This window comes from Danio rerio, chromosome 5 (assembly GCF_052040795.2).
Source record: "Danio rerio strain M-AB ecotype USA chromosome 5, GRCz13ab, whole genome shotgun sequence".
In the NCBI taxonomy this organism is placed as follows: domain Eukaryota; kingdom Metazoa; phylum Chordata; class Actinopteri; order Cypriniformes; family Danionidae; genus Danio; species Danio rerio.
The window spans coordinates 56,957,501-57,235,000 of record NC_141025.1 but is presented as its reverse complement, the minus strand read 5'-3'; the positions used below and the strand labels follow the sequence as shown (position 1 = coordinate 57,235,000).

The window sequence follows — 277,500 nt, the reverse complement described above, 5'->3', positions numbered from 1 at the left end:
CACACTATTTGGAGGGTCAAGTTAAGCCTGCGGGCCGCCAATTGAATAGCCCTGACATACTGCTTCCGTACATACTAATTTGCCATTTATACTTTTACATAACATGTATGATTGCATCATACATATAGGTGTTTTAACCTGTTTGGTTAAACACAGATAGTCTATACCAGTGGTCACCAAACTTGTTCCTGGAAGGCTGGTGTCCTGCAGATTTTAGCTCCAACCCTAATCAAAGACAACAAGCTAATTAAGGTCTTACAAGGTATACTTGAAATATCCAGGCAGGTGTGTTGAGGCAAGTTGGAGCTAAACCCTGGAGGGACACCAGCCCTCCAGGACCGAGATTGGTGACCCCAGGTCTAAACTATAATTTATTTCCACAATGTTTGTGCATCCAATTATGAACAATATCGCAATATATCAAGCATACAAACATCAGACAGCCACTAGCCTGTTTAGAGCTGACCCATAGAAAAACCTGTACAATCTACATCCAGACTGGCAACTTGCATACAAAGGAATTAACTTTAAAAGATTTAACACTTAGCACAAATGGCATATATTACTTAAGACATAATTAACACATAGCAAATAACAATAGAAACAGTTGTTTTTAATTCTTAGAACCTATGTTCATTCTGACCTGACTGGGTAGATCCTGAGGAAACAAATAATTTGGCATACAGAAAAGCAAGCACACATATTATTATCACAAAGATATAAGAAAGGATATGCGTTACTCCATCCTGGAGCGGACATGCATCAGAAAATCCACGCCATCAAAATCTTGGAGCAAATTTCCAAAAGGAAGTCAACATCTGTATGCTCCATGACCTATGAGCGCCAGATTGGCGATGGATGTAAGGGCAGCCTGATTTTACAAGGAAAGTAATTACGTTTTGTTGGTTTAGTGGCTAATATGTACGAAAATGTACAATTTTGAAAAGGAGGCATGTCACCAAACCCTTACCCATAAACCAAACCATCACCATCATCAGATCACTCTAAATTGTACTAATGAGATTGTATAAACTCACGTAAATTAGCCTTTAAATCTAAAACGTTACCAATTGCCGTGAGATAGTGTTGGTGGGGCATGAACATCAAATATTGCCTCTGTTAAAGATCCTGTGAAATAAATTTTTATTTATTTTTAGATGGTAGTATTACTATGTTAGGATAAATATAAGCTAGTGTGTTCCAAAAACAGTAATACAATTATCATTTAAAAGATGTAAACAACCAACGCTTGCTGCTTGTCACTTTCTGCTAAATGGATCTTTTTTTTTTTAGATAGTCTCATTCTTTTACATTTCACATGAAATTTTCTGACAAATCAAATGTTCATTAGTATCTGACATGTCCCGCCCCCTTCAAGAGGTTTCTTGTTTGCTTTTCATTTGATGCGTTTGAACTCCAGGGGTCCGTTCTTCGTACGTGGATTACTCAGTTAGCTGGATTTGGATATTGACGATTTGACATGATCCAGGATCGTTTCGTTCTTCAAAGCTGATCCGAGAGTTGTTGTCATGGCAACAGTTCTGCTAGGTCAAACCTGATCGGGAGCAGGTTCAATTCATATAAACAGGATTAGATCGGCTCAGTTCAAGCAAAGATAATACAGTAAGTATGTTCCGAATTCTGATATTTTCTTACAGTAGTAGTTATATACACTTGGGAAAATGGTACATATTTTTTAACTATATATATATATATATATATATATATATATATATATATATATATATATATATATATATATATATATATATATATATATATATAAAGTTAAAGTCATTAATAAAATAAATAAAGTTATACATATTAATAAAACGTATGCAATCTGCACCCTCGAAATGAACAAAGACTGCCATCTGGTGGTGGAAAGAGAAAACTTATTGGTATGAACTTTTTAGATCGCTTAGAAATTGTGTATAATAAAACTGCACAATATGTGACTTTTTTTAAAGCAATAATACATTCATGCAGTCATAAACATGTTTTGATAGTTAATATGCCAGTGATTGATGCTTCACAAAAGTTGCAGACACCTTAACCAATATGAAAATGCTTTTGTAAACAACCAGTTATTCTTTACACCAATTAAAAAACGGATACTATTATAAAGAAAATCTTTTCTAAATGTAGAACTAAATACATTGATTTGCATTGAAATGCATAATGAATACTCTTGTCTTGACAAATGAAAGTGTAAAGCCTGCAGCTCACAACAAATGTGGAAAGTTCTTGCATGTCATATTAAACAAACCGTTTACTGCTAATTTGATGTAATTTTGCTCACATGGATAATTGAATATTACTCAGATGATGTCATTACGCTGCTGTGTCGTCAGCCAATCATTGCATTGCTGATCATGATTTCGAGGATCGATAGATCAGTCCTTCACAACACACGCAGCGATCTCAGATCAGTTCATCCAGACATTCTAATCTAATTCGCGAACTTGTTTGAAGAACCAAATTAGCGAGAGATCAGTTATCAAGATTAAAAGATCCAGGATCTGCCAAATAATCTTAGATCATTTAAGCGAGGTACGAAGAAGGGACCCCAGCACTCTTACTGCCAGAGCTGTGATTAAACAAAACGCTATTGGCTGTAATATAAAAAATGGGAAGAACTACTCTATGTCTGTCACACAACCAGCGATCGCTTTCCAGAGATCGCTGGTTCTCACACGAACTCTCAGGACTTCCGCATTCCCAAGGACTACACATTCATACATGCACTGCTCCCAAACACGCACGTCTGTTCATTCATCTATCCTGATTGCATCACCAGCTGAGCCTTGTCCACAGACTGATTTCATTCCATTCATAAGCCACTCATTCACGCTTCCAGTTTGCCGAGTCTTGTTTTCCCTGTCTTACATTACAACGCGTTTCCCTGTCTTGTTTCTCTGTGTTTAGACTCTAGCCTTGTATCCAAGTTATCCTGTTTAGCCGCCTGCCTTTCGACCTTCTGCCTGTTTATATCGACTACGATTCTGGACTGTCTATAGATACCTGTTTGCACCTGATGACCACTGCTTGCCTGACTTTGAATAAACTGCATATTGGATCTTACCTCCTGTTGTCTCCTGTCACTCCACCCCAGTCGTGGTAACAATGTCCCACCCTGTCTTCAATAAAGAAATCACATTTCAAAGCACTTCACAGGACAGTTAAAGAACTGGCTTCTAGAGGGGTTCCTCGAAAAGAGATTCAGATATTTACCGTTGTTTGGAATGCTCTGCTAAAGATGTTTCCTTCCCAAATTGTCTTTCAGGGGTGAAAATAGTCATTTAGAATTTTGCATAATAACTGAAAAAATAAAATGTTTTAGTGCATGTAGATGTCACTCACACTAGATTACTAAGTGGATGTGTCCTGCATTACTTGCACAAAAAAATAAAAAGACATCACAAATAATCAAATACTTGCTGTGCTTTTAATGTAAACACAAATAATGGCTGTTTCTCAATTCCAAGAACGCAGAGAATGGACTTGTGTTCTTGTGGAGACTGGTCTTGCCAGGTGTCCTCGGAAGAACGAACTCAGGAGACCACGAGGGCAGAGAATGCGTCCTTTGAGAAATGGGATGCTGCGTTCTTCCTGATGGTCACATGACCTTCCCGTGTTTTAAATGGTAAATTATTTAAACATTACAGCATTCAACGATTTATTGTTGTCCCCCTCTTCAAAATATATACTTTGCATAAAAACATCATAAATATACTCTGCACAATATAAATAAAACAGATTTTAATACGAATTTCAGCAAACAAACAACTCTTAATGTGTTTATTCCTTTATTAAGATGTTCATGGTTTTGTTTACTTTTACCGTTTCATTTAGGGAAACTCCTGAGGTAAATAAGTGATATCTCTGAACTTTAATAATAAATCTAAATAAAATTCTGCGCTTCCCACCTCCAGTCGCAATGACTTCTGGGACTTCCAAAGCGAGTTCGCTGCTCAAGTCTGCATCAGTGTGTCCTCGATATCAAGAACACATGCGGGAAGTTTCACGCGTCCTCCGTACTTGCGGTCTTGAGTATTGGATCTGAACTTAGGCAGCTGATGATGACGTTGCACGAGAACACGTTTTTATTAAACAACTTTTAATAAATAATAACTTTTAATAACTTTTAATAGCTTATTTTATTTTATAAGCTTACAACAAGCTTGTTTATTGTTATTTTTGTCAGAGTGAGTCCCAAGCTAATGTCTGGAAAAGCTGGGAGAGGGAAGTGTTTCCAAAACAAAACAGACATGCGACACTACCATAACAGTGTAGTTATAATGTTTTAAGAGCTGTGCCGTAGGAAAAATGTCTCACCTCTGCATCTGAGGGCCTAACCTTTCAGATCCTCTTGGTATGTTTGGAAAGAACAAGCCGGAGAAATAGACTTGCGTGCTTTGCTCCAAGCCTTGAGTTCGCCTCACTAATTACTGTGAATAAAAGCGCCTTTCTACTAAACAGTAACCTGAGTCTCTGCTGGGAGAGCTTTCCTGTAAGCAGCTCTTGGGAAGAGCAATCAAAGACTTGGAGTCACTGTGTAGAAACACTGGAGGAAGAAAATCTAGGTTACAAGAAAGTAAATCTCAAGTTCACAGTGTCTTGAAGGAAAAACGGTAAAAGGAAAAGAGTTCAAGTATGATTGATGGCTCCTAAAGAAACTGATTTTTTTATATAAGCAGAAAGCTGAAGGGTTGAAAGATCTTTAAAGCTTGACAATTTGAAGCAGTATTTTTTTGTCAGTCCTCAGATTTTGTATTAGTTTTTGATTTAGATAAACTAAAATTGGCAATATTGTATAAGTGTGTGTGTAAATGAAAGTGTATGGGTGTTTCCGTGTTGGGTTGTGGCTGGAAGGGCATCCGCCACATTAAACATGTGCCAGAGCAGCTGGCATTTCTATCTGCTTGCAAACCCTAATAAATGTGAAGACTAAATCATAAGACAGTGAATGAGAGACCTATTTTTATTTAAGGGAATAAACATTAAGGTATAAATATAAAAATAAAATTATGATGAAATACCAATAATTTACAGTTCACTATAGAAAATGCAGAATTTTATGCAACGATTTGTGTTGGGACGACTGGAAAGAATTAGGTTCGCTTATTAGTTACGCTAACCCTAACCTAACCTGACCCTAAACCTAACACTAACTGTAACCCTTACCCTAACTGCAACCCTTGCCCTAACCCTACCTATAACACTAACTCTAACCCTAACCCTACTGCAACCCTTGCCTCAACTGTAACCCCAACCATAGCTGCAGCACTGACCCTAGCTCTGACCCTAACCCATAACTGCAACCCTAACTGTAACATTAACTCTAACTGTAACCGTAACTGCAACCCCAAGCCTAACCCTCACCCTAACCTTACCCACTATTTTTGAACAGGTAGAAAAACTTGACCCAGAATGAAATTACCTAGAACAGTGATTCCCAACCTGAGACCCCCTAGTCACCCGGAAGATACTGTAAGGCCCCCCTCCACATATCGCTAGTAGTTTTCTAATAGCCACAATTTTGTTGTTTTGTTGTTATTTGTGTTATTTATGTGCATAAATATGACTTTGACATGCTAAAATACTTGGTATAATATTTAATATTTAGATTTTGTGTTATGTCCAAAACCATACAAAAATAACCGTAAGCAAAAGAAACCGGTGAAAAACAAATCACGTGTGATAATGAAAGGATGATCATGCTCACACAATTAAGGCCAGTTAATAATCTGTTAAAGTGAAAGCAACTGGTGCTGCTTACAAAAAGACAAATTTGGAGCTCTTGAAAGCATCAAGACTGTGGGTGCATAAGTATAACTTTTTGTCTAGTCTATTTGAAAGAGAACCGATCACAGTTGAGTTTCAAGCACGGTTGCTTTACGCAAGGAAACAGCAGCGTGCATGCGTTTTAAACAGTCACGCACATCACATCAGCTGTTTGTGTCAGTGATCATCCTCTCTTTCAGTATTTAGCTGCTTTCTTTTGCGTGCAAGAACAAAATTATTTTCATGCTGCTTCTCAATTGTAAGATCACATTTGCACGCATATTGGGTCATCCTTATAGTCTATATATATATATATATATATATATATATATATATAATCTTTAAATCAAGCACTTTTTTATTCTATTTATTGAATAATAACATTAAATAATTTATTAGTCTTCAGTATAAAATATTAATGTTTGTTGGGTCTTGCAAAACTGTGTCTGGGGTCTAATTTGCTAGTTTGAAATCTGATGCTCTGGTTTCAGTCATGATTGTGAACCTTTGATCTCCTCCATCTTTGCACTTCATCTTCCTACAAGAGCACGAAGAGTGTTCATTCCTGTGACTCTATGTTTCCCAGGGGAAGAAGAGACAGTATGATCCTCTGACATGTAAATCAGCAAAGCGTGAGTGTGTTTTAAAACCCTCGTCACGTCCTCCTCCTGCAAACACTAACAGCTTCATTCGCCATCCAAACTGCTGCAAGTCAGCCTGTCACCATAGCAACCGCAGCTGCTGCCCTGCCAGCTGCCAATCATAAAAAGCAGCGTCCCGCGCCACACACAGGATCCATTTACGCTACTGCATTTGCATTTAAACACAGCTTTTCCACAATATTTTACATATCTCAATCTACACGATTAAAAAGGCATGTTCTATTTTTTTTTATATTTCAATCAAATAAAAATTATATAAACTACACCAATAAGACAAGTAGCCAATGCACAATTTAAGACTAAACAAATGTCTTTGATTTGGAACAAAACACAAATTTCCATCATAGCCTAACAACCAAATTTAACAGACAATATTTTAAGGAAACAAGACTGACATTCTTTTACATGAACCATCATCATTTGGCAAAGGCAAGCAATTGAGTTTTGTTAAGTCTGTGTGAAATCAAAATGTACAATGTATATTTTGCTAGTGCACATTGTCATTCTTTTGATGAAACTAATCCATGCAAGTTAATCAACTGAAAAAAAAAAGGAAGTTTGTTTTGGTAATCTTCAAAATGGGGGTGGCACGGTAGCTCAGTGGTTAGCACTGTCACCTCAAAGCAAGAAGGTCGCTGGTTTAAGTCCTGGCTAGGTCAGTTGGCATTTCTGTGTGGAGTTTGTATGTTCATGTTGGTGTGGGTTTCCTCCGAGTGCTCCCTCACAGTCCAAAGACATGTGATATATGTGAATATATCTATGTTAATTGAATAAACTAAATTGGCCGTAGTGTATCAGTGTGAATGAGTGTGTGTGTGGGTGTTTCCCAGTTCTGGGTTGCAGCTGGAAGGGTATCTGCTTTGTAAAACATATGCTGGATAAGTTGGTGGTCCATTCCGCTGTGGAATGAGAGTGGAAGTCTCTAGCCAAAAAGATTCCAATGGGGCACCCACACGTAAGTGAAAAATAAGGTCAATGCTTTCAAAAAAGTAATAAATAAAAGCATAAACGTTGTCAGTTACGTACATTAATTGCTTTTAAAATGTTTTTTCCTCCCAAGTAGATTAGTTGGAAGAAATAAACTGGCCTATCTGTGGTCAGAGAGCTCACAAAGCTCACAAACATTTCAGACTAGGCAGACATTTTTGGGCACTGTCGATGTCAAGATGTTGACAGCAGTTGAAGTACAGTTATGAGAAGGCAAATGACATTGGCTTGCTTATTTCCTCTTTTTATAGGTATGTCAAGTCCCAGCTCAGATAATGAGGGCCAACACGGGCACGCTGAGAGCGATGCACGCATAGCGGCAGTGCCACAGATGAGTCACGCCAACATGATTCACACAAACAACCCTCGTTATCATCTGCACCCCATTACCTCTAATAGCCAGAGCCCGTCATCTGTTTTCCATTCCAAACAACAATTATGACTTTTCAGCAGAAATTACACTCTCACATTTTCCGCACTGCACATAATGTTAAGGAAGCTGCAGACGTGCGCATCCACCAGCCCAACTTGAGACATTTAACTCAAGCCAAGCAGTGCGCCGGAATATTTGGGCAGTTCACCCAGCTGCCATGGCAACAGGAATTTTTACAGAGGCACAGGCCTATGGTTAGATGCTTTTCAGTTCGCCTTCACCAACCAACGGCTGCGATTTGGGCCAATCCGTTTATCTCTACTGTGCAGTGTTGTAATAATGCAGCGACGAGAGAGACTGTATGAGGCTGATGAGCAGGGATTCCTTCTGCTAAACTGCACAATGACATCAATTACAGGTTGACCCATCATCAGCATCTGCACACACACACACTTTCACTGTGGTGTTTTTGACATTTAAATGTACATTTGCACTTTTGTGCTAAGTAAAAGCACCTGCTATTACAATAATTCCAAACCATGTCCCAAATTCTTATTTCGTACCATTTTTGTCCAGATTAGTCCTATATGAAGTTATGCTGGCAGAAAAGAGCAGTTTTAAGCATATTTCATGAGTTACATATAGCATATATTCTGAAGCACGGCATAAAACACATGGGGCTCTGTCCGAATCCACTTTTGCTCTTTTAAGGACAGAAAAATACACTCTGCACCCTGGTGCATGGTCTAACATGGTTGAGCTTAATTTCCTAATGAGTTATAGTTGTGTTTTGAGAATAAACCAGAATCAGAATCTCATCTCCCATTTCCTTTAAGAGTCCGTTGCGTAAAGCCATGGCACATTTGCTATTTACATGGTGGACTTTGTAAGTGTAAAAACTGAACACTTCACTAGAGAGAAAACAGTTGAGAGCATCTGCAGTGCAAGGATATAGAATGAGCCTCCTCTATTCAGCCTTTACTTTCACTTTCACTTTCTTTCAACAAATAGGAAACTTGTTGGACGCATTCCCCTGAAAACATCCATTAGCCTACATAATTATTTTTGTTAGTTAAGTGCAAATATTCGTTCCAAAACTATTTCTAAATTAAGTTCTAATTGCTAGTAAATTAATAAATGAACAATTATAACAACGTGCAGTAAAAAAACAGTGTTATGTCCGAACACACATCTTATGCCCTGTATGGTCCAAAACCTGACAGGTGGGCAAATCTAAGCTTGTTTTTAATAAAACAGAAATAAATATACATTTACTAAATACTCATACTACTAATAACAATATAGTTTCCCAGAAATGGGTTGCGACTTTAAGGGCATCCGCTGCGTAAAAACTTGCTGGATAAGTTGGCGGTTCATTCTGCTGTGGCGACCCCGGATTAATAAAGGGACTAAGCTGACAAGAAAATGAATTCTTTAATTCTTTTTCATTTGTAAAGATATTTTCATATTGCTGCACATCCTACGTGTTTTAAACAATGTTTAAGCGAGGCCCAAAACTGACACGCGCTGCGCTGGACTTTAGACCTGATTTCAGCTGTTCTATTGCAGTCTATTTTATTTCTTCAAAATAGCAACGCTGAAAAATTAAGGTTGCGTTGGTTTGAAAATAGCAACACATCGCGGAAACACGTCTTGCATCTTATTGCGCCGGTTGTATGCTAGGGTCCATAGACTGCCCTTGAACTTTTCAGAGATATGGGATATTTGAGAAAGAAGCTGATTAGAGAAGACATTCAGACATATTGGTGTTAATCTGGAACTTGCTGTTCAATTTCTTAAATATGCGATAATCTTTGTGCATCTGTGCAAAATGGTAAGGCGTTCTAAAGGGACTGAAATCCTACAACTGCTGGTTGTCCAGACGAAGGTCAAAGGGGGATGAAGGACCCTTTCAAACACAGCAAGAGAAGTTGCTTCTTTAGAAAATTGTTTCGTTACAATGTAGAGTTTGGTCACTTACTAAAAAAAATAAAAACTCAGAAAGCCTGAAAGATCTTTGCTTAATAGGTTATTTTATTTTTTTAGCTATTTCTGCATTTTCCGTTCATTTCAGTTTAGTTTTATTTTTTATTCTGTGTACACATTTCTATTTAGTTTGATTATATTTAGCTTTAGTTTGAGTCATTCTAATTAATCAGCAAAGTTTAGTGTTTGTGCAGCAAATAAATAAAACAACTGTTTAAGCAGACACAACCAACAACCACAGAAATGCAACAAACAAACAAATCAAAGTAAAAACCTGGAAGAATTAAGACTTTACTTATAAAGTATTTATTATTTTAACTTATTTATTTTTTTTTTTTTACTTAACTTTATTTACTTTATTATTAAAACTTTTTTATATTAAAGATTATGCATGTGGCTTTTTTTTTTTTTTTTGGCAAATTTTGAAAAGTTATAAGAACATGTGTTTTATGTCTAAATAGAAAAGTTTTTAAATAAATAATAATGCATTTGTTTGTGTCTGTAAAAGCATCATATACAGGTAACTCCATAAACTGTTGCAGGTCAGATTTTCTGCCACAGAATAAGTGCTTTTTCATTTGAAAAACAATTATTACTTTTGCTAATCATTCATTTGTTTTTGAGTTGAATTTTGTTCATTTATTCTTCATTTGTTTTCTTTTATTTCAGCTAACAAAGTTTTTTAAATGAGTTTTAGTCTTATTATGATAGCCTTGGTTGTATGTACAGAGAACTGGTCCAACGTTTAATTCATTTGGATCTAATGGGTCAAACTGGGGAAAGGCTAAAGTGTAAAAAGAAGACGGTGAAGGTGGAGGTGAAACGTCATGGGTTCAGGGTTGGTGTTTTCTGCCACAAGATTTGAGCCTCTTATTACAGATACATCACAGAATGAAAGCAAATGTTTATCAGAAGCTGGTATGCTGATTCCTTCTCTGCATTCATTGCCCGATCAGAGAACAGTTTTCATGTAGGATAATATTCCCCATCCATCACACAGCAAACAAGTAAAGCAGTTTTCTAACCTGGAAGCGCTAAAAAAACTGAGAAGTAAACAGGATGCTATGCTTCAAGGTGTTACTTTTTTTTTAACTAATACAAACTGCCAGCTAAGTATGACTAAAGCATCAAGGCAAAGACAAAAAGAAGGCAAAGGAAGTGAAGTGAGTTCTCGATAAATTCATTTTATTATTTTTTGCACAATGAATGATATGAACAAGATCGACTGTATTTGAAGTGCTCAATACTGCTCACCGGAGATGGCTGCACAAAAAAATGAGCTTTACAGTAAGAAAAAGAAGAGATAAAAAAATAAAACTACAAGATCATGAACGGCAAACATGACCAAACACATGCAAGCTTACATGTATGTACATATGTACAGCGTAGTACTTGTATTTATAAACGTGTACACAAAACATAAACGTGTATACGTACATTCTATGTACAATGCATATGTTTGTGTATATCAGTATTTATTCTTTTTTATATACGTCCATTATTTGCTGTTTTTAATATCCTTACAATGTACAAAATGCTTTATGAATTTAAAATCCATTACAAAAAACATATCAAACAATGTATAAGATCTTATTCAAATCGAAATACTTCTCATTTTCTTCAAAATGTTGTATGCACACAATCAAAATCAGCATGCAGAAATCAAATGGTCATTACACCGCATGTGTGTATGGATTCCGATGTAAAGAGCGGCGATAAGAGCTTCCGTTGTGTCCTCATCAGGAATATTACTGTCGATTAACACTTCACTTGTATTATAACTTCATTAAAAGCGATACAGACAAAAAAATACCATCCTACAGTACATCTGAGCGGGCGACATTCTCTCGGTGACCTTGGTAGTATTGTCGTTTAGAAGCAGGAACATAAAAAAATACACGTAACTTCACAAGGCACCACTTATCAGCTGGTGGAGAAAATATATATCTGGCATTTTAAAAGCACAGAAGCCGAGCAAATTGGAGCTGCCAGGCCTTGTTACCAAAGCCATGTTTATAATCATGTTTCAGAAAACTGCTACGGTGTACATTTCCTTTGTTTTAAAACATAGCTTTCGGTGCTTAAAGCACTAACAAAAGGTCAACATTTTTGGCAATGTTCGTTCGCAGGTGTTTAGCGTAACCAGCGCAAATGGACACACATCCTACAAAAGGTCCAGTACAACTGGCTGAGGCAAATTAGCTGCCGGCATATATATAGATATATTATTTCTTTTAGCTTTAATGCACTGCAAGTTTTCATGATGGTTCGTAACACCACATGGCATGTCAAGCCTCTATTTGCATCCTGCTTCGGACAGCTGTGTGAGTGCAACACATTGACATGATTCTTAGGCATGATTCACGCAGCTTATACAGCAACTAATGGACTATTTACAGGGGACAATTTGATGAATTGAACTTTTGATTAAGGCTGCACTGCTCAGAGGCTGATTTCTCTCCCCTACACAGCTGCAAAAGAAATGATAGTCAGTTTTAGCACTAGTCGTTTGTTCAGATTTGAAATTTCTGTAAGACCACTTCTTCATTTCACAGAAAGCTTACAAAAGAATCGATGGATTCACAGCAATAACCTGATGCATAGTAAATAAGCATGTGTTCATTTCAAAAACCCAGCACGGGCTCGGCTATAGAGATATTTTGACATGTACTAGATATGCTGTCTGGTCACTGAACTATATATAAGAGTAAAGTCATAATGAAGCCTATTATACTGTAGCAAGTTGTATTAAAATGATGAATATCTTACAACCAGAGCAAACTATATTATGACATTCTATGTAGATATCCTGCCATTAAGGGTGTGTTCACACTTGTAGTCTTTTGGTCGGCTCCAAAATAAACTTAAAAATTACACTGTCATTTTAAAGAATGGACAAAAATACACAACAAAAACAAATTGGTTTTTGATGCACTGTAAAAATCTTTTTAATAGTAAAAAAAAATGTAAAATTGCGACAATTTAAAATCTGTTACCTGGCTAAGTTTTCTGATACCCTATTAAGTTTCCTTAATATATATGGTGAATAACCATAAATTGACGTTCAAGGAAATTACACTTTTATGTAGTTTTTTGTTGACATTATTTTGTGTCGTTTTTCCAGGGTTTTCGTTTCATCAGTGATGTACATTCAACAATTTAGATAAAAATGTCGATAGTACCTTAAAATTCTATGGCGATGACTTGCTTTTTTTTTTTTTTTTTTTTTTTTTTTTTACCTGTGTAGATTTTATTACTTCAAAAAATTGGTGTATTAAAATATTAGTAATAGTGGTGTAACAGGTCACAAATCTCACGGTTCAGATCACACTACGGTTTTTGAGTCACGGATTGGACCTTTTATCGGATCAGCAAAAATGGGAGGAGACAAATGTCAATTGCTTTCATTTATCCAAAAATATTACTGCAAAAACCATTGGTTATTGTTAATTTGAATAAAAATCTAATTCAAGAGAGAAACAGAAAACAGAAGCTGAAAAAAGTAAAAGTATTCAATACGAAATATGATCTTTGCTTCTGTTGCTGATAGTGCTAAATATAAAAATCTATTATTGTGTACAACATATCATATTTATTATCAAATAATGATTCAACAATTCACACATAAAACTTAAGGTTTCATTATACTATAGGTGTTTCGTTTTTAAAAACCTATTCAGTGACATGATTTTGAAGGTTGTTTTTTGGTTACACAATGTAATTACTTTCATCAGCGTCAAATTCCTTTACACGGTTTTAAAGATTTTAGTCTTAACCATAAACATCAGTGTTTATTTCTGAACTAGAAACTGATCTCCCAGTTCTTCTGTACTATTCAACCTTGTAAAGACATGAAAAAGTGTAAAAACTGAATCTCTCTCAATTAAACGCAGATTAGAATGCAGCATTTAGAAGGATTAATAAATATGCAAATGATTATCAATAATCATTCATGTTACGCATGGTTGAATTGAGATCACAATCTTTTAATGTTTAATTGTGCAGCTTTACACTGAATGCATTAATGCAGATTAAACAAACGGTGACAGAAAAAACCTTTAATTAATAACCTAAGAAAGCATTTAAGTAGGTCCCATCACAACTTTTTCTGTCAACAATAAATTCATGGGGAAGCCAAAATGTTTTCTTACATGTGATTTGAATGACGCAGCAGGCAATCTCTCTGCAATTGTTAAAAATGTTGGATTAAGCTACAAGTTTAAAAAGTTAATAATCTACAATTCATGTGCGTTCCTAAGCGTAAATTGTGATCTGTGCGGATCAACCGTAATCCGTTACACCCCTAATTAATAAAATACAGTAGTTTACCGTAATTTCTTTTAATTGTTTCTACTGTAATTTTAACTGTAAAATATTCTGCCAACCACAGCTGACATATATTTTATTAGTATTGAATTGGATGGACCACATTGCAAATACGATGAGGAAAAAAACAGCTAAGCTTGAGCATTCTGTTCATTTCATTGTGGCATCTTTTGAAATAATGTCCTGCTTCTGACTTGCTTAAATGTCTTTGGTCCATGCCGTGTTCATATTTTGAGTTTGGAAGTGGACCAAGACTCAATGAACTCAGTTCACTTGTAAAATTACATCACTCACACATAATTGTTTACTTGGAAACAAACAGAGACCCATCTTTTCAATAGTCAGGGTCTGCTTGTTCATTGTGTGGTTTGTACCATGGTTCGGATGGCAGCGCTTACACTTATTCAAATGAACCACAGTAACAGAAAAACTGCATCAGTTATTGAACCAAATCTGCCAAGTGCAAACACAACCCAAGTGTTCCCAGAACCTGAACATGTTATGGATTTATAGAAAAACATAAGGCACATATATGGAACAACTAAAAAGTCGAAAACAAATGGAAAGCTATTCAAATTAGGAGCACATTCAAATCTATCCTGATGTCTAAAACAGCGTAGGACATATATTTGATTAGTTTGTGATGTCCTATGTTTAGGACAATCTTGGAAATAGACTTCAGTGTACATTCTGGTTCTTATATTTTTCCAATTCAAATGACAGCCTCATCGACAAATAAGCACACCACCACACCATTCATTGTAATATACACAAGCAGCTAAACTGAAACCAATCTATCCTATGATACACGACTACACTGAAACTTTGGTCATGTGGATATCTAATACTGACAGGTATATAGACATAATATTATTGTTTAGTTAACAAGAGCAGGCACATTCTCAAAGAGACTCTGGAGAAAGCGAGTCAAGCGACTGAATAACTTGTTTTCCAGTCAGAACTTGAAAATATCATTCAGATGCTCACTATTACTTAAAGTGGAAAAACCAACACTGACACTGTGAGGAAAGAAAAAAACAACTTGTTTTAGAAAAAAGAAATAAGTGCTTTGTTGGTTTTAAATGCAACCGTAGCATTTTTCAAGCCTGTTGTGATCTATTGGGATGCGCTTTGATATCCTTAGTCGTCAACAAGCCTTTGATCTGCAGTGATTCCACTTCGTTAAGATTACACAACTAAATATGTTTCTCCGTTTGAACGAGCTTTCTACTTCTATTTGGTTACGAACAGAACAAAAACATTTCAACCTTTATATTGTTTTTGATTTGTTATGCTGACAGTATAGGTAGATCTAAAATACTTTGAATTGGAAATGTTAGTAGGATATGTTGCTATGTACAGTGAAATTATAGCCATCGAAACATCACTGAAAAAGGTTTCATCCAAAAGTATTGCCATTGGTTCATGCCTGAAACACACCTGAGCACAGACAAGCAAATGTAAGCGTGAATTACTGTTGACCTGTTGTTTAAAAAATCAACCTCTGCCAGAAGATCTGTGCTTTGTGCTTGCGCAAAATGAAAAAGGAAACAAAAAAAGTGCACAGTACCATCATTTAAGTTCATTTACATGTGCTGGTAGATTATAGCTATAGCCATATTTTTAACATCCTTGTTGTTATGGGCTTTGGGAGAGTAAATGTTCAGTTTGTCTCCTTGAGACCAATAATAAAAAAAAGGATAGGATTGTACAAACCGAAAGCAGAGCTCTTTAGACCACAACCATGATCCAAGTTCTCAGCGAATGCCCATTAAAATGTGTCAGTAGAATCCAAACGAACTGGAGAAACCATACTTAAGTCCCAAGCACAAGGCTAACTCACAGTGCACTGTCATCACCTCACTAATGAGATGCTAGAGTAGCTTCTTCTTTCCTGTTGCCTTTTCCTTTGCGGTTTGGACGCTCCACTTGGAGCTCGGGTTGAATTTTCTGCCAGTTCTTGCCTCCCTGCATGGACTGTGGGCTGAATTGGGATCTGGCCATGTTTACCACTGACTCGATGGCGTCTGTGATAGAGTCGTGATTGGAGAACTCAAGCTGAGCAGGCACCAGGCCGGTGTGAAGGTTCCTCTTCCCAGGAAGGTCCACACACTTCTCTAGAACTGGCATCTGACCTAGCAATCCCTCCTCTAGAGAAAGCAGCTGCTTCCTTGGCCTTCCTCTGCGTCTCTTCACCATGTTATTTCCAGTCTTGGCCTGCCTTTGAAGCCTCTTGACTTTCAGAATCTTGTTGACGTGATCCAGGTTCTTCTTGGTGGTGAGGATCTTGGAGAAGGCACACTTTTTCCGCATGTCACACTGGACCTCCTCCACTTCCTCCACTAGTTTGGACCTTCTCTTGTAGGAACTGGGTTCTGGAAATGAACAGATGAAGAAACACAATCAATGAGTATAACAAGCTACAGCTTATTCAGAATTGTTGCAATTAAAAAAAATAAAAATAGGTCAAAATGTACTGGATTTATAAACTGATTTATTATTTAATTCCATGCCAACAACAAAGTTTACATTTATGCTATACTTATTTTTTATTGAATTATTGTCAACATGCTGTTTGATATATACATGTTAAAAAACACTAAAAATAATAACGTTTACATATCATTTTTTAACGTTATGAATGAAAACTGTAATATTACTCCAGGAGAAACCATTTTCAAAAATGTTAAAAAATAAAAACTATTTAAAAATAAAATAAATGTCGAATGCAAATGACTTATAGAGTTTTAGTACTGAACAGTGCAAACGACTGAATCCACTGCGTAAATTATAAATGTAGCATAGCTAGCATGCCTTCCAAACAAACAAACTGATTCTTTAGTGAATCAAACATATACTGCTTTAACCTCATTTGAAGGTTGATCAATCCTGTAAATACTTTATAAATATTGTATAGTTTATTTTTCTTCATTGTTATTTTGTCACTTTCAGATTTTTGCTGGATTTGTGCCAAATAAATCACTCTTCACTTTCACCAGCGACTTCTGTGACACTCTTTGCCTCCATCGGCCCAGTCAATCGTTACTACTGTTCTTCAAAATAATAATCTGCATAGTTTTTTTCTCCATTGGATATAGGCATTTATTAAACAGCACAGTGATTTATTAGGAAGTCAAAAAGTGCTGAATAAAGTTTACTGGGTGGGCATAAAAAATGGCCTAAAAACATTAAGAAGATAAAAAAAACTATCAATACCAAAACTATGGATGTTTGAAAAATCGTGTGTAGTTACGGATACACATTGATTTTAGTAGTTCATGTCCAGTGGTGTAAAATAACAAATTACAAATAGTCAAATTACTGTCAATTATTGGATTAGAAAAATCCAATCTAATCGCTCATAGAAAGAAAATCGCATCACACGGAACTAGACATGCAGCAAACTGTTTGGAAGCATTAAAGTGTGCAAGAAGATACTTTACATGCAATGACCCAGAGACTGTTTAGACTGAATGTCACTGATGAGAAGATGACGTATGTTTACTGTTTGATAAACAACCTTTCCCAGTGTAATACTCACTACTCTTGAGTACTTTTAAATAGGCTACTTTTTACTTATACTTCGAGAAATATTTACAATATTTACTTTAACTCTACATGCACTATATTTTTGGGCAAGAAGTGTTACTTTTACTTGAGTATGATTTTTCAGTACTCTTTTCACCACTGTTCATGTCAGAGGTTTGTTAGTATTTATTTATCGGTAATGCTGAACTAACAAATGAAAAAAAATTTGCGAATGTTAGCAGATTTTAGTTCTTAGGTTTCCTATTTATTGATAGTCTATAGTTAAGAGCAGTAACTCTATAGTTAAGAGCAGAAACTCAGTTTACACAAACGTTTTAAAATAATTCATCCTTGAAATTATCCAGTCATTTGGCAACAGAATTGCATTTGTTCCCCCAAAATACGTAAAAGTATCATTAATGGAATCGTTAAGTGAAACAGAACTGGATTTTTTTATGGTTCCCATCCAAGCTACAACGAGACACTGATTGTGAAAAATGTGCTAGGCCAGTCTGGTAAACATTTGGCCAGTCGTTTGTTATAACATAATTGATTTGCACATCATCTCGCTAGCTGAAACAATGATATTTCTAAAGTAAACTCAAGACCCCTGAGGAAGTCATGACGTATGACGCCAGACTGAGAGAGATAAACTTTCTTCTGTGCTAAATGATGTGACAATCCAACGTGTCAACATGCTAATTTGTATTAGCTGGTGTGTAAATATTCCTGTATATACAGATCTGATAGCAGTTGATACAGCCAAGTTTATTGAGTCAAGCTGTTTATCATTAATGGCTGTCAATCTAACAGAGCAAAGCGCTAATAAGCGAACACATGAAAAAATGGGCCGCGAGAGAAGAGGACTGTGAAGCAACAGCTCACTTAACACTTGACATGTGGATAACTGCATCCGTGCACATAATGTGGAAACATCAGGAACCTCCCACTTATCAGTCTATCAGGGAAATACAGTCAACAGTCACATTCACGGTGAATAGATGCATCTGTAAATGTGAGTAATAAACTAGGAGGCCTCAGATACATTTGTGATTAATTTACTGCCTCTACACTTCACGTTGGAGCTTTGGAAGGAAGCCCAGACCAGAGGAAATGCTGGGTTTCTGGCAGTCTCGTTTGAAATGAGTTCAGACAGCCTAAAGCTGCCTAAAATGTGTGTTCCACATCTAAGATCTCCCCTGCACTCTTTTCATATCTCTAGAGAGGTCTCTTTTTCTCTTTTCTTGTTGATTGCCACTCCATCTGGTAGGTTTCCATGAAAACAAACAAGAGCTGTAATTGTGAAAGATGTTGGAGATCAGGGGCGCTCTGTGCATTTCCAGGTTTTGCTCTTAAAGAGTGCACCTGTGCAAACTCAAATATGCGATACGCTCATTCTCAATTCTTAATCCATCCTTAAATCTTTTCGTTATGGCATTAAAGTGCAATGTTAAATCACACAGTGCTTACCTAAACATGGTATTCCCTTAGTGATTAGTTTTAACAATTAGAATGATTCAATCATCAGGGATAATTTGAATGTAAAGAAAAAAAAAGCACGGGTCACTAACCAGCTGTGCATGGGCTCCTTTAGCCCATTTGGTTTCAATAAAGTGAAATGTGTGCCTGACTAAACATGAGCCCTTCCCTCTCTGGCCACAGTTTATCACTGGGAAACTTGCAGAGTCTTCCCAAGTGCCAACAAATCATTGGACAGAGACATTCATTTTCAAAGGGAGTGTCACAACTCATTTATTCCCTGAAATCTCTACCTGCATCCTGTGCACAATGTTTTCATTAGAGGCAGCAATTTATGGACTTGCCTCGCCGCTGTCCCCACAGCTCCGCTCTATGCGCTAGCTGAGGCCTACTTCCTGTTGCCATGGCAACGGAATTCCACAGTTCAAAGGTAAACGATTTACGAAAAAAAAAAAATAGTGGTGTAAGATCACATTTTTGCCCCTGCAAATTCCCTAGTCAACTATCAAGCCAGGCTACTCATGTAATAGGTAAATTCCTTGTTAAGCAGAGCTGCTTGAAAACTTATCATGCGCTGGCTTTAGTAATGGCTTTAATAGGGGTTTTCTAGCTAAGTCTAAGTAGGTGCAGAATCTTGTAGTCAGATGAATCCAGTGCAATCAAAGGGAAATCCTCCGCATGATTCTTCGCTAGCAAATGAGGGCCATTACGTTTTACGTTAAAGCTTGCTTTACCTAAAGAGGGTTTAAAGAGCTGAAGGATCTGTACATTGAGAGCCTCGTCAGAATTTCAATCCATACCATATGTGTTCACTGATGTATGATGAATCACTTTCAAGAGCCAGTCAAAGGGTGCTTTTCCTAATGGAGACATTTATTTAGCATTTTAGATCCCTTTATTCTTTGTGGAACGTATGTGTATCGTGTGATTGAGTTAGAATGCATTTTAAGCAATGGCTGGATTACTTTAAACTTAACTTATCATTTGTATGATCTATGAGAAAAAAATAAAAAGACCACTATGGAGACTTTCTCTTTATCTGATTTACATCTTTTCAGAAAAGCATCATTTTTATTTTATGCAAACTAATTTATGACTTTTTTTTACCCAAAGTATAATAAAATGTTGTTATTTAGTTAGTAAGGCATGATATTCGAGCGGCCATATTGTCATCGGCCGATAAATGCTATTTTTAAGGTTATCATTATCGGTCTGATGTCAAAATTAGGCCGATATCTTTAAGCCAATAGATTACGTAATTGTACACAACTGCCTGCCTCGCACTTGCGTGGGTGGAACTTGTTCAGACTTGTCCAGTGCACTATATGCTTATTTTGACGTGGCTGCCATTTTAAAGAACCAATGCGAGGCTGCTGTGGGAAGAAACCCGGAAGTATAGGATCAACACTGTAAACATTGCAGTAACATGCTGTGTACTACAAACTTCCAGCTGTTGCCACGATTTTTAAAATGCAGAAATGGTGTAAACATTGCTTTAATATCATTCAGTTAGTTTATTTTAAACAATTAAGAGCAATTTAGCGTCGAACAACATCACAATCTCAGTGATACGCTTAAGTGTCCTCCTAGGCTTCAGTTCATGGCAGTTAAACACCGTGGGGACGCTTTCCTGCTTCAGCCTATGTAACCCGGTGAGCGATAAAACACTGCAGTCCCTCGTGTTGTCTGTAATTGTGTTGTCCGGGTACTGAAGTTTCAAAACCGTCTATTTCCCGCTAACATGGAAAAGCTGCTGAGCGCGGATGACTCGACTGATCTTCACGGCTGCTTCGCGCCCGTGTATCTGTGTTTGCACTCAGTTTACCGCTCTTCACCCAGTGCAAACATAGATACATGGAGACTGGAGCGTGAAGCGGCCCTGAAGATCAGTCGAGTCATCAAGCGGATCGCTCGTCTGTGTTTGTGGTCAGTAAACAGCTGAGAGTGAACTGATGACCTTCTCTGCCAATCACAATCATTTCTGTTGAACACGGGAACACAATGGCAAATCAGCGCTGTTTTAAGAAAACCATTAACAGTGCTTTAAATGTTATGGGAAATTGATGTTTTTTCTTTTAATTCAGTATCATGATGAGTCTAATATAGTGAAAGAGCTAGTTTATTAACTCGAGTTTGATAAATGGCATCTAAAATGTGTTTAGGAAATAAAGCGTTAGCTAACCAGTGCCATTTCCCTTAACTTCGCTGAAACTGAGCTCTGATATCCCTTTTATTTTCACCATTCATTCAGAACGGACCTTCGGGTCACTCGCAAGGCAGTGAAATGATAAGTTTGTGTCACTTTCTCTTCACTGATAAGATATATAGCCTAAAAACCCATATCGGTGCATCCCATGTCTTTGGACTTGTGGGGGAAACCGGAGTACCCGGAAAAAAAACCCACACGAACAAAGGGAGAACATGCAAACTTCATACAGAAACGCCAACTGATCCAGCCGAGGCTCGAACCAGTGACCTTCTCGCTGTAAGGTGAATCTGCTACCCACTCCACCACCACATCACCTCACTGAATTTTTTTATTAGTTACTTGGGCAAGTTATAGGTATGACAACAAGTTCTGCGTTCCACTCCAGCAAATTTCACTTCCCTTCTTCCCTCTAGAAAATCCTTACCACCATTTTGAAGTGCATCCCACTTCTCTACAAACCCTTAATCAAGTCGGCTTCATATGCCCACTCCAGCACCTGTATGTCCCAGAATGCAATGCAATTTTTACATCACAACAGTGTAGTTCTCTACTGCGCAAGAGTTTAGGGCACTCTATTTGAACCCATTTAGATGTTGAGCCAGTACTGGACACTTATGTAACATAATCAATGATGTACATCCAAGGGAACGTGATGGGGGGGAAGTATAGCGAGTGGCCATAAAAAAATTGAACTGGATTGCAGCCAAGATACACAACCGTTCACGCAGGCTACAAAACTGGCTGCTGGAGAAAAAAAAAAAAGCTTGTGCCCCTAGTCCTCCAAGGAATGAGAGAATTTTACATTAAATGCCTTTAAGAATACAATACCTTGCAAGCTATGCAAGACTGGGCTTTCATGGCATGGAAGCCTACCACTGTCATCTGTTAATTTGCTAACTTTTCAGTTCGACTAGCGAGCATCACAGTGTGCAATCATCACATGAGCTATAGCGATGATTAATTTAATGGCACTACTCTAGACTTGCTTATATTAAATGGTGCAAACAAAGTGAGACGCCACATATTTAAAGTCAGCTAACAACAGCAAGAGTAGAATATAACATAATCAGTGATGAGGTTTTAAGTGAATTTCAGCTTACTGCTTTGGTTTCAAAAAGGAGTATTTGTTGTTTGTTTATAATTTACAATATTAATATTTCATCATATTCTGTTATTTACTGAAATTAATTTCTATATGTGAATATATGTGAATATAATAGAAGCGCATCACTTGTTTTGCTTTCTATTTAAATTTTGGATAATTAGAGTTTCACTATTATTTACTTGTTTTTCATTTACACTTTAAAATGTCAAAATTAAAGATCATTAACTTGAGAACTTGATTTGCCTTTTGCATTTTAAAACAATTTTAAATTTTTATACATAAATAATACCCCAATTTGCAGTTAGTTAATTACATAGTTATAAAACGTCATGTTCATATTAATGGTCAGTGCTATAAAAAAGGTTGCAGATCGCTGATTTAAAGCTTACTTATTAAAAATTACATTAAAGTTATAGTGAGTAAAGCTATTTAGATTTCACATTTTAGATTACACCCACCAGGACAGTAGATTAGAGCAGAAAGCGTCAAACAGGATCTTTAAGGAGTCGAAAATTACTTTTATATTACTTTAACATGTTATTTTGCTTTTAACCCCGCCAACCCCCACTCCCACCACACACACAGACATCCTTAAGTAGGACATAGTACATACAAAGTATAAAGCTTTTAGATTAATACAATCTGCTCTAAACTAGACCCTCCTATCACAATGATTAATAGCCTTATTATAAAAAAGGTGCTGTCGTCATGCCATGAATCCGTAGCAAATAGAACTAATTAATCGTAAATGAGATATGACCTTAAATGCAAATTAGGGCATATAAAAGCCTAATTTTGCTGCAATTTATTGCAGGATAACCATCATGCCACTGGCAAAAAATGTGACTGTTATAAAAAGCAATTCTGTCAAAACAGGCTTATCTAAATCTGTGCTTTGAAATCAACACAGACATACTCTTAGGTGCGATGTATATCATATTTCTCTGTTTAAGTACAACAAACTAGCTCTTTGAAGCATCGAGTTAATTCATGGAGGTGGGTGGTATCAGGCAGAATGTGAGTCATCCTCATAGTTCCCCTAGGGGAGTGAAAATGTAATCTAACTGTGCCTAGGGCTTGCAATTCCCCTTCAGTGGAGTAGACTGGATTCATTAAACCTCTGGCTTCTCTCCAGCTCTTTTAACAAGAGGCAAGGTTTTTTATTGCATGTCTGTAGAATATAAATCAAAATGTGTGAATAATATATCTCTAAGAAAAAAACCATTGGCAGGCAGGGGCAAAAAGGGAGGAAAGAGAAATTTGTGAATTATAGTTGTCTCCATCCATGCATTACACTTTGCTTGCCAGATGTACAGAGAACGGAATACAAAGTGCTTGGAGAGCACATTTGATTCTCTAGATTTTCTACTTAATAACGGAACATGATTTCACTTGTATCCAATTAATCAACCCCAGGTAAATTATAACCATGTTCATTTATAACAAAACTAGTTCAATAGAATCAGTAACTTGCATGGATCTTTCATTTGTCTAAATACATTTCACAGACACATATTTCACATTTTACAGAGACAGATATATTTTTACCTGCTACAGCTGTGGAGCACTGGTACATCTGTTCAGCCCGCTCTTCACTACATCCTTGGAAAGATGCCATACTTCCTTCTTTGTATGTTGTGAAGTCTTCCAAGCTATGCCTCCTGATGTGGATGCTAGAATCATCGCCCCCTAAGTGCTGCCCCTTGAACAAGTCCAGCGGCTGGTCCTGGCTGGCTCGCAGGCGCTCATGTGGTTGTCTAGTGCAGATGTTGAGGAAGTTGTTCAGTGTCTCTCCTCGAGTGCGTTTGCAATGCTGAGAGTCAGATAAGGATAATGACGAGAGAGTGTCTACTTCAAAGTAGTTTCTGGAAGCTTTTGGTGAAGTGTCTGTGCTGTGCTTGCCTCTTTGCTTGTCCTTCAGTTTGGACAAGGAGTTCTTCTCAAGTCTCTCATTCAAGAGGCTGAGGAAGGCAGGACTCTGTGTTCCACTGAATAGCCCGCCAAGGTCCTCCCTCTCTTGGATGTACTGATCTTCTTTATGTTTGTACTTGTGTTTGTGCTTGCGTTTATGGAGACAGACACTTCCCAAACAGCTGCTTGAAGGGTGATGGGAGTCGCTCATTCTTGATGAAGACATCTCATGTGGCATATTCTTCACTCTATGTCTGCTAGAAGCAGAGAGACAGGAGGACGCACCAGGGTGGAACTTTGGTGGAGGGACTGGTGGCCTCATCAGAGGAGAGGCTGTAGGTCCAAGTGCATGAGATAAGTACAAGGGTGAAGGGTACTGACCGTAATAGCCCATGTTTATCATACTTGTGGCAAGAGGCATGGATGTGTAAGGCATCGCGTAGGGTGCATAGTAATTGCCACCAGGCACTGGGCAGCCAAACCCTTGAATAAAAGGCATCTTTGATATTGGCTCATCTGACTTGGCTGGTCGGCCACGCCTTCTTTTTGACTTATCAGAGCTCCTGCGAAGGTAGTGCAGAGGGTCATAGGGATAGTATGGCATAGGATAGTAGTGGTCAAAGTTGAGACGGAAGATGCTGGGATAGGAATTCTCATGGTAGAATTTGTAGTTTCGGTGGGAGATTCGGAAGACCTGGAATTTGCTAACCAGTTCCTCAAGGTCAGCCATAAACTGCAGGTCATCCTGGCTCTGGAGAGCCTTGCGCTTTCTTCGATGCTTCTGCTTCTTCAAGTTCTCTTGAGCAAAAAAATTTTCGACAGAGACTGCTGTGACATGCTTCTGGTAGTGTCCCCTGGCTGCTTTGCTCTTTGCATCTATTACAGCTGCCTCAGTGGCATCAAAACTGCAAAGATCAAATGAGTATCTTCTACGGGATGCTGGGCCTTTCTCAGTCTGGTCTGATGTGCTGTTGTTGTCGGTGCCAATTCCACTATCACTAGGGATTGTCTCTTCACTGTGAGACTCACTAACTGGAGACAATGTGACTTCTTTAATGGAAGCCACTTCGGACAGGTGGGATGGTGAGTTGGCCATTAGTCTTGGGGGAGACAGCTTCCAGTTACTACTGAGCAAGCCCTTATGTGTTTTTGTGGGCAATGCACTGATAGGTTGTAGATTTGGCATTGTCTTCAGGTCATGCTGGCTGGTATCTGTGGTAACAGGGTGAGCTGCCCCACCAGGTGCAGAGTGAGAAGAAAAGGAATGCATGACCCTGGGAGAAGGCATTCCGGTTGTGGATGAATTACTAGAAGGCACTAGTGGGTTCTCAAATGGACTGGAATTAAGCAACAAGTGGTTATCACTGGCTTTGTGCTCATCTTGCTGGGATGAAAGATCAGCTCTGGGCTTCCTTCCCCGTTTTTTGCCTATGTAAATAGTCCCACGCTTGCTGACATTGATTTGTTTGCCAAAACGGGCCTCGATTGTCGATGCCACAGTTGACATGGCATTTGAAACTGGAACATTGGGCTTCGGGGCAAGATTGCCAGAACTAGAAGTGGATAAAAGTTCATTTATAATGTTCTGCATCTTGACCTCTTTAATTTTCGTAGGTGTTCTCTTTTTAAGGACACCTTCTTGATCTGATTTCTTGAGTTGTAACTGCTGTGCAGGAGGGGATTTGTGAAAGGCCAACTGCACCAATTTTGACATATTATGCTTCTTTCTTTTTGAAGTGTTGGATGAATCATGAGCAATAGGGCTAACTGGACTTGTTGCAGTTCCTTCATGAATCGTCTCCACAGTAAGTAATGGCTGTTTTTTGGGACGCCCACGTTTCTTTTTAACTGGGGTAATGACGGTCAAACTGTTTGTGTTTGTATAGAGTGGGCTGGATGGGGTAATAGGGAAAGCAGAGGGTGGCTCTTCAATGGACAGAGATTGATTCAAGTCTTTATGAGGAGAGGAGTTCTGGGACTTTAAATAAAGCCACCTGTCCTTGACCTTTGATTGCCTACCCTCTGTTTGCTTGTCAACATCAATCATGGATCTCGCTCTTCCTGCTGGGGTTTTCCTTGGTCTGTTCTGAAACATCTCAGCATCATCAGTCACTGTCCCAGCAATGTCTTCCTGGCTCTGCTGTAAATTAAAACCAAATTGTTTTGGTGCATTGACATCGGTTTTCTTTGTCACTTTAAGTTTTGTGCACCCTTGGTCAGTGTTATCAGTCTTCTCATCTTGCTGTACCGTTTGTGCATTAGATACCATGCTATCTTCAGTAACTTTTCGATTTCTTCGCTTTTTACTCCTTGATTCCTCTGTGTAATGAGTGCCACAGCCTGTTGTTGTCTTATTATCATCATCCAGCCTATTGATTGGCTTCTCAGGCTCCTCTTCAAATGCACATTTATCTTGGCTATACGGTTGTTTCTCCTTAGCACTATCTTGGTTTTCAGTATCTCTGTCCATTTTTTTGACCCACTGAAGGTCTAAATTATGCATGACTGGAGTTTTGGTGGGGTCTTTTCTACCATATTTACGTTTGATGTTCCCAAAAACTTGCTCAGTGACTTGCTGCAAACCTCTGTCTTTGTTAAAAGAGAACAGACTTGAGTCAGTTGAGGGACTCATTACTGTATTGACTGAAGATGCTGCAAGTAAGTCAGTGCTTGGTGAGGACATGGCAGATCCAAAGTGACTTCCAGATAAACCGTCTGCGACTTTTTTGACTTGTGTTTTCAAGAAGGGGGTGCTGGGCTCTGGCAAAGGACCCTTGTTGGTGCATGCTGATTCTTTTTTTGTTTCTGGTTCTGTTCTGTTTTGCTCTTGGGATCCTACTTCTCCAACAGTATCCAACTTCTTTGTCCAGTCAAGGTGGAGAATGTCGTTGCTTTTAGACTGCTTTGGTTTTGTGTTCTCCATCATCACATTTTCAGTTTTACCCAGAAGTTTAGAGGGCCTTTCGTAAGTCTAAAAAAAAAAGACAAAAGATAAAATTTAGAATATGAAACAATATTATTTCCAGGTCATTCTGTAAATCTTTACAAGCTCTTTGTTCTCTTACACTAGGTAGCTTGACAGAGAAACATTCACACCCCATACAAAAAAACAACTATAACTAGGAACCTACATGTTGTTACTGATAACAACTCCTGTTTTGCTGCCAAGTTCTCAGTTTGTGGGCCACACCTACTGAAAGCATATAATACTGTGCACCATTGTGCAAGCCTTTGAGACTTGTGGTTTGGTCTGTTAGAAATAACGTATTGCAAGATCAGCACTTGATACTAGGATATGTTCTGTAAAGCCATCCTGTTTTCAAAGCCAACAGCTACAGGCGGTAATGAAGTTTAACCACAGTTTTGTTTTTCAACAGGTCAACTTCCATTTCAGAGCTCTGCAGCTGAGGCTAAGACAGTCTATGCTGCGGTTTCAGATTAGTTTACATCTGGGGTCCCAGCATTTTCAACAGGCTCACAACAGGAAAGAGACCAAAAAGACCAAATTCAAATAGTACCTTTAGAAACAAAAACAAGTTGCACCTATAACTTTTACTGCAATAAATGGAAAACAAAAACAAAGAAAAAAAAAACACTGAGAATCATTGAACAAAAACCCTCTAAATGTTTAAAGCTTAAAGAGGTTGGAAAATATTATGTTACTTTGGCACTGACATGTCTGATTACATCAGCAGAAAATAATTTAGACTCATGGAGTCTGGTTTGTTTAGATCAGAGTACAGCAAATGAAACAACTTCTGACATAAACCAAAGAAATGCATGAAAAGACAAATGTGGGAAAACAGTTTAGAAAGGTTTATATAAGTGCCCTTGAACGCTGACATCTTGGAGTGATGAAAGGCCTGTCTTTTAAACAATTGTGAATGTGAGCTGAACTCAGCTGAACTATGCACCAGAGAAAAAACACATCACAACTGCATCTGTTAATTAATGTAAAATCTAGTCACTTCAGTGAAGTTATTACGAGCAAACCCAGCAAGATTTTTTTTTTTCATGGAAAATATTACTTGCCCTTGTAAAACTCACTAGCAAGGTGCAAAAAGAATTTCAGTCTCTAAAGCATTCCTGAAGTAATGCATGTTGACTAGTGCATGTGCCCGACCTATTGCAGGGCTCGAAATAAACTTTTTTACTTGGTAGCACCGGTGCTCTCAACTTCAAATATTTAGGAGCACCAAAAAATTTTAGGAGCACCAGAAAAAATTTAGGAGCACCCACCAAAAATGAATGAGCACCGCTGCAAATTGTTTTTTAAGGGATTTATTGTATTTTAAAACAACATTAATAGGACTGACAAAAACCAGAAACAACTATCTAACTAATGCTGCGAAGACATTGATATTTGTGTGCAATAATTCCAAAATGAATGTCTAATAATTAGGCCATAGAATATTAATGATGATAAAAAATGACAATAATAGTAACAATGAATTCCATTTCTTATTATGATACTGCCTTGAATGTGCTTGAATGTAGGTTATCTGCTATAAAAAGTCTGTTACTTTATGAAAAATAATTGTATAGTTTGCATCAAACAAAAATGAAGCATTGCAGTAGGAAATATTTATTTTGTACTGCTGTTTTTATATGCATGTCAAATTAATAAATAATATTTCTGCTACAAAACAAACAAAAGATTATAATAAATCATTCAATTCAATGATGAAAGCTGCAAAGCAGTCATCAGTAAATAAAAAATAATAATAATATACACCTCAAAAAAGAATAAAGAAAAGTAAGTAAGTAAAGTCTCACTTCTATCACTCTTTAAAAGTTTTGCTTTCAGTTTGTGTCAATTTAAAGGTTCAGTCTGAGATTATCTTCATTTTTCTGTGTTAGTGGAAAAGCTGGCGAGTCAGCCGACCCAATTTATGAGCAGGCAGAGCAGGATTCTTGCGCTAACCATCGGCGCAATACCGGTCTTTGTTATGAGCCACAGTTTCAGTGTAAACTTAGTAAAGGCGAGCTTCTTTGGCGATGATATGTACAGTATTAGATTTGACTTTTAGCGGACATTTGCGCTGAACACGCAGTGAATGCAACGCATGGAGATTCGGGCACCTTCTCCAAGAAGCGCGTACTCGATTGATCACAGCTGGCGGATCATTATTCACCACGTGACATGTCATGATCGCTTTCATCTGCGCCTCAACTTTAGGTGGGGTTTGCAAACCTGTGTGCTTTAAGTTTTTACTCTTCAGCTGTTTGTATTTCCCGTGGTCATAAAAGCTCCTTCCTTGTCATCTGACAGCGGAATACCTTGAGTGAATGACAGCTAATATGAACCAATATAGCCGCAGGGAAGAGCGATTCAGCACGTTTTTACAAAAAATCAAAACAGGTCGCACTACAACCATTATCTGCAGTCGCACTAATGCGCCCAAATATATTATGAGGTCGCATAGATTAATTTTCGGGCGCATATGCGACCAAAATGGTCGCAATTTCGAGACCTGTATTGAGTCAGGCAATAAGAGCTCAAAACCGGCTTGTGACATTTCAACATGTTTCTCATTCTTCATCCCCTCGTTTTTATCACTGAATTAACAGTTGTGCCAAAAATGGGTTGAAAAAAGTAACGACATATCTGGCAGAGGTGGAACTCCAGTTTGGTTGTCTTGTTAATATTCTGGCAATAAAACAATTTGACAATAGTAGTAGCTAATTTTAGAGGTTGAACAGCCACAGACAATTAAGGAGTCATTTGGCAAACCTTACAATGGTGACCTGCTAACCTCTTTTGCAATCTGGATCCACTGTTTTTGTCCTTTCTCTTATCAGTCAAAAGTATAGCACTTAACTCCCTACCAGCTCCTGAAAGAGCTCAGGCAAGTAAGACTTTTATCTATTGAACACAGCCCTCACCTCAAAATATCCCAGAATGCTTTGGGAAAACTTGCATGTGTGCGTGTGTTTCATAAGTCAACTCTAGGCCTAATCCTCTCCAATATCATTCAATCAGTAGATTTTAATTAAGGGAAAGCAGACATTAATGAGGTATCGCTCCTCTGCCAGCCTTGTCCTTTTTATTTCCCCCAACTGTGAGAAACCGCATCACCTTTCAGATTTCTAATCCTGTAATCCTATGAGGAATTTGTGGTCTCTCCCAGCCCACAGGATACAGTCTCCACTGTTGAATGCCAAGTTTCCTGGATGGCCTTTAAATTGCCCAAATGACATTATATTCAAGCCCCTCCTCAAATAGAACTACAAAATATGAGAGCTATGGCTCAACCAAACCGCCGAGGATGTCAAAGCTATGTTACAAATTAACTTCAAAGGTGTAAAGCTCAAAACCATAAACTGTTTTTTTATTATTTATGAATAATAATTATAATAATAATTACATTTATATTGCACTTTTGAGCATCCACCTTTATGATGCGATGACTGGCAGTTTTGGGCCATACTGTACCACACATCACACTCCAACTTATTGATGGAGAAGACAATTAAATAAAGATTTGACAATGATTAGGAAGCCATGATGGACAGAAGGCAGTGGTCATGTTTGGCCAGGATCCAGGGAAAACACTCCTTATTTTTTTCATATCCATATCCTGGGATTTTCATTGACAGAAAGTCAATACTTTTTTTTTTGTACTACTTTTTTCACTATACTGGGGCACTTGGACCCCCACAGTAATAAGTATAAGCACTAGGGATGAGCAGTGTGGGCTTAAAACAACATCACAATATTTTCTGTTATTTATTGTGATACCAATATGTTGACAAAAAGTCATATTTATGCACTAAGAGACAAAAAATTCCAATATTTTAAGAGAAAAGTATACATTTTCATGTTTTTTTTAAATATATTTTATACACTTCAAACCTGCTTCTGGATGTCCACTGTCTTGCAGAACTCAACCACATTTTAACACTGAAGCAGCTGATCAAGCCAGCTTTTCAGGTCCATATAAAACACACAAGCAGATGTGTTAATTCAGGTTATAAATTAGCAGACCAGTGGGCAGAGTTCAAGACCCCGAGTATACATTGAAATGTTATTTCTCTGTCATTCATACTGAATGCTAGAGGGCACCCTTGTATGCATAATCTCTACATACACTTTACTGAAAAAAGTCAACTACGGTCAGCTCTCACTGCATGAGGATAAAAATGACAGAAAATGGTGAATTGGGTCAAACATGAAGAGAACAAATGCTTGTGACAATATCTGGATTATTTGTGTTTAAGTTAGTCTTGGTATTTTAGAAGCATTAAAGTACACTTAAAATGCAATGTGAACACGTTCGCCTATACACATACAAGTGCACTTGTATGTGTACAGCATGTGAGTAAATGAATGTATGTGTGTATGTATGTACTGTCCGTGCGTATTTGTGTGTGCATTATACTTTATGCTTTACTATATATCTTGAAAAATACTTTTTGAAAAATGTCAAGGTTTTTTTTGTATAAAATGTTAGATTTTTCATGAAACCTACCTGCATTTAAATGGGTATAAAACATGAACACATGAAGCTTGTGATATATTTAATAATTGTGATTATATTCATATAGTTCATATATTCCAAGCTGAAAATATTCTGAGGGCTGTCAAATTTAGGACAGATTCATTAAAAATGGTGGCAGGGGCTGGCAACTTATGATAAATCATTTCACATTTATTGGAATAAGTCAAATCTTTTCATTCATTAGTACCTTTATTAATCCGGGGTCGCCACAGCGGAATAAACCGCCAACTTATCCAGCAAGTTTTTACGCAGCGAATGCCCTTCTAACATCCACACAGGCATTCACACACACACACTCATACACTACGGACAATTTAGCCTACCCAATTCACCTGTAACGCATGTCTTTGGACTGGGGGAAACCAGAGCACCCGTAGGAGACCCACGTGAACGCAGGGAGAACATGCAAACTCCACACAGAAACGCCAACTGAGCCGAGGCTCGAACCAACGACCCAGCGACCTTATTGCTGTGAGGCGACAGCACTACTTACTGCGCCACTGCTTCGCCCTCAAATCTTTTATAGTGGGATAATTTTACTGGTAAATTGCAAACGATAAAATAACCTCATCCCTAATGTAAACCCCCTGCTGGTCTCTCTAGCACATCCTCCATCAGCAACTTAGGCCTTGTTTACACTAGTACATTTGAGTTTTAAAACAGCGTTTTAGAATGAAAACGATCCGCGTCCACACTAGCGTTTCACCCACGATTCTGAACAACTCTGTCTACACCAATCCACTGAAAACGCAGATCACGTGACCACACACACACACTCTGCCATGCGCTGCAGCATATCTAGCCAGATGAGAGCTGTGCTCGTCAGACTGTTCATCAAGGATCTTCTGCTGGATCTAATCTCACTATATTTTTTAAAACGTGATATTTCATTCATCTTCTTGTTTACAACTAACAACATATTTCTCGACTTTGGTCTTTTGAATCTACTACTTGTTCTCAGGTAACGCCTTTTGGCTGAGCGCGAAGATAAGTTAATAATTAATGTAACCACGTACATTATGTATATTGACTGATTGTTTGCCTTTATTTCCTATAATGTATATTATACAACTTATTGTACGTTATACTTTTATAATGACCAATATTGATTATTAAAACTGATATTCAGCAAAAGAGAAGGTGTGTTTCGTATTTTCAATGAAAATGAAAGGAGGCAGTCATGTTATCAGCTCTGTTTTGTTATAAATATGCACACAGTGAAGATGACGCTAATATATGCAGCACGACACCTCAGCATTTATATATATCATAAAATCAAAATGAAAATAGCAGTTCCTTACATAATGTTTTCATTTTATTGTTGTTGGGAAACCACGAACGTATCCAGGATAATGTGAATAAGGTCATAAAGTATACTATTCCCTTTGAAGATTTACCTGACATGTCCTAGGGAGTCTGTTTTTCCATATCAAACTTGCAAAGTCTGAACTTACGAGGAGAGGATGCAGGACTGATAAAGGAAAAAGCACCAATCAGAGAGGCGAATGCCTACAGCCCCGCCTCCATTTTCAGATATCTCCATTTTCCCCCATCCACACTGAGACGGAGCAGCTGTATTTTAGAAAGAAAACAGCTTCTTCAGCGTTTCCAAAACGCTCTATTTTCAATGCTTGAAAACTCTGGCGTAGTGTAAAAGGATGGCGTAGCCATAGCAAAACTTATGCGTTTTAAAACGAAAACGCATTTGTATAAGCGGGGCCTGAGTGTTTTGTAGTCTTCCATCCAGGTACCAGGCACAACCCTGCTTAGCTTCAACGGGTGACCATGTGATAGCTGCCTAAAAATTGCTGCCATATTATTTTTTTTCATCAGAATAAAACACTTAGTCCATAATCCTACACATAAAGAGCAAGTGTCAAATACACAATCCAACTGAATTAAAATCAGAAAAAGAAATGAATGAAACGAGAGACTATGTTTAGCAGTCTTACGTTACAAATATGCCAGTGCTCTGTGTAAATACACTACAGCATATTGTGTCAATGTGTTGACAGCCATGAGTCCCTCACCAGATAATAAAAATCTCTACAGTCATAAATGACTTATGAGCCCTCTAATGAGCACTTCCTATCTGTTGTAAACAGAGCAGCAGTTCTGGCAGGGCCACTGGGCAGTCTGGCGCAGTAGGCACCAAATCCTGGCGGACACTATTACACTCAAAGCCCAGAACTGCAGGAGACGAGTCAGTCTCAGACCAGATAAACAGACACGGAGAAGGCAGGCGAGATTAGCGTCTCTTGCATGATAATAAGCTAGGTTTGGCATCCTTACAGAACCCTTGATACCCTCTTTCCCTTCAATTTCTTGCTAGCTCTTGTTGTTCTCTTCATTTTTTTTTGCCCTCCATCACCACCATGGTAATTGGCCTGCCAAAACCTCATTGGCCTCTTGTGTGTTTGGTAACCATGGGATACTGTGAGTCAGAGCCACCGAAAATAGACAGAATTGCAATGAGCCAAACATGCAACTTGCGACCGACTGATACCCGGCCAAAGTCTCTCTACCCTCCACTAAATCCTGTCTGTCCTAGTGCAAGAGCTCACTGTTTGCTTTTCAGACTGACAGATGAGCAATCCACGAGTCTGATGCTGGATCAACACAGCCTGGCATGACTCTGGAAGTTCGGACACTTCCAAACGTTGACAAACGATGCAATAACACTCGAACAGCTTGTAGAAGCAGAGCTGCTAAACAAATTGCAACCAGCAGACCACAAATGCAATATTGTGAAGGCTCATTCCTATTGTTCATGTCATCCCTGCAACCCCACAAATTTTGAGATTTTGATTAGCATGACAGCAGGTCAGCATTGTTTTCTGACCAACCAGCAGAGTGCTAGCCACAGGGCTAATTGGTCAAATTACCTTTGTTACACTGTCTCAGTAACACTTTCTGAATTGGTAAGTGAAAGCCAGTGCTGACTTGTTAGACAGGCCTCATGCTGTGGTGGCCTTGGGTAATGTGACACCCAAGTGAGGACAACACACACCTGGATAGAGTGTCAATCACATGATCTGGAAAATCTAGCTCTAGTTACAGGACTTAAGGCATTTTTAAATCCATTCAAAAGGACAGTCAAAATGTTTACTATGTTTGACATAGTGGATTACAAGGTAGACAAGTCTAATATAGAGTACATCTTATATGGATATGTCTAATAAAACTGTTTTGAATTAATGGCTCATATGACCTCAACGACAGCAGTGTTTGTGTTGTTAAGACGACAACGAAGAACTTAATGATGGAGGAGAGACTTTTGGTTATCCAGAGCTGTATTACTTTACAAATTTTGAATATCACAATTTTATTAAATATTCAACTTATAACATCATTATGACATCACTCCCGCACAATACAGGTCAGCTGATTCAATCGTTTCCTAGTGACATAAAAAAGCGCACCATGCTTCTTTTTTCTTGTCAACAAAAAGGCAGTGTGGAGCGGCACGCATTTTTGTAACAGAAAGGTGCATTCGGTGTGATCGTCCTCTGAAGTGCAAAATATTTGTTAACTGGCAGTCTGGTAACACGTGCAACCACACGTGCCTACAGATGTATTTTGCCAAAAAAGCAAATTGAGATTTGAAAATAGACGAGTTGAAACAAACCAACGCTGATGCTAATTGCCTCTGTCCTCGATCTGCGTCATAAACTCAACAAAAAAGCTATTGATGATTTAGTGTACAACCAACATACCAAGCTTTTTCCATTTGCAAAACTACAGTTATTAATAGTTTTTATAAAATATCAATGGTTAAAATGGCCTACATAACCTACGAATCAAACAAATCCAAAGTTTTTCATAATTTTTGCATAATGATAACTCCGCACCACACAGAGGATTCAATTTCATAGCTTATAAAACATGTTAATGCAATATCATTCATTCATTTTCATTTTGGCTTAGTCCCTTTATTAATGTGGGGTTGCCACAGTGGAATGAACCGCCAACTTAACCAGTACATGTTTCACACAGCGGATGCCCTTCCAGCCACAACCCATCTCTGGGAAACATCCACACACACTCATTTACACACATACACTACGGACAATTTAGCCTACCCAATTCACCTGCAGCGCATGTCTTTGGACTGTAGGAGAAACCGAAGCACCCGGAGGAAACCCACGCGAATGCAGGGAGAACATGCAAACTTGACAACTGACCCAGCCAAGGCTCGAACCAGCGACCTTCTAGCTGTGAGGCGACAGCACTACCTACTGCGCCACTGCATCACCCCATGCAATATCATATGTACAACAAAAGTTTTATATGCTGTAGTAGCCTACACTTTACAAAAAGTCAACACACATACACACACACACACACACACACACACACACACACACACACACACACACATATATATATAGTGAGACACACAAGCATAAGGTAAAATGAGATGCTTAAGATATAATCTTTAATGAATTATATTAGAAATGTTGACAGAGGCTTAATAAGAATTGAAGTGGATCATTACTTAAATGCATAGTGGAGCGATCGATTTAAGGTAGCCTGCTATTTTTATTTGACAGAAAAAAAATTTTGATAAGAAAAGTACACCGGTTCTTAAAAAGGATTTAGTCAGTGTTTTCGTTTTGTAATCCAAATTTGTAATTTAAGTAAAAAATATCTAGGGCAGAACTGTTTATTTTATTCTTTTTATTTATTTTTTCTTTATTTCTAAGCTGTTGGAAACACTGCAGGTGCGTGAAGATGCTCTGTTGTTAATATTTTTGCATGTTAAAATAAATCAGTATTTTATAATGCAATATTTAACATCCCAGACACAAAATAGACATGTAATTTATTTTTTTTAAATTGAATAATGATTTATTATTATTATGACGAAATGAGCATACCCAGTATGCATGTTTCCCATTGATGGGTTGCAGCTGAAAAGGTATCTGCTGCATAAAACATATACCAGATAAGTTGGCAGTTCATTCCGCTGTGGCGACCCCAGATTAATAAAGGGACTAAGTCAAAAAAGAAAAAGAATTAATTAATTATTGATAAGAACAAATTATTTTGAAACTAGTAAAGTTTCTGTCCATCAAAACAACTGCTTACACCACTCAGCCACACAAGTCTGTGAGCCACCATTGTATAATTTTACTGATTTTGCACAGCTTACAAAGAATATGACTTGAAATCAGTCATAAAATAAAGAAAAAGAAAAAAAACGCTTTCTAACAATCTTTATGAAAAATTCTTCCTTTTAATGAATGTCTCATAAGCAGGTGACTAATGGTCACGTTAAACATTAAACTTTTACGGTTTACACAACCATGACTCTATGCTAATGCATCAGAATTAGCATGACAATGAGCTATTTCACAAAAGAAACAATTAGCAGCCATTTCAATTTAGCACTCTCTCAGTCTAATGCTTTCAATGATGCGTTCGACTGATTGGAGGAGAGGGTCAAACGCAAATGAGCCCTTCTCTCTCATTGGCTGCACTGCACTGAGATCTCTCATCTCTTAATTTGGCTTTTAATACTATTAGCCTCCGTAATCACCGCAATTGGCTTTAAAGTTCCAGTCACGCTGTGTGTTTGTTGGTGTGGGGAATAATTAATTATGAGTAGTCCCACCAGGCCCTCTGAACTCATCCGCCCTGCTTAAACCGACTGATTAACAGACTGTAGGCAGCAATGGCAGAGTGCTCAATCTGCTGCTAATGTATAAAAGATAAAACCGCCAGCGTTGATGGCGAGATAGCAAAAGAAATCCAACCACCAACCTCCTAGAGTGTGTCTACTGGTTCCCATGATTGGTATTTTTCACTCATCACAATACGTGCTAACTCCTAGGTCTTCAGAGCAGACCCATGTGGATGATGGTTGTTCACAGATGAAGACCAGGAGGAAAAGATGGGCTCCTTCTGATGCCCATTATGATGTGTATACAGAAACGTTAAGCCCTGGCTTTAACAATGCATCTGGCAAAAACTAAATAGAGCCCCCTGTTTGTAGTCGAGAGATGCTGAATGTGTAAGTGAATGGATAATGAAACATTTGTGGTGGTTTAGAAGCTGAATAGAGTTTAATAGGATGTAGCAGCATTCTGATGCCATCCTGCCATGCACCAGACGCCTACAACTGAAGAAGCTCCGATTCAGGAAACATCTGTGTCATTTAATGGTTGCATTTAAAGCCTATCCACTCTGAACAGCAGCTCAAGTGATAATAAGAAATCCATTGAGTGCTGCTTTTACTGGCCATTGTGTGGAGGGGCAGAGTCACAGTGACAGATAGACTCACAATCCACAGACATTTACCAGCGGATTTATTAAGAAGAAGAGTGTGCTGGCCGTAAAAGTCTCATGAAGAAATGTGCAGATGCATAAGTCCAGCATGAATGCTGTACAGAAACTGGTAATTGAAATCAAAATATTTACTGACAGGAAGGGGTTTAATCCCTTGTTCAAAAAATACAAGGCAGCATGGTGAGCAGGACGTCAGTAAAATGAAGTTTCCCTCACCTGCACTAATGAGAACAGTCAGCAGGGGTCATTAGCAGGAATCATGCAGCTCCATGACTAATATCTTTCCACAGCTGTGTTCAGTCCACAACTCTCCTCTTCAGGAGGACTAACCTCAATGTGTGTCATAAATGATGTTTCTTTACAGCTGAACTTAAAAGAAATATGTTTCTAAATAAGGCAGATTTATTAAACCTAACCATACTTACAGTGGGTACAGAAAATATTCAGACCCCTTTAAATTTTTCACTGTTTGTATATTGCAGCCATTTGCAAAAATTGAAATGTGATGTTGTTTTTCCCCCAAACATATCACTTAGAATTAAGAACAAAAAGCTATATTGGAGAAAAAGCTATATATACACCATCTTGGAGTCCTTCAGGTGTTTTTTTAAGCAAATTCCATGTGGGCTTTTATGTGTCAAGCCACTCTGCCTTAAAGCCCGGACTGGTGGAGGTCTGCAGTGATGGTTGACTTTTGGTAACTTTCTCCCATCTCCCGACTGCATCTCTGGAGCTCAGCCACACCAAGCCCTTCTCCCCAAGAGCTCAGTTTGGCCAGACGGCCAGCTCGATCAAAAGTTCTCGACATTCCAAACAACTTCCATTTAAGGATTATAGAGGCCACTGTGCTCTTAGGAACCCTACGTGCAACAGATTCTTTTTGTAAACCTGGCAAGATCTGTGCCTTGCCACGATTCTGTCTCTGAGCTCTTCAGGCAGTTCCTTTGACATCATAACTCTCATTTGCTCTGAAATGCACTGTGAGCTGTAAGGTCTTAAATAGACAGGTGCGTGGTTTTTCTAATCAAGTCCAATCAGCATAATAAAACACAGATGGACTCAAATGAAGGTGTAGAACCATTTTAGGGATGATCGGAAAAAATGGACAGTGGACAGCAGCTGAGTTAAATATATGAGTGTCACAACAAAAGGTCTGAATAGGACCATGTCATATTTCAGTTTTTCTTTTTTAATAAAGCTGCAAAAATGTCAACAATTTTAGGTTTTCTGTCACTATGGGGTGCTGTGGGTAGATTAATCAGGGAGAATTTGCTGATTTTAGCAAATGGCTGCAATATAAAAAGAGTAAAAAATTTAAGGAGGTCTGAATACTTTCCGTACCCACTGCATATAAGTGTTTGTGTAAATGTAAGATATTTACATTTTTCACAGAAATAAGAGTGGCACTTGTTTATACAAAACAATGGCATGGTGGTTGTTGAGTGTTGCTAGGGTGTTTTTGGACACTAGGGTTGTAACGGTATGAATTTTTTACGGTATGATAATCGTCTAAAACAATACCACGGTTTGACGGTTTCACGGTATACGGTATGTTACAAATGTTACAAAATAATAGAACAGTGAAGCAAATTTGACTTTTTCCAAATAATATATTTTCAGTTACTATAAACAACACCACTTACAATGAACAAATAAAAAAATAAAAATAAATAAAAATAAAAAAATAAAATAAATAGTTACATAACGAAACTAGATTCAATATGGAACATCCTTAGGTTTTATGTGCCAGCATGGATATGGTTGTCTGTAGATATGGATTTGGATATGGTTGTCTGCAATGCAGACAAACAGCTGCATCTTCATTTGCGTCTTTTGAAAACAGCAAGAGCAGCAGTTCGTCTTTGCTGTGTCACTGTTTTGTCATGTTTCTGTGCTGGTGTGCATGTAAAAGTACTTAGTATGAGAATTATTTCATGCAAAACTTTTTTTTTGCGTTTTATTTAGCCGTGCATAAATGTATGCCTATCTCTCATTCCGTGTTGTTCAAAAAGCTCGTTGTTGGTCTACAAACAAAAGCGAAACCTATGCTTATTGGTTGTGATATAGAGAGTTTGAACCAATCTGGGCATGGAGGAGGGTCAATGCATCAATGTATCATGTCTGGTTTGTCCGGAGACACAGTGACGAGCGTTTCTTTGTCAAATCAGCGTTGTCAAATTTTGATGACGTAACCGCACTGATTCCGGAGCCTCTGAAAGTCCGCGAATGTTATGTTATGATACAGCACTGGAAAGCTGAGATTCTCTTCTTTATGCCAATCTTTGAATTGTATGAATCGGATCAGCGGATCAAAAGTTATTAAACATTTAAGAGCAATACTTATTTTTAGCCGCGGGCGGCTGTCTTGGTCTTTAAGGGTTAAAACTGTTGATATGCAATTGTTCATGGTATGATAATCGTGCACGTTCAAATCATGGTAGATCGTCATACCGGTATATTGTTACAACCCTATTGGACACTGCTATGATTGTCTACAATTCTTCACTAGGACAGTAAAACACCTTACAGAGCAAAACAGATTTCAAGGAAAGATTATTTTCTGAATATATTCCTGTTTTGATCAAAGCTGAATTTTCAGTAGCTACATGATCCTTTGATGAATACAAAAAGGGGGAAAGGTGTTTTTGGTGAGAATGTTGATGGACTGATTAAGATGTACACTGACAACACACTTGAAATTACTTTGGATAAAAGCATCTGCCAACATGCATAAATGTAAAAAGGAAAACCGTTAGTGGATAGATGAGCAACTGGCATAACACTGTTCTGCGCAGCAGCCTTAAACCATAAAATGAGTAAGTCAAAAAACTGACTTCATTATTGCATTTAATGAACCAATTTCTTTCCAAAAACATTATCTTTCAGACACAAATTTTAAAGCACAAAACAAGCTAGACAAATTATGCTCCAACATTTGATATCTAGGATGAAGGGTTTTGAAAGCCTTATAAACCAAAGCATCTGCATTGGGACCTTACATTTTGATGTATTTCAGCATAATGTAGTTAACGCACTTTGTGGCATATATCCAGAGGTCATTATGTCATCACCCTAGCGCTTTCAGAAAATCAATCAGCCTCGGACTGTTTACAATAGATCACTTCACTAAATCCCCTTATCCAGATGAAGAATTCCTCCATTTGGCATTTCTACTGTTTGTGGAATGCACCACAGGAATGAGCGAGTGCTGCGGTTGCAGAGGTCTGGGGGAGGCTGAGGGGCAAAGTCCTGATGAAAACCATACCTCACTCACACAACTCCATTATGAACAACGCAAAGCCTGTGCTTTTACTGTAAGTGGTTGTGTTTTATGCTAATTTGACCTGCATGTTTTTAGATGGTTGGAGTTGGCTTTTAATCCGGGTAGGTGAAAGGTGTTTGATCAGTACATAGATGGATGACCTCTGTTCACCTGCCTGATCAAATCCAGCCAGACTAAACACCATTAGTAGACAGACAGTAAATCACCAACTCAAGCCATACATGAAAAGATTAAGCACCCCCTTGCTTTATTAAATGCTTAAATGTCACATTATGTTACATTATTAACATATTATGTTCAATTCTTAAATAGAAAATTATACTGAAGACACGATCCAAACATAGAAATGTAGGATATAAGCAGCACAAATAAATATACGATATCAACCAACACCAATAAATAAAGAAAACAACCTTCAAATATCAGCTCATATTGACCTTATTCTGCAAAGTAAAACTTCCAATATATTTTTCTTTAATAATAAAAAAAGGTTTGCAAAAACAAGGCTCATAAAGAGAAGGCATAGGCCGTTATAAAATTCTGACGATATGATAACCAAAATTAAAATTATCACTGTTTCACTGTATTAGTATTGTGATTACTGCTCCAAAATAAGTTGTTTTTAGGGTGCGTTCACACCTGTAGATCGATTGTTTTGTTCTGAAACAGGAATTAAAATTGTTACATTGTTACACTTTGCTCTTGATGCAGTTCGCTTTCACACAACAAAGTTTCTAAACGGACCAAAATAGCTAAAACAAGCCACATGCATATAAACTATTGGTCAGAGTTTCGCTCAGCTGTCATTCGTCCTTATTTTAATTTATGGCAATGAGCTAAAAGACATTATAAGCGAAAAGCTGTGCTTTAATGCTGAATGGTGACACCCACAGACATTGTTGCCAAATATAAATCAGAGGTAAGACTTTCTCATACATAGCCTTGGCTAGAATTATGCATTATAGGCTTTACATTTTAGAGAGAAATAACAGATAAAACAAGACTGCAGTTCTGTCAATTTTCCTGACTGATAAACAGCACTCTGTAATATTTTCACCATGCTTCCACTTTCACATTTCTTTCACAGTTCTTTCACACACTAAAGTTCGTTTCAATCAAGTCCACCTCATCAGGCGATCTCGGACCAATTTTTGTGGTGTGGATCCGAATGCGATTGCTGGATTCACATATGCCAAACAAACCGCGCTAACTGGTGAAACATGGCAGGTTCTAAAACAGAAGTCTAGGTGTGAAAGCACCCTTAAATGTCTGGGGAATAAACAACAACTTTCTAGCCCCATTGAGAAACATTTAAGAAACTTTTCAAATATTTTGGTCAAGTAGATTTTGATGGGGAAGTTCCTTTTCTGCTGGGTGTACTGTTGCCCTAAACAATGAAATAAAATAGTTGTAACCAACAACAACAACAAAAAAAACCTTAGGAATGGTATAACAGAAAAATATTGGTGGTTTTAAATCCTTAATTTTCTAAATCTCTGTATACCTTGAAACTGGTTATGGTCCCATGCATAATAACAAGCATGTTTTACTCTATATTTGCTAATCCTTCAGGTGACTATTTCATTCATGCCGACTCTACCTAAATAGGCAAACAATGAAATGGTAAAGACTGCTTGCCAAAGTGATGCACTAAGACGTGCAATACAGTTTATCCCATTCATAGTAATGCAAATGAACCATCCATGTAAAGTGTTCAGCATATATAAGTACACCCCTCACAAATCTTTTGAATTGATACATTTAATAGGAAGCTATACAATATTTTGTTTGTGCATATGCATTAGATTAGTCAGTCAATCTGGAGATTATCTAACAAAATAAATTACACCCAAATTTATAATTTTATAGAAAAATATTTTGAATATAAATTAAAAAAAGAGTAAAAAAAATCATTGAAAATTTGTAAGTTGTATTTTTTTATTTAATTTAATTATTTTATCTTTTAATTTCGAAATAAGTTTGGTGACTAAAATCTTGTTTTAATAAATGTGTCTGTTTAATAAATCTGGTTTGCTTAAGTGCACCAAAATACATATATATTCACTGAGAAATGGATAAAAAGATTAATTTTCAAAGTGGGGTGTACTCAATTATGCTGAGCACTGTACATCTAAAGCATTAGCAAATGACCACTGAAATTTTAACAATAAAACATAAATCTAAGACAACCAATACATTTATATTTGATTTCTGTTGATTTTAGAAACCAAACCAGACGGACAAAAAAAAAAAAAAAAAAAAAAAAAACACGAATCTAGAGAATAAAAGAACCCTTGACATCTCCCCATCTACACACCCTGTCTCTCTCTCTCTCTCTCTCTCTCTCTCTCTCTCTCTCGCTCTCACACACTCATGCATGCACAAACAACACACACTAGTTCTTTGCAGCACTTTATTTGGCAAATCGCCTGGTGGCTTGAGTGTTTCATTTTTTCCTGTGTATAGGTCTGGGCAGATGTCCAGAAAGGCCTCGGCACAAAGAGGCCGAGACAGGGAGAGAGCAGAGCAAAATATACTAAGGAAAAAGAGACAGGATTGTGGAGACCAAGCCTCCAAAACTTCCCTTTTCCCTCAACCCTCTTCCCTCCAAAATCTGCAAATGATTGATATGATCCTAACACGGCTGCCTTGTCTTTGAAACAACGCTACACCCTCCTTTCTGCCCCAGTAAACCCTGGTCCTGCCCTCGCACCCCCTCCACTATCCCCTTTTTTCAGCAGCGGACCACCCTACCCTGTGGGAACAACGCTGGGGAAGAGATGTCCCCCTCCTTCTCTCCTAGATGGGACCCCCTTGGGTTCCATTGAGAGCGGAGCAGCCCTCTCTGATCTGGCTTGCTTTGTGTGACAGGCTGACAGGTCCAGAGCAAACAAACAAAATGAATACTAACACCCCTTTGTGTTCGCTTCCCAATGAGCGGCACTTAAGGATCGGGGGGTGGTGGTGGTAAGTGCAGCCTCGGGACTGATGACAAAAGAAGGAGGGGGATAAGAAACCCTGGACCCTGATACCGCATAGAGGAAAATCCCCCTACCCCCGTTCACCACAAGAATAAAGAACTCCATTTACTGGGCCCGTGGACCATGGCGTCTCAAGGTGCGTCTGGCCTGATGTGTGTCACAGGCTGGTCAGTGGTGGGCCAATAGTCTGTCCCATCCACACATTCACAGCCCCTCTATTCATGACCTCTCGAGTGGCGCGCTCTCATTCAAGTGCTGGGAACAAGATTAAGACATTACACGGCTCAGGGCTTGAACTGGGTGATAAGTTTATTTTGAAGCTCATCTTGACAACTTCAGCTGATCCTTGAGCCCAACCATCACTAAAAAGCAAGAAACACATCATTGTTCATCAGTATGCCCAACACTGTAGCTGCCTAAAACACAAACACTTCCCGAAATGAGACACATTCGCACTAGGCATCAAAACCCCCTTTTGAAATCGACTACATTATTGGTGAAAGAAATGCATATAATGAAACATTACATTTCTTTTGTGTGTGAAATTACCTCAATTTTCCAGCAATAATGCGGGTAATAATATGTTCGGCCGCTGCTGGCTCATTTCACCTGGGTCTTAAATGGTTTTGCATTTAAATGACTCTAGCAGATGTTCTCAGACAAGTTACCACTGCCAAGACCCTGACAGACAACTGGCTCCAATAAAATCAATTTTTGTGGGAAAATAAGAGCAAGAAGATGCCTTTGTTTTAATGGTGGAGTCTGTGTCTTGAGATCAAGCAAGCTAATAATTTGAACAAAATGTACAACATTGAACTGCTGTGTTCCAAGTACCAAGAACATAAAAATGACTCACTAATTTAGAAGTGTGCATAATTGAAATATATGGACGTTCAATAGTGTTTGTTAAATAACATATCAATATAATTCAATCACTTTGCTTTGGCTTATTCCATGTTTTATCAGGGTTTGCCACAGTGGAATGAACCCCCAATTTTATGTTTTACACAGCAGATGCTTCCAGCCTTAATCCAGCACTATAAGTACAACTCTCATCAGCAGGTGGCAACAAGTCTTAATGCACGATTCACTAAATCAATAAGAAACTTTGAATAGTTCTGAATAGTTTGAATAATTACTGACTTAATTGAGTAATTCTACAACAGATTCATTCAGGAATTAAACAACACTGCCGTCAGTGCAGTCAAAACAGAATAAACTAAATAAAAAGAATAAAATAAATAGTCCTGCCCTCAAAAATTTTCACAGAAATTACAAATTTAGATTACAAAAAACTAAAACACTGTCTGAATCTGTTTTTAGGAACCGACATAGGCTGTTTGTCCATTCATGTGTTTTTCTTCCGTCAAACAAAAATATTAGGCTACTTCAAATCGACTGCTCTATGGAAAATATGCATTTAATTAACACTCCGCTGTTGAAAAAGTAAATTTATGAAAAAAGAATTAAAAGGAATAAAATATTACAAAAAAATCTTTTCTACATAAATAAAAACACTTTTTTCATGCTTTCTTCTTCACGGGGGGCTTTTCCAGTTTATTCATGACAATTTGCTTTTGTAAAATGTTATTATTAGTAGTAGTATTATTTATTATATGCAGATTTATATTTGTTTTATTAAAAGCAAGCTTAGATTTGTCCACCTGTCATGTCTTGGACCATATGGGGCATAGCATGTGTATTTGGATATAACTATATCACAAATCTTTGCGCTTAACAAACTAAATTAATTATGTAGGCTAATGGATGTGAAAAAAAAGACAAAGTACAGAATGAGGAGGCTCATTCTCTCATTCTCACGCTGCTCTGTTTAACTGTTTTCTCTCTAGTGAAGCGAAAGTTTTTCCACTTACAAAGTCAGTCATGTAAATAGCAAATGTGCTATGGCGTGATGGAACTGACTCTTAAAGGGAATGGGAGATAAGACTCTAATTGATTTATTCTCAAAACACACCTATAACTCATTAAGAGAATAAGCTCAACCCTGTTAGACCATGAGCTACGGCGCAAAGTGGATTTTTCCTTCCTTAAAATAGCAAAGGTGGATTTTGACACGCCCTGAATGCTTTTGCACCTTGCGCTTTAGACTTTGCACCAAGATCGTCAAAATAGAGCCATATGTCTCAATTATGTCTATGACTTATTTCCTGTTTTACTCTCAGTTTATGTTCGTCCGCTGCGTGTAATAAAAGACAATGACAACGAACCTTAAGGCTCAAATGTTGACTTTTTGTAAAGTTTAGGCTACTACACAGCATATAACAATTTTGTTGTTTACATATGATATTGTATTAATTTGCATGCATGTTTTATAAGCTGTAAAATGAAAGCCTCAGTTTGGTGCAGAGTTTTTTATTATGCAAAAATCAAGAAATTTTTTTGATTTTTTGATTGGTAGATTAAGCTATGAAGGCTATTTTAAAAAATGCATATTATATAAGAATTATTAATAACTGTAATTTTCCAATTGGAAAAAAAGGTTGGTTTATTGGTTGTAGCCTACACTAAATCATCAATGGCCTATTTATTAAGTTTATGACGCGGTTCCAGGCAGCACAGAGACAATCAGCATCAGCGCTGGTTTGTGTCAATTCGTCTGTGCCAAACTGTGACCAGAAATTTCCTTTTTTCATTTTGTTCCTTTGGCAAAATCTACTGCAGGCATGTGTGGTTGCATTAGTTACTGTCCTGTGAGTTATCAAATATCTGTTGCATATTTAGGAGTCAATCACAGCGAACACACTTTTACAATCCAAAAACGCAGGGTGCAAAAACTGCCTTTTATATTGACAAAAAAAAAAAAAGTGTAGTGCTCTTTTGTATGTCACTAGAAAGCGACTGCGAACTTAAAACAGCGACCACTAGTCTCTCCTCCATCATTAACAGTTTTCTGTAGTTGTCTTGACAACACAAACACTGTTGTCACCTCAAAGGAAACCCTGCCTCTGCTTTCATTGGATTGAAGAATTAAAAGATGTAACTTAAGGTAACATGCTTTTTTCCACATAAAAATATAAAAAAATAATACATTTTTATTGATTAAATAGATACCATTAATTGGATACGAACACACCCTTTTGGTTAACGGTTAATCGGTTATTTTGAGCATCCCTTCTCACATTAACTTTTCTTAACAAAAAATTTACAAAAACATTAACAAACACTTTAACGTTAACACATTAACAAAAACAGTTTGATATGCTGCTTGGTGTTGCAAACTGATATTTTCGTATCATTTTATTTTTATTTTTATGTATAGTTATAAATATACTGTTTGCAAAGCAAGTAGTTTTACTGTTTTATTGTTTTTATTCTTAGTTTTACACTCTTACCATTGGTGGTGCAAATGCAAAATATCTCTGAAATTCTGAATTGGGAAGGCAGCGCTCATTATATGTTTTAGGTATTGTCGAAAAAAGTGGATTTGGATGAAGGATTCATGTGGTAAGGAAATATCCTGAAATGCTTAAAAAGTTTCACACAAATGAGCACTGAAGGATATGCATTTCTTAAAAGTCTTTTAACCACAACCCATTAAGCCCCAAAGGCAGGACGTAAAAGGGCCAGGCAGCCATTTTAAGAAAAGGAAATGATTCGAGGTCTGTGAGATTCTGGGTTATTTCAGTTTGTGGAAATGCTTCAGGCACCAAAATGTCAGAGTGAAAAAAAACAAACGCACAGACTTGATGGAATGTGTTCTTCACCACAAGCCAAACACAGTGTAATTAACACAACGTGATTGCAGAAGTATCATAGGGAGCAATTTAAAGCTACCGTCTTTTTTTTTCACGCACCGCCCCTGTGGGATCACTTTACTCCAGTGAGAGCATAATAAGAACATCAGTTTCTGGAGGTGAGATTCTTTTCAATCAAAAAAGGTACTTTACAGAATCTAGGCTAAAGAAATCCATCTCTAGGCAAACTATCTATTTAAGAGGGTTGCATCTGGTCTCACAGCAGGAAGGTAGTTACTTCTGAGCAAATGTGCCAGCGTTATAAAACAGCAGGCCTGGTTCATTGAAAAACAGTTACCTGCATATCTACAAAACTAAGCCACTGACTTTCATTTTGTTTAGCCAGTACTGGAGTTTGGTTTTAAACTTAAAAACAGTGTCGATAGCCATTGACTTGCATTGTTAAACCACCACGGGCCATAGTTTAAGCAACAAAAAATCTTTTTAATGCTGTGTTGAAGGAAAAAAATCATCTATATCTTAAATAGTCTGATAAAAAGAAAATGAACAGTTAATGGCACTTTTACACTGCATGGTATGGCATAGTTACTTTTGGGGTGGAGTACACTACCTGTTACTTTTTGACTGATTTTACCATTACCAACATATGATGTGTGAACACTGCAGACCACTGATTGGCCAGAGAGAATCATCACTTCCCATGTCACTGGATTTGATACATGAGACACCAAACCTGCTAGATTAAGCTGTCAGCAACAGCCGCTGTGGGACTATTTTAATTCATGACCGTTGCATGCATCGTAATATTGGTGACTCATGATCAGAAGACAAGGTACAAATGTACTTCCTTTGTGAAAAATCTGTCCATGTATTTATAATCAAGTGAGACAAAGTGTAAGAGAAGAGAAGAAAATGCTTCCAAACATCTTTACAGTTGGTTTATGAGCCCAAAACCTACATGCATGAGCAAAGAAATGTACAAAAGGAAATAAAATGTTACTTAAAAACTTTACAAATGGATTAAAATGCATTTAAATGCAGCAAAATAGACTACAGAAGCAACTTGAAGCTGAAAGCGTGAGTATGTGGTAAAGCTTAGATAGGATACAGCTGCAAATTTGCACATCAATATAGCATCATTTTTATGACACTGTATAATAATAATTAATATTTTTACAGTACGGATGGGTTTTAGAGTTGGGGTGGGGGTAGAGGTAAAAACAATTAATGAATTGGGTAATTTAATAAATAACATAAACAATGCTCTATACAACCACTGTTTTTACATTACTGTGATGGTTGGGTTTAGGGTTGAAGAAGGAGAAGAAGTTAATAAAATACCATTAATGGGAAATTTAATAAATAATATAAATAAATCACAAGCGAAACCGCAATCGTATCTTATCTAGCCACAACCAGAGTATACCTGCGGTCTGGAGTTATTACAAAATTGATGACGACAACATTGCCATAGCAAACTGTGAAATATGTACACTTGAGATTGAAAGACATGAAGAATTTGTTATTTATTACCTGATTGCTCAAGCTAACTCACAGAAGTGCTCTGTTTGTTAACAGAGTTGTTGAATGTTAAAATAAGGTGAATTAAAAAAAAAAATAAGTAAAGTAAAAAAATGTACTTTTTGAAAAGGTACAGCCCAAACCATGACTTTTGTACCTTTATTTCTTAGTGTCAATTGAAATCATATCATAAACAGGTGGCTGAGAAGTGGATCCAGTGAAAGCTGTGAGAGATGAGGTGGCTTAATGTCATGTTAGAAGAGTGGCGTTAAACTGTAATGACATGTCCCACCCACTCTGAAGTAATACCGCAAAGAAAAAGCAAACAAACCAAGCCATCCCAAACCATACAGAGCTGTGCTGAGCAGAGTCATATTATACAGTGTAAAAATTCCACTGGACATTTAACTTTTCAAACCGCAACAACACATACAACAGCCAACAAAACAGACCAAACCTTGTGCTTTTAGATTTAAGTGACTCATCAAGACAGAAAATAAATGAATCGGAAATTCAAGAATTTCTAGAAAAGCTGATGAAGGTTGGCATTGGATTTTTAATATGTCACTTTCCTTGCCTTCAATTCAGTGATGCATTTCATTAGTGCTCAATGAAAAATCCAGACACAATACTAAGAGTGCTGTACACCTTCAGCCCGAGCAGGAAGAATGGAGAAAACTGGGCCACAATAGCTTAACCCAGTAAAAAGGATTGCTTAGTTTCAATCCTTGAGTTACTTAACAATGGTTGCTTTGTGACAGTGAGCACTTGGCTCCCAGGCAGCTGTTTTTCCACTTGATATCGATCTAATCCAAAAAAAGAAAACCAAAAAAAGCACCTGTGCACTGGAATACAGGACAAGAGGACAAACTGCAAAGCAAATCGAAGAATGATTCAGCCTCCGCGAAATACATTTACGCAGGTACAAATGATCTGAATGGAAAGTATCACATAGTGATAAAATCAATGACCAGAACTTCTCAATAGAGCATTAATGTATGAGCAGATCGATGCTAAAGCTGCACAGTCATGGTTTAAGTGCCTTCAAATGATGACCCACGGCCCAACTGCTCATCACATTTCATAATCTCGTTTCCACAGAATGAATGAATGCTAGCTGACATGGAGAGGAAATAACCTTGGAAAAGTAGTAATGACAGATGACGGTACATCAGACTTGACAAGATAATGCATTTTCGTCTCACGTAGCTCAACATTTAACTCAACAGTATAAGGTCAGGTCCATTTGCCGGGGCACCACTAGGGAACCATTGTCTTTTGGAGCCAAAAGATGTTTTACTTGCCAAATGACAGAATATCTTCATAAGGAAGATTGTTCAGAAGTACTTTAGTTCAATGAGTACACGGCGTACTTTTAAAAGTTGATTCAAGTCTGACTCAAAGTGCTAAGTTATAAGTTTGAAGCTGAAGCTTTGTGAATCTTTATGAATCACTATGAAAGAAGTGGTGAAAAGCACCAGTACATAAGAGTTAACTGTTCAATCATTAATCAAAAACCATAACCTGTGCTGCAATCTGTATTTAAAGGGAACTGATGTTGCAAAGATTTCCTGTCTGTCATCTAAATAGCAACTACACTTTAAATTATACCTGTAAAGATTTATTTGGGTCATCTTTGCAGACTAATCTTCCTTTTTACTCAACAAGAGTTTATTAATCCCACATGTAAATAAATCCATCAAATTTCTTTTAGTTTTCCCAGCTGTTTAGAGGTAAGATTATCTAAGACAGTCAAAAGAAAAGAATCTAAGAAATGCCTAAATGTTTGCACAATTGTCCAAAACAACCTGTATGGAGACAAACTAGCTGGTTTGACGGCTGACTAGCTTTGTATTTCTAATTGAGTAGAACATGTAAATGAACACTGTGTACTCTTTCTCTGTTACCTGCACAGAGATATCTGTTCATGTGTCAGCATAAATCTAGATGATAAGCCAAATGTGTCATTTTGAGTAACTTGGGAGATGTAAAACATCTACAGGGCTTTTCTAAAATGTGATCAAATTCTTCTTCTTTTCTGTTTGCAGAAAGTTGGATAAGCATGTGCTAAAATTAAGTGAATTGTAGGTGCACCTAGGGCTGCAAGATTCTGGCTAAAATGAGACTCATGATTTTTTTTTGGTCAAAATCAAGATCACGATTTTCTCTCGATTCTGTAGATGTAAAATAAAGGTTTATATGAGTAGGCTATTATTACTCAAACATATAGTAAAAAAAGACTATGTGTACATCTACTGTTGGTAAAAATGCTAAATTGCGATGGTGGACTTGAATAGACTTTAAATATGTCCTGGTTGTTATTAATAAATAAAGTGATGACATTAGATTAAAACTTTGCACAATTCTAAAGTTAAATTATTATGTTTGAGACATATGCTTGTCATTCGTCATTGAGAACATTATTAGAACTTTCTTTTTCACTGGTAAAATCAGACATTTGTCAATATCAGACTCCATCTTGCATTATATTCAACATTACTTTCCTACGCAACAATATGAAAGAACACCATGAAAGAAAAAAACATCAAATGCTAGTCATAATCATAACTCTAAAAAAGTGCGATATGATCATATAAATGATTTGCAGCCAGTTTTATTTTCACTTTCGAGTGCGGCTCATGGCTGCCATCACTGTGAAAAAAACAAAACACATACACACATTCAAAACATACTTCCCATGTGGTTCTCGAACGATTGCTCTGTGAAACAGACTGAACCGTATTTACAGCTTTATTATTATGTAGGTTCTGTTCACTAAAGAAGGCATCATTGGCAGGCACGCAAACATCCTCTCAGTAGTAAACAAACAGCTCACAGTCAGCTTGTATGTAATTACTCAGCCACAAATACATCATTACATGAAGACAGAAATTATATTTTAGGGTGAATTATACTTTAGAAATACAGTATGTGACACTTTTAACAACATTTGCAGGTGTCCATGTTGCTGTGAAGACTTGTGCATCCGCCTTTACGCTTCCCTCCTGACCATGAAAATATAATTGGCTGAATCGTAGAAAAGCTGAATTAAGATTGTGTGCAGGATCAAATTGAGATCTTTTTTTTTTTTTTACAATTAATCGCGCAGCCCTAGTTTCAGAATTGCTTTCAACCTTCTGCTACAAAACCAGACATATTTTATTTAACACCATTTTGTCAGTGAATTACCCCTGTGGTTAAAGTATAAAAAAGAACATTTATCTCTAGTGTAACACACACAGCACTTCTTGAAGACATCTGGCTTGCTACCTTGCTCCCGAAGAGATACATTTTCATTTTACTAACCTTTTATCACATCCAGACACTTACTCTTCCTTAGTAACAATCATAATGCCATGCTGGCATATTGGTCACTTTGTGGATAACTAAAAGAAAGCCGGAAGTTGCACAACACCGGCCTATCAGCCAATCAGATCAAAACTGGCACTTTAAGGCAATTCTTGTCCGTTTTGTAAGCACTAGGCATCAGACAGTCAGTGAGTGGTCTGTGGGTGTGCCGTTTCAGACTATTTTAGGCTTGACATTTGTTTAATGAGCAGGATCTTTACTTGTTTGGTGTCACTCTGATCTGAGAAAAAGAGTGTTGAAAACATTTCAATCCTCATTATAACCTTAGATATGTGTAAATTAGACTTTTTTCACAATGATACCAAATAAAAAATAGAAAATGAACAGCTACATGTTTAAAAATGTTAATTAGCACCATTTTCAGCATGCACCGAAGAAAATTAATTTAGCTACTATGTAGACATCCATTTAATACCCAGACTCACACAAGATCAGGAGAACATGCCGCTGATTTACTGTACTTTCACCTGAACACAACCACCTTCTTTCCATTAAGCACCCACACAAACACACACACACACACACACGCCTCCCCCACCAACCCAATGCTCTGAGCGTATGGGTGAAAGGTCATGCTAAAGTAGCATTCCACAGAGAGCGAGACACAGTCCTGTGAAAAGAGGAGAGGGGGAAAAGGGGTTTAGTGTCCCTAATCCCACAAGAGACTGGAGGATTTTCAAGGACACCCAAACCATTCTCGGTGAAAAGCTACGGTTAACAGCTCACCAAGAGCTCCCACGTGTGTGTGTGTGTGTGTGTGTGTGTGTGTGTGTGTGTGTGTGTGTGTGTGTGTGTGTGTGTGTGTGTGTGTGTGGTCAAACATTTTCCATCCACTGTGATAATATCATCTTCACACTGGCTGTCCATGTGCATGTTAAACGACATGAATTGATTGGGAAACCCCAGCAAGGCTCATCAGCGTGAGATACTTTGATCGCTGTGAGTCCAAGTTCACAGGCATGGCTGAAGTTTCTCATGAGCGAAGCGCGGCCCGTTGAATAAAGGGGCTCTTTCATGGCTCCGGGCTGTTTGAGAGGGCCACTGCATTGGTTTGCTCTCCCTGTTTTATCTGCACAATTAGACTGACACAGAATACTCTGAAGGGTCACTCCTGGTGTCACACTAACAAAATACCCAACACAAACACCATTCTCTGCATTTGTCCACTATGCTTTTGGCCCTTCTCAGGCCTCCAAAGTAATTGTTCATCTTTGAGGACAAATTCTGCATATTAAGTACTTCAATGAGAGTATTCATTTTCCTCCAGACCAAAGGACGGGACACCATTCAAGAGACAGAGGCTGCCTTTGTAGGCCAGTTCAAAATGTCTCATGTTTTGGTGACATATTGGGCTCTATGTACATTATGTTTTCTGTGCTAATGAGTAAATACAATGGCCAATATTGTCCTTTGGGAATAGCATGTCAGCAACAATTAGGGATGTGCAAAAGTATGTATTATCCTAACAAAGTCATTTGATTAGTCTGGTCAGTGACAAGTTTCTAATGGAGCTTTCACAAGCAATATGTTTGTTGAGATGGCAAAGGTACTTAGGTACAATTTTAAAGCTTCATTTACACAACAAGGTATTGCAGCAATATGAATGTCAAAAAATCCACTAATAACAAACAGCCAATGTGTAAAAAAAACATTTTTGTGTACATTTTTTGTGGAAAACAGTGTTATGTACATGCATGTTAACAGAAAATAGATTATTTATATATATATATATATATATATATATATATATATATATATATATATATATATATATATAAAACACTACAACACAAACTTAAACGAAGCAGGACATAAAAACAACAGCAGCCATGTTTTCATTTAAAGATTTGACTTGCGTGCAAAATTGGAATATCGCTATACATAAATTTATAACGGAAGTTATAAGCAAAACAGAAAAAAAAAGGAAAAGAAAAAAAGGCCACTTTCTGTTAAACTGGCACCAAATATCAAAACAAAAAATAAAATGGAATTTGCAGCATTAGTAGAAGCCGCTGTAGACATATTTTCTTATATAATAAATTACTTGCACCTCAGAAGACGAAATACAATGAATCTTGGAGGTAATAGTAAACCACTTTAATGAACGACTGTGAGATTGTAAAAGATTTTAGAAAAGGGCTGGGCCAATAAAATGGTATGGGCATTTGTTGACCGAACACCGTTGTCAATAATGATTAAAAAGGTGTGGTATGTAGTTTCGACATAAAGCACTATAGTTTTATTGAATTGGGTCTGATGAAAGGAAATGTCAATAAGCTTAGGGTTATTTGTAATAGAGGTGCAGGGCTTGGGCGTGCAAATAGGTAGCAACACGCACGTGGTGTGCAAGCGGCAGACACATGAAGTACTCGCATTTTCCAGGTGCACCAGTTGAAAACATCTTAACGTAACAGAGTGCAGAATGCACCGCGATTCATGAAAGTAGAATTAACCAATCAGCTACACACTTTGTGTGGAATATACACATTTCTGTAATTATGGCAGACTAATTACCTCAGACACATACAGCGCATCCAAACACTGCAGTGCTTTTTAATTCTATTCATAAATAAAACTTGTATCGGAACCACAGCAATGGATTGTCTGTTTGTCATCCTCTGAAAATGGTTGATGGTCACCTAGTTACGAGAGACACCAAGGGAGCGTGAGTGCAAAGGGCATTAAGAATTGTAATGGAAACCATATACTTACACTTTTCACCTAGTTTTACACGCAATATATGAATGAACTCTGGTTGGGTTGTGTCATTCCCACCTCAGGTCAGAATAGCGAGATTGTAAATGAAAACGAATGTCACCAGAGTGGTTTTTTTGGTTTCTTTTCTCGTGCATCCCAACCACCAGCACCCCATCTAAGAGTTTTTAGCATAGGGATAATGAAGTCATTGCACTTAACAACTTGTAATGTTTCAATAATTATTTGAATCATGATAGTTGGTTCCTTTACTTGAAAATTAAGTTTTGATTACCATAAGTTGTTTTGTTTAAAGAGTTTAAGGTTTACTGTATCATATTGACACTTCACAACTTTAGTATTGTTGGTAAATTAAAATAAAGTGTTTGAATAAATTTTTAAAATCTTAATATTCCTATATGAACTGTAAAAATATTCAATAAGTATCGATACCGAATGACATGAAACATTATATTGTGATTTTTTTTTTTTTTTTGCTGTATTACCCAGCCCTATTATAGAATGACAAAAACAACATTTCAGACATTTTACAATAAAGTTGGAAAGCTCATTTGTCCATAAATGCCATCCCATCATGCCCATTTTTATCATGACATGATCAGCTAAAACAAATTACGCACATCTTCAAAATAGATGCACTAAAATTATCTTTATTATTAATAAATATACAGCACTATGGTATTTAATTCACCACTGTATTACCATCCCACACTAGAAGTGTTCCACGATGCATCTAATGTACCTTTTCATAAGGCTAGCAATAAAATGTAATATCATTTTAATTTGTGCACACAACCTAACCTAAGATGACCTACACTGGTACAATTAATTATGAGATTTCGAGGGACTGCGAGGAGGATAAGAGAGGAAGCGAAATGAAGAGCCTCTGTGTGAAAAGGTATCTGGGTCCACTAACATGTTCGGTAGCAGGGACAGGGAGCATCTCCAACAGACAGCTGATGGGTCTGATCACATTTCACTGACAAACTCAATTGCGCATCGAGTGAGATCTAATGAAAGTCAATACGCCACATGGCCCCCGCGGCTATACTGTCCACACGCCAAGACTCGATATCACTCATTTATTCAGTATATTTCCAACAGTACCTCCGAGCAGTTTTGGGTTCCCAGGTGAAAACGAACTCCCAAAGAAAGATGTGACAATGCTTTGAGGTGTTCATTTAGTCAGCGTTAGTTGAAACAATTAACCAAAGCCTTATAATTACATGCTAACTTGACCTGGAATAAGTTTCAACTGGAAAACATTCTAGAACAAAAACATGATCACAGACAATACAGCTAAGAAGATTCATGTGCCTCTACTAAAAAGCCCACAACACTAAAATTGACTCTTTAAAAATGAGAGTGTAAACATAATCCCAAAGAACTTCATCGCTAATGCTTGTCCAGTTGTTGGGGACAAGTGATATTTGTTTGTTTTGATTTTGAAAGCTCTAAGTGAAAGGTGATGTACTGTACTACCTAACAGATTAAACCAGAGGCGTCAAACTCAGTTCCTGAAGGGCCGAAGCCCTACACAGTTTAGTTCCAAGTCTGCTTTAATACACTAACCTGTAGGTTTCAAACAAGCCTGAGGGACTCAATTAGTATCCGGTGTGTTTAATTAGGGTTGGAATTGAACTGTGCAGTGCTTCCCTCCTGGAACTGAGTTTGACACTTGTGGATTAAACTGTAAAACTAGGCAAACATCAATATTTTGAAATGAATAATTCAGATTTTAATACATTCTGTCATGTCATCATGTCATTTTTATCCACTTATCCGGGGCTAGGTTGTGGAGGCAACAGTCTTAGGACAGAAGTCTAAACTTCCCTCTCACCAGACACTTCCTTTAGATCCTCCGGGGGGATCATGTGGTGTTCCCAAGCCAGTCGAGAGACATAGTCCCTCCAGCGTGTCCTGGATCTTCCCCTGGGGCCTCCTCCCAGTGGAATATGCCTGGAACGTCTCACTATGTAGGCGCCCTGGAGGCATTCGAAACAGAGGCCAGAGCCACCTCAGCTGACTTCTCTCGATGTGAAGGAGCAGCAACTCTACTTTGAGCTCCTCCCAGGTGACAGAGCTTCTCACCCTGTCTATAAGTGTGCGCCCTGCCACCCTGCGAAGGAAACTCATTTCGGCCACTTGTTTTCAAGGTCTTGTTCTCATAGATCCCAAAGCTCATAACCATTGGTGAGAGTAGAACGTAGACTGGTAAATCGAGAGCTTTGCCTTTCAGCTCAGCTTCTTTACCACATTTCTGCGGCCGCTGCACCGATTTGTCTGTCAATCTCAGGTTCCATCCTTCCCTTATTCATGAACAAAACCCCAAGATACTTTAACTCCTCCAAGTGGAGATAAGACTTTCCTCCAACCTGGAGATGGCAAACCACCTTTTTCCGGTGGAGCACCATGGCCTCGGACTTGGAGGTGCTGATTCTCAACCCAGCCACATCACACTCGTCAGCAAACCGCGCCAGTGCATGTTTTAGGTCCATGTTCAATGAAGCCAACAGAACAACATCGTCTACGAATAACAGATGAAATCCAGGGGTCCCCGAACTGGACCACATTCACATTATTACATTCTGTGTAAACGAATAATGGATTGACTTTGTCATGGTTGCTTTATATGTGTGAAAAAGACTATAAAATCAAGATCTGAACTAATGGAAGCAACAACATGCACAAAGATAAAAATATATATTTTAGGATTGAGATATTTAAGATAAGGTTTTTATATTTATAGCAAAAGATAAAGCCTACTTAAGCAACCTGGCATGCTTTTAAGAAACTACTTTGACTATGTTTTATTTACTTTGTTTTTCGTAGCTGCTGTTTTTTCACCCTAAGTCAAACAGATTATTTTCCAAAGAGTAGAAAAAAAATCTGTGTTTCATTACTCTACGCCTCAATTAAAAAACTGAGTTCATAACAAGTTAAAGTTGTCATTTGGGAATATTATCACTCAGGAATCAGGAAGTGCAATTACATCTAAAAGCCACAGGTCAAACTAATAATGTTTGTTTCTGCATGTCACACAAGTGTGTCTGAGTTCCATATTACATTGCATCTGTCACAGATTCCATATTTCTTGTTTAGCCAGCTAACATTACCATTGTTTAATTAGTACTAACGGATGCATACAAAAAGAGCAAAGACTGTTAACTGCTACATTCCCACTCACCACACATGAGGTTTGCCAAACCTTCATGATCCTAACCAACATTCACACAAGAGGCTCTCTGAAATCACCAGGCGCACTTTATTGACCAAATCAAAGGCTCTCACAGGAGAACCTGTGGTTACCAAAGACAGCTGCCCTGCAGGCATCAGCACAGGCAGGAAACACACTTTCACAGCGTACAGGCCTCAGCTTCTTACTGGGGACCCAATTAAAATCCACTGTTACATTGTAGAGACACCCACACATGCTCTTCTGCAAATGTTTGCCATCCTATTTGCTCATTTCTTCAGGGCAGTAATGGCTCACAATGTCAGCTAAAATAGTGTATCATTTGTATCATTTCACTTTGGAGTTCTTCGAACCCTGTTCCAAAGGCAAACAAAACGGATGGAGCATGGTATAAGTAATGCCAAGTCATATAAAATACCTCATTTTAAAGGTATCTTCTTGGCTTGAGCCAAATGAAAGAATGTGCAAATTAGGACTGTCATGGTGAGATTCTTGCGGTAAATCTGTATTACAGCCAACAACTCGAAAATATAAAGTTTGCACTCCATATACAGCTCTAGTGTCAAGTTATAACACATTACATATTTTAAATCAGTGGTCCCCAACCACTGGGTCACACACCAGTACTTGTCCGTGAATCAGTTGGTACCGGGCTGCACAATAAATCATTAATCATTTCAGTTTTATTCATTATCTGAGTGTAAACAGTCTTTTATTTTGAAAAATTACCATATTCTCTGTTACATCCCAGTCATATGAGTGCCAACATTCAACCCACAAGCAGATAAATGAGTAAGAAACAGACGTCTTAGGAAAGTTTCTTTGCAAAGGAAAAAAAAGGCCCAGTGAAGGACCCGCAAACTGCCAAGGAATAGATCCGCAACCCATTTGTCAACAAATCAGGTGAATCCAGCATGTCTGTGCAAGAAGGCTGGAGGCTGCAAATGATGGCGGCCTTACATATTGCTTATTTTCTGCACGCAAGTTCTATAATTTCAATGGAGACACACTCTCACATTCCAGACAACATCTCAAGTTTTCAGAATGCCACAAGCACACCGCGATCCGCTTCATGCTTTATATGGAATATATACATTTCTCAGACCAACACAGAACACCCAAAGGACACAGAACACCTTTTTAATTTTCTCCATAAATAAAACTTGTTTCAGGGCTGCAGGAATGTTTTGTCAGCTTGTCATCCTCTGAGAAAACTGTTGATGGTCGCCTAGCAATACACATATGTAAAAATATATTTTTAATCTATAATAAATAATAATCTAGCCTACCTATATTATAGTATTTGCCTGGATGAAAGCAAGATGAGATGATAATCAGATAGAATGTAATCTCACAAATTGTCTGGCTCTTCCTTTTCATTTAGTTGAAAGTCAAAATATTGCCAAACTAGGGATGTAACATTACATTTCTAAAACAAGAGTGTCTGCCATTTGTACAGTCTTAATAAAAATAATACTTAAAAAAATGGCAAGCAGAAAATAAATACTCTAAACACTCTTGTATCCATTACTAATTTCTGTAATATTCAAGGATGAAGTGCAAAAAAAGGCAAAGCATCGTAAAAAAATTGTAACAAATACCATAGTTTCAGGAGTTGTTTTGTCAATAGCATGATGCTAAAAACTGCGATTATAGTGACAGCTCTAGTGTAAATGCAAATAAATCAACCAGTACATGTGCTTATACTAACATTGGAGCATTTAAAGATAGCAATGGCTTGTTGGAAATGATTACCGTCGCAGTGACAGCACAGCTAGCTATTAGCGCACTGAGGGTCACATTCAAGAGATGCCCCAGAATACTGACACGGTTTTGTTTTTCACATCTATCTTGAGAGCCGGTGTGCAGAGCTATGAGGTCAGTTTGTGCCACTCACAGAGAACCGATGCAGTGACAAGGTCTCAGACTTCTGATGAGCTAACAAATCCCCTGCAGTGAGTTAAAACACCCCTCAAGTCATTGGTATGGTTGCATTCTATGTGCCAGCCCAGCATCTAAAATTTTTATTTTTCAATTAATGTTTTGAGCTGTAAAATCACTGGAGCTCAGGAGATCTGCCGCCTAATATACTTAGTTTACCCAGGGGTTTTCAAACTTGGCTCCAGGATAGCAACAAAGTTTGACAAGTGTTAATAATATGATTTCAGTTACCATCATTTTAAAAGCAAAGCAAATATACAAGATTAAACAAACTCTAAAAAACTATATTCAATCAATTATTTGCCCAAACAGTAAAGGGTAGGCCAGAGTATTTCTCAGTTAAGTCAGCTGACAAATAAGTAAACAGATTTTAAATCACTTACCTTAAAAATAATTCTGATATATGTTCCGCATGTTCCAATGATATTTAATGCTGATAAACAAGCATATAGTAATATAAGCATTTACATTTAAACATATAAGCAACAAAGAAAAAAGTCTGCTACTGTAAAAAATGTTGTTCTTATTCAGACATATTTAAAGAGCCCCTATTATTGGTTTAGAGAATGACCTTCCCTGTAGTATGTAACACAGCTCTAAGTGAAGCGAAATATCCAGCAGAGGCTTAAAACTATAGATTCAGCTATAAAAAAGTAGACTCATGGTGCTTCAAATGAATCGTCTTGAAAACAAGTCTTTAGCTGTTTGGCGTGATGCTCATACAAAACTTTACTTTCAATTGCTATGCGTGTAAACCCGGGAAAATTAAAACCTGCGGCCCGCCCACAAACAAAGCAAACACAGCAGCAGATCCTGGTTGAATCAAGTCATGCTGTGCTCAGCTGGATATTATTGGAAGTGTGAGAGAAAGTTACTGTTATTTTCTCTACCCATGATGAAATGGATGAAATTATGGCAGTTCGGGGATAAATAACAAAATGAGTGGGTGGCTGGGGATGGGTCTGAAATACGGGATTATAAGACCATGAAAGTGTTTTTTGAAGTCATCCAACTTCACAATTTGTAATATTGCATGGTGTATTTGAATAATTATGGCTGGTCCCTTTATTTGGAAGCTCAAATTTTATTATCATAATTTGTGTTGTTTACAGGGTTTGAGGTTTACTGTACCTTTATAATTACCACTTTCAGATGTTCTACAGATCTACCTTTACCATTGCACACACTTCGAGTCTCTTTAACAATTATGTTTATTTTATAATAAAGAGATCAGATATTTAGTTTAAATATTTTATCTTTTACTATTAAAAATATTTGCCTTAGTAATTTTATTAAATTAAAATAAAGCATTTAAATACATTATTAGTATCCTAATATTCCTAAATTCATTCATTCATATTCTTGTCAGCTTAGTCCCTTTACTAATCCAGGGTTGCCACAGCGGAATGAACCGGCAACTTATCCAGCACGTTTTTACGCAGCGGATGCCCCTTTCAGCTGCGACTCATGTCTGGGAAACATCCACATACACTCATTTACACACACATACACACACACTACGGACAATTTAGATTACGCAATTCACCTGTACCACATGTCTTTGGACTGTGGGGGAAACCGGAGCACCCGGAGGAAACCCACGTGATCGCAGACAGAACATGCAAACTCCACACAGAAACGCCAACTGAGCCGAGGCTCGAACCAGCGACTTTCTTGCTGTGAGGCGGCAGCACTACCTACTGCGCCACTGCATCGCCCTATTCCTAAATGGATTGTTTAAAATATTCAATAATTATCGATACTGAATAATATGAAACATGATATCGTGACTTTTTTTGCAATATCGCCCAGCTCTAAACTAAACTACTAAAGGCTAAACTACCTTGATAATACTTTTAAATGTCACTGTGCATAGAAGTATCACTCTTTTGATATTCATCTTAAAATAGCAGACAAGTAGGAATAGCAACTAACAAAGACTGACCTAGCAACCTTTAGGAACTGGATTGCTGTCAGAGGATGTTGGATTGCTAATGTTTTCTCTTCCAGGAGGCATATGGGTCACTTCCTGTTATTTTGAGACCCCAATGGGCTGATTTGGGATGATAGGCTACTTCACAACAAGCTCAGGCAAAGTTTCCTCAGAGCAAAGTCCAATGTGGGAAGCCGTATAAGCGCCTGACATCAGGAGATTACAGGGTTCAAGGCGGGATCAGGATCAATGAAGAGGGACTTAAGTCTCAACTAACACAAAAGTACGCACAGAGCACTCGAGTGTGCTGGCTTTAGGGGGATGGAGTGCCCTTTAACACAGTGCTTTTCTATCACCGGTTCAAGGGAAGGTGTACTGGTACTACTAATAGTAGTAATCGCCACATAAACATGGCAATACAGCCAACACGAATCTCTGTATAGTCTATATTCACCACACCACAGCTCTCACGAAGGTTCGATTTATAGGGTTTTGAGCTAATTTTCCTTTATTCGACAGGATATACAGCCAGTTTCAGTTGTTATAAAATCTGGGGGCCATATCCACTGTTGCTCCACTGACTGAACACAAGCTCCATTGAGACAGCATGAAAAGTGGTGATCCGTGTAAAATAAATCCACTCCTCCTGAAAACACCAATAACATTACAGTCAGTAACCCTGTGCCCTCCCACATTCCTTGGGCATTTCTTTGGTCCCAAAACTGTAATTTGACATCTGGGCAATATTAACGGAAACTGCGGCTAAACAGGCTTTTTTGTTCCACAGAGCAGTGATAATAAACACTGCGGATCTAGAGTAGGCTGCTTTTAACCCTCATGCTCTATTAGCAGAGAAATAAAGGCACAGTTCAGTGTGGGATACAAAAGTATGAGCACTTTGATCTTCTTGTCTTCACTTGTTACTCCTTTAAAGGAATGGTTTGGACAAAAATGTTAATACTTCAAAAATGTTTTTCCAAAAGCTTATTGCAAATCCAAACTTTCTTTTGTGGTGCACAAAAGGAGCACAGCACCTATTCATAGAATGAAAAGCATTTGTTATAACCCCCGAATTGAAGAAATAGCCTATAAGACATGCCATATCATAGCTTTGCTTGAAGAACATGTTTCATAAACATAGCTTTTGTATCTCATTCTCACTCACATGTGTTATTCTTAGGTTTATTAAAGGTTGCTTAGAGCGTCCATCGAGAACCGTTGTAGGCATCATGAAATCAAAACTGTAAGCATTACTTTTCTTGAGATGAACAAACAAGTTGTGCAGAAGAGCCCCTATAGGTAATGTTTTTTTTTTTTTTTAAGTTCTTTGGCATGGCATTCCTTCGGTGATGCTGCCAGTTTGTTGGCTTGGCTTTTAAATTGTGCCCTCAAACCATTAGTTTGCTGTGTCTGGTTCACACTAGTTTTCATGCATTTGTGTACACATAGTTATTTGAATAATTCCAATATCAGCACCATTCACTGCATGAACACAGCTTGTTTGTTTGCTGTTGCGCATTCATATATTATTTAATGTTGACTAACATAAACTTTTTGTTTCCAGTACTTAAAGGTAAAAAAAAGAAGATTCACCACAGTTAATGCCTATTTCATCACAACTTGACTTTGACATTTAGTGCTTATGTACAGTAGAACATAGTGTTTTAGCAGCAAATGCAATGTCAATGCTGCTCTGGTGCAGGGTTTACAACCCTGGATAAAAAGTGGTGCAAATCCGGCTTCTCAATTACAAGTGAGAAATGCTCCTTTACCCAGAGTTATAGACAGTGTTTAAAACGACATTAACCTAGGGTTAAGCACAGTGTGTAAAGCCCTCATGTTTACCCTTAATACAAGAGAACCCATATTTATGGTAGTCTGATATGAGTCATGCTGTCTGTTACCTCACATGACTTTCTTAATTCTAAAGAATTTTCATGTCCTACACCCTTGTTAGTTAGTTCCACTAAACAATTTAATTTTAATTGTTTCACTAAACAATTTAAAACATAGTTTCCCTATGTTTTACAAGCGACCACAAGGAACCCGTAACTAAATAGTCACTGACTAAACAATTCAAACTTTTTTTAAAAAGGCAAGTGATTAAAATCTTTTTAAATCTAAAAATTTTCAGCTTACTTAAAAGTTGAGCACCAAGAATTTAGATGATACTTTAATACAAGGTGAAGCTTGGTGATGTTTTATGAAGAAAGCATTTATACAGTCCAAGCACAGCACTGGCATATGCACTACAGAGGGATTGTAAGCGTACCATGAGGGGCCTTGAAACAGAGTACCACATACACACATGGGTAAATGATATTCTTTGTGTGTGTGTGTGTGTGTGTGTGTGTGTGTGTGTGTGTGTGTGTGTGTGTGTGTGTGCGTGTGTGTATGGCTTAGCACTTGTAACAGAAATATTCGTGGATTAGATGTGGCTGGCAACAGTCCGTTTATAGAAACTGCCATCCAAAATCAGGAGGGAGATTCCAGTTGTCTAAACCCTGACCTGCGTCTGTCAAGGTTAGCACAGCTTTACTAGAATGACTAGCATGGTTTTAGTATTGGCATAACATTTAGCTAATTACTTCGCATTCACATTCTGTCTTGTGAACAGTACAAGACGAAAAAAAGATTGAAAGATTTACCATTTCTTGTTTAGACACTGTGTCTGAATTTTAGTATATAATTACTCTAAATTTAAATATCGTGCTAATTAAAATAGCCTGACACATGAAACAACAACAACAACAACAACAATAATAATAATAATAATAATACTTGAAAAAAATACTAAAACAAATTTAGAACAACAAGGATTGCTAAGATTTTGTGTAGAGCAAACAACATGCTAAGCTAACAGGTTAATGCTAAATGACAATGTTGCAAGCAATGGGGGTTCACAATATATATATATATATATATATATATATATATATATATATATATATATATATATATATATATATATATATTAGTTAATCCTATTAGTCTTAAAGTCTAAAGTTTGTGTGCCTCAAAAACAGTGAGAAAATACCATTTCTGAAATTCCCCAGCTCCTTCAAGATGCAAAAACTGCAGCTTATATTTGTTGTTTATTCACATCTAACCGAGCTTTCATATTGAAGATTCGCCTCAATAGCTGTAAATAAAGTAAATATAATATAATATAAACTATAAAGTTAGTTAAAATAATAAAGGTTAACTGCCTTACCACAACTACAACCTCATTCTTAAGGCTGATAACTGCATAAATCTGAAAAGTGGAAGTTTTTGTAAATGACACTATTATTGTGTCTGAGGAAACACCCGAAAACTATGACATCATGTGCATACAAAGTACATATTAATGGGAGTGTAAATTAAAGGCAATTGCAAACAAACAAATACAAGCATGATGGAATATGGAATACATGGTAGTGTTATTGCTGAAGTGTGTCACCAAAGTGTATATTTGTGGATTTACTTCACATTATAACCAAAAGTGAAGGCGCATCACATACACACAAATTATCGACATAAGCACAGTGCCCCCCAACAGCATATTGTTACTTCCCTAATCATACTGTTTACTGACAAAGTGACAGCACCAAATACAAGCCTGGCATACACAATAAGTGTGTAATATGTGTAATTGTGGATCGTTTTTATATATATATATATATATATATATATATATATATATATATATATATATATATATATATATATATATATATATATATATATATACGCAAAGGAAAAACTTCCACAGTCAAAATTCTGCTCACATTCTTACAACTTTATACTTATAAAACAATATATTTAAACTAACTTCTACAAGTTAATGTTCTGTTAGGGCTTGTCCAAACTGGTGTAGCTTTGTTTTCTAAATGGGCCCCTAATTTCATTTCCGTACAAGGCTGCTGGCTGATTCATGCTGTCAAATCATTTGAACCAGGCTGAAATTGGTCCTTCTATTTCCCCCTTTGACTCACTCAGCCCTTCCCCCAGAGTGGCCTACCGACCCAGCAGTTCACACCAGGTCAAAATATAGCTATCTACTCAAATCTGAATCTAGCAATGTTTTATCATGAATGTAGATACAGGTAGCATCACAAATACTGCACACCTAACACGAGAATGTCATTTGTCTAAGGAGAGGTCCTGATGTCGATTGCTTTATTAGCAATGTTAGTGATGTCCACTGCTCAGGTTTGGGATGAACACACACATGGTCTGAGTGCCCAAACTGGATGAGGAGGAGGAGGGTCTCAAACAGACATTGAGGGGCAGCTGGTCTTTCGGGTGCAGTAAATCATACAGACTCAAGACCCAACCCCCACACCTCTACAAAGAAAAAAAAACAGCTCTTGCAGGCCCATAGCCCAAAAAACAAAGACAGGGACCACTAGAACGCAGCTGGTAAGAAGAGTAATCACACATAGCTTCACCTGGGACAAAAAAATACCGTAATGAGAAATCAAAACCTTTAAAAATTAACCCTACTAAAAAACTGCTTAAACCAGTCTGGGCTGACTGGCTGGTTTTAGCTGGTCAATCAGCCTGGTCTTAGAGGGGTTTTGGCCATTTCTAGGCTGGTTTCCAGCCCTTTCCAGCTGGTCAGGTTGGGAGATGACCAGATAAAACCAGTTTAACCAGCCTAGCTAGGCTGGGAGCCCAACCAAAGCCAGCTATGTCCAGCTTAAACCAGTCTGATCTAGCTGGTTTTAGCTGGTCATTTTCCAGCCAGACCAGCTAAAACCAGGCTGCAACTGGCTGTGAACCACCCTGAAGTAGCCAAAAACCCTCTAAAACCAGGCTGGTCGGCCAGCTAAAACCAGCCAACAAGCTAAGGCTGGTTAAGGGTTTTTTTAAGCAGGGAAATTTCAAATGAGTGGTTAGCTAAATTTAAGTCAGGTTTGTTGTATATTGCCAATAGTGCAAGATGCATCAATGAGTCAGTGCAAACCTCTCATCTGTATCTTAAATCTTCACCAGGACATGTGACATCTTCTAGAAAGCAATTTTGTAATTCAAAGCTCATAATAGTCCAAATCATGATGATAATAGTTTAACAGGGCAGTTTGTTCGTCTTTTGTGTTGCTGAAAGAATCATTTGCTCCTTTGTTTTTCGTGCTTCATGCTCACGTTTGTCCGTTTCTGAAAGGATCAGATGTCAGAAGCACTTTAATAATCACGCGCACATTATTATTAGCTCAAGAAGTTAAAATATAGAAGCGCACACAAGCTCTCTGGAGAGGTGAAACCGCTCTCACTTTTAGACAGGCTCGTAAAACAACAACAGGAAACAGCAGATTTTGTTGTTCTTGGCTCTGTGACTGTTCATCAAGCTGATGAAAAGGTTTGTTTGAACGGGTCTATCATGACTTGTTATATATATATATACAGATTGAGAGCATGATCATTCGCGCTAACAGCTGATGTGATGCGCACGAAAAAAGAACATGCGCGCTCGTGTTTACTTGCGCAAAGCAACTGTACCACCTAGAAAAAAATTGTCTCTCCAAGTACCACCAAAATTAGCAGTATTGAAATACAGTAGCGAAATAGAAGTAGAACTAGAAGGAAGCCTGCGTACCACTAGTGGTACACATATCACAATTTGAGAACCACTGGACTAGACAAAGAGCGATGATCGTGCACCCACAGTCCAGGTGCTTTCAAAAGATCAGGATATATATATATATTTTATGTTATTTTGTAAGCAGCAGCGGTCACTGCTTTCATTTTAATTATTCTTAGAAGAGATTATTAACAGGCCTAACATTAACCGTGTGCACGGTATGTTTCACCTGCTTTCTTTTGCTTTCAGTTATTTTTGTTAATATGGTTTGATTATTATTTTTTACAATAACATTGCTTTAATGGGAGATTACTCCTCTTTTATGTGTAGTTAACTGGTGATCTGGGACTTTCAGCTAGGACAGATTACTGTGCATTTTTAGATCAATGACAATAATTATTTTTTAAATGTAATTTTTTTTTTAAGAAAAGTTTTGTTGAATTAAAAAGTGCACCTATAAAGCTATATTTTCCTTGATTTTACACATTAAAAAATTGTGGCCAACAAATGCTTATTTGGTGTGGTCAGAGGTAAATTAGGTAAATCCTTCATTTTGAGCCCTGAAAAGTCGTGAAATAAAATCGGATTGCATTATAATACAGTTCATTTGCTCATACACACTGAGCAAGCTAATACACAATACACACAAGAAGTAAAATAAATGAGAAGGCATGTGGACATAACACAATATCTAAATCAAGTCATTTAGCATGTCAAAGTCAAATCAAAGCAAAAAATATTTTCCCTACAAGAAAAGTGTGGCTAGCGATAAAAAAAATAAATAAAATAAAATAAATATATATATATGTTTGTTTTTGTTTTTTTTGAAAATGGAAGTTCGTTTGTTTTCATTCTCCTGGTTTGTTGCACGAGCAAGTGACGTATCTCTGTAAACCAATAGCGTTCAGCTGTGTGTCTAGCTCCATCTTTTGATACCCTTTTTTCATGCTAGGTACCCAAAAAGTGGTATGGTACAGTTTGCTTTTTAGTACCTTTTAACAGTGGTAACGCCCATAAAAGCATACCCTACCATACCATTCAGTGGAAACAGGCCATTTAGCGTGTACATAAATAAAAAAAAATACTAAACTATACAGCGCAACTGACTGACAGAAACAATTGAAAAGGGGATTGCTGTTCTCTCCCAGAGGAACTGCTTACATTCAATGATATGGAAATAAAACAAACAGTATTTTTAATAATATGAGATAAATCAAATGCTTTAGACATCTGCCAATTGAAAGTTTAAATTAGGGGTCTTACACATATAATATAGTAGTGATTAACTGGATTTAACCCACGGTCATGTCATGTAATTGATATGATTATATTTTAAATTGACCACCTGACAGCCCTCAGACTTCAAATTTTTAACCCTGTGTTATTCTAAATGGTTGGTAAACGAGTCATCTTGCTTCACAATGCTCATGAATTTAAAATGAATACTGTTTTTTCATACATTTGTGTGCACATAGTTATTTGAATAATTCCAGTATCAGTACCATTGACTGGATGAACACAGCTTGTCTATTTGCTGTTGCGCATTCATATATTATTTACTGTTGACTAACATAAACGCTTTGTTTTCTGAATGTACTTAAAGATTTAAGGAAAAGCTAAGATTTTCACCTCAGTTAATGCATATTCCATCACAACTTCTTTTGACATTTATTGCTTATTAGTATAGCAGTGGAATTTAACTTTCGCAAGTACCAAAAACCTCAAAATAAGATAATCTTCTCAACAGAACTGCATCCCACACGTACTAGCATCCCGATTAGACAGTCTGTGAAAGGACCAGCAGTAGCTAGAGTACTAAATAAAGGAAGTTAAACCACATTCAGGGATTTTTCTTCTTGTCTCCTACACACAGAGGTCACTTTTATTTGACTGCTCAACTGCCCACAATTTCCTCCCCGGTCACCATCGACACTCCCCCAATGACAAACAGCTTGTTATAAACACCTCACATCAATAGGCTGAGGGAGTCACCTATTGACTTCAGTGAGAGATGGTGAATTAATTTTCCGGTGAATACACTGGACCGGTTCCTAATGATTACGGTCTCGTATTAAAGGATGACTCCACGGGTGCTGGGTAATGAAGCTTTCGGAAAAGGGCTTGTGTGACAGACAGATAAGAGAGTAGCCAATGCCATTAGTACATAAAAACCGGCAGCCAACAGGGTTTGGACACTCTTAAAAGAGGCTTCCTTATCACACCTCACAGATAGTTAAATGGATTTACACACGAATTCAGCTCTCGCCGATGGATGGTGAGATAGATGAACATGTAGCTGAAAGGTGACGCTGGCCGTAAACCAAGGAAAACCCAACGACATGCCAGTTTATGTTAGTCTATATTTCTTTTGATGTGATTACTGTTGACTCTACATCACTGGCAACTATGGTTCAGACACACGGGCCAAAAGAAAATATGATACATATGTCAGTTGGACTGGTCCATGGCAGTAGATCACTTGGGTGAGCTATGCATTTGGGGATGAAGGCCAGACTTTTGGCGGGTGTGCAAGCGTGAGCTTGTGTACACAGACACAGAGTTGATGGGCTGTAACCCTGAGTGATGAGCCTGTGTGTGTGTGCGTTTGTGTGGATGTTGAGGTGTTGAAGTGATACATATCAAAAAGACTGAGGGGTACTCACACAGGAGGTTTAACCCAGAATTTAATATAGGTCTGAACATACACACAACCCAATATTACTGGATGATCAGACACCATAATAGTCAGTACAAAGGACAGAAAAATTCACAATAAACAAACAAACATATATATATATATATATATATATATATATATATATATATATATATATATATATATATATATATATATATATATATATATATATATATATATTTATATTTATATGTATATATATATATATATATACATACACATCCCGATCAGGAATAGTATATCTATAGTCATGCGGTGACACAGAATTAGACCTTTTTCTTGACTTCACAAAGAAACTGCAACGAGTGCAGCATAACATCACTTTGTTGAAGACGCTATAGCTTAAATACCAGCAAGGTAGAACGCGGAAGCAGCTTGAAGCAAAAAGCACGCGCATGTCTGAAGTCTGGAGGTATTATAAAGTTGATGACGACAACATTGCCATAGCAAACTGTGACATATGTAAACTTGTCATTGCAAGAGGTGGAAAGTAAAAGTCTACATTTAACATAACAAACATGATAAGGCACCTCAAAAACAAGCATCCTACACAATACCCAGGCAACCCAAGAGAAGATGAGTCATTTCACACTGCAAAAGAGTTTGAAAAGGAGAGAAAAAAACGCCCCCATGACATCGCAGCTGATGATCGCAATGAGTGAGCTGCCATTCACCTTAGAGAACCCTAAATTTCTTACACCCCATTCACACGGGGCTTCAGCCTCAATGCCTGACTGTAGGCGTGTCTGAAGTTGGGGCTGAAACGATCGTCATAGAAGCGTCAGCCAATGAAATTCAGTCAGCAATAGGCCACTGTCTAGCTGGTCTATTTGAATACAGCGATCTGATTGGCTGACGCTTCTGTCGGCACTTGAAAAGTTGAGCTAGTCCGAACTTCTGCAGCGAGCAACGCCTCTGAAGTGGCGCTGACGGATCCACAATGCAGTTCGGCAACGGCTGACGTCACCCATTCAAAGTTAATGGGAAGCGTTGACGCTTACGCCCCATGTGAATGGGGCGTTATGCTTAGAGCACTTAGAACCTCAATTTGAAATGCCGTCTTGCCAATATTTCACCAAGAAAGCTCTGCCAGCCCTTTATAAGAAGATTTCTGACAAACTACTTGTATCACACAATGGATTGACTAAATCCTGGATCTGTTTCTTTGCTCTTCCTTCTTCTTTTTTTATATACAGAAGTATTGGATCAGGTTTTGGTATCTGTAAATACTCAAAATTTAAAGACTCGGACTCGAGGGCAAAAAAACTTGATCGGGACATCCCTAGTTCTAAACACATTGAAGCTCGAATTACTTTTTGTTTTGTTACACCACTTTTGTTACACCACTTTTTGTTTTGTTTTTTTTCTTTTTTTGTGAGAGGGTGGGGGGACAAATTAATTTGTCTTTAAGTGATGCTTTAGCAAATGTTTCTTTTTGTCACAAATACAATTTAAATTTGCACACCATCCATATATATGACGACTGGCCCATAAATAAAACTAATTTTAAGACAGTGTAAATGGACTATTATCCAAAAGACTATAGCAACTAATGAAGGTCCAAACACAGATGTGAGCATTGAAAAAATAATCACGGCTGATTGAGCGAAATCAGTGGAATAATTTGATGTACAGCAGTGTTGTCTGATGCTGACGGCAGGTCCTCTGAAAAATATTTTGCCGCGCACAAAGGCTTAGCGGCGAAGTCAAGTCCTTCCCTTAATTACCTGCTATTGTATCACACGTCTCCAGCCCATCCCCCGCCGCAGTAGGGTCCCATTTTAACCAGGCTCCCCATATGCCCCAGCTCACTTGTTGGCCTTTCCTCTTTGCCACCATCTGGCATATTAGTTCAGCCAAAATGAAAAAAAGAAAGAGCCAGACACAATGAGACAGAGAGCTAGCCCATCTGCTCCCTGCCAGACTCCCCAATCATTACTACACAAAAGCTGCATTTACCCTGCTACACAATCCAACGTTTTTAAACCTCTTATCCTCTCCACTATCGCTGCTCTGAGAGGAAGTCATCCTTCAACCTGATTGTGGATGCGATTTCTTCGACCAAGCTACTAAATACAAACCTTTAGGCGAGAAAACTCAAAATGAAGATGCAAATGGAGGCATGTCTGCTCCACAAGCTCCTCTTGACAGGGAAAACGATCCTCTCGGCCCCTCGTCAAGTCAAGGCTGGAGGCGCAGAAACCTTGCTCGTGTTCTCCCCTGATGAACACGCACCAATGAGCATGCCTGCTCCGGCGGAAATGGCTGACAATCAAAGTGTTGTCGTCAAACACTGAGCAGTGACGGGGCAAAGATCGCTGCTGCTTGGCCCTCTGAGAGCACACCCGTCTGCATTGATCCACCTTCTATCGGACTTGTCATCACAATGAACTCACTACTGTGTTAAACCACAGGGGTGATACTGGATACAAATAAATTATAGACTTAAAGTCAACTGGGCTTCAGTGAACAAACACCTACAGCTACTAGTACAAAATGTGCAGTCCCACTTTTAAAGAGCCCCTATTTTGCATTAAAAAATGTCATATTTGGTTTTAGGGGTCTTCAACAACATGCTGATTTACTGATATACATGCTTTCATTGTCATATAATATGCATTTATTTTTACCTAATTATCCCAGCGCCTCCCATATGAATTGTTTAGCGATTCATTTGTTCCCAAAACCCTCCTTAACGCGAAGCTAATCTGCGATGATTGGTGACCAGTCTGTTGCGATTGGTCAACTGCGTTCAGCACAAGATGGAAATGCCCACCATGGCTACAGTATAAAGTAGCACAAAGTATGTGAGAGCCCAATGCAGGAATGCAATAAAGCAATGCAGTTGAACACCTGCATATTACTCTACTCTTAACCCCAAGTAATAACAACAGCGCACATTCAGTATTAATTCACACAGTTGCAAAAGTTGAACTACTTTGAAAATTAACCGCGCCACGTGTGTGTAGGAACAGCTGATGGTGGTCATAACAAAGGCAAACAGCAGAGGATTGCCAGAAACGCATAGATATCGGTAAAGGAAGAATCATGCGTTTTACGCGTTTTCACATTTTTACGTGGTTTTGGTTGCGATATTTGAACAGCCCTATACAGATTTAACCTAAGAGATACAGTACAAGCACTGATCTATAATCCATACGTGATAACAAGCAGCGCACGGGGATTACAACTTACAATACACAATTAAACACATATTTTGCAAACTACACAAAACAAGGCAACAATTATAATGACACGTTATGATCCGGAAGATGAAGAAACTGGTCCACTTGAACCGAAAAAGTTACTGACAGAGTCCCTGTCAAAGTCTGACAAAGTCAAAGCAAACACAGCACTAGGTTGGCTATATTGTGGTTTTGTTGTGAAATTTAATTTGAACCCTTTATTCCCCGCAGCCAAATCTCCATCTGTCAGTGATCGTCATCTTCGCGTCATGATCAATCCCTTGATTCCCGCACCTCAGCTAGTGTGTGGAGGGAAAGAGCGTTCACATTTTACCGGAACTGAAAGTACATAGAGTTGAAGTCAGAATTATTAGCCCCCTTTTGATTTTTTTTTTTTTTTATTTTTTTTTTAAATATTTCCCAAATGGTGTTTAACAGCGGAAGGAAATTTTCACAGTATGTCAGATAATATTTTTCTTGTGAAAAAAGTCTTATTTGTTTTATTTCGGCTAGAATAAAAGCAGTTTTAAATTTTTTAAAAAACATTTTTGGGACAAAATTATTAGCCCCTTTAAGCTAATTTTTTTTTCGATAGTCTACAGAACAAACCATCGTTATACAATAACTTGCCTAATTACCCTAACCTGCCTAGTTCACCTTATTAACCTAGTTAAGCCTTTAAATGTCACTTTAAGCTGTAAAGAAGTGTCTTGAAAAATATCAAGTAAAATATTATTTACTGTCATCATGGCAAAGATAAAATAAATCAGTTATTAGAAATAGTTTTTTAAAACTATTATGCTTAGAAATGTGCTGAAACAACCTTCCCTCTATTAAACAGAAATTGGGTAAAAAAAATAAACAGGGGCGCTAATAATTTAGGGGGGCTAATAATTCTGACTTCAACTGTATTTGGTGATGTACCGTATCGATGCGATCAAACAAAAGATCCAAACCCAACTTGATTCGTTTATTTAACTCTGGGTCAACTATTTCCCTAAAGAATCAATACTTTTAAACATGTTGCACTTTTAGACTTAAACCTCAGCGGAATGTTTTCATTTAATTAGAGCTGTGTTACACACTGCATGGAAGGCCATTTTCAAAAACCCATAATAGGGGTTCTTTAAGAAACAAACTGGGTTTCTCAAGTAAAGCTCTTTTTTTTTCTTTCTCTCCAGAGAAACTCATTTTTAACAAAAATTTGTTAAAGACCCACCTGAGGCCAAAAGTTAGTGTGATTTCAACTTTATTCTGCATAACTGCCAAACCCCCAATCAGAAAAGTCTTTTTTATCACAAAAACAATGACCACACCAGAGGGAGGGGGGATGGTCTTAAAAGTTTGCGATAACTATTATTATTCAAAAATACTTTTAAATTTGTCCAGAGCCTTTTTAGAAAAAATAATAAAAACTAAAGCTGGAATTGTTAAAAAAAAGAAAGAAAAAAAAAAGGAAAAAAATAATAGATGCCATTTGTGAAAACTCTCGGTTACGTCCTAATGGAAACGCCAAACACAATGTGTCCTGACCTCTTACATATTCAGACCGCCTAATTGCACATCCAGACTGGGTGCTTTTACAACGCCAGCAAGAAGGCTACGAATCTATTTCTGGCTGCGTGGTCACACTATTGTGTGGGTGCAGAAAAGTTCTGCTGCATTAAACTCATTTTCCAGCACGGCAGCCCACGACAACACTTAAAGTGCAAAACAGGTCATCGAGTGGAGTGAGTGGAAGAGGATGTCTAATTCAGGCGAGGAGTTTGAGTTAATTCATCAGAGTGCCGGTTTGTCTAAACTGCCATTGCCCTGCCGTTCTGATTACATTAGCAGGGGGAAAAAGGTTGTTGCCACGAATGGAAGACGCAGCAAGCAGCTGTCACAGTCCGAGAGGGCTGATGTAAGCCCCTATTCTCAGCAAGTCCAGGCCGGTTTCAATTACGCACTAACCCCTGACCCCACGCTGCTTGTAACCGAGAGATGAGAAGAGGTGCTGGGCTTGACGCCTAAGCTCCAAACAGCAAGGACAGAATAGGATTTGGTGGCTCTAAATGAGGAGTCTGTGGCACTGTCCCTTTTCGGAGTGAATGGGATTCCATCTGTAGTGTGTGTGTTTGGGGGATGGGTACTCGCGCTTTTCTTTGCCTTTTTGGAGCTGTTTTCTATAGACGCGGCTACACTTTAGGCAGTGGCGTGAGGCCACCTCTTCTGTTCTTCCTTCTGCCCCTTTTGACCCTCTGTCTGTGGTCAATGTGGAGATTGCCAGAAAGAGACAGCTGCACTCCAGGCTTCCCGCCTCAGTTGCCCGTGTTGCTCTTTGAGCCTTTCTCTGTTTTCCATTGATTTCTCCATCACCCTTTTCGCTGCGTGTATCTGCTGCTTTAGAAAATTTCATCTCTGTGGGGTGGATGAGGGCTAAGTTTCCCAGCCTGAAAATAAGAGAAACTGGAGATCCCTGGCTTTGGCTTCACGCAAACAATGTCCTTCCTCTCCAGGCGAAGAGAAATCCCTGGGGAAATCAGATAGCATGCAGCCACATACAAAATTCAAGGCCGATAATCAAACCATCAATTGTTGGGATCAAGTCAAATGTGTTTGGCAGACATAGATGGGCTTTTAAATGCACATCACACGAAACAGCAGGAGCTGGTCTTCCATTACAGTACAAATAATTTATACCCTGAGAGATTACTGTAAAGATTAAAAGATACGAGAGCATTTCAACGCCAGAGATTCCACACGAAATGCGATCAATTAAAGCCTGCAGTGAGTTTACTAAAAGATGCTGATGGTGGAAGTTTCTTCTCTGATTTTGTAAGCACAGATTTTTTCTCCCTAATTATGGTCAAATTATAGACTCTAGCTTTGGGATCACCAGCCTCTACTCCCGTTCTCTCCCACAATCCTTCATTCTTTTGTAAAGAAGGGGAAAACGCAACATATCTGTTTTGGAAACTTGATGGAGAATACTGTGGTAAGCTGAAGTGTTTACTGTAAGGAGCCTTTTTGGCATCTCACATCTTCATGAACCCACATCATTTGGCAGGAACACTCTGCAGCTCCCCTTGCAAAAAAGTAGCCACATGATATTAACAAACACTTTTATCTATTCAATCATAATTTATTTAACATTGGTCCATTAAATGAAATGATTAGTCATCTTTCTCAAATATCATTCAAATATTTTTATCATGCAGTGATAAAGAAAAAAAAAAATCTTTAATTCTATTTGACAAATTCTGTTTGTTACACTACAGTGAGGACAGGTTACTTTGTATTGTGCATTTTACACATGCAAGAAATATTTAGTTCCGCTTTCTCTGAAAGCACAAAATTAAATATAGACTTTTACAACAAGAGTGCATAACTTTGAAACATTGGGACATGAAGACATAAGGATACTAATTCAAGAGATGGTCTCTGTTCAGAGAGATTTATGTTATAATAAACTAATATCATTAGGTGCGACCAGTTGAATTGCATAATGTAACAAGTGATGGTCATCTAGGAAACTTTCTGATCAGAGGGAGCCCCTAAAATCTCAGGTTAAGTAAAAATATCTTAATTTGTGTTTGAAGATGAAAGAAAGTCTTTAGAGTGTTTATGAATTTGTGAACTTTTTGATTTTGACAACAGTAGATTAGCACAGTTTTTAACTACGCTGGTTCGAGCCTAGGCTGGGTCTGTTGACATTTTTGTGTGGTTTACACCACAGTCCAAAGACATGTGGTACAGGTGAATTGGGAAGGCTCAATTGTCTGTGGTGTATGTGTGTGAATGAATGTGTATGAATGTTTCCCAGTTATGGGTTGAAGCTGGAGGAGCTTCCGCTGCGTAAATCATATGCTGGATAAGTCGTTGGTTTGGTCCTCTGTGGCGACCCCAGATTAATAAAGGGACTAAGCCGAAAAGAAAATGAATGAATGATTTTGGACTACATGTACGTCAATGAACTTTTTGAGTCTAAATGCCACAAAAGGTTAATGACTAGCTGTTGAGTTACTTAAAGGCACCAACTGGACACACTTCACTTGATAAGAACCTAAAAAGACAGCCCAGAAAATGAAACTGTGTCATCTAGCACAAATATTTATGGTCTTTTTTAAAATATAAAGGTAAATTAAAAATTCAATAATGAATTTATAAGCTGCTTGTTTTATTTCAATGATTAGTGTTCATTTTGCCACAATCCACCATTTTCTAGCTATTGTCATCTTTGTGTGTGTCTGCTAGGGGTGCTCGATTATGGGATAAATCATAATCACAATTATTTTGGTCATAATTGTAATAACGATTATTGAAAAACATTAATCAACTGGCATTATAGAATGTAGAATAAAACATGTCTAAAAGGTTAGTTAGCTAAAGTAAGCTAACTTAAGGACCAAGTCTGCATAATAAATATAAAGAAACCACAAAAAACTCATCAAAAGCTGCGGCTGTCATGCACAACTTGTCAGAGAACCACAGATCTGTGATCAGTTATAAATCTCCATCCGAAGGCCAGGTGGCACTTTTGTGCAAAAACTTCAAATATGCAAAGGGAAAGAAAAGAAACTGAAAAATATTTTCTGAGTGAATAGTAGTTTCTGAATAAACAGTGTATTTAATGGAGTAAACTACGACTTTGTGTAAGAAATTTGCTAAAGGTTTGCTACTGACAACAAAACTGGATTCAATGGCAAATGCAGAACAATTGTTAATTAATTGTGCATAAAAAAAACTGAAGTCAGATCTTTTGTAACAGTTTTGACACTGAAGCATTGGAAAGACAGACACAACACCCATTCAAAGAGATCAGCGACACCAAGTGATAAGAAATTTAAGCAAAAAAAATAAAAAATAAAAAATGTTGCTAACAAGAATTTAGAAACACATTTGCACTTTCATGCTTTTTCATGCTTCTAATATTGGCCCAATACGTTGTATTACCATTAGTTGCATCAAACATTCATGGCCCACATTTTACAAAAGAAAAACACTTTGTAAATCACTTTGCTTATCACTCCTTATTAAGAGTTTAATCCTTCATTACTGAAGTTTGTATCAACCTCAGGTAAAAATAAGAATGCAAATTAATTTCTTATAAATATCATATATTTAAACAATTTCTTCCAATCATATGACTTAATTTAGAAAAATAATACTGACTTTATTTACCTTTAGTAAAATTCTTATTATTGTGACAATATTTTACATGATTGACACTGTGTCATTTTTATTAATATTACTTCATGTGTTAAAAGTCATATACATCATATTTCCTCTCAGAGCTCAGGTTCATATCTCGTTCTCAGAATTACAGGCCTACTTTGCCGGCAGCTAGCTCTCCCCAACTCTCACATGGTCACCCACTGAAGCTAAGCAGGGCTGCGCCCGGTCAATACTTAAATTGGAGACCACAAGGGAAAGCTAGGTTGCTGCTGGAAGTGGTGTTAGTGAGGCCAGCAGGTGGTGCTCAATCTGCGCTCTGTGTGGGTCCTAATGCCCCAGTGTAGTGAAAGGTACTCTATACTGCTCAGTGAGCATTGTCTTTCAGATAAGATGTTAAACCGAGGTCCTGACTCTCTGTGATCATAAAAAAAAAATCACAGGATGTCCTTTGAAAAAGAGTAGGGGTTTAACCCCAGCATCCTGGCCAAACTTGCCCATTGGCCTCTGTCCATCATGGTGGATGAGGAGATTTCCCCCAATGTGTAAAGCACTTTGAGTATCTAGAAAAGAACTATTTAAATGTAAGGTATTATTAATATTAATTATTTTGTTTGTTTGGTATTGCTTAATGTCAGTGTTTAGATGACATCTCACAATTCTGCATTTTACCCTACATTCTGAATTTAAATTAAAGAGGCAAAATTTTGTATATAAAAATTATCATTCTGTATATGAAAAAGCTAAATGTTTTGGTATATACTATTTCATATTCATATTACTGCACGAAAACAGATTTAACTTTCACACCTTCACAAAAAAAGGCAAAAGACTGAGTTTTCTACTTTTGGTCAGGAGACATTTGCTCAATTTCTCTGAGGTCAAATTTAAAATGGGATCTCTATGTCATACTAGCTACATCCATGAAACCACATAACATCACCATAACAGCATGACCACATGACACAAGAAAACCACAGCATTTAAAATCAATAACTAAGACACTAACCCTTTTTCTGGGAGGTCCTTTCTCTTCCTCCTTTCCAGCCTTGGCGTTCTTGGCTTGCTTTGCACTCTTCTGCTCTCCTGGCTGCTTGATGGTGATGCGTATCTCAGGAGGACAGATGTAGTTCTCCAAGTTCTTAGGAGGCTTCTTGGCCCGTTTTGTTGTTTGGATCTTCAACTTAAGGCTGCCTTCAGAGAAATTGGCCTCCTTGATGGAGAACTCCTGCTCCTCCAGCCCGTCTCCCTGCCCCCATCTCTCATTGTCTGCATTGGAAGTGACCTCCATGTCCTTCCCCAAACCGAGGTCTTCGTCCTCTTCATGATCTTGCTGCTCTCCAGGTAAAGGGAGGCTCTTTATTGAACCAGCAAGGAGACCCACCTCACTGAGGTCTGCTCTGTTGATGGTTGTAACGGTGGAGAAGAACTCCTCATTTCCTTTGGGCCGGGCTGTCCGAGTAAGGTCTCTTTGCTCCATTGACGACCCTGAAACTTGGTCCAAGAACCAGGAGGCAGTGGGACCCAAAGGGACAATTGGGCAATGGTCCAGGAGATTGAGTTTAATCAGGAAGGGATATGATGGCTTTTGGCTCTACTGCTCCCGAAATCTTGTAAATCCCACTAGGGTGGAGTTTTTCCCAGGTGAAACTGAAAGTAGAGTGAACAAAAAACATTTTTTGATGAATAAAGCTTTAAACACATGCATACATGCCCTGACTTGCCAAATCCTATTGAACAAGTTAAACCACATCATACTGTATACTCACTTGTGGTTGTCTTAATCAGACATGACATGAGAAAGCGACAAGACTAAATCTCATTTTTTTAGTGCTAATCCGAGTTTCTGTCATCCTAGCCAGTCACAACATGCAAGTGACAAGATGTTTTGATGGTTTCTATTTCTGTTACACTATGCTTAGTAGCCCCTCCTAAGACAACTCTCGTTGGATTAATGAGTTAAATTAGTTGAAGCCAAATATCAAATTCCCTGACAAAAAAGGTACATTTCCATTTACACTGAAAGAAAAAACTGGCTGCTATGGTGCTTTGCATAATATTTAAATGGCTTTAGCAGAGCTTTACCAGCCACTATGAGATCAACAATCGATAATTTACTTTAGATTTTGCACAAAAAGAGTGCTCCCTCTCCCATTTTGATGGCTCAATTGAAGTTTTGCATACGTTTAAATACTTTTACACTTGCTTTCATCTCATTTTGAACACCCAGTCTTTGAAGTGGTATTTTTGAAGTCAAAGCTCCTACATTTATATTACCCTGATAGGTTAGCCTTTATTAACAGGTACAGTCTGGTGACTAAATTTCACTTGAGTGCCAGTTGATGATCATAAAAGGAATATAATGGAGCTGAAATAATATTTCAACCATAACAATAGGTGAAACAATGCCATAAAAAGTGTGGCAAAAAAATATATATTTTGATAAATGAAAGTAAAATTTCAAGGTCAATTCCATGATATTCTAAATACTCCATGACCGGTGGGGAGTTGGGATCCCTGTTTTACCATATAAATAAAACCTTAATAAAGCTTTAAATAAAGCTTTAACTTTTTAAAAGTTTTATGCTAATATTATTTATTTTTTATTTATGCTAATGTTATTTTTTAGTATGACAGAAAACTAACCCACTAAAATTCTTGAACAATACATGAATAATACATCCCACCTTAATTAACAGAATTTAACAGAACAGGTTAATTGACAGAATTAAATATAATTTTTAACACTTAACACATCAGACTTGGCAAACAGTGATGAAATACTTCCTAAGTCCCACAGTTCCTACTTAAGTGGGCATGGTGAATTACTGACCAAGACAAATGTGTCTTTGTTAAACCACCAATTAATCAGGATCAGGGTTTAAGCACACAGTTTTCAACCTGAAACAGTTGTACTGCTGGCTCCAGGCAAGCTCCCTGACACCATAATTACATTGCTGACCAGCTCATTTGCTTTAGTGGTCAGTTGAGTAAGCCTAGTCACGGTGTGAAAGTCAACAAATGAGGCCTCTGGCCCAGTGATAAACACTTTCCAGACATCACACAGACCACAGACCTGAAAAAGCCCAATTAGGGCTGAATATAACACCTCCAAAGTATCAAATTGGGTACTGATTGAATTTAGTATAATCTTTTCAGGATAGCATCATTCAGCGTATCAATTATATCTGTCTAAACAAACCAAGACTGCACTATAGGTCTAAAAACAACACTAAAACATATTCTGAATGGCTCAGACTGATGACATGCAGATATTATATCATGTCTATGTCAATGCCCGCAGACACTAGGGCTGTGCAATTAATCAAAAATCCAGTTTCAATTTTGGCTTCTAACGATTATGACAAACCATTAATCGAGATGAACGATCATTCCATCATATACTGCCTCTTTCCAGTTGTACACATTTGTTGCTCTGCAAAGCTCAGTTCCACGTGAAAATGACTAAAAGCATGTACTGTAATGTAACTTTTGCAGCACGGGATGCGCATCATTCATATTTTTAAAAGTGCGAAAGAGCACAAGCAGGTGTGTGTGTGTGCGAAACACTTAGCTTCGGACAGGCTCGAAGACGAGCAGAGCACAAACATCTAATGCCATCTTAATGTGAGCACTTTAATGGTCAAACGCATGCACATTTGTGTCAGAGCGCTGTGTTTAGTGATTATTCATATTAACCCTCATTTGTGTAATAAACGAACAAGTTGAGAATCAAAATACACTTGAAAGAGAAACCATATATCAGAGCCGCACTATTCTTAACGTGACGCCACGCAATATTCCTGCTGTCGCCTGTTATTAGTATTAATCAAACAACAAAAGCAGAAAAACCCTCACTGCTCTTGACTGAAGGACTTTTGGAGAAAAAAATATTATAGGAAATACTGTGAAAAATTCCACTATTAAACATAATTTGGGAAATATTTATACGTTAAAAAAATTCACAAAAGGGTGAAAAATTTTGACTTTAACCGATAATGTTTTTGAATAATCGTTATTACAATTATGACCAAAATAATCGTGATTATGATTTATCCCATAATCGAGCACCCCTAGCAGACACACACAAAGATGACAATAGCCAGAAAATGGTGGATTGTGGCAAAATGAACACTAATCATTGAAATAAAACAAGCAGCTTCTAGTTTAGAAAAGAATTCAACATAAACTCTCCATTCCCCAGGCCTGAGCCGCATGATGTCAGTATTGATGTATATCGACTGAGGGTTCGGAGCGTCAAGTGCAGTCTCTCATCTGCTGTTGGCTTGTTGTCAGACAGAGCTCAGTGTCATTTACCCTTTCAACTGCCAGACAGGTGACAGATGAGAGGCTACTGAAAACAACGACAGCTATCGGCAAGACAGCCTGGATCCACACTAGACTAAACAGCTCTATCTATCCATCACATCATGACAGTCAAAATGGCATGATTTTCATTCCAGCCCTTTGCCGACTCACACACAGCCATTCACAAATCCTCAATGAAGCCCAGTTGTTTATATCTTACTCGTCTATACCTCTGAGTAGTGTCCCAGACGATGCATCTTGGGTGTTCTCGCTTGGCGAAACAACAAAAAAATGTGATGCAACACCACACTGGCCACGTACACACTGCAGCTAAAAAGAGTAACTCCACATTTAATACTGTTCATAGTTCAGTACAGAAGCTTTTGTCATTTATTTCTTGTAATTATGACTTTTTTCTTGTAACTCGAGTCGTGGTTTCAAGCAGAACATTATAATTTAGAACTTTAACTCTTTTAATTGCAACCACAGTTCATACAATTACAACTTATTACAATTTTTGGTTTATATCTCTCAGCTGCAATTCTATCTCGCATCCACGACTTAGTCATGATTACAACTTTATATATTATAACGGTCACTATAAACTATTCAGTATTACTTGTTTGTCCTTCAATGTACTGTGTGCTGGAGTGATGGTTTGGATCCAGGAAAAGTGGTTGCTTACTGTAGGAGTGCCCAAACTCCGTCCTAGAAGGCCGGTGTTTCTAGAAAACCTAGTAAGAGCTTGATTAGCTATCCCAGGTGTGTCAGATTGGGGTTGGAACTAAGGCTCTGTTTACACTAATACACTGTAGTTAGGGCTGCAACAAGGAATTGATTAAGCTGATTAAAATCAATTACTAAAAGTGGTGGCAACAAATTTCATAATTGATTCGTCATGTCGATGACTAGGTGATGTTTGGTTATTAAAAAAAAAAAACCTTTAGTTGAGCGTGGAACTTCTCGCGCATGGATGCGCCTCATAGACAGGATAGTGCAAACAAACAAGCGGAGGTAATATTAACAGAAAGATACATGGCGAGGAAGGAACCAACAGTAAAGTAAATCACTACATAATCCTGCTTTTGTTCCGTTTTGAAGTGAGGAACATACTGTCCCTGGTGGTGGGGTAAACTTGTTACCAGCTTGACAAGCTTGAGGTAAAAAAAAATTCAAACTGAACTTTGGTGCGTTGGCTGGTGCTGAGCCAGAGAAAGATGTATCATATTATTACAACAATGCAGTGTTTTTAACCAGCCAATGCTTATTTTATGTTTTAGACATGTAAATACACACAAGTGCTAGTAAAACAATACACAATTTACCAATTAGAGTTGGTAAAACACACAAGAAAGTCTACTGAACATTAATAATCCATTCAAAAATAAATTACCCATGTGTATTATTCATATCAGATACATGTAGTGAAAGTAACAATAAAGTTTAATCTATTCTTCTTCCAGCTGGTGAGCCACTTGCTTGCATGCATTTCAGGAGTCCTGCGTGTTTTGCTTTTATAAATGATGCAACAAGCATCCACAAGTAAATGCCCATGTAATGTTATAGAAGAAGATCAAGACCATTCGTCTTTTAAACAACAAAAAACACTCACTTACACATTTTTGTGAATTGGATTATCAGGTAGTTGATGTGATGAGCAAGCATGTGAATATGTTGTATTAAAACAGAAAAGCAAAATAAAAGGGATTTATCTGTCATACAGCGATATTGTAGCTGCGGTGTCACGTGAAAAACATGACGTGTCACTAAAGAAACATTAGGGGTGAGCATTCTAAAATAATGATCACCTAACAAAACTCACTCCCGGTTTCAGCCCTAGTTTTAGTTTTAAAACGGCATTTTAAAATGAAGCCATCCACATCCAAACTTCAGCGCTCCTAAAACATCTCTGTCCACACTATACCGCTGGAAAAGACATCACGTGACCACACACACACTCTGGCACGCACTGCAACGGGTGCTTTGAGAACATCTACCCAGATGAGAGCTGTGCATGTCGCCCTGTTCATCAATGATCTACTGCTGGATCTAATCTCACTGTATTTGTTAAACGTGATAGTTACTTAATCTTGTTGTCTATATCTAACCACATATTCACATATTCATTTTGAATCTATTACTTGTTCTCAGGTAATGTGTGTTTTGGCTGAGCGCAAAGATAAGTTTTAGGACTGTGCAATTAATCAAAAAAACTATTTCGATTTTGATTTTGGCTTCTAACAATTATAAAAAAACTATTAATCGAGATACACGATTATTGCATCATATAACGCAAATCACGCAAAATTCCTGCTGCCGCCTGTTTTCTACAATTAATCAAACAACAAAAGGAGAAAATCCCTCACTGCTCTTGACTGAAGGACTTTTGTATCTAAAGTGTTTTGCTTAAAGCACAGTTTGTTTAATATTTTTATTCTATTAAATTTATTTCTCTTTTCTTTGCAGAGTGGAAAATAACTGTATGTTAATATGCAGTTGAAGTTAAAATAAAGTAAAATTGAAGTAAAATTATTAGCCCTCCTAAATATTAGCAACCCTTTTCCAACCCAATTTCTGTTTGATGGTAAGAAGATTTTTTAAACTTATTTCTGAACATAACAGTTTTAATTAATAATGTCTAATAACTGATTTATTTTATCTTTGCTATGATGACATGATATTATATAAAATATATTTTTTCAAAACACAAGCATTTAGATTCAAAGTGCGATTCAAAGGTTTAATTAGGGTAATTAGGCAGTTCATTGTATAACAGTAGTTTCTTCTGCAGACATTTAAAAAATATATTACTTAAGAGATCTAATAATATTGACCTTAAAATGGGTTTCAAAATATTTGATAAATATATTAGAAGAAATACTGTTAAAATTCCTTGCTCTATTAAACATCTTCTGGGAAATATATGACCAAAATAATTGTGATTTAGATTTTTCCCAAAATCGAGCAGCCTTAATATATATAGTTGTACGTGTACATGTCCGTGACAACGTACAATGATTCTGCACATTTGACTGATTTACTTACTTTGATGTTTAAACTTATTGTACGTTATGCTTTTATAATGTCTATTATTGATTATTAACACTGATATTCAGCAAAAGAGAGGGTATGTTTCGTATTTTCCATAAAATGAAAAGAGGCAGTAATGTTATAGGCTCTGTTTTGTTATAAATATGCACACAGTGAAGATGACCCTCATATAAATATGTAGCTACACAACGTCTCAACATTTTTTGTGTCTGTTAAGTTGCTACTATCAAAATTAAAATAGGCAGTTCCTTATATTATGTTTTCATTTTATTGTTAGGAAAGTGCAACAACGTAGCCAGAATGTGAATGAGTTTATAAAGTACACTGCTCCCTTTGAAGATTTACCTGATGTGTCCTCGGGAGTTTGTTTTCCATATCCAACTTGCGAAGTCTAAACTTACAAGGAGAGGATGCAAGACTGAACTGTGTGTAGGCTACTTAATATTGAGGAAAAAGCGCCAATTTGTCTGCAGCCACAACTCAGTTTTCAGATGTCTATGTTTTCCCCATCCACACTGACACGGAGAGGGAGCGTTTTAAAATGAAAACAGCCTCTTCAGCGTTTCAAAAAGCTCCACTTTCGGTGCTCAAAAACTCCGGCGTAGTGTGGACGGACAGTGTAACCTAGCAAAACTTATGCTTTTATAAGCTAAAATGTATTAGTGAAAACAGGGACTAAACTTTGTGGGACACTGGCCATCCAAAACTGAGTTTGGGCACCCCAGGGTTAGTGCATCAACACATGGCACTAAGGGGGTCATAGTGACCAGAGTTCGAGTCCCAGCTCAAGGTCTTATGCCAATCTTTCTCCCCTCTCTCCACACTTTTCCGTCTATAATTTCCAATGTCCTAATCATTAAATGTGAAAACATATGCATAATAATGATAAAAACATTGCTTGAGTAGAAGTAAGAACTGCTTGCATGTTAGAGTCTTGATAGCAGTGGACCATTATGCTGCACACATTAAAATTAAATTAAAATCTCTATTCAAATTATTTTGCAGTTATTTTGCCTTGTATTATCAGTCTATACAAATTACAGCACTCTACATGAACAGGTTAATATTGCTTATAATCTCCATCTATAAAAATTTCAGTGCACAGCATAAACAAGTTGTATTTGATACGAGATGTGATGCTGATGTAAGTGCTCAAAATCATTCACTGTAATAGCAACAGATTGTAGCAAGCTATAACCACTCAAGACATGCAGAGAACACAACTTTTACTTATATTTTGTTGTTTGCTCTGTACACATATCGATTCCCTTCCACAAGTAAATCTGGTTGTTCGCATAGCCAGTCAATAAGCAAGTCTAGAGATTTTTCTTGAATTAGTGTTTCCTGGTTGTGCAAGCCTAATCCATACGCTCAAACATAATGCCCCTTACACAATACTAAACCTCAACACCCGGTTTATGTAACAGAAATCCCTGTCTGGCAAAGTGGGCACGCAAACAGCATGCTAATTGTACAAGAAAACAGTCGGCTCATAAACAGGTTTATTATTATAACAAATACGCCCCGGGCAGACCATGGGTAACTACAACACAGAAAGCAGTTCCATGTCAGCCTGTGGCAGACTCAAAGAGGGGATATATTCAGACGCTCGTACTCAAGGGGCTCCTGCCCTCTTTTCTGTTGCATCTCAATTAAGATGATCAGAGCAATGGGGGGCAATTATCTGAAGGAATTCAGATCAGCTCAACAAAGTCAACTGAACTGGGTTAACAATGACATATTATTGAAGAAAATCAATCAAATGCCTGGTGTCTTAATAGTTATTGAAAATTCACAATGTAATTGTTACCCGGCCTCATATTTAATAAAGCCTTTGAGAATTACTCATAAGAACAGCGCTAGAAATTAGCTTAGGAGTAAAAAAACTTAATACTCTAAGCAGCACATAAAACTTAAAAGTCATCTCAGTCATAATTTGAAGGTAATTTTAGAAGTAATTCACAACACTTTGCTGTGCCACAAACAATTTTTAAGTAATGACATAAGCATGGATCAATCTCTGAGTAGATTTCTTTAATTACCTCAATGAATGGTGAATTCCTAAGAGGAGTTTACATTCAACAGATTTGACAAAAAAAAAAAGAATTTTTTAAAATATATTATTATATTCATTCATTCATTTTTTTTCCGCCTTGTCACTTTTTTAATCTGGGATCACCACAGCGGAATGAATCAGCAACTTATCCAGCACATGTTTTATGCAGCAAATGCCCTTCCAGCACATTCTCCCTTTTTGTCATCAGAGGGGAAAGCCCCGCCCACTAGTGATGATCTCTCCCTCATTAGCATAGATGGCCCTGAGTAAAAAGCGGCCAACCACCATTAAGGGCTCTATTTTGACGATCCATGCGCAAAGTCCAAAGCGCAGGGCGCAAACGCATTAAGGGCAAGTCAGAATCCACTTTTGCTATTTTAAGGACGGAAAAATCCACTTTGCTGCGCATGGTCTAATGATATGGTCCTATGATAGGGCCCTAAGAGTTTACCTGCTAAAGGTAACATGCAACATGTGGTCTTTTATGATGCACAAATGAACACCAGAGACTCTATAGACTACCCAGGGCTCGAAATGAACATTTTTACTTGGTAGCACCGGTGCTCCCAACTTCAAAAATTTAGGAGCACCAGAAAAAATTTAGGAGCACCAGAAAAAATTTAGGAGCACCCACCAAAAATGATTGAGCACCGCTGCAAATTGTATTTTAAGGGATTTATTGTATTTTAAAACAACATTAATTAGGACTAACAAAAACCAGAAACTATAACTAATGCTGAGATGAATTATTGATATTTGTGTACAATAATTCCAAAATGAATGTCGAATAATTATAAGATATTAATGATGATGAAAATGACACTAATAGTAACAATGAATTACATTTGTCATCATCATGCTGCCTTGAATGTGCTTGAATGCAAGTTATCTGCTATAAAAAGTCTGTTACTTTATGAAAAATAAATGTATAGTTTGCATCAAACAAAAATGAAGCATTGCAGTAAGAAATATTTATTTTGTACTGCTGTTTATATATGCATGTCAGTTTAATAAATAATATTTCTGCTACAAAACAAACAAAAGATTGTAATAAATAATTCAATTCAAGGCTGAAAGCTGCAAAACAGTCATCAGTAACTAAATAAAAATAATAATATACACCTCAAAAAAGAATAGAGAAAAGAAAGTAAGTAAAGTCTCACTTCTATCACTCTTTAAAAGTTTTGGTTTCAGTTTGTGTCAATTTAAATGTTCAGTCTGAGCTGATTTTCATTTTTCTTTGTTAGTGGAAAAGCAGGCGAGTTAGCCGACCTAATTTATGAACAGGATTCTTGCGATGACCAGCGACGCAATACCGCTGTTTGTTATGAGCCGCAGTTTCAGTGTAAACTTAGTAAAGGCGAGCTTATTTAGCGATGATATGTACAGTATCAGATTTGACTTTTAGCGGACATTTGCGCTGAACACGCAGTGAATGAAACGCATCGAGATTCAGGCGCTTTCTCCGAAAAGCACGTACTCGATTGATCTCAGCTGAAGGATCAATATTCACGACATGTCATGATTGCTCTTATCTGCACCTCAACTTTAGGTGGGGTTTGCAAACCTGTGTGCTTTAAGTTTTCACTCTTCAGCCGTTTACATTTCCCGTGGTCATAAGACAGCGGAATACCTTGAGTGATTGACAGCTTATAAAAACCAATATAGCAGCAGGGAAGAGCGATTTAGCACGTTTTTAGAAAAAATCAAAACAGGTCGCACTTCAACCATTATCTGCAGTCGCACTAATGCTCCCATACCCAGCTAACATAAGACCAGCGGGCCACTGGCGGCCCGCCGGCGGCAAAGTCGGCGGTCCACTGGCGGGCGCCGCCCGCGGTCCACCGTCAATTTGCTCATCGTTATTCCAGCGGCCCACCATCGGCTCCCGCCGCTTTTCCGACGGTGGTCCGCCATCGGACCGCTGGTTTTAAATAAGTGTCTGCTGGCGGCCCGCGGTCGGTCCACATGTCATTTTTAAATATTATATTAGCCTTTACAATTGTATTCAATATAAATATGTCCAATAATGAAATCAAGTACAAAATACTTAATCATTATAACATTTATTTATAATACTGCATAACGAACATACATTAAACACTTAATGAAATGTTTCAAAAACACATACGTTAACAAATATAACAAAATAAATGTAAAATACATATAAAATACATACAAATATAATATAACAACATACATACAACAGTTACATTTTACAGTAGTTTTATAAGTAATGTTAATGGTTTAAATATGAACTAATATGAACAATACCTGTACAGCATAATTTATGTACAGCATTTACTAATGCATTAATAAAATCAGTCATGCTTGTTAACATTAGTTAATACATTGCGAGTAACCATAAATAAACAATTAACAACTTTTTATCATTTACCAACATTAGCAAAGATGAATAAATACTGTAATAAATGTATTGTTTATTATGTCAGTAAATACATTAAATAAAACATACAACCTTATTGTAAAGTGGTAGCCATTCAACAATGAGTTTTCTATAATAAAGACAAACTTTGAGACTTCTCATTATAAAAATAAACTATTAAAAAATTAGTATTATTTATATTTTAACATTATTATAATTATTTATTATAATATTATATTAAATTATAACATTCTTATGACATTTAACGTTATTATAAATAACATAAAAATAAATTACATTGCAAATTAATATTAACATATTACAATAAATGTAAACGTGCATTATTATTACAAAATCAAACTAAAACATCTGGAGGTTATTAATAAGACTGTCACCTCACAGCAAAAAGGTTGCTGGTATGAGTCCCGGCTGGGTCCGCTGGCATTTCTGTGTGGAGTTTGCATGTTCTCCCTGTTTTGGTGTGGGTTTCCACCACAGTCCAAACACTTGTGCTATAGGTGAATTTGAACATAGTGTAGAAGTGTCTGTGAATACGAGAGTGTATGGGTGTTTCACAGTGCTGGGTTGCAGCTGGAAGGCTGTGTAAAACATATGCCAAAGTAATATCCAGTTCCTTACGCTGTGGCGACCCCTGATATTAAGCTGAAGGAAAATGCAGGTTCTTTTGTCTGCCCCCTCATGATTAGCAGATCCTAATAAAAATGTCTTTGAGGTTCCTTCCGCTGTCTCTCTTGTAGCAGGCTTCTTTCTTATCCTGAAATAACAGAATCATCAGTCATTATTTTTGTCCATCATCAGTAACTAGATCATTATTGACATTAATATTTGTATTTTTTATTGTCTTTTTATTGGACATCAAGACTGCATTGATTTGATCGATAACATTAATTTACAGTTTAAAAGTAACACTGAAATATTATTAGTTTAAAATAATGATTTTTAATTTCAATACATTGTAAATGGTCCATTTGAGTATTAATAGACTGTCTGCTTAATATCTGTTGATTCTGCTCCTTCAACAGACATTAACTGACCCTAACCCTAACCCTTAATTTACCAAGTACATGTCAACTTACACCAACCCTAACCGCAACCCTAACAGTCTACTTATAATCTAATGAGAATTAGATGGCATTTAGATGCAATGCAGCTTAAATTCAACAGACCATTAAAATAAAATGTGACCATATATTTTATTAATGTGAGGTCAAAGCTGATTTGTTAGCATCATTACTTTAGTGTCAGATGATCCTTCAGAAATCATTCTAATAGGCTAATTTGTTTGATGCAGTTGATATTAATATTAACATTAATAAAAGTAATCATTGGGAATACTTTTAAGTGACACTATAATATTACTTACCTTGAATGAAGTCTGGCAAGGAAAAACAAAGTGGTAGAGTGAGTAGAGGACGATCCAAAATCTAGAAAGAAGTAATAATATATATATATATTACTAACACATTTTAAGAAATGGATACTTGTATTAAACAAGGGTGCATAAAACTGATCAGAAGAGAGTTAAGATTTCTGATTCAAATACTTTTCAATTTAAACTTTCTATTCAACAATGAATCCTGAAATAACAAAACATGATAAAAATAAGAAATCTTGCTTGATCAGCAGCAAATTATGAATACAATTTTACATTTTGGACTGGAGCACTGACGCTGTAAATTCAGCATTGAGAAAAGCAATGTAAAAAATTGTTTAAAACCACTCACTTATGTTTGGATGTCAAAACTAAAATAACTGCAATCAAGACATGTATCAGATGCATGATAATGTAGGGATTTCATATAAAAATGCACATGAATCTATTTAACAGTTAATTATAGTCTTACCTGTGTTTCCTCCAGCTCAGTGATTAGCTCCCTTCATATTGGCTCTTCTCTTCTGTTGTAGGGGTAATTTTGTCACTCCTGAAACCACAGAGCACTTTTTAAAATTAATATTAGTTTACATTACTGTGAAATATCAAAGTAACACATATGTACTAACTTTAACATTTTAATTCGCTCTTGTTGACAGTACAGTGCTTATTTTAGGCTAAATAAAGTAGACTACCTCCAATAAAACATTGTCAAACCTCTCCTCTACACATAAAATGTAATTAAAAGCCAACACTTTTATAAACAATAGCTAGCCTAATGCTAACGTTACCTCTGCTAAAACTCTAACGGACTTTTTCCAAAGACACAACAGTCTCTATAAAAAACATTTTCAACCGAAATATGTCAATTACCAGTAAGAAAAGTGTCAGAAACAGTTATATGTAACATTTGCGTGATTTTAGCGACTAAACTTACCTGAAATTAGTGAAAACTGCCGCATGAGAGAAGTGCTGTTGACGGTCAGGTGTCGTGTCGTTGCTCCGTTTCCATGACAACGCTCTCTGCTGCAGTGCTTGAATGGGGCTCGGTAATGGACACTTTAAAGTCACGCAGCATTTACATAAACATTTAAACAATTCATAAACATATTAAATAATGACACTTAATATTAAATCTTGATTTTTAAACTTAATTTTGTTTTGTTTTAATAATAACCTGTTATATTTAAAACCTCTTGTAGTTTTATTTACTAAACTTTGCTTTTATTAATAACTATATTTTTATTTAGTGCCTCATTCGTTTAAAATGTAAAAAGTGTTAAACACAAGTACTTATATCAGGTACAGAACAGCCAACAACATTAAAAACATCACTGGGTGGGCCATCGGTTAGCCACTGGTGTCCAGACGGCGGTCCACCCACGGTAATCCGCTGGTGGCGTGCCACCCAAAAAACGCCGGTGGGCCGACATAACTTTTAGAATGGGCGGCTTGCCGCTGGTAAGCAGACGGCGGTCCGCCCATATCAAGCCGCTGAATTTGTGCCGACCAAAAAACGCAGACGGTCCGCCAACTCATTGTTTGCTGGGTATATATTATGAGGTCGCAGAGATTATTTTTCGGGCGCATATGCGACCAAAATGGTCGCAATTTCGAGCCCTGCTACCTACTTCCGAGACACTTCTTTTCACATTTCAGATTTTTACAGAGATAACAATATAACTTTAGGTGCATCCCAAATCGTATACTTAGGCACTATTCTATGCCATTTTATAACATAAATAGCAGTGGAGTAAAGTAACTAATTACAAAAACTTAAATAACGGTAATTGAGTAGTTTTTTCTCAGGAATTGTAATTTACTAAGTAGTTTTAAAAATTTGTACTTTCACTTTCCCTTGAGTACATTTTTAGTGCGGCATTGGTACTTTTACTCCACTACTTTCCTTCAACCTCCAGTCACTACTTCATTTTTTCTTGTCTATGGGGATCAGAAAAATCAGTCCAGTGATTCCTGTCCAATATAATCGGGCAGGTAAATCACATCATAATGAACTACCTCATGACATGCTTTATAATTGCAGAAAACTGTTTGGAAGCATTAAAATTGTCCAAGAAGATCCAAAATCTTTACACGCATTGACCCAAAGATTGTTTAGATCAGGGATGGCCAACTCTGTTTCTGGAGAGGACCTACCTGCAGATTTCAGTTGCTATCCATATCATACACACCTGAACCAATTAATTAGGACCTGAACACCACGTGATAATTACAGGCAGGTGTGTTTGATATGGGTTGCAACTGAAATCTGCAGGAAGGTAGCTCTACAGGAACAGAGTTGGCCACCCCATGGTTTAGATGCATGTCATTGATGAGAAGATGACAAACGTTTATTGTATGATGACCGAAATGGCCTTAAACACCCAGCAGGCACAAAACGTCAACATGCCTTCAGATTGGCTATGTACCCTAACCTCATGGGGACATTACATTTTGTTTGGAAATAAAAATCAGGTTGACGTCAGAACTTCAATGTCCAAAACTGTCCACATACATGCACAAATTACATGTAAAAGCATCAGCTCACAACTCACAACTCACTATTCTTGAGTACTTTTGAAATGTCTACTTTTTACTCATACTTTGAGTGATATTTACAACAAATACTTTTACTCTACTTGAACTACATTTTTAGGCAAGTAATGGTACTTTTACTTGAGTATGATTTTTCTTTATGACTTTTTCCACCACTGATAAATAGTATAAGCAGTTCATTCACACTGCAATGTTCACACTGAAGTGTACTTGAAATACCTGAATGATGTACTTATTCAACCATTAAAAAGAAGTGTAGATTGTTGAACACGTCACAGCCGCCGATTTGTTTACTTGCGAAAGGGGCGGAGCTATCGGACACTGATGTTGAATTACTGTTATTTATTTTGGATTGTGCAAGTGAAATTCCCCTGTGTGAGTGATTATGCTGTCTCCCAATGATGAATATGGTTATATTCCTGCCAGGCTCTTTTTGGTAGTATGGTCATTTATTTCACTAATTTGGCAACAGTCTAGGACATCTGGGAAACAGTTTAAATTTACGGTTAGTAAAAAAACATTAGAGTTTATTTTTTGATGTTACTAAATTCATATGCTATACCACTGAGTGTGTGAGTGCAGAAGTGCATAGTGTACAGTGTGCTATTTGGGATGAAATAATTAACCAATTTATATCTGCCACTATGGTGATGCACAGGCATTTGTAACTCCATCAAAATCTTATTTAAATTTAAATTTAAATTGACAGTCACCAAAATGGCACAATTTAGATCAAAGCCTAAGGTGGCAGTTTCAGAGTGTTATAAATTGAGCTGAAACTTCAAATACACACTTTAAAAGACGTCCGCAACTTATTTTACATCTTGTAAAAAGGGACACAATAGGTCACCCTAAATACAACAGTAAAGCCAGCGTGTGGTTATTAAGGATGGGATGGTATAAGACTCTGCGGTATGATTACAATATCACAGATTCACGGTATTGCGATTACTGCTCTAAAATATATATTTTTTAAAACTCTGGGTAAAAAAATAAAGACATTTTAGCCTTTGAAAACAATATATTCTATTTTATAAAAAAAACTTTACAATATTTTAGAGCAGTAAACAAGTTAGGCTATATAATTCAAATAAATCACAGACATTGCTGTCTTCATTTATTTTAAAAACACAGATTTCTTTACAATTTAAAACACCATCTTTGGATATATTTTTTTCCTGCTGGAGATACTGATGTCCTAAAAAATTGTAAATAAAAAATCTTATATATACCTTAGGAACAGTATTACAGAAAATTTTGGCAGTGTTAAAACCTTGAGTTTCCAAACCGCAGTATACATTGAAAACGGTTATCGTTCTATGCTTAGTGGTTAATGGCGAAAGGCTGCAAAACAATAAAGTTTGATTAACTGTTTATCATAAAACATTATAAAAGTATTATTACTCTCTCCAGAAAGAATTGTGCATGAATTTGTGCCCAATGCCTCGGTGCAGCGCAACAATTCCATAGGTGAATGGGCCATTACATCTTTGTTGCTGACAGAAGAATAAAATTTGGAGATTATATTTTGGCCAAAACAAAATTTTTTCAACTCAATTCAATTCAATTCATACTCTGAAGAGCTAAATAATATCTGAAGCTACTTAACGTCCTGAACAGTTATATTGTAATAAATTGTTAACAAGATGTAGCGTCTTTGACAGCATGTTCTAAAAGTTTTGTACTGACACAATTTGCAGCCAGGTGTCAAGTCTGTGTGCTGTGGTGAGAGGATTCCTCTCTGTCCCAGTCCCTTTTAAGGCCATGAACGGAGGAGAGCAGGCATGAGGTACACTCACAAATAGCCTTGCCAAACAACCACATGCTCACACTTTGTTGAGGTCCTGTGGTAAACACACAGGAAACTCAAAGCAACTCTATCGTTCTCTTTTTGATGGCATATCAAACAGACAGTCTTTTGACAGCCAAATTGATGACAGCATCAATTTAAACTCATTTAAGATAATACTGTTGATTGTCATGTTTTTTTCTCTTTTTTTGCATCCACAAAGTCCTTTGATTATAATTCTAACTTCAAAGAGCAGCTGTATCACAAAGAGGCCTTCAGTTTACGCATGTTATGTTCTGTTCATTAAGGTGTCAAAATGAGAGCTGTACTATAAAGTTAAACAAGCAACATCATTTCTTTATTTAAATGTCAATTTATTTAAAATGCCATGCAGAGACATCTATAGAAATTAAAAGATATGATCCAATCAAATTATGAGTCCTTTAGCAAACTTCACGATTATCACAATTATTATACATTCATTCATATCAAAACACTATTAATTTATTAAATCACATTCGTTAATATAATATAATTAATAATAGAATCATAAAAATAAAAGCAAACACAAATCTATTTCAATCTTTGGATTTAAAGAAAAGTAAAAAAGGGTTTTGTTTTAAAGACAAATAATCATTCATTCATTCATTTTTCATTATTAATCAGGGGTCTCCACAGCGGAATGAACCACCAACCTACCCAGCATATGTTTTACTCTGTGGATGCCATTCCAGCCTCAGTCCCAACACTGGGAAACAGCCATACACTCTCACACACATACACTACAGCCAATTAAGCTTATTCAGTTCACCTATACCACATGTGTTTGGACTTACAAGGAAAAACCCACGTGAACAATTAAGGGGAGAACATGCAAACTCCACACAGAAATGCCAACTGACCCAGCCGAGTATCGAACCAGCGACCTTCTTGCTGTATGGCGATCGTGCTACCTACTGTGCCACCGTGACGTCCAATATAAATAATAACACTAAAAATAAATTATTTTTATGTTTTTGTCTATTTTATTTAAGATTAAATAAAAGCTACAAGAAAACAAACTTCAAAGGTGGAAGGCTCTTGATCAGCTATAGTAAATAAACCTTTTTCTTTCTTTAATCATTCGTTTAAACTTTTACATTACATTTGTGATAAATAGGTGCTTGTGTCGCTTAGTGTTAGCATGCGTTAAATGAAACTACATTTACAAGTCCAAAGTGCAAAATTGTGAGCCAGGCAATCAAGTCAAATGTGAAAGCAGCAGCTGATTGTGCGAACCCGCATATAGGCATCTGAGACACATTAATATATAAATCACATATTGTAAATAAAAGTTTATGTTTACATGTTAAAGACATAAAAACACATCAATAGCACATCCCTACAATAATTGAGGGATTCAGTGACCAATCAACAAGTTAAGGACAGAAACAACTCTCTGTTCTCTATCCAGTTTGACCAATATGTGAAATGCATTTATCATGACTGCATTTTAACAGCAAATGGAACACCAGAAACAGTGCCCATAGCTACCAGTCTTTAACTTTATTATAGGACTGGGCAATTCACAGATTGAAAATGCAAATGCGTCTTCTCAAGGAAGTGCAGTGTGATTTGTAGTAAATCTCAGCAAAGCTAGAGCAAATACCATATACCAACCTCCCGCTCTCCCTCATGAAGCAAATAGGGAAGTAAATGAAACTGCAGTTCATCGAAATTCCACTAGGCCTGGCTTCAAAATAAAGCAGATTTCTATTGACCCTACTTTTGAAACGGGCAACTTTACAGCAGAAAAAGGTTTTTACAGGCTGTTACAAAAACAATTTTGGTTCATACAGTTAATATTACCCTTCATGACAATTGTGAGGGGATGATTTTTTTATCTCATCCGTTTCCTTTATATTAAGTCTGCATAATTATAATTGCCACTTTAGGACAACTAAGTCTCGCTGGTCACCGGTAGTTCACCTCAGCTGATTCCGGCTGATTAGCTGCTGAACTCGGCATATACATTGTATTTTTGTTTTGCTATATATGGTTTTACACAGTCAATTGCCTTTTGGAATTATTTCTTACAGTTATAAGATGATATGGCACAAACCACTCATGTGGCCTCTAATTCCCAGGTCAGTAAAATTATATAACGTTACTTATACCATCTCTTTTAATCTATTTGTTTTATTTAAGATCAGTTATATTTTTCTTTAGAACTTAAATGCATTTCAGAATCTGACAGATTGATTAGCTGTAGGCTATAGTATAGTCATCTGAAACATTGTCATACACTCAAAAATATATATTTTTTTGCTTGTTCAAACTACCTAATTAAAATGAGCTAAAACAACACAATTTTTGAGATTTCATTGGAAACTTAATTTTTTATGTTCAATTCACATTCATTTGTTAAAAGTGTTGAGTTAACTTAATCGATTTGTGTTGGGTCAACATGAATGAATTATGTGGAACTCTCCATTTTTTTACAGTGTACAGTGTTATGCCTGGATTTCATAAATAGCCTTGCATTGACTAACACAGACTAGTATTTGGTATTTGGAAGTTATTCGCATTTTCCTCCAGTACAAAAACATAAGAACAATGCTTAGTGGCTCAATGTATTAAAACGGTGCTTTTAAAAGACTAAACATTTAATTGATATAGTACACAACCAAGCAAATCTGGTCAAAATGTAAAGGAGTTGCAGGTAATAAAGTATTAAGTGTTTCTCCCAAAGAAAAGAAGATCTAAGAAAAATGCTACCAGTCATCTGTAGCTTTGCTCACGCTTCACCTGCCCTTGTTTGGTATCCCCCAGTCGGTGCGATGACATGAAAACAAAATGGCGATGGTTGGCCACACCTACTTTTAGCTTCTTTTGCGTTCTTCAGAAACCGAATGGGTGACGTCACAGATACTACGTCCATATCTTTTACATTCTATGCTTAATACACATAAATATTGGCAAAATACCAGTTGCTGAATAAACAGAAGATTTCACTGCTTTCATGAATTAATGAACACACAACTGTGGAAAAGTCTCACAGAAGTATTTATTTTAAACACTTGACTGTAGTTTTAAGATGAATTTGGAGTAAAATCATGTTATAATATGTTGTAATTTCATGTGCATTTACTATAGTCATACTTTATTAAGAAGCTGTCAATCAAATTGAAAGATAAAACAAGATACTATGAGTATAAGTAGGCTAGAGCTGCACAATTCTGGCTAAAATGAGAATCACGCTTTCTTTGCTTAAAATTAAGATCACGATTTTAATCTCATAATTCTGTAGATGTAAAATAAATAGTTAATACAAGTAGACTATTATTATTGCTATTCTCAAACATATGGTAAAACAACAATAATAATATTAGGCCTATGTGTAGATCTACTGTTGGTTAAAATGCTCAATTTTGTTTAGACATCGAATGGTGGATTTAAACAGACTTCAAATATGTCCTGGTTGGTAATTCAATAGTGATGACACCATTATTATCATTGAAAACATTATTAGACAATTTTTTGTCACTGGTAAAATGAAACATTTGTCATTTTCAGATTCCCTCTCTTGCATTATATTCAACTTTATTAAGGCTAGAGTAGTTATACTGACCCTCTGTATTCGCTACCAAAAGAAACATATCAAATGCTTGTCGTAATCATAACTCCAAATTCCGATGATCATTTAAATGATGTGCGCGCCGATTTCACTTTCACTTCCGTGTGTGTTCATGTTATAGCTGCCGTCACTCTGAGAAAAAAAATACATCCAAATCATACTTTCCGTGCGGCTCTCAAACAATCACTCAGTGTAATAAACTGAATGTTATTCACAGCTTTATTACCTGTTATTTACAGCCTATATGGGTTTTGTTCACTAAAGTAGACATGGCAGCACACTCATGCTTTCTCTCTGGTAAACAAACAGTGCGTCAGCTCATGCGTGATTTTGCGGCTGTGAATACACCATTACATTAAGACAAAAATTCTATTTTTGGGTGAAATATACCTAATAAATACAGTATGTGACACTTTAAACACCATTTAGAGGTGTCCATGTAGCTAAGCAAAGTAAAACAATGTTAAGATTTGTGAGCCCACCTTTACGCTTCTCTCCTGAGAGATCGCAATCTCTCTTCGACTAACCGTCCTACAGTAGGCGCAAGAAAATCGCCTTGATTTAGTCGTTTACGTTCTCCACTTAGCATTTCTAGCTATTAGGTTATAACACAGAACTGTTAAAAAGGGTAGGTAAATGAAGTACAAAACAAGTGATCATAAAGAAAAAAGAATAATATTTTATATAATAAGATTCTGAATCTGAGATCCCATAAATCAGTCATCTGACACCCTCTCCTTTGTTTTTTTGTTTTTCTTTTGTGTTTTACTTTCGCTCAAGTTCAAGGAGTTTGTATTTCAAATATAGACTAATATAGACTTTCTCTCTAGACAAAGTGAAACCACTCGCGCTTCTGCTTTTCTTACGTCATTCTGCTCTTCTTGGCTTTGTGGCTGTTCATCAAGATGAATACAAGTTTTTTTTGAGCTCAAGTTGAACATGCTCATTACTATATGAAGAGTTCAGATGCAAAAATCTTCAAGTGCCATCTGAAATTTCCATAGAAAATGAACATTTTTCTCAGTCTTTCAACAATCTTTGTTCAAGTTGAGATATTTCACATTAAAGACCAGGAAAAAGACTTATTCTTTGCCATGAAAGTGATATTACTAAACATACACACAGGAGCCTGATAAATATGCTCATTTTTGAGGAAAATTTCACACCGCATTTAGAGGTTTTTGCATCTAAAGTCTTCATCTATTCACACACACACACACATATATATATATATATATATATATATATATATATATATATATATATATATATATATATATATATATATATATATTAGGGGTGTCACGATTTCGATTTTTAATCGAAATCGATCGAAATTTATGCTCAACTTCGATTATCGAATCAAAAAATAGTATCTTCGATGCTGCCACGCCCCCATGTCACGTTAACTTGGCTTGCCAAGCGGGAAAAAAACATGCTTGTTTAAGTGCTTGTTAAACTGCAGACGCAGGAGACCCGTCGACAGAACTTAAACCCTCTCCTCTTTCAATGAAGTCGCCGGTGTGGAAGTATTTTGGATTTCCAGTTAGTTATGTTGACAACGTTCGTGTAGTCGACAAAAAAAATCACAGTTTGCAAGCTCTGCTATGTACGTATTACAGTTGGGATGATAGACGATAGGCGCATCGCGATCCTCTGCCCCGCACCCGTTGCAAATCCGCTCGGGAAATATACACACTCAGGCCCTGTTTACACTAATATGTCTTTGCTTTTAAAAAGCATTTTAGAACGACAACAATCCACATCCACACTGGTGTGTAGCATTTCTGAGCAGCCCTCCTTCCTCACTACCGCTGAAAACATACATCACGTGACCACACACACTCATTCACACACAGATATAGACGCACACACATTGTCATGCGCTCGAGACAGCGGGTCAAGGCAGTTAGCGAGTCAGTAGACTGCTTCCATCTTTTACTTTCACACAAGTACTTAGTCATTTTAGCGAACACCTTAGGTACTGTTGGCTGGTTATAACAACACAGATCACTGCCTATTCACGAGTCCCGCAGAAAAAAGTGATTGACAGGTTGTAATTATGTGTGTAACTTACCTTTATTCATTTACTGTATGATTTGTTTATGGGTAAAACAAAGACCATGCAAGTCAGGTAGTTTAAATGGTAGGCTACTAATAATTAATTTGTTGTTCATAATCGAAAATCGAATCGAATCGTGACTTTAGAATCGAAAATATAATCGAATCGAGGATTTGTGACACCCTTTATATATATATATATATATATATATATATATATATATATATATATATATATATATATATATATATATATATATATATATATTATAATATATATAATATAATATATATTAATTAATTAATTATTCATAATCGAAAATCGAATCGAATCGAATCGTGACTTTAGAATCGAAAATATAATCGAATCGAGGATTTGTGACACCCTTAATATATATATATATATATATATATATATATATATATATATATATATATATATATATATATATATATATATATATATATATATCAACTGTGTATTTAAAAATGGCGCTTCCTTTTTATTCTCCTGGCTTGTATTTGTGCTACTGACGTTTCTCTGTAAACCAATAGCATTCAGCTTCGCCTTTTGTGACCTTTTTGTTGTGCTAGGTACCCTTTTTAAAAGGGTACCCAAAAAGTGGTATGGTACGGTTTGCTTTTTTAATATCTTTTAACAGTAGAATCAGGCATAAAAGAGTACAGACCCAAACCGTATCGTACCGTACCACTCAGTGGAAATCTCTTCTGGAACCTTTTCTTTTTAATCAATTAAAATATAAAGTGTAAACACTGGATACAGCTTCCATTCAATAAACGCACTGGTGAGAAACATCTGCCAGATGAATTTCCCACGGTGCTAAAGACAGCCATGATGAATAGATGTGCAGTCTATTTAATGGAGTTTCTATCAAGTGGATTTTTTCTGGAAAAACTTTATTTTGTCAGCTTAAATAAAAGAACACGCATGCTCACAGTAGCACACCATGTTGACCAGTCTGTACTTCTCCCTCACAAGCTGATTTTAGCTTGTGTTAAATCAAATAAGGCGTCTACTCTGGCTAACATCAACAGGACCCTCAGAAGTGGCACATGCCCTGCAGTTCACAAATGAAAGAAAACTTCACAATCATGGCCATGTTTGTTCAAGACAGACATCAATTGTCATTGCACGGCTGAATTACACACTCTATGTGCCATAGTGGCGGCTATGCTAAGTATATTCTACATCAATGGCAAACAAAAATAATCACTCACTGGTCACATAAGGCTGCTGGGATTAAAACAGAATAAAAGCAAATATGTCTGGTGTCTAAAAATCATGCTTTCTTGTCGAGTGCTTTGACTGGTCTGGTCATGGTGACACAGTAAAAGGAGAGCTTGACCACCATGTTAATTTCAAGGCCAGTTAGAAAATCTAATTTCTTCCATGGCTTAGCTGTCACAAAAGATAGCGCTAATTAGGCAAGGTGCAAAAACGACACGAGAGGCAAGGCTAAAATTATCTTCATAAGGCAGTAATCTGAATAAAATTAAACTACAAATACCGTCAGTATTGTGAACTTTAAATAATGTTCTTCACAAGACCTCAGTGTATTAATGTCTGGAACAACATGTAGGCAAACATTTAGCTTTGCGTTTAGGATTTTTTTAGTGCTAGTAAATGTTGACATGCATTATGTGAAGGATCACTTGATCACTGAGGTGGCATAAATTAACAGCAAACTTGATTTTTATATATTTTTTATTTTTATTGAATTATCCCATTTTACATTTATTAATAACTGTCATCCACAATTTTCACCAGTTTGCACTTTTCAAACAAGTCTGAGGTTTCAAGAAAAAGCAGTTCAGTCATATGTCATCAAAATGCTGTAAACATTTATTCACCCCGCTGTTATTGCAAACCCATAAGAATATTGAACCCAAATGAAGGCAACTTTTTTGCCTGAATTTAAAGGTCCCATGAAATTAAAATAAAGTTTTTTAGATGTTAATATTAGTATTATTCATTTTAGGACACCTATAAGCTAGTGTGCCCTCAAAACAGTGACAAAATTTTTGTTTAGAAGATATAAAACTGATGTAAACATGTAAAGCTATTAGTGTGTCACTTCCGCCCAAATGGATCAACGGTTTTATTCACGTCACCTCACACAACAGTTTCTCATCATATTATAACCAATCAAATCCTCTCTAGTATTTCACATGCCCCGCCCCCTTCAAAAAGCTTCTCATTTGCTTTTCATTTGATACACTTGAGCTCAACCAGTCCCCATAATCTTCTATTCCTACGCACAGGAAAGCGTCAGACCGGACACGCAAGCTTGTGCAACAAGTTTCGCAGTTCACTGCTTTGCAGAGTTCAAGCTTGGTGAGCTCTGACCTGCGAAATCGCATTACGTGACTGTGTGAGACCAATCGAGGATCAAAATTTGACCTCTTAGGACAGAAATGTAAAATATGGACCAATCGCTTGTTTTTTAAATGTCTAATCATCTTATTTAATCCCACCCCTTTTCACAGCGCCATACTACAGAATTTTACATGCTCAACCTCTAGTGCAGGGGTGGGCAAACTCAGTCCTGGAGGGCCAGTGTCCTGCACAAACTAACCTGCTTATAGATTTCTATTGACCTTGAAGACACTGATTAGCATGTTTAGGTGTGTTTGATTAGTGTTAGAGCTAAAGTCTGCAGTACACCGGCCCTCCAGGACAGAGTTTGCCCACCCTTGCTCTAGTGTGACCGCAGCATCACTGGCAAAGCAGTAATAAAACAATCCTATTGGCTGTTTTTTTTAAAGAGAGGAGCTACTATGTTCTACCCTCTTTTCGTGTTTCGTTTACGTCAAACATTAAATAAAAAAGCATTATTGAAGCACTTTACAGGTAGGGACATTTAAAGTGCATAAAAACAAAAGTTTCATAAAATTAAAAGTCTTGAATTGGGCAATGGTATCTGAATCTTCGGAAGACTTGGATAAGAAGGTTTGATTCATATGGATGGCTTAAATAATCTCTAAATGGATTTTGTAAAAACTTTTTGAAAGTTTTGGTGAACTTTCTTTCGATGGATATAAATTAATCAAATGTCATAAAAAATAACTGTTAGATAGTTGAAAGTCTTACAGGTTAGATATTTTTTAGGTAAATAAATAAATTATAAAAACAGGAAATGAAAACGCTTAGCAATGCTACACTTCATTTCAGACCTTATAAGGATGATATTTAATTACATCATGAGCATAATTAACAGAAAAACAACTCTGTTAACTGAAATCTTGCCTGAACTGTCAACTGCAGAGGGTCAATTTTACGGTATTTCATTTTAAAATTATATTGATTGCTAGTGGATATTATTTCATACTCTATTACAGATAAGAGGTGCAGATAAAATGCGATCTTATGCCCTTCTGAAATGTTACCTACTCAGCAACATCAAACTGAGGGTCAGTGCTTCACAACTACAGCATCACTGTATAAGATTCAAACTATTTCCATGCCTGTACTGATAGATTACTCAAATTTAAAGATCAAGCACAGATCAAACCCTACTCAATTAGCACTCTGAATTAGACTACTTCTAATACTGGCAAATTCTCCTTAGTCAACACAATCCCCAGTGCCAGATATACTAAGAAACTGAAACACATCTGATACCATCCCTCCCTGTCAAAGTTTCCAAACATGAAGTCAATCCCTCTTTTGCAGAAAGCCAGCAGTCTTGTCTTGTTTTCAAGTGAATGGATTTGAGCCAAAATGTAAATTTTAAATTGAGGAAAGATCTGAATTTCAACCGCAGCGAAAACAAAATGGCTGTAGTGAAAAAAATAAAAATGGAACAGCCCTCCTCCCGCTGTAGCTCGCTGCCAAAAGGTGTTCTTGTTCTGATATTTGGTTTGGAACGACTGCCAAAAATTAGATATGTCCTTGGATATCTCCCTCTTTCCTTTGTCTCCTGTCAGGACTTGGCCGTCATCCAGTGCAACTAGCCATAGCCAGGAACAGAGGGAGCTCCATTCACACACATAAACATCACTTTGGATTTATCCTTTGCTCAAATACTGTGGTTCTTTTGTGTAATAGTATACTCGGCATATACAATAGCTTTTCTGGAATCTTTTTGTGGGCCAGCGCTCCATAAGTAGATGTGTTTGTGTTTTGATAAACATGATCGGTCTCCTCATCTGACCTGGGTTTTTCCATTGGCTTTCCATGAAAAGATGAAGACCTGCTAACAGCTCTTCCATTTCGAAACAACTATAAAGAGATACTGTCATAGCTAGAACCACAGCATTCAAAATTAAGATTTTAAACTGTCCCACAGCTCCACAACCCACTTCTGACCATAAGCCATCAATTTAGTTCAGCTATTTTAGAAGGTCTAGGTGAGGACAAAGGTTTAGCCAATGCTTCTGAACAAACTCTAATGCAACCAAAGCATTGATTTTTCTTGATTCAGGCTAAATGCCAAACATGCATTTATATTCTGCTTCAGAAGGTCAGCGTGTGCCTGCTGAGGCATAAATATGGATATGCAACAACACTTTTGTACATTTGCTAAGAGAAGATGGAGGAATGGACATTTAAAAAAAAGTAATACCATCATATGTTATATCACACTTGTATGACTTTATTTCCCTGTGGAAAACAAAATAAGATACTTTGACTCTGTAGCCAAACATTAATATTGATGCCTTTCTGTAGCTTAAATGCTAGAGCATGGCAAAGGTTGTGGGTCCAATGCTTAGGGAAAGCAAGAACTGATGAATATGTACCTTCAAAGAATTTTGCTTTGTAGAAAATGTCTTCCAAATAGATACCTAATCAATTGTTTATGCTTTTGTTGAATTCATTAATTCAAATTAAATTTTACCAATAGCGTTTAATAGCACAATCTGTGCAGCAAACAACATTACCCATGATGCTGTGGAAAAATCTACCCCAATCAGAGTCAAAGCAAGTAAAGAGCGCCAAAAGAGGTCTTTAACTCCACCCACGCCTCTGAGGCAACGTGATAGGTGGGAACTGAGTTGGTCTCCCAACTCTCTCAAAAAGGCTGGGACTTGACTTTATTCCTGTTAGGATTTGATTGGATAGTTTACTAATTGCTTGTTATCTAATGTGAGAGACAGGTTGTTGGAGGTGATGTTGTCACATTAATATTCATGGTCTATTAAGGTCCATATGTAATAAAGGGTCAATAAAGGTTTGATCCATGAATGCGTCACTGCAAATGATCTCGCAGACTGGACCGTCTGTCAGGAAAGCAGCACGTTTGCAGTTTTCTCCAACAAATAAAATTAAGCAATGCTAGTGTTGTCTTCTATGATGTACTACACAAACAACTCTGTTAAATCTTATGTTTTAGTGTATCATGAGGCTTTTAAAACCCAAATTTCAAGAGCTGCACTTCTTGAATGGTTGGAAGTTCACAGTGCTGGTTGGAAATTTAGTTTGGAACTTGGGGAAACACTGAATCGTTGAATTATGTTTGTGAGAAATCTCCACAACAATTTGCTAACAATGCTTAGCTCTCTCTCTCTCTCTCTCTCTCTCTCTCTCTCTCTCATATATATATATATATATATATATATATATATATATATATATATATATATATATATATATATATATCAGATAGAGTTATCAGATATTGGCATTTTAAAATTCCATGTCGATATCATTTACATGAGAAAATGAACTGTGATCAATTAAAATACAGAAATTGATATTTAAGATTTTTTCAGTCCATTTTTATGGCTCAGTACTTCAATATAACCAATTTTCTAAAACACCAATAATTATGTCATTTATCACTACAACCTAGTGTTATCGTCTACATTTAAACACTGCATCATTTAATTAATAGTATAATGTTTAGTTTATTTGGTTTGTTTTGGGTTTCGAACAGAAAATCCTGGCCCAGGTCAAAAATGTTATCAAAATGCCTTTTTTGCAATTAGCCACAGATTTGCTCCAACCAAACCATTTAAAACACCATTTAAAATCTGATAGGCTAAATATAGAAAACATTAATAATAACTGCAACTCACGTTCTGAATAGTATCTGATCTTGGCAAATGTCAGCAAAGGGTAATTTGACCATGCAACCTTATGACAGATCAGATAGGAAACCTAACACTTAGGTCAACAGTTGCATCATTAACACAAAACGCTGAGGTGTCTCAAAACCTAGCGAGACTCTTTCTTGCCAGCATTCTAGGGAAACAAAACGCCCCAAAAAACGCGGTCTAGGTAGACAGCTAGTGAGGTTTTGTGACACATCCCGTCTGCGATGAGTAAGAAGAACACAAGTGACATGGAAAGCAAAGCCTACACGGTGGCTTATAGTGGAAATTACTATAGGCGCTTGACAGTGCAAACACACGCCTACTCTATCAGCGGGAAACTGATGCATGGCCACGATTACAGTAAATTACGCTGAATAATGCCTCTTCCTATGAATATGCCATTATATATCAGAACATACAGCTCAAGGTATTCTCCCAGTGTTGCAATTGCAGCTTCGGGGTGAGTTAGATAAAACATTCACCCTCTGTAGTAAATGAAACTGTTACTAATGATTTATTACTGATAATGGAGATTGAGTTTTGTTTATGTTGAACAATTCAGGCAATGCTGGCGGTGGTCTACCTTTTTCTTCAGGTAAAAAAGCTCTGCAGATTTTAAGTGCATCGCCTGTAACGTCACGTTAATCGCATGCCTCAGAAACAAAAATAAATAATCTGATCAAAATGGCATAGTGCTAAGGTTAAACTCACCCATTGCTGCTGCTGCTGCTGCTGCTGAAGTCTACGAGAGTAAATCCATTTACTAGATCATGACAAGCACTTTACAATCCCTCAAAACTCAAGCGGTTTTTTATCGCTTTAAAATGGCGTCAGTCCTAATCTCGAGTTGGATTTCTTTTTCGGGAGGAAAGAAATGAAGAGCGGTCGATCTGCGGTCGATGGGTGAAATGCGTCTGCAGATTCAGATGAAATGTGGACTGGAGCAGAAATATGGTGTACAGTCAGTCTCAGCACTGCATTGCTTCCCTCTCAAATCCTCAGGCTCGGGGGGAGGATCGAGCCTTCCCACTGCGGAGAAAACAAATCTGCTCTTACGATCCACAGTTATGTCCAAAGTCCTGCTTTCCGTGACTCGCCGGTCGTGCGGGGCAAATATATCCAGGAGAAACGCGGACTCCGGCGTTCCCGCGGCTGAACGTGTGTTGCTTCTGGACTTCAGCGAGTGTGATGTGACTCTTGCTGGACTCCCGCAGTAGTTTTTGATGGTTGGTGTGTGTGTGTGTGCTTCTGCTCTCTGAGTCTGATCTGGGCAAACGCTCTGACTGACAGACCTGTCCTGGCTGCTGCTCGCTCACCTGCGCCATCTACCTGTGGAACAAGATATCTATCTATCTATCTATCTATCTATCTATCTATCTATCTATCTATCTATCTATCTATCTATCTATCTATCTATCTATCTATCTATCTATCTATCTATCTATCTATCTATCTATCTATCTATCTGTCTATCTGTCTATCTGTCTATCTGTCTGTCTGTCTTGCTAAGCGTGTTGTATACAATTTTTATGTTTTTTTATTCATTATTTATTTGTTTGTTTGTTTATATTTTCAATTTTCAGTTTTAGTTTATATGTTTAATTACAGCATATTTGTATTTTTTATGCCTTTCTGCTTAAGCCCAAAATATGTTTTTTTTTTTTTTTTAATTTCTTATCTCACTTTCCAGAATATTTGTATTTTTTTGTATTTGTATAACAGTTTTTCTGGTTTTGTGTTTGCATAGAGCAATATATTTATTTGTCTGTTCACATGTTTGCTTGATTTGTTTATTTTGTCCACTTGGAAATGTATTGCTGAAAATGTATGTTTGTTTTTGCCATTTTTCTTCAGTACAACATGTTTATTTGTTAAATCAATCAAAATTCGGTTATTTATTTATTTATTCATTATTTATTTATTTATTATATTTTTACAGTTTTCTCTGTCGCTCTGGTGCGTTTCTTACAATACTACATTCGCAAAACAGTTAATGCATTTCTCAAAACATTTAGAACAAACTGCAAAACCTAGTTGATAACCTGCAAAAGCGTGTTACTTGATCAAAATGGAAAACTCATTCCTCAAAAGCAAGTATGTCAATGAAAGTGTCAGTGTCATCAAGATGAGAGTCCTGACACCATTGTTTATGAACAAGATAGTCAAATGGCTTTGTCATGTTTTCATTATGACAGTTTACTCTGTTAATGTAAAAAAGTCAGATGTAAGAGTCAGATTTTGGTGACACATCCTGAAAATGCTGAAGAAAGCACTACACTGCCATTTGAAAACTACAGTAAAGAAGTTACACAAGTAGTTTTTCTCAGTCGCTTTGGTGCATTTATCACAACACTAGTACATTTCTGCACAACAGTTAATGCATTTTCCAAAACAATTAGTACAAACCTCAAAACCTAGTTGATAACCTGCAAAAGCACGTTACAAGCTCAAAATGAATAGTGCATTCCTCAAAAGCAAGTATTTATGTCAGTAAAAGTATCAGTGTCATCAAAATGAAAAATCCTGACACCATTGTTGATGAACAAGATAGTCAAATGACTTTGTCATGTATTCATTATGACAGTTTACTCTCTACATTTTGATGTACATTACATCTGCATGAGGACCAATCAGGATCAGCCTAATTTTTTAATTTCGCCAGACTGCTCCATTGACGTCAGATTTTGGTGAGACTTCCAGAAAATGCTCAAGACAACACTATATACTATTTGCACAGCCATTTGAAAAACTACAGTAAAGTTAGACATCACTGCATTTAGTGAGGTATCTGAGTACAAGACACGAAATATGTATGTTTACTGTAACATTTTTACTGCATATACTCTTTACAATTCTAATTTATTCACAACATTGTGCAAAAGAATAAATACATTCTTATTTACAACAAACATAAAATTTCTTTGGGTAGAGCTGTGCACAACTGTAAACAATATTGCAGCGCATATCGGAACTGAACCTACAACATACACAGACAGGTGTGTAAATCAATCATGAAATTGTTAAATTTTGAAGACATTTACAGGAAAATAAATATTTTAATTTTTTTATATAAAATTAGCTCGACAGATTTTGACAACTAGTTCAACATTTTTGTATGTAATGAGTCAAGTAATGAAATGAGGACTATTAGTTTTATATGGAGTGACTATTCAGCATTCACAAGTTTAGTTTATTTTGACTGACATGACATAACCAAATGATAATGTTATAAATAGCGGAGAGTTGTATGAAAGCAATTGATGCATGTCCAAAAGCATTTGCAATTTGTTGGAAGGAATGAGAAACTGCTTCTAGGATGTGCACAAATTACTAAATGTTTTGAGAAATGCATAAACTGTTGTGCAAATGTAAATAGTGTTGTGAGAAATGCACCAAAGCCACTGAGAAACATAACGTTTCGTTGGGCAGAGCTGTGCACAACTCTAAACAATATTGCAGTACATATTGGAACTGAACCTACAACATACATAATGTAGGTCTGTAGATCATTCATGAAATTGTTCAATTTACAAGACATTTTCAGAGAAATATACATACATATATATATATATATATATATATATATATATATATATATATATATATATATATATATATATATATATATATATATATATATATATAAAAATTTGCTAGACAAATTTTGACAAGTTCAACATTTTTGTATGTAATGACTCAAGTAATGAAATGAGGACTATTAGTTTAATATGGAATGAATAATCAGTATTCGCGACATAAGCAGATGATAATGTTATAAAACAGCAAAGAGTTGTATGAAAGCAAATGATGCATATCCAAAAGCATTCACAATTTGTTGGAAGGAATGAGAAACTGCTACTATGATGTGCAAAAATGAATTATTGTTTTGAGAAATGCATTAACTGTTGTGCAAATGTTGTGCAAAGTCACTGAGAAAAACTGTAACAGTTGCTTATTTCACTATAATACACTTATTTTCTAGTTGTTTATTTTTCTACTTGACTGTTTGCTCAGAGCAATATATTTATTTGTCTGTTTGTGTGTTTGCTTGCTTTGTTGTTTATTTTGTCCGTTTGGAAATGTATTGCTAAAAATGTTTGTATTTGCCATTTGTTCTTTTTAGCACAAAATGTTTATCTGTTTTATCAATGTTCATAAAATTCCGTCATTTATTTATTTATTTATTTATTTATTTATTTATTTATTTATTTATTTTAATATCTCAAGTGCCGTCACAATGGCGCAGTGGGTAGCATGTTCGCCTCACAGCAAGAGGGTTGCTGGTTCGAGCCCCAGCTGGGTCAGTTGGCATTTCTGTGTTCTCCCCTTGTTCGCGTGGGTTTCCTCCAGGTGCTTCATTTCCCCCCACAGTTCAAACACATGCGCTATATGTGAATTGGGTAAGCTAAATTGGCTGTAGTGTATGTTTCCCAGTGATGTGTTGCAGGTGCGTAAAACATATGCGGGATAAGTTGGCGGTTCATTTCGCTGTGGTGACCCCAGATTAATAATAAGAATACGCTGAAGAGAAAATGAATAAATAATGTAAATTTTCAATTTGATTGTAAATTTGCGTATACAGTGTGCATATATGTGTTTACATGATTAATTCGTGTTTCATTATCTGTATGACAACCAAAACTTAGCATTTTTTGTTGTATTTTTTATTGTATTTTTATATCTTTCTGCTTCACAAAATGTTGCAATTTTTATTTAGTACTCATATATATATATATATATATATATATATATATATATATATATATATATATATATATATATATATATATATATATATATCATATTATATTATATTATATTATATATATTTTTTATGTTTTCTTATCTTGTTCCAGAACAGTTATCTTAAGAGATGTTTATTTCACTGCAAAACAGCTGCCCAGTACTGGGAAACACCCATAAACACTCATTCACACACTCATACACTAAAGCCAATTTAGTTCAACTCACCTACAGCGCATGACTTTAGACTGTGGGGGAAACTGGAGCACCCAGAGAAAATCAACACCAACATGGGGAGAATATGCAAACTCCTCACAGAAACGCCAACTAACCCAGCTCAAACTAGCGACCTTCTTGCTGTGAGTACAGTTCTCACCACTAAGTCACAGTGCCCCTAATTGTTGCAATTTCTTAAAATATATATATTTTTTCTTTTTTTTTGAGCACAAAACTTTTGTTTATTTTTATCACTTTTTATTTGTATTGCAAAATAATTAATCATATTTATTTGCTTTTCTTGTTTAATTAGTATCAATTTGTATCATTAAATATATAATTTTTTTGTGTGTTTGTTTTTGGTGGCTCAGTGGTTAGCACTGTGGCCTCACAGCAAGACGGTCACTGGGTCAAGTCTTGGCTGGCCCATTTGTCATTTCTGTGTGGAGTTTACATGTTCTCTGTGTATGTGTGGGTTTCCTCCGGGTGCTCAGATTAACCCCACAATCCAAAAATGAACTAATTTGGCCACAGTGAATGAGAGTGTGTAATGGTGTTTCCCAGTAAAGGGTCTTGGCTGAAAGGGCATCTGCATAATAGATAAGCCGAAGGAAAATGAATGAATGAATGAATGTTTTTTGCTTTTGTAATTTTTTTTCTGTTTGCTTGATTGTTGCTCAAATTTATTTTATGTATTTTCTTTCATTCATTCATTTATTTTCTCTATGGCTTAGTCTCTTTTATAACCTAAAGTCACCACAGCAAAATGACCCGCCAACTTATCCAGCACATGTTTTTACGCAGCGGATGCCCTTCCAGCCACATTGGGAAACATCTATACACACTCATTCAAACGCACACTCATACACTACGGTCAATTTTAGCATACCCAATTCACCTGTACTGCATGTCTTTGGAGTTGTGGGGGAAACCGGAGCACCAGGAGGAAGACCACACGAACACAGGGAGAACATGCAAACTCCACACAAAAATAGCAATTGACCCAGCCAAGGCTCGAACCAGCGACCTTCTTGCTGTAAAACGAACATGCTACCCACTGAGCTACCGCATCGCCTATTTATTTGTAAATAATTTGTTTTTTATTTATATCTGAAAATACCACTAAATAGTATTTATTGTTTTGTTTATATTCGTTTGCTTGTGCTGCAAAAGATTTAGCTGATATTACATCTATATTTATTCATATGTAGGGCAAAAGGTTAATTATTTAATTACAGTAACTCCATCAAATCAGCACATTGTAGGTAATTCATATTTATAATCAATAAGCAAAATCTATGTAATCTTAACTGTTAGCTCATCTATTCCTACATTCTTGTCATGTTATTTGAAAACATTTTCAGACATAAACATTTTTTCATTTACATTGCCTGCAAACTATATCAGTAATAGAAAAAAAAACTCTGTATTTGATTTAAAGCAAAGCTATTTAATAGTGAACTGTCATCACTCACTGTCATCACGCTGTTCACCTGGTTTGGCCTTTAGACAGGATGGGTGTTTATATTTGAGCTGTGTATTGATTGCAAGAGAATCTAATGACAGTCTGAAGCCTCTTCAATATAGAGGTCAGCATCTGCTCCCTTGACGGCCAATCAATGTCTCAACTGTGTTAGTAAATACTTCTCATTGGTCAACCTTGAAAATCAATGACGCTGCTGATTGAGAGGTTCAATGATTTTCTTGTAAAAAAAATAAAATAATAAATAAACTGCCATGGAGTTTGAGGGGTTTGTGTAATGTGCTCAGATTAATAATGAATAATAAAAAATGTTTACTTCTGTCTCAGATAAGTGTGTGCAATTTTGATAAAAAATAAATTAATTAAACTTAAAATGTTTGGGTAAACAGTAATTAAACATGATTTTGGTGAGTTTAGTGCTTGTATTAGTTTAGGTTTGTTTCAACACAATCTCACAGCAATTTGTAACTTATTGATTAAGTGGCTCATTCGGATGAATTGGTACAATCTAATTCCTACAATTTAGTAGGATTTGCTCATCACTACAAATTGGTAGGAAAAGCCACTAAACTGATAAAATGTGAAAAACGTATGTTTTCTCGTGAGATCAGGCTGTTTGTTCTTATAAATAAAAGTTAAAACTGCCAGATGGGAACGACAAATTCTGGGCTTTATTTTAGCGATCTAGGCGCAAAGCTTAAGCGCAGGCTGCAAAAGCATTAAAGGGTCACAAAACACCAAAACACATTTTTTGAGCTGTTGACAGTCGAATATGTGTCCCACACTGCTAAAAACACAATTAGGACACATTGTTGTTTTTGCATTATTTTAAGTAAATTCGTACTGCCGGTTTGAAACGAATTTTTGAAGCTGCATCACAGCTATGAGATAATAGCGTTGTATTCCAGCGTACAGACTGGACGTCTGTGCCAGAGTGTGTCTTATTACCTCTTACAGTGTGATGCATTAATGTATAAGTAAGGCTTGGTTCAAACCAATCAGCGCGCTCTATTGTGCAACTTCATTAATATTCATTACTGTCATAGTGTTTAGACCAGGGCCGGCCCTAACCAATTTGGCGCCCTAGGCAAGATTTCAGGTTGGCGCACAGTCACATCGCAGTAAACTCCAATGCTAGTGTACATGTAGTCATAAGAAACTAAATAGCTTTTTGATCGACTACAAGCTGGGAAAATATCAGATAAATATGCCAATGAAATTAACGTTATTGCTGAATAGATCTAATATTTACACATTTGCTTGAGGAAGTAATAATGGAGGTAGGCACATTACTATTACTATTTTCCATAACATCTTTGCGCTTCCATAACATTAGCTGACGTTAAAACTAACAGATAGCACTATAGCTATATTGATTAGCAATGTTATGCCATATCTGTCAACGTTGGGATGTAAAAAATATGGGAAAACAAATAGCTTCAAATGATAGAATACATAGCAAACATTAGAAAATATTGACAAAAAAATAAAAAGGTTTAGCCTATTAAAAACAATGGCCTATACAAAAATTAAATAAAGCTATAAAATATATTTAAATTTTAATTGTATTTGCATATTGCTTAAAGTTACTATAGATATTTAGTGAAGACCAGCAAATGAATCTCTCATTGTGTTGTGTTTGATAACAGAGGTGTTAATGTAAGAATGCACAGATCTATATGAATGAATGAATGAATGAATGAAGCATTCGACTACTTAAGTAACTGTTTGTACTCATTCAAGAAAAAATTAGTTGTGTTTAAAATAAAACAAGCAGGACAGAGCAAAAAAAAAAAAAAACGAAAAAAAAGCACTTTTCCGACGGTCCCTTACTGAGAGCTCCACTCCGCGCGAGCTCAGCTCTCCCGGCTAAACGCATATCCCCGGCTACACAGAGCAGTGGTCGTAATTCCCTGAATTCCCCCGAATGAAAGAGCCAAACTGCAGTTAAAGTCCACCATTTAATAATTTGGCAAAAAAGTCGACTACAGATGTCCATGTAAACACAATCCCTTTCTCCCCTGTGTGTGTGTTTTGACTCTAAAAGTCAGCGCACCCAAATAGACTCTCCCACACCATGCCTCTTTTCTTTCTCCAACACTCCCCCCTAAACAGAGCTGGACACGCCCACTTTTCTGACTTTTTCCAAAGTAGGTGTGAAAACACCCTGCTGAAACGAGGGGGTTTCATGGCCCTTTAAGGCATGTCCCAATCCACCTTTGCTTTTTAAGGGATGGAAGAATACGCTCTCCGCCGTGGCACATGGTCTAACAAAGTTGTGCTTATTCTCCTAATGAGTTATGGGTATGTTTTGAGAATAAACCAATCAGAGTGTCTTCTCCCATTCTCTTTAAGAGTCAGTTGCGTCTAGCCATGATGCAATTGCTATTTACATGGCAGACTTTGTAAGTGGAAAAAATGAACACTTTACCAGCGAGAAAACAGTTAAACAAACCATCTGCAGTGAAAGGATAAAGAATGAGCCTCCTCCAATCGGCCTTTTCTTTTCACTTCCACTTTCTCTCTTTTGTGGATAAGGAAACGTGTTGCATGCACAAACATCCATCAGCCTACATAATTAATTTCATTTTTTAAGCGCAAAGATGTTTTAAAACTATTCAGTTCTAGTAAATGCAGTTCTAATTTTAAGCAAAAGATTAAAATAACAGTAATAACCAAGTAATATCCAAATACACATGCTATGCCCCATGTGGTCCAAAACCTGACAGGTGGACCAATCTAAGCTTGTTTTTAATAAAACAAATATAAATATGCATATAATAAACAATACTAATAATGATAACATTATACCAAAGCAAATTGTCATGAATAAACTAAAAGATATTTGTAAGCTGTACATCCTGTGTGTGTTAAGCAAAGTGTAAGTGAGTCGCACAACTAATGGCCCGTTTACACTGAGTGGTACGGTACGGTTCGTTTTGGTATGCTTTTATGGCCGTTTCCACTGTCAATAAGCGTACCAAACCAAACGTTCCGTACCACTTTTTCGGCACCCTTTCAAAAGAGAATGAGAAAGGGTACCAAAAAGTTGATTGGAATGCTGATTGGTTACAGAGATATGTCACGAGCTCGTCGAGCTAGACAGAATGTAAACAAGGGATCCGCCATGTTTTAATACACAGCCGAGAGATTACATGGATATACTATATGCATATAATAACGAGCCATGGATGACCCAAGCTCAAACAAACCTTGTCGTCATCTTGATGAACAGACACAAAGCCAAGAAGAACAAAATCTGCCGTGTCCTGTTGTTGCTTTATGAGCCCGTCTAAAAGTGTGTGCGGTATTCGCTTTCTACCGGGAGCTTGCGATCGTGTCTATATTTGATATAATAAATTTCTTGAGCTGATGATATTAACATGTGTGATTATTGAAGTGTCTCCGTCATCTGATCCATTCAGAAAGCAAAGGACAAGCGTGAGAGTGAAGCGCGGAAAAAAAGGAGAAGCCCGACAAAACACTGGAGCAAAAGTGTTTTAGCAACCTAAATCATGAAGAAACTGCCATGTTTATCTTTGAATTCTGGACTATTATGAACTTGGAATGCCAAAATTACTCTCTAACAAAGCTTACATGTGCTGCTGAAGATTACAGACACAGATGAGAGGTTTGCACTGACTGTGGGCTATATTGCATGTGTTTTTGAACTCAAATAATTACTAAATGTATGATGTGTGTAGTTTTTCTGTAATTAATAATATATCGGAGACTGTAAGGGGCTTTATGTGTTCATAAATTTTGCATTTATATATTTATTTTATATAATTACAGATGTTACAGTAGCCTATTTTGCACTGTAATTGATCTGCAGTTATAATCAAATCATGGTTATAGAAAAGTTAGCTATAACATTTATAAACAAGTATTTATGTGTATAAAGCATCTGTTTTGTGAGAACGACCCATACAGCTTTACTGTAGACATTTATTCAAGCAAGCATGACGTTGACTTAAACTTCATGTCGTACACTACGCCCACCAAAAGGGTACCCTTTGTGGTGGAAACGCAAGCCTGATAAAGGTGACCCGTACCGACCCGAACCGTACTGTACTGTACCAGTCAGTGGAAACGAGCCATAACGCAATCTGCACTGGACTTAAGACCTGCTTTCAGCTGGTCTACTGTGCATTCTACTTATAGGGTCTATGACCCCACAATTTAAAGAGTAATTATACAAACTATATACATTTTACCCATATACATTTTTTACTTTTTTTCTTTCTTTTTTTTTTACTTCTCAGCTGTATGCTAAAGGTGTGTTTTATATAGCCAAAACATTTTAACATAACTTCAGAACAACCAAATCAAACCCTGATTTTTTTCATCCATTCATTAATTTTCTTTTCAGCTTAGTCCTTTTATTAATCAGGGGTCGCCACAATGGAATGAACCGCCAACTTATCCAACATATGTGTTATGCAGCAGATGCCCTTCCAGCTGCAACCCTTCACTGGAAAACATCCATATACACTCATTCACATAAATACACTACAAACAATTTTATCTTACCCAATTCACCTGTACCGCATGTCTTGGGACTTGTGGGGGAAACAGGAGCAACCGGTGGAAACCCACACGAACGAAGGGAGAACATGCAAACTCCACACAGAAATGGCAACTCACTCAGCCGAGGCTCAAACCAGTGGCCTTCTTGCTGTGAAGCGACAGCACTGCCTACTGCGTCATAGCGTTGCCCCCTGATTTTTTTACGTAAAAATAAATAGATAATGAATAAAAGTTACAAAATCTTATTTTAATAAGATGTTGGGTACCAACTAAGGAAAACTGATTGGTGTACAATAGGACCCCAAGTACACATTTATAAAGATGAATTGCTTTTAATTATTGATAAAATGAATCCTTTACGGTGTTAATTTTGGAAATTGAATTTATGTACCTCAATACTGCTAGTGTCACAGTCACACAATGAGGTCAAGGAGGGTGATCTTTTTTCAACAATTTATTCAAACAAGTAGTGCATTAATAAACAGGAGACGCAGGTCAGTGAGAGTCTTGCAATAAGGGAGATGAATAGTTGTTTACATTGTACATTGTAGATAGCCTCAAGAAGACATAGAGAGTAAAGTCACTTCCCTTAATGATAGTTCTATATTTACTCACAGGCTTGAGAGAAACATCCACATGGTTAAACGTTAATAGGAGAGGGGAATCATGTACGGAAGAAGGTGAGTCAGGATGAAGGTAAGGTGAACCGTCATGCTGCGTTCACACCAGACGTGGAACGCGCTTTAAGCGCAAGAGATTTACATGTTAAGTCAATGCAAACGCGCGAATATACATCCTGCGGCTCGATACGCGCGAATGGCACGGTGCGAATGGCACGATACGCGCGAAAGGCGCGGCGTGAATTGAGCGTTTTGCACGTTTGACGCGCTTAATGCACATTTCGCGTGAATCACTCGAGTTTGAAAATCTGAACTTCAGCGGACATTCACGCCGCATAACCAATCAGGAGCTTGCTCTTGTGGGGACGTGATTGTGATGTATTGCATGTTGTCAGTGTTCTGGGGGATATCCTCCAGCCTTCACCGACAACAGTTCATCAAACTGGGCTTGGCTCAGTCAGAAGCACCGCTGAAAGCCTCCGTCATCCAGGTTCAGTTTCTGGAGGAGTTTATGAGCTCACTGAGCTGGATGCACTTCTGAAAGGATGTAGTGGACTCAGACATGTCCCTAAACGTATCGACGCTGTTTTAAGTCTTCATAAAGCACATAAACACTGTTATTTTCTTCATAAAATTCATGTTAGCCTTTTAGCAACGAAGCTACAGTCACCGGGCAGACAGAAGCTGTGCCCATCACACAAATCCGCATCTGTTCTGAAGTGAATTTGACACGCGAATGAAGCGGGGTTTGACGCGCGAATGAAGCGAGTAAACTAAAATGTTTACACGGCAATTTACATCAGACTTCGATTCCAGCCACTGACTGACTGGAATCGAGGAGGCTTTATAGGGAGTCTTTATTACGGGTGCAGGTGTGTCAAATCAGAACTCAGGTGAGTGTGCTTCGGTGTGATAGGAGGTGGCAGGAGATGCGGAGCGATGATTGGTGCCAAGGGAACGTGATAGTGAGAGGGAATGGTAAATGGAGCAGCAGGGAAGAGCCGGTGATGTGACAGCTCGATTCCACTAAAAACCATGACCCATTGTTTATTTCATTTATTTTTTGTTCTATTTTTTCCTCTCTGCTTTTATTTGTTGTCTTAAATACTTTAGGCTCTCCCACTAATCACAGATGCAAATCTAATGAGTACTGAGTTCAAGCACACCTGATTGCTACTCCCCAATCAGCACACCCTGTATAAGTGCACCAGATTTCCACTCACACTTTGTCTGGTCTCCTACACAGATAGCACTTTCCTGCTCTCAGACTTGCTCCTATGTTATAGCTGAGTATCTCTTCCAATGCTCCAGTGATCCCAATCCTCCTCGTCTCATCCTTGTGTTCATGTATGTGTGAATTTCCCCTCCATTGTATCAGCTCCTGGAAATCCACAATCAATATCACCCTGCTCCATAACTCTAGAAATCCATTGACTCTCATTGCATGTATCCATCTGTACAATATCTGCAAAAAAAAAAATAATAATAATAAAATGTCTGTTAGATACTAATTACCTGTCTGAGATTTGTTTGCAGTAGATTCCCTCAAGCATGTCTTCACATCACCAACAACACCACCAGCACCTATATCCGCTTCCACAACCTGTCACTCATTCTCTGTCACCCTTCTACTCCACCAGTTCCATGGTCAACCCGGCACCCTACTCAGGTTCAGCAGAGAATTGCCATGGTTTTTACTCCAATGTTTGCAAGCCCTGGAGATGCAGCCGAACGATTCTCTTCTGACAGGTCTAAATTTGCATTTATCATCACTTTGTTAACAGGTTGAGTGCTACAATGGGCAGAATCTCCCATTAACCCAATTGCAAACTGGAGTATCTCAGCCCTTTACAGAACCCCAGCATAAGCCCATGCAGGTTGATACCACCAGACTGTCCTTAGTCAAACCCTCAACGTCATCAGTCAAAGCCTCAATGTCACCCCTACCAGATCCTCTCCATTATCGACAGTCCCATAGGCCAAGGATAAGGTCTTCACTGCATTGGTGAATGGTTATGGAGGATTTCAGCACTGGAATTAGCACATCAACCTCATCCCTAATCAACCAGTGCCCAGAGGTAAAATATACACTACTATCATCCCCGGAAAGAAGACCATGGAGCAGCACATTAGTGAAGTTCTCCATATATATGACCATCCACATCCCGTGCTGCTTGAAGTTTTTTTTTTTTTCTTTTGGAAAGAAGGATGGAGGTTTGAGTTCCTGCATTGATTATAGATCCCTAAATAAAATCACAATCAAGTATTGCTACTCACTTCCCCTTGATCCTTCAGCCTTTGAACAACCCAAGAGATCCCAGGTATCCACTAAGGTTGACCCAAGACGCGCCTACAACTTCATCTGGGGATGAGTGAAAGACAGCTTTTGTGACCCCTACTGGCCACTATGAGTACTTGGTGATGCCCTATGGACTAGTTAATGTCCCCTTCGTATTTGAGGGATTCATGAACAAGCTGTTCGGGACTATCGTTTTGCTGGTTTACATGAATAAGGTTTGATCTACTCTTGGAACAAGGCCGAACAACACCATCAGTCATCCCCTGTGTTTCTGGGCTATCACATCACTTGGCATCTTGACATCCTGGCATCATCTTGGCACTCTTGGTATCAAGATGGGCAAGATGAAAGGAAGTTAACAAGAATGGGCAAACACCCTCCACAATCAAAGAATTCCAATGATTCCTAGGTTTTGCAGACTTCTACAGAAAAATGACCTCTTTTAAAAATAAGACCAAGTCTCTTTCCTGAACTCCAGAAGCCTCTAAGGCCATGAAAAACCCAAAGACAGATTTTCAACTAAAGATTTCCACCTGGTTCATCCAGATTTTTAAAGGCCTTTAGTTGTGGAAGTAGATACCTCCAACCCAGGAGTGGGAGCTGTTCTGTCTCAGCTGCAGGGGACTCCACCCCAACTCCATCCATGTGCCTTCTACTCCCGAAAAACTTTCCTTGGTAGAGCAGAACAACAACATCGGGAATTGTGTTGTCACTCGTGACACTCGTCATATCACAAATCACTGGCTATCAAAACATCTCTGGAGAAATGGCGACATTGGTTGGTAGGTGCGAAACATCTATTTTTGGTATACATGGACCACTGTAATCTTCAGTACCTCAGGTTAATGTCTCAATCCCAGACAAGCCAGGTGGGCTTTGTTTCTGACCAGATTTAATTTCACTGTTTCTCATTGCCCTGGTTCTAACAATAAAGCTGATACTCTGTCCAGCATCTATGTTTCAAGCAAATCCCATGTAGATTCTGAACCCATTCTTCCAGAGAAGATAATTAAAAGTCAGATACAGTGGACCCTGGAGGAGGATATACAAAATGCCAGTAACTCTGATCCAGCTTCATCTAGGTGTCCACCCAGTCTCACCTATGTTCCCCACAGTCAAAGTAAACCTCTGTTACATGCCACATACACCGCCCTGAGCACAGGTCATCCTGGGGCCAATCAAACCCTCTCACTGCTAAAATATCACTTATGGTGGCCTGGAATGGCCATCAACATAAGAAGGTACGTGAGGGGGTGCAGAGAATGTGCAATGTTTAAAACTCTTCATCATTTTCCATCAGGTAAGCTCCTTCCTCTTCCCATTCCGTGGGGTCCCTGGTTACACATAGGAGTAGACTTCATCACTGACTTACCTCCAGCTGATGGTAACACATGTGTCTTTGTTACAGTCGACCTTACAGATCATGGAACTGCGCCCTCAATGTCATGCCTGATCAACCAGTGCCCATAGGTAAAGTATACTCTCTTACCATTCCCGAAAAGAAGGCCATGGTTACATTAGTTAGGCTCTCCAACAAGATAAACAACCATGAATGTCCCCTGCTGCATTAGGTTTTTCTTTGTGGGAAAAAAGGACAGAGGTTTGAGGCTCTGCATTGATTATAGATCCCTAAATGAAATCAGTCAAGTATAACTATCCACTTGCCCTCTAACAACTTCAGGGAGCCCATGTATTCATTGGACTTCAGAGGCACCTACAACCTCATCCGTATACATGAGGGGGAGGAGTGGAAGACTCCTTTTGTGACCCATAGTTGCCACTATTAGTATTTAGTTGTACCGAATAGACTAGTTAACACCCCATCCATATTTTAGGGATTCACTGACTTACCTCTGATGATAACACATGTCTCTGTTGCAGTGGATCGATTGACCAAAGTCAGTCATCTCGTACCATTAAAGAGCTAACCTACAGCTATAGAGACCATAAAAATCTTGTTTAACCATGTGTTCCAAAATTATGGCATCCCAGAATGCATTGTCTTTGATCAAGATCCTCAGTTCATCTCCATAGTCTTAGTAATAGAGCATTTTTCTTGCTCCTAAGTGTGACGGTCAACCTATATTTTCATCCCCAGAGCAATGGGCTAACAGGATGGAAAAGGCCGATATCTTTGTACCTTGTCACGGACACCAGGACTCCTAAAACCAGTTTCTTGCATGAAATCTCTGTCAACTTTTTAAAAAAAAGTCCCTCTAATTCAGTGTCCAGCACCACTCAGCTTAGGAAAACCCTCAAAGCATCAGATCTGACCCTCAGAAGCGGTCCGTAGAGAGAGGGGTTCTGGCACAAATACTCCAGGATCTTCCACTAATCACTGATCCCAGTCACCACACCACAGAGTTCATGCTTACAGATAAAACTCTCATTCCTGCTCCCAGAGTTCCTGGATTTTTTTTGGCATACCAGCTCCTGAAAATCCCCTAATAATATCCCCCGGCTCCATAACTCCAGTAATCCAAAGACTTTCATTGACTCTTATTGCATGTTTGCATCTGTGCAATGTAAATTGTCTGTTTGATACTAAGCTCTTTTTCCGACATAAAAGTTTTATTATGTATATTTTGTTATATTTTAGGGCTGTGCAGCGGTGCAGTGGGTAGTGCTGTTGCCTCACAGCAAGAACGTCGCTGGTTTCCTTTTTTTAATATTTCCCAGATTATATTTAATAGATCATGGATGTTTTTTACAGTATTTCTAAATATATTTTGTCTTCTGGAGAAAGTCTTATTTGTTTTATTTTGGCTTTTTATAACCATTTTAGGGTCAATTTTATTAGTCCCCTTATATATTATATATACACTGTGATATGAATATATATTCATATCAAAGTGTATATATCACAAAAAAAAATATGTCTATAAAAAATCTTTTATTTCTCTACTTTGCTTGTATTGTTTGTGGTGTGTCACGATGTGACTTATGCCGAGTTCAGACTGCATGATTTTCAAAGTAGTCATGTCACAGATGTTTTCACACTGCATGACTATCTAGCTAGCGTTTCGTCGCTGCTTTGTTTACACTGCAAGATGGATCGGCGACAGGGACATTCACATTGCATGACTTTACTATAAGAAGAATCGCCGACAACTTCGTCCAAACTACGTCTCACAGCCAAAAACACGTAGTATATCTTTTGTTATTAACTACATAATGAGAAAGAAGCCTTTAATGGGGTAGAACATGTACATGTTTGCTCACATGGGTTTAAAGGGAATTAGCCATTTCTCCTCAACGTTAATAATAAACTAATTTCTTTCAATATGAAACGTCAAACAGACACGGTTGCTCCTGAATCCTGTCAAACCTCCACTAGTTTTTCCTCCATTTCGTGGGTCCAAATAAACCGAAAAAGAGCGATTTAAACTTCTCCCCCAGCCTCCCGCTGGCCTGCAGCAGGTATTCACACACGCACACACAAGTGAAAGCTGCTCTCTCATTGGCTGTAGGCGATCGCTGATGTTATTTTCAGTCATAACTCAATTCACACTGCATGATTTAAATCGCCAACAGCTCCAGATATTTAGCATGCCAAATATCTCGCAGGCATCGGCGACTCATCGGCGATTCTCTCAGATCGCGCCTTTGAAAGTTCATACTGTGTGATTGTCACTCTCGTGCACGAGCAGCGATTTGCCTGCAATTTCAGGCATTTGTCGGCGATTTCTCAAAACCTGTCGCCGAGCCAAAATCGGGGCTAAAATCACGCAGTCTGAACTAGGCATAAGGCAACAACACACAAACAGATTTTCAACCAGAATCCCAATTGTAAACACAGGAAATTTTGCTAAATCTCTTGAGACTTGAGAATAAACAAATAAACAAATATAAAATTTGTGCTGTTGCCACAAATCAACAAAGCTGATCCTGTGTTTCTGCTGTCTAAATCCATGTCACTTTGTAACTCCATGATGTTATTCTTCTGGAAACATCTTTTTTTCATATTGCTTTCTGGATATTGTTTAATTTGGTATAATCATCTCAAGCTCTAATGCGTCTTTGTCCTATGGGTTCCTGCCACACATCAGGATTTCTGATCTTCTGATCATAAATATTCAACATGATATACACTTACGGTTTGCAATCTGTGTACCTCAGATGTTCTTCCAAGCAAATTAAGTCACCCTTAACACACTTCACATCACAGGAAAATCTGTTAAAATATTCATTTCATTCATTAATTTTCGGCTTAGTCCCTTTATTAATCTGGAGTCACCACAGCGGAATGAACCACCAACTTATCCAGCAAGTTTTTACACAGCGGATGCCCTTCCAGCTGCAACCCATCTCTGGGAAACATCCACACACATTCACACATGCACCCATACACTATGGACACTTTAGCCTACCCAATTCACTTGTACCACATGTCTTTGGACTGTGGGGGAAACAGAAACACCCGGAGGAAACCCTCACGAAGGCAGGGAGAACATGCAAACTCCACACCGAAATGCCAACTAAGCCAAGGTTCAAACCAGCGACCCAGTGACCTTCTTGCTGTGAGTCGACAGCACTACCTACTGTCCCACTGCCTCGCCCTGTTAAAATATAATCTTCAGAATTACAAAGATAATTGGGACATGGTTAGATTGTCAGAAGGGGAGAAATCAGCTCAAAATCCCAGCCTTAGAGAGTGATTCTTTAAATTGTAAAATGATTCATTTAAAATTGTTGATTCATCTAGAAATCATTTATTTTCTACAAACAAGTATTTAATTCAAAATGATTTGCTTAAAAACAGGTTTATTCTGGAAAGAAACACCGATCTTAAATGCACCAGCTTTGTTTAAATCTAGCGGAATTGTTTTTGCATGTTTCTTTATCAAAATTGAATATTTAATTTTTGAAAGAAATATATTTTATCAATTATAATTCCTGGTATTTATTAAATATTATTTAAATGTTTAAATTAACCTTGAATGAACCCTTGATATTTCTTAGTTTTGCAAGTATATTAACAAAAAAAGTAGATGTTTCATAAAAAAGAAAGAAAATAGCTGTTTGTGATGAACAAAAACAAGTTTGTCAAGAAATACCTGTAATGAATTAATTTCTTTCAAAGATATGAAATGCATTCAGGTAATTTTAGACCCTGTGCATAAAGGGTTAACTTTTCAAAACTTTTTTTTACTTGAGCATTTTAAAAAAGGTCCTTAAAAAGCCTCTTTAACTTCAGTTACAAGCAAACCTTTGTTCTTTGTTTGTTTGTTTGTTTGTTTGTTTGTTTGTTTGTGTGTTTGTTTGTTTGTTTGTTTGTTTGTTTGTTTGTTTGTTTGTTTGTTTGCAAAGTGATTAGCATATATTAGGTTAATGTCAGTTTGCATCATTAAAACAATAACTAAGATATCATCAAGCGATTAGGCCTAAATCATCATAATGAATATATAGGTATGGAACAGAAAGTGAGACTGAATGTTGCGTAAAAAATCTGTGAAGAGATGTGAGAGGGGAGAAGTTTTATGCCATTAGTTTCTCACACAAACATGTGGTTTTATGTAAGTTCTCCTATGACATGTGACAGACATGTTACCTGCAGAGTCTCAAGAAGCAACTGCTGCAGTTTGCAGAACACCGTCAAATAAAGGATTACTGTTTGACATTTTTAAGTTAAATCTTTTTGACATAATATAAGCTAAAATTACATGTGAAATTTATTTGACTTAAAAATTTAAGAGAGATACTAACTATGCATTGTTAAAACATGTCAGGATTGTGGCTAGTTTTGTGGCTAGTTTTGTGGCTACACAGTTTCAACGTAAAGCAGTTTACATTTTCTTTTCAGTTTTAGAAGAGACTCAACAGTTTCAAAGTTTTGATATGTATAAGTAACTGGTGTCAAAAAGTTTTAAAGTTTTCATTCACAGTTTCACAATTATATAACTGTGTTCACCTGTTCTTCAGTATAAGTGTTCAGACCGAGGATGATTATCCTGTCACGACTCTCATTTTTACTCAACAGTTTCTGCCTTCTCTCACCATTAAATCTGATAGTTGTAGAATGAATAATCTTGTGTGCCTCAGGGAAGATGATGACTGAAACACAAAATATTTTAGACAACTAACACTTGACTTGACATAAAGTGTCTTCAAACCAGTGTTACTTTTGTTTAATTGAGATATTAGTGTAATTTTAATTAATTATTTGAGCAATATTTTTTTTACTTTTCATTTTAGTATTAAAGTTTTAAACATTTTTTTTTCTTTTCATTAATTCTTAATTTTCCTTTTGCTTAGTTTCTTTATTCATCAGGGATCGCCACAGAGGAATGAACAGCCAACGTATCCAGCATATGTTTTGCACAGTGGATGCCCTCAACCCAGCATTGGGAGCCACCCATTGACTCTCACATACACACTCATACACTACGGCCAATTTTGTTTAATCAACTCACCTATAGCACATGTCTTTGGACTGTGAGGAAAACAAGAGCATCCAGAGGAAACCCATCCCAACACGGGGAGAACATGCAAACTTCACACAGAAATGCCAACTGATCCAGCGGAGCTAAACCAGCGACCTTCTTGTTGTGAGGTGACTATGCTAACCACTGAGCTAGTGTGCCGCCCATAGTTTTCCTTTTATTGTTTATATTTTGTGTCATTTTAGTCAATCATTTGAAACTAAATGTTTTTTCTTATTTTGTTTTTTTTTGTATTTTTGTTTTGGTCAATAAAATAAAGTAAAATAAAATAGTAGTTTGTCAAAATTTTTATCATGTTATGTTTAAGACAAAAAAATGCTGACACTTTAGGTTGCTATTATGCAAACAAAAACTGCACAATATGCAGTATATGAGGAGTTCAGATGCCGTACCATCTAATATTTCCATTAAAAATGAACATTTTTCTCAGCCTCATTTGTTTATGTTCAGTTATTTCACTTGAAAAAGGGCATATTATTTGCCATACATGTGATATTACTGAACCTACACATAGACGCCTGAATAGAAATAGCTAATTTTAGAAGAAAAATTTAAGAGGCATTTAGAGGTTTTTGCATCTGAACTCTTCATATACAGTTAAAGTCAGAATTATTAGCCCCTCTGTTTAATTTCCCCAATTTCTGTTTAACAGAGATGATTTTTTCAACACATTTCTAAACATAACAGTTTTAATAACTCATCTCTAATAACAGATTTATTTTATCTTTGCCATGATGACTATTGCTGACCTGTAAACTATTGAAAAAAAATATAGCCTAAAGGGGCTAACAATTTTGACCTGTTATTTAAAAATTAAAAACTGCTTTTATTGTAGCTGAAATAAAACAAATAAGACTTTCTCCAGAGGAAAAAAAAATATTATCAGACATACTGGAAAATTTGTCTTGCTCTGTTAAATTCATCATAATTTAGCAAAAACAGTTAAACATAGTTAAACTGCAGACACTGAATGCTTAGAATGAAATGTAAAAATGGACGTTCACATACTCTGCCGTACATATGCAGTCAGAATGCAGTTGTTTTGCTTGTTGATGATTACCCAGGCCTTGTACAGTTCAGTCTTCTTTCCTTGTCTTTGGCTAGGCAGAGCCTCGGTTTTTAGCACAACATAGTTTTGAATCTGTAATAATCATGGAACATTATTTCTTGCACATGACCACACAGAACAAAATTGTTGGTATCCAAAGGCTTGTAGGCCTTTAACTTCTCTCTTGTTAAAACACTTGGAGCTTCAATGAGATAGTTGTATATTTTGGGCTGGATGCTTGGCAATTTCGTCTTATCCAATATACATTGGGACGGTACTATCACAAATGGACCTGTCAGATGAACGCCGCTCACTTAAACGTTAATTTTGCCGAATAACTGTGCTAATCACTGGGTGACAAGCTGTTAGAATACGCTGAAAACATAATGTAAATAAAATAAATAATATGTAATCAATATAACTTATCTCTTATCTTATAGTTTTTTTCTGCAACCTCTGCGATTTCTTTTCTTTTATAAATCTTTTAAATATGTCTGCTCCAATTCTTTCCAATGACTTTATTGTTACAAATTTGTTTAATAAACAGAGCACAGAAAAAAAATCAGGCCAATTAGATACAACAGATCAGTCTTGTTACTCAAGTTAGTTCATCATTTTAAACTAAAAATTCAATCCAAACATTTTTAAAATACTGGATCAAATCTTCATTGCAAACTGGCCAGAAATCGATCTGTAATTTGGGGCATTTGGTTTAGCAGCAGTTTAAAAAATTATCTGATGGGGTTTCAGTGCACAAAACCACAGATGTGTTTATCAAAGTCAGAGGAAGTGGGCGTCTTCATAAGAACAGAGCTTGTGCTAACCACTTCCTGTTGAGATGAGAAACTTCTGATGGGGTTAGAAGGTGTACAGTAAACAAGTCACACAAAAACTATCGAAGGGGGAAATTGTTGTAGAAGAACAACACCTTGCACACGGTTATCTACTGACACACACTCACAAACACCAAGACAAACACATGCGCACACTAACAGACACTACATAAGATATAAATCTTGTGACCCTAATGATTGAGTCAAAATAAGAATGTTGTGAGTGCTGGATGTATGTATAATAATCAGGGGCGCAACTGCACATTTACTGATGGGTATGCGGCTTCAACTTTTGCGCGCCCCCCTTCAATCCAACTATATTTTATAACAGGCAAGTGATAAAATGTGGAAAATATTTCCATCAATAAATTAAAGATATTTTTTCATAAAGATATCAATATGCTTCAAAAAATACAGTTTCGCAGTTCTGAACACAACTGAAATAGTATGAAGTAGTAAAAGGTATAATTACATTAAGCATGTTAAGTCGCAAAAAAAAAGCATCTCATACCACCCCAAATTTCTTCTCAATTTAATTTTCTCTCCCTAAATGATTATATCACCTTGACTAGCCTTGCTTTTGGACTTTTTGTACTACATTTGTCAAAACAAAATGATAGACATGGGAGTCCTAAAGGGCAAAAGAACATTGCAATTACTTCTTACATGCATACTTTAAGAAGTGTAAGGTCTGTATTTGCAAGAACAATTGACTGAAACTGCTAAAAGTTAAATAAAAAAGACTGTCAAATGTTTAGTGTAAAAAAAAAAAACAGAAACAAACAAATGTTCTATTTAACTGAAATGTTATAACTTTGTTTGTAGCTAAAATTAAAATAGTTTTGAGCTAAGAAGTTACCAAAAGGTCTGATGAATCAATATGATACATAATAAATTCATAAAAACATGTATATGGTATGAAAAATGGGGGTGGGGGGGTGGAATGATTTTTTAATTTAATAAAATACAATATTATACGCGTATAAAATGCTAAATAAACATTTCTACAAATATATATATAGTAAAATCATCTCCGTGAAATATTCATTCCGTTATAATAAAGACGGTTTTAAATACGTTTATCATTATATAAAGATGTTATTCTTTTTGTGGAACCGAACCAACACTGGTGAAAGCAATGTAATCAAAAACAAACTGACGCATGCGCGCAGAAATCCTACGCGCTGCTCGCGGTCCCTCTCCGGATATAAATCCCAGTTGTGAACATGAATGTGGAAAAAAATATGCGCTGCTCACGTGCCGCTCATACCTTGTGCTACAGTCTACATAAAAACCAATGTAGGCCATAATTGATTAAAACGTAATATGATTATCTTGATGGATAAAGCAAAAACAACAAGTGAAACGCATTTTAAAACGCACTAGGTTTACAAATAAATGTAAAAAAAAGAATTCTGTAATCTTCTGTAAGGGAATTCCCATTGGTTCACTCTCATAATGCTGGTATTAAAAAAATATCAATTTAAGTTAATAGATTCACATTTCAGAAGGGGTGCACTTTATGACAGGGTAGGTGTCGGCCAAAACCAAAGTTAAATAATATGACTATGATCTTATTTTGACTAAGCATAGCTCCTGATAGATTTTTCTTTGTATGAAACAGAAAGGAGGAATGAAGTCAGGGAGTTTTTACCTAATAAACCCAATTCTTAGCTATGAGTCGGGTCCAAAAGACAACACACAACAGATGATTTTAGAAAATATTTGTGTGTGTGTACTATACTATCTACAGAATTTCATTCTAATGAAATAAATTTTAATTCATTCATTTTCCTTTAGCTTAGTCTCTATTTCAGAGGTCGCCTCAGTGGAATGAACTGCCAACTGTTCTGTTTACACACACACTTACACTACAGCCAGTTTAGTTCATCAATTCCCCTATAGTGCATGTGTTTGGACTGTGGGGGAAACCGGAGCACCCAGAGGAAACCCACACCAACACGAGTAGAAGATGCAAACTCCACACACAAGCGGGAAAATAAGCAAAACATATTTCATGCAACATTATTTCAATTTCAATTTATGCAGCGTCTCGATTACTTCATTGGTGATTGGTTTGTCGCACTACTATGAAGAGCTTCTGACTGATTTTTCTGGATTACTGCAAGAAGAGAGAAAAACAACATTGATTTTTATTTTTCATTTTAACCCTACTTACATGATATTAATAAAAGAGTGATTTTTCTATATTCACAGTATAAATATATTTTTACCGCTGTCAGTGACTCTGCCATTCATTTGAGTTGGAGTTTTAACATCTTTCTGCAAAGAAATGAATAAACTAGGTTAATTTTATTTCATTGAGTGTGTTTAAGATGAATTTAGGCTTAAAGAAACACACACACACATCTCACCTGTGCTCCTGCGTCACTCTTACGAGTCCTCTTCACGATTTCTTCCAGACGCTAAAAATGTAAACACAAGCGTTAAACCAACAGTACTGAAGTAAAATCTCAAATACAATTGAAGACAAAATTTTAAACCCTCCTGTGAGTTTTAAATCGTTTAAAAATATTTCCCAAGTGCTATATTTAACAATTTTTTAAAAATATATTCATTCATTTTCCTTCAGTTTAGTCCCTTTATTTATCAGAGGTAACCACAACAGAATGAACCGCCAACTTATCCAGCATATGTTTTACACAGTGGATGCCCTTCCAGCTGCAAAGCAGTACTGGGAAACATCCATAGACACTCATTCACACACACTAAGAACATGCAAACTCCACACAGAAATGCCAACTGACCCAGCCAGGACTCGAACCAGCGACCTTCTTTCTTTGAGGCGACAGTGCTAACCACTGAGCCACCGTAATGCCAGATTAGAGGTCTGCATTCCCGAGGCTGTACCAGATTTTGTGCGGCGTGGGAATAAATTTACGAATAAAGCATGGGAGCGGTCGGTAACTGGTGTAATTTAAACGGGAGCGGGCGGTCTAACAATATCGCTCCCGAGTGAGCGAGCACCCGTATGAGTGTGTGTGAATGAGAGAGCGTGATGCTGTGTTTAGCTTGATTGGTAGACTTTTATTTTACCTTCTTTCTTTCCAAGCGTTCCAGCTCCTCCTTCTGGAAGTGTTTCTCTGGTTCGATCCTCTGTTTCTCTGCTTCTTCTCGGGCTTTGGATTCAGCCTCTTCTCGCTGCCTAAGACACATAAAACTACATCATACATTCATTTATTACACATCTCTAAAATACCTAAAAGTCTAGTGTCATGTCACATATGGGACCCCACGTTTGGCTGGTTAGTGAGGTCCAATAATGTCGTTTGACCATGTCCAGTCAGCTGCTTCAATCAGCTTTATCAGTGGTTATCAGCTGATAGATATGGGCGAGTAGGGGCCTTCCGAGCAGTAAATGTCACTCAGAAGGCTGTTATCATCCATTCACATTGTTAATCAGCTATACTAATAGAGAAGACTCCAGATCTGTTTTTACATTACTGTGACGGTTAAGGTAGGGGTAGGCATTAATAAAATATTATTATTGGGAAATTTAATAAATAATATAAAGATTTTCGTTAACTTCCGGCTGCAGTCGATTGTGATCTATAGCTGAATAACCATGTGGATGGATGATAACAGCCTTCTGAGCCTACCAGTAGGTGCAGAAGGCACCTAATTGCCCATATCTATTAGCTGATAACCACTGATAACGCCCATTCAATCGATAACATTCGAATCAGCTGGTCCAGTCTACTGTGAGAAAAATGATGACATCTCACAGGTATGAAAACTATTATTAAAATATAAGTAGTAGATGAAATATTACCTGTTAAAAGTGACAACTAAAAAAAATATACAAAATAAAAATTAAATGTAAAAAAATATATAACAAAAAAGTTAGCTATGTTATTTAATTATAAAATTACAAAAATTTTAAAAACTATATTATATTAAAAAATATATACCTACACATATATAAATAAATACTAAAACTAACTAAATAAAGCTATATAGAAATATTAAAAGAATTTATAATATGTGTAATTATATTATATAAATGTATATTCATAGAACTTATATTTATAAAAATAAACCGAAAAAACATTCAAATTTTACAATTAAAAATAATAATTTAATTTAATATTTAAACATGCATTTACATTTATACATACATATATACGATTAAAATAATAACGGTCTGCATTATGAACGAGTCAGTGATTCATCAGGTAAAGAACTTTCAGAATGAATAAAACGTGTGCCTTTTAAAACTTCCCTTTGCTGCCACAAGATGGAAGCAGATGCCAAATAATAATTTATAAATAAATGTATTTATTTATAAATATAATTTATGAATAAATGCATTGCACAAATATCTTTAACTTCATCTCATAGCTTATATTAATTTAAGTATATGTCTTAAACTCAAACATTTCTCACCTTTCTACGACAAATCTGACGAGAAACACCTGAGGGAAAAACCTGGCACGACTGGAAGCTCTAAAAGATAATTTTCATCAAATGAAATGCAACCGGAGAGCAGTTTTTGTGGACTCTCTCTGTCACTCATTAGTATCTTGTTCTCTCCTGCCATGTCAAAATGAATGAAAGCCCGTCTGACAGCGTCCACTCCAGCCATAACTCACCTTATAGCCTATCTGTTATAAAGCATCTAAAAATACAGCTCCTGAGATGAAGAGCATCTGACAGTCAGGGTTAATGATGAAACTTCTGCTCAGACAATGATCTGAGGACAGCAGTGATGTTTACGAGCGAGCTAAAAGCTGCATTGTAACTCAATGGTAGAGACGCCACTGTTACTTCATATGTGCTTAAATATCTCTCTGAAAACACGCAAAGATTTTCAAAGTGCGAAATAGAGTATTAAGAGTTGAGCATGATACGACGGGAATACTAGTTAGCGCACATAGCTATATACATTAGATGTCGCCTACCCTGATGTTGCGAATGAAGGAATTGCAAATTGAAGGAATGCGTCAATAGAGCCGCCATTTTAGTACAGGGTAACGCTCCTTTGAAATGAACGCTCCTTTCAAATGAACGCCATCTAGCGGTCACATAATCTAATGACTAAATATTATGACAACTTAATCAACTTATTTTATAAATATATATAACTTGACATTACTTTTTTCTTACCACCACACTGGTCTTTTTCACAAGACAAAATTTTTTTGATGGAAACTGTATTTTATAAACTTAAATTTGCATGCTAAAAGTACTTGAGTAAGAGACGTTTTACTTGGGTCATTAAAGAAAACTCCCTATGATGTATGTAGCCTATACCTGCTGTAGTCAACCTAAAACCTACAGTAGGTTGACATAAAACCAAAACAACACCTATTCTTGTCTTAGGACATTTTATTTGGCAAATTTTAAAATAACAGTAAGTTTATGACATGTTAAATATATAGTATATGCTGGTTTTAAACATAATAAATATAGTTATGAAACAACCATAACATAACACCAAATGTTGACTAATAAGGGTACATTTATAACAACTATTTATTTGTTAGACAACTGTATTGTCAAACCATGTTGCATACAAATGCATTCAACAGACTTATATGACAGTGCATTGCTGTAGAGGACAAATAAAACACGAGACAGGTGTTTAGAAAGAGTATAGTTTATTTAGTTTGACATGCAAATTTATCTAAACAAGACACACTTTCAAAAAAGAGCCCGGAAACATTATAATGTGCGCGCTCGTGAATATAACCCACGGTTGTCTTGAACTGTTGTCTTCAATAGTCCTTCTTTGCTCAACAACTCAGCTGAAAAACAAAGCAAAACATTACAACAGTCAGACATAGAGCAAAGAGCATAGAATTACCAAGAGGCGACACTCTACAATTTGGGAAAATAACGCGCTTTTTGAATAAATTAAAAACAAAGCAGCTGCTTTCCATCGTGGAGCGATCGTTATCACTTCAAAATGGCGGAATCCGGGTCTGTTGCTCTTGGTGATTCTAAGCTCTTTGCATAAAGTTAAATCATAACAGTTGCATGGTTTCTATTTCAAACTATAGTAAACTAAAGTTTGAAACTATAGTTTAAAATAGAAGATGAGTGGGCCTCGCTACTCCCACCCACCATGACCCTCGCAGCGAGGTCCCACTACCGGCCCCCCGTGTTTCCCTGAGGGTCCTCGGGGGTTGTTTGCTCCCTGCCTAGGGCTCAAAGGCCGCCTCGCCCCAGGGAGTGCACAAGAAGACCGGACGCCAGGCCGTGCCAGTATTCACATGTTTGTGCTCATTTAAGAGAAAATAAGCTGTTTAAAATAAAACATGCAGGACGGAGATGTTCCATATTATTCAGTGTATTTGTCTGTTTAAACATACACCCGCTCCTCTGTAAATGGCGTGTACAGACGCTGATCTGGGATCAGTTTATTGTACGAAGCGCATCTGTCAGTCAGCGCTTATACATGCATTCACTGGTTCATAGGTAGCATACACACAGTAATGTAAAAACATCTTTGCGAGGGAACGCAAAACATCTTTGCGAGGGAACGCAAAACTTTGCGAGAGAACGCAAAAAACTTAGAAATATATATTTTCCTCCCACCCATTTTTTTTCTTTCACCCATTATTTTTTTTTCACCCACCCATTTTTTTTCTCCCCCACTACGTCCCTTCCGGGGGTTCCGTAGTAACCCGTGTAGTGAAAAGGTTCAGCGCACACATCAACTTATCTAACTGAGCTATCGTTACTCAGATCCACAAATGAAGTGGTCTGTTTTAAGATCTTTGTCAGTCAAAACATGCTTTGCTGTGGTTATGGACCCGTGTTAACATGTTAATCATGAAACGCTTTCTTGGTGTAAATCATTTAAACTTGTTTAATTTGCTGGAATTCTATTTATGTAACCCTCTTTGTCTTTGTTTATATTATATCTTTGTAATGTTCTTTCTTGAAAAAAAAAAGTGGATGAGGAGATTCCCCCTATGTGTAAAGCGCTTTAAGTGCCAAGAAAAGCACTATATAAATGTAAGGAATTATTGTTGTTATTAATATATATATATATATATATATATATATATATATATATATATATATATATATATATATATATATATATATATATATATGTGTGTGTGTGTGTGTGTGTGTGTGTGTGTGTGTGTGTGTGTGTGTGTGTGTGTGTGTGTGTGCGTGCGTGCGTGTGTGTGTGTGTGTACATTGAGTCGTAAGGGCGGGGCAAAAATTCTCACTAAAACCAAAAGTTGGCAGCTCTGCTTGGTACAAAACCTGACCCTAAAACTTACCTCTAACCTTAAATGTATAATTAACTAATATTATCAATTGCTTAGATACTAACGGTGTTGTATAAATCATACATGCATACATACATACATACATACATACATACATACAATTCATACATACAAGCCAGGATGTTTCTGAATGGTTTGACCAGGGTTTGACACGAAATGACGGTACAACTTTCGATTCCATGAAAGCAACCATTTGACATTAATCAAATAAGCAAATAATTTTAAACGTAATCAAAAATATTACATAAAAATAAAATAAATTAAGATTTTAGCAAGATACACACATGTAACAGATCTTTTGGCGATCAAAGAATTATTTAGCAATAATAAACATATTTTGTGCATTTTAAAAGACTACATCTTGCAAATACAAATGTTATTATTATTATTTTTACGGACGTTTTTTCATCTTATGGGACTTTTATTTTACCCGGAAGTATACAGTGCTCTTTAACGCAGAAGGAAGTGTGCTTTCACAAAGAACAAGTTTACAGTTGAAAAACATGGCATTAGATGTAAAGTCAAGGGCAAAGCGTTATGAAAAGCTGGACTTTTTGGGTGAAGGACAGGTAAACGACTAGATCTCATAATATGTCAAGTCATGAAGCAGTACAACATTCGATTTCACTCATGCATTGTGTATTATTTCACTGCAGTTTGCTACTGTTTACAAGGCAAGAGACAAAACCACGAACACCATTGTCGCTATCAAAAAGGTAAGAGACTGCATTTAATCCGTATGTTGTGGCAAACCACCATGCCTTAATAACTTATAATGCGTTCAAAATGCAGATATTCTTTTAGTTTTACGGGTCAGTATGTGTCTTATTGATCGTTATAATGTTGTAAAATAATGAATATTCTTTAACTGAAACTTATTAGCAACATTAATTAGTGAATGACTGTAAAATAAAAAGTAATAGGTTAAGATGTATTGTCTTAGACGATATAGACGATATCAATAACGTTACCAATGTTTTATCTTAAGAAGAATTGTTTTGTGGTGTCAACCCAATTTTCAAAAAGAAAAAAATAATAATTGAAGACAAAAACGTCTAGTAACAAAGATAAGGGTGTTATTTGCTTGTTTTTGTGTGTGTGTGTGTGTGTGTGTGTGTGTGTCTAACTCCAGGTTACTTAAAAACAGTATTTGACGCACATATTTCTAACAAGACAACGTCATTCAACATATTACAACTGTTATCTTTTGATTGGTTGTCTTTAGTGCAATAGATGTAATCATTAGGTGTATATGTTTGTTCATCATCAGAATTCAGTCGCAAAGTGTGTTAGATCATTCATGAAAAAGGCTGAAAGTACTGTATATAATGGAGTTTTTATGACAGCTTTATGCTTTTTGTTTATTAATTAATTCAGACTGTCATGTTAAAATGTAAGCTTCCTGTTTGCAGATAAAAGTGGGACACAGAACAGAGGCTAAAGATGGTGTGTTCCTTTTTTTTTTTATCTTTATTCATTTTTGATTGTAATTAAGTGAAGTCTTACACAAAATATCTTACTTATCTTGTTATCCAGGCATCAACAGAACAGCTCTTCGAGAGATTAAGTTGTTGCAAGAGCTCAGTCATCCAAACATTATTGGTGTAAGTCAGAGTGAGTGTTTGTGTGTGTGTGTTTGTGTTCATGCGCACATTCGTTAATTATACACAGATGTACAGTTTTTGATTGTGTACTCATGTTGACATCTATGAACCTGGTTTCTCTTTCAGCTCCTGGATGCTTTTGGACACAAATCTAATATTAGTCTGGTCTTTGATTACATGGAGACAGATCTCGAGGTGATGACACAGTAATCAACTTAGACATATATTGTTTATCTCAGTAATTTCCAACCTCACATAGCAAAACGGTTAAGAGCTTGTCAACACAGCTAAATTAGATTTTTACCCATCTTAATTGTTTGGTTTATACACACACACACACACACACACACCCACCCACATAAACTGTTGTTTGTGTTGTGTATTTCAGGTAATCATAAAGGACACCAGTCTCGTACTGACACCAGCCAATATAAAGGCATACATCCTCATGACACTACAGGGTCTGGAATACATGCACAATCACTGGATCCTGCACAGGGTGAGACCTATATCACAGATATATGATTTATGTGACTTACTATGTTCAATACGGGTGAATAGGATTTTTATTTAGCAGTTATGCATTACAGTGAAAAAAAAAAAAAAAGCTTCCCAATGTTTCTGTCCTGAAATAATTTTAAGTACCTTTTGTTACTTAAAAACTGCTGTTCTTTGTAGTTTGTTTTTTAAATTATTAACGGTCAAAATGAATGGTAGGATGAATCTTTACTTAAGCAGCAGTTAGAATGAGCCTATAGTATAGTGCAGTAAATCCATTTGAAGCACAAGAATAAATGACAGTTTAAACTATATTAAAATAATTAACTATTGTTTGTCAACATTCATTGTCCTTTGCATTTTTCAAATGCTTATATGCAGCCTTGGTTAAAATAAAAACGTTTTTAACTTCAAAATTTTAAAACTTATTCCAAAAACATCATGAAGAATCTGGGACATCAAATCATCATTGTTTCTTTCTCAGGATCTGAAACCCAATAATTTACTGCTGGATGAGAATGGAGTCTTGAAGCTTGCTGATTTTGGCTTGGCCAAAGCGTTTGGAAGCCCAAACAGAGTGTATACACATCAAGTTGTCACAAGGTTTGTACAAGTTTCAGATTTGTATACATTTTCTTTAATACTTGGATCTTGATGATGTTTGATGTTGTGTTCTTCAGATGGTATCGGGCTCCAGAGCTGCTCTTTGGTGCCAGGATGTATGGTGTAGGTGTGGACATGTGGGCAGTTGGCTGCATTCTTGCTGAGCTTTTACTCCGGGTGAGCATCTTATTTTATTCAGTGAAAGGAACCTTGTGGTGCCATCAAATGGCCCGTTTCAAATGGTATGGTTCAGTTTGGTACGCTTTTATGACAGTTTCCACTGTCAAAAGGCGTACCGAACCGTACAATACCATTTTTTTCGGCACCCTTTCGAAAAGGTACCAAACAAGAGAAAGGGTGCCAAAAGGCGGAGCTAGACACGCAGCTGAATGCTATTGGTTTACAGAGATAGGTCATTCGCTTGCGCAACAGGCCAGAATGAAAACAAAAGAGCTGCCATGTTTAATAGCACAGCCGAGAGATTACGCTGTAAATATATATATATATATATATATATATATATATATATATATATATATATATATATATATATATATAATATCGAGCCATGGTCGACCCGGGCTCAAACAAACCTTGTCGTCGGCTTGATGAACAGCCACAATGCCAAAAAGAAGATCAAAGATCAGATTTACCCTGTGCCCCTTAGTTTTTTTACGAGCCAGTCTGAAGTGCGAGCGGTTTCGCTTTCTTGCTTGCGCTCGCCGCGCGTCTAAATCTAAAATAAAAAACTTCTTGAACTGATGTTAATAACGTGCGCTTGGTTATTGGCATGCTATCAGACCGATCCTGTCAGACACTGACAAACACAAGAGTTATAATCAAATCCTGTTCATAAAAATGTTAGTAATAAACATTTATACAGAAGTATTTATGTGTATAAAGGGTCTGTTTTGTGAGTAGTGCTTCTCATATGATATGTAAACGACCCGTACAGCTTAACTGTAGACATTTCTCGAGCGAAAATGACATCGACTGAAACTTTGTCAAACACCACGCCCACCAAAAGGGTACCCTTGGTAGTGGAAACGCAAACCTGATAAAGGTGACCTGTACAGACCCCAACCGTACCGTACTGTACCAGTCAGTGGAAACGAGCCAAAGAGGTCCATAATCACTTTAACAGACCTTTACGTTGACTGTCGCTGTTAATTGCTCCTCTGTTAACAGTGAAAACTTAAATTACTTTAGGTTGTTAAACTACATAAAAAAATTTGTTTCAACTTAATTTAACATGGTTTCCAGTAAAGTATTTTATTTTTGAGAAGTTGAAGTAGCTCATTTAAGTTGATCCAATGAGGCTTTTTTCAGTGTGGCTTGATTCGAGTCTGCAGCAGATGTTTTTAATGGCTAAAGATGCATCTGTTTCATCAGCACTATCCGGTCTCCTATTCTGTTTGTTTATTGAAAAAAATATCTTTGGTATGAACTCTTAGATGAACTGGGACTTGTCATAGCAACAAATTGTTGCTCGTTTTTCTTTTCTATTCTTCTTATTTGCAGGTTGGTTTAGACAAAAGCATCTGCTAAATGAATCTCAATGTTATGTCATTTAGCTGCAGAGTGTCACACCTAAAATGATCACAAAATAATTTTGGAGAGTAGACATGATAAGATGCTGAACTGACTCTTTGCCAGATAAACACCTGCTTGCTATAGCTGGCAAGTTTTTATTCCAACTGTTGCATTTGTATTGTCAATTTGTAGAACCCTTGGCGAAATATGGAAGACAACATGTGTTTTAGACAAAAAGTTATTTAAGCTTTATTACCTGAGAAAAGGTTTTTGGGGAAGATAAACCCACGGCATACTAAAAGTTGCCAATGACATCAATAACATGAGTTAAGAGAATATGTTTTGATGTAATATTTCTTACCATCTTTACAAATAAATTGTTTTTGTATTTTCTATATAGGTGCCATTTTTAGCTGGAGATTCAGACTTGGATCAGCTGACGAAGATATTTGAAGCTTTGGGAACACCAACAGATGAGATCTGGCCTGTAAGTGAGAATTTTACTTCAGCTTCTTTTTAGGATTCAGAATGTTGTTTGCATTAAAGGCACAGGCACCAAAAACAGCTGCATTGTTGAAAACTAGAAAGATAAAATACATAATCTGATGGGTATTTTGAGCTGAAACTTTACAGACACATTCTGCAGACACAGAAGTCGTATCTTAAATCTTGTAAAAGGGGTAAAATAAGTGCCCTTTAAATTGACTGTGATATTGTCTTATAGGTCTTAAATTATTTTAAACGAGTCATAATTTTCATCTCTCCATGTAAAGTTATCCAGTCAGGCCAACACCCAATATATCTCACTAAATTGTTTAACACAACTCTATTTTAAAATTTATTTACCAATTTGGTTTAATTATCTTTCTTACAATAACATTTGTTTGATTTGTCATCATATATGGAACATTGATCATATATTGTGAGCACACTGGCTGTTGTTCATACATTTAGTTTACAGTAGTTTTTAACTTTTCAGTTTTTTTTTTAAAGAAAAGTTATGTTGGGAAAATATCTGCATGCAAATAGATTTTGCATGTGTTAACACATAATTTAAAATATGTTGCTAAAAAAAGTCATTAGAATTTATTTTGAAGGGTCAAGTAAAATTGTTCCCCCAACCTTATAAGTCTAAAATTTCATTCATAATGGTCTTAAAAATATCTTAAATGTCTTTTAAATTTAACTTTATGAAACCTGCAAAAACCCTGTATAAAGTTTAAAGTTCAGTCTAGAATCTTAGTAAATAGTTAGTTTGTATTTACTTGAATTGCAACACATGTTCTTGTGAATGTAGTTAGCTCTCTGTAAAATGGTCGTTTTGAATCAAGTAAAACCCAATCGAAAGTGTTCAAATTGTTAAATGGGAAAATAGCCTGAAATGCACGCGAGTTGAACATAAAGTTATTAAAATTAAAGATTAAACTTATTTTCTAATATACATGTAAGATGAAGGAAGAAAAACGCAGGCAAGAAGTTATTGTCATTTTAATCGAACAAGCTAAACAAAACTGTTCTTGGAAAAAAGAAAAGAAACTTGTCTGTCACAAACTGAAAAATAAAGTGAGAGGACATAGAAAAACCCTGAATAAAAGTAAATGGTATGACAGTTAAGTGGTTCTCTGGGTCCTTCGTTATCATCACAGGCTCAACGATGCAATCTCTGAACTACACCGTTTCAATTAACTATGATCTTTTATGTGAAGCTACTTTGACACAATCTACATTGTAAAAGCGCTATACAAATAAAGGTGGATTGAATTGAATCTAATCTTGCTGTCATCTCTTTTTAACGTTATGGTTACACAGAGGCTTCCATTCATTTACTTGGAACGTAGAGATTTAACTTTAAACTGAGTTGAATGGTGTAATGCAAAACTATTTAGCAGTGCATAAGTTGTAACTTGGTGTGTCTTTACATGGCAACTATGCTAAGTTTTAATTTACGCATTGCTGGTACAACCTGCTTCAGTAATAAGGAACGGTCCCCCAAGGGTCCAATCACACGAAAGCGTATTTACGTTCCAAAAACGCGAGGCACACCACACTGCCTTTTTTAGATGAGAAAAAAAGAAGCTAGGCAATGACTGAATTTATTTGTATATCACTAGGTAATGACTGAATCATCTGGGTATTGTGCGAGAGTGTTGCTGTTGATATTAATATCATTTTAATATTTATTAATATTGTGATATTCAAGATTTGTGAGTCATGAAGTTCTGGATACCTCAAAATAGCAACCACAAGTCTCTCATCCATCTTCAAAAGTCTTTGTTGTTGTCTTGACAACACAAACACTGCAGGCACCTCAAAAAGACGTGACTGACAGAACTCACTTATTCTGCTCAGTTGACTTTTTTCAACTGCGAGCGTGTGGCGTGCAAGGGCAAAAACACAAGCAGGGGGTTAAAATGCGAGGCAAACAGGGCGCATAACCAGCATGCAAAACGCTCATGGTCGATAGTAGATCAAGGCATAAAGCGCGTTCAGTGTGATTGGCCCCTAAGTGTTTCCGTAGATTTGCTTGAGAAAAAAATACAAAAGCGTAGCTCAATATATTCTGCAAGAAAATTATGCATGTCCAATTTTTTTTTGACTAGGGTCTGTCTGCAAACTGTAACATGAAGGGGGTGTAACTTGAAGTTGTCGAGATCCCATTGAACCACACAAGAGGTCAAAAGGAGATGCTGTACTTAATCGACCGTGTAGTACAATGATGTACTGTATCTGCTCCAGTACACTATAGACGTTGTAACACACATGCACGCTGTTGTTTCTAGAAATGAGAGATGTTTGTGTTTATTAAATTGCCCGTTACTTTGCAACATCCACACCTAATCCACCCCTAAATCTACCCCTCACATAGCATTTGTACAATGTTAATTATGTAATGTATCTGATTTACCAGTATTGTCCTCTAAGATTGTCCTTTGCAACGAAGACATCTTGAAGCCTTGGCTCATTGCTTGGTGTTGTACTATTATATGCAACAAAAATTGGCAACACAGAGTGACTATTGCTAAATGAATAAATTTAATCATATACAAAATGAATATTTTAGAAAACTGTTGAAAATGATTGTGAAAAATATCTTTACTGCCATTTTTGACATCCTGCATGGTTCAATGGGATCTTGATCATTTTAAGTTATGCCCCTGCTACAATTTATTCTTCTTGTTACGCCTCTTTCTTGCAGTCTGCTGACTGGGACCACTGTTTTTTTTTTTTTTGTTTTTTTTTTTTGGCTTACCAAAATCTAAATTTCTATATGAAGTCATTAATTTATTGTGATTGTGGTTTTAGGGGATGTCGAGTCTCCCAGACTATGTGTCATTTAAGCCATTTCCTGGCACTCCACTGGAGCACATCTTCAGTGCTGCCGGCGATGACCTGCTGGAGCTTCTGAGGGGGTTATTCACCTATAACCCCTGCTCACGCACCACAGCTATGCAGGTAACTTTGACCAGCCGCAGTTAACTAACTTCTAATTCCACCTTTAAAAACTAATCTGCTTTTGAATGAGCATCTGAGTGAATAAATATTCTCATTCCAGGCTTTGAAAATGAAGTATTTCAGCAATAGACCAGGACCAACCCCAGGCCCTCAACTACCCAGACCAAACTCCTCAACAGAAGCCCTGAAAGAGAAAGAAAACCTGCTGATAGGAATCAAGAGGAAACGTGACAGTATTGAACAGGGTAAAGAAACACTTTATAAATAAGAGAATATATGATGATAAAATATGATAATTAGTTTTAGCAGTGTTGTTTATGTTATATAGTATTCCAAGTCAAGTTATTTTAATTATCTTTAGACAATACATATTGTTTCATAAACAGTTCCACAGGAAAAACAGCAAAATAACAGAATCAATAAAGCAAACTACCATTATGAGGTCCCTTTTACCCCAGGTATTGAAGCATTTCATTCACTGAAGTATGAAAAATCCCCTGAGACCTTCGTTCACCATCAGAAGATAAATGAAAATGTTTTAGGGTTCATAGACCACAACACTCCAGAGATGTTCAAAATCCAGAAAAGGATACAAAAACATTCCATGAGACTTGAAGTGTTAAACTGAAATAATGCAAAGCTACATGAACATTTTTGGGGGGCAAAAAAATTATATAAAAATATGATCCTGATAACATATAGATGAAATTTAAAAGTGTTGTACATTTAACGGGGTATCTGCACACAGATTTTTAAAATTTAGTCCGCCAGCTGCAGGGCTTCCGGTTAATTGTCATCCCTTGCAAAATCACAGCGTTTAAAGGGTCACGAAACACTACAACACATTTTTTGAGCTGTTAACGGTCGTATATGTGTCCCACACTGCTAAAAACACTATTAGGACACATATATTTCACTAAAAAGTGTAAATTGGTTGTTTTTGCGTTATTTCAAGCAAATTCGTACTTCCGGTTTGAAAGGAATTATTGAAGCTGCGTTACGGTCATGACATAATAGCGTTGTATTCCAGCGTGCAGACTGGACATCTGTGCCAGAGTGTGTCTTATTACGTCTTACAGTGTGATGCATTAATGCATGAGTAAGGCTTGGTTCAAACCAATAAGCGCGCTCTATTGTGCAACTTCATTAATATTCATTACTGTCACAGTGTTTAGACGACAGAGACGCCACGTTGTGTGGGCAAACAAGCGTGAAGTGTAGCTTTTAAAGTTTGCTGCAGTTAAGTTTCGTTTTCATTTTCTCTCTGTGAGAGCTCAGACTCATGTGTGGATTACAGTGTAGGCGACGCTCGACAACAATAACTTGCGTGTCTAAGGAGGAACATTGTTTACCTGAGAGCTGTTCTCATCTGCAAACGCTGAGATCCGGATTCGCTTGTAGTATTCTCTTCATAAAGACGCGGCTCTATTTGCTGGTGATTGTCCTGTCTCTACAGATTTGGTAAGTGAGCGACCAGCGCTCTTTGTTTATTCAGTTTGTTCGTATCGAACAAACTATTGCACAGAGTGTAAACATGTTAGCACTACAACCAAACTTTAACCGCGTGTAGGGTTTTCACCGCATTACACACGCGGCTTTCTGACGCTACCTGCCATGTGCATCTAAGTTTCCGGGAAATGCAGAGGTTTTTTTTCTCTCATTCGCCGTGCGGTATCAAACATTGCACGAAAAATACATGCTTAGAGCAGTTCCTCGAATCAAATATCTCGTTTGTCTCGAGGGGCATGAATGAATTCCCTGAATGAAAGAGCCAAACTGCAGTTAAAGTCCACCATTTAATAATTTGGCAAATAATTCGACTACAGATGTCCATGTAGGTTACACACTATCACTTTCTCCTGTATGTATGTGTGAGTATTTTGACTCTGAAACTCGCGCGTGCCCAAATAGACACTCCCACACCATCCCACTTTTCTTCCTCCAACACTCCCCCCTAAACAGAGCTGGACACGCCCACTTTTCTGACTTTTTCCAAAGTAGAGGTGTGAAAACACCCTGCTGAAACGAGGGGGTTTCATGGCCCTTTAAGATGTAATTTCATTAAAAAGCAGCGATCTTCACTGCCTGGCTGAGATAGGATATTAAGTGGGTATCAGACCAAACAGGAAGCACTGCATTAAATCATATTTTTCTACACCATGTCATTAAAATATGGAAATTAATTTTACCCCAGTATTTTCAATGGAATTTCTGTGCTAGCCTGCTGCCAATGACAGCACCTGTGTTTAAACAGCCATTTGTCTCTTTATACACTTTAACAACCACATGGATGCTAAAGTCTATTTAACTGATTAGATTCATTCATTTTCTTTTCGGCTGAGTTCCTTTATTAATCTGGGGTCGCCACAGCAGAATGAACCGCCAACTTATCCATTACATGTTTTCACGCAGCGGATGCCCTTACAGCTGCAACCCATCTCTGAGAAACATCCATACACATTCATTTACACTCATACACTATGGATAATTTAGCCTTCCCAATTCACTTGTACCGCATGTCTTTGGATTGTGGGGGAAACCCGAAGGAAACCCACGCAAACACGGAAAGAACATGCAAACTCCACACAGCAACGCCAACTGACCCAGCCGAGGCTTAAACCAGTGACCTTCTTGCTGTGAGGCGCCTAACTGATTATATTTGAATTATATTACAACATCCATGCTGTAAAAGGAACCTTAAAAATTTGAAAATAGCCGCATAAAGCTCTAACCAGAAGTTTGTTATTGGTTGAATAACACTAACTGTGCATATACCCTATTTTGTATCACACAATGTTTTTTTTTTTTTTTTTTTGTATTTCTAATGAAATCCAAATGCAGTTGGCCACTTTTTTATTTTATTTTTATCAATAAATATATATTTAAACAATAACAATGTTGAATATGTTCAATCTGCCACAAAAGATCAGCTATTCTCTGCCTATATTTTCAGTTGAGTAAAAGAAACATTTTTTTTTTGTATTTATTAGATTATCAGATAAAAATCAATACTCAAAAATTAAATTCTAAAAGTAAACAAGTCCACAGTGCCCTAATAATGTAAACAAATTAGGTAGATAGATTCAATTTCATTAAAAATGGAGAACAGAATATTCATTCATTTTCCTTCCGCTTGCTTATTCATCAGGGGTCACCACAGCGGAATCAACCGCCAACTTTCTAGCGTATATTTTATGCAGCAGATGCCTTTCAGCCACAACCCACTACTGGGAAACACCCACACACACTCATTCACACACACTCATACACACACACAGATACACTATGATCAATTTAGTCAATCAGTTCACCTATAGCACATGTGTTTGGATTGTGGGTAGGAGCACCCGGAGGAAACCCATGCCAACGCGATGAGAACATGCAAACTCCACACAGAAATGCCTACTGGTCTCAAACCAGCAACTTTCTTGCTGTGAGGTTACAGTACAACCCACTGAGCCAACAAAACGCATAATATAGTACATTAAAACCAATTTAAGAAAATAAATATTTTTACGGCCCTACAATGTACATAATAGTTGAGATTTTAATGTTTTGATAACCTGGAGTGTTGATAATACAACTCACTCGTCTTGTACATTTACATTATGAGACCATATTGACATTGTGTTGCCATCAGTTGTTATTTACATTTTTCTTTCTTTATTTTTTTTTTATGCAATGTAAACGTGTTTTTTGAAAACAAGATTAATGTAAGTTGTGTAGATTTTAATTTTAAGCTGGTATAATATATAAAGGGAATTTAATTTGCTAGTTCTAATTTTTTTCTTCTTCGTTTCTCAGGTACCCTTAAAAAGAAGCTGGTGTTTTAAGTCATTTGATGCTGACTTCTCCCACTGGTGTCGCCGTGGGGCTGAATGAGCTGTTTAACAGAGTTACAGAATGAATGTATTTATGTGTCATTTAGTTTTTCAATTATTTTTTTATGTAATACAAGAAATTAAATTATGAAAAGAAATCTAGTTTTGTCCATTGTGTCTGTTCACAGGGATATACACATCACACAATATATGCCACTAGTATATGGTTTGATTGTCGTTTTAGCATTTGAATAAAAACAAAAATGAAAACCTTCCTTTACTTTTTAATGCAATTTTATAAATTACAGAAATTTTAACAGCACTCAAGTATTTTAACAGCACTCAAGAACTCAATGCTTTATAGTTTACTATACAGTTTGTTGGATCATTCTAGATCAGGGGTTTCCAAACTTTTCAGCCCATGACCCCCAAAATAACAAAACTAGTGACTTGCGACCCCCACATTCTTCAGAGGTGGTTATAAATAAACAAATGTTGCGCACACAATAATAGGCCTATATAGACACGAACATACTTACAACACAAAAAAGAGCAACATACTAACAACCGTAGGCTATCATTTATGGTGTCATTTATTATTTTGTTTTATTTAATATTAACCTCACCTAATGACACTGGTGGCCACAATGTTTCAAGCACAAGTCTATTCTTTGTTTGATATTGGAGACTTAGAAATCATCCTCAATGTTTACTTGTGGTCTATATTTATTTTTAATGTATTGGATTACTATAAAGGTGTCAGAAAGTTAATCTAACGTAAACTGACAGTCCTATGAAAACAACTGAAAGGCTGATGGCTTTTTTGCATGCTGTTGCTTTTTTAATGTAACTTTTAACTACTATTTTTTTTATCTTCTGTGGGTTATGGATAAAATATGGCAATTCTAATAGTTTAATAAAATTAATTGGATGTTTTGGAAATCACTAAGCGACCACTGGTCTAGATGGGTTTGTTCAATCTGTTTTTCATTTTTATTTTTCAGGCTTTATAAAAAAAATTGTGTTTTGAAGTTGCGTGTGTAGCCCCAAGCGAGGCGCTGCTGTCACAGTCCTCTTTCTCCGTTTAGTTTCTCTGTTATCTGGCCTCATTTCACCAGCACAATGATATGTTGAACTTGAGAGTATAATATTTACAGACACAATTTCAGTAAATAGAGACCATTTAAAACGAATTAGTATTATGTAAATACCTTCCGTAGCAACCTACAGGTAGTTTACTGAACCCAGCTAGTTTGTGCTAAAAACAGATGTTTTCTGCAACCTACTTCACACATGGAGTCACAGAGAAAGAGAGCCATTTGTTTTGCTGTCACTCCCAGCAAACTAGAGACCGATCCAACTACAACACCCACCCATCAACCGATATACAGCATGTAAACAAAACGAGCACAACTGCATTTTTGGAATAATTTAAAACAAGAAGCATCCAAATAGGAAGTAACAAACACAAAATGCATAATATAAACTTCTTTCAAAATTCTACCAAAATAATTATATATAATTCGAAAACAAAATGACTTTAAACGGGTTTCATTGTTATGTGGTCAGGGGAAATTCGAAACCCTCACATTAATGACGATAGCGGAAGTGATTTGCAATGACGGTCGATTAGATGTGTAAGCGAAATCAATAGAGAATGTGATTAAACATTAGAGGTCAAGAGAAACCCAACTCGATTTAGATTTGGGATTAATTTCTAGGCCATCATCATCTCTCCGACTTCCGGACATCTCTGTCTGCTGCGCGCGCAGGTCAATCTGATCTTTTGTGAGAGCGGCGACGCGCGTGCTGGACAGAAGAACGCGAGCGCGCGAGACAACAGCAGGCACGAGCCACAGTCGCTTTATTCAGAATCTCCCCAGCAAAACATTATAACCGGAGCATTGTTTGTAAAGGAGGACTTGTTTCTCTGTCAGCATGTGTACCCCGTGTTGTGTGTCTCAGGTGAGTGATGATGTATTGGCATATATTTACACCACCGTGTCAATATGAATCGTTAACCGCACGGAGATTCTCTGCTTCTCATTTTAAAATGTTTTATGTCATTACCTGTCTTAAGAGAATGCTCATATTGTCTGCATATTTTTTGTTTGTTTGTTTTAGTTTTTGTATTTGGATGAAGTTTAAACGTTCAAGTTGCGCCTTTGTATTGTTTGTAAATGTGTCCGTTTACGTATCCAAACAGATACAACGCTGCTTTTTTTAGTTTGTTCTGTGTCAGTGAACAGCCATAAGTTATGGATAGTAACAGTGATGCGTAATATTTTTATGAACATGCTAATCCTCATCCACATAACCTCTAGCTCGTATTTAACTGGACTAACGTTAGGACTCTTTTTTTTCAAACCCTTAATGATTATGAGCAGACAATGTGGTGAAAACATAAACCAACCTGGTCACCCAGTCTGATGAAATTTAAGAAGTTTTTGTGACATTTTTCACACGGAATCCAGTTTCTAAGTTTGGAAACAAACATAAAGCACCTAAATCTAGCAAGATATTAGGTTGGTTAAGGGAATTGTTCACCTAAAAATAAAAAATAAAATATATATATACACTTTTATTCATCCTCGGGTAGTTATAAACCTTTAGGGGTTTCTTTTTCTTTCTGCTGAACACTAAAGAAGCTATTTTGAACAAAGCTGAAAACCTGTAACCATTAGCCGCGTTTCCACTATCGCGCCTAAAGCGAGCGAGCCAGGGCGAGCCAAGGCCAGTGGCGTTTCCACTGTCACTTCCGGGGCCTAATCGGGCCAAAGCGGGGCTTTCTCGGGGCCAACGGCCAGCCTTTTTCGGCCCGCCGAATACCTTGGGCCAAGGAGGGCCAGCCGGGGCTTCGGGGCGGAGTGAAAGGAGAGGCGGGCACAGTTTTCCGATCGCACTCGAGTACATGCGCCAAACAAATAAATAAATAAGGGAAAGAAAACATCTGGAACAAATTATAGGCTGGGGTCTTTTTTGCATATGATCGCCCTTAAGTTTCTCTTTTAAATGTAGGCTGTTGCATAAAATGATCTTTCTTTGCTGCATCTTTGATGTTTCAATAACGCATAATAATCTTTACACCATATTAAAGACACAGCAGACAGTAAAGGTTTTCAAGAGGTTTTGTCAAGTTTAATACTGTAAGTGTGTTTTTGCGCGTTTAGATGCCTGTGTATGTGTGTGAGACCGAAAAAAAGAGCGCTCCATTCATAGCTCTGTTGATGCCGCGAGCGGATTTTTTCTTTTATTTTTATTGTTTTAATTTATTTTCGAGATAATACACTATATGAATACAACAGTAGGACATTAAACTTTACAAATTTCATGTCCACTTTTGTAGGCTCAAAACAATAGTGTCATATCTAGATAAAATAGCCCTATATTGAAATAATTTAAAGAATTACAAATATTAGATAGGCCTATAATAAAATCACATTAAATAAATAAACCAATATAAAACTAACAAAAGCTATAGCTAGAAAAAATAGGTACTATATCAAACTGTTTCAAATTTATATTAAACTTTCATTTTTCAAAAGCCTCTTTGAAAAAAAGATTTTAGATATTTTCTAAAAAAATAAAAATAAATAAACACCGGAAAATGTTTTAAATATTATTTATAAAGTATTTGGATACGATGAAATTAATCCAATCATGAAAATAGAGCATTTTCGGGGTGAGTGAAAGCAGAAATAGGCGACCTTTTTTTCTGTCTGCAGCCGCGCAGCACTTTTTTGACGGGAAAAACTGCAAGTTCAAAATGTGTTCTGTGTCCTCAAACAAGTGTGTATGTTTTTATATGACGTGGTAAAATTAAAAAAGGAAATTTTAAATACATAAAGAGCTTTATTAGTGCATTGCTGCTGAGCGCAACGAAATATAGGCTATATTTTATTACGTGCTGCTCTTATGTGCTGAAACACTGAACACTTTCCTTTACTTAAGATATAATAAGCAACATCTTTAAATACAGGGAATCACCTATTAAGTGTCATAAAGCCTATAGGGGGGGGGAAAATCATGTTTCAGTTCTCTCCGGAGCATTTGGGATGAATGTTGGACAGATTCTGTCTAGAAGATGTTATAAAATACATTTTATATCGAGTTATTAACGGAGAAATTTATATATGTGGTGTTATATTATGGATGTGTGCGCTCCCTGTGCTCCGGGTCCCTCCGTTGGTGGCAAGACCACTGGATTTCGATGCCAGTCGGTCGGCGAGTAAATGAATATGATGAATGAAAACACACAGGCATGTGCGTATAGACATGCGTTGTACTGCTGTACAGTAACGTGTAATTTGTTTGTTTTGGTTGTCCTAATTTTAATAGTTTCGTGATGATGTGTTGGTGTGCTTTATCTGCATGATTCTCGCTGAAGTGGGCGGTTTGAGTGACGTTCGATTCGGGGGATGTTCTGGGGGCGGGGTTTGCGTGACGCGCTGCCAGCTACTAGCCCCACAGTGGAAACGCGACATGATTTCGGCCTCACTGCTCAACCTCCCGGGCGATTGGCCCGGCCTGGCCCAATATAAGCCCTGGCTCGCACTGGCCTGATAGTGGAAATGCGGCTATTGACTTCCATAGTAGGATAAACAATATCTGCCCAAGTGGCCCTGCAGTGAGTACCACTTGGAAGTCAGCGGTTACAGCTTTGCTCAAAATAGCTTCTTTTGTATTTAACAAAAGAAAGAAACTCAAACAGGTTTGGAACAAGAGAGGATGATAAAAAGAATTGTAATTTTTGGGCGAACTATCCCTTTAAGGCTTTTTTATTTCCTTTTTTCAGTCAGATGGTTTATGCTAATTATTTCTCCATTAACCGTGGCTTCAAACCTTATCTTTTTTGGCAGTATTTTTTTATATTGTGCTTCAACAGTCAGGTAATTATATAATTATTGCAGATCATGTTTCATCTTCCTTTTGTTTTTATTTAGCCTTCTTCACACAGCAAATTTGTCCTCGTTTTTTTTTTTTTTTTTTTGCAAAATCATACTTGTTCAAATGAATGGAACTAAAATATATATTGTATGTAAATGTTTACTTTGTCCTTATATATTATCAATGTATGTTTATAAAATGAATAGTCCCTTTTATTCTTGTTTTTCTGTTGTATTTCTTTTACATTGTGTCATCACACACACACACTTTTTTAAGTTTACAAACTAACATGTGACTCCAAACTGGCTATTCCTTAATAGACTAATTTTTTATTGTTTTCATTTATTATTACTTTAATAATACAAAGGTACTTTTTTCAAGTCAGACAACACTATTAATTTTATGAATTTGCAATTCATGTAGTGTGTTTTTGTTATGATTTTTTTTCTTTTCTTTTTTTACAAATAAAAGGGTTCAATGCTGGTGAAGGCACTTTTATGAATTTCTTTGTTCATGTTCTGAAATGGCGAGATGGCAGACACTGAAAACCGTGTGTGTGTGTGGTGAACAAGACTCTGCCATTCATTCACACAACCACAAAGAAGATTTTATATTCACAGACACTAGTTAGCATTAATTCTTTTTTAATTATGTCATCAACACCATGGAAATAATAGGGCCTTATGTAGATGATTTAGATATGGAAATTAATTGGATGGCCATATAATTGTCTTCTTCACATTTCCAGTCTACTAATTTCTCAGTGGATCCACTTTGTCTTGTAGGTGGTGGCGTCCACGGGTGGTCTTTTCATTTCCTGGTTAGATCCATGCAGTTGCCTGTTTGCATTAGATTAGCAGTGGAAAGGGAGAGCTTGCAGTCAGTGTTCGGTATCAATAGTGTTGTCTCATTAGCGCTAAGCTTGTCAGGAGCCAGTGGCCCCACAAAAGTGTGGAGTCGGAGGGGGGATTAGCATTGCGTAGTCTCGGTCTTTGTTAAATAACTGCTATCATTAGATAACCCACTTTGTTTTAACTGTTGATCCACTTTGAGGGTTATTTATTCACACTTCACGCCAGCAGCAACCTCAACAGCAGCAGTTTTTTAGCATTTGTAAATTCCAAATTCAAATGACCAACCTCACCAAAAGACTGCACTGTGTTCACTGTGGCTGTTTCTCAATAACAAGAACGCAGAGAAAGGACTTGCGTTCTTGTGGAGGCCGGTTTTGCCTGGTGTCTTCGGAAGAACAAACCATGGAGACCACTTGAGAATGCATCCTGTAAGAAATGAGATGCTGCGTTCTTCCTGATGGTCACGTGACCTTCACACGTTTTAAATGGAAAATTATTTAAACATTACAGCATTCATTTAACGGGTTTATTGTTTTGACATCAAAAACACATCCAGAAAGTTTCACGCGTCCTCTCTTCTTGCAGTCTTGAGTATTGGAACTGAACTTTGGCAGCTGATGATGACGTTACATGAGAACACGAGGAAACAAGACCACTGAAGAACGAATACTGAGAAACAGCTTCTGTCTTTAGTTTAAATTAACTGTTATCATAGTCTTTTTTTGTCAAAGCAACTGATGTGGTATAAGCAGGTGCACACAGATGACAGCAGTTTTTTAGCCTATCATTGAGTCTAAATATTGTTAACTCATATAAACGTGGGTAAATATATATTCAGTTCTCAAGTTAATTTCAGTAAAACTATAGAAGAATATGGTAGTATTTTGTTACAATATAGTTTCTAAGTTAATACTTAGTGTTTTTTAGATGCATCATATAAGATATTTGCTTTGTTTATCAAACAAGTGGATCCAAATGGATTTTGCGTTGTAAACCTTAAACATTTTTTTTCATGTTTTTTTTAATATATATGTATGTATGGTTGTATATAGTGTTAAAGACAGTTTTCCTTTCTGTGCCAATCAGAACAGACATTAAAGTTTAAACAAACATAATTTAGAGTGTGTGAAGATATTTTTAGGAGAGTCGTTTATCCATTTTTGTCTGTCAGTAAATGGGGCACAAAACAACCCATTGACTTGTACAATACTCATTGCAGTGATTAAAGCTGCACATTTAAAGAAAGGAAGTGAAACTAGTGGAGCAACGTGTGACATCTAACTGATAACAGAATATTAACTGTAACAGTTGACAGAATATACACATTTGTTCAATTGTACTTTTTATAGCTTTATTCTTTCTGTTTTATTGTGTGGGTTTTTGGTCAGTTTTCTTTTCAGTTTCATCATGCCTTCTTAAAAGATGCATGCACTTTTTAGGGGGATTTTAACGGACTGGCCCATACACGTTAAAACAAAACTATAACCAGATACACAGCAACAGACAATGACTTTTTTTTATTATTATTCTCTTTTATTACAGATGCAATTATGTCATCTGTCACTTTAAATGCATGATCTCTTAGAATGATCTAATGGTTCCAAAATTCGCCTCTCAATATTGTTACTATGGGCTGTCATGGTTTTAATTGTGGTGTGGTATTCCTTATTTTTATAATTAGATAATTAAAACTTATACTATTCAAGTTTTTATTTCTGCGAAGTATGAGTTGCCAACTCCAAAGTAAAAAATAAAAATAAAATAGATTTGAAATTTTGTGACACGGTGTCTCAGTGGTTAGCATGTCTCCTTAGAGCAAAATGGTCGTTGGTTCAAGTCCCGGCTAGACAAGTTGGCGTTTCTGTGTGGAGTTTCCAAGTTCTCCCCATGTTGGCGTGGGTTTCCTCCGAGTGCTCCAGTTTCCTGCACAGTGCAAACATATGCGCTGTAAGGGAATTGAGTAAACATAATTGGCCGTAGTGTATGAGTGTTTGAATAAGAGTGTATGGATGTTTCCCAGTACTGGGTTGCAGCTGGAAGGGCATCCGCTGTGTTAAACATATGCTGGATAAGTTGGTGGTTCATTCCGCTGTGGCGACCACTGATGAATAAAGGGACTAACTAAGCTGAATGAAAATAAACGAATGAATGATTTGAAAATGGATTTGTTGTTCTTTAAGTTTGTATGTACTTTGTACTTTTTGGGATGGTTTTAGTTTGTTGTTTTCTGCATTTGTGTCGCTTTGGATAAGTGTGATTGCTAAATGAATGTATAAATCATGGAAAGAAAGTTATATGAATATAAGATGGCCAAAGCCTGAGATGATTCATGTAAAGAAGCAGACAATCTTGATGTTTTGTGTCATGTTATGTCTGATAAGCTTCTCAGTTGTTGTCATAGAGGGAGGTGTTATTCTGTGATTTCTCCTTCAGATGTCTGTGCTTGAGTCATGCATGTCTTTGCTGTGAATCAGTCATAATGATGCATTCTTATAAAAGAGTTTTATTGCCCACTAATATAACAGCGTGAAAGCATATCTGAATGACTGTTGCAGCACTATTTATAAGGAAAGGTCATTATCTCAGACTGCCTGTTAGTAATTAATTTAATGACACGCTGTTCTTGATTAAGCCTCAAAGTAACCTTCTTTTCTCTGTCCCACATGAAATCTGCAGTGCTTGTGCAGTTTCTCCAGAATTCTGTTCGGTTTTGACAGATTAATATTCTTTCATGTAAGTGGTTGGAGATGTCACCATGATATGTCAAAACACCACATCCCTTATTGACCATATACTTCATATACAAACGGATGCAGCCATTGAATTCTTTTTGGCCCAAGACTTCTGGTCTCATTCACTTGTATTGATTTTTAGACTTTATAAACGGCTCGTTATGCTGCTTGATTTTGCAAGCTTTTATTTTCTTATTATATTATTCTACTTATTATGTATGCTCATAAGCGCACTAGTTTGTAGAGCAAGCAGTTTCACCACTTTCTGCCATTTATTATTCCTAGTCATTTTCCCACATTGGCAACTGAATCTGAGGTTCTAAAACAACCGCCAAAACGAGCACACTTCCGCACTAAAGAATAAGGTCAATAGCAGCGGTTCTCAGCCCTGGTCTCCCTTAACCCACACACACATTATGCATAGTATGTTTCTCTTATCGCTTCAGTGGTTCCTCTTACTACTTCAGAGGTTTGTTGCGTAAGTGCCCTGCAAAGTGGACATCACAGTATAATAGAGGTGGGAACCTACATTGGTCCCACAACTTGGTTCAGTTACGAATATTATGCCATTGATTCAGTTCAGTTCGACATCTCAGCTTCACAGTGCATTGACAATGATTTCCATTAATAATTATATATTTTTCTTCACAACACAAGAATTTTTAAAATTAAAATCTAGAAGTATATTAATATTTATATTAGTGGTGGGCCGTTATCGGCGTTAAAGTGAGACTCTTATTGCGCGATTAAAAAAATATCACCATTAATCTATTCTCAAAGTGGGATTGGGAGCTGGGTCTATTCTGCGCAAGCTATGATGACTTTCACCTTGATATTTTAGCATGGATGTATACCTGACCGGTGAGCTGTCTGACAAAAAAAGTGCCCCTCTGAAACAAATCAGCAGTATGCCTGACTTCAGACTGCAATTCGGCAGTTTCACTTTAACTGATGAACATTTCATCCATGCCCCCGTGACAAACTGAGGTATAAGTCGCAAATAAGGAGTAAGGACTGGTGAGACTTATGGAACTTGATAACGCATGGCAAATTGAAAGAGAAAACTTCCGCATTTCCCAATGTGTTTTTGTGCGGCCCTTTGTTAACAGCCGCGTGTGTGGATCTTGTCGGAAAATATAGCGAAAAGTCCTACATGACAATAATAGTTTAATTGCGGTGTTTACTTTAAAAAAGCCGCTTATAAATGTATACTCCACGTGTCTTAATTCCATTTCTGTTTAGTTCAGACTTAAGTTGGATTAAGGTGATCAAAAATTGAAAAGCTGTTTGGAGCTTATGTAGGCCTACGGTTGAAAATTCATGTTTACCTGAATAAACAGTTAGTAAACTCAAGTACATCTTATTGAACATCATTTATTTTCATCACCAATTATCATAGTAGAACAGTTTCTCAAGCAGTTTGTAATGCATTTTGGAAACAGGAGATGAACCCCTGATCTAATGCGCCACCTGGCTTGAGAAACCTGTTTTCAAAGACTTATAATTTGGGTAGCACACATTCTGAATGCCTTCAACAGAATTCAAATGAGCCATTTTAATCCAGATTAATCTGGACTAAATTCAAAATGAATCTAGATTAAAAAAATTAATCTACGCCCACCTATAATCTATATATTATTTGTAAAACAATTTTGGCCTTTAATACAAGCAGTAAGATATATGAACTGTACCTTTAATTTGACCTCAAAGAAAGCACTCTTTTTGAATGTTTCAAACAAAACTCCCAATACATGCACAGAAGACAACACAAGCATTTTTTAGTAAATAAACTAATGTAAGTATTATCCCTCTTGCTTTTTGAGTGCTTTTAAGCGAAGTCTTATACCTCTATAATTGGTCATTGTCTTCACCCGCTAAACAGAAAAGGCTGAGATTGGCTTTAGAATTGAAAGTGCTGTTCACCGATGAGTGACACAGAAAGAACAGTCGCGGTTACAGTCTATATGTGCATAATACGTGGTTAACACAGGTAATGCATAATAGATAAACATGCCAGCCGGTCAAATGTCCAAAGTGAGAAAAAGTGAGGCAGAGATGGATTTTTAAAAGCATTTCCCCCTAGTAGTGAAATAGCGGCTCGTACTGTATGCTGTGCCTTCTAGAGTGTCAATGAAAGACTTTCCAGCAAACTCACAGTTGAACTGTGCATAATTATCTACCTTTTAAGTAGTAGGAGCTTTTAATATACTCACTCTCGCCATAGTATTCTACTGCGACATTGCACATAGGAGATAAATGACGTCAGTACGTAATAACCTGTTATGATCTATTACTGAACCGATATCAAATTGATTACAAAACAATACATTTTGACACCCCTACAGTATAATCTGCAATGATTTCAGTTAAAAAGTGTGCTAAATTCAAGACTAATGTAATTTTTATGCTAATCACATGACTACAGTGAAATAACCCTTCACACTTCCTCAATCATTAAAAATTTAGCAAAAAGCTGTTCAAATTTTTAATAAGGTAAACTTTAAGAGCAGTGAACACCATCTAAGGAACATGTTGATCTAAACACCTTCCTAAAGGCTGATTTATACTTCTGCATCAAGTGCACATGTATGGTCCGGCGCAGCCTTTGCCCGGTTGCAAACCTCTCGCCGTGGCAGACGCGCACCTCTCAAAAATTACATATTTTAAGCTCTGTGATTAGTCGACTTCATAACAGTGACAAGTGTGGGAGGTGCTGAGAGCAGCTAGCCTGATATAATGTGTGTTTACAAGTGTTGAGTCCCGTGGACAAACTCCAGTTGAAAACTGTTGTGTTTTGAATAAAGTTCTTACACATCCGCCGGTTCTCTCATCTGAATGAGTAAGTTTTAGTTACTTGTATGGTAAAAACCTAAACACCAGTCAAGTAACTCGACAGAGGAACATAAAAACCAACTGCTAGCTACAGTTTTTAGAAGTGCTAGCAACACAAACTGCACGCAGAAGTATAAATGCAGGACTACCATTAGGGCTGGGTGATTAATCGAAAAATACATAAAAACCTGCTGCCAGCTAGCGTTTCAGAATTGTTTTTGCAAAGCAAAACAAACAGCACGGAAATACATCAATGCACAGCTACGCCAGAGGCAGGCACCGTAGGTAGTTCTGTCGCCTCACAGCAAGAAGGTTGTTGGTTCGAGCCTTGTCTGGGTCAGTTGGCATTTCTGTCTGGAGTTTGCTTGTTCTCCTTGCGTTCGCGTGTGTTTCCTCCGGGCGCTCTGTTGTTGACCTTTTTTACCGACGCCATTATAAGGACACAGATTACTGCCTATTCACGAGTCCCACGGAAAAAGTGATTGACAGGTGGCAATTATGTGTGTAACTTATCTTTATTCATTTACTGTATGATTTGTTTGACTTTTGTTTCATTTTTCTTCGAACCGTAACTTTAGAATAGAAAATGTAATCAAATCGAGGATTTGGAGGATCGTGACACCCTTAATAAATTAATAATTTATTTACATTAAAATATTTGTTTACAGAAGATGCAAGAAATGCTATGTTTAAACAATTTATTACAGGGTATACAGGAGTTATTTTATTTAGAAGAGATACTGATTATTAATATGAAAAGTACTGAAAATAATTGATATTTGTATCTAAAATTTATATAAGAAAAAAGTAACTGTTCGTTTTAGGCAAAGTGTGTTTTAATTTCAGTTGTTCAACACTGATGTTTAATAAATAATTATTGATAGTAGATAGTGTGTGTTTCCTTCAATTATTTTAAAATCATACAATACACCATACATTTACACCCTATATTTGAAAATCTCTGCGTTTAGGGGTTGTGTCCAAATGCTTTTTTATTCAAAAAGGAACTTTTTATTGCACATTTAACACATTTTATGAGCTTCATCTTGTTTTACCTGGTAATTAAACTCACAGCCTTGCCGGTGACCATTGTTATTGCCATGCTCTACCATTTGAGCTAAAGGACATTTGTGAATTTTTACACATACCTCAGCTAGTGACTTTTCTCTACAGCTGAAAGGTGGCATTTGTGCCAGGACTATCTGTGTTGACTTTGTGCGTAGTAGTGAGACATTCTCACTCTTGTGAATTTCACACAGCTTTTACGCATCTCTTTTACTCTCCAATTACCATTTTAGAGGTTGTTTACTCTTGTCCCTTGAGCCTTTGGATGACTCTGTATTTGCAACTGAAAAAGCTGTCAAGCGATCGCCATCCATCCATCAACGTTCAGTGCAGTGCAATTATAGTAGGGAAGGTTCGACACTTCGGTGTTACTATGGCTACTGTTCCCATTGCACAAAAGAGCACTTTTTTTGTGTACACTTCAAACAGTGAAGTAATACATTTTTGCCTCAGCTGTACAATTGCCTGGCAAGCAGACCCACAAAGCAGCTATTCATGACATGGAGACTATAGGATAATTGTCAGACGAGTTTCGAAACTGATAGTACTTGAGCTCAGTGAAATATATCAGTATAGCTATGTTTTTATGCTCTTGGCCATTTGTAACATTAACCAGGATCGCTTTAAACGCAATCTGATTACTGATTATTTGTTTGATTATCAAGTGTCAAGTGGCTCATTGTATTTTTTTATTTCCTGTTTTAGAAGCATACAATCACTCAAAAAATACTACGTTGTTGTAGCCCAATGCTGGGTCAGAATGTTAGCTGAATCTTTCCACATTTGACTCTACTTTGGATTACAACTACACAGCGGTTTTTAGAGTGTGATTACCATAGGACCCAGAAGTCAGTATTTTTTTGTTCAGTTTTTCGATGCTTTCTACACTGTGGAGATAATAAGGCTTTAATCTAGCAAGAGCTTTAGTTAGTACTGAAAGGTACACAGCATACTGTGTTTGCAGACTTCTAAATCACTGCACAACCTGGGCTGACTTGCTGATGTTTTGTTCTAGGAAATAAATATAAGTGTTGTTTTGTTTTTAGCACCCAGCAGTTCTCTAATAGCTTTCAGAGCAGACACAAATCAGCTTGCTATAACACCACTTTCTTCCAAACCCCTCCACATGCTTTTGATGAGCTCGAGGAATTCCCAAGCCATTGTTAGGAAAACAATGTCCAGGTTATTGTCCTCACTCAGGGATCGTCACCTTTCACCCAGACCCCTGCTGGTTGCGGGAGAGGGTTAAAGAAGGGCTCTTTGTAGGGGGTTGAGAAGTGTCTCCGGGGCAGGGGATGGGGGATGGTTTGTTTGTGTCCTGCTCCCCTAGGGTTGACCATGGTGCGGTGGAGGAACGGGTTGGGTTCGTACATGTTGACCACCTGTTGTCTGGAGAGGGGGAAGCGTTCTTCTGATTGTTGGAGATTGTTGCTGTGATTCCTCTGATCTTTGTCTTATAACAGAGGCCCTGTTTTCTCCCTTTAACACAGTGATTCTCAAAGTGGGGGGCACATTGCGGGCCATCAGCTGAAAAAAAAATTAAAAATAAAAGTAAATGGCAAACGGATATAAGAGTTTGTTCATTTTCATCCACTTTTCTGATGATGGAGGGTCTATGGGGTGGTCTTTGCTTTCTCTGAACTTTTAGTTTAATACTGCAAAAGCTAGCACAATTTTCATGATTTACAAAAATATAAACATTTTTTATTAAAAGTCCCAGATCAATTTAACACACTTTAAGGATAAGCTATGTTATGTAATGACTAAAAACAATTGATTTCTTTTATTTCTGATCAACTCCTATGGGCTATGTTATAGACCTAGACACTTTATTCTCATTATCAGTTTTGACATGCAAAGTGTTCCCCCTGGGGTATGAAAAATTTCAGCCTTGACTGTAGTAAACATTGCAAAGTAAAGATTGAAAGTAATATCAAGTTTTTACATTCCTAAATGTTGCTTTGAATACAATAAAATGATTTCAAAACATTACTAAGAATAAACATTAACTAATACATTCTGAAATTTGTGTCTCATGAAAAACAGCAGTTCACAGGGGCTGCGAGATCTTCAGTTTAAAGAGGATGAAACGGCCATATTGTTTCAGAAATCTCATTTGCAGTAAAATATGTATTTATGTATGTAATATGAATGTATTTTGAAAATAAGATTTTTTATTAATATATTAATTGGGACTGCTTAGAGAACCTTCTACCCTGTACATTTTTTTCCACCTCTGATACAGATCCTAAGGCTAATCTGTCTCTTCGGCATGTTTCAGCAGCGAATCCTGCTGTTTATGAATGAGCTGACGGGCAGAGAGAAGGTGGTGTTCAACAAAGGTGTTCACACATAGCAATTTGGTCGAATGAGTTTTCAACCAACTATTTATCCGAATTGCTGCATCAATATTCTACCTCAAAATCTAAAATCTTGTGAGCAGAACCATCTTTTAATTCCCCATTAGACTTCTGGCCTTTGAAATTACTTGCCAGATTACACAAAAATGTTTATTAAAAAAGATCTTGCATATTTTTCTTTCTTATGATGATTAATGTGTTTCATTAACTGCATTTTTTTTACAATTTGAAACAAATCAAATTATCAATTATTAAATTATCATCAAATTAAAACAGGGTAGGTGACAGATTTAGTTTTTCTATCTTTAACCAAGGGTGTGACCAAGAAAGTTTGAGAAGCATAGCATGCGGTTTCATCACTCAAGCAGTCAGCTAATGCATAATCGTTTGCTTCTGGTATTAACATGTATTCAAATGCATCTCCTGAGGCAACTTTAGATTTTGTTGAAAGCAATTATGTCACCTTTTCTGCGGTATTTAATGCAGAGGACAATTATGTTTGAATGAAAAAAACCCAATGTGAATGTACAGTAAAGGATGAGAATGGCCATTGCAGTTTGAATCATAATCTTTTTTAGTTCAGTGTTGAAGACATTCACTTTGCCAAAACATGTCCCATAACAGTCTTGTATTAGATCAGAATGCACTGCAGAGAGTTGTGCTGTTATGGCTGCTTAAAAGCATTGAACCACATGAGCATTTACAAAAGCATTCTGAACAAATGTGCTTTTGACTACCTCTGGAAGTGGTCAAATGTGCACAAGCTCAACATGTATTAGACACTGAACATTTAGCTTCCTGGTGCTTTCTAAAGGAGAGACCACATTCATATAATGAATTCATAGATTTTAGGAACACTGAAGTTTATATTAAGGCAATATTAATTTAATGATGACAGTTTTTTTTTTTAGAAACTTTGAAAAAAAACATAATTTATTTTTATATACAGTTAATTCTAAAATATGCTTAGCTTTGCTTAGCTTATTTACTTAATTAGTACAAAATTATATTTTATATGCAGAGATTGTTTACATAATTTGGTAACACTTTATTTTGATGGTTCATTTGAGTATTAGTAGACTGTCTACTTGGTACTGCTCCTTCAACAGCCATTTAACTGACTATAAGAAACTTTGCAAGTACATGTTAACTTACACTAACCGTAACCCCAACCTAACAATCTACTTATCTAATGAGAATTAGTTGGCATGTAGATGCAATGTAAATTAAATTCAACAAACAGACCATCAAAATAAAGTGTGACCCAATTTAATCTAAAACATAACATCACAATGATGTTATTTGTCAGTTCAAATAAAAATATGGAACAGCAACAGAATAAGACAAAGTGTATGTAGAAACCTATATAATAGTTATGCTATTAAAACATAATAATACAATTACTTAAATGTGCAAGAACTTGTGTGAAAATGTTTTAAGCTGTGTGTGTATATATATATATATATATATATATATATATATATATATATATATATATATATATATATATATATATATATATATATATACTGAATATATACTGATGAGATATATATTCATTTTTTTTACAAGCCTCACATGTAAAAAAAAAAAAATTTATATATATATATATATATATATATATATATATATATATATATATATATATATATATATGTATATGTGTATGTGTATATATGTATATATATGTATATATATATGTGTGTGTGTGTGTGTGTGTGTGTGTGTGTGTGTGTGTGTGTGTGTGTGTGTATTTGTTTACATGTGTGGCTTGTAAAAAAAAAAAATGAGTATGAATGTTTGTTTCAGTTTGTTATATTTTATAGGCATGGCATCATCCAAACAAAATGTCCTTCGACCTTTCTTTCATTTTTTTGCACAATCTTGTCTGCAGGAAACCGTAGGAAAAAAGATTTCAAAAGACATTTGTTCCTTTACTGTATCAGCACTGATCTCAGAGCCTCCTGTTATGTCTGTGTCTTGCATCATGTGATTCAAGCTGCTTCATAGTAACAGCCCAGCTGTAGTACTGCGTACAGCCAATAAGAATGAGGCATTTGTGTTGCTAAAGGACACAACTACCAATAAGATCTTTGTAGCCGCTCTCAATCCATCTTCTCAGTTTGACATTACATTACAAACATTACATTGGTTTATTTTAACTGCAATTTATAGATTGTTTATTATATGTTATGTAAATAATTTAAAGCATGTTCTCTGTGTCTCTGTTTTTTTTAAAGTGCTTTAAAATGCATTTATTTGATTGTAAAAGACTGTAATGGTTTGTGAGCTGTAATATGTGCTGTTTTTCTGCAGCTGGCCTGCTGCTGTGGATCGGCGGCCTGCTCGCTGTGCTGCGGCTGCTGTCCCAAGATCAAACAGTCCACCTCCACACGCTTCATGTACGCCCTCTTCTTCATGCTGGTCACGGTGACCTGTGTCATCATGATGTCCCCCACCGTGGAGATGGCAATGCGAGAACATGTGAGTCTTCTCCATTTGCATTTTTTTAGTATCGGGTTTCCTAATATGCGTAGAGCATTAAATCAGGTCTCGGGTCAGCAGCAGTGGGCTGCATGTCAAACAGCAAGCTGGTTTGGCATATTTCATTCATGTTTTCATAGTGACAGTATCAGAACTTTACTTGATTACTTTAAGGATAGTAAAGTTATTCATTAGCTAAAAATAATAATAAATGAACGCTCAATGTGGCAAGGAATGATAGTAATTTTGTGAATGACAAGCATGGCAATTCTGTGGTATTTTCAGTGGAGGTCTGTGGGCGCAGATTCTGTGTGGGGCCTTGCATCTCTGCTTCTGGTTGAACTCAAGCAGAATTTTTTTTCTTTGAAGAATATAATTTTAGAAATTAGTTTGTATTCATTGATGTGCAATAAGTAAGTACAGTGCAGTAATAACTGGAGAATCATTATTGTAGATGAATCATATCCCATATATTATCAGAATCAAGTTTTTCACTATTTTTTTTTTTTTTTCACGGAATCGCAAAAAAACGAGGGGGTCTGCCATTATGAGTTTAAAACATTAACTGTCATATGAAATACTTGTTCGGACTTGCATATATCCAGTTAAATGACACCATTGTTGCTTTCCCAGTGGTCAAAACAACCATGTTAACAGAAATATTACGTTTACCAGTGTAAAATCAATTCAGTTGGAAAAAAAACAGCACCAGAAAGTAAAGTAGATTTTTACTCTTAAATGAAAAAAATAAAAGGAGCTGGTATTTAATCCAGAATTTGATTCTGATTTATAGTTTGTGTTTGAATTAATTCTTGACTTGATCCAATGAATATAGATTACATACAAATCCTAACTGATATTTCTGAAAATAATCAGTGAGCAAAGGCTGAATAAATGAAAAGCAAGTAAGGGGATAGATCGCTCCAAATTGAAATAATACTGTCATCATGTACTCACCCTTTACTTGTTGTGAAACAGTTTGAGATTTTTTTTCAAGGTATGTTGAAGATAGCTGGAAACCTGTGTAACTATTTAATCCATGGTAGGAAAAACATATACTATGGAAGTCAATGGTTACAGGTTTCCAAGATTTTTCAACATCTTCTGCTGTGCTCAATAAAACAAAAAAACTAAAAGTGGTTCAATTAAAGGGTGAGTAAATGATGACAGAATTTTCATTTTTGGTTGATCTATCCATTTAAGAGCCACTGACCTGTAAATTAAACTCCTTTATATTTCAGATACTGTTATATTCAGATACTGATATATATATATATATATATATATATATATATATATATATATATCAGGGCTCGAAATTGCGACCATTTTGGTCGCATATGCGCCCGAAAATGAATCGATGCGACCTCATAGTAAATTTGGGCGCATTAGTGCGACCTGTTTTGATTTTTTTTTTTTTTTTTTTAAACGTGCTGAATCGCTCTTCCCTGCCGCTATATTGGTTCATATTAGCTGTCAATCACCCAAGGCTTTTCACTGTTAGATGACAGGGAGGGAGCTTTTATGTCCACGGGAAATGCAAACGGCTAAAGAGTGAAAACTTAAAGCACGCAGGTTTGCAAAGTGCAAACCCCACCTAAAGTTGAGGCGCAGATGAGAGCGATCATGACACGTGGTGAATATTGATCCGCCAGCTGAGATCAATCGAGTACGCGCTTCTTGGAGAAGGTGCCCGAATCATCATGCGTCGCATTCACTGCGTGTTCAGCGCAAATGTCCGCTAAAAGTCAAATCTAATACTGTATCATCGCCAAAGAAGCTCGCCTTTACTAAGTTTACACTGAAACTGCGTCTCATAACAAACAGCGGTATTGCGCCGATGGTCAACCTGCTCATAAATTGGGTCGGCTGACTCGCCTGCTTTTCCACAAACACAGAAAAATGAAAATCAGCTCAGACGGAACATTTAAATTGACACAAACTGAAACCAAAACTTTTAAAGAGTGATAGAAGTGAGACTTTACTTACTTTCTTTTGCCTATTCTTTCTTGAGGTGTATATTATTTTTTTAATTTAGTTAGGCTACTGATGACTGTTTTGCAGCTTTCAGCCTTGAATTTAATATTTTATTATAATCTTTTGTTTGTTTTGCAGCAGAAATATTATTTATTAAACTGACATGCATATATATGCTGTTTAGCAGTACAAAATAAATATTTCTTACTGCAATACTTCATTTTTGTTTGATGCAAACTATACATTTATTTTTCATAAAGTAACAGACTTTTTATAGCAGATAACTTGCATTCAAGCACATTCAAGGCAGCATGATGATGAGAAATGTAATTCATTGTTACTATTATTGTCATTTTCATCATCATTAATATTCTAGAATTATAATACATACACATTTTGGAATTATTGCACACAAATATCAATGTCATCTCAGCATTAGATAGTTGTTTCTGGTTTTTGTTAGTCCTAATTAATGTTGTTTTAAAATACAATAAGTCCCTTAAAATACAATTTGCAGCGGTGCTCAATCATTTTTGGTGGGTGCTCCTAAATTTTTTCTGGTGCTCCTAAATTTTTGAAGTTGGGAGCACCGGTGCTACCAAATAAAAAAGTTAATTTCGAGCCCTGTATATATATATATATATATATATATATAAACTTTATCATACATGTATTTTGTTCAGACAGAACAGGCAGTTTGGGACCCAGAGTGGATAAATCTGAAAATGGGGCTGTAGTGTATTTGTGCAAACTTTCAGTCTGTATATTTTATGAAATTATCAGCCCACATTAGAAACCGCATTACAGTGACAATCACAATTTAATACAGCGGCAACAACAACACCAGTGGCAATTATGTGCATGCTCATTTTTCTCATTTTTGTAAATATCTCTGTAGGAGAACTATTACAAATATTTGTCTGCTGAAAAACATTATCCTATTACTTCTTACAGTTGTCTCAATGTACAGTGGCAGATCCTGTTACAACAGATTTGTTTTTAAGAAACAAACAAAAACTCTGTTTGTACTTGCACTGTAATGTTTGTAACAAATAAGACTAAAGTTCTGTACCACAGCTTTAAAGGAACGGTTTGTCACTTTTTTTGTTCCAGCGGTTATAGATGAAACTGCACACTAAAAAGAACACTGTAGCAAGAGCTTCTTTTCCCTGCTGTTAGTCCACATCAGAGATAGTCTCATTCATAAACATTAATTATTTATAGGCTTATCATATTCAGGTTAAGACAACAACATCATTTGAAAGATGCAAGCTTGATGTACTCGCATACATACATACATTACATACTATATATTTTGGTCATTTTGAACAAAAATGTAATATGCTCTAGATTTATTCATTTAAATGGAAAAAACTTTTAAATTATAAACTTTTAAGATAAGTTGAATTACTTGTGTTCATATTTATTTTAATTTCATTACTTTTGTATATAATTACGAGTAAAATTGTTTTTTGTGTTAATTTTAGTTATTAATTATAACAGATTTTCATGAGCCCATTTTTTTTAAATAAATGATTGAGAAAGTCTTGACCACTGAATCACTTTGAATCAGTCTGAATTGCTCATAAAAATAATGCTGATTATGCATAATGCTGATAATGTTTTTTTTGCTAATGATTTCAGACTGTGCTAAAAATGAAGCAAGATTTGTGTACTTGTGGTTTTAGGCTAACTATTTTAGGCTAGCACCACCCAGAGTAATGCCCTGTTTACACTAATTCATTTTAGTTCTAAAATTGCATTTTAGAACCAGAACAATCTATGTTCTTACTGTCGTTTCAATAAAGTTTGGGAACATTCGTCACGGCAAGTTGCAGTCGGCCATGTTAATGGACAAACACAGGAGTGCACTATGTATGTGTTTTATTATAACATTTTATGAATAACATTTCACAATCAGAATAAAATTGATTAACGTCTATTTACATTTATAAACGTGTCTCTTTATGTGTCTAAGAGGTTGATAATATGCTTTACATAACATTCTGTCTCCAATGGTGAAGTGTAACCAGAGAAGCTGAGCACAAATGCAGAAGGGGTGGATCCAGAGCGGATCAAGGTTATCCATAACTGACAGGGTATCGATGAGCTGCAGCAAGAAAACAGGTCCAGATATGATACTCTTCATTATTTGTAGTTTAAGCACTTACAGTTTATTGTGTTTATATGATACGATACAGTGCATCCAGAAAGTATTCATAGTGCTTTACTTTTTCCACTTTGTTACAGCCATATTCCAAAATGAACTATAAATTTATTTCCTCAATTCTACACACAATAGCCCATAATGACTGTGAATTTTTTTTTTTTAAGTGTCACAAGTTTATAAAAAAGAAAAAAAAAACTGAAAAATCACATGTACATAAGTATTCACAGCCTTCGCTCAATACTTTGTTGATGCACCTTTTACAGCCGCAAATCTTTTTGAATATGATGCCACAAGCTTGGCACACCTGTCTTTGGGAATTTTTGCCCATTCCTCTCAAGTGCCTCTCAAGCTCTATCAGGTTGAATGGAAAGTGACAATGTACAGCCATTTTCAGATCTTTCTAGAGATGTTTAATAGGATTTAGATCTGGGCTCTGGCTGAGCCACTCAAGGACATCCACTGAGTTGTTGTGAAGCCACTGCATTAATATTTTGGTGGTGTGCTTTGGGTCATTCACCTGCTGGAAGATGAAACATCACCCCAGTCTGAGGTCGTGAGCACTCTGAAGCAGGTTTTCATTCAGGATGTCTCTGTACATTGCTGCATTCATCTTTCCCTCTATCCTGACTGCTTAGTTCCTGCTGCTGAAATTAGTTGCTGCTGTTGCTGAAAAACATTCCCACTGCATGACGCTGCCACCACTGTAGGGATGGTATTAGCCTGGTGATAAGCGGTGCATGGTTCTCCAAAAGTAACGTCTGGCTTTCACTCCCAAGAGTTCAATTTTAGTCTCATCAGACCAGAGAATTTTGTTTCTGATGGTCTGAGAGTCCTTCAGATGCCTTTTTGGCAAATTCCAGGTGGGGAGTGGCTTCCATCTGGCTACTCTACCACACCAGATTGGTGGATTGCTGCATAGATGCAGGGGTGATAGCGTTCCGGCACCACGCCGGATTTCCGGCGTACTGTGGCTGCGGGTAGGGTTGTGACGGTGAGGAAATTTCCCCACCGGTTAATCGACATGTGACAACACCGGTAATACCGGTATCACCGTGGGAGTGGGCATTTTTTCATTTCCTCTTTTTTTCTGATTTTAAATAGCTTATAAATGCGTGCGTATAATACTTTCACTTTCAGTTTTGCGGGAGTTGCCAATTCGGTGTCAATTGTTTGAATGGACGGAAAGGAAACTACAAAAAAATCCCTGTTATTAAACAAAACATAACTTTTATTTACATAACGAATAAAACACAACACTGCTACAGGCTGAAAAAACTGTGTAAGTTGGAACCATACAAATAACAACCATAAACGCCTATGTTATATATTAACAGCTTAGTCCTTATGAACAGTCCGTTTATAAAATACATTATTAACGAATTTAGGCTATTGAAGAATAAACCGAATATGAAATATGATCCTTGCATAATAATCACAACTAAACAAGCGAGCACTCATTTTATAATTAAACTATATGAAAAAAATTAAGAATTGAAACATTATGTAAAAAATCAAAGGGCAGGCTAAATAAAAGCGCCTCGTCAGAGCTAAACACCGCATGTGTCAGTTTACAGCTTCTGGAAAGATCAGACAACCTATACAGATCACACAATCTCAATAAACAACATGTAAATGTATAAATATTTCGATAAGTATTGTTATGGAATATTTATAACTAAATGATCTTGCTTTTTGGTTTTATCGATACAGCTTTGATCTCTCTTACAAGCGGCAGTTACAGGCGCAGCATAAGGGCGTCTCTGTCAGTGGCGGAATACACACAGCACTGCCAAGACGTTTTATTTTTATTTTATTTGTTGCAGATTTGCACGTTGTTCCTTTAAAAAAACTTTTATTTTTTAATTCTCTCAAGTTAATGTTGTCTATCGAGTAACTATCGAGTCCCTCGGATTGGAGTTCAGTGCGAATTAAGACTATTGACCAACCGCCCTGTAAGTTTAAACACTACAGGTCCACAGCTCTGGTGTGGTATGAATTTCACGTTTTAAATGACAGCGAGACATGCTACGTTTAGTTTTTATTGTAAAATATACATTATAACCCAGTACACGGTAAAATAATGTTTAGAATGGCTTGTCTATTGACGGCGTATAGCCGTTAATTAAATATGGTGAGCATATTTTCATTAAAATTAAAACACATTAATACAAATTAGCCACCCTTTGATTTTTTTTCGTTTACGTATATTTTTATCAAACGAAAAATGCAATGAATTGTTAATTTTTGTTTTCATTTTATTCGAAATAATAGGCCTATAATTTATAGGCTACACAGCTCATATCTTTGGCTCCAATTGCGTTTTTACAGATATCCTACCAATAGACTTTTTTTTGGCTCAAAGACATTTATGCCTGTTAATTTCAGAGGTGCATTTTGACAGATTTCGTAAAGGCTTCAGCTATTCTACCTGTCAGCTGCACCTGCCTAAGTTTTGCAACTTGACTTGTGTTGTGGCTCGATGTCTGAATGAGAGAGAGAGAGAGAGAGAGAGAGAAAGAGAGAGAGAGAGAGAGAGAGAGAGAGAGAGAGAGATCAGTCCTCAGATTCGATGTGTGGCCGCACGTCTCAGTTACTTTATTGCAATTTTTAATATTGGCTCATCTAAATAAACTTTCATATATTAAAAGCCGAAATATTGCCAGACAGAAGAAGCAACTTTCGGTTTTTGAAGAGAGCGGCCTCAGTTATAAAAGATGTGCGCACACACAGGATTCCATCTTTTTGGCCTAGACATTATGGATTTTTTTGACACACAGCAAATTTGCCAGTGTACATTTTACACCACAGGTGTTGAATTTAACACTTTTCTGGTGTCTATATGAGTCCCACCAGCCAAGTGTCCAGATTACACTTTGAAAAGTGTTGAATATGTACACCTCTGCAGTGTAAAATATTTTACACTTAGAGTGTAAAAATGCACACCACATTAAACATTTTTAACACCTGCAGGGCAAATTGTCCAGTGTAAATATAACTCCTCAGGTGTTAAATTACACTCTCTTCTGGTGTATATACGAGTCCCACCAGCCCAGTGTATAAGTTACTCTTTGTAAAGTGTTGAATATATACACTGAAGCTGAGTAAATAATTTTACACTAAGAGTGTAAAAACTATAAACTAGATATAGTGTATAGTAAATACTCCATCACCATAGCCAGGTCATATTCAGCATAAATTCTATTTTTCTTTGAACTAACATGAGAAAAATTAACATTTTCCACACATGAAACTCACAAAGATAAGTGTATATTTGAAAATTTTAACACCCTGGAATAATAACAAAATGTAAATAAATTCTTCTGTTACAGCCTTATTAAAATAAGTGTTTAACGCATAAATTAAGCAATCATGGAGAAAGTTACAAAACAGAATTTATTTTCTTTAAAATTCACAGCACAGGCAACATTAAATCACTTTACAGAATATGCATTTCATACCTGAAAACTTTAATTTGTCATTAATGTCATTTGTTAGACAAACATTTGTCACATTGAAAAAAATGCAGTGGAAATGTTTAATATTTTACTTGTCACTGCCAAACATAAACAAGACAACATGAGCTAAAGCCCCATTCCTGAACCAAAATGCTTTATAAAAATATAAAAGTAATTTTTGCATACAGTTGTTTAAAAAAAATACATGGATTAAAACCACAGCAAAAATCACTCAAAAAGGGGGATTTCCTTGAAATTAGTAATGTTCAACAAAAGCACACTTTCAATTTCATAAGCAAGCAAAAAATGCTGTCCATCAAACAATATCAGACGTTTTACTGAGCACAGAAATAGCATCTTTCAAATCTAAACATACAGGAAAGCCTCAGCAATGTACCATCACTGAACTAAAGTGGTTCATATGAAAACGTGTACAGGAACTATATAAAAGTCATTTTCCTCCAATCCATAACTTATCTGAAGGTCGAATGGCTTAAAAAAACGCAAGGTTTCAACATTCAAAAGGGAAACTTTTCTACAAAGCTCCTCCTTAACCTTAAAGGAGTGAAGATGTTCAACAAAGCATACAGTTTCAAATTCACATGTCAGCAAAAAATACTGACTGTCAAATGCAATAATATCAGTAATTTTACTGAACACAGGAATGTCATCTCTTAAATCTGAACAAACAAAAAGGCCTGACCGATACTCAGTTCCAAAACAAGTAATCCAAGAAAGATGATCTACATTACTTTCATTGTCAATTTGCAGTCTTTCTGCAATGAATTCACAGTCAATCAGGTCACAAAGCTGAACGCTTGTTGTAGGCCCACAGTCAATATTCTTAAATGGCTGAGATTCCCAGTGGTATGCAATACACATCTGGTGTTTTAGCGCTAAAGATTTGGTAATATTTTTGAAATTCTTCACACTTTTTTTGAAAAAGCGATGTTTCGCCTCATAACGCATTCCCCACACATGAACCAGCGGGCCTATCTTCCTGATGCATCTGGAATAATGGGTCATGAAGTGGTGCTTAGGAATGAGATTCCTTGGGTAAAGTTCTTTAAACAGTGTGTGGTGTTCACAAATCAGATGCTTTAAATAAATAGTCATGCCCTCTGAGATGACTGGAGAAAACACAATATTTATTATCTGAAGTAAAAGCAGTAGCAAACTCCAGTGTTTATCTCCAACTTCAACCAGATCTCCAAAAATTAAAGGCAGATTTCTAATAAGGCAAAATGTCTGAATAGCATTGAGACCCAAACCATTCCCAGCTTGTTCAAAATTAATCATTGTTGGTCTGTTCTTACGTTCAACAAAGCCATAGTTAAATGAGTAAATTCTATTGCTTGCAGATTGTGAAGATATAATGCTGCTGTGTGATAGATGGTTAAAAAGCAATTTCATTTCTAACTGTCCTACACCTTCTAATATATCATGCATTATATCGAATGCAAAATTGTCCGAAATATTAAAATACTGTAGCTCATTCAGCAAACATGTTTTTTTCACACCAAAGGATGATTGTGGACCAGCATCTGAAAAGAGGCTTTGACAATGTTGAGCATGTAGAAGTCTGTCACGCAGTATTATGTCTGGGTGGTCATCAGAGAAAATATTCTGTGAAGCACATTTGTCAATCAAACAAAAACGACAAAAATAATTTGAGTTAAAAGATTCTACAAATCCAAAAAGTGTGTGCATTCCCAAATTATCTCCAGTTACTTGAGCTATAGTTCCATGGACAGGATCCTCTGAGATCGGTAATGTAATTCCAGATGTCTCAAGAATTTTAAAGTCACGCACAATTGGATCCAAAATGGCATTAAAGCCATATCGCTTTACATCTTGTGTGTGAAAAAGTGCCAGAAGATGAATATTCATTAAAGCAGAGTTTACCTTTGATGACAGGTTTCTCAAAACAAAATAAATACTTCCAATCTTATGGATTCCATGCTTAGAACCAAGGGGATTCGAAGTTTCAAAGTCATCATAAAAGAGTTGTATCTGAAGAGAATTTTGTTCTTTGGAAAAAAGAGGATGTTCTTTAAAATAGCTACCATCACAGAACTCTCTTAATATTTCTCCATTCTCACTTGGCTGGACAAAATGCTTTTGAATTTCTACATTTTTGAACATAAATTTCAAAGTCTGCAATAAAGGAACATATACAAATTTATCAGTAATTGGAACCTGATCATATGTGCCTGTAGTTCTATTGCGCCTACTGTCATATCTCACTCCTAATGGTATTTCAATAGGTTCTACAACACCCCAGTTCTCAAAGAAATACTTTTTCCATTTTGTCTCAGTTGTGAAATTAGAGAATGGGTTGTCAAGATGGTCAAAATACTCTTCAACATCTGACCTGTGATCATCAGATACCAACTGAACAATATCCTCTCTGATGTTTGAATGCAATTCACTCACAAGCTCTTCCATATTTTCAGCCACTGATGTAATTACGTTGGAGGCTACTCCGCTACTCTGTAATTTTGCAATAACTGATGCACACATTTCTTGGGTTCTCAACTTTCTCTCATCAGTGTTTGAAGATGTTCCTGGATTTCCTGAAACTAAGTTGGAAGGTTGTGTTACAGATGCTGGTCCACTTTCAACAGAAGGAGCCGGGGAGGATTCAAATAAAGACATGTCAGAGAGCTCACTGTTGTGCCTACGTTGAAGATGTTTTCTAAACCCTGAATATGAAACAAATCTTAGACAACAATCATCCTGATTGCATACCAACTGTAATCTTCTGCCAGGATAAAAAGCATGAGAAAGTTTTAGATGGCGTATTAGATCATTGACTGTACTGCAAGTCAACTTGCAAACAAAGCACCTAAACATTTTTAAGCTCTGCAGTAGTGTCCTAATTTAGAATCTTGGCTCGAAGATCCCTGACTCGAGGGCTTTCATGAGTGACACCAACGTCAATGTTGTAAACCGTTGTTTGAAGAAACGTGTACATACTGTGTAAAGCAGCATCATATGAAATCCCGAACACATAATGTGCTTTGAAAAGCTCATCAAAAGCAGCCAGAGAGGACATCGCCTTGCAGGGAATGAGTTGTCCATCCACGATGATGTAATAGTCATGGATGCAATTCTTCAAAGTTCCGACTGCCAAGATGTACGGCTGTGTTGTCTGTCCTGCCCTCAGCACGTCATCGAAACTGCAACAGGACTGAAAAAAAAAAAAAAGTAAAACAAAAATTTTAGTATTTTACAAAAGAGGGTATGATGTACATCTAAGAATTACAGATCAAACGTAAATTTGCTCCAAACACGTCTGCAAAATAAATGATTGAATTCAGCCACAAAGTGTGTACAGTAGGCCTGTCACAAATTCAAATTTTTGTTGTACAATATATTGTGATAAACAACATTATTGTTATGCAAGACTATTTTATGCTATTTAAAAAAAAAAAAAAAAAACAACGCAAATCATATGGTTCATGAAAATTCATGGTCAGTGCAGCACTAGTCATTGCAAAATGTGCCTAGTTTATTAAATTATTTTATTTTTTGCAATCATTTACCACTATTTAAGTTAATATCCATTGTTAACTTGCATCTTAGAACATTTGGAACACTAATTAGTCCGACCCAAACACAAAGCATACCTTGTGGAACCTTACTATGTGGTTTAATGCTTCTTGGACACTGATCTTTACAATATTCTTCTTTCCACTTGAAGGTGGTGGAAGGAGATAGAGAAGCAACAACAGTGAAGACATGTCACTGTCCCACTCTAAAAGTCAAGAAAAGGAAAACATCATGGCCCATTATTTTTAAAACAAATGCATATGATTAATCACATCCTTTCAGAAAACACCATGGCCCATAATTGTTTCAATCTACATGAATTAAATCAAGATAATCTATGTGTATGACTTAAAATTACTTATAATAAAGCCTAAAAGCCATAAAAGAAACACACAATTATTGCGATACATAAATAACTACCTGTAACTTCTTGACTGCTTTCACATTGCTCTGCAGACTCGATCAGACGACTCAGATGAAATGACTGGGTCAGGGTTTTGGCTTCTCCAATTACTTTGTGTTTAAGAGAAGATCCCCACTTCTCCAGAAGCTTTGCTGAAGTCTCTACTCCAAACAGCAACTCAAAGTCTTGAAGCACCTAATGTTTTATATAGATTAAAACAGAAATGTCATGTCACATCAGCAGATTAAAATCCATTTTAAACCACCATCAGTTGGTGCAGCACATACCAGGCCTTTTGTGTCAAGAAACCTAGGGAATATATTGAAAACAGATGACGACTTTTCAGGATTGCGGATCAGTTCCTGGCGATACTGGAAAGTAGATTTCATCTTTGCAGCCACTTGCTCCAGATCAGAACAGTGTTTTAGAAATGAAATGGCTTCCTGGCAGCTATCTCCCTCTAGCTGTATCTCCGTTGTCAAAAACGCTCTTTTAGTGATAGGGCCCCTCCTCTCAGAGATGCCTTGTGGAATGCTGGTCCTACTGACTTGACTGTTGCGCTGAACCGTTTTCAGTCTCCAGGCTATGTATCCAGAGTTACCTTCTGGATCATAAAAATGTTCCTGCAATAAAAAAACAAGATGTTTTAGTTAAATTAAAAAGACACTATTTATTTTTTTAGGGAAAATAAACAACAACTCACATAGCCTCTTTTGGAGTAGGGATCTTTGAGGGAGGGGAACAGAGTCACTATTCCAACAGCATATTTAATTCTTATTTCTTTTGGTGGAATGTTCCTACGAAGATAAATAAAATTATAGTGTGTAATATGTATTAAACTGTGTACTTTATTAAAACAAATAACTAGAACATGGGTGCTGCTTCTGCAGAGTTTAATCTTTAACAAGCAATACAAACTTATGCTGTGTACAAACTCACATAGTACACATACTACCATATGAAACAGTATGTAAGCAGAGTACCATTTCCAAAAACAAAGTATTAATAGGACACTGAGTGAGAAGTATTTAGATAAATTACCGTCACAAAGATTCTGAAATGCACATATGCACACTTTACTATCCCATGATGAGGTAGTGAAGTGATGCAACAGTTTTGCTGCACAAGGTAACACACTTTGTACAACCGATTTTCATTTATACCCCACATATTAACAATCATTTACCCAGACTTTACTTCTATCGAACCTGCTAGACTTTTTTTATGAACACAAAAAGATAATTTGAAGAAAGTTGAAAACCTGTAACCATTCACTTCCATAGTATTTGCATTTGCTACTAACAAAGTCAATGGTTACAAGTTTTCAGCTTTCTTCAAAATTTCTTATTTTGTGTTCAACTGAATAAAGAAAGCCATAAGGGTCTGAAACTATTTAAGGGTGAGCAAATAGCAAGTAAATTTTCAGTTTTAGTTTAAATGTCCATTTAATATGCAAAATTGGACTCAAGTTTCTAGACAGTTCAAAGATTTTGATTTGAATGTTCAAGTCTGTTAAAAAGGGATGGGTCCCCCAAAATTTAGATTTCCTCTATTTACTCATCCTCAAGTTCTTTGAAACCATTGAGTTTATTTTTTCTAGTGAACACAAATTAGTGGTTTTAATAAATTCTTTTAGAACTCTGTAACCATTGATTACCTTAGCACAATCAATGGTTACATGTTCATTCATTCATTTTCTTTTCGGCTTAGCCCCTTTATTAATCTGGTGTCGCCACAGCGGAATGAACCACCAAATTATCCAGCATATGTTTTACGCAGCGGATGCCCTTCTAGCTGCAACCCATCAGTGGGAAAATGATTACATATTTACAACATTATTCAAATATCTTCTTTTGTGTTCAGCAGAAAGAAAAAAAACAAGTAAATGGTGAGTAAATGATGACAAAATTTTCAGTTTTGGGTGAACTATCCCTTTAATTGGGATGACAATGCATTGTAAAAACAGCTTATATTTATATACTTTACCCATGTTTTTCAATCATGTCTCCAACTACAGCATTCACAAGAATTCGCCTTGTAGAATCTGTGATTTTCCCAGTTGCTCTGTACTCCTGAAAAATCTTCTCCCCTGCACTTTTTTTCCCCAATACATCTTTTACAAGCTTAAAAACAAAGATAAATTGATCAAATCATGTCATAAGGCAACATTTATATAGGTTTTAATCATGTAATCTACCTCCTTGGCCTCAGTAAATTGGTCGTCAGTTCGAGGTCTTTTTGTTGAGAGAACAGAAACACAGCTGTCTGTTGGTGACACCGTTTTCATTTCACTTGAAAATTGAGAGGGTGGTGGGGCAGTAGAATCTAACAAGAAAATGAAATGTTACAAATACATAACTATTTAAAACACACATATTTGCATTTGCAGCCTTGCAAACCTTCTGTAGCCATAGAATCAACAATTGTCCAAAGTGTGTCAGGCTTTTGTTCCATAATATCAGCAAAAACATCTTCATCCACTTCAGTTCCGGTCTCGTCTGCCAAATAAATGGTATTATCTGGAGATATACCAAATTTCTCCTTGACTACACAAAATGGCATAAAATAAATAATATAATTAGGTGAATAGAAAAACAAATATTTAAATAAATTACAATTTTCCATCAGTTGTTTCATAATATCTGTTTCTAAACGTGTTTTAGGCTAAACTAATATATAGAGACATTAGCCAAAAAACAAAAAAAATGCCAGGTATCAAAAAAAATTGTATGAGAACTTACCTTCCCGTATAAGGGCATCATATTCCAATACTGGAAGCTTCATGTATCTCTTACGAGCTTGATACTGTACTTTAAACAGCATTCTGTTGATCATCTGGTTAGAAATAAAGGATATGATTATAATAGAGTTTGGGTAATAAACACTAACAAACAAAAAAAGAAAAACATTTACATAAATAAATATCAATGTTCTTCAAAATTCTAAGTCTGGTTTACCACATTTCTTTAACGACATGTAAAAGTAGACATCCAACTTTCCACAATATGGAGAGTTTAACATTATGTGGATTCTTGCAATAGTTGGACAAGTAAGAAAAACATTAGATTCAAATCTTTGCACAAAACCGGTCTTAGTGCAGGATTTTAACTCGAAATATAAAAAAAACATTGACTGGTTAGTACATTTTTCCTTCAAACGTCGATGAAAAATAATATTAGTAAATAGTAACATTAGACTTTTCCAGGAGAAAGATGATAAAACGAATATTAGAATATATTATCAGTAACATTTGCAGTATTAATAAAACATTTACCACAGCAGCAGACGTCATACACTAAATTGCTATCCTTAATGTAAAACGGTATAACTTAAAGTTAAGCTAATGATTTTGTTTTCAAGCAAAAATGGTAAGGAAAAACTTACTTTTGATTCTACTTGCTTCATGCATAGTTCGTTATTTTTCCAGCGTGACACGCAAGGCGTCGAGTCTCCGTTTGAAAAAAGGAACACTAAATCAGTGTACATTAACCCGCCTTAAAATCTTTCAAAATTATACGCACTAGCTGACGGCAAACGTAAAAGAAATGCTGTTAACGGTATACATGTAAGGATACGAATTCATTCTCCACATTCCCAATCAGAATCACTTACAGACATCGTGTACCATGTGTAAAATGCTCAATAGCACATAATTTGCGACGTTAAATAATAAATTGGATTGCATTGGTTGATTCAATCACATTTAAAATAAGTTTCAACAACATACCCATACCATTTACGCACAAACGAATAAACAGACGGTAAAAATTTAGATTTTAAGCATGTGTAAAGATAGGAAAGCTGTCTAAAACTAAATTTATGAGTGACATTTTATGAGGCATTCGCAGTAACGTTAAAGGCAGAAAGCGTAACGTTACACTCTGCAATACTCTCTTTGTTCAAATAAAATTACTACGTTATAATTTCGATAACACGTACAAAACAACTCACCTGTTTTGGCATTAAATGAGCGGAAAACGTGCTGCTGCCATCGCTCCGCTCCGTGTTGATGACTCACGAGGGGGTCCTGTATGTAAAATATACACTGAAGTGGTGTAGAATCCCGCGCCAAAAATCATTTAAAATGATTCGTGACATTAAGGTTTTACAAAAGTATTTAGGACAATTTGTGTAATTAACAAGTAGCCCAGGCGTATATATAACATTACAAATAAAAAAAAACTGATGTTTGTGCTATTAAAGGAGGAAAATGACGTACCTCAACACCTATGGCTTTGTGTGGCTGATGCTGTAATGGTTCACGGGTATAGTCCCACAATCCCGGATTTTAAAGTTGCTAAACCGGCTTCTTAATTCTAAAATGTAAAAATTCCGACTCGCGTGTCTTTCGATTGCTTTTATGTCAAGTTTCCGGCAGGAAACTGTCCAGCAGGAGCAGCCATTAATGAAAAGTTTATCGTCAAATGCGGACCGTATTGACTCAGTCACCTCAAGTTCCCGTATGTTCAATTAACACCGATGAGGAGTATGGAAAGGCAACACCAATAATACACACTGTTAAAGTCACAATTTAACCCACATCAGCGTTAAAAACAGTATATGTACACTTAGATTTTAACACTAAAACACTACATGAGCTTACACCAGAAATTCAACACCTCACAATTTGCTGTGCATTAAACACATAATCAAGTGGAAATAAGAACAGCTGAACTTCGGAAAAAGTCCTCACGTTGCCACGATGTTTCTCTGCAGTTGGATTGTCAATGGCGCAGCATTGCTAAATCACTCGTTTTAATTAAAAAAAAGATATTTATTATTAAACATTGTGAGATGATGGTCGCGTGAATTTTTTTTTAAATGAGAGTTTGCGTTGCGTATGTATGGATCTATCCGCGACCCACCCATAGTTAAACATGAAGGTGCGTGTATAAATTAGTTATGTTTCCAGATACTGCCACCTTTGTCAGGCAAAGTTTGCAGATCGCCTCATTAACGTCGTCAGGTTCTCTTATGCGTTTGGTTTGAACCCAAAATTTTGCCAAATATGCGCCTTTGCATTGCGTTTTGACAATAAATCGTCCGCCATCCTCTTTCTGTAAATTCGACTCCTCTTTCTCCTCACGTGGTCAATGAAATATGACGCACTGTAGCTTTAGATTTTAATTATAGAGCATGCTCTCGTTTTAAGTCAATTATTTATAATTATATTTTCCAATTATTTTAAATAAATGTTTAATAAAAAAAAAAAAAAAACGAATACTTAAAAAACAAATGTGGGGACGGTGTCACGGTAGAAAAGTGATGTCACCGGTGTTGCGTCTTAACACCGGTATCACGGTCAACACCGTCTATCGTGGCAAGCCTAGCTGCGGGGGAAAAAAAATCAGGTTCACGGATATTGATCTGTCATTCACTCACTGCTGAAAGCGCCGGATTGGTTTTTATTAAGTGCCATTTTGTGTGCTCGTGAATCATCTTTTGAGTGTAGACGCCATGTAAATAAAAGATTAATTGTGTAATTTAGAGAGCTTTATAAATTATAACGGATCTTTGTGAGATCTCTATGAACTTAAGATTAGTGACGCTTTTTAGTGATAATAAGAGGAGCGTGCTTTGCACTTTCCAGGCTATAATCCATTCAGAATTTGTATGAAACTTTCGTTTTCGGCACATATACGCTGATATGTTTTGGGAATGACATCTGCATATTTACGCTGGGTTTATTCTCGAAATAACGGTGAAGCAATAGACGGGACAAAAATATATTTCCCCCTTCTCCTTAAACAACTTAGTGTTTCAGCTATGAAATAGTTCAGTTTTGTATGTAGCCTAATGGCAAAGTGTTTATATTTAGTTTCGTTTTTTATTCAGCTTATTTAGAAAAACGTTTGGAGCATTTTTTATTCGTTAAAAATATATATTTTTTTTAACGAACAGCGCCCAGCGGAAGACCATCATTGTCTGTTTGATCAGTTTGCCTTCTCAGATCATCACGACTTGCCTAAAATAAAAGATATAAAACAGTTCAAGTATAAAACAATGGTAGGTTAAACGTTAAAGAATGTGTGCTATTAGGCGCATAGTTTGCTTATAAAAAGCTTGCAGGACATCGAGGCGCCAGAGCAATCACTTGCATTTTTTCAGTGGGAGCAATTTAAAGTTATCCGTCATTTTTGCTCACAAAGTACGAGTAATACATCAAAAAACGTTACAGCGTTTTTATAAAATAAAGAAAACCAAAATTATGCGCTTTCTGACGTCTGGTTTTTGAACAGGAGCGCTTAACAAAATGAAGCAAAATGTATATGCCTCACAGACATAATAAATATATTTATAGAAAGCTTTAAATTATTACTTGACGAAATAAAACAAATCGAAAACAAGAAAACTCCTTCATGTAATCCGTAAAGATGAATTTCTAAAGGCGAGTCCAAGAGGAGATTGCCAGTCAGGATCTTTGCGACACTGACTCAGAATAAGTTTATTAATAAATAATTAAGATATGTCCTTACTCTTTCCTCGACACATTCATTGTTATTTGTTTTTGCCGGTGCTTGGGGCGAGTTTTAGCTTATTGTGTGCGCTTGAACGCGGATTCACAGTAGCAGTTTTAACATGGAGTGACACGACATCTGACGTACAGATGACACTGGCACATTCCGGTGGCACGTCCGGTTTTCCACTGTCATGTGTCACTCGCTAGTGGCATGTGTAGTGACCTGTGTCACTCAGAGTGTCGCGCTGCATGTCACTGCAGTGACATCGACACCCGGCGAAGCTTATGACATTAATTAACACGAGCAAAACCATATTTAATCATTACGCGACTTTTAACCTAATTTATCGCGTCGCAAGTTAGTTTATTTGCTGAGCTACTCCACGATGTTTTAATTTAAACGCATTTATTTTATGTATTCGTAGTCATACTTCCGTACGTAATATAGTCATTTGACAGTACATGTCAGTCAAATTTATTGTGGCATGCTTATGTATGGGAGGGGTTACACTTATCTGTTGTACTGTATATTATTGCATCCTGGCAGTTCCTTTGTTCCCTACAATATGGACTTCTCTATGTTTTTAATTCATTCATTTATTTTATTATTTAACTTATTTTCATTTTAAGGTATTTTAAATAATATCCTTTAAAAAGTTATAATAAAATGCATGTTGAAAACTCATAACATATATGCATGTAAGATAACAGGTGTCATTTGCCTAATGATTTTTAAATATTAAAGCAAAGAGACTTATAAGATTAATGTGCTTATAACGTGCTTATACTGACACCTACTGGCACATGTCACAAGATCACTGACACTGGCATGTGTCACTGACATTACTGGCATGTGTCTAAAAAGAGCCACTTGACAATAATGATGATCAGGGTTACACATAGGCTGTTAATATATTTGGGCCCAGGGGCCCACAAGTTATGTGTTAAAAGTGCGTTGCATACATAGTACCCCCACCCCTACTCACCTCAGGGGCAAGGAAAAAAGTTCAGGCTCAGGAATTTTTTCCACTATCAGCCCTGTAGATGGTTGTCCTTCTGTAAGGTTCTCTTCACTTCACAGAAGAATACTGAAGCTCAGAAAGAGTGACCATCGGGTTATTGATCACCTCCCTGACCAAGGCCCTTCTCCCGATTACTCAGCTTAGATGGCCGGCCAGCTCTAGGAAGAGTCCTGGGGGTTCCAAACATCTTCCGCTTATAAATGATGGAGGCCACTTTGCTCATTGGAACTTTCAGACCAGCAGAAAATTTTCTGTAACCTTCCCCAGCCTTGTGCCTCGAGACAATCCTGTATCGCAGGTCTGCAGACAATTTCTTTGTCTTCTTGGTTTGTGCTTTGACATGCACTGTCAACCCTGGGACCTTATATAGACAGGTGTATGCCTTTTCAAATTATGTCTAATAAACTAAATTGACCACAGGTGAACTTTAGTTAAGCTCTTGAAACATCTCGAGCATGATCAGTGGAAACAGAATGTACCTGAGCTCAATTTAGAGCTTCACAGCAAAGGCTGTAAATATTTGTGTATAAGCGATTTTTCAGGTTTTTTTATTTGTAATAATTTTGCAACAATTGAAATAATCTTTTTTCACACTGTAGTTATGGGGTATTGTGTGTAAAATTAAGGAAATAAATAAATTTTATCCATTTTGGAATAATGCAATAGGAGTCAAACTCCCTTGTCCTAAACATTCAGAATGCATTGCATTATTATATTGAACATTCCCATTCTCTATTAGTATTTCTGAAAAGATCTTTGTGCACACTATAGCATGGAAAACATACATGAGGTGACCATACACACTCTGGCCATGCACATTCAAGTGTAAACAGGCTTCACTATGCATTTGGCTGCTGCACAATGGCTCGCAAAAATGACAACGATGCAAATTTCCGAGTCCATGTTGTAATCAGAGGTCATCAGGACTGGTCTGTCATCTTCCAGTATCCTTACGGTTATGTGATTGATGCTCGACAAATAAGAGAAGTATAATCTCCCAAAAGACCCCATCAGGGAGTGCATGTCGCTTGCCAGCCCTCAGTTTTCAAATGTCCTCTTTTTTTCTTTGTCCACACTGATATGGCGCACCAGCTAACAAAACCAAAATTAAATGGCCTCTGCAAGGTTTTTTTTATTTTTAGTTTTTTTATTATTATGTTTTATATATAAATATATATATATATATATATAAATAAATATAAATAAATAAAAGTAAAAAAGAAAAAAAGTAATTTTCAGGGGACAAAAACTACAAGGTAGTGTAACTGCAAAAAGTTATGCATTTTAAAACTAATGCACATTAGTGTAAACGGGGCCCAAGTTACGCCACATACACTTTCTTTTCACACCTTTTAAAACCACAGGGAACATTTACAGTGTTTGTAGGAACAGCGTTTGTTCATTCATTCATTCTTAAAAGAAATGGTCAATAGAGGGACCAAGGGTTTATTTGCAGGCACTGAGCCCATGTTATTCAGACAAACACAAAAAAGAGCTGCATGACTCTTCTGCCTCAAAGCATGGAAGGAATGTAAGACTCAATATTAGTGCTCTATCACCTCATCTAACACAGGAATCACTGCGTGCTCTGTGTAATATTGTAACTCTTTTAGGGAAGCTACATGTTGCTTATTCTGTAGCCACACAGAAACCGGTTAAAGAAAGAGGTCGAAACGCATTTAAAGAGTGTGTAACGTGAGCTCAAGCTTTCTTTTTGTTCTCAGCACCACAATGAGCACTTACTGAGTAAATGCCATGAGTATAAAAAAGCCAGACATTAAAACAGAACAGCACAGTTATAAAAAAACACTGCCTCTCGGTGAGGCACAAAAGAACTGCCATTCAGGTGCCCAAAACTCCCAAGACTTACAGCGGCTGAAGGTTTTTCACACACAGTCGTTTAAAATTTAAAAGCCCATAAAATCCCCTCCTGGTGGTCTTTGGTGGTTACAGCAGTTTCAGGACAAACGGTATGACATGTGACCTGTTTGAGGAGGTACATCTTAATAACCTTAAATTATGTGAAGGTCTATGGTGTAATAACAGTGCCTCTCAGCATTATAGCAGCTCTGCATAAATGTGGACTGTTGGGAATGGGCGTATATTTTAGGAACTGGCCCTGTAGTTTGTGCCAGCTTTCTCATCTAAACCACAAAAGAGATGCATAAATGCTGGGTTGAATCTGACTGCTTCTTTTAGCAGATCTTAAAACTATGGAGGTTATATAGTACATTTACAGAGTAACCATGGTAACATTGTTTTATGACCTATACAATGGAAATGCTGTAGTTTAAAGGATGGAATGTATATGATTTTGAATATTGCAGTCACTGAATGATGCTAAAAAAAACAGTAGCATTGTATGTTTGGTTTCCACCAGTACTCTAGGTTGCACTTTATTTTAAGGTGTTCTTGTTATGGTTTAACTGCGGAGTAATATAAATTAATTATATGTACTTAGTATATGGTTAAGGTTTTATTTTTAGGGTTAGTTAAATCATTACTCTTCAGTTAGTAGATGGAACGTATGTAACAAGGAGACCTTGAAATATGTTACCTTAAATGTTACTATAATATATGTATATATATATATATATTCAAATTCTGTTTATTTAATCAAAGTACTGTTAAACAGTGATGTTGCAAAAGATTGTTTCAATTTAAAGTTGCTGTTTTGTTGAAGTCAGAATTATTAGCCAACTGTTTATTATTCCCATTTCCTGTTTAATGTAAAGACTTTTTGAACACATTTATAACCATAAAAGTTTTAATAACTCATTTCTAATAACTGATTTATTTTATCTTTGCCATGATGACAGCACATAATATTTCGTTAGATATTTTTCAAGATGCTGAATCTTTTCAAGATTCAGCTCAAAGTGACATTTAAAGGCTTAACTAGGTTAATTAGGCAAGGTCGGGTAATTAGGCAAGTCATTGTATAGCAGTGATTTGTTCTGTAGAAAGTTATATTACTTAAGAAGATAATAATAATAATAATAATATAGACCTTAAAATGGGTTTTAAAAAATGTAAAAACTGTTTTTATTAATAAAAAAAACTTAGACTTTTTCCAGAATAAAACATATATTATAGAAAATAATAATAATAATAATAATAATTATTATTATTATTATTATTATCAATGTTAAACAATTGTGCTGCTTTTTTGGTTTGTAAACTGCACTGAAAATTCTTTTTTCCAAGCTCAATGATAATATAGAAATTTTCTTGACATTTTATTCTTGTATGTATAATTATTGTCACTATTAATGCGTTTAATATAGAAGATGAGATAAATATAAAAGATAATTTCAACTTCTTATAACTTATAAAAAAGAAAACTAAAGTTATAGCTTTAAAGTTACACTTAGAAAATTATGTTTGCTGTTTTTTTAGATAATTTTTTAAATAACCTGAAACAACACAATTCTTGAGTTTTTTTTTTTTTTTTTTTGCCTCAACTTAATTTGTTTTAACGTTTTTTTTATGTTCAATCTACATAATCTGTAAAACTTGATTAGTTACCTTAATTACTTCATGTTGTCCTAACACTGATGGATTGTAGGAAACAGTATTTTTTTAGTGTAGATTGATAGGATAGGATTGTAGGATTATTATTTATTTATTTATTTATTTATTGTTATTATTATAAACCAATTACTACTGAATAACAAATCCCACTATTTAAACTTGTATTAGAAACAACAAGCATTTGGTAGTATTTGGGTTATTGTAAGCAGTTTAATGTCTATTTTTTGGTGTGTATATATTTAGGTTGTTCCTTCATTTTTGCCAGCATGAATAGGTGTGTACAAAGTTTGGATTACTTTAACTTTATCTTTACCCTGAGGCGACTGTAACACTTCTGTAATTTAATTCCTCTATTGTTTTGTGCTTTTTTTCAGATTCCTTTCTACTCACAGATGTGTCAGCAGCTCAATGCTGGAGAGAACTGCAGTACCCTAGTGGGCTATTCAGCCGTCTATAAAGTCTGCTTCGGCATGGCCTGTTTTTTCTTCTTCTTCGCTGTCTTCACCATTCGTGTGCAGAACAGCACAGGATGCCGGGCAGCTGTTCACAATGGGTAAGCGGGTGACCCGGCCACTTTTGAAGTGCTATTTACACTGGACACAACCCCGGATCAACGACCAGAGTGTATTGTTTGGCCTGCTGTTTCCATCTGTACGCTCCTCCTAACGCTCCATTATTCACCCACATCCAAAGCCCTGAATGGAGGTATTAATCTAAAGCTCTGTCCAGAGGAAATAGTGACGAGCTTTTCCTCTGCGAATGGGATGGTTTAGCCCCACATTAGGCACTTCATGTTGCAATAATCAGACCTTTGTGTGTATGCAAATGCTGGGTGAGAAAGTACATGGCCGAACTTGATGTTGTATGCAGCTTTTGCCTGCTCTACACACCGACACGCACACACAAACAAAACATCACTCTATGAATCCTCGTTCACATATTCCTGAAACCATCTGGTGATGACATGATAACAGGGACAAACAGGAAATCCTATACTAGATAACAAAGAGACAAAATTGCCAGACAGAAATATTTTTGGTGTACAATTTAGCATTTGTTTACTTAATTTACACTTTTTCTTTATCTAGTGGTTTTCTTAATATGTTAAATCATTTAATTTTATTAATAAAGACATTTCTACTGCTAAAATTGAATTCTAAAGTAGAAATATAAATATGATATAGTTGTGTAATAGTTTTTTGAATATTTTATTTTTTTTATTTTTTTTTTTTATTAAAGTGATCGATTCCATATGTTAATTAGATTAAACCAAATGTTTGGTAAAGTCTAAAAAGGATAGACAGAAAAGCGATAAGCATATCAGTATAGCATAATTTTTGTGGCGCTGTATAACATTAATTAATATTTTTTACAGTACTGTGATGATTGGGTTTGGGTTGGGGTGGGGTAGATGTAAAAAAATACAATTTGTTGGGTAATTTAAAAGATTACATAAATAATGCTCGGTAAGACTTTTTCATGGGTCGATAATCGTTTTCAAGGTATACTGTGATTTGGAAAAGGTTTTAAAACCTCCGTCAAAATATTTTGCAATACCGTTCCTAAGGTATGTGTACTATTTTTTATAAATTTGTAAATATACAAGTAAAACAGTACAACAGTATCTCCAGCAGAAAATATATTCAAAGATGTTGTTTAAAATTGTAAAGAAATCAGGGTTTTTGAAATAAATGAAGAGAGTAGAAGTCAATAATTAATTTAAGTTATTTACCCTGACATGTTTATTGTTCAAAAATATTTTAAATGTTTCTCAAAATAAAATATATTGTGATCAAAAGGGAATCCCAGTTTTTACCCAGACATTTAAAATAATATATTTTGGAGGTGTAATCACAATATTGTGAAACTCATGATATCTTTATCCAAGCTTATTAAAGTGTCAGAATCTTGCGAAAACAACTACTGTTTTCACATAACTGTGATGGCTGGGTTTAGGGTTGGGGTAGATGTTAAAGGACCATGAAACCCCCTTGTTTGTTACAGGGTGAAAAAGTCAGAAAAGTTAGGGAGGGGGGAGTTTAGGGAGGAGTGTCGGAGGAACTAAAATGGGATGGTGTGGGAGTGTCTATTTGGGCACGCGCAAGTTTCAGAGTACACGCACACACACACACACACACACACACACGGGAGAAAGTGATGGTGTTTAACCTACATGGACATCTGTAGTCAAATTATTTGCCAAATTATTAAATGGTGGACTTTAACTGCAGTTTGGCTCTTTCCATTAGGGAACTCATTTATGCCCCTTGCGACAAACAAGATATTTGATTCGAGGAACTGCTCTAAGCGTGTATTTTTAATGCAATGTTTGATACCGCACGGCGAATGAGAGAAAAAAAACTCAGCATTTCCCGGAAACTTAGATGCACACGGCAGGTAGTGTCAGAAAGCCGCGTGTGTTATTCCGGTCACAAAATGCAGTGAAAACCCTACACGAGGTTAAAGTTTGGTTGTGGTGCTAACATGTTTACACTCGGTGCTATAGTTAACTTAGTTCGATACGAACAAACTGAATAAACAAAGAGCGCTGGTCGCTCACTTACCAAATCTGTAGAGACAGGACAATCACCAGCCACTAGAGCCGCGTCTTTATTAAGAGAAGACTACAAGCGAATCCGGATCTCAGCGTTTGCAGATGAGAACAGCTCTCAGGTAAACAATGTTCCTCCTTAGACACGCAAGTTATTGTTGTCGAGCGTCACGTACACTGTTAATCCACACGTGACTCTAGCTGCGCTCTCACAGAGAGAAAATGAAAACAAAACTTAACTGCAGCAAACTATAAAAGCAACACTTCACGCTTGTTTTGCCAACACAACGTGGCGTCTCTGTCGTCTAAACACTGTGACAGTAATGAATATTAATGAAGTTGCACAATAGAGCGCGCTTATTGGTTTGAACCAAGCCTTACTCATGCATTAATGCATCACACTGTAAGACGTAATAAGACACACTCTGGCACAGATGTCCAGTCTGCACGCTGGAATACAACGCTATTATGTCATGGCCGTGACGCAGCTTCAAAAATTCCTTTCAAACCGGAAGTACGAATTTGCTTGAAATAACGTAAAAACAACCAATTTACACTTTTTAGCAAAATATAGGTGTCCTAATAGTGTTTTTAGCAGTGTGGGACACATATACGACTGTCAACAGCTCAAAAAATGTGTTTTGGTGTTTCATGATCCTTTAATAAAATACAATTAATGGGACATTTATTAAATACTATAAATAATTCTTGTGATTGATCAGCTTTACTAATAGAGAAGACTCCAGATCCAGATCTGTTTTTACTTTACTGTGAAGTTGGGTTTAGCGTTGGGGTAGGGGTAGACATTAATATAATACAATTAATAGGAAATTTAATAAATAATATAAAAAAAATTTGTTAACTTCAACGGCAACCATATCTGATCTAGCATAGCAACAACCCAAATGTTCTTGTAATAAATGGAAGACATTCTATTCATTTTCCTTTTCTTTTTTTTTTTTTATTAAAAAAAAAATACAATTATTCTATTAGTGGCTCAAACCATAATGTGATCTGAAATGTGGGTATTATGAACCACAAATATGATTTTCTGCTAAAAGAAGTATTTCTCAGCATTTTTTTGAAATAGAAATCTTTTGTAACAAAATATAAATGTCTTTATTAATTTTACTGCTTAATTTGATGCATCATAGTTAAATTAAGGTATTCCTTTCTTCAAGTAAAAAATAAATAAATATATACAAATCTCACAGACCCCAAACCTTTGAACATATTGTTTTTAAACTAGGATTTTGATTTTAGAGAAAAGTGCCTTTGGATTAATAGATATTGTACAAATGGATGTAAAATTATTAATAACCAAACTGATTTAGTAATGTTTTTTTCCAGATCATTTTAACACATTTCTTTTAAAGTTTAGTCTAATTATGTAATAGTTAAACATGTTTTATATAAAATTACACTTTCTTTTAGAACAGTTTAAAAACTATTTATTTTTTTTTTTTTGTAACATGGTTAAGTTTACCAAAATGAATGTACAATGTGCTTTTACAGACATAATCAAAGGCAAGTTTTACAAAAAAAATCTGCAGTGGGTTGTAGAAATTATAGTAATCCTTAAAAATAAGAAAATAAGTAAATAAGCGAATAGATTGAGGTTGGGAAAAAAAAAGAAAAATGGAAACATCACATCATCTTTAAGTACTAATAATGGTGACCAATTAGGTCTCTGGAAAGGCACATAAAAGAAAATATTTATTTTCCACATCACAGCACATTCCCATAATATAGACATGTCATTTGAAAAAAAGAACATTAGAACTAAACAAAAAGAACAAAAATAACAAACAAACAACAAAAGACCATTCCCTGTGAGCTTCCGACAGCCCTCCTCCAAAAAAAACTAATTGACACACAAAACCATTTCTGAAAACTGATGTTATAAAGTGTGTTTTAAACCCTGACTAGCAGTTTGTGAAATATCAATCTCTCCTTTTTTGCAGGTTCTGGTTCTTTAAGTTTGTGGCTCTGCTGGCTTGCTGTGCGGGCGGATTCTTTCTCCCCAATCAAGACCAGTTTCTTGAAGGTTCAGTATGATCTGCTTCCACATGCTCTCACTTTTAAACATTTGATGCTATTATTTTTCTGCAACACAAAAAAGCTTGCGAAATTTGATTGAAACTTGTTTTAAAGGGGAGTTGACAGTTTCTTGGAAAGTTTTATTATTTCTGCTTTGATCTTGTAGTGTTGCGATATCTTTCGTCCAAGTACAACACAGTTGATCTACTGTAAGTGTCTCTCTGTGGTTCAAAAACTCCAGAGACTCTAAAACTGTATAAATGACCTCCTGACTGCAGGCATATTTAACATATTTAGATGACTGTTACACAAGATCTTCAGTTTAAACCCTGCTTGTTATGCAAATCATTTAATAGAATAGATTTTATCCTGTTTAAAGATTAATTGAATTAGCACACTTAATTAAATATAGTACATCTCAAATACATTAATAAACTTTCTGAATTAGTAGTATAGCATCATAAACAGATGATAATATCATGAGATTTTTAGATTGATTTTGGTCAATATTGGCCCATTTCCACTGACTGGTACAATACGGTATGGTATGGGTCGGTTTGGGTCACCTTTATCAGGCTTGCGTTTCCATTCCCAAGGGTATCCTTTTAGTGGGCGTGGTGTACGACAGAAAGTTTCAGTCGACATCATTCTCGCTCGAATAAATGCCTACAGTAAACAGCTCCACACGAGTTTGTGACATATCTCTGTAACCAATCAGCATTCAGCTAATTTGCTTTACCCATAGCCAAACCATATATAAATAAAGTTACAAACAAATGACCACCTGTCAATCACTTTTTCCGTCGGGAATCTGGCATGAATAGGCACCGATCTGTGTCGGTCTAATGGCTTTTTCCCACAGCTGGTGGAGGAGATGAGAGTTCGGTTGGAGTTTACTGTAGTGAATTAGTTATTAGTTATTAGTGATCATGTGCCAAATGTTAATCCCTTATTAACACTTTTCCAAGAGTGAATAAAAGACTTCCAGTGGCTTCAAGTCCTCTATGAAAAAAACTAAAGCCATTCAATGTAAAGTCTGTGGGACAGGGTTTGCTGGTAGCAGCTTTTGCCACTGAAAATCATCTAAATATGTTACATTTTTCAAGCGCGAGAGGTTCTGTAAAATCCTTCATTTAATCCTCACGATGCTGGCACAACCAGCTGTAATTATTTCGAAATCCTATTTTTCATTAGTAATATAGATTGCTAAGAGCTTAAATTGGACAAAAGGGGATTTTTTATTTATTTATTTTTTATTTTTTTGGACGTCACAGATTCTAGATTTTCAAATAATTAAAATTAAATAGTTCATAAATATTGCCTTATTCTAATAAACCAGATATCAATAAAAAGCTTAATTAAAAGTCCAGTGAAATCATCAGTATGTTAGTTTTAAGGATATAAATAAGCCAGTGACAAAAGAAATAAACCTGATATAAACAACATTTTCACCTCATACTTTAGTTTCACATTAAATCTGGACATGCCCCTTCACCTCCAAGATGCTTTTCATTTGATGGGTTTGAGTGCAGCCATTCTCACTGACAGAGCTGTGATGAAAAAGAACGCTATATACTGTTTCACATGGCCGTCATTTTAAAAGCGAAAGCGAGGCTGCTATGAAAAGAAACCTGGAAGTATTGCCTAGAGTCACACAAGAGCAGTGTCTGCTATCATGTATTGTTGTGTAGCTGGCTGTATATTTTATCAGTAAAAAGAAAGTGACAAAAATGTATAATTTCACTGCTTTCTGAGTGACCCAAATTTCCGTTCTGATTGGATAGTGACAGGACACAGGGATATCGGACCTTATTTTAAGCTAAATTAAGGAATATGGCACTAGTTAGCTAACATTTTCTTTGCCAAACACATTGTGATTTAGCCATTTATCAAACTTAAGTTAATGAACTGATTCTATCTCTATATTAGACCTGTCATAATACTAAATTACGGTTCTAAAAAATGAAAAGACGTCAATTTCCCGCTAACGTTTAAGCGCTGTCTAGCTCGTTCTTAAACACAGCTGATTTGCCATAGTATTCACTAGTGCTCAACAGAAATGACTGTGATTGGTCATGAAGGTCATTAGTTCACTGCTCTTCACTGATATTTACTGAGTGCAAACACAGACGAGCGATCAACTGATAAATCGACAGGACTTTGCGGCTTTAAAACGATCAAGTGTACATGAATCCGTGTTTGCACTAAGTGAAGAGCGATGAACAGATGACCTTCACAGGCAATCACAACCATTTTTGTTGAGCATAATGGTAAATCAGTGGTGTTTATAAACATGCTTAAATGTTAGTGGGGAATGGACGTTTTAAAAATTCTAGTTTCGTTTCAACACTACACGAGGGTGTGCTCCATTTTACACAAAACTGCATTGTTTTATCGTTTACCAGGTTACATAGGCAGAAGCAGGGAAGCGTCTCCACAGTGTTTACCTAGTACCATGAACTGAAGTCTAGTAGGACACTTAAGCGTATTACTCTTAAAGAGATTGTGATTGTGTTTGATTAATATGCTTTTAATTGTTTAAATTAAACTTAACTGAATGATATTAAAGTGATGTTTACATCATTTCTGCACTTTGAAATCATGGTAACAGTTGGAGGTTTGTAGTTCACAGTATGTTAATGTTATGTTTACAGTGCTGGTCCTTTATTTTCGAGGTTATTCCCACCGAGGTTTGTAGTTCACAGCATGTTGATGCAGTGTTTACAGTGCTGGTCCTCTACATTCAGGTTTATTCCCACCGCAGCCTTGCTTTTGTTTTTCAAAAGTGGCCACATGAAATGAGCGTATTAGCGTTTTTTTTTTTATTAAATGGGGAGGAGCTACTCTGTCCTGCCCTCTCTTCATGTTTCAATTGAGATAATGGCAAACATCCAATTAAAAAAGGCACATTTCAAAGCACTTAACAGGACTTTTAAGCTTTTGGGTGAGGTAAAAATCTCATTTTCATAAAATTGACACCGGTCCAGGGTCCCATTATATATAAAACAATGCATTAAAAAATGTATTGTAAATATTTAGATATTATATTAAATTATAATAACTGTTTTTATTAACAATGTACATGTAATCTATTACCTTTTTAATTGGATATACTCTATCTGTTTGATGAAAAATACAAACTGTGGAATGTCTTTTAACAGAAATATTCTGTAGATTAAATTTATGAATGTAAAATGTTAAAAAAAGTAGTTAACTAGCAACCACAGCTGCCGGTATTTTTTCGTAAAATCAAGAAAGAAAAAAAAAACAGCAAAACTTTTTTTTGTGTCACCATTGTGGAGGATAGTAACATCTGTGATCAAGTCCAAGATGAACTGAGAGTATCTGTTATGCTGCATCTTCTTTTGTTTAAAGGTAACTATGTAGTTGCTAATGCAGTGAAAATCTGTTGCAATTGCAATCACAGATGAACACAATGCATCTATGGACTTTGTTTTTGTGCACTAAGCTACAACTTTGTGTACTGAACGTTGTATCAGTTCATGAAATACGGTTATTTTCCGTAAATTTAAACAGTTCTGTAAAACTTTAGTATTTTTTATAGAAAAATTGTACAGATATTTTACACTATAAGAATTTGCTAATTAACACTCTCTCAGTTTTGATAATGTTAACTCTTTCAAAAGTTATTTTAACATTTTTATAGTGGTTCCCATATAAACTCTGAGGGAGTGTTAATTTTAACTCTAATGTAGTTAAATCTACTATCTAAAATTTGCAGTGTACAGGAAGGTCAGTGTGCCAGAGGAGAAGTTCATGCACACTTTTAAATGAGCTGAAGTCTGAGTGATTATCAGTCTTTGGTGTCTGGATGAGGGATGGGTGCTTCCTAGAGTGTTTTTAGTTCCGGGCTTTTATCAGAAAAGGGAGATTGTTTTGTCATACAGTATCAGCCCGAGGGAATGACCTTTGACTTCTCTCTCTTTCTCTCTCTCTCTCAGTCTGGCGTTACGTTGGGGCAGCTGGAGGTTTTCTCTTTATCATCATCCAGTTGATGCTTCTCGTTCAGTTTGCCCACAGATGGAACCAAAACTGGTGAGCTGAAGTTTAGCTTCTTTTTACTGTCTGTTTTTCCTTTTTTTCCCCCTTTTCATTCACCAAGTGGAAAACTTATTTGGCTTTTGGAGAATGCCTCTAGTACTTTCCATCATCATATCCAACTGTTGCGTGGTGTGTAATTTGAGTCCCTATGACTGGAAATCATTAGTCTGGAAATGAAGACTATAGTGTATGCTGGCCGCTTTTAATTTCCACTGTCAGATCGGTTGCAAAGTTGCCAGCCGGGGTTGTCTTAATATTGTGCTGATATAGGAAAGAGAGACATTAATGCCAAAGTGAAAGATTTGGGGATTTTTTTGTGCAATTTTTATTTTAGTCACTGTTGTGGACAAGCTGTGATTTACAAATCACATGAATGCTTGATTCAGGAACTGTCTTGATTTATGTACACTCAGGTATAGTAGAATTACCAACCTACATCACACATGATGTCACACGGGTTCAACCGCGCATACAGGTTGCAGAAAAAAAAACACCGGTTGCAATAGCAAACATTTCATGTTGTGCGGTTGGATGCCAAATACGAAAATCCAAAAATAGAAAACTTAAATTTTACCATATACCACACTGCTTTTTTTGCCAACCACAGATGTCTTTGGCTAACAGCCATCATAAGAGTTGAATGGAGTGAGGACCTAATTAAAAATGCTCGACTTTGCAGTTCTCATGTTATATCAGTTAAGTCCACGCTATGCTGAATCATACACATTTCGGCAGCAATGATTTTAGCAAAAAAACAGTTAAATATGGTTAATTAAACTGCAGACACTGAATGCTTAGAATAAAATGTAAAAATGTACGTTCACATACTCTGCCGTACAGCTGCAGTTCGCTGTCAGAATGCAGTTGTTTTGCTTGTTGATGATTACCCAGGCCTTGTATAGCTCCCTCTTCTTTCCTTGTCAGAACCTCGATTTTTAACACTGCATAGTTTTGAATGCAGTAATGATGAAACATTATTTCCTGCACATGACCAAACAGAACAAAATTGCATCCAAAGGCTTTTAACTTCTCTCTTGTAAAATCAATTGGAGTTTTAATGAGATATTTGGGGCTGGATGCCTGGCTATTTCGTCTTATCCAATATTCATTGGGAGGGTGCTATCACAAATGGACCTGTCAGACGAACTCCTCTCACTTTTTTTCAGAACAGCTGTGCTTATCACTGGGTGACAAGCTGTCATAATACAATGAAAGCATTATGTAAATACAATATGTTATCAATATAACTTATTTCTAATACAACAACAAACTCTGTACCGCATCGGATGTCATTGCCTCGCTGTAAATGCTATCGCTCCCGTTTTTTTTTCTGCAACCCTGCTGTGTGCATCCTGAATGTTTACAAACTGGTAATTCTCTACACAGACAGTATTTATGACGCAAGTTGATCTGTCAAACACAAAAGAAGATTTTTTGAAGAATGTTGGAAACTGTTGACTTCCATAGGTGAAAAAAACAAAGAATGGAAGTCAATGGTTTTAGATTTTTAACATTCTTCAAAATATCTCCTTTTGTGTTCAACGGAACAAAATGGTTTGGAGCAAGTAAGTAAATTAGGGTAGAATTTTGGGGTGAACTATCCCTTTAGGGCAGGGGTCACCAATCTCGGTCCTGGAGGGCCGGTGTCCCTGCAGGATTTAGCTCCAACTTGCTTCAACACACCTGCCTGGATGTTTCAAGTAAACCAAATAAGACCTTGATTAGCTTGTTCAGGTGTGTTTGATTAGGGTTGGAGCTAAAATTTCCAGGACACCGGCCCTCCGGGAACAAGTTTGGTGACCACTGCTTTAGGGTTGTGTACACACCTAGTTTGTTCAGTCCAAACCAAAATACATTTAGTTCTGGCTTGCTTCATTTTTTTAAATTTGAGCCTACACTCCAAAAAGTGGCATGGTGACTTAAAAAATTGAGAAATCCCAAACTTGGAAGTGTTAAGTTGAATTTTTTTAAAGTTGATTTTTATCATTTAAAAAGTGAGTAAACCAGTTGCCTTAAAATTATTATGTTAATGAACTATGTGCATAATTAAACAAATTAAGTAAACTTAATAGTTACATTGGGATTGCTTCCATTTTAAATAAAGTAAACTTGTTAATTTTAAGGCAATAGGTTTAATGTTTTTATGTAAAGTCAACTATTCACTTTAAAAGTATCAGGTTTACTATCTTAAAATCAACTAATCACTTCTTACTGTGCAGAGATGCAAAAATCAAACTTTCAAGTGAAATTTTATCCATCAAACAGATAAATGAAGGATCTTTATAGTGATATGTGTCAAGTGTCTGTGCTTGTGGCTTTAACATTGTGCTGTTGTAGACTTTTTAACACCACATTGAAAGTTTCAGTGCAGTCAATTCTAATTTTAGTCTCTGGCACTGTGGTGGACAAGGTGTGATGTACAAATCACATGAATGTTTGGAGCATTACGTGAACTATTTCAATATCAGTTTCAGTAAAGCAGAGCAAGATCCACTAAAACATTATTAGTGAATCATTTTAGCCTTTTCATTCTGAGAACCAGGGATTTATTTCAGTGGGAGTTCTCAAGACATGAAATGTTTCAAACTACAGTCACACTGAAGGAGAACAGCGAGCAGAGCTTTCTGAAGGGTGTGTTTTCATAAATAATGCTTGTTGTGACTGTATGAGTATGGCTGTGTGTTGTGCTGTTGACATTATAGGGAGGAGAAAGAGTTGAAGTAAGAGGTTTTTGGCAGCTCTCCAGTCTGTGGACAGGAAACCCTTGGCAGAGCTCAACGTGCATCATAGTTTCCTCTCTGCTTTTCTCAACAAATGGAAACCTCAGCACAAAAGGCCAGAAATGTCTGAGACTGTCATGGGGAATTTTGTAACGCATGAATCGTGCCTCAAGAAATAACCTAAATTTGACAAAAGATCCCTTTGGAAATATTCTTTATGATCCCAAAATAATTAGAAGTGATAAATCACCAAAAGATTTTTACATTTGCAATTGCTGGTAGTTTAGTCATCCTCTTTTTCAGTAAAGCAAGAGCAGTAAAGATGTTTTAATCTGAAATTTTGTTTATTTGTATATAAGTTGGTAACTTTGTCTTCACAGTAAAATCATTACAGACTTAAAAAATATATCGTAATAATTTAAAAATATATTATAGTATAGTATATTATAGTGTTATATTATAGTATAGTGTAATTATTAAAAAAATATATATTATAGTATAGCATAATAATTTTAAAATATATTATATTATTGCATAATAATCTAAAAATATATATGATATTATGTTATATTATAATATAGCTTAATAATTTAAACATATATTAAAGTATATCATATTATAGTGTAGTATATTATAGTATGTTATATTATTATAGTAAAGCAAAATTAAAATATATTTTATTATGTTATATTATAGTATATTACATTATATTGTATCATAGTATATTATATTATAGTATAGTATATTATAGTATATATGGTTTAGTATATTATAGTATATTATTTTGATATATTGTAATGGTATTACTGTAAAGGCAAAGCTCAGAATAATTTCTCAACGTTTCAGCTTCATACGATCATTTAGAAATAATTTAAATGTACTGATTTGCTATTCAGGAAATATTTCTTATTTTTGTCAGTGAAAATAGTTCATTTTTGCTGCTTTTTAGTGTTGAAATCATGATACCTTTTACAGTATTCCTCGATGAATCAATGTGACCATTCTGTTTTTTAATTTATATTACTTTTATATTTAACGAGTACATGCTGGAGAATATATTATTTATTATTTTATCATTAACAATGTTATAAAATGATTACAGTAACTAGTTTATACTAATACTTATATGATAACTAATATTAATAATAATGTGCAAAAAAATTATTATAGTTATTATTATTATCATATTATTAACAATATATAATAATATTTATTATTATATATTATATTTAATACTATAAAATGTTAATAGTAATTGTCTTTTTTATGTTAAGTGAAAATTGTAAACTTTTTTTTTTTTTTTTTGGTTTTGGTCCGAATAAATGATAAAAGCCTAAATAATAGATGTAAGAAGTGCAGTGTGTGTTGATTGAGATGTTGAGATGAAGCAGACTCTGGAGGACTGCCCAGCAGATGGAAGTTACTGCTGTCAGCACTTCTCCTGTGCATTACTGAAACATTTCCCTCTCCTCGCTGCTCACTCACTCACAGTAATCATCCTCTGGTGTCGTATACATTTATGATAAGAGCAATCCACCTCTCAGATTAACTTGTCGTTTAGCAGCGGCTCTTTATCCAGAGTGATTTACAGTTGATTAATTACAGAGACAGTCTCTTGGAGCTATCTGATTTTAAGGTTTTAATCTGGCTTTAAAGTCGATAAGCGTGAAGGACACAACATTAGTGAGAACATTAGAATCTCAGTGATGACTAGTCACCTATGACACAGCCTCAGATTTCACACTCACAACCAGCAGGTTTAATAAAGTCAAACAGTTAAAAAAGTTAAAGTTAATAAAGATTTCCATAAAGTTAACAAAGAATTTGCTAAATGTTCTGTTTTGCCATCTAGTAAATACATTTTCATTTTAAAACCATTACTTTAAATTGTAAAAATATTGTTTTACTATATGGTGAATCTTTAGCATTATTGGGGAGAGTCCAAACTTCCGAACTGTAGTGATACATATATATTTAAATGAATCTGATTATTTCAATTTGGTTTCAGTGTGATTAAAGGTGCCATAGGATCCAATGATACAATAATAATAAATAGGTCTCTCATAGCTACAGTGCAACAATTCACAGAAACAGATGTGACACAATGCATAAATGTCCATTTAACGTGTATATTAAGCAGTTTACATATGTCTGTTGCCTCATTACAAACAAACACAGCAGATTTCACAATATACATGTTAAATTTAAACCTTTGTGTATTCATGGTGGCACTGAATACATTTATTATCCATAAATCTCACATTTAGCATCCTGATGCACTGTGAACAGATTCCTGCTTGACAATACTGCTCCTTTACTGTTTTCTAAGGACTGTCCTATTTCATTTCAAAATAAGAGTCCCATATACATAGTGAGTAAAACACCAGCTTAGCTAAAATTAAGAATAAGAAAAAGACATTGTTGTCTCAATCTCACTAGGAAATATTATGGCATATAAAACACTGTCTGAGACTTGCATAATAATAATCCTGTGTGGCTCACCATAGTAAATGTTTTAATCCAACGGGGTATATGCTCTCAGACTTTTAATTTTAGCCAGCCAGCTCCAGGGCTTCCGGTCTTTCCATTATAAAATTGCCAAGTTTAAGATCTGATTTCTTTCAAAATTATTGATCTTCACTGCCTGATAGATATATAATATGAAGTGGGTCTCAGACCAGACAAGTAGCACTGCATTAAATTCCAGTTTACCCCACCATGTCTATAAAACATGACAATTTATTTTACCCCAGTCTTGCATCCCGTTTTGTGCTTGAACAACTAAATAAATGCTTAAGTCTTTTTAGCTGAATGTATTGTAATTACATTATAACATCAGTGGTGTAAAAGCAACCTTGTGAAATTGAAAATAATTATAAGCTTTCACTGGAAGTTTACCATTGGCAGAAAAACACTAGCTTTGCATATACATTTTTTACAGAGATTTTATACTCGTACGATTTACATGAGCATAAGAAAACAATGATGTTTCAGGCTTATGCTATGTCATTTATATGTATGAAAATATCATTAGTCAGCAATGTCTAGGTATATTCAGATTTTTATTTTATTGCACCTTTAAATCTGATTTGTAAAATGTGTTTGTTCATGTAACCTGTTGGTCTCAATCAAATCAGTTGTGTTAAATTAGAGAAACATGCAAAATAAGCAGATTGGTGGTACGCCATGACCAGCTTTGAGAACCACTGATTTGAAGTCGCGAAAACTGGAATTTAAAGTTGTGGTCACACTGCACTTTTCTCCCTATAGACTTCCATTTGTACACAAGTGAATGCATCACACCGGAAACACAAGCTTGTGTGACAAGTTTCGCAGTTTGCTACGTTGGAAAGTTCAAGCTTGGTGTCCTCTGACCTGCGAAATCTCATCACTGCATTGCATGAGACCAATCAAAGATCAAAACATGACCTCTATGGACAGAAATTTAAAACAGACTAATCATTCGTTTTTTTTTTTTGTTTTTTTTTTTGTCTTGTTTAATCTTGCCCCTTTTCACGGCGCTGTAGAACAAAATTTTGCATGCTCAAACTTTAGTGTGACCGAAGCTTTAGATCATCTTTTTTTCTACGATCGTGACATCTATCCACTTGAAACGGTCCTGAAATAAAAAAAAACAATTTAGGGTGGTGCATGGTTTCATCCTTTTGAAACCGATTGCATTGTTGTAAGATGAGTGTTGCTAACAAAATAAAAAAAGAAGATGGCCAATAAATGAAATCAGAGCAGAAATGAGATGCGCCCCAATGGCATTCCACGTGACCATAAGTGATGAAAAGTCTTTCTGATGGGTAGAGAAGCTTATGATATTTGATTAAATATTCTGGATGCAAATTATTATACAAAATAATGAAGTGTACAGATACATCTACTATATGAATATTAAAAATATTCAAAATAACAAGAGTAAATTCTTATTTCTTTCAGATTTTAAATGATAAAATGACTTGCCATTGCTATTGTTGTCTTATCTTTCTCAGCCATAGTCAGAAGAACAAAACAGCTGTAATCTAATGCCACTAATGCAGCGATTTGTCTTGAATTTAGAATCTCCACTGTGTCTCTCCACAGGAGCTCAGGAGCCACATATAATAAACTGTGGTATGCGGCGCTGGCTTTGGTCACGCTTGTGCTGTTCTCGGTGGCAGTGGGTGGCATGGTGTTTATGTTCATGTACTACACTCATCCAGAGGCCTGCTTTCTCAACAAGATCTTCCTGGGGGTCAACGGTGGCCTGTGTTTTATCGTGTCTCTGCTGGCCATCTCGCCCTGCATTCAGACCTGTGAGTTCACCAACACGCTTCCACTTCAATTACCTACTTTTTGTACAGATAAGCAGATGTTTGTTTGATGTCTGACAAACAAGTTTATGCATACAGCCGGCAGTTTTACACAATCAATAAGGATTCACTAAACAGAGCAAAGTTTAAAATTGCTTTAGCATGCATTTTAGTTGCAATAATGTGACGTTTTAGATAGAAATGTTTCTTTTAATGCATCCACAAAAGCATTTTTTGTTCTTTGGTAAGGCTTGCTAAGCCATTGTTTCAAAAATGTATGTTCTGTTTCTTTTACAAACTAGGTAATGTCCAAAGTCTATAAAGTTAGCTAGTTATTGAAATCTGTTAAATTTGTACAAATAATTGAAAAATCACTAAACAAATGCAAAAACTAAAAGAGAATATAGACATCACACATACAGTTAAAGTCAGAATTGTTAACCCCCTGAATTATTAGGCCCCTGTTTATTTTTTCCCCCAATTTCTGTTTAATGGAGGGAAGATGTTTTCAACACATTTCTAAACAAAATAGCTTTAATAAATAATTTCTAATAACTAATTTGTTTTATCTTTGCCATGATGACAGTAAATAATATTTGATTAGATATTTTTCAACACTAGTATTCATTGACATTTAACTTAAATAACATTTAAGTTATTGTATAATGATGGTATGCTCTGTAGACTATCGAAAAAGGGGCTAATAATTTTGACCTTATAATGGTTTTTAAAAAAAATTAAAAACTGCTTTTATTCTAGCCAAAATTAAACAAATAAGACTTTCTCCAGAAGAAATAATATGAGAAATATCAACCTTGTAGCACTACAATAGTAGGCCAGTCACGATTTCTTTTTTGTTGTTGTACGTTATATTGCACCAAAACATTATATAATGCCAGAAGGACAATATAATAGCATCATAATGCAAGTACCCCCTTCCAGAGAACACATCATATTTTATTCTTAACTATTTAATTATAGTCATTTCAACAATTTAATAACTGGCCATTGGAATCAGAATTTGATAATACTAAATAAATAATATTAGATTTTAAAAAGTAACAGAGGCTGCAATATCTGCTACCAGATATATTTTCAGTTGTCAGACACACACATGAAAATATGCTGTAGTAATTTATTGAAAATACTTGTGTTTTTACCCATACTGACACTGACACCACCGATAGACATAGAGATGTTGCACAATCAGCTAAAATGTTGCTAGAATAATTTTTTTTGAACGGTTGATACATATTGCATCACAATAAAATGATTGAGGTCATGTCCATGTGTTTGTGCGATAAGTATTGATTATTGTGACAGGTCTATGCATAGGTTGTATATCAGCACTGCTGTTATTCATGTGTAAGTAAACAGCCATATCGCAGTACTTCTTGTGTGATACTACTTGTTTGATGGCACCAGTGTGTAAATAAAAATCTTTTCTGTGAAGAACTACTTTATTCGGCCTCCATTTCACAGATGAACGTTTTAACAGCTTAGCAAAGGTTGTTGCTAATTGAAAACATCACTTTAGAATTACTATTTTAATTATTGTCTATATTATAGATTATTGTAATGTCTGTGATGACAAAATCACAGATCAAGATTTTAACGCTGAACGGCATAAAGCCAAATCAACAAATCTACAGTTCTGTCTGTATTATATTAATAGTCTGTGAATTTACCAACATCAACACCATAAAGTCCAAAACAAAGCAAATGCGAGATTAATATATAATATAACTTAATTTGTAGAAAATTGCTTGTAACAGTAACACATTTTTAGTGGTGAACTTAATCAAATTTTTAAAAGGAAACACAAGCATAGTTAAAAATATGTTATTTACATCTTTATGTGATTGAAAAATTGCTTATGATCAACCATTTAACTTGAAGGTTACTGACAACAAAAAATGTGCTGTAATGATTCATGTACATAAACCATGAACTGGATGCAGAAATGATTTGTCTCAGTAAAACTAGAAACCAGTAGCGCATAAGTTGTGCATTGTGGAGCCCAAATTTAATAATATTGTCCGTTTAAATATCCTGTTCGTTAAATGTTTATTTTAAAATCTCTTACAATGTTTGGCTGCTGTAATAAATGCTGCCTTGATAAAAATAGAAGACTTTTTCATTAATAAAACATACAAAATGAATATGCATATGCTGTCAAACAGACACAGTAAAAATCTCTAGTGCACATCTCCAATGTGATTTATTTCTCTGTTTCCCATCACAGTCCAGCCCACCTCAGGTCTTCTGCAGCCAGCCGTCATCACCCTTTACGTCATGTACCTCACCTTTTCTGCTCTGGCCAGTAAACCCATTGAAAGTGAGTCCGTCTCACACATTCTCACACACACACACACACACACACACACACACACACACACACACACACAGACACTCAATGTCTCTGGCTGTGCTGGGTGTGTCACAGTGGTTTGTGGGATTTCACAGTCTTACAGTGCTCACCCACACCCTATTTTAAAATCTGTCCTCTATGTTGTCTCTTTCAGTGGTGGAGGATGAAATCAAGGGCAACATCACCGTCTGCGTCTTTCCTTTCAAGTCAGGACTGAAGAGCGACACTAACATAGTGACCGGTGTGGGGACGGCCATACTCTTCTGCTGTATTCTCTACTCATGGTATGAGGAAGTGTAGTTATGTTTCTCAGTACCACCATAAACGGTTCATCAAAAAAATTAAGATTCCCTCATTTAGTCAACCTCCACTTCCAAACCTGTTTGAGTTTCTTTTTTTTTATTGAACACAAAAATATAATCAGAAAAATGTGCTCGCAGTTATTGTTCCAAGTATTCAACATGTTTTATTTGTATTTACACTCAAGCAATTTTCAGTGGCGATGAGCAGAGTAAACGTGCAACATCAAATCCTGATGTTAGATAGAGCTTAATTAAGGGTGCTTTCACACCTAGAATTTTGTTTCGGAAACTGGCACGTTTCCCAAGTCGAATCCACGGCAAAAAAATCTGTCTGAGATCGCCTGAATAAGGTGGTCTCGGCTTGATTAAAATGAACTCTGGAGGGGATCGATTAATGATCCGAGCCCAGCTATATCACAGTGTATTATGGATATGTAATAGGAATATATATGGCTATATTAAGAGAGAATTATAAGTAGGGCAGGATGTCATTCCTACCAGTAAATGTGCGATTCATGTCAAATATGAAAGTTAAAGCATGCTAACTATTAACGTGAGCTGTTTATTTATTAGGAACATTGACCGAACAGCAGTCTTGGTTTATCTGTTATTTCTCTCTATAATGTAAACCCTATAGTGCATAATTCTAGCCAAGGGCTATGTATGAGAAAATCTTACCACTGATTTATACTTGGTGACGATGTCTGCGGATGTCACCATTTAAAATTAAAGCACAGCTTATATAATCTTATTGCTCATTGCCATAAATTAAAATAAGGATGCATGACAGCTGAGCGGGACTCTTACCAGTGTGAGGAGAGTTTACTTGCACATGACTTGTTTTAGCTCTTTTGGTCCATTTAGAAACTTTGCTGTGTGAAAGCGAACCGCACCAAGTGCAAAGTGCAACATTGTAACAGCTTTAATCCCTGTTTCAGTACAAACGAGTTGTAAAAAGCACCCTAATTGTAATGATACCCAATATCGAACCCTATTTGATCTCCAATTTCTCTCTTTAACAACTACCTCTGCAACATTTTTGTAGTCGCTCATATTAGTACTTCCTCTTTGTAACTCTTCAGGCCCTATCATACACCCAGCGCAATAAGGCACAAGGCGTGAATGGTGCGTTTGTTGCTATTTTTTAGACAAGCGTAACCCTAAATTTCACATTTGTGCAACATTGTTTAAATAGCAAATCAATTTGCGCCACTTTGTGGACTCATGGGTGTGCTGGTCTCTAAATGAGGTGTGTTAAGGTGCATTGATGGGCTTGTTATTGTTGTTGCTGCAATTTTGAGAAACTGACTGCACCACTGAGCAATTGAAAGCTGGTCTAAAGTCCAGTGTAGTGTGCATTAGTTAAGTGCGTATGCAGGTCCAAATGCTTACACATTGCTTAATACACACAGAATGTACAGCAATACACAAATATCTTTACAAATGAAAAAGAATTAAACGATTAAAATATTACAAAATATTAAAGCCACTACCTTCATGCCTTCTTCACCTCGGGGGCCTTTTCAGTTTATTCATGGCAATTTGCATTTGTATAATGTTATTATCATAAGCAGATTTATTTATCATGTGATAAACAAGTTTAGATTTGTCCACCTGTCAGGTTTTGGAGACATCGGCATAACTAAATGGGGCATAAAAATAGGACGTGTGTTTGGATATAACTCAGTTTTTTGACCACACTTCGTTATAATTGTTAATTTATTAGTTTATTAGAACTTTAAAAATAGTTTTGAATCAAATCTTTGTGCTTAACTAACAAAATTAAATATGTAGGCTAATGGATGTCTTTAGTGGAGTGTATGCAACACTGTTTCCTTATCCACGAAAGGAAGTAAAGTAAAGGGAAAGTAAAGAGGCCAAATAAAGGAGGCTCGTTCTTTAACCTTATACTGCAGATGGTCTGATTAACTGTTTTCTTACAAATGAAGTTTTCAGTTTTTACACTTATAAAATCTGCTATGTAAATAGCAAATGTCCCATGACGCAACGCAACTGACTTTTAAGGGAAATGAGAAATGAGACTAATTGGTTTAATGCACGTTATGCTCAAAACACACCCATAACTCATTAAGAGAATAAGCACAACTCTGTTAGACCATGTGCCGTGGCACAGAGCATATTTTTCCATCCTTAAAATAGCAAAAGGAGATTTTGACATGCCCTTTATGCTTTTGCGTCATGCGCTTTAGACTTTGCACCTAGATCATTAAAATAGAGCCAGCCCACTGTGTTTAGACACCAATGAAACAAGCTGCTCCACATCATCTTCTCTTGACGATCTTGAGCACCAGCACATCATGTTTACGTTTTTAACTTCAGTAGCTCCAGGCACATTAACAAAAGTGTCCACAGACCACATCCTTGGTGCTTGAAAAGAAAGCCTTTACGCCTGCCGTTTTGAAATTAGCATTTGTTTTCATTTTATTTTAAAGCAAACATGTTTTTTTGTTTTTTGTTTTTTTGTTTTTTAAGAAACAAGATATTTAATTTAGGGGGTTGCATTACACTGGGATTGGCAATAATGGTGGTAGTTTAAAAATTAGATGCTGATATTTCATTCAAATTAGGCAAATGGTAATATAATAAATAATCCAGTACATGTTTGCTATGAAAATACCACACTTTTTGCTTGTGATGTCAAGATATTTGTGATATACAGCTATTTTTCACAATACACAGTCCTCCTTTGTTTCACCAGGTGATAGTAATGTGTCCATTGGACACACAATTCAAAATCTAGTTGATCTTTTATTTTTACTTTGTTTGTTATGAATATCTCACATGACTTTTTTCACCTACTATAATAGTAAGCAAGTATGCAATTTCAGAAAGCAGCCTTGTAGATATATTTTAGGGGTAAGCTGTCTCTTTAAATAAACTAACATTCTTTGCTTGGATTCATATCTGTATAACCTGTCATTTAAATGGGTGATCCCAAAAAAGCGATCCCGGGAAGGGTAGAAACATGTAATTATCTGGCTATGATGTTCATTTAGGTTTAAAAGCAGGTAGTCTGGTAGGAAGACAGTGAAGATTAGAAGCTGTGAACTGGCATGTGTTTCTCATTAACTGCAAAAATGTCTGCTGAAGCTCTCAGTTTAGAGTTGCTTCTTTCCATCAAAGCCAGTTTTACAGCAATATGCACTAGTTGTCAGCCCAGTGATTCATTGTGTCATCTCCAGTTGAAATGTTTTTGCCATACTTCCAGCTTTTGTGAGGCAAAACAAAGCTTTGAAGCAGAATGAGTGTATTTTTAGGAGTTCTTGGGAATGCTCTGTTTTTATATTTAGCGGTTGTAAAAGAACACTGCCCTCATGTGTTTGATGCCACTCATAAACTCTTTTCCTCCAGTTTGATCTCCACCACCAAGAGGAGCTCAGCAGCGTTGCAAGTGTACAGGAATGATATGCCTGAAAATGAGGTAAACATATGTGTTGTGCTCCCTGTCTAAAAGATTATCTCAAACTAAACAGTGGTGAAGTGCAAGTGTTTTTACTTCAATACTGTATTAAAGTACAAATTTTATGTGCTTTAGCTGACTACTTTTTTGTTTTTAGTTTGGAAAATTTTATTCACTGAATTCAATAAGCAAACTATTGTAGTTTTTGCTCAACTACATTTTCAGTAAAGTTTATTTGAATGCGGGGAAATTTTATCTGTTAAGAAATGAGATGTTTTTTGATTTGAATACAAGCTGAATTGTATTTGTAAACCTGTTAAATCCATTCTCAAATTGCACTAAACAATTAATTTGTGAATTGGTTTAAATGAGTTAACAACTCATTGATTCAGATGATCCATTCAGAGTGAGTCTCCAGTAAACGATTCACTGATTTTCTAAACTTATCTGAATGGTGTTCGGTGTTTGAATGTGGCGTCATGTGTTTTTCTTTGTATTACCAGTGTGGTTTGACATTTGACAAGTTTTGGACAAAATCGGTGCTAGTGTGGGGCAAAAATTAGTTGTGATTAATTGCAAAAGTTATATATATATATATATATATATATATATATATATATATATATATATATATATATAAATATATATATATAAATATATATATAAATATATATATATATATATATATATATATATATATACATACATACATACATACATACATACATACATACATACATACATACATACATACATACATACATACACAAACTCCTTTTTATTCTAGCTGAAATAAAACAAATAAGACTTTCTCCAGAAGAAAAAAAATAATCAGAGATACTGTGAAAATGTCTTTGCTCTGTTAAAGGGGGCTAATAATTCTGACTTCAACTGTATGTGTATATGACACGGATTATTTGTACATTTTCAGATTTTTTTGTTTCTATCACATATATACACACACACACACACACACACACACACACACACACACACACACACACACACACACACACACACATATATATCCTATATATGGAATATCCTTGCCCAGCACTAGTAAATTACTTAGTCCATGTGAAATCAAAATGTTTATTTTTTTCTGCACATTGTTATTCTTAATGTGAACTGTTTGTACTGGTAAACTTCAATGAAGGTCTTACTGTCTCTCTCTGCAGAGAAATGTTCTTTCTTTGTTGACATCAGTTTGACATCTTAACCACAGCCCTCTTACTGTTTGTTATGATTGAATGATGTGCAAAAAGAAAGCCCTGTCCCCTACTCAATATTATGTTTACATTTACATACTGAAATAAGTCACAGCAAATTCGGATTCACACAGACTGTAAGTAAATTAAAAATTAAGTACTTTTGTACTTTAGAAAAAAAAAAGTCTTTATGCTTTTATCAGAGTAATAATTGAGTAGGGTTTCAGTAGGGTTACACTTTCTGACCTATTGTATTGTAATTTGTCTATCACTGAAACTAAATCATCAAGCATGCCTCATCTGTTTCTTTTTTTTTTTCTTTTTTTTTTTAGAGAGCACGCTGCTGTTTCTGCTGGGTTGATGATACAGGTAACCTCTTTTAAGCCTCCTTTAAGTAAAAAAAAAAAAAACGACAAATTCCCATACCCAATTGCTTACTTGCATGAAAAATTACAAATTTTAAGTTCAAGGCATAATTTAATTAAACATGCACACATTTTGTTCATACATTTCCAGCACAAAGATTGGAATATTAAAAGAAGTCAGTTACAAACATATTGTTGTCTTATTTATTTCTTTGACATTAGAGTTAAAAGTTTTGCAGAGGATGATTATGGTCTTTTTGTCATACCATAATTCAGAAGTCATTGTATATAATTAGTGAAATTATGTATAAACATATCCCTCTGTATAAACCCTCAGATTATAGATATGAATGAAACTGAGGTTCGGTGCTACTGAACTGGTGATTTATGGCTCAGAAAACACACACTTTGAGAAAGCAGCCTTTAAAAATATGTAATCTACACAGACTGATGAAGTGCAACAACAAAAGTGGATTGTGGATGTTTTCTTTACATTAGACAGAAGGTTTATGAAAAGCCAAAAAAGCCAAAATGTCAAAAATGAAAGGTGCATGAAAACAAGCTTCAGCCTGCAGTGTTTTGCTTAAAGTGTAGAACACCACTTCTCCATTTCAAATGTTGATCTGAAATAACCCAGATTTTTGTTCATGTGGGTTAATGCACAGTTGAGAAGGATAGATGGAGCCTCCTGTTGGTCAAGAAGTGGTACTTACTTCCTAAAAAATGTCTTGTTTTTATATTTTCCAGAGGATTACGATGATGAGAAGACCTCAGGAGGGCAAAACGTAAAGTATGATGAGAGAGACGGCACAGTCTACAGCTACTGCTTCTTTCACTTTGTTTTCTTTCTCGGCTCCCTGTACGTCATGATGACTGTAACCAATTGGTTTCAGTAAGTATATAATAACCTGCTGCTCTAATTTTTTAAATATCCTAATGTCTCAGGTCAGCTATTTTGGTTGAGCTATTTTAAAAGAGGAATTTGCTGGTGCATAGTTAGGAATGAAATGCACAATAGGTCAATTGTTCTCTAAAAATAAAAGGTATTTAAGACTTGTCATTTAAAAATTTTGTTGCTTTAAAAATTGATTTGCATCATGTAAACTCAGAATTCTACGAAAATAAAGATGTCATTCAGAGACATAAACTCTAAATTTACACCTCACAATTGCAACTTTTTTATACTTATACAAGTTATATAAATAATTCTATAAATATTTAATAGAAAAGTCTTTTTCCTATAAATAAACTCGTAGTTGTGTGTTCAAAACTTATAATTGTGATACACAAATTTGCATCCTAAAAATTTAATAAAATTAGACTATTTCCAGAAATGTGAAGAATTGAATTTTACAAGTCACCTTAAGTTGAGTTTTACTTTTTTTTTATGCATTCAGCCAATCCCCGGGTCTTATGGGACCACTTTTAGCTTAGCTTAGCACAAATCATTGAATGGGATTAGACCATTAGCTTCTCGCTCAGATTTCAAAAAGAGTTTTGAGTATTTTCCTATTTAAAGTTTGACACTTTTGTAGTTACAATGTGACCAAGACCAACGAAAAAATAAAAGACCTATTTTTTAGACTGATATGGCTAGGAACTATACTTTTCATTCTAGCGTAGTTATCAAGGAACTTTGCTGTCGTACCATGTCACCTAGCTGAGGAATACTTTCAGACACTCCGTAATACCATTGTGCCTAAAGTTTCTTTATTTCCTATAGTTCCTAACTATACTTTTCATTTTACGTTTGTCTTAGAACTACAGAATAGTCAAGATTTTAAACAGGAAAATCTTTTTTGACATTTTCGAGCGAGATGCTATTGGTCTGATTCAATATTTTATGAAAAGCTACACGAAAAGTGCTTCCGGTAGACCCCGAGATTGGCTGAATAGATTAAAAAATGGTCAAGCTGAACTGTTAAACTCTAGGTGACTTGTAAAATGAGGTTGTTTCCTTTAATTGTATTCTTAAATTTCAATAAATATGGCTTTAGAGCAAATGGAAAAGACACAGAACCGTAACTTTATAATCTGCACAGATTTTAAATCCTGTCTTCAAGCACTTAAAGCTTCTAAGTGTAATTACTCCATAATTTCCATGATTGAGAAGAAAATGACAACGCTAGAAAATAAGCAGTTCGACATTATCTTCTGTTGGATTCCAAGGCATATGGGTCTGCATGGAAACAAACTGGCAAATGAAGCAGCAAAACAGGCTATCTCCTTGAAATAGACAAAATGTTTAATTCCGCATTAGGACTTGAAACCTACAGTAAATTTGTATATGAACGAAACATGGCAAAGGAAATAGGACAACTGCATAAATATGAAATTAACCCGAAAATAAATGAAAGGCATTTTGCAAACTATAATTTTGAGACCAGGCATGAGCAAACCCTCTATACTATATGTCGAATTAGACATTCTAGGTTGACTCATTTGTATTTACTGAATAACAAAGCACCACCTAAATGTAATTACTGCCAAGCTGCTCTTACCATCAAACATATTTTGTCGGAATGTGGAAGTTTGAATACCTTTTGACAAAATTTTCATAAGGAGCGTACTTCGATGGATATTTTTAAAAATGTACCACCACGAAGAATCTTAAATTATTCATCAAAAATTGAGCTGAAAAATCATATTTACCTTTGAATTTCTTATGTGTTTGTCTAAGTAACTTTTTTATTGTAAAACTAATTTGTTTTTATCATGTAATATTTTTATGTACATCCATTTGGCCGTGAAATAGCCTTAAGTTGCTGATGTTGCAATAATAATAATAAATAAATTAAAGTACTCTTAATTTACCTTTAATTTCCTGTGACCAAATAGAAGCCCAGTATGCAGTTTTGAGGAACAATGTCACTCTGCATAAATATTAATATTCCTATAATCATCTCTGTCTGCAGTTATGACAACGCAAAGATCGAGAGGCTTCTAGAGGGAAGCTGGTCTGTGTTCTGGATCAAGATGGCCTCCAGCTGGGTGTGTTTATTTTTCTACATGTGGACCCTGGTGGTTCCGATGCTCTTCCCACAGAGATTTCAAGCTTAGAAACCTTTCGGCCATAATCCAGTATCACCACTGTCTGGCTACAACTACTGTGTGTGTGAGAGAGCGAGTGAGTTTTTACGTTTTTTTTAATAAGTTAAAGGCTTTTGATTTCTCAAAGGCTGCTTATGTTCTACGTCTTTAGATTTGTTTTCATGGAGATTTGTTACAGAAATCATGTTGCGGTTGCTCCCATACTGAGGTAGGGCTCTCATTTCTTTTCCACCAAAACCACATGAAGGTGTTGCAAAACAAAGCATTGCTCAGGCTCACACGTCACCTGTAAGTGTCTTTTTACGCTTTTTACGCTTTTCTTTTGGTAGCTGAAGAATTCTATGCAAATCCAAAAAAAAAAAAAAAAAACATCCGTGATTTTGTTTGTCGACCTTTTTCAAATGTGTTTTATAGTTGATATGTTTCACTACGAGGGTGTTTCTCTAAAGTAACAAGAATTTATTTAATATGAATAACTGGTCTGATTATAGTAGGATCATGGTTGCACTCGTGATAAAAACCAGCTGAAAAACGAATGTGCAAGAGGTTATTCCTGTGTATATATATGTGAATAAATGTACTCGAATGAGAGGATTTGATAACGATTTTGTTTTTGTTTAGTTTTTTGAAGCACCCTCATAGGTTTCTTACGAGACTGCACCAAAACAATATTTCCAAATAAGTCAGCAACATTCCTAAATGTTCCTATCTTTCGGCTCCTCAGGTAGTAATGAATGCTACTTACTAGGAATCTTCCCATTCTAGCATTCAAGGAAAAGCATATGACTGCCATTTCCTGTAAATGTTTTTGCAAAGATCTGAAATGGACAGGCGAAGCCAGGACCACAACATTTTAACCGAAACTGCCATACAAGACTGTAAAGCTCACAGCAATGATGAAAGTGTAGATATTTTTTGCTTTTTCACAGTTTGGTACAATTTTAAATGGTGCTTAAAACCCAAAGTATACTTTTTTCATCTCTATCTGTTTGTTTTTGTACATGTACATGCAGTTTTAGGATGCATCTGGCCGGAAGCCCAAATGGAAAATTACACATTCAAAAAAAGAATGAATATAAATTGATTATTTTAATTTTAGGCTATTTAATTTCATAAATTTAAACAGAAATTTAGTCTTTTTTTATCTAGACTGATTTTTATGTAAATTTATTCTTTATTAATTTCATACAGTAAAGTATTGAACAACTTTAAATTTGTTCTGTTACCCTGGACCACAAAATCAGTCATAATTCATTAATTTTTTCTTTTTTCTTCAATTTAGTCCCTTTTTTTATCAGTAGTCACCACAGTGGAATGAACCGCCAACCTATGAAGCATATATTTTACATAGCAGATGCAACCTAGTACTGAGAAACACCCATACACTCTTAAATTTGCACTCATAAACTACAGCCAATTTAGTCCATCAATTCACCTATAGTGCATGTTTGGAGGGTATAGAGGAAACAGGAGCTCCCAGAGGAAACCCACCCCAAGGACAACATGCAAACTCCACACAGAAATGCCAATTGGGACTCGAACCAGCGACATTCTTTCTGTGAGGCGACAGTGCTAACCATTGAGCCACCGTGTCACCCTCAGTCATAATTGTAACTTTTAAAAAATGTTAAATCATCTGAATGCTGAATAAATCATCTTTACACTGATGCATACTTTGTTAGGATCAAAAAATATACAACCGTTTAAAATTTGGAATCTGATTTAATCAAAATACTAAGAAATTCCTCTTTAAGTTGGACTAAGCAATGCAGATTACTAATCACAAAATGAGTTTTGATATATTTACAGTTTTCAATTGATAAAAAATATATTAATTAATCTTGATTTTTACATAATATTCGAATCAATTTTTGGCATAAAATAAAAAATAAATTTTTGACCCAAACAATGTAATTTGACTTTTGCCAACAATAAACTAGTTCAACATAAGACTAGTTTTGTGGTCCAGAATCACATATAATCAATAATCATAAACAAAATACCAGAGGGACACCATATCCACATAACACAGAGATTCCAGTAAATACACGACATGTTTTTGGCTTGTATTATTATCAGTGGCCATAAATTCTGTGCATTACAACAAGCAAACAATCCAAAACATATATATGAGAACACTGATTGTATGCGGATGTACTGTATGTGTATATTTGACACAACATGAGCATCTGAGTGCATACCTTAGCAGATGCATAAAAAAAGTATACTTTGGCCTTTAGTCTGTAGATAACATGACATTTTATTTAAGCTCATGCACTAGGCTAGCAAGCATGCTATTCGTCAAAGAACCTGTTTATACCATTTTTATATTTCTGAAGCTTTTTCAGCTCTGTACAGCTATTGTATTTAATCTTTCAGAGGTTTTTGTTGCTCTATGTGCGTGTTTTGGAATACATATTTACAGGAGCTGTCCTACATTAATGCAGCATCAATGCTAATGCTCCCTGGTAGAGCTTAGTGAGTTGGAATTGCCATCACTAAAACAAATACAATCTAGAACTGGAATTATTTAACATTTTTAGGGTTGTTTCCTGTGTAGCAGTTGTAGATACTCTAAATGTTTTGAGCAGATTAGATGATCTCAGAAGCTGTGTGTGGTCTGAAAAAGCTCTTTTAAAGAATCTGATGTTTATAAGAAGTTGGCCTTGTTTGTGACAATTTAAACAAGTGAATGATTGCCTTAAACATTATGTTACAACCGCGTCAAGCTATTAGCATATTAGCTTCATGTTAACCTGTGAACCATTTGGTGCTCAGTATTTGGCTTAATAGCATTAGGCTGGATTATGCTTTCCTTTATTTACACTTATGCGAGACATGAACTTTGCAGTATGTGCTTTATGTAAATAGTCCATTGTAAAGATGACCACTAGGTGTGAAATAAGTAATACATGCACTTTGTGTTGTTCACACTAATTTCGCATGAAGACATTATATCCCCAAAAAATGTACAGTATGTTTACAAACAACTCCTTTCCTCATTTATATGTATCGACTTTCTTTTATCATTATTGTTGTTGTTATTTACTTTTTTCCCTCCACAAAATTTCAATACGTTCCATGAAGGGTCATATGAGTTCAGCTGTTGCAGGATTATTTCTCTTTATTGTTTTTATTGATATTGCAAGATCTTTCAATAAAAAGACAAATGAGTAAAATTTTGGTCACATCTGATTTTTATATTTATGAAAAACATATCCTTGTCATTTGTATGGATTTATAAACTATAATTGATAATAAAGGAAACAACAGTATAATTTATGGTAAAATGGCCTTCATTGGATTCAAAAATTGAATGTGACGTTAAATGAAGCATCACATGTCATTTCAGAAGTCTTGAATATGGCTAATAAGTCAAATGGGCAACATTTATGTGGCATTTTACATTTATGGTGAATGGACCAATATCAGTGTGTTTGTGGGGTCTTAAAAGTACTAAAATATCTTACATTTCAAAAACAAGACCTTAAAGTCTTAAATTGACTGAAATATTGTGTTGTAGGTCTTAAACCATTTTAACCATGTTTTAATTTTCCTATTTCAAGCAAAACACCTATCCAATCATCAACAATCCATCTCAATAAAACATTTAACTTACGGTTTAATTATCTTTACATTAATATTAACATTTGTTAAGATATTTTCATAGCCACCTGGTGAGGACATTGACCTTTACAGACTGTTGAGAGATTTATTTGTTTTGAAGCCTTGTTAGTAAAAAAAATATGTTTTGGAGAAAAAGTGTATGTATACTGCACTAATACTATTAGTAGTTTGTATTTACGTTGTTTAAAATACATGGCTAAGTAATAATTAAATTACATATATTTTTTGATGGGGCAAGTAAAAAATCTTTTCCACTGGTACAACAGACAATTAAAAAAAGTCCTCAGCATTTAGCACTGTATAAGTCTGAAATTTCATTCATAATAGTTTTAAAATGTCTTTCAAGTCTTAAATTTGACTTGCTGAAACCCTGAGTATGTAGTGTGTATATATAAGTAATAATGTGTGAAATCCGGCATTCTATAGAATGCTTAAAATTGATCGTCAAAGTATGAAATGGTTGCTACTTTGTGTCTAGGCATATAAAATGCTGAGTTGCCGTGTGGCATATTTAACTGGCCTACCCCCACCATTTTTCCCGCCACTGATGTTGGCGTTTGTGCTTGGGTCGTTGTTCGAAGATGGCAGTCGGTGTACACAAGTGTTAAACATTATTGTAAGATAAGCGTATTGCAGGTACGAGGTTACACTATCCATACCCATCAACCCTCCTGTATTTCCTTCGATTCTCACATATTTTACAATTCTATCCCACGATCATCCTGCAAAGTTGTTCCATATTTGCCAACACTCTCTCTGTTTTTCCTGGGAGTCTCCCATTTTGTCATTTCACCCCCAACACCGGTCCTCAACTTTTTGGTACAGTCTGTAAAACCCCTGGGTCGCCGACTTTGGTATAGTATACGATCGCAGCAGCCCGAAATCCAGTGCATAGTTATTTTTCCAGTTCTCAGCTGTGTTATTCAGACACTTCATCCCCAACACCAAGCATTTCATTTTCATTTTTTTAGGCATAAAAGCACCTTGAAATAAATATAAAAACGGTGGGATTCCCTTCCTTTCCTTTACAGGCGCTATTGCCCCTTCTAAGCATTCCTCAAAACAGTCAGTTCATGTAGCGGTGCATGACTGTCAGACACGCTCCATATTTTCCAAACGGATACTGTGTATGCGATTTGAAGTGTAGTGAAAGTGAACACTCTGGGTTTTGTGTGCATGTTTCAACAGACATATACACAATAATAATAATACTATCTAAAGTCTTAATCTTGGTGAGTTTTCTTTTAAACGCAACAAATTTTGTTTTAAATGAGCATGAAAAGTTAGAAAAGCAATCAAATGCTTTCATTATGGATCTGTGCGGAGTGCTATCTCTTACTTTTACATCCCAGTGTTGACAGGTATGTCCTCTACCATATCACAGACAATATTGCCATAATTCTTCTCACAACATCTGTACAATTTAACATGTCATTCTAGTCTTCCCTGCTGCAACACGTAGCTCATTCCAGTTGTATTCTACTTGTTTTCACTGGTAACTACATCATGCCCTTTTTATTTAGCAATTCTTCACTAATTCATGAAATATGAATGTGCAAGACCAAAGTGACCAAAGTTTATTTCATATTCATTGCACTTTGAACTATGTGATCAATAACAGATTTTGTTGTAGTCTTTTGACACTTTGCCTAAATAATACATTCTATACAATGTCTAGGAATTGTAGCAACATGCAACATCTTTTTATTTAACACTTTATCAGGCATTCTATTGAAATATTACACATTGCCAGTAACTAAATTTCGGTACAAAATAATTGTTGATGTTTGTGAGAAGTTTTTAAGAAATACATTGAAGAGTATATGTGTGTTTTGTTTAATGCAGTTTAAAAGGTTAATTATTCCTGTGATGACAAACCTGAATTAGTTTTAACAGTCGTCATTGTCACAGATTTTCACAATTTATTATCCTCTTTATTAAAACTGTAGCCTGAAGTGCAGAAGAGCACAAGCCGTTTCTGGCAGGTAGTATAAATTCAGCATAACTGTAGAAAGATATGTGTTTTCAATACAAAAAGTCAGTAAATAGTGTTTGTTTAATAGGACGAAAGAATACCCAACATGTCATTCACATCTGCTGTGGTGCTGGAACCTCTCCTGTGGATGCTGCTACTAATATTTGCTCTCCTGTTAGTCTTATTACTGCTGGTCTTGTTCCTCGATGTAGTATTCAGGGATTGTGTCTGTAAATGTCAAAAATAATGCATATTAGGATAAACATGTGAATGAATAAGAACTGCATCTGTAATAATGGATGCAGCGTTGTCAACAAAACCAAATATGACTATTTAAAAATATCTACTAATTGTATTTCTTCATTATATACCACCACTTATTTCTGTTCTGAAGTAACTGTACTTCAATTCTGACTACTTAGCATTTTTATACACTACACTACCTGACAAAAGTCATCACTTATCCAAGTTTAACAACAACAAATAATACCTTGACTTTTAGTTGATCATTTGGTATCAGAAGTGGCTTATATGAAAGGCAAAAGCCTCTAGATTAGTCATTTTACCAAAATTATGATCATGCCTTGATTTTTAATTATTTAATTAGGACAGTAAGGTCTGACTTTGCTTAGGCAAAAGTTCTGTCAGTTAACAGAAATAATGTCCAGTATAGAAAATAAAGTCATGGTGCAGTGGAAAAAGAATGAATATTTTGTATGAGTCCCATGAGCTTGGAGGACTGCATCCATACATCTCTGCAATGACTCAAATAACTTATTAATAAAGTCATCTGGAATGGCAAAGAATGGTTCTTGATGGACTCCCAGAGTTCATCAATATTCTTTGGATTCATCTTCAGTGCCTCCTCCTTCATCTTACCCCAGGCATGCTCAATAATGTTTTTGTCTGGTGACTGGAATGGCCAAATCCGGAGCACCTTGACCTTTGCTTTCAGGAACTTTGATGTGGAGGCTCAAGTATGAGAAGGAGCGCTATCCTGCTGAAGAACTTGCCCTCTTCTGTGGTTTGTAATGTAATGCAGCACAATTGTCTTTATCTCAGGCTGTTGATGTTGTCATCCACTCTGAAGATTTCTCATATAACTGAATGTAACCCCAAACTATGACTTTCCCTTCACCAAACTTGACTGATTTCTGTGAAAATCTTGAGTCCATGCGGGTTCCAATAGGTCTTCTGCAGTATTTATGATGATTGGAATGCAGTTCAACAGATAATAATCAGAAAAATCAACCTTCTGCCACTTTTCCAAATGATCAACTAGAAGTCAAGTTATTATTTGTAGCTCTTACAGCTGGGATCGATGACAAGACTTTAGTCAGGAAGTGTGGTAGTTATTTTTAGGTACCCAGTTATTAAACATACATAATAGCATTTATTCATCATAAGTACTTTACAAGATACTGGTACCTATTGATTAGCTAACGGGAAATACTTGTTATGTTACTGAAATGTTACTACTTTATTTATGAATAAACTCAACAGTGGCCTCAAAACAGCAAATGAGTAAAAGCAGATGTAACTACTATTGGAACTTGCTCCCTATGCCCACAATTTCACAATTCCCTATTTTAGTCAACTAATAGTCTACTTGAATGAGTAAACTCAAGTTAGGTCTGCACAATATAGACTCCATTTCTTTATTGATATCACAAAGTGCAAATATGCAAGTCACGGAATTACAGAATCTGAAATTTGTAATTCTAATTAACCAGGAAACTGAACGCAAGCAACGTTTAACCCCATTACTGCGAAAACGTTAATTTAGTAAGAATTCAAGCTATTTTTAACCATTTGGGAACAATAAATGATACATTTTGTAGTTTTAACAAAAGATTAATTGAATTTTTTAGTACAATAAAGTCTATACACTATTATTTTACATCTCAATAAATTGTTGAATACATTGTTTTTGCTGGTTGGTTAAAAACAAAACAAAATGTTTGATTACTTTGTGTCATCTAAATTTGGATTTCTGTCATGTATACAAATGTTAATTTAAGAAACTTTAATGAAATGAAGGAAATGTAGCCCCTTTTTTCTCCGTCAATCAGAGTCAATTGCTTCCAGTAATGGACCCAGTTTCCAGCAAAGGGGAAGGGTTTTCATTTCCCTAATATTTTTTAATATATTTTTTGTTCTCAGATGTGGGCTTATTGACCTTTCGCTCGTTTAATATGATTTGGTAGGCTACTCACTAACTTGCAGTGGTTTTGGGATGGCCAGGTAGGCTGTGCATTCCAGACGTATTGTCCATTAAGCAACAATTTGGTTTTTATTTTGTTTAAATTTTTTTGTATTTTTCCTGTAACAACATTTTCAAAAGAGTGCAATTAGACTAATAGAGACTTAGGCCCAATCCCAATTCTACCCCTTAGCCCTTCCCCTTACCCCAACCCCTCATTTTGCGCTTTCACGAGAAGGGGTAGAGGTTTCCCAATTCTCATTCGTTTAAAGGCATAGGGCTAAGTTGAAAGGCTACCCCTTGAAACTGAAATTTTCCAGGACTACACTGAAAACCAAAGGGTATTAAAAGTTCTTAGATAACACCATCTACAATGGCAGCATGGCTGCACACAGATGGAAAGAGATAAACTAATTAGTGTTTTTTTTTTTTTTTTTTTTTGTAATTATTACAAATTTTTACAACAAACAAGCACATGTTTTAATACATTCATAACCATGTTCGTGTTTTACAGTTATGCTAAAACCGCTAAATTTCGCTATCTACAATAATAACTCCTATATAGCAGTCCCATAACATGCTGTCACTCGATGACACTCACATACCCTGTCAGAAAAGTCTAGTGACTGGAAATGACATTTTAACAGTGTCTGCTGTAATGTTAATGTAGTTTTTTGTGTGTTTACATAGATAATTATGGCCCTGGTGTAAATGCACAGTATAGTTATGATCTTATTGCCACATTATATCTTTATGATATCATAATATATGCCTTCAGTGATTTCCTGTAGATAACTATTAAAAAAAATTAACAACTTGAATAACTACAGCAGCACGATCATTGATCTCATGTGAAGTAAGAGATTGTGAAGACATATGATAGCATGTGCAGGTGTTGTAGGGCTGTACCATTTATTAGGGTTCAATTTTGAAGCCCTACCACCGTTCACAATCTGTTTCAAGGGGTAGGGGTACAAACATAGAAATGGGATTGGGCCTAACTTTTTAAATACATTTGCAGCCAATCAGCAGTAAGGGGCGTGTCTAGTAACAATAGTCCAGATATCAAAATGAAACTTACTGAGTTATGGGCATGTTTGTTCTATTGTGTTCAAATATAAACACTGTTTGACAAAATTCGCTTAGTGCACTTTTGAATTAACTTATAAATGGTAAAATGCTTGCCATATGGTATTACAATAACTTTCTAGTATGCCCTAACCATGGCCACCGCTAAGCAGGAGGAAGTTAGAACAGTTCTATGGGCCCATGTGCTTTGGGGGCCCAGGAGATCTGCTTTATTAGTATTAATCATATTAACTCAACCTCAAATATTCATTCATAAAGTTCAAAATTACTAGCCTCGACCCTGGGTGCAATCGTAATTGCAATAAGCATTGCTCTCACCATTACAGCGGTATCTCAGGTTGGACCAGATTATGTTTTCCTGTGAGAAGCAGAAGACCCCGAGTCGACCTCCTCTCATGCTGGTGTCAATAACCACTCCAGAATCTGCTACCAGGTCAGTGCCTTCATAGAACTGCACCCTGTTAACAAACAAAGATGACTAAATATATATTATACTTTAGTGAACTACCCCTTTCATTCAAATCCAGTAAAGTCAGACATCTCCATCTAACCTGATATATCCCACTTGGGGTCTGTGCTTCAGATTCCAGCGGTAGGAGACCTTGTCCTTCCAGCCTACATTACGAGGGTCCTTCCACAGCAGACGCACCTGCTCCTTTGTATCTCCTGTGTGCCACAACGAGTTCCTCAGGAACTCCCCAGGCCCCGTGTTAGACTTTACAGCCTAGAAAAGTACAATATATTCACCCGTGCCTGCTTTTGTTTGAATGATCAATCCTTATTTTGACATGATTGAAGAGCAAAATAACAGCTGTAATATTGGTTTAAGCAAAACAGTGCAGGTGAATAGCCGTATTCTAAAATGAATTAAATTCATTTATTTCCTCAAAGTTCTACTCTCAATACCCCGTAATGACAATGTGAAAAAAGAGCTTTTTTTTAAATCGTTGCAAATTTATAAAAAAATAAAACCCTGAAAAATCACATGTAAGTATCCACAGCCTTTACTCAATGCTTTGTTGATGCACCTTTGGCAGCGATTACAGTCTCAAGTCTTTTTGAATATGATGCCACAAGCTTGGCACACGTCTTTGAGATTTTTTGCACATTCCTCTTTGCAGTACCGCTCAAGCAAAATCAGGTTGGATGGGAAGCAACTGTGTACAGCCACTTTCTGATCTCATATTTGATTTGCTTTGGGTCTGGGCTCTGGCTGGGCCACTCAAGGACATTCTTCAAGTTGTTGTGAAGCCACTCCATTTATATTTTGGCAGTGTGCTTTGGGTCATTGTCTTGCTGGAAGATGGCACGTCGCCCCAGTCTAAGGTCAAGAGCACTCTGAAGGATATATACAGGAACCTTATCAAGTCCATCCTGGACTTCATTCAGGATGTTTCTGTACATTGCTGCCTTCATCTATCCTGACTAGTCTTCCAGTTCCTGCTGCTGAAAAAACATCCCCACAGCATGAGCTGTGTGTATATATATATATATATATATATATATATATATATATATAAAAAAAAAAATATATATATATATATATATATATATATATATATATATATATATTTTTTTTTTTTTTTTTTTTTTTTTTTTACAGTATATACTAGAAATGCAAACATTGTCATAATTTTGGCCATATTTTCTGAACTATGGAGTGATGAAAAGAGATTCACCAAAAAACTGTGTAGAAATCCTTATCTAAAAAATGTCAAAATGTACTATGTATTTATTTATTTTGACATTTTTGAGTTAAGAGTTTTTAGACAGGATTTTGGGAATCTTTTTTTATCACTCCATAATTCAGAAAATATGGCCAAAATTATGACTTCAAAATTAAACGTGACACACAAAAATGACACAATAATGTGTCAATCAGTTGGATATAACTATGTAATAATTATAGTTATTTGACCACACTTCGTTATTTAGAACTGAATTTATAAATAGTTTAGAAATAAATTTTTGTGCTAAACAAACGAAATTAATTATGAAGGCTGATGGATGTCTGTGCGTACAACACTGTTTCCTTATCCACGAAGGAGAGAAAGAGAAATAAGTAAAGGCTGATTGGAGCAGGCTCAGTCTTCATCCTTGCTGCAAATGGTCTGTTTAGATTTCTCACCAGTGAAGCATTCAGTTTTTCCACTTACAAGTCTGCCATGTAAATAGCAAACTGAATCTTAAAGGCAATGGGAGATGAGACTCTGATTGGTTTATTCTCAAAACACACCCATAACTCGTTATGAGAATAAGCTCAACCCTGTTAGACTATGCGCCAGGCCACAAAGGTTATTTTGCCACCCTTAAAATACCAAGCGGATTCTGACATGCCCTAAATGCTAAATGCTAGACTTTGCACATAGATATTTAAAAATAGAGCCCTTAGAGTCAAACAGATTTACACAGGGGAATTTTGGAATCTCTTTTCATAACTTCATTATTGAAAACATAAAAAATTGAAAAGCGCAGATGCAAAAACTTGAAGTGCCATCTGGACTTTTCTTTTAGAATGAGCATTTTCTTTGTTTTTGGTCAGTTGTTTCAGTTTAAAGGCCATGGGAAAAACAGATTGTTTGCCATTAAAGTGAAACTACAGAACACAGCAAAATGCTCATTTTAGTAAAATGCTCATTTTAAATGAAATTTTCAGACGGCACTAAGAGATTTTTGCATCTAAACTTGTTGTAGAATAAAATTTTGTGGATAAACTAAACAGTTTCATGAAAGTGTTGCTAAAGTGGAGATTTAGGGCTCAGAGCAAAAAATAAAATAAAATAAAATATGTATTATTATTGAAATCTACAGATGCCAACTAATAAAGTGTGACATAAAAAACACTTAAAAGTTTACTTTGCATGTTTTCTGTACCTTAAACTGAAATGGCCAAAAGGCCCAAAATCTTAAAACAGACAATTGCTTGAATGAAAAAAGCTGTGTTTTTGCCTTCAGCGTCTTAAGTATTTTTGCATGCTTCAGATTTTGGCCAAAGTCATAATTCTAGGTCTACTGTGGGCTCAGCGGAGCAGCTGTAATGATAAAAGCACACATGGAGCATTCAGACAGTAATAGAGATGAACAATACAGGAACCTTAAGCTGAATGCCAGGCTCTGCCACAGCTCTGAAGGGCACTGCCTGCCAGTACGTCTGCTCCGTCTGCTTCCACATCACCACATAGAAGCTGGAGGAGTCCTGATAGCTGAAGATGAAGCCTGCATAGTCATCATCCGTCACTGTGTTTACGTGAAAGGTGCCCTCAAAGTCCACGCCATTGAATGCAGTGTATCCTGTTTGGAGTGATAAGATTCCATCACTCATCCCAACAACAACACTTTCATTCTCATGTGAAACAGTGACTTCATAGTGCAAGTTAAGGATAGGTATGTGTGTGTGTGAGAGAGAAATCATTTTAGACTTTCTCATCTACAAAGCATCATTTCTGCCAACTGGAGTTTAACTCTGTAAAACATTGTAAAAATCTTTAGAATTTATATTGTAACTGCATCGAATTAAAGTATCTGCATGTGTTTCAAAGCCTTGTCAAGTTAAATGAGAGACACAAAGAACAAAAAGATGGCAAATTGAATGAGTTTTAAACTAAGCTTTGTTTTATGTCAATGTCAAGTAGAAATGAGGTTGTCAAAAGCAACACACAAGTTCACATACTGTTAAATCTTAAAAACAGACTATATGCCTTCAGTGGTTTAAACAGAAAATGATCATGCTTACAAGAATACTTTTGTGCGGATCTAAAATGAAAATAATAACTTTAATCAACAGTTTAGTGATGGATCAGGCTTGAACACTGATCGTGCAACCCACTGCGCCACTATGACGCCTTCTTCTCTTCAGTGTCAGGTTGGTGTTCCTGTGCAGTGCTCTGCCGTGTTTCTGACATATTACCTCAGATACTCCTGTGCTTTGTTTCAAATAAAGGATGTCTCGTGTGGGTCACTGATGGGGTATACATCACTGCACAGTGCTCATGAATGCTGCTTAGATTCTCATAACTTGATAATATTCAGACTATACAACTGAAGACACACAAACTGTTTTGAGGAAGTTTTTTTAGTGCCTTTCTGAACTTTTAATAAGTCTGGAACCTTGTTGTCTATGGAGGATGAGGGAGCTCTCAACTTTCACCTAAAATATCTTAATTAGTGTTCCAAAGATGAATAATTGAAACAACTAAGCCCTGAACTAACCCTCTGAAGGGCACCTATGAAGAAAATTAACTTTTAAGCTGTTTAGACAAAACTGTGTGTAGTTATAGTGTGTCCACTGACATATTGGAGTGATAAAAACCCAACAAGTCTCTTTTTTAAAATTTCCTGACGTTAAAATAAGACCCAACTCCCAGTGACTTTGAGGCTCAACATGACGTAGGAGTGCAGTTTTCCCCTCCCACCGAATTAATTGACAGGCACCATGTTTCTATGAAAACATGTCTACACATGTCCACAGATTTTTTTTTTTTTTTTGCAAATAAACTGGGATTAAAATGTACTGCTCTAACTCTCTGTGATTTTATAAATTTTTCAAGTTTAAAACATTTTCAAGACAGTGCATGTTTGTAAAAAAGACAGTAAAATCACTAATTCTTAACCGCTATAATCACCACGGCCACATGGTGTTAGTAAATGCTAATGTGTGTGTGTGTTTGTGTGTGTTCTGCAAATGGCATTTTGTGTGACTCATCATTTCATAAAGGCTTAAATAAATTAGACCACAAATACATCAAATAAAATTGGTATTTTTAAATAATAAGCTGTATTTCAGCTTCATCCGAGTCTGTCTCTGTCACTGACTGCTGTTTATCTGATGTAACACATGAGTAGGAACGGTGGGCGGGGAGAGGCATTTTTATTTAAAGCCACAGGCTACAAAAACAGCTACAGTATACTCAGACACTACAATGTGCAGATTCTGGAGGCTATAATAAATTATATGATAGATATTTTTAGCTGAAACTTTATATTCTGGAGACACCAAAAACTTACATCCTGTAAAAGGGGTAAAATTGGTGCTCTTTAAGAAAACTTATTCATAAATCAGTTTATTTTCAGCAGTGGCATGAAAATGTATTAACTGGCAGATCTAACTCTGAGAATTTGATTTATTATGTTGATTACCATGTTAAAAAAAAATTATTAAAAAGTAAAGTATTGCTACATGTCAGTGGGAAGCTTAAAGTTCTTACACTGTAATTATCCACTCAAGATGTGCTTAAATCACCAGTGTGCTGGGTGTTTTTTGAAGTGTCTGTTCTGAGAGTTTTTGGGAGACTTGCATTATATCATAGACACTGATTATTTTGTCAAACATATTTGTTTTTGTTCTGCAAAAATGAAGTCATGACCAGTATAAATTTCCAAGGCTGGATTTGCTCCTTTGACTATGGAAATACTCAAGATTATTCTTGTATTTTAACTGGATTTGGGGAAAAATAAGCATACTCACCAACAGCTAGTCCTGGGTCACTGTTCATGGTTTGCACAATCTCCATCCCCTGATTAAGTACAACCCAGTTAGGGTCGATCTGAGCCTCTCCCTCTGGATCCAGAACCACAGTCTGATAGGCTCTGAAGTCAGTCAGTGTGATCTCTGCGTTCTCAGGACAGGTGTCGATCCTGTCGATCACATGGTCTTTGTCAAAGTCTCCAGTGCAGACATCGCCTACTCCATCATCTGTCAAACACAAAGAGCAAAATCACTTGATTTCTCTTTTTATCAGATCTGATTCCAGTATCAAATTTTGAAGCCAAATGTAATACAATGGTCTCAAAAATGACGTAAGTTGTACTTAAAGCATTTAGCATTTTATTTAATTACAGCAGAGATCAAAATTGGAGAATAATTTGCAAACATTTTCTGAAAAAAAAAAAATCATCATTCACTCATCACTAGGGTCTTGATCTGCACTGGAGTTTCTTAGCCAGAAGATTGGGCAATAGATGCAGGGAAAGAAATGATAAACTGGTAAACATTCGCTTCCACTCATATATCAATAAACTTCAATACACACTGTTGAGTGGAATATTTACTAGCTTAATAACATTTCCCATCACACCCAAGTGAGTTTAATATGCTTTTACTTCTAAATTGACCTTTGGACCAGTTCTTTGTCCACACAACATTTGCTTTTCGGGAATGTTTTGTTTGGCCTTTTGTGGACGACCAGGCTTTTTGGGGGACTTCGATGTGTTAGTGATATTGTAAAGATTTGACATTCTAGAAATATATATTTAAAAAGTCCTCCGTTTGGCTTTAAATATACAAAATATTGTTTATAATTAATATTAACAGGAAAAAAAGTCTACAAATAGACTACATGAGCAATAATGTGTGCTTCTTTTTTTATAGCTTATAGCTTATTCTGTTATACCAGGGGTCACCAATCTCAGTCCTGGAGGGCCGGTGTCCCTGCAGGGTTTAGCTCCAACTTGCCTCAACACACCTGCCTGGGTGTTTCTAGTATACCTAGTAAGAGCTTGATTAGCTTGTTCAGGTGTGTTTGATTAGAGTTGGAGCTAAAACTGTGTTATACAGTATAGCATGAATACGGCATTAAAATTCAGCAGCAGCAAAAGTAATCATATTTTGGACCAATATCTGGGTAGTTTTCCCCATTTTGAAGACATTTAGGGTTTATCAGGGTGTTCATAGCCTGCTGTTAATGGTAATCTTGGGGAATGAGTCTAAGCAATTGGCAGATTATGAACTATGTAGCCTGAAGTAGGTATGGCTGCCATTTCGTCTTTAAAACGAACAACATGGGGCGGTATGACACCGTTCATTTTCTCGGTTACCAGCTTACGACTCTTCCGTTGTTACCTGATTGTCTGGTAGCTCGACATATACATCTGCTTTTTAAAATCCTATTGGTTGGGTTTAGGGAGAGAGGAGGGTGGGGGGATCGGTTGACTGGTCAGTCAATCGACAGCAGCCTCGGATGAATTTATGTGACAACAGCAGGCACACATGGTGTTTTTGGCAAATTTGAGATCTGAAAGAAGATACACAGCGGTCTCTGGCGGATTTTCTAAAACTAAAACTGCAAAATAACTATAGTAATAGCTCCCGGGATGAATTTTTCTCTCTCCAGAAATGTACAGTATATAGAGGTACATAATCAGCATGAGCCTGGGTTGGTTATAACATATGTTCATTTCTGTCAAAACATACATAACATGCAATACTTTGATAAACTGCTTTTAAAATTATTTCAAATATAAATAAGCAGTGACCTCCAATTTAGGAAATTGAAGACTGTTCTCTAATATTGATCTCAGATTTAGACCAGTAAAACTTAGTGTAGCCTACTGTTTTCATCCTTCTGGTCTGGGTTTGGCACCAGCCTACAGTTGTCATTATCATCCAAAATGCCGTCATTGTCATCATCATCATCACATTCGTCTCCGAGCCCGTCCTTATCAGTGTCCAATTGCTCACTGTTAATGACGTTTGGACAGTTGTCTTTGGTGTTTTGATGACCGTCTCCATCACTGGAACAAAAGATCTTAGTTGTAAACTTATTTTTATACTGAATATAAAGAAAAAAGTAAATAAGACTCTACCTGTCAATATTTGTGTCACAAGTGTCTCCTACAAGATCATTGTCTATATCAGACTGATCAGAAAAAAAATAGACAAGTTACAATATAAAACATATACACATAAAATACAGCATACACAACTTTGTAATAATAATAATAATAATAATAATAATAATAATAATAATAATAATACACATTAATTTGCATTCACATTTATCATTGCTTTTTGCAAATTTCATGCCATCATAATAATGGGAATTCTTATGATCAGTAGTTTTGGACTCATAGATCACAGATGTAAACACTAAAAACAGAACCACCCTGATCCAGTTACTATGACCATTTATGTGAAGCTGCTTTGAAACAATCTACATTGTAAAAGTGCTATACAAATAAAGCTGAATTGAATTGAATGTACATCCCCTTTCAGAAATTAATCAAGTTTATCCTATCTTATTCCTTATAATTGTCTAAATGCTTTTATTCATTTTCTCTACTTCCCCTAGTTTAGTAATGTCAAACTAAATGAAAACGAGGATGTTGCCTTTTTAATTAACTATAATAAATCTGGTAGGTATACAGTTCATTCACAGATTAAGGGTTGATCAATTTCCTATAAATCTTCTAGATCCTAAATCTTAAAAGTGCCATAGAATGACAATCTGGATATACCTAACCATATAACCAAATAATAAGAGCACATGGAAATGGAGAAAAATCAATATGAGCAAAACAGATATTATCGTCCAGGAAGAATAATTAAAATGAACACCATTTATTAATGTATCCTTTAATAAGTGCAGTATGTTCTGAAATTAGCTGTGTATGTTTTTAATGAGGCAACAAACACATGTAGACTGCTGAATAGAAGGGTTTAATACATGTTTATGCATTGAGTCTTATCACTTTTATATTTGTCTTAAATAAAAGGACACCAGTTTATATGGAGCTTTGTATTAATTTCTGGCTGTGTATTTATATCAATTAAAGCTTTAACATGCATCACTAAATACATCTCTTTCTGTTCTTTTTGTCAAATAAATTTAGCCTACTGTATGAAATGTCTGTGATTTCAACAGTAAAACTGTAAAAATGCTACAGTAAATTTCTGTAACCTGGTTAACAGTAAGTTTTCTTTAATATATACAATTAATAACTTCAAATTTACCTTACCATAATTCCTTGCATGGCACTTTTTATGCGTTTTTTGTTGTTGAAATTACTATGTTTTTTTTTTTCCCTCATGATTTGTGTACATTAGAGTTTTCATTTTTATCTAATGTTGAAAAATAATGTCTCCTATTACTTTATTTTTATGTGTGTTACCATGATGGTGTTTAATTGTTGTGTGAATGACACTGAGCACCTTTTATGTTAGTACATTGGTGTATTACTATAAATTAATGTAATATAGTAATTGACCTTTTAAAGTCAGAAATGCCTATTGGTCACACTTTATTTTGATGGTCCGTTTGTTGAATTTAAGTTACAGTAGATGCCAACTAATTCTCATTAGATTAGGGTTAGGGTTAGGGTTGGGGTTGGTGTTAGTGTAAGTTGACATGTACTTGCAAAGTTTTTTGAAGTTCTTTGTCGGTTAAATGTGTTGAAGGAGCATATCAACAGTTATTAAGCAGGCAGTCTTCTAATACTCAAATGGTCAATTACAAAAAAAAGTGTTACCGTCTTTTTATGTTCCTACCAAATTTTAATGAAAAAATTATGGCAACCACAGCTGCCATTTTTTTATTGTAAATTTTATGGATTATTTCGTCCAAACTACAAAAGAGCAAACTAGGTTACCCTAGTCGCATAAAGATATCTCATTAAATTACTTCAAGCCAAATTAAACCTCTGTACAACTTTGTTTAAAAAGATTGTTAACAAGGAACCTACTCTACTAAGTTATTAATATATTTTTGACAATTCAAGTGTGATTATTTGCATGTTTGTATTGCAGTGTAATCCACATGATCTTCAGAGCGTCAGAGCAAAGATCAAAAATATTCCCAACTGTTGTTTGTAAAAAAAATATGGTCAAAAGTGAGCTTTTCATTCTAGCTGTAATTCCTATGGTTATAAATGAGAATATTTAATCTTTTATTGGGAATTTCAGAATTTATCTAGGTCTCATATCTGTTATTTATATACCAGAGAACAATTTAACATCATTTAATTGAATTAATGCACTCTGTGGTACCTTTAGAACATATATTTGGTGTATTTTTATTTTTACTTATTTTATATTAATTTTATAAGCAAAGTAATCTGAAATCTAAAAGCGCAGGTACTCTGGTTTCCCCCATAATCCAAGGACATGTCATATACACTCACTAGCCACTTTATTGGGTACATCTTATTAGCACTGGGTTGGACCCTATTTGGCTTCAGAACCGCCTTAATCCTTCGTGGCATAGATTCAACAAGATACTGGAAATATTCCTCAGAGATTTTAGTCCATATTGGCATTATAGCATCACGCAGTTGATTTGTCGGCTGCACATCCATGATGAAGATGCTCTATTGGATTGAGACCTCGTGACTGTGGAGGCCATTTGATTTGCGCTTTATCACATGACACGTTATTCTGCTGGAAGTAGCCATCAGAAGATGGGTACACTGTGGTCATGAAGGTATGAACATGGTTAGCAACAACACTTAGGTATGCTGTGGCATTGACATGATGCTCAGTTGGTACTAAATATAGGCCCAAAGTGTGGCAAGAAAACTAGAGATGCTCTTCTGCATACCTCGGTTGTAATGAGTGTTTTTTTGACGCACTGTTGCCTTTATATCAGCTCGTACAGCCAGGCCATTCTTCTTTGACCTCTGGCATCAACAAGGCATTTGGACCCACAGAACTGCCACTCACTGGATTTTCTCTTTTTTTTTCAACAACTATGCCACATTAAAAGTCACTTAAATCACCTTTCTTCCCCATTCTGATGCCCGGTTTGATCTGCAGCTGATTGTCTTCAACATGTTCACATGCCTAAATCCACTGAATTGCTGCCACGTGATTGGCTGATTAGAAATTTTGTCAACGAGCAGTTGGACAGGTGTACCTTATAATATAGCCAGTGAGTGTAGGTTAATTTGATAAACTAAAGTGGCCTTAGTGTGCATATGGGAAGAGTGTGTACTCTCAGAGCTGAGTTGCAGCTAGAAGGGCATCCGCTGTGTAAAACATATGTCAGAGTAGTTGGCGGTTCATTCTGCTGTGATAACCCCTGATAAAGCCGGGAATAGAATAGAATAGAATAGAATAGAATAGTCACTTGGTTGGGGTTTGGCACATCAGGGCAGCTATCACAGGCATCGCCAACACCATCATGGTCTTTGTCCTTCTGGTCAGGGTTGGGAACTTTCTGACAGTTATCCAGGATATTCTTCAAACCTGTCAGATGTACAGAGAGAAAATACATCGATGCATTCAGCCAGGATATACAATGAAGCAGCTCTGGTGTTTCAAAGGAAAACATCATACAAATATATATAGAGGTATCCTGTCTAAAATGTCACTGAATGGAGCAAACTCCATTAGCAGAAAAGCGTTGCACTGTTTTAGACTTGCATACAGTGACATCTTTGTGTGCGGTTATGTCACAAGGTGGCAGTGTTTCAGAAAAAAAGACTTCTGTGGAATAGTTTCCACATGCCAGCAGCTTTTGGCTTGGAATCTCTGTGGAAATGTGGTCGCTCGAAGGAGCCATGACCAAGCTTTAAAGCATCTAATCAAGTGTCTGGATTTCTGCCTTGATGAGCAGACCCTAAATGTCAAACAACACCTGGACTCGATTTTACACATTTCAGACTGGAAGGAATAATTGTGCATTTAAAAGAAAATGATCAGTGTGGTGCGGTAAACGCGGCTAATATCTTTACAGGTCACTTCAGTTTTACATGACCCGCGCAAACTAAAGAGCGCTCTAATTTGAGCTTTTAAAACACAGTAGCTTCTGTTTTTCCTCATAAAAATGACCTAAGCTCTGGAAAATCCAGATAGAAAACAGGCCCTAAGGGCAAAAAGTATATTTAAAACACATCACCCCATTTCTATGAATAAAAATGTGTCTTTGGCCACTTAGCAGCCGGATGACACGTGAAATGTTACTGCAGCAAAGAAGAGGACATAAAGTTGACAAAATAAGACCTGAATTAAAGCACAGACTATAGAATACACAAGACATGTCACTTCTATGCTTTTGAATGGGGAAAAGTGTAGCAGTCAATATGGCGAATGAAGCCCCGCTTTTCAAGTACAGGAGCCAATCAGCGATCGCTATAGAATGACAATTTTCCGGGGGAGGGGCTCGAACCAGATGTGAGTTTCTGCAGATTTTGTGTGATAAGAACATTTACAAATGAAACTAAATAGACAGTTGTTGTTTAATTTTATTGGTAATTCATAATATGTAATGTAATAGTAAGCTTGGCAAGTAGTTTTGGAGAATTTGATGTTTCCCCATTCAAACAAAATGTCCGATCATACTGCCCAAGAGGCATTTCAAAGATGGCTGCCAAGTAAAATTACTTGCCTAAAAGGGACTTTGATTAAAGAGATCATTTTAATATTTTTTAAACTAAACTACTGTATGACATCATGCACTGACCCTCAAAGGAATAGTTCACCCAAAAATTAAAATGCACTCACTATTTACTCAACCCCGAACCTTAATGAGTTTTTTATTATGATGAACACAAAAGAAGTAGATATGATGGTGCGGTGGCTCAATGGTTAGCACTGTCGCTTCACAGCAAAAAGATTGCTGGTTCGAGTGCTGGCAGGGTCAGTTGGCATTTCTGTGTGAAGTTTGCTTGTTTTATCCGCGTTAGCATGGGTTTCCTTCCGGGGGCTCTGGTTTTCCCCACAGTCCAAACACATGCGCTATAGGTAAATTGATGAACTAAATTGGCCGTAGTGTATGAGTTTGTGTGTGAATGTGAGAATGTATGGGTGTTTCCCAGTACTGGGTTGCAGCTGGAAGGAAATCTGCTGCGTAAAACATATGCTGCATAAGCTTGCAGTTCATTCCGCTGTGGCGACCCGTGATAAATAAAGAAACTAAGCAAAAGGAAAATGAATGAATGAAAATAAGATATTTTGAAAAAACCTGAAAACCTGTAACCATTGGCAAAGAGAAAAATCAAATGCTATGAAAGTCAATGGTTACAGGTTACAGCACTTTTCAAAATATATTTGTGTTTAACTGGCAAAAAAAAGGTTTGAAAGGTGAGAAAATGATGTCAGAATGTTCATTTTTGGGTGAACAATCCCTTTAGGTTGTTCCAAACTTTTCTCAGATCTTAGAACAAACTCAGTTGAAGATATTTTGATAATTGTTAGAAACCTGATTAATAGAAGTCAATATATCATCAACTGTCTGGTTACTACTTTCTTGAATATTTATTCTTTTGTGTTCAACAGAAAAAAATAAACTTGATGGTGAGTTAATCTGAAATTACCGTCCCCGTCTATGTCATCATCACAGGCGTCTCCCAGTCCATCATTGTCTGTGTCACGTTGGTCCGGGTTCTTGATTTCTATGCAGTTATCACATGCGTCACCATGCAGATCTTTATCACTGTTTTTCTGGTCTATGTTAGGCGTCAGCCAGCAGTTGTCCTGTAGGAATATAGACAGTTATGTAAGCTTCTCATCTGAAGGAAAGATTTGTTTATAAGAAAGATTTGTTCCATCTGTGCCTGATCATTAAGTATGCCATCACTATCTGCATCCTCATCACACGCGTCTCCCTTCCCATCCCTGTCAGCGTCTTCTTGGCCAGAGTTGGGAACAAACATGCAGTTATCCTGAAAAATAAAAAGTGAGATAAGCTTGCAACGCTTTACAATATGGTTTCGTCTTAATACAATACCAGAAAATAACAGAATTTTGTTTCCTTGAATAATGTTTATTTCTACGTACACTCACTCTCTATGTGATATATTTATTTTAGCCGCGTCACACTGGACTTTTTGGCCCATAGACTTCTATTCACACGCACACGAATGTGTCAGACCCGAAACACAAGCTTGTGCGACAAGTTTCGCAGTTCGCTGCATTGCAAAGTTCAAGCTTGGTGAACTCTGACCTGCAAAATTGCATCACATGACTATGTGAGACCCATGAAAAATCAAAACATGACCTCTCTGGACAGAAATTTAAAACATGGACTAATCGCTCGCTTTTTCAATGTTTGTGTCAAATCATCTTGTTTAATCCCGCACCTTTTTTGCAGCACCATACAACAGAATTATGCACAAACTTGAGTGTGACCAGGGCATCACTGAGTGTTTTAGCAGCAAGAGTTAAAGGATCATTACTCTGATGATAGCACACGACCAAAATGTTTGTTTGCTTTTTTCTTTTCTCCAGTGATTCATTAAATATTGAGAGCAGATATCACTCAAAAAATTTTAGACAGTCACTCATTTAAACTACTTATTTAAAATGAGCTTAAACAACACAATTCTTGAGATTTCATAGGGGCAACTAATTTTATTAATGTTCAATCCACATAAATTTGTTAACATAATCAATTTGTGTTGGGACAACATGAATGAATTGTGTGGAACCCTACATTTTTTACAGTTTTCTTTGGACTTGTCATTTGAAGAAATTTGGTCACAGCACCGTGGAGAGCGGTGATTTACATTTCATTACAAACATTAACAATAAAATGGTATAACAATATAAAGTTTGTCAAAATGACTTGGATTTAATTAACATGAATGAATTAACACTATAAACTAATTAACACTAATAAACATTATTAATAATGCTCATTATACCATAATTAATAATTTATATAATTCTAAACAGTATTTAAGTGTCAAATAGATCTGTTTGATCAGTAGAGTATCCTGGTTATTAAAAGGATTTCTGATGGATACTGATAATGAAAACAAACAAAGATTTCAGCTATGCCAGCATATAAATTAGATTCTAAAATGCATGAAAATACTAAACTTTATTTCTTAATCATAACAATGAATATTTAATAACATTTTAAAATAATGGTGTTTTACTGAATTCTTTTCTTTTTTTATAATTATTTTGTAGGGGTTTTCACCTGTTTGACAGGACAGTGGAGATTAACAGACAGTAAATAAGTGGAGCAGAGAGAGGGGAAGTATCGGCAAAGGGCCTTGAGCCAGGAATCGAACTCAGGTCGCCGCAAGCACCTGGGTGCTATATGTTGACACACTAACCACTAGGCTATTGGCGCCGACAAGTCTGTTCTTTTTTGATCAAATAAAATGTAGCCTTAGTGAGAAAAAGAGCCTTTTAAAAATCCTGAAATCATTTTTATACAAAAACTGTCATTTTGTATATCTGTAAATTAACTTGAATTAACAAATGCTGTAGATTTCATTCTCACTTTGAACTATTTGCTTATTAACTTTAATATTGGTTTTTAATTTATTACTTATGAGGCATATGTATGTAATGACTTACTCAGCATGACAATATTGTACATCCCTTAATCCACAGGTGTCAAATCCAGTTCCTGGAGGGCCACAGCTCTGAACAGTTTAGTTCCAACCCTGCTTTACTTACCTGTAGGTTTCAAACAAGTCTGAAGGACTCAATTCATTTGATCTGATGTGTTTAATTAGGGTTGGAACTAAACTTTGAAGAGCTTCTGCCCTCCAGGAACCGCTGTACCTTAACCCAATACAATACCTTAAGCTCTAAAATACAATACTACCTTAATAACTATTAATAATGGAGTTTACTGCAGCAAAAGTTACTGATAATAGTGAACTACCCCAAACGAAAGTGTTCTTGTTGAATTGTATTACAAAGATTTAAAGATAAATTAAGTATCTCTGGTTTGATATCACAATTGAACAAAAATCATAATATAAAAACTGAAATAGCAGCTAACAGGAATCTTACCTTTCTACAGGTTGCATCTCTGCACTTAAGTATGTCATCTGGATAGGCGTCAATGTCTGTGTCCTTTCCACAAACGTAGCCATTCCCAGCCCAGCCAATTTTGCACTAATAACAACAGGATTATAAAACATGTTATGACATAAGGCATAAGAATCACCAAGACAAACTGTTTCATGACTTTCCTTCATGACCAGATGTCCCACATTTCTCAGGAAAGTCCCATATTTCAGCTCAACTTTGTGTTCAGAAAAGAAAGAAGTCATGTTTTGTCCTCATTTCAATTTTCTAAAATGTCTTTATTACTGAGTGCTAGTATTATGCTTCTGTCATGAGAAAATAGTCTATTCAATATCTGCCATTAATGTCATTGCAATGTGTGAGTGTTGTGACTGCACAAAACAATACATCAAAATTACAGTTGTTGTTGTTTTTTTAGTCATTGACTTTTCCAAGACTATAATCCCCAAAGCTTTTAGCATACAGAAACAAATTTGTATAGTTCAGAGGGTTAAAAATGTGAACTTTTTGAATGTGTGGTAGTTATAATTTTTTGATTGATTTTGGACCCTTTTTTGTCCTTTATGGACCTATGTGTAATTTTATGTAAATTCAGACACAAAGGTTAACTTGTTAGTCATGTGATGTTTCATTTAGTGTTTGAAAATTACTACCCCCACCAAGACAGCCACTATTTATTTAGAATTTAACAGCACATCATTGCAGTAGAAACAACTATTTTTACTAAAGGGCTGTAGAACAGATGATTCTGATTGGCTGTTGAACAATTATGGAATCATTTTGCAGGGATACAGCTCACACAGTTAAAGCAGTTCCAGGCAAAGTCTTGACCGAATCAAGCTTATTACAGTTTTGCATTATTGAATTAATTTTTATTTTATTCCTATTTTTTGTATTTGCTGTACATTACAGTTTTGCTTTAGTTTATTTTATTGATGTTTTGTTATTTTAAGTTTAGTTTTTATTTATGTGAAAACATTTTCATTTTAGTATAATAATTCTAGTTCAACAAAGTTAAAATTCATCTAGTGCCGACCAAAGCAATGTTTAGTGTTTGCACACTAGTGTTTTAATTTAAAGCCATATCAATGCAACAAATGAAAGAAAAATTTTCACACAGCCTTCAACAAGCAATGCTTTGGATAAAATGCATGAGAAACAAATTCAAGACACGAGGACAAACACCTAACCAATGTCTAGAAATACAACATCTGAACAGCGCCTTTAGATCTGTAAAATAAGCAGAATAATTGATTATGAATTATTCTATAAATATTATAAAATAAGAATCAATTAATTATTTAAACAAAAAAACATAGTCAATTATTAGAACAATAAAACACATTATTTTACAATAATTTAAACCTTGCAATCAATTATTCCTTACATAACTGGGATTCAGTATTTGACTTTGAAAAATCTGGTCATCTACCTTTATGTTTTCTTAAAGGTGCAGTATGTAAAATTAATACCCAATGGTTGAACTAGGTATTGCACTTTTTCACCCTGCCCCTCCTCCTCAACAACTCCACGCAAACACAAATTACGAGATTGATGATACCAACAGTAGTGACCATACTAGATTATCAAGCCTACACAGTGCCCTGACCAAACGCGACAAAGTGAATATGTTTTATGAGATGTTTTTGTCCAAACCATCACCTGAAATTTCTATTTTAGAGAAAGTTACTATACCTCACTGCTGAACAGCAGCATACATACACTTCTGTGGCAATGATCACCTCAGGTACTGATTATGCGATTTATTCATTGTTTAATGTTGCCAATGTGAGTTCAATACCTTTTTTGTGACATTTATTGCCATACTGCAGCACCTCGGATATTGAAAATAAAATAAACATAGTCTACAATAATAAATCACTTTCACATTTATACTGATTGACAGGTTTAATATGTATTAATTAGATTATATTTGATTTGTATGCCTTAACATTTCTTTTGGAGCACAGTGCACTATTCTGTGCTCCGCAATGACTGTATTTAAATGTTTCTGTCTTGTTGTCACATTGAATAACTGACTTTGTTTTTAGTATATATATTGTATATATTATTGTATAACACAACTGGCATTATTTTTAGATATACGTTCTAAAATATGTTCACTTAGCATGTTTCTCAAATATCTCCAAACATATTATAGTATTTCTATGACTTACAGAGTAAAAAATTACATACATCACCTTTAAAAAAAGGAAACAACAGTCTTAATGGTCAATATCTCACCACACAGCTGATGCTGCCATCTCTCTCCACGACACACTCGGCGTTGATGTCACAGGGGTTTGGCTGGCCATTTCCACACAGTCTGTCCATCGGAGGAACAGCATCGGGGCCAGCAGTTTTACAGCCAGAGTTCTGATCTCCAGTGAAGCCGGCCTTACAGCTTCCACAGTGAAACGCTCCCTACAGTACAGCAACACTTTCACAAGTCAATACATTTACTGCACTTTACCTCAGCCACATGTAGATCGTACTTAATATTATTATCTTACCATTGTGTTATGGCAGTTTGAATTGGGCGTGCATCCACCGTTATCCACAAGGCACTCATCAATGTCATTACAGATCTGATAAGAAAAGAAGTAACACTTTAGTTTAAGCAACCACTCACACTATTTACTACTGGCCCATTATCTGCCTATTATTAAGATATAACTGTTTATTAGCACTAGTATTTTACAGCCCTACCCAATACCTAATCCCAACAACTAGCTTACTAACTTTTAATAAGAAGTTAACTGGGAGTTTATTGAGCTAAACGTCTTATTTAGTAGTTTACGTACTGTATAGCGTGAATTGTGCATTAAAATAAAGTATGACCATAAAACGTTGAATCAAAAGTTGTTCTTTAAATAGCACTTTGAAAATACAGTTGTTTACTTCTGTCGTCACTGCCTTCAACAAATGAGTTCATCAACATTAGATGTAAGGACTAATTACGATGTGGTGAAATTATATAAAAGAGGTTTGTTTTTTGATGAAGGAGAATTCTGACCTCCAGTGTGGGAGTGGTGTTAGCGTCACCAAGTTGCAGGTGTGGCTCTGGCTGGGCATTTGTGAAAATTTAAAACTGTTTCTGTACTGTCACAGCACTGAAACTAAAACACTTTATTTCATGGTATTTTTTATTTAATGTAATTTAACAGTGTAATTGCCTTAAAAAGATAAGGAGCTATATGTTACCTACATATTGTAGGTGGAGTTTAGGGTTAAGCTTATTACGCAGTTCGTTTAATGACACTTACAAATTGTTGCTAACTTAAATTTTTCATTTGCTTACATCAGTTAAATTGACTTAAACAGTGAGTTAAAATTTGTATAACTTTAAAAAATAAAGTTGGAACCTGATTCACTTATTATATGACTTGACTTTTTGATCATATTTTATTAATATTTTAAATATTCACAGTGTAGGAACATGCAAAACAGGACTAAATACTACCCTAAAATCACTAACAAAATTGTATTCTTTACTGTATTTTTGGACATGATAGTGCTACAGTTGTGGACATGAAAGACTGGCACAAAATATCATTGTTTATAATAGGTCAATTATTCAGTATCACGACATATCACAATGCTTACAATTCTGATATAAGTGACATGAACGTATCTTACATCTTAATTACATATTATTTCTTTTGCAAGGACACTGTATATACACTGACTACATGTATTGACAGTTTTACGCACAACTACTAAACTTTTTTTTTTTAATTTGACTGTACTGTAATGATGTGCACTTTTTGTGAAGCTGCTTAAAATTTATGCTTACAGTAGCTATTGTGAAAAGCGCTAAACACGTAAACTTGAATTTAATAGAATTTGTATTCACAGCTAAATAACAAATATCGATAACACTTTACTATAAAGTCCTATTGATTCATGCTAATTACTGCATTTATTTACTAACCCAAACAGACAAATGAACAAAACATTTATTACAGTATTTATTATTCTCTGTTAGCGCAAGTTAATGAAAATAAAGTGGTTTATTTTTACTTCATTAGCTCACAGTTCATTAACTAATGTCATCCAGCGTGATTTTGGATGTCAATACCGCATTAGTAAATGTTGACTTATGATTAATAAATGCTGCACAAGTGTTGTTCATTTTTGCATCATGTTAGTGAATACATTAACATTAAGCTTATTGTAAAGTGTGACCCAGATATCTATTTATTATTATCTATATCTATATAGCAATACAGTTCAAAAGATTGGATATGTATTTTTAAATAAACTCTTACATTCATGCAACCAGTGTTGCATTTATTTGTTCTAAAACAAAAGCACCGTATTATCTAGTTCAAGTAATCAATATAAGAACATAGTATGTACATGTGAAACCGGACTGTTATAACCCTGAATAATCTATATCTTTTAAGGTACAGTACATGTAAGGTAGCCTCCCAGTTTTTTTTCTGAGCGTGAAAATGTGATTTAATTAAGCATTGGCTCAATTACCCACTTGTTTGTTTGTCTGGGCGTAATTAACGCCAACACCCTGGACCTCTGGACCGCTGAAGCCTCGTGGACACTGTTCACATCTGAACCCGGGTGCAGTGTTTACACACCTCACACCGAAGAAACATGGGTTGAACTGGCACTGCAAATGAACATTTTATATCATTAGCTGGATTTATGGTGTTCACAATCAATCCTCAGCAGTACATGAAGTCATACAAGATGTGAAAACTTCTATAAAATCCACAGTGGGAATCCTGTAGAACTTACGCAATCGTTTAAACAATAATTAGCCTAATAAAGCCCCAATTGATAGCCTGATAAAATGTTAATAAATCATTATGTGTTCCTGTACAATTTTTATTGTTAAGAAGAGTGTTGAACAGTCTGAGAGATACTGCAGTGAGTAATGGAAAAAATAAAAACAACTAAACGCTGAGTGAATAGATAAACATACAATAGTTCATTCAAAGATACATTTAAAGATCAAAATTTTCAGCAAAAATCATACAATTTTCATTGTGATAGCCACAGCCATGTCACCCTGCAGCCCAAGACCGATTACTCACTGAAGCTAAGCAGGGCTGAACCTGGTCAGTAGCTGGATGGGAGAGCATATGGGAAAAGGTTGCCGTTGGAAGTGGTGTTAGTGAGGCCACCAGGGAGCGCTCAACCTGTGGTCTGTGTGACTCCTAATGGGTATGAGTATAGTGAAGGGAAAACTGTCAATAGCTATGTTTACATCCACCTATTTGTCTGCCCATTTTAGAAATGTGCATAAAAAAACGAATGATGGAAATGCCAAGATGCGCATAAAAAAACATATGCGTATAATTGAGTAGGATAAACTTTTATTCGATAAGAAAATATGCGCATAAGCTACGATGGAAACACTTTTATCGCACAAATTACAGTAAGCGCATTAAAAAAGGTCATGCGACTTTGTTATAAAAGATCATGTGACGATAAAAATGCATGCGAATGGACAAACCAGCAGGCTGAGCACATTGTCAAACATATGAAATGTTGTTTTGGTCATTCTGAAACGCCTTGTCTTAGTATTAGTGTTGTTATATTATTAATGACTTCCAGAATCAAAAGCATCTGTGCTCTATGTCTCACGCCTTCAAACGCCACCGCGTGTTCACTGTATGTCGGGATTGTCTTCTGAGACGCAAGTCATTTATTAAATTAAGAAAAGATTGACGAAGCTTCTCTTATCGTAGCAATTTCCATTTTTACTGTTGATATTTAGCGCCAGTTAATTAGGAAGAGACAATTTTGTTCGATTTGACTCATTGGATGGAAAAGCTGCTTTATTCGCACGTCTTTTATGCGATAATCCAGTTTTGTGCATAAAGTTAATTTGCATTTAAACTTTATTCAAATGAAAGGTCAGAGGTACTGACTCTCTCTGTTCATTAAAAATCCCTGCATCGGCCCTCAACCATCATGGCCTCCCAATCATTCCCATCCACCGAATTGGCTCTATCACTGTCTTTCCACTCCCCCATAGCTGGTGTGTGGTGAGCGCACTGGCACATTTACCCCTTAGCTGCTGTCGCATCGTCCAAGTGAATGCTACACTGGTGGTGGTGTGGAGAGACCTCCCTCTAATGATTGTGAAGTGCTTTGGGTGTATGGTCATGCACGATAAATGTGCTGAAAAATACACATTATTTGCTACTGACATTACTATAAAAGACACCTCTTTTTATTTTAAAAATGAACATTCTGACATAATTTTTTTCCCCTTTCAAAGCTTTATGAGTTTCTTTTTTCCAAAATGTCATTCAGTTGAACAGGTTTATATACAAAAATAACGGTTATTGTGACACATTTAAACTGGTATTATGTGATTATACAATAAAAACACACAATTTAAACATCTCAGTGTTGATGCATAAATAATAAAATAATTAAGGGCGGCATGGTGGCGCAGTGGGTAGCGACTTTGCCTCACAGCAAGATGGTTGCTGATTTGAGCCTCGGCTGGGTCGTTGTAAATAAATCATTTTAAAATATATACATTTTTATTTCCTTTAAAGCACTAGGGTTTAATTTACTTTTGTGATTTAATTTTGTGATTTAATTTGTGATTTTAACTTTTCATCCTTGATTCATGTATAACATTAAACATACTGTATTTTTAAATGTTGAGCTTTTGTTTAAATATACACTGTAAAGAACAGCCTGATCTCACGTGGAAATTTAACTATTTTACGTTTTGATTAGTTGGTAATGAGTTCAGTTATACAAAAATGTATGATTTTAAAAAGGAGGTGTGGCACCCTACCCTACCCCACCCCTAAACCCAACCGTCATTGGAGGATAAGCAAATCATACTAAATTGAACAAATGAGATATACGAATGTATACAAATTAGTCACTAAATCAAAAGTTGCGAATTGCAGTAAGATTGTGTTTTGGAAATAAATATAAATTCTTCCTATTGCTGATGACACACAGGGCAACCGTTTGAGCAATGTTTCTGTAATTTTGCAGCTCGCTGTTGTTTGACTACTTATATTAAGAATGGGCAACAATACTGTATTTGTAATCAATTGGCCTAATTAATTACCTTGCGTCTTACCTGGTTGTCCATTCATAGCATCATTTCTCAAAGTTGCCATGCAACATTGCTCAAAAAAGTTGCCCCGTGTATCATCAGCATTAGATTAGTAACAAATAAATCTGAAAGTTAAATCTAACCTCGTCTACATCCTCACAATGGACTCCATCTCCAGTGTAACCCTCAGGACATGGTGCGCAGTCCACACCGTCAGCTTTTTCAACACACAAGTCTTGTGTAAAACAGACCCCTGGTCCACAATTGGACGGCTTTTTATTCTGTAGTCCTGCATGTGTTTGTCCTCCTAATCCTGAAATGTTTAAGAATAGTTGAGTTCACTTGTCAGACACCTTCAGAATCCTAATTAAAAATATTTCTTCTAACTAAATTCTACTTGGCTGAGTCTGATATGATTTTTAAAGCAAAATGTTTCCTCGTTATTGCTTCTCTAATAATCTTACCGTTACATGGAACACACTCCAAGATGGTCTTTTTCAGGTCAGCTGTTTCTTTGGTCTGTTATAAAAGCAGATGGTCATTATGGTAAAGTTCTGGAGAAAATATAAGGATAGTTCAACCAAAAAAAAATGTGCAGTCTGCCATACTTTGCTTCATTTCAGTGTTGAATGACATTTGTAGAAACCTTTTCAGATTTATTCATGATAATAATGCTGTTAATTCATAGTTTTTTAAAGGCCTCTAAAACTCATTTTCGAATCAGTGATTTGAAGCCTGATTCATGAACACCAAGAATCACCTGTGAACTGAATGGAGTGATTCATTGAAGAAATCAGACTCAAAAGAAAAATGTAATCTGGCATCTCAATTTCTCCTATACAGAGAAATAAGTAGTTTTTATTGACCTGAATGACTTTTGTTGAGCATTTTTAAGAATTACTAAGGTCACAAATGCATTGAATTTAAAGTCTCTAAACTACAAAAAAATGTGTAAAAACAGCGCATTTATCACAATTATTTTTTATCACTTGATTTTCAATAATATCAACACTGTGAATCAGTGAGATGGCAAATCACAATAAATAATTTCAACTGATTTGTTGGCATAAAATAACTCGGTGACTAAATCTGGCATTCAGTAATTGTCAAAGAAATAAAAGTCATGATGTTAGAGGTTTGTTCGTTTTTTTTGTTTTTTTTTGTCTCTCTATTGCTATGCGAAATGGAAGTCTTCACAAACTTTTTATACTACTCTTTTCATACACACGTTTTCTGTAGATTTATTTGCATTTTTGTGAGGACCAGATGTAAATTTAAGCTGATATTCATAAATGAACATCATCTCTTCATAGAATTGAAGCTTGATTAATGAATCCCTCAAACTGATACTGTCAAATGAATCAACTGATTCAGTGAGAAGAACAGAATCAAAGTCAACAAATTGATCCTGAATTGAGCATTAATATTTCTTTCATGGCGAATGAATGTCATTAGGTTGGTACAAACTTGAATGGGAGGTGTGGAGCAGTTTAAGAATGACCCACTAATGAAATCAGGAGTTTTACTGAAGCAACAAAATCAGTCATTCAAAAAAAAATAGCATTCCAAGTTTTCTTTAGCACTGTGTGATGATATGCAATCACTGATTTTCTCAATTAAAACGGAAGCCAAATGACAGAATTATTTAGCTGATTTAGTGAGAACTCAAAAGAACAATTCATTACTGACATCCGTATTTTTCTAATGGAGATAAAAAGTCATACAGCTTTCATAACAGCTTCAGTGTGATTACTAGATGACATAATTTCTGGGTGAACTACCCTTTACCTTTAAGGAACTATTTCTTGACACAAATTAAAGATACCTGCTGATCCACCTTCTGTTTCAACTCTTGAATCATTCGCATGAGCTCAAACATCGGGCCAGCTTCTACCTTCGAGGTTGTTCCTTCAAAAACAGATAACATAAAGGTCCTGTCAAGTGCTTTGAAATATATGCAGTTTTATTCTGTTTGACATAATCTCAACTGAACCATGAAGAGAGGATGGCACATAAATAGCTTCACCCTTTTTTTAAAATACAGCCAATAGCATTTTGTTATCGTTGCTCTGCCACTGAGAGTGATTGAGCTCAAGAGCATCAAATGAAAAGCAAATGAGATCTATCTTGAAGGGGGCGGGAGATGTCCTACACAAGAGAGCATCTGATTGGTCAATATTTGATGAGCAACTGAGGTGATGTAAAAAAAAATATATTTATCCATTAAGTGACAAACTGCAAGCTTTGGGTCTCTATATCAAGCTTTGGATCTCCAAAACGTTTATTTTGTCACTTTTTATTAGCACGCAAGCTTATACAGTAGATATCATTAAAACTAACATACTAACATTTAAAAAACTTTTTATTTAATGGGAACTTTAAAAATAATAAGGCACACTCTCAGAAATAAAGGAAAGTAAGCTGTCACTGGGGTGGTACCTAATAGGTCCATATTATTACCTCGAAGGTCCGTATTACTTAAAAAGTGAAAAAAAAAAAAGTGTTCCTCCTTAAAGTTTTAGGTACTATTATATACTTTTGAGGTACCAATATGAACCCTTTGAGTACAAATATGTACCTTTTGAAAAGGTACCACCCCAGTGACAGCTGTCATACCATTATTTCTGAGAGTGCACAGAAGACAGAGAAGCATCAGCCTTACCAAGCAGTTGCAGTGTTTCTTTCTGTTCAGTCATTTCTGAAAGTGTACTGCAGTCCTGAAGCTCCACCACATTATCAATGGACTCATCAAGCACAAGTTTAAGATCTGACAGGGTATCCTGCAACACAAAGACATGTTCACACATAAATTATACCAGGGGTTTCCAAACTTTTCAGCTCACTACCCCCAAAATAACAAGCCCAGTGACTCATGACCCCCACCTCGTAGGTGATTATAAACATACAAACACTGCACACAACAGCACACACACCAATAGGAACTATATAAACAAGCTTAACCTCACTTATTGAGAATGATGACCACAATGTTTGCAGCACAAGAATATTCTCGGTTTATTTTAGAGACTTGGAGATTGTCCTCTATGTTCAAACTTTGTTTAACATTGTGTCGTAAAATCAATCTGCTGCAACTAACGCTATTGCTGTCATGAATCTTCTGTTGGTTATGGATCAAATATGGTAATTCTAATAGTTTAATAGCATTCTGTATATGATATTTTTCTGCATATGATATACAGAAAATATATTTCTGTATATAATATTCTGTATATAATATTTTTGTGCTACCCAACAAAATTGTACAACAAAATCATGATTACACAAAATAAAAACACACAACTCCTTTGTCTTGACCTCCAAAAGGACTGCTTTAATTTTCTTAATTGATGAAAAAAAGATTCAGTTTTTAAGAGAATTGGTGAACCTTTTTTCTTCAGTGCTTTTTTCTCTCCTTATTATCTAAAATTTGTCTGTTTAAAACCCGATAACTGTCAGTGTCTCTGTACTAAAAATTACTAAATATCTTGATAAAATAAAATAAATGAATGAATGATTAAATAAATAAATAAATAAATAAATAAATAAATAAATAAATAAAGCTAATAACTAAAATATTAGTATTTTAGTAATCATAAACTATTAACCTCCAGGAGGTTGCATATTTTCCAACTGTTTTGTGATAGAAGAGCTATTATGAATTCACTTGAGTGAATTGAGGATGATTTTCATTTGTGGGTGAACTACCCCTTTAATCTATTTGTGACAGGAATGCATTTAATAGCAACCACAATTTTGTTGATATCAGCTTCAGATTTGGAACATAGTTTAGTTATTCAAATGGCTTTGATTCTACAATTTCAGATTCTAAAATATTTTAATAGAATGTTTACATAAATACACTTTCATTTATGGTTTCACTTCAGCTCAATAATACGCTGAGAATGCTTAAAAGTGACGAAGGAGAAAACTCAGCAGAATAATGCCAATAATTATTCTGTTTTCTGGGTTACCTGGGTCGAGGTTGGCAGGGTCTTGAGTGTGACTCGTTTGGGGCCTTGTGGCAGTGATTTGAAGGCCAGCGGGACATCCAACACTCTGTCCACCAACCTGCAGTCCACATAGAGGGCCGTGGCGGAGCTTCCCTGCTGCAGGCCGCTGAAGTGGAGCAGTATGTGGTGGTGCTGACCATCTGTCAGTGGCACTTTATTGAAAGTTGTTGTCCCGACCTTTCCATTGCTTTTAAGATATTTCAAAATGACTGTGAACAGAAAGAATATTTAGTGCACGAGGGTCAAAAACTTTATCGTTTTAACAAATTTAGGTTAATTGAACATAAAACAATTAAGTTGCCCCAACAAATTAAGTTGTTTCAACTTTTTTTACTTGTTCAAACTACTTAAATAAAAAGAGCTGAAACAACACAATTCTTGAGATTTCATTGGGCCAACTTAATTTTTTTTGTTCAATCCACATAAATTTGTTAAAAGTGTTAGGTTAACTTAATCGATTTGTGTTGTGACAACATGAATGAATTGTGTGGAGCCCTGCATTTTTTACAGTATCAATAAGTAGTTTAAAAGCAAGCAAAAGTTATTCTTGAGTGTATCAACACTGAAAAACATGCACGGTTCTACACAATTTCTTCATGATGACCCAACACAAATCATTTAAGTTGACCTAATTGTTTTTACAAAGTAAAGTTGATTGAACATAAAACAGTTAAGTTATACCCCCAAGAAACTCAAGAATTGTGTTGATTCAGCTCATTATAAAAAATAAATTTGAACAAGCAGATATTGTTTGAGTGAATAGTGCTGGGCAGATGTGTTAAAAATTCTGTAACTACTGATTACAAATTACACAATGAAATTAGTAACCAGTAAAATAATGTAATGTATTGTAATGTATTACGACTGCTTTTGGATTACTTTTAGATTAATGTTAATCATACTGTGTACCATATTTATATTGGGGAAAAAATAATTTAATTATTTCAACCAATTAATATTCCCAGAGATGGGTTGCGGCTGGAAGGGCATCCGCTGCGTAAAAACGTGCTTAATTAATAAAGGGACTGAGCCGACAAGAAAATGAATGAATGAATGAACCAAATAATTCAACTGATGAAGGATTTGATGGAAGTGATTGGATATTTACTGTTGTGAAAACAATAATACCGAATGATTATGTATTGTTTTTCCATGAGTTTCTTCAAAAGTTAAATGATTTCAGTAAATCCAGCGGGAACTGAAAACTGAAAACTGTTTAAAATATTTATACTCAGTATAAAATTTAGAGGAGAAATGAAAAAGAGAAAAAAGTGTTAATAAATTATTAATCATTTTCAAATCTCATAATCAAGTAGATGAGTATGTTCAAATGAACTGTAGTCTGATTATGAGCATTTGATTTTTGAAAAAAAAAAACTGAAATAAAGACAACTTGTCTTGATCAACAAATAACTAATGATCCCATTTTCACAAATCTGTGAAAATGAACAAGATCGCTGTATCGTGCATAAATGTCAAATTCTGATGGCACTTTGAAAAAAATGAACCTGTGCAAGCATACAATGGTGTTCCATGTGGTTGTTTTATTTAATTAAATCTACACCAAACAAAAAAAAAAAAAAAACTATTTAACAGAACGCCACCATTTTCACTAAATCTACTTTAAACATTATGAGTAGTTTTTACACTTTGAAGTCACATTTTATTTTGATGGTCCATTTGTTGAATTTAAGTTACATTGCATTAGCATATCAGCTAATTCAGATTATGAGTAGACTGTTAGGTTGGGGTTAATATTTATGTAAGTTGAAATGTACTTGCAAAGTTTCTTATAGTCAGTTAAATGTCTGTTGAAGAAGCAGCATCAACAGATATTAAGCAGACAGTCTACTAATACTCAAATGGACCATCAAAAAAAAAAAGTGTTACAAAAAATATTATACTCTACTTACAATCATTTAAATTTTTCAGTCAGATCACACAATACAGATTAATTGTAATCAGTTGTTACCCAGCACTCCACATCAAAGTATCATTCCATAACTGAACATGGTCAGACAAACCTCTGTTGAGTTTCCCCTGGACTGTGAAATCAAAATAATCAGTGTTGTCTAGAGCATTGAAGATGTGAAAGACACGTGTTGGTGTTTTGCTCTGCATCTGAAGAGTTGCAAGGATAAAAACATTGTCCATATTCTTTGCCTTTATTCCTCCTTGCAGAAGGTCTGGTAAGCAATCCGGTGACACCAGAAGATCATAAACTGGGGAATAATATACTTTCTTGTTAACAGATCTGTATCAGTTACTCATGCTTCTGATCAATTGGTAATTTTGAATGACATTTCCTTCAAAAATTATTAATCCAACTGCATGCAAGGGGATTTCCAGAAAATTAATAACATTAATTAGGTGATAATTGACTGTCCTAACACATGCATATTGTCTTTTCATACATTTCAGCAACAGGAAATGATGTTCATGCTGAATCGAAAATGTTTTTATTATTATTTACATGTACAGTAAGCAATGCAAAAGGTAAAAATGAATCTTTAAATGCATGGAAATAAAATGCCAATTAACTTCTTCCAAACTGTTCAAAATAAAGTTTAAGCTCTTACCGATTCCTTGGCTTTTCACTCTGTCAAGGAGTTGTAAAATTAGTTGCAAACTGAATATGACTCTTGTCCACATACTCATGGTGGATTTATGTAAAAAAAGAAATCTAGTCAAATATATTATTCCTGCAAAAACTTTTTCACCTCTGCCTCCTGATTCAGTCTTGATTAGTAGCCGTCAAAACAGAACTGCCTGTTCCCTGCAGACGAACAAGAACCAGACTGGTCCGCCAGTGATTTACGCTTTTCAGATGTCTCTCTTTATATAAGGTGTGACCAAGCACCTCCTCCAGAACGCATCTGTGCTTTTACCCGAATGAAGTCACATATTACTGGAGATCAAAACTTTCCTGGAGTTTTTTGGTAATGATGGTAAATGATGCATATGTTCAGGCATTTGTTACATTAATTATTATTTTCGATGAAAGATGCAACTGTGGATTTGCACACATAGATATTCATGGCATACTTTAACAATCTGATTGCATTTAACCAAACAAACTGTCCTGCCAAAAAAAAAAAAAAAAATTACAGGAATAACCTGGCTTGACATGTCCCTGCTGAGTCCTGCCGGTTTAAGTGTTACGACAGATGAGTTATGGAAAATCAGTTAAACTATGAATGAAAGCATTTAGCACATTAGCTCTACAACTGCCTGTTTATTGCACCCTGCACTCTTAAATAAAGCTGCAAGCATGTGTACTTGTTTTATACAGCAGTTAAACAAGAAAACACCAAACTGGTATTCTAATTATGACAACTGGTTAGCAGACTTCAACTTAACATCTTATCCATGATGATCTACCGCACTTTGGACTAGCCACAATTTATTTGTATCATACGATTTATACTCTAGAATACAAGATTATTATGTCTACCATTACTGGCAGAATTATTATGTGATGCATGTATATCTAATTCCCCAACGTCACCCAAAAAAGTTACCTTAACATAAATTTGTACACTTTAGGACCGACAAAATTACAGTAATTGGCATTGTGAACAATAAACTATTGACAACATGTACTGCATGCATATATTGTAGGTACGCAAATGAACGGTTGCATCATATATGTGATATCAGTATTGGCTGAAAAATGATTAGTTTTTAATATCATTGCTACTGGCTCAATGTATTAAAGATGCTAATTTATGAACTACTACTGCCAACTGATCCATTTCTGATGTGGGCTGCTGCTGACACGACACACTGCATTGAACAAATGTGCATTTTAGAGTTTATGCCAGAGGAAAGACAAGAAGGTGACAGCATTCCCTTTTAAAAGTTCACTCTTATTGTGTTTAAAAGCATATGGGAAAACTTTTTTGGGAAAAACGTTTTGTTTTTTTTTAACTCAAAATACTGAAGCCTGATTTGTTCACTTTTATATAACTGCACAAACCAATGGTGCTTTAGCCTACCCGGAGGGGTGGGACCAGGTTCTATACAAGCTGGCCTATCACACCTACATTCTACTCTCCTTCTGCAAGTAATAACTTGACATGAAACTCAGATACGAGGTCACTTCAACTTAACTTGAAAAGTCTGCCAATTACTCTCCTGTGGCCATCTAGCCTTAAAAAAATGAGCATTATCAGAACAAATTTTTTTCAGCAAAATTCCTATTTCCACTGGCATTGTTTTAAATGTCACATCGTAAATGCTCCCTGTGCAGTGCCAGTCTGCACAATGATGATGATAGGCAAGCATCATTCATCATTTTTATGGACAGAATTTTAAAGCGCAGCCTTGGGCTGGAGGGGGTCCGGTTCGGGGACCACAGGACTTCATCTCTGTTATTCGCAGACAATGTTCTGTTGGCTTCATCGAACATGGACCTACAGCATGAACTGGGGCGGTTTGCTGCAGAGTATGACACAGGAGATGAATCAGCGCCTCCAATTCTGAGGCCATGGTGCTCCACTAGAAAAAGGTGGTTTGCCATCTCCAGGTTGCAGGAAAGTCCTTACCTCAGGTGGAGTTCAAGTATCTTGGGGTTTTGTTCACGAGTGAGGGAAGGATGGAGTGTCAGATTGACAGGCGGATTGGTGCAGCGGCAGCAATAATGTGGTTGATGTACCGGTGGTAATAAAAGGAAATAAGCCGAAAGGCAAGGCTCTCGATTTACTGGTCAATCTAAATTCCTACTCTTACATATGGTCATGAGCTTTGGGTCATGACCAAAAGGATAAAATTGACTGAACGGCTGAAATTAGTTTCCTTCACAGGGTGACAGGGTGCACCCTTAAAGATAGGGTGAGGAGCTCTGTCACCCGGGAAGAGCTTGGAGTAGAGCTGCTGCTCCTTCACATCGAGAGAAGTCAGCTGAGGTGGCTCGGGCATCTGTTTCGGATGCCTCCAAGATGCCTACCAAGGAAGGTGTTCCCGGCATGTCCCACCGGGAGATGCCTCGGGAACACGCAGGACATGCTGGAGGGACTATGTCTCTCGGCTGACCTGGGAACACCTCAGGATCCCCCTGGAGGAAGTGTCTGGGGAGAGGGAAATTTGGAGTTCTCTCCTAAGACTGCTGTCCCTGTGACCCGGCCCCAGATTAGCAGATAAAAATGACATGATGTTTCCTGTCTTGGCCAGTCCCACACAGAGACTATTCTCATTTATGTTTCATTATCTAACTGCGAGAACATAAGCATCTCCCATCTACACTCTCAAGTCATTCCCTTCCCTGAAGGCAGACACAGTTCGGCTCTCCCATTGCTGTTCTTCCTGCTGAGAAAGAAAGAGTGTTGCAGTGAACCTGTAATGCAAGCAAATGGCCTCACACTGGATCAGCAGCTGCATGTCCTTCAATCTCTGCCCTATTTGAGTCCCCCAGTCTTAAATGCACATGAAGGCCAATGCTCCTCATCTGTTTTGAGTGGCTTCACCTCTTTTGGTGCATATGACCAGAAGCATTTAGATTAAGCGCACAGCAGAAGCCTCCAGAAACCCTGTTTGCCTCATCAGCATGCCAAACCAGCAAAGTAGTAGAAAATCCAGTCTCTGCCTCATCACAAGTTTGACTATGAGCGACAGAGGTTTAAGGTGGCAAAGTGCTTCCCATATCCCAAGAGTCAAGGGCCCTAGGTGGATCCAGGGTGGATTCAAGTCATCCTCAGCTAGTGGAACAAGGAAGAGGAAGGGGTCTGTTCTGTGGCTGGAACCCCATGAAATGATCTAACTCTATGAAGTCATCTAACTCCTCCTCTTCTCTCAACACCTCTGAGTGATAATAAATAATAAACAAAAATAATAAAAAAGCATGAATTGCTTCAAATTTTTTCTTCAGATTTCAGTCATGCACAATATTCTTCACATTCTCCATCTTGAACTTCAAACTCTGTTTGCAAAAGAAAGTGGTCAAACAGTGACCAGGCCAGTCTGGTGCTCTGCTGCAATTGACATCCCAGAAAAGGGTATATTGATAGAAACCTCTAAATTAGGTTGGGGCACACTGTTAGAGTGCAAATCAGTGTTTGGCTCCTCGATTTACCTGGAGCAGTGTCTGCATATCAACTGTCTCAAATTGATGGCAGTTTTCTTAACCTCAAAAACCTTCCTTTCCACCTTACAAGGACTCCGCACATCTAAGAGCAGTCAGGCAACATGATGGTGATGTCTTTTGACAACCACAAGGGAGGCCTCAGATTTCACACTACAGAATGGCTTGATACCTTCTTCTGTGCACAAAACACAGACTTCTCTTACTGTATTAGCAGTCCGTATGCAAGGCAGACTGAACATTGGAGCTGATGTGCTCTCCAGAGGCAATGTCTGGGAAGCAAGTTGATCACTCCTCCTACTGGCTTTATTGTACAGGAACCAGATATGTTTCTCAAATCTAATACAGCTAACACCACTGAGGAGAGACTTTCTCTCTCATGCGAAAGGCATAACTTGCCATCTCTGACAAGAGGAGTGAAGCCTTCATGTGTGGAATCCAGATGGGAACTTACTCAGCCTGATGACGCAGGACCATTTTGGAAGCTTGATCATCATCCATGTGATGCCTCTCTACTCTCTTTAATGATGGGTAGAGGAGGGTGGGGTAAAGTGAGACATTTTTTTACATTTGCTCCTTTCTAGTGAGCTAAAATTATATATCAGTAAAAATTTACATTTCTCATTAATTCAGAATGCTTTCTAGCTATGGAATTTATCAGACAATTTAGGATAAAGGAAAGTGAAAATATGATTGTTTTAAAAAAGTTGTCTTGTGTCTCACTTTGTGCGGTTTATTCATAAATTAATTTCGAGAGGATCACGTGCTTATAATCAACACTGCTGGCTCCTTGTTAGCTCCGTAATCAGCCCTATTAGATGATTATGGAAGCATTATAAATAACCTGAGTTTTTCACACCAGTTATCTTCGTCTTGAAGCTGATCTGATCGGGCGACACGGTGGCGCAGTGGCTAGCACTGTTGCCTCATAGCAAGAACACCGTCGGCCCAACCCATCAGGCTGGTTGGTGTTTCTGTGTGGAGTTTACATGTTCTCCCCGTGTTCGCGTGGGTTTTCCCTGGGTTCCCCGGTTTCCACCCACCATCCAAAAACACAAACCATAGCCAATCGACTAAAACAAATTATCACCCAATACAACCTTAGTTTACACTTCTCACGTTGACAAGCAGGGGAGTTCTCGAGACCTACCTGACCTCAAATTACCCTCTCGCCCTTCTAACAGGAGGGAGCCCTGGGCTCCAGGATATTACGAGCTCAGGGCTCTCTCCCGGGACAGCATGCCAAATATGATTTATTGATTATCAGCTAAGTGTGAACTCTTGAAACCCCACCTTCGGGGTAAACTGAGACAGATCAGAGAAATCAAAGGGGTAAAGTGAACCAGCCAGGGGTAAGCTGATTCACTTACTTTTTGCACATTAAAACTACCATAACAACACATGTTGTAAGAGTTTGAATCTCAACAGCTAGTTTGACAACCACACATTTCAGAACTAATGTCGAACAAGTCAATTATAGATTGGGGATTGGTCAGTTAAGCACATTTGTTTTTCTAAACACATGAAAAAAATCCAACACAACAATTTATTTCAAACTATTTGAATTTACATTCTAATGACAGATAAAACCAGTTATATTAGAACACAATATGGGGGTCAATACACAAGACTCTTAGAGCCAGCTATAGTGTATGGGGGTCAGAGAAAAGGACAATAAGAACCAGACAGAACAGCTTGGGACTCCGAACACAGGACTCACCTGGAGTAGAACATCAGCCTGCTGTCATACTCTACAACTCCCACTCCATTTTGTTTACCTGGATTCTTCTTAGAAATTGTGCATGTACCTGAACCTTATCACTAACCTTTTTTTCACCCACATGTTCCTGGATTAACATTTATGTTGATCCTGAAACAACATTCCAATCAGCCTATCAGAATAAAGAGATACGTTTACAATTTCTGTTAAGTTAGGCTTGCGGTTAGGACTATGCACTTCTACATGAGTGTTATCCAATTATTATTCCCTGTGATTTTGGGAGTAATTTACAGTTATGGTTGGGTTTAGAGGTAGAGAATACATTTTCCAACAAAAATGATGTAAAAGGATTAGCATAGACGGTAATCAAGGATCAAATCAGACTTGGCAAAATCATAACGTGCATATCTAGCCATCCTCAACTTTCTTAACCATGCCAGTGTAATAAACGCTTGTTTTTTTTTTTTTTTTTTTTTGCAATGTTAACTATGACAAAGTTTTTGTCTTTCTTTATAAGCCTTTTCAACTGTCTGCTTCTCAGGTGTATCAGTTAGGATGGCCTTCACACGTTTTCATTTGGTGTTCTGGAGTGACATTTGAGAAATGATAGCATTTCATGGGGAGACATATCCAGGTTGGCTGGAAACACATGACACATCCATGTATGTGCAATGAAAGGATTAGCATCAGAGAGTGAATTATCTGCAGGTGGATCATCTGCAGAGGGTAGATCATCCAAATCTTCTGTAGTGGCAGGCTGGAGCTCAGGACATGTCTGACTCCATGTATGGTGCAATTGCTTTATCAAAGAAAATTTCTGGGTTATATGAAAAAATCCCAGTGGACCTAAATCCAGAAGTGATGTTGCATGTTGTCACTGTTGATATGAAGGCCTCATTCACAAGTCCTGCAGTCTGGTAGACTAAATTTAACTTGTGCCATATATTTCACTTTACCCAGAGCATTTGTCTCACTTCACCCCACTGCCACATTTGAGAAAAATATGATCTTTCTTAGCAATTCAGGCTAATCTTCAGCTAGCATCATCACATGTTTTTATATGTTGATAGTTCATCAACATGTATGATATGCGTTTTTTTTTTTTACTTGAATTAGTTTGCTTTGGCACAAATAAATACTTTTACATGCAAAAAAAAAACATATTTTTGTGAAAAAAAAAACATGCTTTCCACTGCACCATTAATTCCCCTGCTTCATGGTAGAAGGGAAATTGAAAGGGCTTTATATTCAATAAGTAAAAAGTGATTAACAATATTGATTATTTATTTATTATAAATATTATTTATTTACTATTCATTATGTATTATTTACTCTTACTTTATTTACAAAATTCATCTGCCATAGGAGTTGTAATTAGTTGATGGATCACGTTTTCAAATCAATATAAAAGTAATTTAAAAGAAATTAAGGCATCCATCTGTTTGTGTTCTACACAATAAAACAGACATGAGCTGAACTAGAACTACCATCCATCCGTCCGTATGTCTCGCAAAATTTTTATGTATTTATTTATTTGTTTGTTTTTATAGTAAGAAAGCCAACTGTTTCGCTTTTACCTCTCAGAAAAAAAAATCTAGCTAAATGTTCACCTTTGATCCTCCATTGGGTGGTAGTATATGCTGCTCCGTTCATGTGTTTAGGGCATGAAAACAAACATGGCGGAACCCATCGAGCTGCTCTGCTGGGGAGGAGACTGGGATCTGCCATCCGTGCAAACAGACTCCCTCACCGTGCTGGTAAACACACGACTCACTCAACCGTTTGTAATAAATGCATATCCATAGCGTATAATAAAAACATAAAGTATGTTCATGCATATTTTGGAGAGACGCGTCCTGGGTTTCGAGTCACTTTGAGAAATAAAAGTCTTGCTGTGTATGCTCCATTTCAGCTGTCAGCTAAAGCTTTCTTTTACACTATATTTATGAAAATGTAAAAAAAAGGCACGACTGAATTAAATTGCTTTGCTTTTACTATTTATTATTTATAATATACGTTAAATAGTTATAGCTGTTATTTGTCGTACAGCTGCTTTTTTATTTCTTAAATGTCACCGGAAATTTATACTCTTTTCAAACGTTTTTCATTTAGATTAAAGGATTGTTCACAGCGATTGTGTTTCGTGTTTACAGAACAGCTTTTGCAGTGTGTTTATTTTTGCAGCTGCTTGATAGCCTGCGTCCTCATAACCTTTGCAAAAACGCATAATAAAAGTCCTATTCATTGTATCTGCCTATCTTGACCCTAAATCACTCACCTTTTGTGTTTAATGTTTTTTTTTATAGGCGTATGCAAAGTTTGCAGGTGCAGAACTTACAGTGAAGTTTGTTGACTGGACATGGAGGACTATTACAGGTCAGAACGGATTGTTTAATTTAGTGAAAGTGTGTAAATCAGCCGCAAGCATTTATGTAACATTGTGTATGTAATATTGGGACTTTTTTGTATTTGAGCTGCAGCTGTAATGTTTTTCTCTACAGCATCTGTACCACAAATACACTATGAGGGAACAACGGTCACAGAGCCAACTCAGATACTGAACTTTCTACGAAAGCAGGTAGAAAGTCTTGGCAATTACAGATATGGGCTCCCTTTTGTGTGTACTTTTTATTTGTATTTTTGGTGTTTCTTAGTCAATATTAAAGATGAATCACTATGAGACTAATAATTCATATGCAAGCAAAGTTATTTGCTTTGATCAACCAGGTGCAATGTCTTAATTTACTGCTTTACCATAAAGTGGGATACACTATATAAAAGTGTTAATAAATAAATAATACAATTTAGCAGTAAAAATAAATTAATGCATGATAAATAAATAAATATCATAAAATGAGAAAATAATATATACTATCGGACAAAAGTTTGGGGTCAGTATATATATATATATATATATATATATATATATATATACATACAGTAATTTTATTTAATAAATAAAAAAAAATCTGTTTATCAAGGCGGCATTTATTAATTGTAAAAAAAAATGTTAAATTATTAAATACTTATTTATTATTTATTTATTTTCTTTGTAGTTTCAAGTGAAATTATTACTCCAGTCATTTTTACTTTTATTACTATTACCATGAAGAACAATAATAATATTATTAATAATATTTAATATTAGAGGGATTTCTGAAGGATCATACAACTGAAGACTGGAGTAATAAAGCTGAAAATTCATATTTAAAATCACTGAAATAAAAAATGTAATTAAATCATAGCTACTTTTAAACAATTAATTTATAGTGCAATAACATTTCACAATTTTACATTTTTTACTGTATTTTTAATAAAATAAATGCAGTCTTGCAGAATAAGTTTGTTTTAAAACATTTAAAAATCGAACTGACCACAAACTTTTGACCTGTTGTGTATAAATATAACCAAATAAATAATGAGGTATGCTTATTAAATCATGCAATATTTGTGAAATAAGTCATGGAGTGATGAACTGATGAGAATAATAATAATCTTTAACAGTAAAAATAAATTATATCTATATCTCAGTGGTATTTGATGCATAATAAGGTAATAATAAACCAAACAAATATATACATAGTCAATCAAAAGCGTAGTCATTAGGGCAATGGTAAAATCTGAGAGGCAACCTTGGGTATTATGATAAGTGTTGATTATTATAAGTAGGATGTGATTGACGGAGGGTTTGGAAAGGATTCATTACAGTTCTTTTTACAATTGATATGACAGTTTTTTTTCCAACACATTTAACAAGTTTCCTAAACTCTTAATGCACCAACACACCTAAAACACACAATTGGCAATAAGGTTAATTTCATGCTTAAAATCACACATTGTGAACTAAACTTCAAAACTAATTTTCAAAATACAATAATAAAATAACACAATACACCACGTCTAAAAAAACACTGCAAACATGTTTCAAAATCAAATAATTATTCAAAACATGAACACATGTTCTCCTCCAACAAGTACATTTAGTCAATCATAATGTATTTACAATAAAACACTCTCATCAGCTGAAATGACAGAAACTGCATTATTTTATGTCAGGTCTGCCCTTATATTTGAAGCCTCACTGCATTTTTGTTTTGTTGGGTTTAGTGATTGCATGCAATTAGTTTTTTTTTTTTTTTGCTGCAGAAATTCATGACAAAAAATGAATGACCATCTCAGAGTAGCTTTACAAAATGTACAGTTTATGTAAAAAAATAATAATAATAATAATAATACAGACACAGAATTGCTGCAGTACAGACTTTATTTGCAAAATAAACATTTCTGTAAGATATACAAACAGAAAAAGGACTGCAATTATAATAACAAAACAATCTTCTGCATTTAGCCACATGTTCTCATCCACATCATCACCTGACATCAAGGTATGGGAAGAATTCTCTTGTTGTTCCTTTTCCACACAAGATCAGCCCAGAGTCCTCTTTTAGAACAAATGATCATGTGATTGGAAAAACCTGAACACCTTAATGTGGTTCCTAAATGGGAATCTGCTGTGATCTATATATTTAAATAACTGCAATAAGCTGTTTCTCATTGGCAATGGAATAAAATACAGAAAATATATTTGTGTTTAAATTGACAATATGAACAGCTGTTCACTTTAACTTTAGCCTGTATAAGTTCTGTTTAGAACATGATGTTATCTGTTCTGACATACAGTGTGAAAGAATGTGCAAATTTGACTGTAACATTACATTGTTTTGGTCTTGGTTGAACTTGTGTGTAAAACAAGTTTAAGCATTTTAAATTAATGTTAACTGTGTGCATTTTGTGTCAAAGCAACAAGAAATGTGTTAATTGTGTAGCCCACAAAGACGGATGTTGTGCTAACCGTGTTAGGAGTTTAGGAAACTTTCTTAATGTATTGAAAAACTGTCATGGCGATTGTAAAACAAAACTGTAATTAGGAATTATTAAAATGATTCTGTGGAAAATCAACAACATAACAAACAAACAACATAATAAACAAAGCATAAATAAATGCAGTAGACGAGCAAAGATAAAAGTTAAAAAAACTGTGGGTTAGGGCTTCTAACAGTATTCAGACAGAATTTGAATAATCAAATGTAAAAATGTCACTATATCACTGTTTTCATGTCATACAGTATGTCAATGCCATGTTTTTATCGATTAAATTAATACATAAAATGAATCTTTATTAAAGTTACCAATGGTGAACTGAAATGAAATGCTCAGTGACAGTCATATATTCATATAATCAACTTTCACTCCATTATGGAGAAACTCTTCAGTGACTCTACAAATCACATGTGATCTGTGGAGCTGCTCATTATTATTATTAATCCCAACATATAAACTCAGTGTTGCACATCTTACAATCTGACTATTGCGGATGCGCACATTGCAGTATCGTGCAGCCCTTGTGACTACGCTCTGAGTTATATAATAAAGTGGCAATAGATTATGTGTTTCCTTATTCACAGAGATTCAATGCTGACTTTGAGTTGACAGCTAAGCAAGGGGCTGACACGATGGCTTACATCGCACTGCTGGAGGAAAAGCTGCGGCCGGCGCTGGTGAGATTCACATACTGTTTGAGAAGTATTATTACTGCTCCTCGTTTTGCTGATTTCATGAATGAAGAGGTGATTTGTATTGTTGTTATGTAGCTGCACACGTTCTGGGTGGACGCAGAAAACTATGCTAATCTGACGCGGCCCTGGTTCACGTCACATTCTCCGTTCCCTCTGAACTTCTTTGTACCGGGTCGACAGGCCAGCTTGGCTCTGTCTCGTATTCTACTGACCAAAGCAGAGTCACCGTTGCTGAATATTACAGAAGTAGAAGGAAAGGTAAGAAAAAACAGACCTGATTATACATAAAAAATTTGTTGCTTGTTCATATTGCTTGGATAAAGTGAGCTTAAAGAACTCAATTCTTGAAACTAACTGACCATTTAATAATTAATCATAAGTTTATTTTATTTAATAAACTTAATTACTTTGTGTTGGAACTACATTATATTTGTTGGTGTAAATAACTGTCTACTGAATGTGTTGTACTGTAATATTTAGTGTTTTAATTACAGAGAAAGATTTCTCAGAGTTTCATCTTCATCTGTTTTCAAGATTTAGAAAAGATTCAGGTTTTGAGGTTACAACAGAAGTGTGAAGATTAGTAGCAGATATGCTCAATGTTAGCAGCTTTACAGCAACAATGATTATAGCTTCACTCAATGAGCAGTAATGGTTTTGATGCCAGATCTGAGATCAGTATTTTTAATTTAATTAAATTTTAATCAAATTTAATTTACATTTTTACTTAAATATTGCCCAGACCATATTTTACATAGAAAACAATAAACTTTAGATCTCCAAATATCCTGATTAAAACTAAATGGCTAAACAAATGCAAACTGTGCTCATGTTGAAGGGTTAGTTTACACAAAACGTTTAATTATTTGATTAATTACTCACCCTCATGTTGATCAGTACACAGTCTTCTGAACACAAATTAAGATATTTTATATGAAATCCAAGAGCTCTGTCATTCTCTACAGACAGCCTGAATATTCCTAGCTTGTTTTAGTATGTAAATGACCCACAGTTATGATGGCTTTATTTTGTGCTTCATAGAGCATAATGATGACTTTGTAGATATGAGTATTGTAAAGGCCAATTCAAAACTACTGAAATCTCTAAAATAAACCTCTACTGCTCTAAGAATTTAGGCCACTGTATATTTTCTGCTTGATTTTAGGTTACTGTCAATAAAATGTGGTTATTTTAGAGCTTGTGTGTTTTTTAAGTAAATATAAGACTGAATTTTGTAAGTAATTCCTTCATATTATTTAATAAAATATTAAATTATGAAAATTAATTTTCAGTGTTGGGTTCAGGTTTTTTGCAAAGTGCATTCACAATTTTCAGATTTAGCCCAAAAGTTAGTATTTGGTGCATAGGGACTGTTGCTGCTTATGCTTAAGCTCTTAAATTTTATTTAAAATACCTTAATTTGTTTTCAAGAGACTAGAATGAACTGAGGGCAAGTAATTAACCACAGAATTTTCATTTTTAGTTAAGTAATCCTTTCAAATTTCAAATCATCTAGGCAATCCAGCCTAAATGGAAGTGTAAACCTAATTTGTCTAAATTAAATTGAAATAACATAATAGAAATGATTAGAAATGTTTATTCATGTTAAGTTACTCAAATGATTTTACTTTTTACACTCACTGGCCACTTTATTGAGTATATCTTACTTAGACCCTTTTTGCCTTCAGAACTGCCTTAATTCTTCATAGCATAGATTTAACAAGGTACTGACAATTTTCCTTAGAGCTTTTGGTCTATATTGACTTGATAGCATCACACAGTTGCTGCAGATATGTCGGCTGCACATCCATGATGATAATCTCCCATTCCACCACATCCCAAAGGTGCTCTTTTGGATTGAGTCCGGTGACTATGGAGGCCATTTGAGTACAGTGAACTCATTGTGGTGGTGGACATGTTCAGCTACAATCCTCAGTTAGGCTGTGGCGTTGACACAATGCTCAACTGACACTAATAGGCCCAAAGTGTCAAATAACATATTCCCCACACCGGTGGTTACACCACCACCACCACACCCTGAACCATTGATACAAGGCAAGTTGGATGCATGCTTTCATGTTGTTGATGCCAAACTCTGACCTCATCATCTGAATGTCGCAGCTGAAATCGAGACTCATCAGACCAGGCAATGTTTTTCAAATCTTCTATTGTCCAATTTCGGTGAGCCTGTGCGAATTGTAGCCTCTGTTTCCTGTTCTTAGCTGACACAAGTGGCACCTGTGCTGCTGCTGTAGCCCATCCGCCTCAACGGTTTGCTGTGTTGTGTGTTCAGAGATGCTCTTCTGCATACCTCAGTTGTAACGAGTGCTTATTTGAGTAACGAGTGTTTCCTTTCTGTCAGCTGAAACCAGTCTGGCCATTCTCCTCTGACCTCTGACATAAACAAGGCATTTGTGCCCTTAGAACTGCCGCTCACTGGATATTTTCTCTTTGTCGACTATTCTCTGTAAACCTTAGAGATGGTTGTGCGTGACAATCCCAGTAGATCAGCAGTTTCTGAAATACGCAGACCAGCCTGTCTGGCACCAACAACCATGCCACGTTCAAAATCATTTAAATCACCTTTCTTTCCCATTCTGTTGCTCAATTTGAAATGCAGCAGATCGTCTTGACCATGTCTACACGCCTAAATTCATTGAGTTGCTGCCATGTGATTGGCTGATTAGAAATTTAGTTGGACTTAATAAAGTGACCGGTGAGTGTAAATGGTAATTCTTACTTGAGAAACCGAGACATTGTGTTTCATGCATTTCATTGAATGTATGTCTATTATTTCAATGTTGAAATGGAAAAGCCTGTGGTTCTGCTTTGTGAGATGGAAAACAGTTAACCTCTCAGTAAGATTGTCTGCCCTTATGAGCAAATCTGCCTGAGGTGAAGTGGAGAAGCCACAGGATTTAGAAGATTGTGCTATTGTACTTACAGTATGCCATCCATTCCTCATAATAACATCTATAAAACTGTATGGTTAGTAATAGAAATTCTTTTAGATCTACAGTGAAGCCAAAGAGTGCCTGAATCTGCTCTCTCACAGACTTGGAAACTTCAACTTCTTCTTTGGAGACACGTGAGTTATTCTTTTCTTTTTTTACTCCCATAATATTAATCACTTGACTGGAATTATTTGGGATAGTTCACCATAAAATGAGCTTCTTTTGTGATTTACTTGTTCTCATGCTGTTTCAAACTTGTATGACTTTTATTACTGTGCGTCTCACATGGACCATGAAGGAAGATATTTTATGAATGCTTTAAAATAATAATAATAATAATAATAATAATTTCATTATATTTAATGCTTTAATTCACTTATTGGAAGTAAATGTACTCAAGAAGTAATAGTGTTCTTCAGAATGTCTTTATATTGCATCCTAAAAATCCAGCTTTGCCATCCTAAGTTTCATTTCATGCAAAGCAAATTCATATAGAAGTCAGTTATTAAAAATGATTAAAAAGACTTATTTAAGCTTTATTTATAAGCTTTGATGAACATAAGAGAGCAAAAGTGTTCAAAATATATAAATGCAAAATTTAACCCTCTATTATTATTTCGTTCATCCTTACGTCTTTCCAAACTCATAAGACTTTGACTTTGGAGCACAAATAAAGTTTTTTTTTTTTAATTAATTAGCGATTTCTGTACCTCATTCTAAAGTCTATTAACTCTGATACTTCAAACTATTTGTAAAGAGAACACAATATATATATATATATATATATATATATATATATATATATATATATATATATATATATATATATATATATATATATATATATATATATATATATATATATATATATATTTATATATATATATATATTTATATATAGCAGTTTTTTTGTCCATATTTTAATTTCATGGGTATTCAGTAAAATTTCCAAGAGGTTCAGACTCTATATTTTTATAGGTCTACAGTGTTTTTATAGACAGTGCATTATTTATAAGTATCTCTCCGGGGAGCCTCAGTACTTAGGAAAGAGGAAAGAGTGCTAAATGATCATATTGAGTCTTTAGACCCAAAAGCAGAGGTGTCTGAAATTTTTAATGATTAAAAAAACTGAACTTGCATCTTAATGCCAATGCTGATCCATACAGTAAGATTGTATTGGGCAACCCTAGAAAATATTGTTAATATAGCTGTCATCTGCAGCTCTTGTACTGCTTGATGTCTTTAGTTGAGGGAAATAAGCAACGTGCATGGAGTTGAAAGGACTTTAATAATGTGCCTTTGGCTCTAGATAAATATATTAGGGGATGTAGAGCCAAAAGTTAATTTCTATAAATAACCTTAAGCACTTATGGCTAGTTAGTACAGCTCTGTTGTTCAGCTGTGCTGCTCACGTCAAACTGTAGAAATTGTGAAATATGATTCTGGACCACAAAACCAGTCATAAGGGTAAAATAAATTGTTTTTATACATCATCTAAAAGCTGAACAAAGAAGCTTTCCTTTAATGTATGGTTTGTTATATGACACAATTTATCTGAAATTATTTATAACTATATGAATCTTAGATTTAAAAGAAAATCAATATGTGGAGAAAATTACTGTTAAAATTGCCCAAATTAAGTTTTTAGGAATTCTAGATACTAATCAGAAATTGAGTTTGCATATATTTAAGGAAGTAAAAGTAAAAATAGTTTTAATCTAACATGATCTTATTTAACTTAAATGGGCTAACAAAATGTATTTTTGGATTTACCACAAACATCCCTGTTCAATTTAAGACTGGTTTTGTGGTCTAGTGTCCCAAATTATGCTACTGTTGTCATTATGTCTCACGTTTGGGTTTTAACCAACCCAGCGTCAAGAGCTCTGGGTGACCAGACTTTCAATTAAGGGACAGAAATCTCTTAAATTTGATTCATAATATGTCTTCTAGGTATTAAATGACAAAGCTAAGCCTTTAAATGGGATCATTTCGATTAGTCAGGCTGCAGTTCAGCATGTTTTCTATGTTTTAGGCCTACAAGCCTGGATGCATTTGTATTTGGCCACATCGCTCCTCTCATTAAAGCCCCTCTGCCCAGTGGACAGCTTCAGAAGCACCTGAACCAGCTCGACAACCTCTGCCAGTTCTGCAACACCATCCTTAAAAACTACTTCACTGACGCCACTGTTGAGAACAGAATGGACTGTAAGTATTAAGAAGCTTCTATTATAGCACTATATTAAAAACATACACGTACACAAAGTTCCTGTTGACATCTGGGGTCTGTTCTTCATATGTGGACTACTAAATTACCTGGATTTAGTTATTTACGATTTCACACTCTCCAGGATCGTTTTGTTCTTCAAAACTTATTCGAGAGTTGTTGTCATAGCAAAAGTTCTGGTAGCTCAAACTCAGAAGCAGGCTTAATTTATATGAACAGGATTAGATCGGGTCATTTCAAACGAAAGTAATACTAAAAATATGTACTAAATATGTATATTTTCTTACAGTAGTAGTTATATACACTTGAGGTAAAAAAAAAAAAATTAAAAAAAAAAAAAAAAAAAAAATATATATATATATATATATATATATATATATATATATATATATATATATATATATATATATTATGCTTTAGTACAATTTGTGTATGATATTAGACAATGCACAATATTCCACAGTTTTTAATAATTTATGTAGTCATCCAAATGTTTTAACAGCTAATATGCCGGTGATTTGATGCTTCTTTAAAAAGTTGCAGGTACCTTTACCGATATCAAAATGCTGTTTTAATGCAAAATTATTTTATACAGCCAGTTATTCCTTACACAGATTGAGAAACTTAAATATGCCTAGGCTACTATAATAAAGAAAATTTGGTTTTAATATAAAACTAAAAAAATTGATAAATACTCTCGACACTCTTGAAGGTGTAAAGCCTGCAGTCCACAACAAATGTGTAAAGTCATTGCGTGTCATATTTATCAAACTGTTTACTATGAATTTTATGTAATTTTGCTCACATGAATAATTGAATATTAATCAAATGATGTCATTGTGCTACTGTGCTGCCAGCCAGTCGTTGCATTGCTGATCAGGAGTTTGAGGATCGATAGATCTGTCCTTCACAACAGCAGCCATCTCAGATCAGTTTAATCTAATTCACAAACTTGTTTGAAGAACCAAATTAGCCAGAGATCAGTCATCAAGATTAAAAGATCCAGGATCTGTCAAATCATCTTTAAAACTATCATTGGGCCCTATCATACACCCGGCGCAATGCGGCGCAAGGTGCGGCGCAAGGTGCGGCACAAATGTTATTTGCTAGTTTAATAGCCTAGTTTTGTAGCTTAATAGCCTACACACAAGATGTAGAACAATGGGCAAATATCTTTTACATATGAAAAAATTTAAATATTAAGGATATATATAGGATATAATAAGAATATATATATATAGGATATAAATATAAAGGATTACAATATTACAAAACATATTATTTTCTAGCCTACATAAATATGAAAAATCACTGCTTTTATGCCTTCATCTCGGGAGGCTTTTTCAGTTCATTCATAACAATTTGCTTTTGTATAATGTTATTATTATTAGCAGTATTATTTATTATATCCAGATTTATATTTGTTTTATTAAAAACAAGCTTAGATTTACCCACCTGTCAGGTTTTAGACCATCTGGGGCACAGCATGTGTTTTAGGATATAACTCAGGTTTTTGAACACACTTAGTTATTATTGTTCATTTATTCGTTTGCTGGAAATAAGAACTGAATTTAGAAATAGTTTTGAAACAAATATTTGCGCTCAATAAACAAAATTAATTATTCATAGGCTAATTGATGTCTGTGCGTAAAGGTTTCCCTATCCACGAGAGCGAAAGTGAAAGTAGATCGATTATCTTTCATTCTTGCACGGTAGATGCTCTGTTTAACTGTTTTCTGTTAAACAAAATCTGTTAACTGTTAACTGTTTGCTTGTGAAATGCTCAGTTTTTCCCACTTACATTACTTTACGTCATGTAAATAGCAAATGCGCTTATGGCGCATTTAGCTGGCTTTTAAAGGGAATGGGAGATGACACTCTGATTGGTTTATTCTCAAAACACACCTATAACTTGTTAAGAAAATAAACTCAACCTTTTTAGACCATGCGCCACGGCGCAAAGCGGATTTTCCCGTCCTTAAATTAGCAAATATGGATTCTGACAAAATCACATGACCTTTTTTATGTGCAAAGTGTTTCCATCGTAGTTATGTGCATCTTTTTTTATAGAATAAAGAGTTTATGCTACTCAGTTATGCATGTTTTTAAGCGCATTTTCAAAATGTATGCGCATCTTGGCATTTTCATCAACCATTTTTTTATGCGCTCATCCAAAATGTGCATAAAAATAGATGTATGGAAACATGGCTTATGTAAAATGCTTGCAACGGAATGTTCTTTTACAAGTCCTGATATTTATAATTTTTTTTATTTAATAAACATTTAACAAAATAGAGTTTTTAAATTAGATTTTTTTTCAGTCTCTTCAAACAGCATGGTTATTTTTATAAGCTTTTTGAATATTTTATATCATGGGTAGAGTCTTTAATTTGCCTAAAGTCAATTTATTCTATTCAAAGCAACATCTAGGGCTGGGTGCCCAAACCCAATCTTGGAGGGCCGGTGTCCTGCATATTTTTGTTCCAACCCCAATGAAACACACCTGAACCAGCTAATCAAGCTCTTTCTAGGTATACTAAGGCTGTTTCCTAATGCGTTCTTCAGTGGTATCGCGTCCTCGTGTTCTTGTTTAACGTCATTATCAGCTGCCAAAGTTCACTTCCAATACTCAAGACCGCAAAAACAGAAGAAGCGTGAAACTTCCCGAATGTGTTCTTGATATTGATGACACACCAATGCAGACTTGAGCACCGAACTCGCTCTTGAAGTCCCAGAAGTCATTGCGACTGGAGGTGGAAAGCGCAGCATTTTATTTAGATTTATTATTAAAGTTCAGAGATATAACTTATTTACCTCAGGAGTTTCCCTAAATGAAACGGTGAATATAAACAAGCATGGACATCTTCATAAAGGAAAGGCAAGTCCGTTCTTTGCGTTCTTCGAATTGAGAAACAGCCTAAAACTTCCAGGCAGGTGTGTTGAAGGAAGTTGGAGCTAAACTATGCTGGACGCAGACCCTCCAGGACCTGGTTGAAGTATTTGTTTATGAATTTAATAAAAACATACAGGAAATTTACATGTTAAAATTGTAAAGCAGAATAAAGTGTGTATTAGAGGTTGGTTGGGGAAAAAATATTAGATTTTTATCAGTCAACAACTAGTAGTCTATTCAAAAATCACTTAATTGATTTAATGCTTTTGTTTTTGTCCAATATGAAAATTTAGCTAGCTTTTGCTGTGTTAGAATTAAAAGATCAGAGATACCTGCCAGTACCTGACCGCAGACCCTCATTCATCAGAAACGTGGGTAAAAGTTGGCAAAAGAGACACATTTAAATACAAGTTGTGAACAGAAATATGACTGCTTTTTCCACTTGTGATCAGATCGATAAACGCATCTTAATACCAGCCAGGGACAGGGACAAAAAACATAGTATTGGCTTTGCTCTGCTCTTTTTTTTCTTCTTTATATTAGTTTACCTCAACCTTCAATTGTTTTCTGCTTAATCATACTGTACAGAATGAAATCATTTAACCAGACATTCATGATTCATCACTTTTCCATTGCTTTCACACTGAGACATTTGGTTCAAATAGCTCAGTAGATAGCAGAATATACAGTTTAATAGCAACATGGTCTTGGGCCTCGTGGCTATTTTAAGTGATTAGCTATGTCTCTCTGGCTACACTCTGATTCTTCTAACCTTTCTTCCATGTGCGTAAAAACCCATCTGCTTTTCTTCACAATCAGCGTCCTGTCGTCTTTTCTCTACCTCTGCCCTCTCGCTATAGGCTCACCGACGGTTGCCCATGATCCTGTTGATGCAAACCTCCAGAAACTGACACAGCTTGTTAACAAAGAGTCCAACCTTATTGAAAAGGTCTCCATATGATCTGCACATTCACTTCTGAATTTAATATTGCTAGCGATTACAGTGCATGGTCAAGTATGTGGATTCACCCTTACTGTTGAGTTGTATTCCAAATATCTGACACAAAAGGGAGGTCATGCAGTGATATTGGATGATGGGATCTGCTTCACTGTTGATGTTGAATTACTCCAAAAGGCAGCAAAGAGTCCAAGCAGACTCAATAGTTATGTTTTAAATGACCAGTGTTGGTATTAACGCATTACATATGTAATGTGATTACATTAGTCTATTACGGTTTTAGTAATATAACACCTCACTAATGTTTCTGATAATATACTCGTTACAAACTCAACACATTTTAAAAATATACTAAAGAATGATATTTTTAAGAATGCACCGTTTAATGCTCTCTAGGTAAAATAATGTCAGTTTTCTGTTGCTGGATTGCTAGATTTTAGAAAGTTTATCTGCTGAATCCCTGTCAAACTCAACAATGACAAGATATGACAGTTTTATAGATTAAGCCATGCCTAATTTGCTATTTTATGTCACTGAAAAAAAGGGACATGCCGCAAGTTAAGATTGCTAAGCATAAAAGCATCTCCAATCTGTTGTTCACAATTGAATTTATTCACGTAACAAAAGATGGTTGTGATTCTTAGACTATAAACGTCATCACACACATCAGAGTCTACTACTTTGCCAATCTAGTCCTGAAAGAAAGTAAAATGTGCCCAAATTAGGATGAACTAATGATTATGTTCTGTAAAACTGGTCGGATACTTGTATATTTCCTACTAATTTAGTGGTAGTTATCTCGTAATGTGCATGGCATATTATGCGCTTATGCACTCAGCTGTCCAGTGTATCAAATTGTTAAGGCTATATTGACATTTATTGGAGTCTCACCTTGGAATTATAGAGCTATTGTGGGTTTTCAAAAATGAGCTTCCATGTAGCGTGTAACACAGATCTAAGTGAAGTGAAATATCCAGCTAAGGCTTAAATCTGAAAGTGGACAGTTTTTAAACTATTGATTCATCTAAAAAAAAGAGTCGAATCATAGTGGTTAGAATGAATCGTCTTCATAACGAGTCTTTAGCCGTTTCGGCGTGACGTGACTACGAAACATAGTTGTTATGGGCGCAAACCCGGGAAAATTTAAACCTGCGCCCCACCCACTAACACAGCCGCAAAGAAAAAAAGATCCTGAAGTCATAAGTCAAGAAGACGCTGTGCATACCTGGATATTATTGGAAGTGTGAGGGCAAATAATTGATTCAGCAGGCTACATGCTTACAGTGGGTGATTCATTTGTTTGTTAAAGAAAAGACTGGTGTATGAGACTTGTGAGAATGGGCAGACAATACACCAGGGGTGCATGCAAAATAAGGCCAGTTTATTAGGCACAAAGGCAGCCTGCGACACGCTGGTGAGCACTACAACCCCCTGGCTGGGGATAGGATCTTTGGGCAAAGCAGAGTACTGGTAAGCCCTGAGAACTTATAACGCTTCATGCAAGAGGTGCCACAGCAATAATTGCAAATAGAAAAGATCTAAGTTACAGCTGAGAAGGGAGAAAAGCTCTGTCACCGAAATCAAGCTCATTAAATGATGTGCACGCTATCGGTTTTATTTTCACTGCTAAGTGCCGTTCATACTTCCTGTGCGGGGGTTATTCACGGGGTTATCGCGCGGGCCCATCCGCCGGGGCCTTGGCAAACCGCACTGGGCATTTGTCTAGCAATGGGCATTTGTCTAGTGCTGAACGCTGTCGACCAATTCTAACAGGCTGTCATCGGTCCAATCAGCGCAGATTAGCTTCGCGCTAAGGATTCATATGGGAGTCGCTGGGATAATTGGGTAAAAATAAATGCATATTATAAGACCCTGAAAATGTTTTTTGACCTTGCATGCATATCAGTATCTTGTTGGAGACCCATATAACCGAAATATGACCCTTTTTCATGTATAATATGGGCTCTTTAAATCTGCGACAGTGGCAGAGTTAAATTTATTTTAATTTTTTTTATAAAATCATTGCATCAAGTTATTTAAAGTCTACGTTTTTCTTCTTTTTTTTGTTCAGTGTGAACACGCTAGCCTGCATTATTTATACTTTAATACGCAATAGAACAGTGAGTGAATACCATAAATTATACATGTATTGGGATGCACCTAATTGCTTTTTGCATAGGATCACTCATGCTGGAACAGCACAGGCATGAAGCATTGCTCAGAAAATATTTTAAGAGTTACTCTACCCGAAGATGAAATTATGTTATTAGTTGCTCATTCTCACGTCATTCCAAACCCCTGAGCCTCGTCTATCTCCTGAAAACAAATTAGGATATTTTAGGTGAAATCTGAGAGCTCCCTCATCCTCCATAGACAGCAAGGTTCCAGACTTGTTCACTGTACAGAAAAATACCAAAAACCTCCCCAAATGAGTTGTTAAATTGGAATATTATCAGTATATCATTATTATCAAGCTATGAGAATTATTTTTTGTGCGCATAAAACAAAAGTAAGAACATTGTTCTCATCAATGTGAGTATAAGGCGCACACCACGAGCACTTTGCAGTGTAAATGTTAATGTATGTTTTATTTTGTGGGTAAAGTCTTTAATGTGCTTTTAATACATTCATTGAATAAAACAGAAATTGGGGGGAAAAATATATACACACACACACACACAAACTCACACACACAGAGTTTTTTTAATGGATGTGAATAATTTTGATTAATCTTTTTCTAGCAATATTTTAAATGTATACTTCATTTTACAGCAAGTTCTTGTAACCATATTAGTATTATTATTTTTATTTAATTCTTTGTGTATGCTTGATTTTATAAACCTGCTTTAGATGCTGGGTGATATATGGGTGGTATCCTCATACTTTTGGCCATGTATTGTATCGCATTGTTAGAGATAAACATCTTCTTGCACATCTTTTGGATTGATTAAGTGCTTGTGTCCTGTGCATCTGACCATCATGTGTGTTTATGTGACAGATGGATGACAATCTTCGCAGCAGCCCACAACACAGACCCCATAGACATGAGGCCAAACCCTCAGCCCCCGCCAGTGACAGGAACTCAACGCCTGCCTGAGAAACCCACATTGACCTTTCCGTTATTTATTTAATTTTCACTGACACAGACATCCTTTACAAATCATATTTAAAATATTAACTCACCAGTAAGGTAAAAAATGAATGCAGATTTTTCATGATGCTGTTGCTGAAATATCAAATTGAGTGTTGAACGACATAAAGGGCTTGTTAAATGGGCATTGACCATAACATGGCAATTTGTATGTTGGACTGAGGAATCATAACCATGTGGCAATTATGAAATATAAAAAGGGAAAATATAATTAAAAACACAAGAGCTTTAAATAACAGTTGATAAGTTAAAAATACTGTTAAATAGACTTTGTTCAGTCTTCATAAATTCATTGGAACTTTGATTTGACCTTTACTTGCTGTTTTTTAGTGTGTGATTCAAGTGTTGTTTTTTTAAATGGATCACAATCATTGGCTCACTTGCTTTGTTCAAAAACAGATTATTAATTTATTAACAGCAAAATAACCCATAATATTGTGTCTATAATGTAACTTATGAAGATTAACTTCTACCTTTACTGAATTAGTTATCGTTGTTAGACTTTTCCCATTCCTCCCAGATTAAAACATCAGTCAGAGGCTTAAAAAATGAGTTCAATCCGTTTAATTAATTAGATGAATAAAGCATTACAGAGCTCTGGGTTTTAGAGAACAGCAACACAGGTCCTCTCCAATATTTATAG

At 36.1% G+C, this 277,500-nt stretch overlaps 6 protein-coding genes and 3 long non-coding RNA genes across 23 annotated transcripts in view; 4 read left to right on the top strand and 5 right to left on the bottom strand.

The window, feature by feature from the left end:
- Positions 1–1,155: 1,155 nt before the first annotated feature.
- On the top strand, positions 1,156–3,084 carry LOC147844395 (uncharacterized). Its single transcript, XR_015491789.1, has 2 exons — positions 1,156–1,422; positions 2,574–3,084. It is a non-coding gene; the product is annotated as an uncharacterized LOC147844395 (long non-coding RNA).
- Positions 3,085–10,959: 7,875 nt separating this feature from the next.
- Positions 10,960–109,869, bottom strand: setbp1 (SET binding protein 1). Its single transcript, XM_087254166.1, has 4 exons — positions 109,389–109,869; positions 80,414–81,054; positions 23,991–27,324; positions 10,960–16,496 (listed from the first exon to the last, which is right to left on the bottom strand). The coding sequence occupies exons 2-4, from the start codon at positions 80,882–80,884 to the stop codon at positions 15,985–15,987; spliced, it is 4,317 nt and encodes a 1,438-aa protein (XP_087110292.1). The 5' UTR covers positions 80,885–81,054; positions 109,389–109,869; the 3' UTR covers positions 10,960–15,984.
- On the bottom strand, positions 30,929–35,648 carry LOC147844394 (uncharacterized). The gene is made up of 3 exons (XR_015491788.1): positions 33,295–35,648; positions 32,720–33,252; positions 30,929–32,340 (listed from the first exon to the last, which is right to left on the bottom strand). It is a non-coding gene; the product is annotated as an uncharacterized LOC147844394 (long non-coding RNA).
- Positions 109,870–130,568: 20,699 nt separating the features above from the next.
- si:ch211-198e13.3 lies at positions 130,569–135,896 on the bottom strand. 3 transcript variants are annotated; one of them, XR_015491786.1, is made up of 6 exons: positions 135,506–135,896; positions 135,300–135,359; positions 133,950–134,058; positions 133,268–133,318; positions 133,127–133,175; positions 130,569–133,014 (listed from the first exon to the last, which is right to left on the bottom strand). It is a non-coding gene; the product is annotated as a si:ch211-198e13.3 (long non-coding RNA). The 3 variants fall into 3 exon arrangements; XR_015491787.1 differs by lacking the exon at positions 135,300–135,359; XR_015491785.1 differs by lacking the exon at positions 135,300–135,359 and having other exon boundaries at positions 135,815–135,896.
- Positions 135,897–138,608: 2,712 nt separating this feature from the next.
- cdk7 (cyclin-dependent kinase 7) lies at positions 138,609–149,833 on the top strand. 2 transcript variants are annotated; one of them, XR_015490063.1, is made up of 14 exons: positions 138,639–138,732; positions 138,820–138,879; positions 139,576–139,609; positions 139,700–139,767; positions 139,894–139,962; positions 140,156–140,266; positions 140,750–140,868; positions 140,946–141,045; positions 142,802–142,888; positions 145,705–145,854; positions 145,955–146,153; positions 146,197–146,569; positions 146,618–146,678; positions 147,905–149,833. XR_015490063.1 is itself a non-coding variant. In NM_212961.2 (12 exon segments), coding segments are annotated over 12 exon segments (1,038 nt in total). In that variant the 5' UTR covers positions 138,609–138,666; the 3' UTR covers positions 149,688–149,823.
- A 1,686-nt stretch (positions 149,834–151,519) lies between these two features.
- On the top strand, positions 151,520–219,033 carry serinc5 (serine incorporator 5). 2 transcript variants are annotated; one of them, NM_213514.1, is given in 12 exon segments: positions 151,520–151,640; positions 166,722–166,889; positions 189,840–190,018; positions 193,981–194,063; positions 198,019–198,112; positions 204,928–205,139; positions 207,382–207,474; positions 207,662–207,791; positions 211,182–211,251; positions 212,771–212,807; positions 213,551–213,695; positions 215,719–216,456. In NM_213514.1, coding segments are annotated over 12 exon segments (1,383 nt in total). In that variant the 5' UTR covers positions 151,520–151,613; the 3' UTR covers positions 215,864–216,456.
- Positions 174,411–182,877, bottom strand: LOC101885607 (uncharacterized). 6 transcript variants are annotated; one of them, XM_087254132.1, is made up of 11 exons: positions 182,669–182,877; positions 182,401–182,494; positions 181,191–181,284; positions 180,849–180,995; positions 180,647–180,774; positions 180,436–180,572; positions 179,153–179,246; positions 178,737–179,072; positions 178,467–178,644; positions 178,124–178,251; positions 174,411–177,684 (listed from the first exon to the last, which is right to left on the bottom strand). In XM_087254132.1, the coding sequence occupies exons 2-11, from the start codon at positions 182,410–182,412 to the stop codon at positions 177,370–177,372; spliced, it is 1,569 nt and encodes a 522-aa protein (XP_087110258.1). In that variant the 5' UTR covers positions 182,413–182,494; positions 182,669–182,877; the 3' UTR covers positions 174,411–177,369. The 6 variants fall into 6 exon arrangements, with proteins under 6 accessions (XP_087110258.1, XP_087110261.1, XP_087110257.1 ...); XM_087254135.1 differs by having other exon boundaries at positions 180,849–180,968; XM_087254131.1 differs by having other exon boundaries at positions 182,401–182,476.
- Positions 219,034–221,057: 2,024 nt separating the features above from the next.
- thbs4a (thrombospondin 4a) lies at positions 221,058–254,115 on the bottom strand. The gene is made up of 21 exons (NM_001114424.3): positions 253,879–254,115; positions 253,324–253,521; positions 251,261–251,508; positions 249,952–250,069; positions 249,115–249,197; positions 247,754–247,808; positions 247,433–247,602; positions 244,725–244,862; positions 242,746–242,820; positions 242,477–242,656; positions 240,215–240,319; positions 238,015–238,122; positions 237,775–237,934; positions 235,587–235,705; positions 232,330–232,382; positions 232,076–232,257; positions 230,213–230,440; positions 227,843–228,039; positions 225,300–225,472; positions 225,067–225,206; positions 221,058–221,684 (listed from the first exon to the last, which is right to left on the bottom strand). The coding sequence occupies exons 1-21, from the start codon at positions 253,955–253,957 to the stop codon at positions 221,641–221,643; spliced, it is 2,853 nt and encodes a 950-aa protein (NP_001107896.2). The 5' UTR covers positions 253,958–254,115; the 3' UTR covers positions 221,058–221,640.
- A 6,598-nt stretch (positions 254,116–260,713) lies between these two features.
- The window catches only part of mtx3 (metaxin 3), a 17,756-nt gene continuing 969 nt past the window's right edge, over positions 260,714–277,500 (top strand). The window contains exons 1-9 of one of the 6 annotated variants that reach the window (NM_205621.2): positions 260,714–260,855; positions 261,405–261,474; positions 261,600–261,676; positions 264,564–264,656; positions 264,750–264,932; positions 267,686–267,762; positions 269,664–269,836; positions 273,609–273,697; positions 276,705–277,500. The exon at positions 276,705–277,500 is cut by the window's right edge and continues 969 nt beyond it. In NM_205621.2, the coding sequence (NP_991184.2) occupies positions 260,763–260,855; positions 261,405–261,474; positions 261,600–261,676; positions 264,564–264,656; positions 264,750–264,932; positions 267,686–267,762; positions 269,664–269,836; positions 273,609–273,697; positions 276,705–276,803 (954 nt within the window). In that variant the 5' untranslated portion in view covers positions 260,714–260,762 and the 3' untranslated portion in view covers positions 276,804–277,500. Of the gene's footprint in view, positions 260,856–261,404; positions 261,475–261,599; positions 261,677–264,563; positions 264,657–264,749; positions 265,087–265,280; positions 267,763–269,663; positions 269,837–273,608; positions 273,698–276,704 lie in introns of all 6 variants that reach the window. The other 5 variants (XR_015490023.1, NM_001431109.1, XR_015490024.1 and 2 more) reach the window with 5 other exon arrangements.

Bases quoted from the DNA above. Each gene is read 5' to 3' on its own strand.
- setbp1 (XM_087254166.1), bottom strand. From the start codon at position 80,884: ATGGAGCAAAGAGACCTTACTCGGACAGCCCGGCCCAAAGGAAATGAG. The intron at 27,325-80,413 runs GTTAGTGTCTTA...TTTTTTTTTTAG, and splicing joins AAGGACCTCCCAGAAAAAGG to ACTTACGAAAGGCCCTCTAA. The intron at 16,497-23,990 runs GTAAAAATATAT...GTTCATTTCCAG, and splicing joins GTGCTCCACAGCTGTAGCAG to AACCCAGTTCCTACAAGAGA.
- LOC101885607 (XM_087254130.1), bottom strand. From the start codon at position 181,935: ATGTACACTGATTTAGTGTTCCTTTTTTCAAACGGAGACTCGACGCCT. The intron at 180,573-180,646 runs GTAGATTACATG...TTTGTTTTTAAG, and splicing joins AATTTACTGAGGCCAAGGAG to CTTGTAAAAGATGTATTGGG. The intron at 177,685-178,123 runs GTATGCTTTGTG...TTTTTTTTTCAG, and splicing joins ACATAGTAAGGTTCCACAAG to TCCTGTTGCAGTTTCGATGA.
- serinc5 (XM_087251631.1), top strand. From the start codon at position 205,013: ATGGTGTTTATGTTCATGTACTACACTCATCCAGAGGCCTGCTTTCTC. The intron at 211,252-212,770 runs GTAAACATATGT...TTTTTTTTTTAG, and splicing joins ATGATATGCCTGAAAATGAG to AGAGCACGCTGCTGTTTCTG. The intron at 213,696-215,718 runs GTAAGTATATAA...CTCTGTCTGCAG, and splicing joins ACTGTAACCAATTGGTTTCA to TTATGACAACGCAAAGATCG.
- thbs4a (NM_001114424.3), bottom strand. From the start codon at position 253,957: ATGAGTATGTGGACAAGAGTCATATTCAGTTTGCAACTAATTTTACAA. The intron at 242,821-244,724 runs GTGGGTAATTGA...TTTTCTTATCAG, and splicing joins ACGCCCAGACAAACAAACAA to ATCTGTAATGACATTGATGA. The intron at 237,935-238,014 runs GCACAGATGGAA...ATATTCCTACAG, and splicing joins ATGGCATACTTAATGATCAG to GACAACTGCTGGCTGACGCC.